The 262,926-nt window shown below is 38.1% G+C and overlaps 1 protein-coding gene, 1 long non-coding RNA gene and 1 other non-coding gene across 6 annotated transcripts; 1 reads left to right on the top strand and 2 right to left on the bottom strand.

Annotated features, from left to right (window-relative positions):
- Positions 1-18,412: 18,412 nt before the first annotated feature.
- Positions 18,413-27,179, top strand: LOC144340899 (uncharacterized). Of its 2 annotated transcripts, XR_013417444.1 has the most exons (3): positions 18,420-18,550; positions 21,333-21,641; positions 26,888-27,179. It is a non-coding gene; the product is annotated as an uncharacterized LOC144340899 (long non-coding RNA). The 2 variants fall into 2 exon arrangements; XR_013417443.1 differs by lacking the exon at positions 21,333-21,641 and having other exon boundaries at positions 18,413-18,550.
- A 75,341-nt stretch (positions 27,180-102,520) lies between these two features.
- On the bottom strand, positions 102,521-259,758 carry TBC1D19 (TBC1 domain family member 19). Of its 3 annotated transcripts, XR_001444697.3 has the most exons (22): positions 259,518-259,758; positions 236,352-236,424; positions 235,137-235,182; positions 229,246-229,321; positions 213,177-213,251; positions 211,623-211,686; positions 210,262-210,308; positions 195,150-195,260; positions 188,442-188,514; positions 182,782-182,820; positions 181,051-181,163; positions 166,869-166,943; positions 161,578-161,640; positions 138,400-138,484; positions 136,281-136,325; positions 121,407-121,439; positions 117,419-117,528; positions 116,663-116,717; positions 115,119-115,210; positions 109,189-109,304; positions 103,817-103,887; positions 102,628-102,835 (listed from the first exon to the last, which is right to left on the bottom strand). XR_001444697.3 is itself a non-coding variant. In NM_001260783.1 (21 exon segments), coding segments are annotated over 21 exon segments (1,581 nt in total). In that variant the 5' UTR covers positions 259,617-259,710; the 3' UTR covers positions 102,521-102,760.
- Positions 153,751-153,830, bottom strand: LOC114678570 (small nucleolar RNA SNORD74). The gene has a single exon (XR_003730005.1). It is a non-coding gene; the product is annotated as a small nucleolar RNA SNORD74 (small nucleolar RNA).
- Positions 259,759-262,926: the final 3,168 nt, after the last annotated feature.

Below are 262,926 nucleotides of genomic sequence, written 5' to 3'. Positions count from 1 at the left end.
ATAGGGTATGTTTGCTCTATACTGCTTAATTTGAGGTGTTACATGAATATTATTGATCACATGATAACTGACAGGTGCTAAAGCAGTAGGAATGTTGACATTTTCCATAAAAAGAGGACTAGAATTGTGATGGAGCTAAAGTAAAGATCATCACAATTGAAAATGGTGAGAAAATGATGGTTATCAAAAAGATGAATAAGTGTTGATGAGGATGTGGAGAAAAGGAAACCCTGGTATACTGTTAGTGGAAATGTAAATTAGGATACCCATTTTGGAAAGTGGTATGGAGGTTTCTAAAAAACTAGGAATAGAATTATCGTATGATCCAGCAACCCCACTTCTGAGTATATATCCAAAGGAATTGAAATCAATATGTCAATGAGATATCTGCACTACCATGTTCATTTCAGCATTATTTACAATAGCCAAGATATGGAAGCAACCCAAATGTCCATCAACAGATGAATGGATAAGGAAAATAGGGTATATACACACAGTGGAATAGTATAGAGCCTTAAAAAAGAAGGAAATTCTTCATTCACTGCAACATAGATGGAACTGGAGGACATTGTGCTAAGTGAAATAAGCCAGGCACAGAACGACAAATACTGTATGACCCCACATGTGTGGAATCTAAAAACAAAGTTCATCTCATAGAAACAGTATAAAGATGATTACCAGAGGCTGGTAAATGGGAATCGGGGGAGGGACTGGGGAAAGGGAAGATGCTGACCAAAAGGTACAAGGTTACTGTTGGACTGGAGGACTATGTTTTAGTGACCTATTGCACTTCACAGTAACCACAGTTAACAATATCTATTTCAAAATTGCTAAAAAGATAGATTTTTAACATTCTCACTACAAAAAAGGTTAAGTCGGTGAGATAATAGATATGTTAGCTCAGTTGAATTGTTCTACAGTGTACATACAGCTCAAAACATTGTACCCCATAAATATACACGATTAATATTTGTCAATTAAAAATTCATTTAAAAAATACAGTGTCTGTGAGTTGTGAGGCAGGAAGCTGCCAGTGGGTTCCCTACAGCACTTTAAGAGATTATCTAAAAAAGAATTACCTACTTTCAATCTTAAAGTATACAAAACACCTACTTTAGAAAAAGATGCAACGCAACAAATATCAGCAAGGAGAAGAAAAGTGGGCCTGTTTAAAAGCTTCAAAGGGCTGCCTACCTCCCTCTGCTTTTGTGGAAAATCCATCCAGGGACTGGAAATTTAAACTCCTTAAGTTTGAATGTATTAAAAAAAAATGGCCATAAGTACAGCCATCTGAAGCCTAAACCCTTCATAAGGTGAAGAACTCCTGTATTTTTGTTCCAGTAAAACCAGGTCCTTATGCTAATACCTAGATAGAGGGTTGTTGTAAAGTAAAAATGATTGTAAAGGTGCCTGGTGCATAGTTAGCTATTATTATTTAAACCCTTAAGGGTATGAAAAACGAGAGTTCATTTTGAGTTGAATTTTGCAAAAAAGGAAAGTAGAAAAAAAGGACACTTGAACAATCTACAAGAGCACATACAACAAAGGTACACACACAGATATCTTTACAGGGCCAATCTTTAGGCACTTTACATGCCTAAAGTGACATTCGAAGGTTCTCCAGAAAACAGACCTGATGCAAAGGCTCATATAACAATTCCTTAGGGAGTAGGATTTCCTTCAACAATTCCTTCAACCCCGGGGAAGCAAAAGTGAGGAGAAGACATGAGCCACGCACAGAAGGAGGCAGAAAAATATCAAGGCGATACACCACTGAGCTGGCTGCTCAGTCTCTCATGATGTCTCCATAGTGGAGACCACTCTGTTTTGGAACAGTGTGAGAAGAAGGGAGAAAAATGGAACTTTTGGCTCCCATCAGTCAAAGGTTTCTGCAGGAGGTGCAAACTCCCCCGCACTTTTCAGTCATGCCACCTGCCGCTCCAGGCAGCTGCCAGAGAAGCCAGATCCCTGAACAGCAGTGGCATTATACATGCATGAGCTGAGCCAGCAAGTGAATGGGTGCCAGGAGCACTCCCCACTGTCCACCTGCAGCCTGCAGTTTCCCAGGAGCGTCTACCACCTCTGTAACAAAAGGGAAGCCCCAGGGGGGAAAAAAAAAAAGGCTGGAGATTCAAGGCATTAACCAGGCATTATTAAAGTTGTGCCCAAAGGCAGCATGAGAGACCTGGAGCAAGGGGACCATCACATCTTGGCCCCTACCACCGAGGCAGCCACAGAGCTCAACAAGCCACACTCCAAGAAAGATTGAAACATCCCTTCTGCAACCTGTAAGGATGCTGTTACGGTGTAAAGTTCCTGGATAGTAATAGTAGCATTCAACATCAAACTATTACCAGGTAAATCCAGGGAGGCACGTAAGCTGGGTTCAACTTTATGATAATGGCAAAGACATAGGAGAACCAAGGCATTGTGAACTAAGAAAAGCCCTTTGTGTTTATACATCAAATATTGAATGCATTTTAGGGTCAGGTGCTATATTAGGTGCTAAGATCAAAAATGAGTAAGATAATTTCTAGTCCAGAATCCAAGGACCTCACAGGCATATAATAGCACCAAAAAGATAGATATTTCTTTTATTTATTTATGCTTTGTTAATTGTTTAAAAGTATCTGTCACCATGAAATGCTGGTTCCACAGTGTCTGGTATATAGTTAAATCATTTTAAGAAAATAGTTTATTTCAAGATATTCTACCTCAAAATTTAATGTCAAGTAAGTTTGTAAATGATCCCATATTTCACATAATATAGTTGCCAGGAACTGGTAAAATCAGGCATTTGTCTTGATGTGTTTACATTTACACAAAGGTGTTTCAGAATGTGTTTTCAATGAGGAAGAATAATAATTAAAAGAGAGTTTGAGGACAAGACTTCTGACATGGAAACGAAGGAAAACAGGAAGTCTGGAAATGTGGAGGTTTCAATTACAGAGGAGCACATTCCCAGAGCGTTATTGTAAATACGAAAGAAGATCAGATTTTAAAAGTTGTTTCTTGGCCAGGCGTGCTGGCGCACGCCTGTAATCCCAGCACTTTGGGAGGCTGAGACAGGTGGATCATGAGGTCAGGAGGTCAAGACTATCCCGGCTAATACAGTGAAACCCCGTCTCTACTAAAAATACAAAAAATTAGCTGGGCGTGGTGGTGGGCACCTGTTGTCCCAGCTACTCGGGAGACTGAGGCAAGAGAATGGTGTGAACCTGGGAGGCAGAGGTTGCAGTGAGCTGAGATCCCGCCACTGCACTCCAGCCTAGGTGATAGAGCGAGACTCCATCTCAAAAAAAAAAAAAAAAAAAAAAAAACCAGTGCGGGGAGTGGAATTCTTGGTAAATTCTGAAGGTAGAATCAACAGGATTGATATTTATTTATTTATTTATTTATTTATTTACTTAAGACAGGGTCTCGCCCCGTCACCGAGGCTGGAGTACAGTGGCACAATCATGGCTCACTGCAGCCTTGACTTCTCGGGCTCAATCGATCCTTCCCATGTTAGCCTCCTGAGTAGCTGAGACCACAGGCTTGTGCCACCACAACCAGCTAATTTTCACATTTTTTTTGTAGAGATAGGAGTCTCGTCATGTTGCCTAGGCTGGTATCCAACTCCTGGGATCAAGTAATCCTCCCGCCTCCATCTCCCAAAGTGCTGGAATTATAGGTGTGAGCCACTGCACCCAGCCTCAGTGGGATTTATAGACCAACTGAATACATTGTGTGAGAGGAGAAAGTCAAGGATAACACTGAAATGTTTACTTTAAGCAACTGGAAGAATGGAGTTGCCATCAACCAAAATGTGGAAGACTGAGAAGAGCAAGTGATGGCAGAAGGACAGCAGAAACTCAGTTTTGCATATGTTCACTTTGAGATACCTAATAGGCATCCAGGTGGAAATGTCAGTGAGTACTTGGACATAGAGGCCAGGAATTCAGAGGAAAAGCCCAAGCTGGAGATTTAGATTTAGGAGTCACCAGCACATAGACAACATTGAAAGCAATTAGATTGTTTACAGTTTCCCCAGACATACCCTTTCTGTCTCATCCTCCATGCACTAATAAAAGAACTTGATAGCTGAGCATGGTGGTGCGCGCCTGTAGTCCCAGCTATCAGGAGGCTGAGGCAGGAGAATCATTTGAACTTGGGAGATGGAGGTTGTGGCAAGCCAAGATCATACCATTGCACTCCAGCCTGGGCAACAGAGTGATACTCTGTCTCAGAAAAAAAAAACAAAAACTTATACTTCTCACAGCAAGGTACACATTTATAGACATCACTACTCATAGAAATACTGTAGTACAAAATAAGCATTTAAATAGCAAATACGGTTTAGTTTAATAGCCGAAAAGTAAGTTTATGAAAGGGAATTCAGTAGCTTGAGTTTACATCTTTTGCACCTGAAGTTTGAGTGTTAAGGAGATCATTTCTTAGTAAAAGAAAACGTATTTGGAACCATTCAACCCTGGGATCAGTCCACTCTCTTTGCTATTAAGAAAGCAATTACATGTCTGCATTAGTTTGCTAGGCTTGTGTATTAGAATTCTCCAGAGACAGAACCAATGGGATGGATGGATAGATGGATGTATAAGAGGGTATTTATTAGGGGAATTGGCTCATGCCATTATGGAGGCTGAGAAATCCCATGACAGGCCCTCCACAATCTGAAGACCCAGGAAAGCTGGTAGCATGGCTCAGTCCACATCTGAAAGCCTCAGAACCAGAGAAGTCAATGGTGTAACTCAATCTGAGGCTGAAGGCCTGTGAACCTGAGGGATTGGGGGGTGCTAGTGCCAGTCCCAGAGTCTAAAGGCTGGGAAACCTGAAGTTGTGGTGTCCAAGGGCAGCAGAAGAAGGGTGTCCCAGCTCTAGAAAAGAAAGAAAGAGAATTTGCCCTTTCCTTCCCTTTTTGTTTCATCCAGGCCCCTAAGTGATTGGATGGTGCCTGCTCACATTGAGGGTGGATCTTTTCCACACAATCCACCAACTCACATACCAGTCTCCTCCGGAACCACCCTCACAGACAAGCCCAGAAATAATTAATGCCTTACCAGCTATCTAGGTGTCCCTTAGTTCAGTCAAGTCAACACCTAAAATTAACCATCACAGGCTGCCATAAAAGTTCCACAGACTGGGCGGCTTAACCAGCAGAAATTTATTGTCTCACAGCTCTGCAGCTACAACTCCAAATCCAGGTGTCAGCAGAATTGGTTCCTTCTGAGGACTGTATGCAAGGGATCTGTACAGGCCTCTCTTCTGGGTTTGTAGATGAACATCTACTCCCTACCTCTCCTCTCATCATCTTCCTGCATGTCTGTCTCTAAATTTCTCCCTTTTCTTTTTCTTTCTTTCTTTCTTTTCTTTTCTTTTTTTTTTTTTTTTTTTTTTTTTTTTTTTTGAGATGGTCTCACTCAAGCTGGAGTGCAGTGGCACAGTCACGGCTCACTGCAGCCTCAACCCCTCTTGGTTCAGGCAATCCTCCCATCTCAGCCTCCAAAGTAATTGGGACTACAGGCATGTGCCATCATGCCTGGCTAATTTTTCTATTTTTTGTGGAGATGAGGTTTCACCATGTTGCCCAGGTTCTTTGGAGCTCCTGAGCTCAAGCGATCCACCTGCCTCAGCCTCCCAAAGTGCTGGGATTACAGGTGTGAGCCACTGCACCGGGCCCCAATTTCCCCATTTTATTAATATAAGGACACCAGCTATACTGAATTAGGACCCACCCTAATGACCTCATTTTAACTTGATTACCTCTGTAAATAAACTATCTCCAAATACAGTCACACTCTGAGGTACAGGGAATTAGGACTTCAACATATGAATTTGGGAGAGGGCATGATACGACCCACAAAATGCCTAAGTAAAGCAATAAACCTAAATCTCAAGACTGCCTTGAGGCTTCAATGAGATACTTACAGTATCTGATCCTGTACCTGGCATATAGCAGCCAATCAAATTGTAGAGTGCCAGAGAATACGGTTTAACCACCAATGGTAATCTACGTACAATCCCCCAAAAAAACTTTCTACTAACGTAAGCTGGCTATAAAAATAATGAAAAGGTTACTTCCTCTTAGAGCCAACCAAATGTTGCAGATGTAAGTATGTCTGGGTGACCCTAAAACTTGAGAAATGGATTTAGGATTTAAAGTTGGCATGATATGGATTTAGTGGTTCACCCAACAGCAAGAGGATCTTCATTTATCTGTGTGGTAATTTGAAATGAAAGCTCTTTCATTTGCAAAGGGCATTAATCTTTCATCATATATGTATCAAGTTACTACTAATGCCAGTCACTTGCTGGGCATCTGAGGTTAAAGAGACAGATCGCCTGCTCACAAGAAATGTTCCATCTAATGATGGAGACAAATTAACAAGTATTTACAGTAAAAACGTGATAATCAGGGTAAAAATAGAATGCTACATAACCACAGTCCAACTGGGGCACTAGGGAAGATTTCTTAGAGGAAAGAGCAGTTGAGATGACTTTGAAGGTCAGGAAGGTATTACCAAATTAAAGGTTAACCAGAGAAAGAGGAAGGAAAGACATCCTAATCAGAAGTAGTATCTGAACCTTTTTAAATATATAAAGTGAAAACTTTCTTACAGAAGAGTAAATATGCAGTCTTTGAAGAACAGCCATATTGTGTTCAACATTTTCATGTAAATAATTGGATAATAGATCTTTCTTGGCATCATGAGGCCCGTGTGTCTGTATGCGTGTGTGTGTGCATGAGGCACGTGTGTCTGTGTGTGTGTGTGTTATTTATTTTGACACGAAGGCTTGCTCTGTCATCCAGACTGGAGTGCAATGGCACAGTCTCAGCTCACTGCAGCCTCAACCTCTTGGGCTCAAGCAATCCTCCCACCTCCTCAGCCTCCCAAGTAGCCAGGACTACAGGCACGCACCATGACAGCCCAGCTAATTTTTGTTTATTTTTTGTAGAGACAGGGTCTCAAACTCCAGGACTCAAGCAATCTACCTACCTCTGCCTCCCAAAGTGCTGGTATTACACGTGTGAGACACCACACCCAGCCACTGTTTGTGTATTTTAATATTGAACCACTTGGAAAGCACCTAGTACACCATATTATCCGAAAGATATAAACCTAAAAGCCTATTTCTATATAATAAGCAATGTGGTTAGACAGATGAAAGAAACCTACATTAATGTGTACCAACAGGAGAAGCAATGGGTGGGACAGGATCTTTGGAAAAGCTAGCTGCTTACTGTTATAAAGTAGAAGAAAGAAATTACATACAGCAAAAGAGCTTCTGAGAATTTGATAAATGGCATTTATTTTTTGGCTGCCAGGGAGCTCAAAGCTAACTTTGCTGTAAAATTTTAATAACCATGTAGAAACTTAAACCTATGTAACAGTTTACTCTTTCCTCTCAGTGTTCATTCCTGTTCTATGAAAATGGTGGTTCTACACATACAAGTGAAGAATAACACAGAAGAGTCTATTGAATTTGGGTTATGTTTAGTTGCACATGTCCTTAGTACATGTGCAGGAGCAAAAGTGCAGTAAGCATTTTAATGTAATACAGAGAGACAGAGATTCGGTGTAAGAAATTGGCCACATGATTTTGGAAGCTAAAAAGTCCCATAATCTGTAGTTGACAAGCCAGAGACCCAGGAGAGCCAGTGGTGTGGCTTAGTCTGAGGGCAGGAGAAAACTGATGTCTCTGCTCAAGCAGTCGTCCAGAGAGGGAGTGAATCTCCTTTTCCTCACCTTTTCATTCTATTCAGGACCCGGACAGATTGGGTGAAGCCCAGCCATATTTGGGAGAGCAGCCTGCTTTACTCAGTCTACCAATTCCAATGCTAATGTTTAACCAAATATCTGGGCACCTTGTGGCCCAGTCATATTAAAATTAACCACCATATCACTCTATCTTAATGACTACCAAACCCATTACTCCAGCTTAGAGCTATCTTGTGAACTCCAGACTCATACTGATAGTTCTACTTGGATAGATAATAAACATCTCAAATTCACATACTCAAAAACCATGCTCCTGATATTTTCCCCAAAACCTACTTCTCCTGATAGTCCCCATCTTAGTCAATGACTGCTCTATCCTTCTTCACATTCACCAAATCCTGTTGATTCTATCAATGAAATAGAAAAATCATCTGATCTTTTCTTACCACCTTACAGCTACCACTCTGGTACAAGAAAACATCAATTCTTCCCTGGGTTGTTGCGATTTTCTCTTAAATGCTTTCCCTGTTTTGTCTGTGCCCTCCAGTGTCTGTTTCTGATGCATCTGAAAAAGGTCATGTTAGTTCTCTCTTTAAAACCTTTAAACAAGTTGGAGTAAAAGCAATAATGATCAACAGGCCCCTGCATGATCTGGCCCCAGTTACCTTTCTGACCTCATTTCCTATTGTTCTCCTTCTCATTCAGTCTGCTGGAGCCATTCAGTCTCATCACCCGTCCTAGAATAAACTAGGCACAACCTTTCCTCAGGGATTTTGCATTTGCTTTTCCTTCTGTCTAGAATGTTCTTTGAACAAATATTCACAACAGTTACTTTCTCATCTTTCTCCTTCAGCTCTTTGCAGAGATGTCCCTTCTCAGTGGCGTCTTGTCTGACAACTCACTTTAAAATTGTAACCCTCACATCCACGCACAGTTGCTTCTTAACTTCCATGCCTGCATTGGCCTCCTCCATAACCCTTATCGCTACCTAAAATATTATAGATTGCTTGTGTTTATAATATTGTCAGTCTCTCCCAGGAGAGTGTGAGTTCCACGAGGTTAGCCATTTTATCCCCTGAGCCTAGAAGAGTGCCTGGTAGCACAGGCATTCGATTACTATTTGGTGGATATTGAACAAATCAATGACTGAACACATAGATTCAAAACCCAAGTAGGAGTTTCTGCCAAAAAAAAAAGGGGGGGGTGTCATTCACATATGGGTGTATGGGTGGAAGCTGGAATTGTGATCAAGTGGCAGGTTACTGAGTGAGAGAGAATGTACAAAGAGAAGATTAGAGGGTTGAAATCCATCTTAGGAGCAGGCAGAGAAAGTTAGAATGAAGGAGCCTGAAAATCAGTAACAAGAGTGTAGAAGGAGAACCAGGAGAGAGTGAGCAACAAGAAGATAGACATACTCTCAATGGGAGTGGTTGGCAGTGTACAGTGTAGCAGAAAGGTTAAGACTAGCACTAAAAAGTATCCATAGATATTGCTTAGTTTTTAAGAAAATAAATAAATGGAGATCATCTTACACCATATATCGAACTCCAGATGGGTAAAATGTTGAATGCAAAAATTTGATAAAGAAATATAATCTTGATGAGAAAGAATTTTCTAAGCTTAAAATAAATTATATAATTTACAAACTGATAAATTTGACTCCATTAAAATGAAAAACATTCTCCATATTGAAAAGAAGCTCAAAATGAAAATGCTAAAATCAAGTGGAAAAATATGTGCAATCCGTTTGACAATGGAAGAATTTTTTATATTTAAAAAAGCTCTTACAATAAGAAAAACCTTAAGATTCTGATGCCTAAAAAGGTAAAAATATAAACAAACATTCCACCAAAGTATAAATATAAGCAGTTGAAAAATGATCTACTTGACTAATTAATGAAGTGCCAATTAAGACAATAAGATTTTTTTCTCCTATTAACAAGGTTAAAAAATATAATTATGGCATATGAACTGAAACAGAAATACCCATATACTATCAGTAAACCTAAATGTGTACAATCCATTTTACACAGTCATTAAAAAATATAAGATATTCGGAATAGCCAAAAGGTAGAAACCACTCAAATGACCATCAACAGTTGAATTGATAAATGAAATGTATAGATTTAGATATATACACGATGGCATATTATTCAGTCTTAAAAAGGAATAAAATTCGGATACATGCTACAACATGTATGAGCCTTGAGAAACATTATGGTAAGTGAAAAAAGCCAAACACAAAAGGATAAATATTATATGATTCCACTTATAGGAGTGATATTGTTTGGCTGTGTCCCCACCCAAATCTCATCTTAAATTGTAGCTCCCATAATTCCCATGTGTTGTGGGAGAGACTTGGTGGGAGATAATTGAATCATGGGGGCAGTTTCCCCCATACTGTTCTCATGGTAGTGAGTAAGTCTCATGAGAGCTGATGGTTTTATAAGGAGAAATCCTTTTCACTTGGTCCTCATTCTTCTCTTGCCTGCCACCATATAAGATGTGCCTTTGCTGCTCCTTCACCTTCTGCCATGATTGTGAGGCTTCCCCAGCCATGTGAGACTGTGAGTCCATTAAACCTCTTTCTCTTTATAAATTACCCAGTCTCAGGTATGTCTTTATTAGCAGCATGAGAAAAGACTAATACAATGAGGTGCCTAGAATAGTCAAATTTCTAGAGAAAGAAAGTAGAATAGTGGTCGCCAAGGTTGGGGGAGGAGGGAATGGAAGTTACTGTTAACAGTTAGAAGTTCGGTTTGGGATGATGAAAAAGTTCTGGAGATGGATAATAGTGATAGTTGCCCAACATTGCAAATGTATCTAAGGCCACTAAATTGTACACTTAAAAATAGTTTAAATTGTCAATATTATATTATTTATTTTATATTTTACCACAATAAGGAAAGTCTTGAAAAAATATAGAAATTTACAATAACCCAGTACTTACACTTTTAGAAATGGCTCTTGTGGAAATAGACCAAAATTTAAGTAAAGATGTTTATCAGAAAGTTATTTATCATTGCAAAACAACTCCCAGAAACAATATAATGGTGAAATAAATGATGGCACATTCCCACTAACCTGGCAGCCCCAGGACACCAGGGACTTGGGCTGTTCTTGCTCTCCATCTCATCTCCACCACCTTCCTGTACTTGACACGTAGAAGATGCTCAGCAAATACTTGTTGATTTCATTAATATGGTGAAATGCTATGTAGGAGAATATTTATACAGGATTTTAATGATAGGAAAATAGTCTGTTATAATAAGTGGAAAAAACAGGATAAGACTTGTATATATAATTTGATTTCAACTATACAAAGCAGAGGTTCTTCGCATGTGAAATAATGAATTCCCTCATTGTTTCAGCCAATCTGAACTGCAGTTTATAACACCTGAAAACATCCCAAGGGATCCTTCCACCCACACAAGAACTTTACTCATAAAGAGTGCTTATGCTTTCTCGTACGTTATTAAAGAGAAAAGCGGAAAATAGAAAAAAATAGTGGTACCATTAATAAAAGTGACTTGACAGCAAAGGAAAAAACAGGAAAATTATTTAAACAAAACACAAAAAAGCAACTGTCTCACCATAAAACACAGCTGGCTGCAGCCATTTAGCATAGGATTGCAGTTTTACAGACTTGAACAACTTCTTCAGCTATTCTTACAGTAATGGATATTTGTAATAATGATCCTGAGTCACTAATAAAAATATCCAGTTTGTACAATATATTTTGTTTGAGAAGATGGAGCATTATATAATACAGTTTAGAAGGATTTTCATTACAATGCTTTAAATATTTCAAAGTTTTGGGACTTATGAAATTAAATTCTTCTGGAAAATTCACTTAGCTAGAACTTCTCATTTTCCCGATAATATTCAAGAGAAATGAAAAGCTATTTTATTTGAGGATCTAAAATTCTTGTATTTATGTTGGAATTTGGGTTTTCCTAAGACCTGGAGTACATAACAGGTCACCTAGGATGGGGCAGAGGGCTGATTTAAAATGCAGTTTTCTCAGCTCGTCCCCTAAAGATTCTAGTTTAGTGGGTCTGGGATGACGTTTAAGTACTAGCACTTCTAACAGACAGTTCAGATGTTTTGGCCTAGACCAGAAATAGTGGAATCAAGATATGAAGACTTGAGGAATTACTAGAGAGTTACCTGCTTTATTTTAAGGTTATACAGTTTGGATGTCCCCTCCAAATCCCACATTGAAATATTTTCTCCAGTGTTGGAGGTGGATGTGGTAGGAGGTGTTTGGATTGCGGGGCTGGGTTCCTCATGAAAGGCTTGGTGCCATCCCCTTGGTGATGTGTGAGTTCACACGAGTTCTGGTTGTTTGAGAGTGTGTAGCCCTTCCACACTCTCTCTTGCTCCCTCTCTTGCCATGTGACAGGCCTGTTCCTGCTTCACCTTGTATCATAAGTAAAAGCTCCCTGAGGCCTCCCCAGAACCTGAGCAGGTGCTGGTGCCATGCTTGTACAACCTGCAGAATCATGATTCAGTGAAACCTCTTTTCTTTGTAAATTACCTGGTCTCAGGTACTCCTTTATAGCAATGCAAATAACTGCTTGACACAAAGGTAATTGAGGATCATATCTGTCTTGACTTTACCAAGATTATATGTTTCTGTTTTTAACAGGAAAGAACTCTTGCTCTGCTGTTAATAAAGTTTAAAATTTAGTTTGGGCTAACAACTTTATCTCAGATTTCATATTTACTGTTGATAAAATTGTGATATAGTATATGCCATTAATGGTCTCCGATGTTAATGCTACATTTTACCAGATGGCTTCACATGGTGCTTCCACACCATCTCTTCTTTCTCTGTTTGAGATGTTGAATCCCAACCTCTGATACCTAGATGAAGGATGGGTTATCTATAAGACACTGGGAAAAGCATTATGTGAATATGGAAGAGTCTTAATCAAATGTGTTACATGACTGAAAACTTTGGGGAGACATGGATTTACTTGGATATGACTTTTATATGTAGGGATCTTAACCAAACAAGCATGAAGCTTTAAAAAGTGTCATGTGACCACTTTGCAAAAAATTTTTCATACAGGAATTATTTTACAACTCATTAATTTCCATTATGTTTTATGTTTCTGGCAGTGGAAGAATTTTTGTTCCTGCTTCTTCTCCTTCCCCTTTTCTTCTCCATGACAAGCCTGTGCTCAGAAATAACCTCTAGTCCCCCAGATATCGCTAGAAACGTATCATGCATGCTGCCTGAAAGACCTGTTCATTCTTAAAACCACCGATCATATATTACCTCCTCCAATAGCCTTTTCCTAATTGCCCAGGAAGACTTAGTTCTTCCTTTTACTGTGAAAGAACAGAGAAAAATGAAAATGTTTCTACAATGTCATTCATTCATTCAACAATTTAGCAACTACTCTGTTACAAAAGAGTGTCTAGATGACATTTCATTAAGAAAACATGGAACTAGGCCAAGCACAGTGGCTTACGTCTATAATCCCAGCATTTGGGGAGGCTGAGGCAGGCAAATCGCTTGAGCCCAGGAGTTCAAGACCAGCCTGGGCAACATGGTGAAACCCTGTCTCCACAAAAACAATAAGAAAGAAGGAGAGAAAGAGAGAAAGAGAGAAAGAGAGAAAGAGAGAAAGAAAGAAAGAAAGAAAGAAAGAAAGAAAGAAAGAAAGAAAGAAAGAAAGAAAGAAAGAGAAAGAGAGAGAGAAAGAAAGAGAGGGAGGTAGGGAGGTAAAGGAAGGAAAGCCAGGTGTGGTGATGCATGCCTATAGTCCCAGCTACCCAGTAGGCAGAGGGAGGGGGCTCACCTGTCCCTGGGAGTTGGAGGCTGCAGTGAGCCATGATCGCACTACTGCACTCCAGCCTGGGTGACAGAGTAAGACCCTGAAAAAAAAATAAAAAGAAAGAAAGGAAAGAAAGGAAGGAAAGAGGAAGGAAGGAAGGAAGAAAAGAAGGAAGGAAGGAAGGAAGGAAGGAAGGAAGGAAGGAAGGAAGGAAAGAAAAGAAAGAAAGAAAGAGAAAGAAAGAGAGAAAGAAAGAAAGAAAGAAAGAGAAAGAAAGAAAGAAAGAAAGAAAGAAAGAAAGAAAGAAAGAAAGAAAGAAAGAAAGAAAGAAAGAAAGAAAGAGAAGGAAGGAAGAAAGGAAGGAAGGAAGGAAGGAAGGAAGGAAGGAAGGAAGGAAGGAAGGAAGGAAGGAAGGAAGGAAGGGAAGGAAGGAAAGAGAGAGAAAGGAAAGAAAGAAAGGAAGAAAGAAAAAGGAAGGAAGGAAGGAAGAAAGAAAGAAAGAAAGAAAGAAAGAAAGAAAGAAAGAAAGAAAGAAAGAAAGAAAGAAAGAAAGAAAACAAAACAAGGAAATGTAAAGGGAGAAGCACACTTGAGGGATGACGTCAGGTGAGAACATGTTGAGCTTGAGTTGCCTGCAAACCCCCCAGATGCAGCAGGTCTGTCGAGAAGATGCAGAATCCAGACTGAGGATGTAGTGGGGAGCCATCAGCAAAAGCAGTCCTGGGCAGAACCACATATACAATTTGTGCGGCCTGATAAAAAATAAAAATGTGGGGGCCCTTGTTCAAAGAGCAGGAAAAAAGTGCCATTAAAATGATTGAAGGTACTAAGGTCCTAAAATATAAAATATTCTCTTTCTTCCAAGATCTCTCTTTCTCTCTCAACATGTCATGGTGGTTTTTTAATTCACTATTTAATATTGATCTAAATGAAGATTTTAAATTACTGGCATGAATTTTACTGTTCATCTTTATCTTGTTCAATGCCAGTTCTAGATGTAAATATTAGAACATTGAGCTCCTGTCAGAATCCCTGACATCACACCATTCGTACTTTATGGCTTGACCCCAGATGGTGCCTCAAGCTGGTCAGAAGAAATGAACACAAGCCAGACTCAGAGAAGCTAAAAGGAGAAAGAAAGGGTTCTCCCAGGCACAGAGTGGCCCAAAGGGTCCAAAAATACATTTAGGATAAGTTCAGACTCTCCCAGATGCTCTGGGTCCTGCCGTGGCACTTGGAAGGTCCATATGCACTTGAGCCTGACAGCTGCCATGTTCCCCCTCTCACCAGCCCGCATGCACCACACCTTAGTGAGGGGCTGGAAAGTCAAGTCAGGCATCTCCACTTTCCATGAGTCAGTTGTCCCAGCCCATAGCAGATGGGCAACCCCAAGGATATTGCAACCTCTGCATGAAGATGTGCTAGGTACTTGGATCACAGGTGGTAAGAGGCTGGCCCCCGCCAAGTCAATTTTTTTTTTTTTTTTTTTTTTTTGAGACAGAGTCTCACTCTTTCACCCAGCCTGGAGTGCAGTGGCACAATCTCAGCTCACTGCAACCTCTACCTCCCAGGTTCAAGCAGTTCTCCTGCTCAGCCTCCCAAGTAGCTGGGACTACAGGCACATGCCACCATGCCTGGCTAATTTTTGTATTTTTAGTAGAGAATTTTGTATTTTTGGTTTCGCCATGTTGGCCAGGGTGGTCTCGAACTCCTGACCTCAGGTGTTCCGCCCACCTCGGCCTCCCAAAGTGCTGGGATTACAGGCGTGAGCCACTGAGCCCGGCCTCATGCACTCAGCTTAGGGTGAGGACAGCCGCTGTTGCCAGGCCTCGACCAGAGATGCAGGTGCAAGGACCCCAACCCTTCTTACACCTGCACTCAGCTTCCTGCCAGGGTGGAGGGTAGCAGTAGTCTTGCGGGGAAGGGTTAGAAGAGGAGGGCGGCAGGACCTGGGTGGGAAGGGTGAAGGAACAAGTGGCCAAGAACTCTTCTCAGGTTGAGAAGTGAGAAGAGGGGGAATGAGAAGGACAGCAATTGAGCTGAAATGCTAAGTCCGTGGCACATGCTTGCTATCCCATCATACTTCACTCACAAAACACAAATTCAGAGATAACGTTGTAAGAATTTCAAGACAGCAGCTGCAGAGCGCTAACCCATGAGCTCTCCACTAACCCATGGAGCTCTTCTGAATGCGCGGCCCAGGACAACTGCACTGACTGCAAGCCCGGGAAGCTAACCCTGGGTCTATGACATTACCCACGAGGAGGAGAAAATAGAAGAGGACTAAGAAGAAACACAGGGAGCCTCAATATGATTGAGGTAGGTGTGGGGGCCAGGTGAACAGCAGAAAAATGAGCAGAAACAAATAGATAGAACCTATAAAGAACCAGGCCCAGAGGCCAAGAGAACCATAGACTCATCTATAGTATAGGCTTCTCCTTGGAGGTCTACGGTGATGTCTACTTTCCCTATAAGCATTAAAAAAAAAAAAAAAAAAAAATGAGCCAATAGTTAGAAATTAGAGGCTGGGCACTGTGGCTCACACCTGTAATCCCAGCACTTTGGGAGGCCAAGGCAGGCAGATTGCCTGAGGTCAGGAGTTTGAGACCACCCTGGCCAACATGGTGAAACCCCGTCTCTACTGAAAATACAAAAATTGGCTGGGCATGATGGTGAGCGCCTGTAATCCTAGCTACTCAGGAGTTTGAGGCAGGAGAACTGGTTGAACCCGGGAGGCGGAGGTTGCAGTGAGCTGAGATGGCAGCACTGCACTCCAGCCTGGGCAACAGAGAAGAGAGAGAGAGAGAGAGAGAGAGAAAGGAGGGAGGGAGGGAGGGAAGGAAGGAAGGAAGAAAGGAAAGAAAGGAAGGAAGGAAGAGAGAGAGAGAGAAAGAAAAAGAAAGAAAGAAAGAAAGAAAGAAAAAGAAAGAAAGAAAGAAAGAAAGAAAGAAAGAAAGAAAGAAAGAAAGAAAGAAAAAGAAAGAAAGGAAGAAAGAAAGAAAGAAAAAGAAAAAGAAAGAAAGAGAAAGAAAGAAAGAAAGAAAGAAAGAAAGAAAGAAAGAAAGAAAGAAAGAAAGAAAGAGAAAGAAAGAGAAACGAGGGAGGGAGGGAGGGAAGGAGAGAGAGAGAGAGAAAGAGAGGAAGAAAGAAAGAGGGGTGGAGAGAGGGAGGGAGGAATTAGAAACATTCTCATAAAAAGCAAGCTTTTCTTTAAAAAATAAAAATCAAAAGATTTATCAATGTGGTGTCCACATTCCTCCATGGCCAAAATCAACCAGAGACAGCAGCACCCGTCTTAGAAGGGACACATGCCCACAGTTTGACAGGCTTCCTGTGACTCACCCTGTGTCTGCATGTGCAGCTATACCGAACCCAGCTTCACCTGTGTAGACTGCAGCCAGCCTGTGGGCATGTGAGTTTGGAGCCTCGGGTCTGCATTGCGTGTGCAATGCCGCAGAAAGTCAACCAGAAGGAGACCTAAAAATAGGTCATTGGATCTGGCAAGGAGGAAAGCATTGGTGATCTTAATGAGAACAATCTGAATGGAGTTTTGGGATGGAAGCCAGATGGCAGTGGGTGGAGAAGTGAATGGGAGGTGACGAAGTTGAGCCAGCAAGGATAGAGACTAATTTTTTCAGCATTTTTTTGACATAAAGGGGGGGTGATGGAAAAGGAGATTGAACCCACCCAGCTATCCCTAAGCCTCCCTCATGCTCCTTCCCACACATCTTCTTTAACTAAATAAAGAAGGAAAGCAACATGAAATGAAGCAACAGCTCTGTTTGAAATTTTACACGTTAGAAATTGATTCAAGACCAGAAGTGGAAATTAACTGGGCTTTTACTGTGCCCTATTATAAGTGTCATACTCAGAGATATCAATCATAAGTATTTCTTACTGCTGGAATTGGTGGTTAGAAAAATAAAGTTAGGCTGCTTGAGACTGATTCATAGGTTTTAATTTTTAAAGCCACTTTAAAATTTTTATCCTATGATGACATCGTTTTTATGGCAAGTTTTAGAAAAAAACCCTTTTTGTTTATATCGTGGAAAGACAGCAGAGTTGCACAGCTTAGGAGCTACTCTGAAAACCCAGGAAACTATTTGACAGCCCTATGCATGTTTCAAAATAGCAGGTAAATTACTTAAATCCTAAGATGTTGTATAGAAATAAGCAACATTCCTCCATTCAATTGTTGAATAAACAAATCTTAAAATAAATGATGACATCTGTTTCCACCTACTGCACCGTTGTCTGGATGTTTCATGGGCTTGTTTGTTCATATAGAATGTAACTCGGAAGGCTGATATTTTATTATGAACATATTTAGGTTGGGATTTAGCAGGCTCTACATTTTATGAAAGGTCTAACTTGGTCAAATATTCTCTATCCCAGAAGTGGAACTTACCAGAATTATCAGTGCATAAGACCTCTTGCTTGGTGCTACTGGAAATGCTCTTTGATTTGTTAAAACAGATTCTGAAAAGTGATTTAGGTCAGGTTTTGGAATCCTTACGAAGTAATCAGATTTTAACTTTGACTTCCACTAGTGTGACAAAGTACAGGAAGGCTGCTCCCTCCCACTGTGGCCTACTGTCACCAACTGTTTAGAATGTGTTCTGCAGACTTCACCGGGGGCTCAGGAGATATGCAGCTTTCAACATATATAGTGTGTTGGTGTGATTTTATGACTTCTAGTGTATGTCAAGTACATAAGACAAGCAATGCTTTTTTTAAAAAAGGGAGAAAATTGTATAATTCTTTTATTCCTGTTTTTCATGAAGTCATATATGTCAGCCAGCCTTTGCTTAATAAACTGCTAGATGTCTTTAAGAAAAAACCTTGAGCTAGTGTTTACAACTTTAAGTACCAACCTTTGACACTAATAAATACTTTCAGCCTCTACAATAAGCTGATATTGGTCACACAGACTGTATCTCTCTGAAGTCCAAACTCGCAAGTCAGTGAGCCAGCTTCATATACATACGTCCAACAACTGGCCCATTCGACACTCAGATGTAGGTAGTGTCGGAAGCTGCGTGGGTGAGTAGGCTGAGGGTATGAGGAGGGAAGGACTTGGTGGCAGACAGAGGAAATAGATGGGAAAGGGGCCAAGAGAATGGGAAAATGAGCCATTCTCATTGCCTTGTTTCTTGTAATTCAACCACTCTCTAACCACAAGAAATATAGATTCTGTCCCCACTTAATCATTGAAACTGATATCTGCAAACCCAGTGGATTTTTATTCAACCTTTATTCTCCTTAACACCTTACAGCACGTGACAGTCATTTTTTAGGGGAAAAAATGTCCAATTTTTTATAAAATCTCCTTCTCTCTGGGTTATGTAGTACCAACTGTCTTGGTCCTCCTGCTATGAATACTTACTGTCCTCCTTCCTAAGCAGCCTTTCTCTTACCTCCAACATGTCATCCTTCCCAGCCTCACCCCCACCCCACATGCAATCTCGTAGGTCTGGCTTCTCTACTCTTGCCCTAGTGATCTCATCTGGTGTCCTGTTTTTGCTTGTCTCCTCCATACAGATGATTACTAAATCATGTTATGTAGCCTCAGCTTCTTTGCCAAGTTATAGATCAATATCAATGAGTAGTGGAAAGAGCTAAGAGATTGGAATTTAAATCAAATGACATCACATATATGAAAACTCCAAGTTCTATACAGATGCCAAATATTATTCTCTGCCTTCCATAGCTTTCAAGCCACTTTCGTTCTTCCTGATACCTTCCTGACATCTCTAGTGGCCTTACCTTCCAGTTAAACGGGGAAAATTGAGGTTCCATCTTTGATTTTCCTCTCTCATTCATCTCATCCAACCAGTGCCTCTAAATACTACATTTTTGCCAGTCTATTGCATCTTTCTTTGTTTTTCCAACTCATCACACTCACCACTAAGCAAAATGGTCTTCTCCATGCCCATCTCCCATTATAGCACTTGACTCAGGCCTCAGTGAATCTCCATTTCTTACCAAAACCGGTACAAACTTTCCCACCCAGTATTGGAACTTCTCCATAATATAGACCTTTTATGCCTCTGTGGCTTATTTACTTGCCACTCTTCTATTCAATCACTATGCCCCAGCCAAATAGGTTGATTTTTACTCTCCACAACCCCTCCAAACATTCCCACTTATAGATAGTTGTTCAGGGCAGTCTCTCCAATGGAATGCTTTTCTGTCTTCTCCCCCTATCCTGTCTTCAAGGCAATATGGGTCTGGGTCCAGGCTAGAAAATAGATCCCCCTCTAGATGTTTCAAAAACAGGGAATTTGATACAGGGAATTGGTTTCCAAGGTGCTGGGAGGTTTGGAAGAGTAAATGGGAGAAACAGAGGGGTTAAAGGAGCAAGAAAAGAAGCCATAGCTAAACTCCCTTGGGCTGAAGTCCCCACATTCACACCTGCTGCTGTGGAGCTTGCCAGTTCTAGATAGACAAAGGGAAATATGGCTGGAACTGCTGAAAAGGCACTGTCTCTGCCTAGGCTGCTGCAATGTGGAATTCTCCTCCTCCCTGCAACCCCTGCTTCTGCTCCAGCAACCTCCAGCAGTCTTCACTCTCAAAACTAGAGCAGGACTCTTCTCTCTGCTGCTGCCTTTGGATTTTCTGCTGGTCCCAGTTGGCAAGGGAGCCTACGAAATGTAGTTTTCAGACACTTGTTCGTACCTCTACAGAGCAGAATATAGAACGGCAGCTGGGGGTGGAGGACAACAGGTGAAAAGCTGGATAAGGGCCCAATACAAACACTACATATTCCCTGAAGTGTTTCTTTATTCCCACCTCCCTCTGCCCCTCCAACACCATCAGCTTCGAAAGACTTCTCTCTCTTCTGAATTTTGTCCATGGGTCTCTTTGAATTCATTTAAAATACATTTGTTGAGGAACCCCTCTGTGCCAGGCACTGTGCTAGAAGCTGAAAATACAACTATGAGTAAGACAGACTTGGCTGCCATTCTTCTAGAACTTCATGGAGTTTAAAGTCTAGCTGAGGAGACATACTGTTAAATAAGCAATTACAGTGTAGCTTGACGAGCATTAAGACAGGGGAAGTCGAAGTGTGAGGACACATAAGAATGAAGGGTCAGGAAGTGCTTCCAGAGGAAGTCAAAGTCTGATACCAAAGAGGCAAGGGCCAGGGAGAAATTCTCTTGATAGAAACAAAATAATGTCCAAAGGCCCAGAAGTGATAGAGAGAGAGAGAGAGAGAGAGAGAGAGAGAGAAAGAGATTGAGAACTTCTCATGCAAGATCCAGAATGCATGTGGTATAGGCAGCATGGGCATTTTGAAGAGGAGAATGGGAAAGAAGAGAATGGGGGGAGATAATGGCTAGGGAAGACAACAGGCATCATAGAACACAAGCCTGGTGAGTCACATTAAAGTTTGAACTTTACCCTAAGGACAATGGGAAGCCATTGAAGGTTTACAGTAGAAATGTGGCACGATCAGATATTCATTTTAGGAAGTTCATGTTGACTTCAGGGCAGAGAATAGGGTGAAGGGAGGCAGGGCAACTATTTAGGAAGCTGTTAGAGAAATCAAGAATAGTGACTGAGAGTAGGTTATGGCATTAGAAAGAGATGGTGGATTCAAGAGGTGTTTAGAAAGGAGACTTGATGTGTGTACCTGGGAAACGGGGAGTCAAGGATGGCTCTCACACTTCTACTTTGCCTTTACTAACTGCATGAACAGAAGTGACACTGCTGAGATGGAGAATGTAGAAGGGTGATGTTTTGGGAGTGTACTCATTTCTTACTGCTGCTGTAACAAATTGTCACAAACTTAGTGACTTAATACAGATTTATTATCTTATAGGTCTGGATGTCAGCTGTCCATGTGGGTCTCCCTGGGCTAAAATCAAGGTGTCGGAATGGCTGCTTCCTTCTGCAGGCTCTAGGGGAGAATCCATTTCCTTGCATTCTCCAGCTTCTACAGGCCACCTGCATTCCTTGGCTCATGTCCCCTTCTTCCATCTTCAAAGCCAGTAGAGTTGCATCTTTTAATCTCTATGACTCTGACACTCCTGCCTCCCTCTTATAAGGACACATGCGATTACATTGGATTCACCCACATAATCCAGGATTATCTTCCCATCAAGATCCTTAACTTATTCACATCTGCCAAGTAAGTCCCTTTTGCCACATAAGACAACATGTTTACAAAATTTCAGGGATTAAGATGTGGACATCTTTGAAGACCATTATTCTGCCTACCACAGGGAGTAAGGGCTCAAATATGAGTTCAGTTCTACACTCATGGTGCTTGGTGAATATGGCACATCCAGGTGGTGATGCTGGGTAGAAAGCATGATAGCTGGGTCTGAACCTTGAGAGTGGGATTTGCTTGACCATCTAAATGTGAGCATCATCAAAGTATAGATGGAATTGAAAACATGGACGTAGATGGGTCTCCCTGGCAAAATATTTAGAGTGAAAAGAAAAGAGGAAAAACCTTGAGAAACATCATCCTTCAATGGATGAGTAGAGAATTCTATGAAGAAGAATGAAAATGAGTAGAAAGGCAGGAAGGACTGGGGGTGAGGAACAGTTTTGGTTTCTCTTCAGGACCCCAGAGTTTCCCATCTCCACTTCTTTGCACATCTTTCCTCAAACCAGACCTTCACTATACTGGTGTGTGCACCACCCCCCATAGCCACCAGCCCAGATTCACGATTGTCTTTTATTCCTAATTTAAAATTCCAGGAGAGAAAAATCTGATGCCCCCAGCTTGAGTGCAGGCATTGATCCAACCCCCAACACTGTCCATGATACATCATGGGCACTCAATATTTGTTAAATGAATGAATATTTGTTGAATTAGTGAAGTCAGAGATTCACCTGTGGTCTAACCAGCTATGACCACAAGGCATCATCATAGAGCACACACATGGCTCTGAGAGACCAACCTGTATTAGTCCATTCTCACATTGCTATAAAGAACTACTGGGTAATTTATAAAGAAAAGAGGTGTAAATGGGTCATGGTTCCACAGGCTGTACAGGAAACATGGCTTGGGAGGCCTCAGGAAACTTACAATCATGGCAGAAGGCAAAGGGGAAGCAGGCATATCCTACACGGCTGGAGCAGGAGGAAGAGAAGGAAGGGGGAGGTCCCACACACTTATAAACAACCAGGTCTCATAAGAACTCACTAACTATCATGAGAACAACAGGGGTAACTCTGCCCCCATGAGCCAATCACTTCCGACCAGGCCTCTCCTGCAACACTGGGGATTACCATTTGACATGAGATTTGGGCAGGGACACAGATCCAAACCATATCACCACCTCTGAGTGGGGAAGATTTCTACATAAAAGTATAGGCTGAGCAGACAGCCCAAAATATAGCCAGAGCTCTAAAGCCTACTTAGTATAATTCCTAGCACAAGGCAGTCATCAGTAAATCTCTGTGAACCCACCTGCTGGCTGGGGCTTTGGTGACTCCCTGGCTGGCCATTAAGAGGCAACGGAATGTTTAGCAACACATTGTGTGGAAGTAACAAACCTGCACAAGTTCCATTATCCATGGCAGTTTCTGTAGCACAAGCTTCCTTTACCAACAGCTCCATCTGCTTTAAGATGCTTTAGAAACATTTCAGCTCTAAGAAGCTCCTCTTTGCTTGAGATTTAAATCTCACCTTTACTGCTACTGACTGAATGATTCCATTTATTTGACATTCTGGAAAAGATAAAACTACAGGGACAGTGGTTGCCAAGGGCTGGGGAGTGGCCAGAGGAGTTGACTACCAAAGACGGCAAGGGAATTTTTTGTGTTGGTAGAAATATGATTTCATGACTCTATGTATTTGTCAAAAGTCATAGAAATGTACACTAAAAAGGGTGATTTTACTGCTCCTGAATTATACCTCAATAAACCTGACCCAGACTCCCAAAAAAGAACCCCTTTCTTCCTGCTGACTTTTGTGTATGCATTGCATCCCTGATTTTTCTTTTGTGCCACCTTCTAACTTGGCACTTGTGAAGTCTGATTCCTCATGTCAATCTAAATGTATCTGTTACCTGGCAATGTAAATTCTTCCTTCGCTTGTCTCTGTGTGTCTGCAACTGCAATTTAACCTCCTTGATGGCAGCCGGCAGAGCTTACTTACATTTTGACTGTTTTCCTTTTGTGGACTTAGCACTCACTAAGTTTGACGTGTTATATTTGTTTTTTGTTTTTTGTTTTATTTTTTATTTTTTTATTTTTTTATTTTTTTGAGACAGGGTCTTGCTCTCTCATCCAGGCTGGAGTGCAGTGGCCCAATCTCGGCTCACTGCAACCTCCACCTCCTGGGCTCAAGCGATTCTCTTGTCTCAGCCTCCCTAGTAGCTGGGATTACAGGCACATGCCACCAAGCCCGGCTAATATTTGTGTTGTTAGTAGAGGTGAGGTTTTGCCATGTTTGCCAGGCTGGTCTCCGGTCACCTGACCTCAAGTGATCTGCCTGCCTTGGCCTCCCAAAGTGATGGGATTATAGGCGAGAGGCTATGTTTTCACCCAGAAGAGTGGTTTTGGTTTTGATGAACTTTTTGGTAGTCTTTCATTCATTTGGTGTCCAGTCCAGCTCCTTCCCCTTTTCCTCTGAAGTCACTTGATGACCTCACTAGATGTTATTGTACACATATGAAATGTTCGAACCGGACAGCATGTAAAACTAAACATTAAAAAGAGGACTGGTGTTTCTCCTCTTTTTTCTTGAAAAGGAAAGGAGCTGTAGACTTCTGGAGCGTTATAATTTCATTTCTCCAGAGTTGGACAAGCCACAGCCTGAAGCCTGGCAGGCCCAACATGCTTGTGTTTGCCATGCCAGAGTCTATGATTCTAAAAGGTATCAGGTTTTCAGAAAAAACAGAATTCTACCTGTGGCGGGTCAGGGAGGGATTTCCCACCCAGAGTGAGGCCTTAGGGCAAAAGGATTGTTTTACCGCAGTCATTTGCCAAAAAATCTGATTTCCTTGAGTTGCATGAAAAGACAAATCATGGTTTAAAGAATACAGTTTTATTTTTGTCTTATCCTCTGGGAAAATTTGGCATGTGGAGTTCTTGATTTTAACTGTTAGGTGTTAAACACACCCACAGCTTGCCCAGCATGTAGAAATATTTGTTGAAATGACTTTCATTTTAACACAACAACCAACAGGGCAACACGATCAGGTATTTTGCTTTTGCAAAGCAGCTTGAATTTGGTACACATCATGAACCTGGCAGATATGGGAGCCTTACTAATTTCAATCAATAGCATCTTTAAACCTTTAAGGAAGGGACTAGCTGCCGGGTGTGGTGGCTCACGCCTGTAATCTCAGCACTTTGGGAGGCCGAGGCAGGCGGATCACGAGGTCAGGAGATCGAGACCATTCTGGCTAACACGGTAAAACCCTGTCTCTACTAAAAACACAAAAAATTAGCTGGGCGTGGTGGCATGCACCTATGCACCTGTAGTCTCAGCTACTTGAGAGGCTGAGGCAGGAGAATCGCTTGAACTCGGGAGGCTGAGGCAGGAGAATCGCTTGAACTCGGGAGGCCGATCTTGCAGTGAGCAGATATCACGCCATGGCACTCCAGCCTGGGTGACAGAGAGAGACTCTGTCAAAAACGAAGAGAAGAGAAGAGAAGACAAGAGAAGAGAAGAGGAAAAAGAAAGAGAAAAAGAAAGAGATTAGCAAACTGCTGCCATAGGTCACATCTGGCCTTCCACCTGTTTTTGAAAATGAGGTTTTACTGAAAGCCCATCACGCTCATCTGTTTCCATGTTGTCTACAGCTGCCATTTTTTTTTTTTTTTACTATAACAGCAGAGTTGTGTAGTTGCCACAGAGATCACCTGTCCTGCAAAGCTTAAAATATTCACTATCTAACTCTTCTGAGAGAATTTCGATGACCCCTGCTCTAAGAGATGGCATTTCCCAGAGTCAGTTTCAGAATCCTGCACCAGGATTCTGCACCAGGCCTCCTTATTTTTGAAGATGAAAATGGAGAGATAGCATCTGCAGTGTGATCATCTTCCTCATAAGTATACAGATTTTATTTTCAATTAAAATACAAAAAAATAAGATTATGGAGGTTTTATTCCCTGGAGAAAACCTTAGGCAAAGTTTCCCGTTGGCCCTCTTTGTGATATATGAAACTTGTGTCTGTGTGTGTGTCCACATGCAACCTAAATAATGAATCGTGTAAAACAATTTATTGGAAAAAGCAATTACTCTTAAGCTTTTGGTGAGTTATAGACCCTTTTGGGTACCTGCAAAGATAGAAATATCCTCTCCTCGGGGCTAAAAATGGGCATATACACTTCACTCAAACTGTGTGTATAGTTTTAAGAGCTCGCAGAGGTCTGAGGCTAGCGTGCTCAGTCCAGGCAAATTACTACTTTACTGAAGGATGAGTCTCTACAGGCAGAACTCCAGGCACTAAGCAGTTTGACAGGAGGTGTTAGGCACTAAGCAGTTTAACAGGAGGTGTTAGGACAGTTCCAGCATTCATACAATCACATCTCAATCACTTTATTTTATAAAACCGGAAGCCTTAAAGAGTTTTCAGACCGAAGATGCCAGTTTGGGCCCTGGTTCTTTGTAATCTTAGGCACAAACCAAAGCTTTGAGAGCCTCTGAATTGTAGAAGCTTCAATCTGGTGGTTAGGAGATACCCAGTAACGGAAGATAAGTGCAGAGGTCAGAAGAAAAAAAATCCCAGAAATATGCAAACACTGTATAACTCTGAGAGTTCTGTGAGCACCCCCACAGGTGCTCCTAAAACCTGTTGCTATGTTGAGTCCTGGCAGCTTGTTGTGATACATGTGGACAAACAGCATGGCTCACCCGCTAGCAGTGGGGGTTTGTATTCCCGGAATGACTTTAGTAAGCAACGTAAACTGATATAGGTGACCCCCCACATCTAATTACAAGGACTTGATTCCTTTCAGTTCTGTCTCCCCACTAGTAGTGTGCAATGACAGTGGTTTTGCAGGAATATCTAGTCTGCAGAGGTGGGATGTCACCTACACTTAAAGGAACTAAAGCAATATAATGATTAACCAGCTGAGTTAAAGGAGCTGGGAACCGTCCAGTGGAGTCCCCCACAGTGCCCAAGAGTCCTGGTCATTCAAGGGTGTTTGTTATTTGCATAGATGCATTACTTATTCAAAGGCAAAAAGGGGGGAATTTGCAAGTGCCAGTCAAGTTGAGTAAACAGTTAGGTAATCTTCCTCCAAATTCAAATATGAGGTTGAGTACGGCTCTGGTAGGCTCAACTTCTTTCACTTTTATGGGACATGGTCACTGTGGGTCAGCAAACCATAACCCTACAGGAATGGCCAAATCACTAAGGTCCTAATCCCTCAAATCCAGCTCCTGATGGCTCCTGTACTCTTTTATAGGCGTGAAAGGGGTGCGGAAGCCATTGCCATTGCTTGAAGATAAGATGCCACCCATCCGGAGAGCCCTGTCATACCAGAGCATACTGGGCTGTCACCTGTATCAGTTTACGTTGCTTACTAAAGTCATTCCGGGAATGCAAACCCCACTGCTAGACGGTCAGCCATGCTCTCTGTCCACGTGTATCACAAAAAGCTGCCAGGACTCAACATAGCAACAGGTTTTAGTCCTGATGAGGTGAAAAACGAACAAACAGACAAATCTTACCTGCCTCTAATAAACTTTTACTTTGAAGACGCGGTGATTCAGATTCATTGCTTAGCCTAGATGCTTTCTCAGCTCAGTTACAATAGTTTCTGTAGGTATGTGATCAGTTTATCCCTTTTTCTGTGTGAGAGAGGGGAAAAATGGGAAAATTCCACATCTTCATGCAGCAGCTTCCTTTCCTCCCTAACACTGACCCAAGACTGAAGATGAGTTAGAGGAAAAGGTCCTGAACTAGGAGTTAAAGAAATGGGTGTTGATTTGAGCTTAGCCAGTTGCTAAGTGGCCTTGGGCAAATCATTCTAGCCCTTTGGGGATATTTCTTCAGCTATAGAGGGCTTACGATGAGATGATTTTTAAATTCCCTTCTAAATCTGAAATGTGTTTTTGTGATTGCTTTGGAATACCTTGGGACATTCAAAGAAACTTTGACTCCCACAGCAAGGACAGAGACTCAGGAGGGACATGGTCTGTGTACTATTTAAACAACTGAACGGCGATAAGGTTTTTCCCATTAAGGCATTTGGTGGAGGCAAGCAGTTTATAATAAACTTCCCATGAGCTCATTTAAAGCTCCATTTGAAAGCAAACATATTTTTCAAAGTGAGCTCCTTCTAATTACTTGTTATTTGAGCTTCATGTTTCCTTCCAATCTTGAGTTCTGGGCATCTGTGGATGCCCAAGGAAAGTCCATAGCTCTTAAGAAAGATAATTGGTTTGATAAAAGCTGTAAATACAGTGACTAAGGGGTATAAACTAAATGGATTTGTCCTAATCTCCCTTCCTGAATTCTTTCCATTCTCCTGCATCACAGCCTCCACCATATAAAACAGTCCAGTAAAAACTAACGTGTACTCAGTGCCTACCAATGACCAGGCTCTAGCGTAAGGGCTAACATTAAATACAGTACTTACAATATTTCAGGCACTGTGCCAAGTCCTTCATATTTTTTAATTTATCAGTGTTTCCTTACAGTCTTAGAAGGTAGGTACTTTTATTAGCCCTATTTACCAATGAAGAAACTGAAGCACAGAGTGGTCAAGTAATTTGTTCAAGGTCACACAGCTAATAAGTGGCAAAAGCAGGATTTGAAGATGGGTGTGCTCCCGAGTCCACACTCTCAACCACTTTACTGTACTGCACTACAGTTGGACGTGCATAGATTTGGGGAGGAGTGTCTTATAACAGAAGTTTTTAAAATGTCATTTCATCAAGTATTTTACCATTCAAGCACAAGCTAGTCCAAAGATGATTTGGAAATGACAAAATGGTCTCCTTTTGACAACCTTTCAACACGAAACTACCAGCTCCAAGATTCTATGAAACAGCCAAAGTCGTCTCAGTACTTTCTTTTCGTCTCTGCTCTAGTAACGGAGTTCTTGCAAAGCTACCAGAAGAGCCTCCTTTAGGCCAAGCTAGAGTTCACAGGTCATGTTGCCTCCTTCCAAGGCAGTTGGAGCTGGAGCCTAAGAAGGTGAAATTCATGTTCTTCATTGACATACTTTAAGTCTACCTAAGGGTGGTGATCAGAATGGGCATCCTTTGTGTTCAAACACACAGCCCGTTGGTCCTCTGCCAAGCCCATTTAATAGAAGGGGAAATCAAGGCTTAGAGCACTTCATAAGCCTCCTGAGGACTACATGCCTAAGGAAAGCCAGAGCCAGGGCCAGAGCTGGGGAGTTCTGACTAGCAGTTCTGTCTACTGCTAGACAGTTTCCTTCCACCCTTTAACCCCATAGCTGTTAAAGCATCTGCCAAACGAGATCTTAGAGGAACCATTTCAAAGCTATTTTAAGTATCTGCAGGTACGGATTTTTCAGGTGGCCTTCATTAATCTCAAAGCCTAATGAAATAGCTGGGCACAGTGGCACACATGCCTGTAGTCACACCTACCCAGGAAGCTGAGGCAGGAGGATCGCTTGAGCCCAGGAGTTCAAGGCTGCAGTGTGCATTATTGCACCTTTAAATAACCACTGCATTCCAGACTGGGCGTCATCGCGAGACCCCATCATGAAAAAAAAAAAAAAAAAAAGCTCTAATAACTTGGTTCCATCCTCAAAAACATTTGCTTGAAGTTAGGGCTGAGTAGGTGAGTGCCAGCCTGATTTTGTTTTGTTTTATTTTGAGACAGTCTTGCTCTCTCACCCAGGCTGGAGTGCAGTAGCGCAATCTTGGCTCACTGCAACCTCTGCCTCCGGGATTCAAGCAATTCTCGTGCCTCAGCCTCCTGTGTAGTTGGAACTACAGGCGTCTGCCACCATGCCTGACTAATTTTTGTATTTTAGTAGAGACGAGGTTTCACCATGTTGACCAGGCTGGTCTTGAACTCCTGGCCTCAAGTGATCCGCCTCCCTCAGCCTCCCAAAATGCTTGGATTGCACGCGTGAGTCACTGTGCCTGTCCATGCCTGATGATTTTGACCTAAAGGATAGATTTGGTGATGAAAAAGAGAGATTCCTGAAATACTAATACCGTTAAAGATGGCTGTTGTAGTTAAGTGAAGATGAAAATAAAGTGTTTCCCATCTTTATAAGCATTTGCCGCTTACTGTGATTGAATTTGTGTTAAGGAGCCAGGACAGGCTATGGAAGGTCAGCCTACATCAGTTCACCAGAAGTATCATGGGAAGGCCAAGCTATCATGGTTAAAAGTTAATCATTAGTTTCCTTTCTCCATGATACGATTCAATAAGCACATTAACAGTTTATAAAAGAGGTAGTGAAACCTCCTGAGGAAAAAAAAATTATGTAATCAGTTTAGGAGCGAGACTTGCCTCGCCTCCCATCTCAGTGGGGGGTTGAACTGCACAGTGGGGAGGTTCTTTCCGGTTTCATAACAGTTATTATTTCTGGAAGGGTTTATCTTTTATTGCTAATAGCACTTCACTTTCCTCCATGCTCTGAATGTACGTCATCACCCACACCCGGAACCATTATAAACATCCACCCGCCGCCGGAGCACTAACCCTCATGAAGTTAAAACAGTAGTCTTTCCTGCTCGCCAACAGCTATAGACCTTGAAATGCCATTAGGCCAAACTTTATTGGACTCTATTTATTGTTAGAATTGTGGATTATTGATCTAAACTCAAACTAAGTAAATGCATGCGGACATCAACTATAACAATGATTTTCAAAGAGAGAATTTTGAAAGGTATATTGGAGAGAGATGAGAAGCATTTTATGTTTGTAACAGCTCTAATATCTTAATAAGAATGATACCATTTTTTAGAGTTTAAAACATAGTAATAATGCCACTTATTTTTCCCCCATCTAAATAATGTTCACCTACTATGAGCAGACAGTAAGGGCACGAATATAAATCAACTTTAAAGTGTTTGAAATATCCTCCCATTCGTGATTATTGCTATCACTGAATATGTATCCAGCAGCTGGGCAGGAATTCCCTGATACTAGAGTTAAATGATGGGCAGGCAGAATGTGAAGTCCTCTGTGCAGTGGGAATTAAATTGTTCTTTTATTACAGAAATATGATCTTCAAATTTTTTTTTGCCACTTTTTATTTTTTGAGACAAGGTCTCTTTCCGTCACCCAGGCTGGAGTGCAATGGCAGGATCTCAGCTCACTGCAACCTCTGCCTCTTGGGTTCAAGCAATTCTCCTGTCTCAGCCTCCCATGTAGCTGGCATTACAGGTGTGTGCCACCACGCCTGGCTAATTTTTGTATTTTTAGTAGAGATGGGGTTTCGCCATGTTGCCCAAGCTGGTCTCAAACTCCTGACCTCAAATGATTCACCCGCCTCAGCTTCCCAAAGTGCTGAGATTATAGGCGGGAGCCACTGTGCTTGGCTTGATTTTTTTAAAATGTGAATATTCTGTCTTCTACATCCTCCCAGAGGTAATGTAAATGGGCTTGAGTCTCATTTCCACACATTGACAAGGAGACTTTAACTAACTTGTTTAACCCTTCTGAGGCTTCATTTGAATAGTTTCTTCATTAATAAAATGGACATAATGCTTAGCTTTTTTTCTTTTTTTTTTTTTTTTTTTTGTTGTTGTTGTTTTTTGGATGGAGTCTCACTCTGTCGCCCAGGCTGGAGTGCAGTGGTGAGATCTTGGCTCACTGCAACCTCCTCCTCCCGGGTTCAAGCAATTCTCTGCCTCAGCCTCTCTAGTAGCTGGGATTGCAGGCACCCACCACCACACCTGGCTAATTTTTTGTATTTTTAGTAGAGATGGAGTTTCACCATCTTGGCCAGGCTGGTCTTGAACTCCTGACCTCGTGATCCATCTGCCTCAGTCTCCCAAAGTGCTGGGATTACAGGCCACTGTGCCCAGCCGGCTTTAGCTATTTTTATATGCCATTACTAATAGTTAATGTTTATTGGAGGCTTAACTTGGACCAGGCCCTGTTTCAATGGCCTTACTCATCCTACTGATATTATAACAATGCTATAAAGGAGGTACTATTAACCCCGTTTTACAGTTGAGAAAAATGAGGCACTGAGATTTTTAAGTAATTTTTCTGATGTCACACAACTAAGTGGTAGGGCTAGGAGCTAAACCCAAAAGTCTGGCTCCAAACCCCTTTTACTTAACTAGTATAACCACACAATAGCGCCTCTTAGGTCATGCTACTTAACTAACTTGTGGCAGGTCACTGATAAAGAAAATTGGCAGCAAATCTTCAAAACAGTGAACAATGAGTGTTTCCAACCAAAATGCATTCACCGTGGCCTGGATTTTTTTTCTTAATGTCAAAAAGTTAAAGAAAATGTCATTGAAAAAATAAAAATTACTGACTAATGAGGCATGCCCTTATATACCTAGTTACTCCTGAAAGCAGAGTTTAAAAATCCTGAATCAGCCAGGCGCAGTGGCTCATGCCTGCAATCCCAGCACTTTGGGAGGCCGAGGCGGGCGGATCATGAGGTCAAGAGATCGAGACCAGCCTGGCCAACATGGTGAAACCCCGTCTCTACTAAAAATACAAAAATTAGCCGGGCGTGGTGGTGTGCATCTGTGGTCCCAGCTACTTGGGAGACTGAGGCAGGAGAATTGCTTGAACCAGGGAGGCGGAGGTTGCAGTGAGCTGAGATCGTGCCACTGTACTCTAGCCTGGTGACAGAGTGAGATTCTGTCTAAAAAAAAAAAAATCCTAAATCATTGCATATGAAGAGGCAAATCAAGAAAATATCAATACAGGTAGCCAACAAACATAAAAATAAAACATTCCTCTCATAATTGAGGTGACAGGAATATCCAGTGTGTGTGGAAGAGCTGCCTTGGTATAAATTTAAATAACCTTCTGCAGAGCAGTTTGGCAATGTATATCCTTAAACAGGCATGCCCTATACCCAGCAATTCTACTTCTAGAAGTTTATTCTATACAAAGGAATGCATAAACATGTTTACTTAAATGTTATATGTAATAAAAAATTGGAAAAAGTTTAATGAAGAACTTACTATGCATATGGCCATGTGAATTTATTCTAAGGAATGTCCAGAAATACATGCAAAGATTTCTCGACACAGATGTTCATAATATTAAGAAGTAAATAATAGCAAAAAAAAAAAAAAGAAAGAAAGAAAAGAAAATGAATCCACTGTTAAAAAGAAGGAATTAATTAACTAAATTGTAGTGCACTAATAAAATGTGGAAACTATGTTGTAGAAGTTCATAAATATGTATAAGAAAAAGACCCAGAGGACATACGCTCAGAAGTTGGTGGTCATAATTTCAGAGTTGTAGGACTAAAAGTGACTTTTGCTTTTTTGTTTTGTTTTGTTTTCTGGATTTTCTGCATTGAGCGTTCATTAGTTTTATACTAGTGGAAAATAAGAATATTATGGTAGAAAGAAATACTTATATTACTGTGAAAAGATACTTCATATCTGCGTTAATCAACATTTGAAACTGCAAATGACAGAAAATCCAGCTGCAGTTGTCTTTATAGGAAAGAAGTTACTGCTTCACGTGATTCAGGCACGGCTGGATCCAGGCCTCATGCACTGTTGCTAGAACTTGGTCCTTCTCTTATCATCTGTTTGTCTTCTCTATTGCTGCATGTTCAGGAATGCTCTCCCCATGTGGTGGCAAACATGTCCACGAAGATGTTTAAATCCTCCCTCAGCAAATCCAGACAATTGCCTTTTCAGTAAGAGTTAAAATAAATTCCTGGATCTTATTTATACTGGCCATCTTGGGATCATGCACCCATCCCTGATCCAATCAAATAGCCCTGTGAATGGAATGCCCTATTGGTTATGCCTGGGCCACGTGGCCACTACTGGAGCCAGCGGTCAGGTGGTCAGCCTGTGTGGCTCGCTAAGAGTCAGTGGGGTGCTGTATAAAGAAGGAAGAGGGGAGGAATCCTGCGGAGGTAAAAACCATAACAAATAAACAAAAATACACTGACCACAAGTTTTCAGTTTCTTTAGATGCTGCCTAAGGTCTGGCTAGAAAGAGTGTTAGCAACCTTGAATCACTTAGGACTCTTGTGGTTGCAAGTGACAGAAAACCTGGAACAAGCTTAAGCAGCAAAGATAATTTATTGGCTCACACAGCTGAGAAGTCCAGAGATAAGGCTGGCTTCTAGTGGGTCAAAGCCATCCAGGATATGGCTCTTATCATCTCTCCAGTGGTGACAGACCCATCTCCAGATTCCGCACAAAGGCCCCTGCAACTCTGGCTCTCTCCCCACGGTAGCAAATTGCTCTAGCAATTCTATATCCCGCATCTTCACACCACTCTAGGTGTGGTCAGGGGACAGAGAATCTCTTCTGTGTATCTTCCACACAAGCCCTGTTATTGTCACCTCTCTCGTTAACCCAAATTATATCACAAACCCATCCCTGGCCAATCAATGTGGCCTGAGGAATAGGTGCATTGATGGGCTTGAGATATATTTTGGCTACATCCCCACCCAAATCTCATCTTGAATGCCCACGTGTTGTGGGAGGTAATTGAATCATGGGGGCAGGTCTTTCCCGCTGTTCTTGCAATAATGAATAAGTTTCACGAGATCTGATGATTTTAAAAATAGGAGTTTCCCTGCACAAGCTCTCTCTGTTTGCCTGCCACCATCCATGTAAGATACGACTTGCTCCTCCTTGCCTTCTGCCGTGATTGTGAGGCCTCCCCAGCCATGTGGAACTGTAAGTCCATTAAACCTCTTTCTTTTGTAAATTGCCCAGTCTCGGGTATGTCTTTATTAGCAGTGTGAAAACAGACTAATACAGCTTGAGTCAATTATAGTCTATTCCTGGGCATCGTCAGTCTGGTCTGGACCACTGTTGAGAGTGGAAGGGTAGAGTTATCCCAAGGAAAATCAAGGTGGGGGAAGGGTGGGACCGGACCCCTGCTGGAGAGGTAACCAGCAAATGTCTATCGTGTTTCTACAAGAGTCTGACATGTTTTAAACTCTGTCTAGTCATTCATTTTAGAATGGGAAACATTTATTCAAACTATTTCCTGCTTGTGGCTTAGTGCATCCCTGCTGTTGCAGATTGACTATAGCTAATGTACTTGCCTAAATGAAGAAGTATACATTTATTACAGGTCTTCAACCATATCTCAATGTCAACCATTTAAACGAGCCTGCTGTTATCAAGATGGGTCGAACCAATCATAGCATTACGTAAAGGGCCCTACACAGCCCACCAGCAGCCTTCTTTTCTCTTGCGCTGTAATAACCCAAAAACAGGACTTTTCAAAAATATATATATTTCCATGGAACCTTATTTAGGGAAACATATGGGGCTTGGAAATGTCAGCACACTGGGAAGAAAGCAGGAAGTAAAAAGAGTTTTGTGCTCCTGTCTCTGTTATTAATGAAGTGGGTTCAAAGTCGTGTTGGGTTAGCAAGAAAAACAAACAAAATGATTCAGGCCTGCTCTGGGTGACATCTGTCCACTAGGACAGTCACTCGCATTTGGCTTGGAAAACTTTTCAGTAGATGGCACAGGCCAGGAAGCAGATATTTTCTTTTCATCTCCAGAAGGAAGTTTGCACGAATCCCTTCAGAGCCGGGCTCTTGTGTGATAAATACATGTGTCTCTGCCAGAGAGAGTAACAAGAAAAACCCCGCGACTGACAACTTAAGACAGGGGTAAAAAATCACGATGGCTAATGCCATCACAAATGAGGGGCAGCTTTCAAGCTCGCGTGATTAGAAACGCTGTGCACAGGCAACAGCAGGGCTTGGCAGACGATGTGACTAAGTGGTCTGTTTGCCCATGTGGGGACTGCTGCAGAACAATTCCCCATCTTGTCTTAGATGAGTCAATGGAATTCTGCTAAAGTGTCATAAAATGTCAAGGAAAACATCTCTGCCACCAGGGCTCAGGAGGGCACGCAGGCGGAAGTAGGAGGGCACACAGGCGGAAGTAGGAGGGCACGCAGGCGGAAGTAGGAGGGCACGCAGGCGGAAGTAGGAGGGCACGCAGGCGGAAGTAGAGAGACAAGGGCCGTGGAGAAAAGTGGTCCGCCTGGCCACCAGAGGTCTGCCACACATAAAGAACAGGCACCTGCCGGCCTATGTGTGATGAGCAGACGGGGACAGGGACTTCAGCATGACCACGGTGAGCCCCACCATGGCTTCTGACTCCCTGGCGCAGTTACAGGACAGCCCCGCCATTGAACCACTGGGCAAGGACCTGCATTCGCAGGCAAATGCAGGGAGACTTTCTCTCTCCAGTCTCTCGTTCCTGCAGGACTACTTTATCTGCCGAATTTTCCAGGTCCAAGATCTAGGTCCTGTGAGATTTCAAGAGCCCAGAAACGTGGCTAAATCCCAAAGGAAAATAATTACTGCCTGTAAAACACACAAGGAGTATTACAAAACCAGTGAAAATAAATACCTGTTTAAATGAATGCCCACAAAGCACAGAATTACCCCCATGTCATCAACTGTTGAATTGATTATTTAGAAAAATTTCATTACATTTGAAAACAATATTAAGGGTAGATTTTGTTTTACTTCAAGTGTGCATGATGACTGCAGAGAATCAGAGCCAATTGAACATTCCATGAGTTGTTCCTTGCCAAACGATTTCAAAAACAAAACGATGATACTCCTTTGAAAAAATCTCAGCCAAAATTCTGTTTCATGGGGAAGGTAGGAGCATTTAAATATCTTTGCTAAGATGTGGGGTGAGATCTTCAAAAGAAAGTGTGGCAAGGACACAAGAAGCTTTCATACAGTCTGGAACTGCTAATTGCTCTTCACGTCCATGCTTGATTGCAAAAGTCCTTTCTTCCAGGCACCATATTGGGACCCAAGCATCCTTACACTAAATGCAGTGCAGGGGCCAGAGGGACATAGAAAGCTGAGTCGAGTGAATACCATTCATTTGGTAGCCAGTCAACAGATATTTATGCGCCCACTGTGTTCCAGGTGATGTTCTGGGCACTGAGAAGATGGCTGTGAAAACAAATCCCTGTACTGATGGAGCTTACAGTTTAATGGGGGTAACGATGATTACCAAATGAGTTAAACATTTAACATATTTTATGGAGCAGGTGCTATGGTGAGAAGTAAACAGAGAGAGGGAAATTAGTACCACCATTTTGGAAAGCAGTATGGAGGTTCCTCAAAAAACTACATATAGAATTACCATATAATTCAGCAATCCGACTTCTATGTGTATGTCCAATAGAATTGAAATTGGTATGTCAAAGAGATATCTGCACTACCACATTCATTTCATCATGATTCACAACAGCCTAACTGCCCATCGATGGATAAATAGATTTTTAAAATGTGGTATTTATGTAGAATGGAATACTATACAGCCTTTAAAAAGAAGGAAACTCTGCCATTCACAACGACATGATGGAACTGGAGGACGTTATGCTAGGTGAAATAAGTCAGGCACAGAAAGACAAATACTGTGTGACCTCAACTTACATGTGGACTCTAAAAAAGTCAATCTCATAAAAATGGAGTAGAAAGATGGTGACCAAAAGCTAGGGCCCAGGTTGGAGGATAGGGCTGGGCAGGTGGAGAAGGGAAGAGATGGGGAAGAGAAGATGTTGATCAAAGAGCTCAAAGTTTCAATTAGATGGGAAGAATAAGTTTTAGTGATCTGTTGCTCTGCATGGTAACCATAGTGAATAACAATGTATTACATATTTCATAATTGCTAAAAGCATAGATTTTTAATGTTCTCATCCTCCATAAAGTAAGTTACTAAGATAATGGATATGTCAATTAGCTTGAATGAATCTTTCTACAATGTACACATAGATCAAAACATCGCATTGTACCCCACAATTATGTGTAATTATTGTCCATTAACAAGCAAAGCAGAGAGAAAAATGTTGAAGTTTGCAATTTTAGAGTAGGAACGGGAAGGCCTCACTGAGAAGGGGTTATTTAAGAAAAGGACTGAAATTGGTGAGTAAGAAAGTCATGCTGATATCTGAGGGATGAGCATTTCAGGTCAAGGAAAGGGAAAGCACAGTGGCTCTGAGTCATGAGATATTTGAGTAGTTTGAGGTATCGCAAGAGGCTAGGGCAGTTGTAGAGGGGTGACTGGGGCTGAGACTAGTATTTGATAAAGTCAGAAAGGTGTCTGAGAGCCAGACTGGGTAGGGCCTCATGAGCCACAGTAAGGAGTCTGGAATTTACTCTGAGTGAGGTGGGAAGCCCTTGGAGGCAGAAGTGTGACATGATCTGATTTCAAGGTTAACAAGATTACTATAGTCACAATGTTGAGCACAGACTGAAGGTGACAAGAGCAGAGGCAGGGAAGCCATAGCTTTTGCCATGATGATGACTGTGGCTATTGCCATCATCTGGGAGAGAGTCAGTGGCAGCTTGGACCAGGGTATATGTGGTGGAGATGATGAGAAATGACAAGATGCTGGATCCGTTTAGACCATCAATTCTTACTTGTGCCCATGTGGATGCGTCCCTCCTCTCTCCACCATTCCCCTCTCTGTTGAGGGGAAACAGGCACAAAACAACCCCAGAGCTGGAGCAGGACTCCAGGAGCCCAGGAGCACTGGCAGATGCCTCGCAGTCATTCCCACCAGGGGACGTCCTACCTTCACCACCTTGATAGCTCACACCCCACTGGTGCCCAAACTTCAGGGGCCACGGCCCTGAGAGAGGAAACAGACACCCCAGGTGAAAGCAAGCTACTCACAAACACAAAAGGGAAAAAGAAAAGGTCAGCTACTCTTTTGTCTTAGGAACCAGTTAGTTGCTGGGGATTTCTTTCTTCTTTGCTTCCAACAGCTGCCCCAGGAAGTCACTACCTGCCTTGGCCTGTTGAGAGTCAGTCTCCCTGGCATCCACTTCTTCGCAGATACCACAACCATTGTTTCCAGAAGCATAGACAGTGTTTGCACAAATAAGCTAAGCCCTGGGCTTTACCTTGCACCTGACATCAGGAAGGATGCACTTTTCCAGAACAGCCTTAGCACCGCTCAGGCTGCCGGGAACACTCCAGGGCAGCGGCAGGCCTGTGCTAACAGGATTGGGATGGGGCAGGTGTTAAAAAGACATTTTAGGGCTAGGAGTGGTGGCTCACGTGTGTAATCCCAGCACTTTGGGAGGTTGAGGTGGGGGGATCACGAGGTCAGGAGATCGATACCATCCTGGCTAACATGGTGAAACCCCGTCTCTACTAAAAATATAAAAAATTAGTCAGGCGTGGTGATGGGCACCTGTAGTCCCAGCTACTCGGGAGGCTGAGGCAGGAGAATGGCGTGAACCCGGGAGGCGGAGCTTGCAGTGAGCAGAGATCATGCCACTGCACTCCAGCCTGGGAGACAGAGCAAGACTCAGTCTCCAAAAAAACAAAAACAAAAACAAAAACAAAAAAAACAAAAAACGACATTTCAGTAGTATAAAAGTGATGCATGCCTGTTCAAAAATATTCCAATTAGATGAATTTTTTTTAAAGTTCAAAATAAAAATCCCCACTCTCTAAGACAAAACCACTGAAAATAACTTGAATTTTGGGCTTCCAGATTCTAGGTGCTTCTGGGTCCCTCCCTATGCTACCTACTTTAGTAGGAGCAGAGCGATGTACTATTAGGCATTTTAACAAGTTCACCAGGTGATTCTTATACACTCTAAAGTTTGAGAGACCTGTCATCTTTGACCTTTCTGTTAACACAAATTGTGTGTGTATGCATATAGTTTCACACGTACACTCTTGTAGAACTTAAACCCATACCCACATGCCTAAAGGGATTCCTACAACACAAACTGAACGCTGCCTGGCTATTGACTCAATGATCTGTCATCGATACCCCCCCCCCGTCAGCTTAGGCAGCAACATCTCATGCTTTTACACAGCTATTTAATATTCCCTGGAAGGGATCAACAAATGTCCTTTAACCCCCACTGATAGGCATTAGCGTTGTTTTCAGTTATTTAGAGCTGGTTTTGGATCCCACCTTTGCCCACTTGGTAACTGCATGCCCTTGGAGGAGCTGTTTAACTTTTTTTATCACTCACTTTTTTCCTGCATCTGTGAAGCGAGGCAGTCTCCCCCAGGTTGTTGTGGGGTTTGAAAGTGTTTAGCTTCAACGCTAGGGAAAGTGGACAACATGGTGCCCGACACAGAATCAATCAGGGATTCAATAACAGTTGAATTTCACTCATTTTCTGACTGGTTTCATACTTTGTTTAGGGTCTAAAATATGGTATTCTAGGCTGGGCACAGTGGCACATGCCTGTAATCCCAGCACTTTGGGAAGCCAAGGTGTTTGGATCCCCTGAGGTCAGGAGTTCGAGACCAGCCTGGCCAACATGGTGAAACCCCGTCTCAACTAAAAATACAAAAATTAGCTGGGCGCAGTGGTGCGTGCCTGTAATCCCAGCCACCTGAAAGACTGAGGCAAGAGAATCACTTGAACCAGGGAGGCAGAGGTTGCAGTGAGCCGAGATCATGCCACTGCACTCCAGCCTGGGCAACAAGAGCAAAAACTCCATTTCAAATATATATACACACACATATATATGTATATATACACACATATATATGTATATATATATGTGTGTATATGTGTGTATATGTGTATATATGTGTGTGTATATATGTGTGTGTGTATACATATGTGTGTGTGTGTGTGTGTATATATATATAGAGAGAGAGAGTATTCTAACACAAGGTCCCAGTTCTCCAGCTGGAATACTGTGGGGGTGTGGTTTGAAGCCCAGGCAGCTGCCATGTGAATAACAGTCCACAACCTAGGGGCTTCGCCTGTTGTAGGGCCGACTCTGGACCACCATGTGTACTGCCACGACGCAAAAAACAAGTTCAAAGCTGCTTTGGAGAACACATCTTCAAACGGTGTTGGAATTTTTTCTTTCAATTTTTATTTTTATTTACTTATTTATGTATTTTGAGACAGGGTCTTGCTCTGTTGTCCAGGCTGGAGTGCAGTGGCACAATCAGTGCTCACCGTAGCCTTGTCCTCCTGGGTTCAAATGATCCTCCGTCCTCAGCCTCCTGAATAGCTGGAACTACAGGCATGAACCACCTTGCCTGGCTAACTTTTTGTATTTTTTGTAGAGATTGGGGTGGGGGTTGCTGGGGAGAAGGGAAGGCCTCACCATGTTGCCCAAGCTGGTCTCGAACTCCTGGGCTCAAGCAATCCGCCTGCCTTGGCCTCCCAAAGTGCTGGGATTATAGACATGAGCCACCACGCGTGGCCTCAATTTATAATTTTGACATAATTTCGGACATATAAAAGATGCAAGAATAGTACAGACTCTTTACTCATATCCCCCAAATGTTAACATTTACCACATTTATTTTGTATCTACACACACAAACGCACATTTTTGTCCTGAACCTTTTCAGTTGTGGCTACAATGAGCAATTCTTCTCAGTTTGTCTGGGACTTTCCTGATTTTAACATTGAAAGTACAGAATCTAGGACCCCAAGACGTTTTGGGCAAACCAAGTCAATTGATCACCGTAGTTGCAGTTATGATGCCCAGGTACCCATAAGTACTTCAGTGTGTGTGTCCTAAAATCAAGGACATAACCACTGTGCAATTATCAAAACCTGGAAATTAACTTTGATACAAAATTATATTCAATCTACAAACCTGCGTTGGTTTGTTTCTACACTGCTGATCAAGACATCCCTGAGACTGGGTAATTTTGAAAGAAAAAGGTTTAATGGACTCACAGTTCCACGTGGCTGGGGAGGCCTCACAATCATGGCAGAAGGCGAAAGGCACGTCTTACGTGGCAGGAGACAAAAGAAGAGAATGAATACTAATCAAAAGGGGTTTCCCCTTATAAAACCATCAGATCTCATGAGACTTATGTATTCAAGACCGTTTTTAAATTTTGCCAATCTTCCCAATCATGTTCTTTACAAAAGCAAAATCCAAGATTACACTTTGTATTTACTTGTCATGTTTCTTTTCCTTTTTTTTTTTTTTTTTTTTTTTTTTTTTTTTGAGACAGTGTCTTGTCTCACTCTGTCCCCCAGGCTGGAGTGCAGTGGCACAATCACGGTTCACTGCAGTCTTGAACTCCTGGGCTCAAGAGATCTTCCCACATCAGCCTCTCTAGTAGCTGAAACTACAGGTGTGTGCCACCATGCCTGGTCTCACTATGTTGCCCAGGCTGGTCTCAAACTCCTGGCCTCAAATGATCCTCAAACCTCAGCCTCTCAAAGTACTGGGATTATAGGCATGAGCCACCACACTCAGCTTTTTTTCCATTCTTTAATCTGGAACAGTTCCTCATTCTTTGTCTTTCATGACATTGACATTTATTAGGTTGGTGCAAAAGTAACTGCGGTTTTTGCCATGAAAATGCCCCTCAACCTGGGTTTGTTTGATGTTTTTTCACGATTGAATCCAGGTTATTTATTTTTGACGGGAATCCCACAGAGGTACCTGGTGTTGGTTTATCACATTATCAGGTATATTAACTTTGATCATTTGATGGAGGGGATTTCTGCCAGGTTTTTCCACTGTTAATTTACTGTTTTCCCCCTTTGGAATTTATATGCATGTTGTGGGGTGATAGTTGGGGATTATGCAAATATCCTGTTTTCCATTAACCTCTCCCACTTGTTTTCTTATCCACTGAAAATGTCTGCCAGAATCAGTTATTTTTACAATGGGTTACCCAATGATTGGACTTCTTTTTTGAAAATATTTCATAGTGGAGAATCTTCGTGGGTTTGTGGAGGAGACAGGCAAATCACAGATAATTGTAGTGTAATGTACCAATTGCTCTATAAAAAAAAAAAACACAGTAAAGCGAGGGATGGCAAGCTACAAGCCCCTCGGTAAAATCTAGCCCAACGTCTGTTTTTATACGTAAAGTTTTGTGGGAACACAGCCATGCCCATCTTCTACTTACCTAGTGTCTGTGACTGCCTTTGCACTACAATGGCAGCTGAGAGGTATAACCAAAGGCACGTGATTCACAAAGCCTTACAGAGCTGCTCCCTGGCCTTAGAAAAAGTTTCCTGACCCTTGATACAAGGCCTGTGGAGAGAACTCGTCTGAATGGAGCTTCAGTTCTGTGGAACTCACACACAGGGAGCATTCATTTGCTCTGTAGGCTCTCGGGGGTATTCCAAGGCAGGAGTGTTCCTGAATTAGAACCTAGTCCTATGTAGGCTTTCGCTTTTAGGTTAATACACACACTACAAAGGTGCCATGCCATCTCCTACTTACAAGAGATTAACTCTGTTTTGTTTAGGTGTAACTATACATTACCAACAGGAAAGGAAATTATACCAAGTCAGAGCGATTAAATACAATTACTACAATTAGCCTAACCAAAATCTTTTCATGTCAAGGCACTGACAAGTCCTGTCAGAATGGCCTCTTTATTTCTAGTGCATATTTTGTACAACAAAATCCTGGAGAGGAAGAGCAATTTGAAACATTCTCAGAGTGTGTAACATGAGCACAGAACCTGTTTTGGCACCAGGTCCGGTAAGGGTTATTGGGGAGGTTAAGAGTATCAGTTATTTACATGTGAAATCATGTTTATTTCCAGAATGTGTCTTGTTCACTAAAGTTCCCAACAGGATTAGGCTCAACTGAATGTGTTGCTCAGAAAGCCGTGTTTTGTGATAGGAAGAGGAAGTTCTGGAAAATCAATTAAGAACTCAGAGTAACTTAATCTTGTTGATTGTTCTCTTCTATGGGGAACACCCATGTAATGCTAGAATGACCAGCTCCAGGAAAGCTCAGCGTTTTGGGCCAAGCTTCTGTGATTAAAGGAAAGGAGAGAGTTAAATATATTTCTAGTGAATTTTGGACACAAAAAGTTGATCTGGATTTTTCTAAAGCCAACGCCACAATTTCTTATTGGCAAATACCATCCACAGAAGATTCCTGTTTGACACAGCGTTGGGACGAGAAGGGGAAGATAATTTTAATGAGTGATATAGTTGGTATTAAAAATTATTGTTTTATGCTCTAGGGAAGAATGTGACTTTATTTACTTGTTTATTTTTGAGACAGGGTCTCACGCTGTCACCCAGGCTGGAGTGCAGTGGTGCAATCATAGCTTACTGCAGCCTCAGCTTCCTGGGTTCAGGTGATCCTCCCACCTCAGCCTCCCACATAGCTGGGACAGCAGGCGCGCACTACCACATCCAAATAACTTTCTGAATTTTTTTGTAGAGACGAGGCTCTTGCCATGTTGCTCAGGCTGGTCTTGAACTCCTGGCCTCAAGTGATCTGCCCACCTCAGGTTCCCAAAGCATTGGGATAATAGACGTGTGCCACCATGCCTGGCTGCATGAAATTCTAAAGCAGATAAAGCTAGGAAAACACTGGACAAAATGCTAAAGATTTGGAAGGACATAAAGATGAAGCCCCAGACGATTCCAGAATGGGCAGAGGATGGAAAAGGAAAAGGAGATTGGTCAGTGTAAGACTAAAGCACTGTGCTTCTGCCCGAGGCACTCACAGAAGGCACATGGAAATTAAGCACAGGCAGCAAATGACAGCTGGAAAGAAGAGAGGACCTTCCTTTTCTAGTCATCTACAGCCACGTCTGGTCTCAGAGCAGGGCACTGGTATACTTACCTTTAAACAAGCAAACACCCTTTTACCCAGAAGAGCTGGGGGACAATCAAAATAACAAATATTCTACTTTCTCAAGAGCTCTCGCATTCCTTGCATTTCTTAAGAGTTCCCGAGACATTTTCACGCTTATCAATTTATTATCCCCGCACACTCTGAAATAGGTATTATTAGCCCCTTTTTACAGATAGGAAAGCAGAAAAGTAAGGTGACTCGCCCAAAGTTAGGCAACCCTCAATTCAAGCCTCTTGATTTAAAATCAGTGCGTTTTACAGGGCACTACAGGGACGGTGGTCTACCAATGTATCTGTTGTTGGACGTGTCGCTGGTTCAAATGGAGAGACTCAAATGGAAGGGCTGCCCACTAGGTGTGGGCTGGGTACAGAGAACAAAGATCAAGCTGCCCAGAGGCCTGTAAGAGTGGGGAGCAGTTACTACCCCTAAGAGCTGATGGTGCTCCCCACTCGCTAAGTGTTGTAGTGTGAAGTCGGGCTGCTTGGCAGGAGCTGGCATGAGGAGGGAGACAGGCAGTGCCAGTGACGGGCACTGAAGTGGGGAGGAAACACCCCAACTTACCGCTCTCCAGCCCTCAGGTCTTCAGCCAGAGCCTCCCACTGGCCATCAGGAAGCCTGCCGGCATGAGGCCATCCGCATGGGCTGCCTCCCTGGGCAATGGAGTAGAATCCAGGAGAGGCGCGGTGAAGGAGCGGGGCTGTAAAAATCCAGGAGAGGCGCGGGGAAGGAGCGGGGCTGTAAAAATCCAGGAGAGGCGCGGGGAAGGAGCGGGGCTGTAAAAATCCAGGAGAGGCGCGGGGAAGGAGATTTGGGCTTTCACAAAACTGGAAAACCCTAAAAAATGCCTAACACAAAAATTCAGTTAAACCTAATGCGTACAGGTTCAGCCCATAGTACCTTAACTGAAGCTCTGTGGGCCAGATGTGTTCTAAGATTCGTAATATTTTGTATTCCAAGAAGAAAACCGTGGATATAAACTATATATTATGTGGCACACCCCAGCGGGGTCTAAGACAGCACTTTATAAAAAACGCAGTCACATTTATTTACTGTGAGATAAATAATAATTATAAATAACTTCTCATTAATTTAGGTCACTGATTGCTATTATGAATTTTGGTGCTAAACTTGCCCCTAAAAATTGGGTATCAGAATTTTTAGGATTTTGGAAGTGTGGAGGACGGATAAGAGATTATTGACTAGTCTTCTATTTTTCAAAAGACATTCAAGGATTTCTTTTTTTTTTTTTTTTTTTAAGACAAGGTCTTTCTCTGTTACCCAGGCTGGAGTGCAGTTTGCCATCTCAGGCCTCTGCAGCGAGTCTCTGCAGTGAGGCTGTTCACTGCAGCCTCTAACTCCCGGACTCAAATGATCCTCCCACCTCAGCCTCCCAAGAAGCTTGAACTACAGACATGAGCCATCACACCTGGCTAACTTTTACAAAGTTTTTCTAGAGATGAGGCCTCAGCATGTTGCCGAGGCTGGTCTCAAACTCCTGCATTCAAGGGATCCTCCCACCTTGGCCTCCCAAAGTGCTGAGACTACAGATGTGAGCCAACACACCTGGCCTGCTATTCTAGGATTTTGTGGCATTTTATTGTCATTATTATGAACGCTGGTTGTCCCTGTATAGTCTTTCTTTTACTATCAAATTTTATATATATATACACACACACACACTCATATATGTATATTTATATATGTATATATGTATTTATATATATATATCCTTTTCTGAATTCCAGAAACATGGGAATTTAACTTAAATAGCTTTAAATATTATTAATTAAAAGAGGACAGCAATTTACTTTGCAAAAGGAGGATTTGTCCTGGAAGTGATTCATAGCAGCATTCCTCTAAATAATAAGCACTCTGGTAGTTACAATGTGGCTTTGTTGACTAAAAGCAGAGTTGCACACTCCTTTTCCTGTGTGGCATTGACTGCTGTGTTAATAAAGGGTGGGTCCCTGAAAGTGAAGAGAACATCTCTGGGGCTCCATCCTTCTGAAGGGTTGGCGCTCTCCGGAATGCCCAGGTGAGCAGCGTGAGGAATCGTTTCTTGGAATTCTGTGGGGACCATTCATGGTAATGGTGTTGGCAGGCATTCCTGGTCTCCAAAGCTCTGAAAACTGCAGTTCTCAGAACGACTTAACAGGAAGCCTCACCCACTAACAGAGGAAGCTGAGGAAGGAAGGAAAGATGGCAGGGCTGGGGGAGGGTCCGCCTATTGAACAATGAGCAAAGTAATGTGCCTTGGGACCAAGTCTAGGTGGCCAGAGGAAGCACCCCCAGTCACATCTTCCTCACTGCCTTCTAAGGCTCTGCGAGGTCCCTGTGTTCCTGCTGGCCCAGATCATTCCTCATTTCCCAGGTTGACTCAGAAATGTCCTTCCTCGGGACATTTATGCTCAGGGCTCTGAAACGTTCGAAGCATTTGAACCAGAGCAACTCCATCTTGAATAGGAGCTGGGTAAAATAAGGCTGAGACCTACTGGGCTGCATTCCCAGATGGTTAAGGCATTCTCAGACACAGGATGAGTTAGGAGGTTGGCACAAGATACAGGTGAAAAAGACCTTGCTAATAACACAGGTTATGGTAAAGAAGCCGGCCAAAACCCACCAAAACCAAGATGGCGACGAGAGTGACCTCTGGTCATGCTCACTGCTACACTCCCACCAGCGCATGGCAGTTTACAAATGCCATGGCCACATCAGGGAGTTACCTCATGTGGTCTAAAAATGGGAGACATGAATAATCCACTCCTTGTTTAGCATATCATCAAGAAATAACCACAAACATGGGCAACCAACAGCCCTCGGGGCTGCTCTGCCTATGGAGTAGCCATTCTTTATTCCTTCACTTTCTTACTAAACTTCCTTTCACTTTAAGAATTCATCTTGAATGCTTTCTTGCACGAGATCCAAGAACCCTCTGTAGGGGTCTGGATCGGGACCCATTTCTGGTAACACTGTCTCTAGACTACTCTTCTCCCTGCTCCCCATCACCTCCAATTCCACTGCTCACTTATATCGTCCTTAATGACCTTCAAAGTCAATGCTCACTTCTTTCATGAGGGAGTAATTGCTGCCTTCTCTCCACTCTGACACCCACAAAGGTGGATTAGACTTTCCTCTTGATATTCATCATATCCCACCTTGTATTAGGAGAGTTGTCCTATTCCTGTCCAAAATTAAATTAAAAGTTTTGTTCATTTACTTTTTAAAAAGTTTTATAATAAATAGATTTTTTTTCACTTTAAGTTCTGGGATACACGTGCAGAATGTGCAGGTTTGTTACATAGGTATATACATGTTCCACGGTGGTTTGCTGCATCTATCAACCCATCATCTAGGTTTTAAGCCCCACATGCATTAGGTATTTCTCCTAATGCTATCCCTCCCCTAGCCCCCCATCCCCAAACAGGCCCCCGTGTGTGATGTCCCCATCTCTGTGTCCCAGTGTTCTCATTGTTCAGCTCCTACTTATAAGTGAGAACATGCAGTGTTTGGTTTTCTGTCCCTGTGTTAGTTTGTAGAGAATGATGACTTCCAGCTTCATCCATGTCCCTGCAAAGACATGAACTCATTCTTTTTTATGGCTGCCTAGTATTCCATGGTGTATATGTGCCACCTTTTCTTTATCCAGTCTATTGTTGATGGTCATTTGGATTGGTTCCAAGTCGTTGCTATTGTAAATAGTGCTGCAATAGACATACATGTGCATGTATCTTTATAGTAGAATGATTTATAATCCTTTGGGTATATACCTAGTAACGGGATTGCTGGGTCAAATGGTATTTCTTGGTCTAGATCTTTGAGGGATCGCCACACTGTCTTCCACAGTGGTGGAACTAATTTATACTACTCACTTCCTTAAAAATAATTAATTCATCAAGAATTTAGCTAAAAACCTACCCCGTGTATTATGGTGCTAGGCTTGGGATTTGAAGATAGAGTTCCTGCATTCTGGAACTTACTGTCTAATGGGAGAAAATAGACAGCATCAGAACAGAATGGCTTGATAGCACAGAAGAGGGACATGCGACCCAGCCTTGGTGTGTGCTCATAGAGGGTGGTCAGGGAAGTCTGAATCTTCAAGGACAGGGGGGGAGGTGGGCTAATGAATGGTGGGAAAAGGATGCTCCTGGCATGGAGAACAGCATGGCATGGGGCAAGCAGCTGGAGGATTGGAATGTGTCCTAAGAACTGCAGTGAACTGAGTGTGGCTGCTATATGAAGGTCAAGCAAGAGTGTGGCGAAGATAGGACCAGAGTAGGGTCAAGCTGGACGGGGAGCAGAGGCCTGATCATAAAGGATCTTGCAAACCTTGCTAAAGAATGAGACAGTTTAGTCCATGGTGCCTTGAACATGACCTGGATAGATGAGGCACTCAGTTACATCACAGGTCAAGATACAATTACCTGGTATCTGAGGTTGAGTTCCCCCAGAAGCAGATTCTGAGACAAAGATTCAAGTGCAAGTAGGTTCATTGGGAGATGATCCTAAGAGCTATTGGGGGAGTGAGGGGAAACGGGTCAGGGAAAGGAAGGCAGCTGAAACAGTGTGCATTGATCAGTAGGTTGCTGCTGTGAGCACCTCGGCTCAGATTGCTGGAAAACTGTGAGACATGCTTCAGAGACATCCCGCTCAAGAGTGGAGGAGCCATTGTTTGGGGGCTGCTCTCAGGGGCATTTATTCCCCATCACTGTGGCTTGCCCTGTGTGAGGGCAAGAAGGAGCCGCCAGCTGGAGAAAACCCACAGGCAGAGAGCCCTGGGTGTCTGAAGAAGCCCAGGCCCCTGGCCATGTACAAGAACAGTGAGTGATAGGGTGCGGTGGGGCTCAGCGTCTGCCCCATCAGGTTATTCAGATGGAATAATGTGGAAAAACAAGGAGGGTTTGCTCCTTGGCTCTTGCTGTGAGAGTCAGGGCTGGAAAGAGGTGGCATGCTCAAGGGGGGAACGGAAGAGAGTTTGATGAAGGGACAATTCACAGAGGTGTGGGCGGGGGAAGTACCAGAAGCTAGTTCTTCTAGGCCCCAAGAGGAGGGAACCCGGCCTTCTCATCGCTCAGGTGGGATAACTCTGAGGCTGGCTCCCCACCGTTGCCCAGCAGTCTCAGCTGAGCTGCTCAGCCATACACCTGCTCATCAGCGCACCCTGTATTGGCCACATTTGCTCCTTCCTTTTCCTGATCCACTTCCCTACTACCCTAAGTAGTCCTTCTTGGCATCCCCTCGCAATGAACCTATTTGGTGGAATAGGGTGAGAGCCGGAGTTGAGGGAAAGAGGTTGCCCGACAGGAGTGTGGTCTTAGGTAGAAAACTGCAGCCCTGCCACATTACAGCTTGTTGGCAGGAACCGAAGGCAGAAACAGTGTCCGCTCTCTTGTCCAGTCCCTCAGCCAGAGGAACTGAAAAACAGAGGCCAAGGAAGCCTAGCAACAGGGTCTGTCCCGAGAGAAGCGTCTGTCCTGAGAGAGCTCAGCTGGAGGAGAAGACACAGCACGCCCTTCTCACAGCAGTGTAGCTTTTCACCTACCCTCTTCAGACCGGCTTCTACACCGCCAGGAAACTCACCACTTCATGGCAAAGCACAACTTTACCCAACAATGCCTTTTATTTGTGAGCACCTTACCGTTTACAATCACTTTTCACTGACCCTGTACTCCTTTTGCCACAAAATAACTGATCCGCTGGGCAGAGCAGGTGCTAATATCCATCCTCTGTTGAGCCAAGAGTTCAAATCTTATCTTTGGATTCAGAGTCCAGCGTTCTCTTTGTTATATCATGTCTTCCCAAGAAACAGGAAGTCAATGCTGCTCGGCAATGACCACATTATTCATCTTTACTATGACATCTTTGAAATAGCTTAGTTGATACTTGGAGTCAGTTACCAAAGCCATAATTTCTAGAGGTCCCTCTTAGATACAAATTTCTTTTTATTTCTTTTTCTTTTCTTTGAGATGGAGTCTTGCTCTGTTGCCAGGCTGGAGTGCAGTGGCACAATCTTGGCTCACTGCAACCTCTGCCTCCCCGGTTCAAGCTATTCCCCTGCCTCAGCCTCCCGAGTAGCTGGGACTACAGGCGCCCACCACCATGCCCAGCTAATTTTTTTTTGTATTTTAGTAGAGACGGGGTTTCACCATGTTAGCCAGGATGGTCTCAATCTCCTGACCTTGTGATCCACCCACCTTGGCCTCCCAAAGTGCTGGGATTATAGGCATGAGCCACTGCGCCCGGCCAGCTTCAAATTTCTTAATATAATCATGATCTGATTTAATGTGTTCATCTTAGAGGTGACCTAAAGTGGGAATATCTTAGCTCCATAACTGTGCAGTTCCATGTAAAATCTACTTACGCAGAGGGAGACTCACAGAACTAAAATCATTAGATGCCTACTATGTGCCAGGGAACTTGTGTACGTCATCACTTTGCAGATGGATAGTATCATCTGACTCCACATTCCATATTCCTCTGCTTCAATAAAGGTTGCTAATGGATTATGGCTAAGAAAATCCATGCTTGTTATTTTTAGAAACACAACAAACAAGCATAATGCACTCAGAGGAATCATTTTTTGGGTCATCAATGACGGCATGATGATGTCTCTTGCAAAAATGTGCCCTTCAGTTTTGCAGTCAGCAGTGGCTGGGAGCCGGGGCTCTGGAGCCAGACTGCCTGGCATCAGCCTCTGGTTTGTGACTTATCACTTTTTCACTGAGTAACCTCGCTTCATTCAATCTCCCGTGCCTCAGTTTCCCTGCCACCAAATTAGAGCTAATAATACTCCTTACTCGTAATAGTCATTACCCTTGTAATAAACATTGAATGAAGTTAATGGTGCCTCACATAGCATAGGCACCTCAGTAAGATCAATGGTAATGATGTTTATGTCGGCATTGTCCTATCAACCTGATACGTTCTGTAAATAAGTATGTTTTCAACCCCTGGCCTGGCCTAGAGAGTGTAGGGGGTGACCTTAAAAGGCCAAGAATCCAGGGCCTAGAGAGAGATTGACAGGGGCTGGGGGCTTTCGTGCCTGGGCGAACTGATAATGCCACATGCGGATGGGAGAGATGAACTCACCAAGCAAGCGGCACGCTGAGGGGTGGGCGGTTCTTGTCGGAAACATATTTTGGTCTGTGGTTTCTCTGAGCCATTTTTGTCTTTGCCAAATGAGCCCCTTGGGAAAACGAAGCAGCTCCATCTATATAAATAGCCACCATTTGGGAGAGGAAGTGAGAGGTTTCCCTAGAGAGGGCGGGAAAGGGTTGTGGGGCTCAGTGTCAGGCCCAGCACCTGGCCCATGGGAGACACTCAGAACTATCCAACCAGTGGATGGGTTTCAACGGCTTTGTTGTAAAAGGCCTTCTTCCCTCCTTGGACAGAGGACATTGTCTTGTTGCGGGTGGTGGCGATGGAAGCTCAGGTTCTGTTGGGCTTCACCTTGGCTGAATCAGGGCAGATACTGGTCTCCTCACCTCTAAGTTGAGGATGGGAGACTCTGGATCCCCGCTGCATCGCCTGAGAGAATGCAGGTTGCCAACACCCCTAACACACTCCGTAGTGATGCTACAGGGGAAAGCACAGGGAGAGCTCTTGCCTTTTCATGGGAGTCAGAGAGTGCGGTCGGAAGGGGGGTCTTTGATATATTCACTCACTCACTCACTCTCTCACCAGTAATTGAGTGTTATACTAGTTTCCCACGACTACGGTAACAACTGGGTGGCTTAAACCTTCAGACATTTATTCCCTCACGGTTTTGCATTGGCAGGACCAGCCTCCCTCTGAGGCTCTGGAGAACGGCCCTTCCTTGCCTCTTTCTAGCTTCTGGCATTTACCAGCCATCTTTGGCATTCCTCAGCTTGCAGCTACTCACTTCGTTCTTGCCTCTGCCGTCACGAGTTTCTTCCCTCTGCGTCTCAGTCTCTGCATCTCCACATGACTTCCTGCAAGGACACCAGTCATTGGTTCTAAGGCCTGCTCTAATGGAGTATTACCTCTCTTCAATTGCTTCTGCAAAGAGTCTATTTCCAAATAAGGTCACATTCTACGGTTCTGTGCGGACATGAATTTGTCAGGGGGCTGGTGGGAGCACACTGTTCAACCCAGTACAGGTGACTGCTTCACGCCGGGCACCCTGCTAGCTGGCCTGGATATGAAGATGAGTAAGACCCCACAATCTGACAGTCTACCGAGGAGACGGACACATAGTGAGTCACTTTAATTCCGTGAGATTAGCATGAGCTAATATCTTGCATTTGTTGAGCTTTTACGAAGTGCCTGGCACTATTCAGTGTACATTTAAACTCACAATCCTCATAGCAACCCTAGAGGTATGTACTACCATGATCCCCATTTTACAGATGAGGAGGCTGAGTTCCAGGGAGGATAAGTACCTGCCACACGTCACAGGCTTGGTCTCCCTTCCTGTGGAAGTCAGGGCAAGCTCTTCTGAGGAAGTGGCATTGGAGTAGAGACTTGGATCAGGAGAAAGCAGCAACTATAGGAATGCTGGAGGACGGATAGGGTAGGCAAGTGTTGCAGACAGCGGCAAAAGCCATGACAAACTTGGCAGGCTTGAGTCAGGCTCAAGCTTAGCAGTCATAGGGAGGTGAAGGAGGCATCTGTGGCTGGAGCCAGTGCCAGGCAGCGGAGTGGGGTGACGTTGGAGAAGCAGAGCCTCTGAGGCCATGGTGAGGAATCTGGGTCTGATACTTTTTCTTTCCTTTTTTTTTTTTAGACCAAGTCTCACTTTGTCATCCAGGCTGGAGGGCAGTGGTGCAATCTTGGCTCACTGCAACCTCCACCTCCCGGGTTCAACCGATTTTCCTGCACGCCACTACTCCTGGCTAATTTAATTTTTGTATTTTTAGTAGAGAAAGGGTTTCACCATGTTAGCCAGGCTGGTCTTGAACTCCTGGCTTCAAGTGATCCACCCACCTCAGCCTCCCAAAGTGCTTGGATTACAGGTGTGAGCCACTGTGCCCGGCCTGATTTGTTCTGGCTGGGAATGGAGAATGGACAACCGTGGGTAAGGGTGGAGGTGGGGAGGCCAGATGGGGTCTGGGTCATCCCTAGCAGGACTTGCTGATGGATGTGAAGGGTGAAAGGGAACGAGAAAGCACTCACCTTAGGCCTGAGTGACTGGGGGATGAGGATAACCGGAGGAAGATGGGAACGATGGAGTGGGGCAGGAGGCGTGGCCTGAGGAAGGACTAAGTCAAGGACTAACTCTGTTAGGCACCCAGTCAGTGGTCCTTGAAGCCTCGGGACTGAATCTGTATGAGGATGCTCCGGCTGAGAATCCTGCTGGTACCCACGGCAGGGGCTGGGGTTCCCAAAACTGGCTGCCCAGTAGAAACCCCTGAAGAGGACATTCAAAATACAGATTCCGGGGCCTCATCCCAGACGGAAACTTAATATAGGAGAGTCCAGGAATCCGTAGTTTCAACAGGCCGAGAATGATGTAGTAATAGCTTACTTTTACTAAGCACTTCCCTTTTGGATTTTTTAAGCTCATAAGAATTCTGCGAGCTAGATCCATGTCTCCACCCATGTTACAGCTGAACACACGAAGGCTCAGGGCAGCTGGGTAATTTGCTCAAACTCGCATAGCAAGTTCCAGCATCTGTGGGAAGAGGAGCTGGGCCACGTGATCTCAAACCCTAAGCGGATTCCAGGCATCTCCTGAATCTTCAGGCTGCTTCATTTCCACCCGGAGATTTCTTTATTGCCCGGGGCTGACTTCAGAAAAGCCATGCTCCGCTTGCTCTTCAGTCTGGGCTCCAGTATCTCAGCTGTCTGCCGATCTCCTCTTTGAGTAAATATTTAAATAGAATTTAAATTTTCCCTCTTCAACCTTTTTAAATAAAAATAAATCTTGCCTTCTGGACTGTGTCTGCCGCTTCCCGTTTATTGGAGAGCTCCATTCATCGCACACAGCGCTCAAATCACTGACACCTGCGGCCTACAGCAAGCAGATCGAGCGAGTCCTGGCAAACCCGGGCCGCCGACTCCGCAGCTACTCCCGCCCGCCGGGTCTGCGCTGTGCAGTCCTGGGCTGCGCCGGGTGGGGTCTGGGCCTGCGGCGTGAGGGCCCCTTTCGCTTCCTGGCTCTTTGACCCTTTCATTTAGCCGAGGTCCTACTGGCTCCTTCCAGGTGAAAGGCTAGCGAGGGGCCACGGTCACCATCAGCTGGAAGCTTTTAAATAACACAGTCAGGGCCAGGCACGTGTGGCTCACGCCTGTAATCCCACCACTTTGGGAGGCCGAAGCGGGGTGGATCACCTGAGGTCAGGAGTTCAAGACCAACCTGGCCAACATGGTGGAACCCCGTCTCTACTAAAAACACAAAAATTAGCCGGATGTGGTGGTGGGAGCCTGTAATCCCAGCTACTCGGGAGGCTGAGGCAGGAAAATCACTAGAACCTGGGAGGCAGAGGTTGCGGTGAGCCAAGATCACAGCATTGCATTCCAGCCTGGGGGACACAGCGAGACTCCGTCTCAAATAAATAAATAAATAAATAAAAATTTAAAAAACAGACTCAGCTGCTTGTTTTTTGTTTTGGCTTTGGTTTTTTTCTTTATTTTTAAGGAGTTAGGTCCCTGGATCCTTGAGAGACAAATTCTCTGAGTGAGGAGGGGAGACTGCTGAGTTTACCTGCCTATTGAATCCCATTTCGTTTCCAGAAAATTCCACGTTTCCTACCTCCATGCCCCCTCCCCCGTCCCCTTCCCTTTGCTTATAATTTAGCTGCAGTTTACCAAGACATACCAGTAGTAAAGATTCTTGTTCAGAACACCCTGCAAAATCAAAAATGTAAAAGAGACATTTCCCTCTCCTTTCCCCAGTCGTCCTCTCCCCTCCTTGTTCTGCCAGAAACCCCACCAGCTTGCCAGGAGCCACCCAGGAACAGATTTCCTCTCTAATCTGTTGCATCTGTTCACCCACTCCTACTCCCTGTTAATCCCTCCAAATGCACCGTTTGCCACAAATGGGCATGAGACAACTGGCAGCGCGACCTCGGGGCTGATTCCTGTGGCTCCAGCCACTCTCATTTGTTCTGTTTCTCTCTGAAATGCAGGGAGGCAGCCACCTCCGTTCTGCTCAGAGAAGGGACACTTGAGAACTCTAATCACAGGCCCAGTTCCAGTCTGTGAAGCCAAGCGTTTGTCATTTATATGTTTGTGCTCATTGATTTTACGCTGATGATTTAGTTATATTTATCTGGGAATGGTTCCGATTCAAGCCATGGGAAAGTCAGGAGACTTGGGTGGTATTTATGGTTCAGTAATTGCCTTGTTGTGGGGCTCTGGCTCGGGAAATAATCCTCTCGGAGCCTGCATTTCTCTATTTTGAAAACAGGGAGAAATCTTCCATGCAACAGCTATTTGTCAGGTGCACTGAAATCTCTTCATAAAAGTATTAGTTTATTTTGTTTTCTTCCTTTTCCCTTTCAGTTATTCTGTAGTACCCCCAGTGCATCCTTGGCACCTAGGAAATCTGTATAGAGAAGTGAGTTCTACACCGTTAGGGATGGCATGCGTTCCCCTCAAATTCATATGTTGAAGCCCTAACCTCCAATGTGATGGTATGAAGAGGTGGGGCCTTTAGGAGAAAGTGAAATCATGAGGCTAGAGCCTTCATAAATGGGATTAGTGTCCTTATCAGAGGAACTGACACTAGAGCTTCCTGCCTCCACCGTGTGAGGATACAGTGATCTGGTAGCTACATGCAAGCCAGGAAGAGAGGCCTCACCAGAAACAAATCTGCTGGCACCTTGATCTTGGACTTGCAGCCTTTAGAACTGTGGGAAATAAGTATCTGTTATCTAAGCCACCCAGTCTATGGTATTTTGTTATAGCGGTTTGAGCTAATACATTATCATTCTAATATTTTTTCTCCATGTTAATATATAAAGTGTATGCCATTATTTTATATTTTCTTTTTCTGTATCTTGTTTTATTCCTCTAGCACCTAATGGAATCACTTTTGTTTTTGTTTGTTTGTTTGTTTTTGACACAGGGTCTTGCTCTGTTGCCCAGGCTGGAGTGCAGTGGTGCGATCTTGGCTCACTGCCACCTCTGCCTCCCAGGTTCAAGCGACTCTTGTACCTCAGCCTCCCAAGAAGCTAGGATTACAGGCACCTGCCACCACGACCAGCTAATTTTTTTTTTTTTTTTTTGTATTTTTAGTAGAGATGGGTTTCACCATGTTGCCCAGGCTGGTCTCAAACTCCTGACCTCAAGTTATCTGCCCACCTCAGCCTCCCAAAGTGCTGGGATTACAAGTGTCGGTCACCGTGCTGGGTCATGGAAACCACTCTTAATTCACCTGCTTCGGGTTCAATTTATACTTTTAAATGGCCACATATAACTCTGGTGCAGTTCTATTATAATTTCTTCAGCTATTCCCATGTAGACGATACTCACTCTGTTTCCTGGTTTTTTGTTTTTGTTTTTGTTTTGCCTCTGTTTACAAGGTAGTATACTTCTAAGTTTTTTGGTTTTGAAGCTTTTATTCCTATGGGATGGATTTTTAGGAGTGTGACTTAAGATGTATGTATTTTAATCATAACAAATGTGGCCAGATTTCTTTCCAAAAAGACTGCATTAATACAGTCTTTCCAATACAGTATAATAATACTGTATTTTCAATCACAAATGTACTAAAGTCCCCACATTCTCTTTAGCAGTAAAGATTATCAGTCCCTCTCATTTTTTCACCTGATCAGAGTAAATTCTTGTCTCGTTGTAACTTTACTTGGTAGCTCCCTGATTGCACATGAATTTGAACCTCTTTTCACATATGCATTGGTCACATGGATTTTTTGGTGAATTGCGATTCATATCCTTGATTCAGTTTTCTGTCGTGGTATTTATCCCTGTCTTGTTTGTTTTGTAAGAGTTCTCTGCATATTATAGCTATTCACCCTCTGTCTGATCTCTGAGTTGACAGTCTTCCCCTGCTCCCCAAGCTAGTGTTTACCTATTGACTTAGCGTCTTAGTCCGGTTCCTATAACAAAAGATTTTAGAGCCAGTAATTTATAAACAACAGGAATTTATCGCTCACTATTCTGGAAGTGCAAAACTAAGATGCCAGCAGTTTTGGTGTTTGGTGAGGGCCTATTCCTCACAGATGACACCTTCTGTGTCCTCACATGGCAGAAGTGATGAACACGCTCCCTCAAGCCTCTTTGATAAAGGCACTAATCCTATTCATGAGGGCAGAGCTCTCATCACCTGATCACCTCCCAAAGCCCTCACCTCTTAATACTATCACCTTGAGGATTAGGTTTCGACATATGAATTTTGGGGGGGACACTTACATTCAGATCATAGGACTTAGCCTCTGGTATCTTTTCCAAACAAAAGTTTTTCATATTTATCTGGTCAAATATGTGTATCTGTCCTTTTATAGCTTCTGAGTTTCCAATCTTAATTAAAAAGCTCTCACCCACCTTAGTTTTTTGTTTGTTTGTTTTTTCCTCTTTGAGACAGGGTCTTGCTTCATCACCCAGGCTGGAGTACAGTGGCTTGATCACTGCAACCCCAACCTCCCAGGCTCAAATGATCCTCCCACCTCAGCCTCTTCAGTAGCTGGGACTATAGGCACCCACTACCACACCCAGGTAATTTTATTTTTTTGTAGAGATGGGGTATCTCTTTATGTTCTCCAGGCTGGAAAGGTCCATTTTAACTTTCTTCTGACTGGATAATCATTCTAGCATCTTTACTTAATACCTAATTCCTCCTCGTGGGATTAACAATATCATTTTTCCTCTTTATTTTTATTTCATTTTAGATTCAGGGGTTACATGTGCATGTCTGTTAGCTGGCATATTGCATACTAGTGGGAATTGGGCTTCTAGTGTATCCCTTACCTAAATAGCGAACATTTTACCAGATAAGTTTTATTTCAACCCTCATCCCCCCTTCTACCCTCCCCCATTTTTGAACCCCAGTGTCTATTATTTCCATCTTTGTGTTTATGTGAATCCATTGTTTAGCTCCTACTTACAAGTGAAAATGTGCAGTATTTGGTTTTCTTTTTCTGAGTTAGTTCACTTAGGATAATGGCCGTTAGCTCCATCCATGTTGCTGCAAAAGACATGATTTCATTTTTTATGGCTATCTAGTATTCCATGGTATATATTTCTTTATCCAGTCAACTGTTGATGAACACTTAGGTTGGTTCCATGACTTTGCTACTGTGAATAGTGCTGCAATGAACATATGAATGCAGGTGACTTTTTTATAATGTGGTTTCCTTTCCTTAGTCTCACTACTAGTGAGACGGCTGGGTCGAACCGCTAGTTCTGTTTTTAGTTCTTTGAGAAATCTCCATACCATTTTTCATAGGGATCGAACTAATTTACATTCCCATCATCAGTGTATAAGCATTCCCTTGTCTTCACATCCATACCAACATCTATTGCTTTTGACTTTTTAGTAATAGCCATTCTGACTGGTGTAAGATGATATCTTATTGTGGTCTTAATTTGCATTTCTCTGATAATTAGTGATGAGCATTTTTTCATGTGTTTGTTGACTGCTTGTATTTCTTCTTTTGAGAAATGTCTGCTCCTGTAGACATGGCTAGGATTGCCATTTTTAATGGGGTTGTTTGTTTTTCTCTTGTTGAGTTGTTTGAGTTCCTTGTAGATTCTGGATATTAGTCCTTTGTCAGAGGCATAATTTGCAATTACTTTTCCCAGTCTGTAGGTTGTCTATTTATCTGTTGATTATTTATTTTGTTATGCAAGAGCATTTTAGTTCAATTAAGTCCCATTCGACTATTTTTATTTTTGTCGCATTTGCTTTTAAGGTCTTCAGCATAAATTCTTTGCCTAGGCCAATGTCCAGAAGAGTTTTCCCTAAGTTTTCTTCTAGGATTTTTATAGTTTCAGGTCTTATGCTTAAGTCTTTAATATACCTTGAGTTAATTTTTATATATGGTGAGAGATAGGGATCCAGGTTCATTCTTCTGCATATGGCTAGCTAGTTTTCCCAGCACCACTCATTGACTAAGGTGTCCTTTCTCTGTTGTTTATTTTTGTTGACTTTGTTAGGGGTCAGTTACATGTAGATATGTGGCTTTATTTCTGGGTTCTGTATTCTATTTCAGTAACCTATGTGTCTAATTTTGTAGCAGCACCATGCTGTTTTAGTTACTATAGTTTGGTAGCATAATTTGAAGTCAGGCAATGTGATGCCTCCAAATTTGTTCTTTTTGCTTAGGATTACTTTGGCTATTTGGGCTCTTTTTTGGTTCCCTATGAACTTTAGGATTGCTTTCTTCTAATTCTGTCAAAAATGATGTTGGTAATTTAATAGGGATTGCACTGAATCTGTAGATTGCCTTGGCAGTATAGTCATTTTAATGATATAAATTCTTCCAATCCATGAGCATGGGATGTTTTTCCACTTGTTTATATCATCAACAATTTTTTTCATCAGTGTTTTGTAGTTGTCCTTGTAGAGATCTTTCACTTCTTTAGTTAAATGTATTCCTATTTTATTCTTTTGTGGCCATTGTGGGGATTGAGTTCTTGATTTGGTTCTCAACTTGGATATTATTGATATATAGAAATGCTACTGATTTCCATATGTTGATTTTTTAACCTGAAACATTACTGAAGTTGTTTATCAAGTCTAGGAGTCTTTCGAAGGAGCCTTTAGGGTTTTCTAGGTATAGAATCATGTCATCAGTGAACACAGATAATTTCACTTGCTCTTTTCCAATTTGGATGCCCTTTATTTCTTTCTCTTGCCTGATTGCTCTATGACTTCCAAAAATAATTTTTAAGAAATAACTTTTTTGAGGTATAATTTATATACCATAAAATTTAACTTTTGTTAAGTGATTTTAGTTAGAAGTTGATAGTTTCACAACCATCATTGCAATTCAATTTTAGAACATTTCTATCACTCCTAAAAGTTTACCTATTTACCTTCCAGTCTAGGTAATCTCAGATATGCTTTCTGTGTCTGTAAATTTGCCTTTTTCAGACATGAAAAATCATTTTTGTCCTATTTGAAACATAAATATGTCATTAGATCTGTTCAGGATTCTCTATTTTCTTTTTAAATGTTTACTTTTATTTTCATTATATTTGAGGCAGTCTTGCTCTGTTGCCCAGGCTGGAGTACAGTGGTGTAGTCATCATTCACTGCAGCCTTGGTCTCCTAAGGCTCAGGCGATTCTCCTGCCTCAGCCTCCCAAAGTGCTGAGATTACAGGCATGATTTTTTCCCATTGAGTCTTTTGTCTGTCCTTCAACTTAATAGAAATATGAGCAAAGAACATGAAGAGTTTTGGGGAAAAAAATACATTATTCTTAAAAGATACCCTCACTCCTGAGAAGTACAGATGAAAACTATGCTAAGATATAATTTTTCACCTCTTACATCAGCAGTAATCCAAAAGTTTAGTGACGCACTGTGTTGATGAGTTTTGGGTGAACACATTCTTCCTCATTGCTGGTAAGAGCATAAGCCCTGGGCAATTTGGCCAAATTTCAAATGCATATTCCCAGCAGTTCTACTTTTGGAAGCTTATTCTACAGATATATTTTCATTAAGAAAAAAAAGTACATAGTTTGGAACATTGCTTTTTGCAACAAAATATTAGAAACCATGTCCTAGGGGACTAGTCAAATTATGGTATATTCATGTGATGGAGACATGAGGCTGCTATATAATAAAGGACAAGAAAGCTTTTTTTGTACTACAAATACCTTAGAGACATATTAAGCAGAAGCAAGATTCAATGTGTACAGTGTTACCCTTTGTGTAAAAAACAATGGAAAAAAAGATTTTTGTACTCATCTGCTTGTTTAGCAAAGAAATTCTGGAGGGATACATATGGTGGTGGGTAAGATGGAACTGGGCAGATGTGGGACAAAGACAGAAGAAAAATGTTCACTGTATGTTTCTGTAACTTAACTTTAATTTTATATTAAAAATTTACCTATTCTCTCTTAGCTATCCTAGACATTTACTTTTCCACATAACTTTCAAGACAATTTTATTCAGTTCTCACCTTCCCAACACTATTGGCATTCCAATAGTAATCACATTAAACTTATATCTGAATTTTGAGAGGATCAAGTTTTAAATGACAGTCATCCCTCATACCCAGGACTTCCTTAGGTATTCAGACTTTTCTAGAGAAGAGCCATCATGGTGGAGGAGAATAAACAGCACCAATCATCCTGTAATCATTGATTCCATTCATTCAAACATTTTTCGAGCACTTGCTATGAGCCAGGGGATACAATGGTGAACAAAACAGGCAAAAAGGTCTCTCACAGAGCTTACGTTAGAGTGAAGGCAGACAGACAGTAAGTGAATAAATAAGGTAAATCATGGTGCATTAAATGGTGATCAATATAAGGAAAAAATGAATCAGGGAATTGTAAAAGTAGCTGCCACAAGTTGGGGCAGGGGGTTTCCATTTTAAATAAGGTGATCAGGAAAGAGTTCCCTGGAAAGTGATATTTAAGCCAAGAGAAGGTGAGGGAGCAGGGCCTGTGTAGAGCCGGGAGGAACATTCCAGGAAGAGGAAAACTGGGCAAGGGCAAGCCTGCATGTGTGAGGGCAGCAGGAAGTCCAGTGTGGCTGAGCTGGAACGAGCCAGGAGAGTCCAGGTTAAGTGAGGCCTTGAGGACCAGCATATGGAGTTTGGCTTTTTCCTGAGGTGGAAGCTGCTGGAAGTTTCCGAACAGAGGCATGGCATGATCTGACTTACGGACTGAAAGGATCACTCTAGCTGGTAGCTGGAGAACAGCTGAAAGTGGCAAAGGCAGAAGCCAGGAGACGGGTTGGGAGCCAAACACAGTAATCTTGACAAGAGATGGTGGATGATGGCAACTTGGGCCAGGGATGCACCAGGGAAAATGCTGGATATATTTGGAATGTAAAGCCAAGACAATTTTCTGACTGATCGGCTGATTTTTCATTTTTGCAGCTATATTTAATTAATTTAGTTGGTTTTTTTCTTTTACTACTGAATTACAGAACTTCAAAACAATTTTCTATGGCCTAGAATTATTTAAGTAGCATTTTAACTATCTGTTTGTAAAAGTTAAAACTCAACTATGACACCATCTGTTACTACTGTCTGTTTCAATGTTAGTTTTAAAGTCACCTTTTCCATATTCTCTATGGTAATTAATTTTTTTTAAAAAAAATTCCCAGTTCTTTTCTGATTAATTTTGATATTTGGTATATTGTTTAAAAGATCATACTTTTTTGTTTTCACTTTGTATCAATTTATGACTTTTAATTTCTTCTGTAACATGGTTGTACCTCCTTTTTTATTTTTAAACTTACATGTTTTTACCCTCTTTTACCCTTGATGAAGTTCATTTAATCTATTTATCTTTTGGAATAGTTTATTTTCATTTATTCTTTCATTATTTTTATTGGTTTATATTTCAGTAATGTTAGATTTTGTCTTATTAATTTCACCTTCTAATTTCTCCTGGCTTATTTTCTTACTTTTAAAAAATTTAATTTCAAGTTTGAAAGAATTAACGAAATAAACCTGAAAATATAAATAACAGCAATTCTTGGCTAAAATAAGAATTTTTTTCCTTAAAAGTAAATTGGGATTAGTAGGAGAGAACAGACATCAATATTTCTTTTTGCTCCTATAATATGCATCTTCCTTGTTTTTGGCAACCAAACATCAGTTTCCCTTTGAGAACATGTTCTCCTTCATCCTCAGTCTATGTGATCCCACCTCCAAGCTCAAAGTACAGGCCTGTGACTCAGTACTAGCTAATCAGGGTTCTATATCTGTCTGGGTTCAGCCAATGGACACATGACCCAAGACGGACCAATCAAATCTCTTCCCAGTGTTTGCTAGAACTATTGGAAAGATGGTGCCTCTGTTCTTCTGAGGTTTCAAGTACTAAGAAGTAAGTTGGTCCGGAACAGTCAGAGGCTGTCTTTGTTGCCATTAGAACCAGTCTGAGAATGAAGTCTGAGAATAAAGTCAACATAGAACAGGGAGAGAAAGAGAAAGAGATGGATTCTTTCTTTTTTTTTCTTTTTTGAGACGAAGTCTCACTCTGTCTCCCAGGCTGGAGTGCCGTGGTGCGATCTCTGTTCACTGCAACCTCCGCCTCCCGGTTTCGAGCGATTCTCCTGCCTCAGCCTCCTGAGTAGCTGGGATTATGGGCACTCATCACCATGCCCGGCTAATTTTTGTACTTTTAGTAGAGACGGAGTTTCCATGTTGGCCAGGCTGGTCTCGAACTCCTGACATTGAGTGGTCTGCCCACCTTAGCCTCCCAAAGTGCTGGGATTACAGGCGTGAGCCACCACACCTGGCCAGAGATGGATTCTTAACGACATCAATTGTACCATTGGTTGTCATGTCTGGAGCTGATTTGATCCCTTTGAACTTTCTAGTTATGTGGGCAAATAAACTCCCATTTTTGTTTAGTGAGTTTGAATTTGGCTTCTGTCACACACCATAGGATGAATTTTGACTGACACAGTCCACCTGGTTCCACTTTCCATGAGAAGCGGGTCTCCTGTCAGAGACGGACTAGTCACCCCAGACATTTCAGGTTGCACCTCTCTGGCTTTCCCAGCTGCATCCCTCACTGTTCCTGACTTCCTCCTTCTTGGAAGTGCCCATCCCTTGGTCTGTTCAGCACTGCAACTTCCATATTACTTGCTTCTCCAAGTCTTCTGTCTTTTAGATGTTGGTATTTCTTTAAGAATATCGGGGGTTGGGGGGGTGTGGGGGGAAGTAACTTTTAATTAAAAGCTGGATGCAGTTTGAACTTTTGACTTGGGAGAAAGGCAGAATTGCTTAATTTTTTGGTTACAGAACCACCTCCTTAATAGGCCATTTTCCTGGAAGAACAGGAAGGCTGCAAAGAGCCCAGCCTGGCCAGGGTAGAGGAAGGAGGACAGGAAGGAGCTGTGTTTAGCAGCAGAGGCCTGGAAGGCCTGGTTGGAACCCAGCTTCTCAGATTACTGTATGCATAGCCTTTGCAGTATTGCGGGGAAATAGGACAAATAGAATATGTTTCTTCTGGGGGATCCATTTTACTCAAGGACTTGGAGAGAATAGAGTACTTATAAATTAAAACACATATTCTTCAGAATAAAAGGAAAAATTCACGTGAATCTTTAAGACTTCGAAGAACTTGTATGCGTATGCAGGTTGCTTCAGCCAATGCATCCTAGATGTTCTGGTGATATACAATTAAGATATAATTTTCCCACCTTAAGGAAGGCCTTTTCCTGACCCCGTATTTGCCTCCAGCTGGGCCTGTTTCATCAGATTCCTTTACAGCAAAACTCACTCAAAAAGTGGTGTCTAAATTTGCCATCGTCATTTCTTCTCATCCTATTCTTTCTGGAACGCACCTGATCAGTCTTTTGCTCTGATTTCACTCCTGTTAAGTCCCTAGTAGTTTCCACGTTGCCAAATCCAGGGCTCAGTTATGTGCCCTCAGCCCACTGGACAGCAGCAGAAACTGACAGAATGTATAAATCTCTTCTGGAATACTCTCTTCATTGGCTTCCAGGACCCTACATTCCGCTAGGTCTTGTCTCACAGTGGTCACCCCTTTTCAGCCTCCTTTGCTGGTTCTTCTGAATTCCCAGATCACTTAGCATGAGGGTCCTCTTTGATGGCTGCTCTGTCCACACCCACATGCTCTGATCTGTGATCTCAGCCAGTCTCGCAGCTTTAAATATCATCTATATGCTGACAACTTCCAAATTGATAGCCCCAGCCTGGACCTTTCCCCTGATCCAACTACATACCTGACATCCTCACTTGGATGCCTAATATGCATCTCAGACTTAATACACTCAGAAAGGAAACTCATCTTCCCTCAGTAAAACTGCTCCTGTCCCAGTTCATTAAATGGCAGCTCTATCTTATCTACTGTTAGACTTCAAGCCATGAGTCATTATTGATTCTTCTTTTACTCTTATACCCTACAATCAGTCAGCAAATTGTCTTGGCTTTATGTTCCAAATATATCCAGAATTTTCCCCGGTGCCACCCTGGCCCAAGTTGCCGTCATCCATCATCTCTTGCCAAGATTACTGTGTTGGGCTCCCAACTGGTCTCCTGGCTTCTGCCTTTGCCACTTCAGGCTGTTGCCCAGCTACCAGGCAGAGTGATCCTTTCAATCCATAAATCAGATCATGCCATGCCTCTGCTCGGAACCCTGTAGTGGCTTCTACCGCGGGGAAAAGCCAGCTGGTCCTCAAGGCCTCACTGACCTGGACTCTCCTTGCTCGTTCACAGGTCAGCTCTGCGAGGGGCCTTTTTGCCTGTTTTGTTCACCATTGTATCCCCTGGCTCCTAGCAGGTGCCCGAAAAATGTTTGAATGAATGGAATCAATGATTACAGGATGAATGGTGCCGTTTATTCTCCTCCACCATGGTGGCTCCTCTCTAGAAAAGTCTGAGATTCTCTGTGGGAGGCAGCCAAGGGCCATGCAGGGTTTGAAGCAGGGAAGAGATTGGTGACAAACAGTTTTAGAGCAGTTGTTCTGGGGAGAGTGTGGAGAATGGATTTGGGAGTGCACAGAGAGGATGGAGAGAAAACTAGGGGCAGGTTGTCCAGTAGGAGGAGGTCACTGTAGTTGTCAAGAAAAGAGCTAAAGATGACCTTGGAGTTTAAGGGACAGAAAGCACTGCCAGAGAGGTACTGACATCTGGAACAGGCTCTACCCCACAGGCAGACTCAGTTATCATAAATAAATGTCAGTTTCACCTTATCATTTCCCATATAAGCAAATGATTTTAATAATTATTTGAATAGAAAAGTAAAAATATTTTTGCATAAAACCCCATTTGGCTGAAAAAAAAGGTTTAAATTGTCTGTCTCATTCAGACTGTATCTCTTCGAGGAAACTGAGAGTTTTTTGCTTTTCTTCAAGAAACATAGGAAAGTACTAATAAATGGCTCAACATATTTTTCTGTAATGCCATCTCTTGCCTCCAAAATGCCAACTTTACAGCTGTACAGTAAAATTTAATATTATCTTGGTGATAATCTAAGAAACAAAACTCTGTGGCCAACTGCCTTTGCAACCCTGAAACAAAATTCTGTCTCTCTTTCTGTCTCTCAATATCTATCTATTTATGCATCCATCCATCCATCATGGTAATATCAATCACTGTTATAGCTCATCAGGTATGTTCCAGACACTGTTCTAGTTCCAGTCACATATGTGACTTCATTTAATTCTTATAACAACCTATGAGGCAGGTTAACTGCTGTAAAAAACTCACCCTAACTTCTCAGTATCTGAACACAATAAAATTTATTTTTACTCAAGTGACTGTTCAGTGGAGATGTTTGGATGGCAGCCTTTCACATGGTGATTGAGAGGCCAAGGCTCCTCTTATCTGATGGCAGCATCATCCCCCAGGGCCTCAGAGTCCTCTGAAGTAACCTCAGCCAGCAGATGGGATAAGAGAGAGTATGGAGGATCGCCCAGAACGTTTTGTTTATTATAAATTTAGAAGGTACAGGTGCAGTTTTGTTACATGGATATACTGCCTAGTGGAGCCATCACCTGAGTAGTTTACATTGTACTCATTAAGTCATTTCTCATCCCTCACCCTCCTTCCACCCTCTCACCCTTCCAAGTCTCCAATGTCTACTATTTCACGCTGTATGTCTGTGTGTACACATTATTTAGCTCCCTCTTATACCTGAGACCATGTAACATTTGAATTTTTGATTCTGGGTTATTTCACTTAAGATAATGGCCTCTAATTCCACCCATGTTTCTGCAAAAGACATGGTTTCATTATTTTTTATGGCTGCATAGTATTCCATTGTATGTATACTCCACGTTTTCTTTGTCCAATCATCCATTGACGATGAACACTTTGATTCATGACTTTGCTATGGTGCATAGTTCCGTGATAAACAAATCTTTTTGGTATAATGATTTATTTTGCCTTGGGTAGACACCCAGTAGTGAGATTACCGGATCAAATGGTAGATCTATTTTTCATTCCTTGAGACGTCCCCATACTGTTTTTCATAGAGGTTATATTAATTTACATTCTCATTAATAGTGTTTAAGCATTTCCATTTCTCTGCATCCTCACCAACATTTGTTCTATTTGACTTTTTAATAATAGCCATTCTGACTGGTGTAAGATGATATCTCACTGTAATTTTCATTTGCATTTCTCTGATGATTAGTGATGTTGAACATTTTCAAATGGTTCTTGGCTATTTGTTTGTTTTCTTTTGAAAAGTGTCTGTTCATGTCCTTTGCCTGACCCAGAAAATTTTTATGGGCCAGGTCTGGAAGTGACACATCATCCCCTCCCTACATTCTATTGGTTAGAGAATTTAATCGCACAGCAAGTCTAACTGCAAGGGAGGCTGGGCTAGAAAGAGCAGTCTGGCTGCGTGGCCAGGAATTGGTTTTAATTGGCGCTTATCAATCTCTGCCAAAGGCCAAGTACTCAATTCTACTTTACACATGGGAACACCAAGGTATAGCAGTTTAAGAAACTTGCTCAAAGTTAAATTAGCAATAAACGATGGAGCCAAGATTCAAACCCAAGCTATTAGTCTTCAAACTACAGGTTCCTTACATTACAACTACGTTGAAGATACACCAAGGTCAATTTGAGGTGACAACTACTCATCCACATAAATGAAAAAAGGAAAAAAAAGGCAACAATGACTTCCAGCCCCCTCAGGGTGCTCCCGTTTACTTGCTTACTCTCAATCTGCTGTTTCCCCTGAAATGTGCAGCCAAGAAGGCCAGTAGCTCAGCGACTCCCACCCTAAGTGCTTGAGAATTTGAGAGGCAGCTTCAGGGATCCTCCAACTGCAAATACTTGTCTCTAGAGCATGTTGTCCTCTTAACAGGAAGCCAACTTGATAGGTAGGTAGAGTCATGGGGTGGGGGTAGGCTAATTGGAAGGAGGGAAGGGGCTGGTGGCACAAAGGTTTTCAAAGTGGTCCTTCTTGACACATTTAATTTCTGTCTCGGGGGCTATGTTCAGAATGTCACAGCAGATCGCTTATTGTAGGTTCTCTCATGGGGCCAGGGCAGCTGAAAGGGCCCTGATGACTTTGCTTCCTCTCTCTTCTCTCTTACCCACTGGTGGTATGGCTTTGAACAAATCACTGAATCATGCTCTTTGGGCAAAATGAGGAGTTTAGATGTCAAAACATAGAGAGGATCTTAGAACCAAGAGTATCTGATTAAAACTATAGGTCCTCTTTGCACAAAATGCACATACCCACCTAATTTTACAGTTTACAAACCTCCTGATGGGTATCCAGGAAGCTCCCATTAAGAAGAGGTGGATTCTAGGCACTTTTCAGCTCTAATGCTCTTGCTTTCCAAAAGCAATACAGAATCGCTCCCCTTGACTCTGCTGCCTCCTATGGAAGGAAACCTTCCAGGCACCCTCTTGGTTCCTGTGTCAGCCTCCCTCTGTGGTTTGCTTGGCGATAAAGCACAGCCCCTCCCCGGAACCCAGGGCACTTGGGATCCCATAGTCACCTGGAACCGTGCCCTAAAAATCAGCTGGCAGCTGGCCTTCTGTGCAGAGGCTTGTGAAAGGGTGAGTCACAGCAGATCGCTCTTCTGATTCACAGGTAGCATTTATTTGACAAAGGAGGTTTAAGGGGCCTTGCTTTCCTTTGTACCATCTAATCTTTAAAAATCACTTGCTCCTTAACTGTCAGCCGAGAGTTTCTGTAGGCAGCAGTCTTTCAGCTGCTCCCTGGGGAGGGAGAAGAGCGCTGGCTGCCAGAGTCCTGCAGCTGTCCTGGGCACAGGAAGGCCACAGCTACTTGTAAAAGGTAAGGGGAACTATAAATACTGTAAGAAACCAGGAGCTTCCAAGTTCAAAGGAAGTCCGGATGTTGTCAAGGTCAGGCTCAGAGGAAAGGGGGTCCAGAGGGAACTTTCCTACTTCCTTCTGAACCTTCAGTAACCTCCACGAATCTCCAGGGAAAAGCCAAATCTCATGACTTGACATGAAAAGCATGTCAAGTCCTCTAAACTCAGGCTTCAATCTGCCTTTCCAGCCCCAAAAACTTGTTAGCTCTGGGAGCCCCCTCAGTGACACCAGATGCAACTCTAGCTTTTCCAGGCACACTCTCTCACAGTGCTGCCCTTTCGTCAGAGACTGCCCTTTTCCTCTTTTCCATCCGTCTCAATCCAGTCCTTCCTTCAGGCCTGGCTCTAATCCCATGTCCACCTGGAAACTTTTCTAGACCATTACTCATATTAATAAACCTAGTTTCGGACAGGCGCCGTGGCTCACGCCTGTAATCCCAGCATTTTGGGAGGCTGAGGTAGGTGGATTGCCTGAGCTCAGGAGTTTGAGAACACCCTGGGCAACATGGTGAAACTCCATCTCTATTAAAATACAAAAAATTAGCCATGTGTGGAGGCAAGTGCCTGTAATCCCAGCAACTCGGGAGGCTGAGGCATGAGAATCGCTTGAGCCCGGTATGTGGGGGTTGCAGTAAGCCAAGATTGTACCAGTGCACACCAGCTTGGCTTACAGAGTGAGATTCCATCTCAATAACAACAAAACAAAAAACAAAACCAAACAAAAACAAACTACTTCCTCTTTATTGTGTGTCTGCCATATACCAGGTGCTTCACAAGCCTTATCACATTCAATTTTCTCAACAAGCTTGCAAGGCAAGTATTATCATTCCTATTTTATAAGTGAGGCGATTGTGTTTGAAAGGGTTAATTAAATCTCCTGAGGTCATGTAGTTAGTAAATGGCAGAACAGCAACTCTTATCTAATTGACTTCAAAGATACTGTGTAATGCTGCTGCACTCATGCACCCACCCACCCATTCATCATCCGGCCATTCAGCCCCATCTGCCTGCCATCCTTCCATCCATCCATCCATCCATCCATCCATCCATCCATCCATCCATCCATCCATTCACCCACCCACTCACCCACCCACCTATCCATCCACCTGTTCACCCTACCATCCTTTCAACTGGCCATCTACCCATTTACTTGCCCGTCCCCAGAAGTCTACATGCAGCAAGACAGCCCTCTCCCTCCTTCAAAATCCTGTGGCACTCAGTGTTTGCAGCACCACCCCCCAATGTTGGCCCAGTGAAATACCTCTCCTTTTCTAGTTTAGGCACTTTTTTTTTTTTTTTTGAGATGGAGTCTTGCTCTGTCACCCAGGCTGGAGTGCAATGGCGTGATCTTGGCTCACTGCAACCTCCACCTCCTGGGTTTATGCCATTCTCCTGCCTCAAGCTCCCAAGTAGCTGGGACTATAGGTGCCCATCACCACGCCCAGCTAATTTTTTTGTATTTTTAGTAGAGACGGGATTTCACCGTGTTGGCCAGGACGGTCTTGATCTGACCTGGCGATCGGCCCGCCTCAGCCTTCCAAAGTGCTAGGATTACAGGCGTGAGCCATCGCGCCCGGCTAACAGACTGGAAGCTCTAAGAACTGGGATCTGGTGTCCCTCACAAAGCCTAGCCCAGCCCTTTGGCGACATTGACTGCTCAGTGACAACTGGCTAATGACTGAGCACTCACCCTGCTTTCATTTGCAGCCACCTCCCAGGAGCAAGAGGCAAGGTGGCTGGGCTTAAACGAGGCCATTCAAGAAATGTCAGCAGATGAAGGGTCTTTTGCCAAGGTCCTGAGCCAGTGTCTCCTGGAACCCAAAGAAACCCTAATTTCAAACTCTTTCAAAATCTTTTGACAGGGACATACTGCTGTCAAGAAAATCCTGTAATGAGCGTGGAGCTTTAGCCTTGAGATTGTAATCACAGGAAATGTAGTGTTCAGTGTCCTAAGAAACCATTATTCTTTTTCTTTCCATTCTGCCTGCCTACCCCTGTGTATTACAATGGAAACCTCTGGTGGGTGGAATACAAATCCAAAATACTCTTCAATAGCAGCCAAGGTGGTATTTGTAAAAAGTTCCTAAAGACCCCTGTGCTATGTGGCACAAAGAAGAGGAATGATAAAAGCAGCAGTTGTCTGAAACCGAATCTGTTCCTATTCACACATATGAACAGACAAGCCGTTGTATTTACAGGCATCTCTACAAACACACACACACACACACAGTGTACATCTGTGTGTGCATGCATTGCTGTGGTCCCCACCCACACACTTGCCCGTCCAGATTGAGTTCTCCTTTTTCTAGTCCTGCTCACACTTTGTGCATTATTTTTGCCACACTGTACGATCTTTTGTTTACCTGAATACTTCCTCCACTAGACCAAGAACTTCTTGAGAGGAATAACTATGTCATCATCGTCATCATTGTCATTGTAGTAACAGTTAACATGTGTCACAGCTAACTATCGACATGGTTATCTTTTCTTTGTACATTGTTAGACTTCATCCTGCCAAAACAATGCTATACTCTTACAGTTTTTGGGTGCCATTTTGTTCTTTGAAGTCCTTTGCATATTTCAGCAAGGTCTATCTTAGTTTTATTTAATTTTCTTAAAGTTTTATTTAAAAAAGAAAAGCAACTATTTGGGAGGAATGTTAGGCTCTCCCTATTTTTTCCTTTTATTGAATTTGTCATCCTAGAGACACTTTTGAATTGGATTGTAAAAACTACCAATGCCATGTCAAAATAATAGCTAGAGTGGGTAGGGAGATAAAAAGACCTAGATTTGAAATGGCTTCTAACATTTCAAAAGGCTATGTGATTTTGGGCCAGTCCCCGCACCACTCCAAGCCTCAGTTTTAACACATGTGAAGTGGTTTCTTTTGGTGGGTGGTGGGAGAACTAGGGAGGACCTAGGCCCAATGTCTAGCATGGTATGTGGCACCAAGTGGGTGTTTAATAAATTGTGGTTATTGTTACTATTATTTTCATGGTCAACACTCACCCTTTGATACTGGAGAGTAATATAAGCTAGGATTTAGTATGAATGTACGTCATGGCAGTTTTTGATTATCTGAAAATTATTAGCCAGTGCTCCCTATGGCAGAGAACTACTTCTCTTCTCATAAATTCAGAAAGTGCTTAGTATTAGAACATGAACCTGCTCTCCAAGAGATATAAGGATACTCAAACATGTTGTCACTGGAGGCCTGAGGAGCTTTGTAGGCGGAGGAAAGCAGTAGACAGTCTTGGAAATGTCTCTTTGGTATGTCAACAGTGAGAAGAAACTGTGAGAAGATTTGGGAATGTTCATAACAAAGGTTTCTGATGGGCAGTTGGGTGGATTGCCCAGTGTTTCACCAGCCCAGCATACACTGGTAGCCTGAAGAAGCAAGGTGATGATGAGGCTAGCCATAGCCTAAGATCTGAGGCTGGGCTCCAGGGCTCCTGCCAAGTGCCTTGGGCAGTCACAAGATGGCTATGGGCCTGAGAGATAAGAGGCTGACACAATAATTTTTAATCTCTTACTGCCTTCTCAATACTGGACTTATGGAACAAAGAGATGGTAGTAAAGACCCAGTCTCCAAGATTCTTTACTAGGAGACCCACTTGGAAGAAGCCCAGGGGAATCTCCTGGGATTCTAGGTAACCCTTGCTCCAATGCTGTCAGTCACCATAGCCTTTGTCTCAGCCTGCACAGTTTCTCTACCCCTACCTTAGTGTGAACAAGTTCATTCAGGTGGTTTTGTATGCCTGGGAAGGATGAAGAAGTTTTTATTGAGGGTGAAAAACTGGAGAGGCAATTTGAAGCCAAAGGCATTGCGTGGCCAAAAATCTCAACAAGATTAGCACACAGGCTCCCAGGAGGATGGAGGATAAATTCAACTCTGACCTGGTTCCCTGGTGACCAAGAAAGAAACTTGAAGGGAGAGTTCTGGAGATGGCAACCACCAGAGGCACCTCTGGTCCATTCCCAATGTTTTGAATTTAGAGAACATACTTGGGTGCTGCTCATACTTTCCCTAAGATGCATGGTGGCCTAAGATGCATGGTTGCCAGGCATTGTAGGGGAAGTATGAGCAGCACATGTTTCTCCAAATTCAAAACCATGAAGAGTATTTCTTCTCAGTTGATTAATCCCCACCCCCATCTTCCTGTCTTATATCTCCCCCATCTAGCTATTATTTTGATACTGTATTGCCAATCTTTACACTTCAGTTCAAAAAGTATGCCCCTTTTATTTCTCAGAGATGACAAGTTCTTTTGCATAATAGTGGAAAAATAGGATTGGCTAATATTTCTACCAAATAGCTTTTTTTTTTTTTTTTTAATAAATGTGCTTTTTATCTTGGAATAAGACATTCCAAATTGTTCTGATTATTCTGTTCAAAATGTTTGAATGTTCGAAACGTTTTTCAGGAGACCTTCAATCTGAAACCAAACATTTTCCCTCATTCGTTTCAATAGGTGTTTCTCTAACATATGGCAAGCCATTGTCACTGATGAGCGTTTAGAATTAATCCCTCCTCATGCCTTTAATTAAATCTTCAAGTTGGAAACTATGAGATACTTTATTCAAAATACCCAAAGAAAAAATGAGCAGGCTTCATTTCTTGTTGTAACAATGCCAGTTTTCCATAATCTGACCTTCACGTGACACCAGTGGACCAGAACCTTTCTTCAAAGCAGTGTATGTATTTTTATAGCCTAGATGCTCAAGATGACGACAGAGGATTATCTTCGGTCATTAAAGATGTTGGAACATTCTTTATTACAGATGGAAAAAATAGCCCCGCGGTTAGTTATGATCTATGCTTGAAGCTGATTTGAGTTGTCTTTTGTTGTCACAAGGTGTGGACTCCAGCTGTGGATTGTACAGGATTAGTACCTACGTTCTTCAGGAACAATATTTAAAAGCAGATTAGATACGTGACTCACACATTCGGCAGTCGTATTTTGCAGTAAATTGAGAGTCATGTTTGATCATAAAAAATTCAAATACACTTACAAAGAGAAAACGATCTGTATTCTCTTTCATGAGCAAGCTGTTTTTTTTTTGTTGTTGTTTTTCCAAGGGAAATTTTTGGATACATTGCTTTTGGGATATATAGTATGCTATATTTTCTTATTCCACACTCTTTTGTCTGTTTTATTAAAAAAAAGTCAATGTAGTTTTTAATCCATACATCCTTTTCTTCTAGAATATGAATAAATAAATGGTTACAAGAAACACTGGCATAGCCACAAGATGCCAATGTCAAAAGCAATCTAGTTTGACAGTAAAGCTTTTGGTTTAAGCTTTGTCTCTTAAGCACAGAATGTACAATGCTAAATTTAAGACAAAGATGCAAAACTACATGTAATTAAGAGTCTAATTCCAGCTTTGACGTGACGTTTGGCTGCTGACAACTTTCAAGCCCTGCGACTGTCCTTTCCTTTTGTTTCCACATCTGGACAAGCTGATAAGAAAACCCCAGTGCACCAGTGAGAAGTTCAAACCATGCAATGTCCAGTCTGTGTGCAGGAGCCCTCCACTCAGTCCCACACTTTAACTGCAATAAAAACCCCAAGCTAGGCCGGGCACGGTGGCTCACGCCTGTAATCCCAGCACTTTGGGAGGCCAAGGCAGAAGGATCACGAGGTCAGGAGATCGAGACCTTCCTGGCTAACACAGTGAAACCCCGTCTCTACTAAAAATACAAAAAAAAAAAATTAGCCAGGTGTGGTGGCGGGCACCTGTAGTCCCAGCTACTTGGGAGGCTGAGGCAGGAGAATGGCGTGAACCTGGGAGGTGGAGCTTGCAGTGAGCCAAGATGGTGCCACCGCACTCCAGCCTGGGAGACAGAGCGAGACTCCGTCTCAAAAACAAAACAAAACAAAACAAAACACCAAGCTAGTCTCCTTTCCCTGCTTTCTTAAGCCATTTATGGACTTCCTTAGGATCCTACTCTGCTCTTTCTAGAAAGCCTCATTATGTAAGAAACCTTTCCATACCCTCTTGTTATGTATGTGTGGCATCATCAGTTTTGACATCTGAACCAAATTTTGGGTTGAGGGGAGTCCATCCTGCCTCTGCAGGGTGATAAAACAGTAGAGTGTGATTTCATTAAAACATCTTAAATATATATACATATCAATCATTACACATGTGAGCAGGAAAAACAGCCACAAAGAAATACACTAAAATATTCAGTGATTATCTGGGCAGTAGGATATGGGTGCTTGCTTTCCTCTTCATGTTTCTCTGTATTTTCTAAAATTTCTGCTATAGAGGTACATTTTTTTATAAGCAGAAAGCCATGTAACATGGAAGTGACTAAAAAATGTTCTGCCTTAAGAAAAAAGAATTAAAATGCTCAACTCATTTTTATTAGTTTTTAAACACTTGCGTAATCCTGAATTACAAATACAAAAAAAAAGTCAACCTTACATGATCTATTCTTCCTCTCTCTTATAAAGAAAATGAAGGAAACCTAAGGAGAAGCTAAGTTTCACTTTTTAGTAAAGTTGTAATCTAATCTTTGAAACTATTTGGATGTAAGTCAGCATGGGAAAACATACTTCTGCTAAAAATACCATTATCCTCAGGACTTAAAGGCTGAACCAAACTCATTTAAACCTAGAACCACTTAAAATGTTAATTAAAAAGGTATTAACGTCAGCATCCTGCATGTGGCCATTCCCTGTCTTGCAGATTTTTACCCTAGGAACACTAGGTCCTATTCTGTAAATTTCCTTTTAGATAGATCAGGGTGGCGAAAAGACAGAAACTATGTGGGCCAGACACACATGACCTCCCAGTAGAAGAGGTTTTATTTCCCCCATCTTAGAGGTGAGAGAACTGACATCCAAGGTGACATCACTAGGAAGCTGCAGAGAACCAGGCAAGCTGACTTGAAAGCCTCACTTTGTTACCCAGCCCCGCTTACCTCTAGAGAACCCCAATTCAACCTGATTTAAAGGGGCTCCACAAATAATGATTGGATAAGAGCAATGGTCCTCAAACTTGGACTTGCACCAGAATCACCTAGACAGCTGGTGAAACACAGAATTCTGTATTCCAGAATTCTGTAATCTCTGTAATGAACCAGAGATTCTGATTCATTAGGTCTGGGATGGTGTCTGACAATTATCTCTAACATTTCCCAGGTGATGCTGATGCTGCTTCCCAGGGACCACACTGAAAACCAGTGAGTGACAGCAAGAACCTCTGGGCTTTCCAAGGCAGGCAGTTCAAGACCCGGATCCTAGAGGCCCGAAGTATTTATCTAATTTATTTGATGCTTAAGGCTGCCGGACGGCCTGTGTAGTCGCTGAGCCTTCCCGTCTCAGACAGCACATCTTCACACATCAGAACTTCCCTCCAAAGGTGCTAGGCTTACTCCATTGTCCTCTATTGGCTAGTTAGCTACCCCTTTGGTGAAGTTCTACCAGGTCAATGACTCACTTGAGGGCCAGGAAATATCTTCTCTCGTTTCAGCCCTCAAAAGCCTACATAGAAATAGTACTCTCAAGGGAGGTGTTATAAGGCTGGGGAAAGTGAAGAGAGGAACTTAAGTCTACTCAGACCAGTCGCAGGAGACCAGAGGCCTGTCCCAAGGGGTACTGCAGTGTGGGTACTTGGCTACTTGCTAGCTGGGACACTGGTCTTGGGCAGTTTGTTGAGCCACCTTATCTGGGAAATGAAGCTTTTCCTTGGCTGTCCTTTGGGAAACAATGAGGATTAATTATCGTCTGATGCTGTTAGTATGGAGGAGAAACCTGCTCAGTCTCTGAGCCACATTGCCTCTTTCAGTTCCCAGAGTAGCTTTCCCTAAATGGTTGGAAACTGTAAGGAAATTAAAGAGAGTTTCAAGAAACTGGGTGAAAAATGTTATTCCAGAGGGTAAAAAGGTTATGTTCTGACGACCAGTTTTAGTTGGCATGTGGTAAGATGCCTTCTTAAGTAGTGCTTAGGAAAATGTCATTGAATAAGCCCCAAATAAATGTGGGATGATCCCAATTTAGAAACTGAGAATTTAAGAATCTTCTACTTGGCTGCGTTCGTGTTGAATATCTTAAGGTCTCAGTTTTTCCCTTCCCTTTCTGTTCTTTCCTGTCAAACCTAGAGAAAGTGAGTAAGTTTGCTCTTCTGCAGAGCTTAACTTTTGGCCCAGTGGAATTCTGGGTAAGTGTTCCGCCATCTCAGAAATGGCCAGCTAAGGCTGCTGGGGATTCCTTAGCCCTGGCACGTCCAGAGGGAAGCCCTTACCTAGCTACACCAGCAAGATTTCCCACTCGGCCACAGGCCAGGGGATGAGTCAAAACTCTGGGCTGCAGCCAAACCCAGCGTGGACCTGCCACCACACTCAGCAAGTCCCACACAACCTGCTGACGACAGTTGCTTAGGTCTTGCCAAGGGAACAATATGTAAATTCTAAGCTGGAGTGAGAGTAGTGCATGTCTGCATGTTCAGTCCTGCCAAGCTATCAGACCACATCTTGCATGTCATGAATGGATCTGTGACGAAAAACAAATCAAGTTCCATCATGCCATATCTCTTAGGGACCCATCCCCAGGGCCCTTCTTATTCCACTGGATCTTAAGATCCTCTGTATTATGGCCTGAGATTTTGCAGTTTTGACTTAGTCCAAAACCCAAGTAAGCACCTAGCAGACCAAGCAAGTGCCCCAGGTGGTGCTGGGAAGCCTGGAAACAGGAACCCGGGGAAAAGAAAGTGAAGGACTCGGGGAAAGAAAGGTAGACAGATGGTGAAGGCACAGGCAATGAGAAAAAAGTGTGTGTTTGCAAGAAGTCTTGCCTTGGGGCTGCAAGCAGCAACCTGATCCCAACTGTCTGGCACGCCTAGGTGGGTATGCCCAGCACCAGGTGTGAAGTAACCTGGAGAGCCTTGTAAGAGCCTGCAGCATCTCCACCCCTTCTCCCAGAGTTCCTTTTTTGCTCTCAGGTGCAGTTAGAAGGCCAGGACTGTGCCTTAGAGCTTTCCTTGATTAGATGCTATTTGTATTTATTGATATTGTTGAAGGAGGCTCCTGGTAGTTTCATTTTACTCCAGAAACTCTTAGGAGCAGCAGAAACTACCATTTGAGAACGTGTTAGAAATGCCGAATCTCAGGTCCCACACTAGATCTACTGAATCAGCATGTGAAGATGAGAAGCTCCCAGTATTCTTGGGAACATGAAGGACTAACCGTACTGTTTTAAGACCTAGCTCCCAAACATGGCTATACTTTGGATCACTTGGGGAGTTTTAACATATGCTAGGCTCCACCCCCAGACATTCTGATTTGATTTAATTGATAGGGGTTGTGGCTTGGGTATCAGGACTTAAAAATGATTCCAAGGGATATCAGTATGCCATAAAGTTTGAGAATTATAGCCTAAAATACCTTTAGATTTTTCTTGAGACCAGTGTTTCTTAAATGGTGATGGGGATTGAAATAACCTGGAGATCTTATAAAAATTCACAATCTCATTCAGTAGGACTGGAGCAACTGAGATTCTTCAGTTCTAATGGGGTTTCTGATAATGCCAATGATGCTGGTCCAAGGGCTAGATTTTGAGAAGCAAGACTGTAAGGCATATGAGAGTGACCATCTGAAGGAAAGGCAGTGAAATAAACTCAGGAAAAAAGGAGCCAGGCGGCAGGGTAATATGGAAAAAAGACCTCAAGATTCATGGTTGAGTAGACCTCGGTTCTGGTTCTTCCCCTACCACCTGTGGAATCTTGAACAAATTACATAATCTTTCCTTTCCTTTTTCCTTCCTTCTTCCCTTCCCCCTCCCCTCCCCGTCTCTTTCCTTTCCTTCCTCTCTCTCCCTCCACACCCCCCATCTCTCCCTCCGCTCCCCTTCCCTTCTTTTTCTCTTACAGGGCCCTGCTCTGTTGCCCAGGTTGAGGCGCAACTGCCTCTTCAGCCTCATGGGTTCAAGCAATCCCCCAACCTCAGCCTCTTCAGTAGCTTGGACCACAGGCACGTACGACCATGACCTGTTAATTTCTTGTAGAGACAGAGTCTCATTGTTTCCAAGGCTAGTCTTGAACTCCTGGGCTCCAGCGATCCTCACACCCCGGCCTTTCAAAGTGCTGAGATTACAGGCATGAGCTATCATGTCCAGACAAAAAAAAAATCTATCTGATTATCAGTGTCCTCAATTTAAAAATGGGGGTAAGAGGCCAAGAGCAGTGGTTCAGACCCGTAATCCCAGCACTTTGGCAGGCCGAGGCTGGTGGATCACTTGAGGCCAGGAGTTAGAGACCAGCCTGGCTAACATTGCAAAACCCTGTCTCTATTAAAAAGTACAAAAATTAGCCAGTTGTGGTGGTACACGCCTGTAATCCCAGCAATCCCAGCTACTTCAGAGGCTGAGGCACAAGAATCACCTGAACCCAGGAGGCAGAGGTTACAGTGAGCCAAGATCGTGCCACTGCACTCCAGCCTGAGAGGCAGAGAGAGGCTCTGTCTAAACAAACAAACAAAACCAAAACCAACCAACCAACCTAACAAACAAACAGGCCCAGTGCGGTGGCTCACGCCTGTAATCCCAGCACTTTGGAAGGCCAAGATGGCCAGATCACCTCAGGTCAGGAGTTCGAGACCAGCTTGACCAATATGACCAGCTAGACCAGCCTCTACTAAAAATACAAAAATTAGTTGGGCATGGTGGTGGGCGCCTGTAATCCCAGCTACTCAGGAAGCTGAGACAGGAAAATCGCCTGAACCCAGGAGGCAGAGGTTGCAGTGAACCAAAATTTCACCATTGCACTCCAGCCTGGACAACAAGAGCAAAACTCCGTCCAAAAAAAAAAAAAGAGAGAGAGAGAGAGATGCCTAATAGAACTATGTAAAGATATAAAGTGGCCTTTCCCAGCATTTCCTGTAGAATAACACCAAAACAAGTAAATAAAATAAATTCTACAACTATAGTTCTACAAACTATAATTCAATAAAACGTTCTTGAAATAAACAAATTTGAAATTACATGTTGAAAGTGTACACAATGAACCTCAAAATATGAACACAAAACAACAAACAGAAAGATACATTTTAGTTATTACTTGGCTTGAAGGAAAGGAAAAAAAATCCTTAGAAAATCTAGGCAAAAACACCAAGTGATTTATACGGGAAAGAAAATTAGATGACCATCTAATCTTAAGCCAGAGAAAAACAGAATAACATATTTAAGATACACAAAGAAAGAAAATGTGAGCCAAGGATTTTACATGTAACTAAACTTACTTTCAAGAAAGAGTACATGCAAGCTGTTATCGACATATAAACTTAAGAGATTATTTTCTCCCTTAAGCCCTTCTTGAGGTATCTAAATAGAAAACAAGCTTCAGACAACCAAAATGACTGGGATGACATTGATGTAAGTAATGATGGTGGGTATTCAATATAATTACTTGTAGAAGTAAGACTAAGGGGTTAAACGGACTAGGATACAGTCTGCTCTGGCTATATGCTCTGACAATGTAGACATAGTGCAAAACTGGGAAGAACATATGATAGAGACATTTACAAACTCTTCTGTTGGGGTGAGTTTTGTTATCTTAAGACTATTATATGTGAATTGTTGGGTAAAGCAAATGAATGATTATAGATATTTTACCCCATCACCTCTTGTATTCTTGAAAACTATGATTATCAGTATGCAGAAAAAATTATATATATATATATGAAAGCTTAAGTAAAAATATAAAGTCTGTATTTGAATTTGAAATTGCCTCTGAGCACCTGAAAAGGCCTAATAACAATGACCAACCTACTAGCAATGATTAGCCCTAAGAATCAGATTGTGGCCTTAAAATATTGTTTACTACTAAAAGATACCATGACTTATTCGAGAATTGACTAATTTCAGGTTTTGGGTAGAAAGCGTAAAAGATAATCTTGGAACATCTTGTTATACCAGATGGCAAGTAAGCTTTCAATGACGACTAGAGTCATGACAAAAAAAACTTTACTCCTTGAAGTGGCTGTCACTGACTAAAGATGGGGAAGCTTGAACCTCAATAAGGATAAAAACTGCACTGGAATGAAACCCATAACATATCATGTTTAACTGCATAAGTTCACAATGATATTTAAAAAAAAAAAACTGACCACTTTTGAAGAAGAATAAGAAACCAACTCATTGTCTTGAAAACTGACAATAAAGGGAAAGCCCTTTATTTGTCAGGATTAAGCAAATCCTGGCTTTCCTGTATGTACTCGTCTTAGTCCATGTTGTTCTGCTATAACAGGATACCTGAGACTGGGTAATTTATAAAGAACAGAAATGTATAGTTCTGGAGGCTGGGAAATTCAATATCAAGGTGCTGGCATTTGGAGAGGACCTTTTTGCTATGTCATCTGATGGTGGAAGGGCAAAGAGTACTCACCCCAAAAGCCCTTTTAGTAAGGCAATAAACCCATACATGAAGCTGGAGCCCTCATAGCGTAATCATCTCTTAAAGTCCCCACCTCTCATACCATTATATTGACAATTATATTTCTTTCTTTTGAGACAGAGTCTTGCTCTGTTGCCCAGGCTGCAGTGTGGTAACACAATCACAGCCCACTGCAGTCTCCACTTCCTGCACTCAAGTGATCTTCCCACCTTAGCCTCCTGAGTAGCAAGGACCATAGGCGTGTGACACTATGTCTAGTTAATTTTTAAAAGTGTTTTGTAGAGACAGGGTCTCACTATGTTGCCCAGGGTGGTCTCAAACTCCTGGGCTCAAGTGTATCTCCTGCCTTAGCCTCCCAAAGTGCTGGGATTACAGGTGTAAGCCACTGCACCTGGCCTGGCAATTAAATTTCAACATGAGTTTTGGAGGGTACAAGCATTCAAATCATAGCAGTACTGTCCTAAATTATTAAAATGCAATTGACCAGTTCACAATACTAACATACTAAAAGAGAAAACTTATATGGTTATCTCAATGGATACAGAAAAGTCATTTTTACAAAATTCAACCTTAGTTCCTAAAAAACAAAAAACAAAAAACAAACAAAAAAAACTCTCAGCAAACTTGGAATAGAAAGGAAATTCCTTAACCTTACAAAAGATTGAAGCCTGCTGCTCATATGTAACGGAGAAAGAATAAGTGCTTTCCTTCTTAGATTAAGAACTTGTGAGGGATGTCACTCTTACAGTGCCTACTCAATGTTTTCTTGGAACTTTTAGCAATGCAAAAAGATAAGAACAAAACAAAAGGCATTGATATTGGAAAGGAAGCAGTAAAATTGCCTTTATCGACAGACAATATTACCGTTTATGTAGAAAATGTTAGATAATCTACAAAAAAAAAACTACTAGAACTAATAAGTAAGTTTATCAAGGTTTCTGGTTATAAGATCAATATACTAAAATCAATTGTATTTCTATAGAACAATCCAAAATTGAAATTAAACAACAGCACTTATAATAGCATCAAAAATATGAAACCCAGGGAAAATTCTGACAAGGGATGTTCAAGACCAGTACATTGACAACAAATGCAGAGATATACCATGACAACATTGCTAAGTGAAATGGAAAAAGACCTAAATAGAGAGACATACCATGTTCATGGATTGGAAGAGTCAGTATTGTTAAACTGTTTAGACTTTCTTGTGGAGATTGACAAACTGCTTCTATAATCACATGTCAAAAGCTGAGCTAAGAGAGTGCTGATCAGCCAGGAATCAGAATGGCTGATTAAGGCAAAAAAACTAAAATGAAAGTAAGAGTCAAGCCTTTAGTCACTTGCTGTACTATGATAGTATAAGCAGTATGCCACCTCCCTTTCATTTATTTTCCCTGAAAAACAGCTCTGGTTGAGGATCAGGTGGATCAGTGCAGTTGTGGGGAATGGTCTCAATGCCAAAGGAGCCCTGCCCTACAAAAGGCTCCTGATGTATTATGGACCTGGGGACCAGGAGGTGAGAGAAGGGAAGGGGTAGGAGAAAAAAAATACCAAGTATTGGGTTAGTGTGGAGAAAAGCATCAAGTGTCCCCTCCTCTTCCTACCTAGATAAGGAGATCTTAGCAGAGGCACCTGAGGAAGGCCTCTGCAGAAAACCTCTGCAGAAGGCTTCTAATAAAGAAGCCTCCAGGCAACATGCTACCCAACTTCAAACTATACTACAAGACTACAGTAACCAAAACTGCATAGTACTGGTACAAGAACAGACACATAGAACAATGGAACAGAATAGAGAACTCAGAAATAAGGCCACACACCTACAAACCATCTTATGTTTGACAAACCTGACAAAAACGAGGAATGGGGAAAAGATTCCCTATTTAATAAATGGTGCTGGGAAAACTGGCTAGCCATATGCAGAAAACTGAAACTGGACTCCTTCCTTACACCTTATATAAAAATTAACTCAAGATGGATTAAAGACCTAAATGTAAAACCCAAAACTATAAAAACCCTAGAAGAAAATCTAGGCAATACCATTCAGGAAATAGGTATGGGCAAAGATTTCATGACAAAAATGTCAAAAGCAATTACAACAAAAGCAAAAATTGACAAATAGGATCTAATTAAACAAAGACCTTCTGCACAGCAAAATAAACTATTATTAGAGTGAACAGACATCCTACAGATTGGGAGAAAATTTTTGCAATCTATCCATCTGACAAAGGTCTAATATCCAGAATCTATAAGAAACACAAACAAATTTACAAGAAAACAAACAAACACACCCATTTAAAAAGTGGGCAAAGGACATAAACAGATACTCCTCAGAAGAAGACATACATGTGGCAAACAAACATCAAATAAAGCTCAACATCACTGATCATTAGAGAAATGCTAATCAAAACCACAATGAGATACCATCTCATGCTAGTCAGAATGGTGACTATTAAAACATCAAAAGTAACTGATGCTGGTGAGGTTGTGGAGAAATAGGAATGCTTTTACACTGTTGATGGCAGTGTAAATTAGCTCATCCATTGTAGAAGACAGTGTGGTGATTCCTCAAAGACCCAGAGACAGAGATACCATTTGACCTAGCAATACCATTACTGGGTATATACACAAAGGATATTATCTTTCTATAATAAAGATACATTCATGCATATGTTCATTGCAGCACTATTTACAATAGCAAAGACGTGGAATGAAACTAAATGTCCATTAATGATAGACTGGATAAAGAAAGAGTGGCACATATATGCCATGGAATACTATGCAGCCATAAAAAGGAATGAGATCATGTCCTTTGAAGGGACATGAATGGAGTTGGAAGCCATTATTCTTAGCAAACTAATGAAGGAAAAAAAAAACCAAACACCGCAGGTTCTAATAAGTGGGAACTGAACAGTGAAAACACATGGACACATAGCAGGGAGCAACACACACTGGGGTCTGTCGCGGGTCGGGGAGGAGGGAGGGAGAGCATCAGGAAGAACAGCTAATGAACGCTGGGCTTAAAACCTAGGTGATGGGATGATCTGTGCAACAAACCACCATGGCAGACACTTAACTATGTAACAAACATCACATCCTGCACATGTATCCCTGAACTTAAAATAAAAGTTGAAGGAAAAAAAAAGATGACTCCCCTGTAAGAAAAAATAAAGAGGACTCCAAATGGAGGTACTTAGGTGAGGAATGCAGACATGTGTAAGAGCATGGTCAGCCAGATGGGCCTGAGTCTGTGACTGCAAGTCCCTTCAGGGACTGCAATGCTCTGGCTGTGCACCAAGTCTGATGTGGGGGTAGTCAGCTTCCTCCTTTGAGACCTACAAGGTAAAGCCTTTGTAATTGCCTATAGTAGGACCTGAAAAATCACATGTAGACTTTGGCCAGGAGCCAGACTCCTTAATAAAGGGATGCAGAGAATCCACAATAGCCAAAACTACTCAAAAAAAAAAAAAAAAAAAAAAAAAGAAAGTTGGAGGGCTAAAACTACCTTATGTCAAATTCACAGGCATGAAGTTGTCCATAGTATTTCCTGCAGTTTATTATCTCTCTCATTTCTGATATTGGTAATATTTCTCTTTTCTCTTTTTTCCCCTGATCAGTCTGGATAGAGGTTTACTAATTATACTGACTGCATTGAAGAACCGAATTTTTGTTTTAATGACAAAAATTTTGTTTTTGTTTCTATTTCATTGACTTCTGCTCTGATCTTTATTATTTCCTTTATTCTACTTACTTTTGGGTTTAATTTTCTCACTTTTTTCTAGTTTGAAAAATGTGATAAGAACACTTAACATGAGACATACCCTTTGAACAAAATTTTAAGTGTATGATACAGTATTTTTGACTATAGCACAATGTTGCGCAGCAGATCTCTTGAACTTATTTATCTTGCATAACTGAAACTTTATACTATTGAAAAACAACTCTTCATTTCACCCTCCCCCATCCCTGGCAACCACCACTCTGCTTCTGAATTTGACTATTTTAGATACCTTATATAAGTGGAATCATGCAGTATTTGTCTTTCTGTGACTGGCTTATTTCACATAGTGTAATGTCATCAAGGTTTACTCATGTCACAGATGGCAGGATTTTCTTCCTTTTTAAGGCTGAATAATATTCCACTGTATGTATATACTACCTTTCTTTATCTATTCATCCATTTAAGTTGTTTCCATATCTTGGCTATTAGGAATCATGTTTCAGTGAATATGAATGTTCCAATCTCCTTGAGATCCTGATTTCAGTTCTTTTGGATAAATATCCGTAAGTGAGATTGCTGGATCATATGATAGTTCTATTTTAACTTTTTGAGGAACCTCCATACTGTTTTCCAAACAGCTGCACCATTTTACATTCCTACGAACAGTGTACAAGGGTTCCGGTTTCTCCACATCATTGCCAACACTAATCTTTTTTTTTTTTTGATAATAGACACCTTGACAAGTAGAAGGAGACATCTCATTGTGGTTTTAATTTGCATTTCCCTGATGATTAGTGATGCTGAGTGTCTTTTCATATGTCTGTTGACCATTTATATGTCTTCTAGTTTTTAATAGAAACCAAGATCATTGATGTGAGATCTTTCCCCTTTTCTCTAATAATATAGGTATTTATAGTAGAAATTTCCTAGTAAATACTGCTTTGACCGAATTTCAAAAATTTTGATGTTTTATTTCCATTTTCATTCAGTTCAAAATACTTTCGAGCTTCTCTTTTGATTTATTCCTTGACCTATGGGTTATTTAGCAATCTGTTAGTATTCTCAATAGTTCAAAATTTTTCCAGATATCTTTGTTATCAATTTCTAATATTACTCATTGTAATCAGAGCACACAGTTTATATGGCTTGAATCATTGTAAAATTGTTGAGACCTGTTGTGTGGCCCCAAATATGTTCTATACTCATAGAAGTTCTGTCTGCGCTTGAGATTAATGTATATTTTGCTGTTGTTGGGTGGGGTGTTCTATAAATGTAGTTAGATTTAGTTGGTTAATAATGTTGTTCTTCTGTATCTAAGATTAGTCAGATTTTAACACCCCTTTATCAATTATTGGTGGAATAGGTAGAACAATCTAGAAGAAATAAGAACTACAGATTTTTCTATTTACTCATTCCACCAATAATTGATAAAGGGTTGTTGAAATCTGACTAATTGTAGATGTGTCTCTTTTTCCTTGCACTTCTATCAGTTTTGCTCCATATATTTAGAAACTCTTATGTGCATAAATGTTTAGGACTATGCCTTCTTGATGAATTCACCTTTAACATGATAATGCTTGCTGCTTTGAAATCTCTCTGGCTTACTTTTGCTTAGTGGTAGCATGATCTTCTCTCACCCTTTTACTTTTAACCTCATTGTGCCTTTATATTAAAATGGGTTTCTTGAAGGGAGATTATAGTTAGGTCTCATCTTTTTTAATCCAATCTGACAATCTCTGCCTTTTAATTGAAATTTTTGTATTTAGGTTTTTTATTTAATGTGATTATTGATATGGTTGAGTTTCAATCTACCATGGTGGTTTTTTTTCTATTTTCTCCGTCTATTTTTTGTTTCCTTTTTATTCTTTTTACACCATCTTTTGAAAACATGTTTTTGATTCCATTTTATCTCCTTTAGTAGTTGTAACTCTTTGTTGTTTTATTTTAGTGGTTATTTGAAGATTTAAAAAATATACATCTTTAACTTATCACAGTCTACCTTCAAGTGGTATACCATGCATATATAGAATAAGAACCTTATGTCCAGACTTGGTGTCCCATGCCTGTAATCCCAGCACTTCTGGAGGCTGAGGAGGCTGGATTGCTTGAGCTCAGAAGTTCAAGACCAGCCTGGGCAACATGGTGAAACACTGTCTCTACAAAAAATTACAAAAATTAGCCAGGTGTGGTGGCGGGCACCTGTAGTCCCAGCTACTCCTTGGGAGGCTCAGGTGGGAGGATTGCTTGAGTTCAGGAGGTTGAAGCTGCAGTGAGCTGAGATCACACCACTGCACTCCAGGCTGGGTGCAAGAGAAAGACCCTGTCTCAAAAAAAAAAAAGAACCTTAAACTATATATTTACATTTGTAATCCTACTTGCTGTTGTGCTATTGTCATACATTTTACTTGTACTTCTACATAAATCTCATGATTTATTATTCTTGCTTTACAATGTTTATTTTTTAAATAGATTTAAATAATAAGAAAAAAGCCTTTCTATTTACCCGCATGGTTATTATTTCTAGTGCTCTTCATTCTTTTATGTAAATACAAATTTCCTTTTAGAGCTATTTTTCTTTTGCTTGAAGGGCCTTGTTTACCATTTCTTTTGAGGCATGTCTGCTGGCAAAGATTTCTTTCAGCTGTTGTAGGTGTGAAAATCTTTATTTCATATTCATTTTTGAAAGATGTTTTCACTGGATAAAGAATTCTAGATTGACAACATTTTTCTTCCAGTGCTTTAAAGACACTGGTCTACTATCTTCTAGCTTGTAATATGTTGTCATCCTTAACCTTGTTCCTCTCTACGGGACAGGACTTCTTGGGCTGCTTTTAAGATTTTCTCTTCATAACTAGTTTTAGCCAAATTTATTATCATGTATCTTCTTGTAACTTTCTTCATGTTTCTTCTGCTTGGGGCTTGTTGATCTTCTTGGACATGAGGGTTTTAATTTTCATCAAATTTAGAACATTTTTGCCATTACTTTTTGAGATCTCCTCCTCTGTTTTCTTTGGAGATTTCAATTACAAGTATATTATGGTTGCTTGAAGGCAACATACAGCTAATTGACTATCTTTTTATTATTTTATTTTTAGTTTTTAACTCTCTGTGTTTCATTTTGGATAGTTTATATTGCAGTATTTCACGATTCACTAATCTTTTCTTCCAAAATGTCTAATTGGCTGTTAAAATAAGCAGTTCCTTTTCATCTTGGACACTATTTTTTAAATCTAGAAGCTTTTTAATATCTTCCATGTCTCTACTTAACAAGGCCAATTTTTCCTCTGTCTTTAACAAATAGGACAATGTTATAAAAAGTAATGTTCTTGTTTATACATTTTATCATCTGTGTCATTTACAGTCCCTTTTGATTTATTAATTTTGTTCCCATCATGAGTCTAATTTTCCTACTTCTTTGCATGTCTGGTAATTTTTTATCAAACGCCAAGTATTATACATTTTACTTTGTTTGAGTGCTGGATATATTTGTATTCTTATAGCCTTGAGCTGTGCTGGGATGGGGTTAAGTTACTTGGCAGTCATTTAATCCTCCTGAGCCTTGCTTTTAAGCTTTGCTAGGTAGGAACAGAAGAGCATCTAGTTTAGAATTAATATTCCTTCCTGAGGCAAAACCTTTTTGAGTATTCTACCCATGAATGCTGGTAGGAACAGCCACTCTTCCTGGCCTGTGTGAGCTCAAGAGATTACTCCCCCTAATCCTTCTGAGTAATTCTCTTTCAGCCTTGGATAGGTTCCTCATGTGCATGTTCTGAGGAAAGCTCCCAGTGAAAAGTTGAGGGGATCTTTTGCAGATGCTTAGAGTTCCCTCTCTGTGCATCTCTCTCCTCTCTGGCACTCTGTCTTGTGAACTCTTGTCTTGGCCTCCTGGAACTCCCAATCCCATTTCTTCAACTCAGCAAGAAAACCAGGTTCCTCCTGGGTTCCTCCTTTTTATGTTGCATCATGGAAACTTTCCACAGGCAGCAAGTAGGGAAACTGTAAGGGTCACTGTCCTTAGTGCTTGATGTCCCATATCTTGAGAACTATTATTTTGTATAGTCTATATTTTGAGTTGTTTCAGATGAAGGGTAAATGGGTAAATTTGATTCTGGTTACTCCATTGTTTTAATCGGTGCAGGCTGCTATAGCAAAATTTAGCAGCAGGGTGGCTTAAACTACAGAAATTTATTTTTCATAGTCTGGAGGCTGGGAAGTCCAAGATAAATGTGCCAGCGAGGAAAACTTTATTCTGAGATCTCTAGTCTTGCCTTATAGTGTTGCCATCTTGTTGTGTGCTCACATGACTTCTTTGTGTGTGAGAAGAGTGAGAGGGGAGACAGCTATGTTCCATCATGGTGGCTCTAACTTGATGACTTGATTACCTCTCAAAGGCCCTGTTTTCTATACCATCACACTGGAGGTTAGGGCTTCAACATATGACTTTTGGGAGTGGGGCACAAACACTCAGTCCATCTCGGACAGAAATCTATTCAAATGGTGTTTTGAGGAAGAAGACTATCTCTGTAAGATATTAATAGTTTGTGTATATGCAGTGTTGAGAAACTGTGGGATAAATAGAGTTATTCAGGTTGTTTATTGCAGGAATTCTCAGAGTCTATAATGGACTAATATGCAGTATAAATCTCCATGAGGAAAATACAGCATAAGACATTTCATTTATTTATTTTTTATTAATCAGTTGACTGAGATAGAGTCTCACTCTGTCACCCAGGCTGCAGTGCAGTGGCATGACCATGGCTCATTACAGCCTTGTACTCCTGGGCTCAAGCAACCCCCCTGCCTCAACCTCTCAAAGTGTTAGGATTACAGACATGAGCCCCCATGCCTGGCCTCCCAGATTTATTGTTCATGAAACCCTAAAAATGGCAGAGCACTTTTGATGGGTCTTATTGTTCTGAGCTTGCTATTTTATGCATTACTACATACCTATTAATTGTATGTCCCTTGATGATAACAATGGATTCCTTCTTCTTAGTAAAGTGCTTAGATTAAGTATTCTACATGCATTATCTCATTTAATCTTTAGAGTAACCAGCCCTATTGGTACTGATTTACATTTTATAGATGAAGAGATCAAGGCTTAAAGGTTAAGTAATATTACCAAGGTCACACAGCTAGTAAATAGTGGAGCTGGGATTCAAGTCCATGCCTGGTAGAATCTAAACAAAAAATATGGGTATATTGTGAAAATATTAGTTTGCAACAGTAGTGACTATTCCTTCTGTCTCCAGGCCAGGTGTTACTAATATGCATAGTTCTCTACAAAGCATGGGTGTAGAAACTCTCCCCTTCCCTTTCAACTACCTCCCTCACATGGCGTAGGTGTCTGGTGGTTGCCTAGGAGTGGAGAAAGACCTGAGAATCTGGGAGGTGTTCTCACACAGTGGTTGCATATTTACATTGGTAAGAGAAGTCTGGAAGGTCAAGCAAGGTGTTGTTCCTATTCTCTGGCTGAGGCCACTGACCTTGTCTTAGGGCTGAAACACTGCGTTGGCCTTCTGTTGAGGAGAGTGTAGGTCCTGTTCCTCATACAGTGCTCCATTACAACATTTCTGTATTTGGCCACCAGCCTGGCATTATTCAGACCTCTGACAGAGTTGGGAAGCACTCTCAGGGTGAAGTTCTATTTGTCATCCTCAGACTCAAATCTTTCTTTCCAGACATGTATTCAGTTCTTCTCATTTTCTTTAGGCTCTCATGCATGAAATACTCATTCATCTACTTTTCTCCTACACTAGGGGAGGAGGTCCATCAACATAAAAAATAATATGCCTCTCTCTCTGTATCTGTGTCTTTCACATACACTCTTCCCACCTCCCCCCCATGGGTCAGTCCATCACCCAAGTCTTGGCAGAGTATCATGCGTGTGTTATGGGTGCAAATTAAGTTGTATATAGAAAATAATTTGTTGCTTTATATTTCAAGAAAACTTTGGAGTGATTCCACTTACAAAGGAGGAATTATTTTGTCTGAAGATAATCCCTCCCCATGCCAGGAGTAAGTAGAAACAACAAACAGGCAGAAGTCAGAAGGGAAGAGAGGAGAACCAAATTCACAAGATGAGAAAAAATAGGTGAGTCACCAAACTAGTGTAGTGATAGAGCAGAGACTACCACACTCCTGCTGTCTAAGAAGCAACTGACTTTGATTAGACCATGTCAGGCTTCCTGAGGCAGTAGGTGCCCCTCCCCAGAGACAAATGATCTAGACCACAGCAGTAGAGTTTATTGCTCAGTCACCCCTGAGGAGATGGTTCATCTACACATCCCCGTTTATTCCACTCCTTATCAGAACTTACTCTCCAGGCATCAGTTACCTAAAAATTTTCTTCCCTTAATCTGACCTAATTTGCTCCCCACCTCCCTCATCCCCAAATTCCCCTTCTTAATAAACCATTCCCCCCTACCTCTTTGGAATTCCTAACCCCCAATATGAGTTCAATAAAATCCTGGGGTTTTCCGTATCTTTTCTGGAGATCTATTCCCAGTCTCAACTAAAAGCAGGCTATATCTTGGGGACGTGGTTTCTCTGAAGCCCTTTCAAACTTTTTTTCTCTCCTCCCCCAAAGTGCTTCAGCACCAACCTTACTCCTCAATGCTAATTTTAGAGTGTTATTCCTCCTTCCTTCTTGCAAACCCCTTCTGCTCCTTTGAGGCTCACGCCATCTGGTTCTACTACTCTTCCCCCTCCATGCTGCTGTCACCTACTAGTAGTCTCTGGGTCTTTCCTCCTCATTCTCAGGGAAGTGAGCTCGCAACTCAGTTTTCTTCTTTATCCCTACCCTACTCCTGTTGTCCTCTGTGGCTTCAGCATGTATGCTAATGATTCATCTAACACCATTTTTTACTACCTCATATTGTCAATGATATTTTCTTCTGCCCTATTTCAGCTATCCATATGCCTTACATTTTTGCATCAATAAAAATGGCACCATCTCCAACATTTCAAATGCAAATATCACATTCTGACTACCCATATGAACCTTCCAGGTTATGTGCCTTCAAAATTACCCTTCTCTCAGAAGTGCTTTTATTTTTTTTGTTGTAACCTTTAATCCATCCACCCCTCTTTATCCATACCTATCACCAACCCCTCCTTACCTTTTATTTCTCTTCTTTTCTAGTTTATATTCCATGACCCATCATTATAGGTTCTTCCTTGCAAACCTCAACTTCTTTGTTCTGTTGAATGAGATTTGGAGTCCAATAAACAGCACTCTTCTTCTTGCCTGAGTTCAGCAGTACTTGAGAGAGAAAATTAAAATCTAGGCTGGTGAAAGCAGATGAAGGTGATATATCATCTTTCTTACTGCTAAAGTTAATCCCAAGGAATGTGACTTAGTTTTACAGCAAGGACTTTTAAAAACTGAGTTAGTCACGGGCTCCTTGGCTTTTAAAAACTGAGTTAGACACAGACTCCTGAACGCTACAGCCATCTTCTCCCCCACCCCCAATTCCGTACCATGGGATCTAGACTCTGTAAAGCTCAGGGAATACAGGAGCAGTGCAGAACAGTTCACTGTGGGCAGCTGGATTCCGTGAAAAAGATAAGAGAAGGAGGTTGGCTTTAAATGCCCACTGTCATATCCCAACCTCATCAATAATATAATTCATCCTTCTCCAGGGGAGGAGGGAGTGAGGGCCAGCTATCAGCCAAAATATTACATTGATAAATATCTTAAAATACTTCTTAAACTTATTCAAAAAATAAATACATTTCATTTAAAATTAGGTGAGCTGTAACACTTTTATATTTGATTGCAAGTTCTAGTCAGCAAATAAGAAATGACAGACAACAGGCATACATATTTGAAAGAAGCAAAATTGCCTATTTATAGATAACATACTGTACATCACCTAGGGACGCTGCAACAAAGGATAGTAGGAGTAGTAAGTTCAGCAAAGTCTTAGGACACAAGGTCAATTACACCAGCGAGCTCCTTCCACACAGAAGAAAACATTAGGACTTGGTGATATACTTCCCCGAACACCCCTCTTCCTCCATCACACTTGCCCAACTTTCTGTGGTCTTTTCCCTGCAGCACCAGAGCAGTAGAAGTTAGTATTCAAGATACTTTTATGTATTTTATCTTACTTGTGTAGACCCAGAAAATCTGAGACAGATCTCAGTTAATTTAGAAAGTTTATTTTGTCAAGGTTGAGGATGCGTGCCCTTGACACAGCCTCAGGAAGTCCTGAGGACATGTGCCCAAGGTTGTTGGGATGCAGCTTGGTTTTATACATTTTAGGGAGGCATGCTTCATCAATCAAGTACATTTAAGAAAGACATTGGGCCGGGCGTGGTGGCTCACACCTGTAATCCCAGCACTTTGGGAGGCCCAGGCAGGCAGATCACGAGGTCAGGAGATCGAGAACATCCTGGCTAACATGGTGAAACCCTGTCTCTATTAAAAATACAAAAAATGGCCGAGACGGGCGGATCACAAGGTCAGGAGATCGAGACCATCCTGGCTAACACGGTGAAACCCCGTCTCTACTAAAAAATACAAAAACCTAGCCGGGCGAGGTGGCGGGCGTCTGTAGTCCCAGCTACTCGGGAGGCTGAGGCAGGAGAATGGCGTGAACCCGGGAGGCGGAGCTTGCAGTGAGCTGAGATCCGGTCACTGCACTCCAGCCTGGGCGACAGAGCGAGACTCTGTCTCAACAACAACAACAAAAACATACAAAAAATGTAGCCGGGTGTGGTGGCGGGGGCGCACCGGTTGTCCCAGCTACTTGGGAGGCCGAGGCATGAGAATGGTGGGAACCCTGGAGGCAGAGCTTGCAGTGAGCCGAGATTGCACCACTGCACTCCAGCCTAGGTGGCAGAGCGAGACTCTGTCTCAAAATAAAAAAAAGAAAGAAAGACAATTGTTTGGTCCAGAAAGGCAGGACAACTCAGGCGGGAAGGTTTCAAGGCTATAGGTAAATTTAAACATTTCCTGGTTGACAATTGGTTGAGTTTGTCTAAAAACCTGGGATCAATAGAAAGGAATGTTTGGAGACCAAAGTTTTGTCATGCAGATAAAGCTTTTAGCTAGTGGGCTTCAGGGAGAACAGGCTGTAAAATGTTTCTCATCAAAAGTCTGTGTTGATTTTAATGCTGGAGAGGTATAGTGAGGCATGTCTGACCCCCACTTCCCTTTATGGCCTGAACCAGTCTTTCATGTTAAATTTTAAGAGCCCTGGCTGAAGAGGAAGTCCATTTAGATGGTTGGGAGGTCTTAGAATTTTATTTTTTGCTTACATTCGAAATTACCACACAAGAGAAATTAGACAGGTAGAATCACCTATTTTATAAAAAGGGTTATTAAAACAATGTGAACTTATTATTTTCATATGTTACGGTTAATACAGTAAACTTCATTTAGCTGAGAGGAGATGGATTGTCTCTTATTGCTGTCACAAACTATGACCCACATAGGAGCTTAAAACAATACAACATTATTATCTTACAGTTCTGGAGGTCAAAAGTCCTACAATCAAGGTGTCAGTAGGGATACATTCCTTCTGGAGGGTCACATGGAGACTCCATTTCCTTCCAGCTTCTAGAGGCTGCCTGTATTTCTTGGCTCATGGACTCTCCCTCCATTTTTAAAGCCAGCTGTGTGACACCTTCAAATCCCTCCGTGACTCATACCCTTCTGTTTCTCTGTTTCACTTTCAATTGTAAGAACACTTGTCATTACATTGGGCCCGCCTGATAATCCAGGATAATCTCCCCATCTCAAAATTGTTAATAACATCAACAAGTCCCTTTTGCTGGTAAGGAAACATATACAGCGTTTTCAGGAATTAGAACTGAATATCTTTGAGGAATCATTATTTTTCCTATCACAGGAAGGATGGCACCATTACTTTAAGAAAGAAGTGCTAAGATTCTATTGTCATAGGGGGTACTGTCTCTTACCACATTTGATACTGAAAAAGCAATCACATGAATACCTGTATACATTGAAGGCCCAGCACAGTACCTTGCTCTGAGTAAGTATTCAATGTTTGTTGACTAAGTATATGTACACCATATATCTAAGAAAAAAAGTTTTAAGGATAAAGAATAGTTGAATAAGTAATTAAAAACCATTTTCTAATTAATATGACAAAGGCATTGATAATACCTGAAGCCAACTGTTTAAGTTAAAAGGATAATTTTAAGAAGCCATGTGAATGATCAGCAACATAAAACTTAACCTATCTTCTCTGTATTTCAATATTGCTCCCCACTTCCTTCTGAATCCGTCTCACTTTCCCCTACTGTTTTATTTATTTATTTATTTATTTTGAGACAGAGTTTCACTCTGTCCCTCAGGTCGAAGTGTGGTGGCACAACCTCAGCTCACTGTAACCTTCATCTCCCAGGTTCAAGTGATTCTCCTGCCTCAGCCTCCCGAGTAGCTGGGATTACAGGCATGTGCCACCATACCCAGCTAATTTTTTTTTTTTTTTTTTTTTTGTATTTTTAGTAGAGACGGGGTTTCACCATGTTGGCCAGACTGGTCTCGAGCTCCTGATCTCAAGTGATCTGCCCACCTTGGCCTCCCAAAGTGCTGAGATTACAGGCGTGAGCCACCGTGCCCATCCTCCCCCATTGTTTTATACCTAAATTGGCCAAACTATTGTTTATAAATATTGAAAAATATTTGTTACACTTATTCAAGAAATAAGTACATTTCCTTTAAAATTAGGTGAGCTGCAACACTTCTGTATTCAATTGCAAGTTCTAGTCAGTGAATAAGGAAAGAAAAAGAGTATACGTATTTGAAAGAAACAAACCAAATTTTATTTATTTATGGATGACATACTGTATATATGGAAAATTCCAGGGAGGCTACAAAAAAGGATAGTAGAAGTAGTAAGCTTAGCAAGGTCTCAGGATGCAAGGTCAATATAAAATATCAATTGCATTTACATCTTAATAACAAAAGATTGGAAATTAAAATAAAAATACCATTATTTAAATACAATAGCATCAAAAATGTGAAAGAAGTAGGGATAATTTTAACAAAATATGTGAAAGAATTGTACACTGAAAACTACAAAAGATTACTTTTGTAGTAAAAAAAAGATTACTACTTTTGTAGTAATCTTTTGTAAAATTAAAGCAGATCTAAATAAATAGAGAGATACACCATGTTTATGGATTGGAGGACTCAGCATTGTTAAAGATATCAATTATTTCCAGACTGATCTATTAAGCCAATGCTATCTGAATAAAAATCAAAGCAGACTTTTTACTTCTTTTGGTGCAGATTAAAAAGTTCTTTAGAAATACGAAGAAGCTAGAATGGCCAAATAATTTTAACATACGTGAATAAAGTTAGAAGACTTACACTACCTGATTTCAAGATTTACTATAAAACTACAAAAATCAAGAGAGTGCAATATTGAAATTAAGTTAGACAAAAATTCATGAACAGAATAGAGGGTCCAGAAACCAGCCCATATACATAATCAGTTAATTTTATACAAAGGTAGTGATGTAAAAGGGAAAAGACAGTCTCTTCACAAATGGCTTATATTCATGTGCAAAAGCAAAACCTCAACCCTTAACTTGCACCATAGACAAAAATTAACTTGGAAAAAAAGGGATCATAAACCTAAATGTATGAGTTAATCTTTAAAGTTTCTAGAAAAAAACATAGGGAAAACAAATCTTTGTGACTTTGACTTAAGCAAAGATTTCTTGGAGAGAAAGCAAAAAATATAAACCATAAAAGAAAAAAACAGATAAATTGAACCTCAACAAAATTAAAACTTTTTCTCTTTAAAAGACAGTTAAGAATATTAACTATCTCATAGTTAAGAAAATTAACTCTCCTATAGGCTGGGAGAAAATTTTGCAAATCATATGCTGCATCCAGAATAAGGACTCCTTACAACTTTGTTTTGAGACAAGGTCTCACTCTGACATCCAGGCTGGAATGCAGTGGCAGGATCACAGCTCACTGCAGCCTTAACTTCTAGCCTCAAACTATCCTTCCACTTCAGCATCCCACCCCCACCCCCAGTAGCTGAAATTACAGGTGTGCGCCACCATGACTGGTTAATTTTTTTGTATTTTTTTTGTAGGGACGTGGTTTTATCATGTTGCCCAAGCTGGTCTTGAACTCCTGGGCTCAAGCCATCTGCCTGCCTTGGCCTTCCAAAGTGCTGGGATTATAGGTGTAAGCCACCACACCCAGCCTATAACTTAATAAGATCATTGATTTAAAATGGATAAAAGATTTGAACAGATACTTTACAAAAGAATATGTATAAATGGCAAATAAGTATGAAAATATGCTCAATATCATTAGGAAAATACAAATTAAAACCACTTATTAGAATGACTAATATGACAACACCAAGTGTTGGTAGTAAGGATTGGGAAATACGAACTCATATACTGTTGGTGGCAATGTAAAACAGTAGAACCACTTCAGAAGAGTGTGGAGGCCTCCTTCTAAGTTAAACACGTGCTTACACATAACCCAGAAATCCTACTCCTAAGGTATTTACCCCAGAAATATTAAGATATATGTCCACACGAAGGCTTGTGCACAAATGTTTATAGTAGCTGTATCCATAATACACCCAAACTGAAAACACCATGAATGTACATTAACAATGGTAAATAAACAAATTGTGAAATACTCATACAATGAAATCCTAGGCAGTAATAAAAAGGAATGAACTACTGATCACATAATATGGATGAATCTCAAAACATGCTGAGCAAAAGAAGCCAGACACAAAAAAGTACATATGGATGATTCCATTTACATGAAACTCTCGAAAAGATGAATCTAATCTTTACGGACAGAAGCAGATGAGTGGTTGGAGTGTGTATGGGGTGTGTACTCATCCACTCCAAGTGGATGAGTGTGTATGGGGGATTGGATGGGGAGGGGCACAAAAGGAACTATTTTGGGTGATGGAAATGTTCTATACCTTGATGTGGTGGTGGTGACATGGGTATATACATTTGTTAAGCCTTATAGAACTGTACACTTAGAATGCATTTTATTTTACATAAAATATACATATAATTTTATTGTACATTAAATTATACCTTAATAAAGTTAACTTAAATGAAAAAAAAAGAGTGACAGAACCATTTCATTTTTCCCTCTGAAAATATTCTTTCCTTTTGGACTTCCAAAGGCAACTCCACAAGTCAACTTGGTGGGTAAAATAGCTGTGTGACACTGGATAGGCAAATTCCTTTATCAGTAAAATTAGTGAATTAGAATAGATGACTTCATTTGTTCATTCAATAAACATTTACTAAAGCCTATTATGGGGCAAACACAATGCTAGATTCTAGAGATATATGGCTGAAAAAGAATCCAATTTTGTCCTCAAGGAGTCACAGTACAGTGGGAGTGAGGACAAGCTAACTTGATTATAATACATCTCATGTATATGTAGGGGTTGAGGATTCATAAGAGAAGCAGTCTTCCCTGATGATGTAACACCTGAGATGCGTTTTGATGTACAAGTAAGAGTTAGGTAAAGAGGGAAGAGAAGGCATTCTAAGCAGAGGAAGCCATAAGGGCAAAGGGCCAAAGGCAAAATATGTACCTTGTATTAGGTACTTCGAGTAGTTCAGTAGGTCTGAAATATACAATTTATCCTTGTAAGGTCATGGTTGTGTCTTGATTAGAGGAAGTTAAAATATATACTACTCTAGTTTGAGCAGTGTGTAGACAGGAGTTCTATACCAAATAATGATACCCCTATTATTGTGCATCACCTAAAAGGAAAATAACTGCCATCAATTACGATCCTTTTTGTTGCAAAGAAAATCCTTTGGGTCTTGTAAAAAAAACAGTTCAGAGGTAGACTGGTGCAGCACGATCTGGGGATCAACAAGGCCAAATGTGCAGCTTTTCCTTCTCTCCATTCCTAGACTGCAGCAGCTACACACCCTACATTCTTTCTTTTTCATATCTAGCTTCCCTGAAAGATTAAACCAAAGCTTCCTAATTAAGTTTCACTAACTCCCATTGGTCTCAGATTTTGCATTGGTCCTGAAGCAATCCCCTTGGCCAGAGGAACAATACATGGTGACTACTTGGCTAGGACCCAGAGGTCCTGGGGATGCAAGTCAGCCTCACCTGATGCACATGGGGAAGGGGTAGATCGCTAAAGAAAAATCAGAGCATTTGTGGAAGAAGGAAGACTAGATACAAAGGAGAAATTATGTTTTATAGAAAACAGATCCCAACAATTTCTGAGTAGGTCAAGGGATACAGACATATATGGACAAATTTCTGCTTGCATCTTCCACATTTAGGACAGACAAGTCAATGAAAACTGCCTTCAGAATAAAGTAACAAAATCAGAACAAATATCCAAAAAGCTATCAGTTAATGCTATAAGCATCACATGAGTGGATGAACAGTTTTATGAGAACAAGGAGAAGGGCATAATTAATTTAATTTACAGGTTCCATGGTATCTTCACAACAGAGAAAAATTTTTGAGGGAGGCCTTGAGAAATGGAGAAGATTTTGGCAGAAACAAAATGAAGAGCCATATCTGGTTGAGAATCAGCATGGAACCCAGTGAGGCTGAAGTACAGGATAATGGGTCACTGTGGGAACATAAGAATGAAAAGGCCAAGCGATGAAAACTTTTTCCTATTATGCTACAGAGCCTAGCCTTTATCCTTTAGGCAATGAGAAGTTGTTGAGTTTTTGAAGCATAGAAGTGGCACAATCAAATCTGCATTCAGAGAACTATAGGACTAGACTAGACTAGACACTTCTTAATGCAAGAAGGAAGGAGATAAATCTGCGGGGAGAGATAAAGCTAAATTCTGAAATAGAAGGCTGAGACAACTCAAGCTTAATGGTCTGTATTTTCCCTGCAAAATAGGAGGAGAGAGCACATACTGAGTGTGGGGTGTTGCGAAGTTAAGACAAGCTGGAAATTTCAATTAGCCAGAACACTGCATTACCAAAGCATTCTCAACAAAACCATTATTCAATAAACTCTTCCATACTATAAAGTCATAACGTATCACATTAGCGGGTGAACTGACATCCTGAAGAACCGCCTATTAGGCTACACCAATGCCAGTGTATCACTATTCACTCCAATCTTTGTAATCACTGGCAGAAGAGTTGTGAAGGGGGTGTCAGGGGTTGGGAGGAGATGGCACAGGAGGATGCAAGAGAAAGGAAGTCAAATGAGGGAGCCTAAGGAGGCGTGGTTAAAGATGGAGTGGACAGGTCTGGCGTGGTCACTCACACCTGTAATCCCAGCACTTTGGGAGGCTGAGGCGGGTGGATCACTTGAGGTCAGGAGTTCGAGACCTGGCTGGCTGACATGGTGAAAACCCGTCTCTACTAAAAATACAAAAAATTAGCCAGGTGTTATGGCGCATGCCTGTAGTCCCAGCTACTTGTGAGGCTGAGGCAGGAGAGTCACTTGAACCCAGGAGGTGGAGGTTTCAGTGAGCCGAGATCATATCACTGCACTCCAGCCTGGGTGACAGAGCCAGACTGCGTCAAAAAAAAAAAAAAAAAAAAAAAGTGTGGGTAAGGCAGCCCGATGACCCTCAGTGCAGTGTTTTAACAAGCAGCCAAGAGCAGTGCTTGGCAGAGAGGGGTCTGGGGAAGCAGCAAAGTGGGTGGTTGTCAACCAAGTCTGGCTTTGGGATTCAGATTTAGAGCTACTGCCTAGAGCCACCTGTTTCAAATGAAAGGATCTGCTATGGCATGGTCCATTCATTTTTACAGACAGAGTCTTAAATTATCAGGTTAAATGATAGAAATGCTAATGAAATTGTGCAGTCTTCATCTATCATCTTCTACTACTTGTCCTTAAAACGTCATATACAAACTAAGTACCAACAATATCCTTCATTTGCTTGGTGCTTTGCAGTTTTAAAAATTACTTTCAAATATAGTATTTTCTTATTTGGTCCTACAGGTCCTTACCTAACTGTAAGGTAAATGGAGCAGATACAATAATTTCCTACCATTTGTTACCAGTCCCTCAACCCCAATTACAGGTAAGAGAGCTTAAATTATCTAGGAATTTACAGGAGGACCAAAATTCCCCCATCTGAGGACCAGAATTCTCCAGTCTAGTGTACTAGACTATTACATTGCCTCTTTTAAAAAAGCTAATGCATATTCTCCTAAAGAAAAAAGTCAAAGATGGGCATATCTGTATGCACGTGAACCAGATCATTTAAAACTCACTCTCTTCCTAATATTTAGCCATTTTCTGAGTAGATAATAGTCATGGGTGTGTGCTTTTCCTGTCAATTAATGTACATTCAGAAACAAAGAATGGCAAAGCATAGGATTATAACTGCATCACCTTCAAAAGCAATAAAATGGGGTTTATTAAGAATCAATCATGGAATAAATTGTTATTCAGCTCTTAGGAAATCAACAAGCATTTTTCCTAATATATACTGCCAAAAGAAAAGATTCATAAAATACATTTGGGTAAAAATAAAATTCTAGGCAATCAATAAGAGTATCAATCTACTGATTTAGTTTTAGTGAAGTGATCAGCATCTTAAATTTGACACTAAAATCAAAGGACAATAGCTTTCGGACTTTTTCGCCCACATACTTTTTCCTCCATATTACAGAAATGGTAGGTCTTTAGGAAGTAATACAAAATAAGACCCTTCACGTATAATAAAGCCCAAAATAAGGCTGATGCCTTGCATAATGTCTGCAGTTTAGAATGAATGCCTGCTACCTACTTTTAATCTCTCTCAGGGGCTCTGCCCCAGAAGTATACCTTGTGAAACCAAGCTTCAGCAAAAGTGAATGTGGTTTTGACTCCTCATTCTCTTGGGTGTCTTCCTTGCATAGTTACAAAGTAACAGAAGCTGGCAACAGGCCTTGGCAATGTCAAGTCTTCTAAGCAAGAGAAGGAAGGTTGAGAAGTGAAAAGGGATCAACTATAATTTTCTGACTTTCAGAGAGTCAAGCATAAAATATTGCTAGACGGAGACAACTGTATTCGACCTTCCCCAGTAGAGATGTTTAAAGAGAGAAATAAAATGGAGAGAAATGTAGAAAATCCCTGGGGTGTAAAAAGTTGCTTAAAACATCATTTAAGCAACTTTTGAATTCCTATTTAAAAACATTATCTTTTTCAAGTGTTCTCACACCCTACTCCACCCCTGGCTCTGAGTGAAGAGCAATTTATGAGACAAAACAATACATTATCTAGAGATAAATTTATAAACTGACATAAAAGAATTATCCAAGAAGCTACATTACCTCTTGAAGTTTATTACAGTATCTTTAGTTCTTATTGCATATATTATTACATGCCATTTACAAGTCAGGATTATATATATATTATAATATTATATATATAATGCTCAATTTAGCAGAAGTTGTGTTTATTGCTTCTCTCTTGAAAATCAGCAGCATGCGATGCAATATTTGGTGCAGAGTTATTGTTTCAAAAAGTGAGAAACTACTTAGGTTTAACTGAAGAGGGAACATGATCTTTATTGGCTTATATGCAAAGTTTCATTTTGGTTTTATGCAGAGTTTGCATAGTTCATGATTTGTTTCTAATGAAAAACTAGATGTGTTGTCAGTGACTGTGAAGAAGATCAGGTGACAGTAGCAAACAGAAAAATTTGAAGAAGAGGCATTACTTTTAAAGTAGAAAGGTCAGCAAGAACTGCCTGAAACAAAAAATAAAAAGAATTATTAATAGCAAAGCGAAGTCTATGAGATAAGGTAAACATAATTACTATGTAATTTTGACACTAAGCTCTTCTTTGGATTTGTCCTAAATCTTAGTACTAAAGCTACAACTTTCCTTCTCTTTTCAGAATATCTTAATGGTAGTACATGTGCAAAATGCTGAAACGTGCCGCAGAAAATAACCTGGATGTTAGCCTCAGTCTTCTTCAAATATACAAGGTAGCAAGAGTTTATAACAGGTTTAACATTTCAACTTGCTTCTATAAATAAGCGCACATTATGATTCCTAGTCCTGTTATTCTAGTGTAAGGACTGACTGACTGCAGGAAGTCATTTTGAGATGGAACTAATGTTTATTCAGTTGCAAGATGCATAAACATCCTCTTCCCTTTAAACAAAAATGCAGGCAGCTATTTTAAGGGAAAATTTATATTTCTGTGAAAGATAACAAATAGAATAATACAGTAAGCACTATTTAATTGAACCATGTTTCAGGTATAAATTATATCACTGAAAAGAAATCAGCTTTAAATAATTAACTCACAATTTTAAATAACCAAAAAAGCCCATGTATCTTCACTATATCACCCAAATACATGCTCTTTAACTCTCTCAAGTAGTTTTCCTTCTGTGAAAATAATGCATCGACATGAACAATAAAAAAATGCAAGATAAACCCCAATTGTTTCTACTAAAATTACCAGGTATCTGGTTTCCCATATGGTTATAATGGTTTCCTATAATAATCTTGTTTATTACTCCTTCATAAGAAGATTTTTCTCAAGTAATTAAAGAAATTTGAATCCTTAAGTATTATTAGCTCATAACTTAACAGGTTTTACCCGAGTTAAAAAATCTGGCTGCAAGTAATGCGTGTCCTATGCATCAGACACTAAAATGACAGCCTGGCAATCCCTCAGAAACTATTTCCATCCCATCTGAGTGAAACTTATCCTTACTTCAGCTGCAGCCAGTGATGTCACCTCCATCAGGTTCACTGCTCGGAAAGCAAACACGGCAGCTGCCAGCACTGGAAAAGAATGCACACTATTTCAACTGTTCGCCTACTCATCAGCCCGGCACGGTTACTGCTATGCTATGCCCAAAACCCACTGCATGGAAATTCAGAACTAGTGCTTTACACAACCGACCACATCCCCGCATTCTGAGTTAAGGTCTTATGATGAACAGAAATTGTCTGCTCTAGAGAACAGTGACTGATGGCCAGACAAACTGAACACCACAGTTTTGAGAAAAAGAAAAATTCAGTGTTCTTTAAAAAGGCCATTTTAAAAGTTATTTCCTTCAAATCTACAACTTAAACCGTTTTAAAATGGCATGAAGATCTAATGAGTTTTTTTTTTTTTTTTTTTTTTTAATAGAGATAAGGTCTTACTATGTTGCCTAGGCTGGTCTTGAATTCCTGGGCTCAAGTGATCATCCTGCCTCACCCTCCCAAAGTGCTGGGATTACAGGGGTGAGCCACTATGCCTGGCCTAATGACTGTCTTATGGATTAAGGTTTATTTTGGTGCAGGTATTTCTTCCTAATGTAGTAGAGAGGCTTCTGAAACGCTATATGGAGGCTGAATTTTTAAATAGATTATGTTTCATATGTACCAAGGAGGTGTCCTGATAGAAATGTGGCTTTAAAGCCTTTTCTTAAAAAATATTTTTATAATTTTTCGTTAAATTTTTATACACAACACTGAATTTCTTAAGAGTTTCACAAATGGATATATCTGTATGGAGGGCTGCTATGGGATTGATACTGACATTTAATTTAATGTTGGCTACAGGAAAAAAGAAGTGAAACTTCAAAAAAATCCAAACATTACAAGACAACTTAAAGATCAATAATATACATTAAGTAGAAAACAACACTGGAGGCCAGGCATGGTGGTGCACACCTGTAGTACCAGCTAACTGGGAAGCTGAGGCAGGAGAAGTGTCTTGAGCTCAGGAGTTTGACGGCCTGGGCAACATGGCAAAAACCTGTCTCTTAAAAAAAAATTAAAAATAACATTTGGATTATTGTTTCCATTAAACATATGCACATGGAAAAAGAGCAACGCTAACATGCAAAACTTATATAACCTACCATAAAACTCCATGTGAGGGAGTGAGTCATAAACAATAGAAGGACCCATTTAAAAGGCAAGTGACCCTGACAAGGAGATGGTACTGCTTGGAGTTAACTCTTGACTTACCTCCTTTTCTCTCCATCACCAGTAATGGTAGTGGATTCTCTACCCAACAAGTCATTGAAGTTTAGGAAATTAATGGTAAGAAATATTCAAAATACTGGGCACAGTGACTCATGCCTGCAATCCCAGTGCTTTGGGAGGCTGAGACAGGAGGATTGTGTGAGCCTAGGAGTTGAAGACCAGACTGGAAAACAAAGCAAGACCCTGGTCTCTACAAAAAATTTAAAAAATAAGCCAGGCATGGTGGTGCATGCCTGTAGTCCCAGCTACTTGGGAGACTGAGGCAGAGGAATGCTTGACCCAGGAGTTCTAGGCTGTAGTGAGCTATGCTTGTGCCACTGCGCTCTAGCCTGGGTAACAGAGTGAGACCTTGTCTCGAAAAAACAAAAAACAGAAAACAAAAAAAATGAAAAAGAAATATTCAAAATTATTTGGAAGACTGGTTCCTAGGTATAGCGCATACCTAATGCAAACACATATATTTTTTAAAATACATTTTTACAAAGAGAATAAGTAATTCTCATACCAATTCTGTGAGTTAAATACTATTAATAGCCCATTTTACTAATATAGAGAGTGAGGCATAGTGAGTGCGGTGACACATAGAAAATAGTAAAGCCAATACTCAACCTTGGCTCTGGAGTTGTGCATCTAACCACTATGTGAAGACACTATTGAGGCTGAAAGTAAGCAGCAACCACTCATCTCTGACATGATAATCTGTGTGCTTTCCTAAGAATCATTGGCTCTGCTGTCTATCAGAATGACTTTCCAGAGATGGCATGAAGGATGCTGCTACAGTGGTCGTGGTCATTGTGCCTGAGGAACAGAAGTCAGCAGCAAGGCCTCTTAATTTCCCCAGATAAAGGCCAAGTGCAACCAGTGACTGGGAAGCACAGGCACTTTTCTAAGGGACAAGAGATTTTGGACAGTCGGGCAAAAAAGCATTAGAACTCCTCAGAGAGAAAAATTCTGGAGAAAAAGATGGGAATGGTAAAATTTTAAAAAGTCAAGTCAGCTGCAGTTAGTGAATATGTAACAGGAGATACAAGAGATCTGCAACAAAGGATTTACTCCTTAACTGAAATGGAGAAAACATGAATACTTTAAAGTCACTGAGTTTCATGTTTACAAGAATATCAAAGAAAACTATTTCTGTAGACCAGCAATTTTTTTACAGCTTCCTAATATCTGGAATAATATTTTGTATAGTGCAGGCATTTTAGCCGTTAAAGAATATGATTACTACTTCCTTTTTTGTATATAATTGAACATAGTTGCTGAAAGCTTGACAGGCTGGCCAAATTTTCTGCTCCAGCAGGAAAGAGTTTTACATAGTGGAAAACTGTTTCTCCAAAAGTAGATAAGAAGGGGAAAAAGAGCAGTTCACTAATTGACCTCAGCATCCAAAATGCTTATGTGCTCATAACCTTTATTTATCTTGGTGTCACATCACAGAAGTTCCTTTCCATCTGCTTCATGTTTGGTTTGCCCAGCCCTTCCACAGGACAGGCTTGTTTGCCAAGGGAGGAAAGGTCTACACTTTGGGATATTTTCAACTGAAATTATGCTTCATATGAAATATAGAGGCTCTAGTATTTTCTTTTGGTCTTATTACTTTAATTCTAAGCAATTCTATCAAGAACATTAAGATAACTTTGCTTTAAACTGTTCTTCAAAAGGCTCTAATTAATTCACAATTAAAGCCAGTGACATTTATGAAGACATTTCTCAAGACTGCATAGTAACCCACTTGATCAGAAAAACGTGGTTCCAAAATACTCATACCAAAGGTATATGAAATAATCAAAACTAATTTGTATACATTTACATGAAATTATTTACCCTGTGGTTCTTTATCTGAATTCCATGGTAGGGGAGCTTCCTTCAGCCTAGTTCCATTTCTAGATGTTCCAGAATTCTTCCCTGTAGATTTTTTTAAAGCACTCAGGGAAAATGGGTGGAAGCAATAATGCAGACTACATTTCTACCTATTCTTCAGTAACCTTTTCATTAATTGTTGAGCTCACAGAAGAGTACCTGGCTTAGAGCAAATACAGTATTCAACATACATTTATTTCTCCGTTCCTTCAGTTTGCTAAGGGGTGATAAGGCACAGAATGAGAGAATTTAAATAGAAAGAGGGCTTGAAGGTTTTCTAATTCAACGTTTCTTTCAAGGTATGAAACCTCTTGACCCTTCACATCACAGTTAAAGAACCCATTCTACTTTTTGAAAGTCCTAATTATTAAAAAGTATTTTCTTATACTGAGCCCTCCTTTTAAACATGCTTTAATGTCTCTTTAAAATGATACTGAGTGCTATACACAGTACTCTTCAAATTTTCTGGTACGCTCAGAGGACAGACATTTGGTTAAAAGTCTACAATTCTCTCACTTGAGAAATGACAGGAGAAAACAAGGCTACTTAGCTTGGAAAATAGAAGACTTTGGGGACAGGCAAAAATGTGAGAGTGGAGAGAACGTGATAATTACCTTGGTATAACAGGAGTACATTTTAACGAGCCATATTATCCAGAAATGAAATGGGCCACCAGGTAAGGCAGGGATTGCCCAATACTGAAGTGTCCCAACAGAGGATAAGAACAGCTTGTAAACAATGTTTAGAAAAAGTTATACTCAACAATCTTGAGGATTCCTTCTCTTGCTAGATTATATATGCTACTGCCATTCAGCCAAAAGAAATGAGGGCAGACCATTATTTCCTAACTCATATTTGTATAGGTTTTTTTAAAAATTGAGAGAGAAGAAAACTAGAAGTTGCTAAAAATATTAATCAGTGATATCTCTCATTATACCAGGGTAACTATCACCCAGGGACATATGCTACCCAGTATCTGTAACTATAGACTTCTCAGCATTCAAGAATATGTGAAGGCTGGGCGTGGAGGCTCACACCTGTAATCCCAGGACTCTGGGAGGCCAAGGCGGGTGGATCACTTGAGGTCAGGAGTTTCAGACCAACCTGGTCAACATGGTAAAACCCCATCTCTACTAAAAATACAAAAATTACCTGAGTGTGGTGGCAGGCACCTGTAATCTCAGCTATTCAGGAGGTTGAGGAGGGAGACTCACTTTAACCCAGAAATAGAGGTTGCAGTGAGCCAACATTATGCCACTGTACCCCAGCTTGGGCGACAGAGTGAGAGTGTCTCAAAAAAAACCAACCAAACAAACAAAAAAAACCCGAATATGTTAATATGGTACCTAGAGAATCTTCCTATCATATTCTTCTTCAACTAAGCTTTATTTCCACAGCAGCCCAGAGAGGTGATTTTATAATGCTATCAATTTAAGGTATGGAAACATTCTGCCAACTTTTCTGATTCCTATCTATTGTGAAAACATTGTAATTATTATTTGAATATTCTGATAATCTCAATAATAAAATAATTGAGTCTATTGTGTACAAGGGAAGCAAAATAATAGAATTAATTAGAAATATATGCCCTCTTTGTAATCATATAATTGCCTTGGGCATACATCTGTTGTAAGAACTGCTTAATTATTAAATAAAAGATAAATTTGTGACTTCCTGAAAAAAAGATGAAATAGTTTTTGGCCTGAGAGAATAAAAGGGGAAACTCAGCCACCAGGGAGGAAGTCAGAGACTGTTAGCAAAAAGGAAAAGGTTTTAACTTCTTTTATAAACAGACACAGAAGAGCTGAGGTTTCAGCCATGCAGGGAGGCTTAGCCTCAGTTTGGATCTTAGGTGTTGAGATGGGGCAAAGAACAGACTACTAAGGTAGCAGGGGAGTCCAGAGGAGAAGGGAAGTATATATACACTCTGCTGCACAGGCCTCATAGGTGCTGGGCGATAGTGAGACCTAGCTGGACTAAAAGGGGAGACAGAAAGGGAAGGGAAAATGAACTTTCCTGGGAGCTAGGAAGAAAGACTAGAAGTAGGCTGGTATTGTGCAGTTACATAAAAATATCAAGACTGCAGTTTTTGTTGGTACTTATCTTCAAAGCCAGATATATCTATTAATTGTTCATGCATTAGAAATGACAAATAAATTCCAGTTACAGGTGGTGAATGTTAGGAAGAAAAGGGACCTTATTATAGAAACAGCACGTGTTTTACAAACAAGCATTTACTCTTACCAGCAAGAATTTCCAGAGAGTTGTATCCTAGGATTCTATCCCATAAAAGCAAGAGCTGATCTGTAGCTAAGTATCCAGAGAAAGCTCGAACCATCCACTTAAATGATATACGAAGTCTATAAGCAAGGAAAAATAAAAATTAATTTACCACTGAAATTTTCTTATGAAAATGCAATATCAGAAGAACCCAACCAATTCTATTGTTAAGGTAACTCTTTCAAGAGTCTTAGAAATAACCTGGGCATTTAAAACTTAAGTACTTTCTTGAAAGCTGCAAAAGTGCAGTGATGAGAAACCATAAATCCTCAAATTAGTGGTCTCAAAGTATTAAGAGGAAGAATTACACATGCTGGGTCCTCCTTTATTCTAGAGGTCAGCCTTTATAAAACCCACTTCTACATTCTGTTTTTTAGAGTGTATACTACTTAGCTATCAATGAGCTGACCTTCTGATAGTCTTAATTCCAGGCAATCCAAAATAATTTGAATTTTTATTCAAAATACTTGAAAGATTGTTCAATGCCTTCATATTTTCTCAATTTAATAAATTATTTTCTACATTTCAGTCAAATGGCTATATAGGATGAATAAAATAAAATAACAAGTATAAGGACAAAAATAGTTTTAAAGCTATGAGACATTAGAAACAGATTTCTGATTTCAAACTCTTCATTTTAGTTAGGAGGTTATAGAACTCTGAAAGATCAGCCAGAAAATTCAATTAAATTCTATTTCACTAAAAAAATTCAAGATGTATGAGATCTCACTACTTACAAGTAGGTCATGTTACAATAACAATTTATCTCTGAAATCAGGAAATGAACTCTTTGGCCCTGGTGCCTTAAGAGATCAACTAGTTCCTCACATTTCTGTATTATCTATTAGCATCTAATATCATTTGACTGTCCCTGACAGGTGCTAGCCAAACTGCTTGCTGGAATTATCATATTATGTCAATAAACATCTGTGCTATTCTCTTAAAAGACAGAAAAGGACCCAGAGGTTGCCTTGGTTGGTGTCACTGTATTAATTATCTTAAGACTGAAAAAGATCCTCAAGTTTCAGAAATTCCTCAATACTGTCTAACTATTGTTCTAATATAACAAAGTGCATGTAGGCACTAGTATTGACTAATTAAGCTTTTTGGGTGGTCTTAGAATATCTCTTTATATATACAAAAGAAACTTTGGGCCACTGGAATTTTAATAACTTACAAAATACATTTGAATTTAAAGTCAAAATTATTAACTTCAGCTAGCTTCATTTTACTCAAATTCTCATAGTGTCATATTTGAGGAATAGTGCCACGCATCCCCACCCACCAATATAGAAATAACATAGCATAGCTTTTTAGAAATAAAGTTTATTGTGCTATAATTTATGTATAGTCGTCCCCCCATGGTTTCACTTTCTGTGGTTTCAGTTATCCATAGCCAACTGTGGTCACCAACAGTCCAAAAATATTAAATGAAAAATTCCAAAGATAATCCATAAATTTTAAATTGTGTGCTGTTCTGAGTAGCCTGGTGAAAGCTCACACAGTCCCACTCCAGACATGAATCATCACTTTGTCCAGTGTATCCATGCTGCACATGCTACCCACACGTTAGTCACTTAGAAGCTGCATTGGTTATCAGGTTGACTGTCGTGGTATCACAGCACCTGTGTTCAAGTAACCCTTATTATTATTTTTTTTTACTTAATAATGGCCCCAAAGAGTAAGAGTAGTGATGCTTGCATATTGTTATAATTGTTCTATTTTATTATTAGTTATTGTAAATCTCTTGCTGTGCCTAATTATAAACTGAACTTTATCATAGTTATGTATATATAGGGAAAAACATCATGGTGTATATATAGGGCTCAGTACTATCCACAGTTTCAGGCATCCACTGGGGGTCTTGAAATGTATCTCCCACAGATAAGGGGAAACTACAGTATAGTAGAAATTACCCTTATTAGTGTACAGTTCAATATGTTTTGTATGAAGAAGAACCAGATGAAAATTGTAGAACTGAAAAACCACACAAAAACATCTCACTAGATGGGATCTAATAGTAAAACGAAAATGATGGAGGAAAGAGACAGAGAATTTGACTATAGATCAGTAGAAAATGTTCAATCTACACCATACAGAAAAAGAATTAAGAAAAAGTGAAGTGCTGTGTGTGGTGATGGCTGTAATCCCAGTGCTTTGGGAGACTGAGGCAGGAGGAATACTTAAAGCCAGGAGTTTGAGACCAGCCTGAGCAACAAAGCAAGAACCTGTCTCTATGGAAAAAAAAAAAAATAGACCTGCAAGGACTTGTGAGAAAATAATAAACTTAATTTTTCTTCATCTTCTTTTTTTCTTTTATATCAAAAGTTTCAACATTTGTGTCACTGGAATCCCAGAAGAAAAGAAGAATGAGTATGGTGCACAAAAAAATATTTAAAGGAATAATGGGTCAAAACTTCCAAATTTGTCAAAAGACATAAACTTATAAATTCAAGCTTAGCAAACTCCCAAAAGGATAAATCCAAAGAAATCTATGCCTAGATATAGAATAATCAAAGTGGTGACAACTGAAAACAAAAATCTTGATAGTAGCCAGAGAAAAATAAGGATTGATATCATTTCTTCCTGAAGTGCTTGGTAGATTTTGCCAGTGAAGCCATCTAGGCCTGAAATTTATTTGAAGGTAGAATGTGATTAATTAAAGAAGTATATTGGCTAGGTGCAGTGGCTCACACCTATAATCCCAGCACTTTGGGAGGCCAAGGCAGGCAGATTGCCTGAGGTCAGGAGTCCAAGACCAGTCTGGCCAACATGGTGAAACCCCATCTCTACTAGAAATACAAAAAAGAAATTAGCCACGCATGGTGGCATGCACCTATAATCCCAGCTACTTGGGAGGCTGAGGCAGGGGAATTGCTTGAACCAGGGAGGTGAGATTGCAGTGAGCCGAGATCGCGTCACTGCACTCCAGCCTGGGCGACAGAGCAAGACTCCATCTCAAGAAGAAAAAAAAAAAAAAAAGAAGAAGTATATTGTAAACCTCATGGCATCCATCAAAAACATACTTTAAAAAGTATAAAAATCTAATAGTGGAGATAAAATGGAATAAAAAAATGTTCAATTCAAAAGTAGGTAGAGAATGAGAAAAAAGGAATAAAGAGAACATGGAACAACTAAAAAAATTTAGAAAGATAGTTGATTTCAATTCAATAATATCAATTATATTAAATATAAATGGTATAAACATACCAATTAAGAAACAGACTGCCACATAGGAAGACCCAACTATACTTTCAACAAGAAACCCACTTAAAAAAAGATATTGATAATATGTTAAGTAAAAGAACAGAAAAGAATGTATCATGCAATTATAATTTTAAAAAAGCTGGAATGGTTATATTAATATCAGACATAGTAGATTTATTACTAGGAATAAAACAGGACATTATATAAAAATAAAGTGATCAATTCTCCTAAAAACAAAGCATCAAAATACATGAAGAAAAAAACAAATACAGCACTAAAGGAAGACAGAGACAAAATCCACAATTATAATTAGAGCCTTTCACATTCCTCTTTCAATAATCAATAGAAAAAGTAGACAGAAAATTAGTAAGTTTATACAAGGTTTGAACATCATTATTAACAAACTTGATTTCCTTGACATTTATATGACATTCTGCCCAATACTTGCAGAATACAAAGTTTTTTCAGGTGCACATGGACCAAGACAGATCATGTTCTGGATCCAAAAACAAACTTCAACACATTTAAAACAACTGAAATCATATGAAGCATGTTGTCTAACTGCAACAGAATTAAAACAGAAATAAACGAAGAAAGATATCTTTCCAAATATTTAGAAATTAAACAACATACTTTTACATAACCCATATTCAAAGAGGAAACCACAGGAGAAATTATAAAACATTTCTAATTATATAAAAATGAAAATATAACATATCAAAATTTGTTGGGTGGAGTTAAAGAGGTAATTTGAGGGAAATCTGTAACATTAATGCTTATATTAGAAAAAAAAGAAAGGTCCCCAAATCAATGATCTAACTTCCACCTTAAACAAGCAGAAAGACAAGAGCAAAATAAATCTAATGCAAGCAAAAAGAAGAAAATAATAAATATGAGTAGAAATAAATCGAAGCAGAAAAACAACAGAGAAAAAGAATCAATGGAACAAAAAACTGATTCTTTCAAAGACGAATAAAATTGATAAACCTGTAGCCAGAATAATCAAGAAAAAATGGGAGATTACAATTACTAATATCAGGAATGACAAAAATGATGTCACTACTAACCCTAGAAATATTAAAAAGGCTAAGCATAGAGAATAGTATGAATAACTTTGTTTATAAATATGATAACCTAGTAAAAGACATAAACTACTGAAGCTTATTCAAAAAGAAATAGATAACCCAAGTAGTCCTGTATCTATTAAAGAAATCAAATTCAAAGTTAAAAAGCTTCCAAAAGCTTCAGTTTTTAAAAAAATGATTTCTACCTTGACAATTAGAATTTTTACAATTTTCCTACATAGGAATTTTAATGTTTATCATGTCATTGAAATAAATTTATTTCTTTTAATATGTAAAGTATATAAATAGGCTAGAAAAAATATCATTTTAGTTTCTAGTAATGAACTAAATGTCTTCATCCTAGTAAAGAAAACCCTACTTATACTCCAATGTTCATTTCACAATAGCATAAAGAAGTCAATTTACTACAAGTTTAAGAATGAAAGTCTTATGCTCATATAAAATGCTTCTGAATCATGAATAGAATTTTATTTTTTAATGGCTACAAAGGAAAGGGTATCCGCTCAGTATTATCAATGGATGATATGAGGTATTATTTTATAAAGGCCATCTCTAAGATGGCTGAAATTCAATGGTACTTTATAAAAACGAGATTATATACCTATCTATCTCTATCTCCATCTTGATTGCTATCTCCATCTTTATAATCATTCAATCTTTAAACAACTCTGCAAGGTACTAATTCTCTTGATTTTTAAGATAAATAAACTGAATTATCTTAACATAAAGAAATTGAGGCTTTGATAAATTAAAAAACTTCACCAGGATTACAAAGCTTAACAGAAATGGAATTTGAATCTGGATTAAATTTCCACCCACTCAGCTATCTATTTGCTATGGATTCAAGAGTGGAGAAGACAAATACTATACTATTCTATTTCCCACTAACTTCTTTTGTGGCCTCAAGGAGTTAATACTTTTTTCAAATATACCCTCTTTAATAGGAGAAAATAGCTGCACAGATAAGACAGGAAGAAAACATTGATAAATCATTTGGAAATTTCTCTTGCTTTAGACACTGTTATTTTAAAAGAGAGAGAGAGAAAACCAATAATCTTGAAGTCCAGAGATACTATACATATTCACTTATAACTCATACTGTGACCAATGAACAAAATTCAAATTTTAGGAAGGAGAAATCACAGTGTACAACCATTAATAGGTACCTGATTTGCTTTCCTTTAACAAAAGACAGCCAACTTGAACTTCTATAGTTTTCTTAGGTAATTCTCTGATAACTGTGGCCTATACTGACTTAAGTTTGGTATGATCACATTTTTCAGGTATTATTTGTTTCCACAAATGTTTGCTTCAGTTTTGGCTGACACCTTTCATTACGAATAGAAATTGGTTTATTTTGGTGACTCTTGTACCAGACACAAAAATCCTAGTAAAGAAGACTTTGTTAGGATTTTGGTAATTCTTTCAAGAATTTTTGGCACAATGTCATTACAATTTACTACTTGATAATTATAGTTTTATTAGGAAAATTGTTAGCTTAATTTCTCTGAAAAATTACATCTTTGCAAGTGCTCTACAATGAAGAAAAAAGAGCTTTCTGTGAAACTATCTATTCTTCAATTAGGAGAGAAAAGTACTCACGGTTGAGCCCCAATTTCTCGTAGATGATAAAAGAGTTGGGGAAGGTAAGTTTGAAGAAGAGTTTCAAACAGCAGACAGAGTGACACAATACCCTGGATATAATAATGAATCATAAGAGAAATAGATATTTTAATATTTAAAAATTAACTATGCCAACAAATTATTCAAATGGAAAATGAGAAAGGCTATGAACATAAATATTCTTTATACTGTTTAAGAGTCAAAAACAGGAAATGTATTAATGGCTCTCTAACATTGTGTTTAAACATAAACTTTATTTCTCTTTATTTATACTCACACATACAGATATGCTAAGGAGCCTCCCTTTTCACACAATATGCTCCCCACATAAACCAGTATGTAATATGTGGAGAGTCCAAGGAAAACATCACCTTACAGAAAACTTGCCACTTTGCAAGCCACGTATTATTACTTAACCTCAGCAAAATTAGTTTTTATCTGAATGCATTCCAGTTTCCAGTTATTTCCCTAGTGCTATATAGCCACCTTCATTCTCCCTCCATATGTCCCTTCCCCTCCAGCCTCACTCACTAGGGAAAACATCGCCTGCTTTTCTCACTCTTTCTTTGAAATCTACCCCCAGGAAAAGACTAGCAGCTAGCTGCTTGAAATTTGCATCAGGAAATTATTGAACAAGAATGTTTGATTACTTAGTATACACATATTTTTTTAAAACTAAAATCTATTGTTTTTAAAAGGGCATTTTTTGTGAAGTACAAAACTTAATCAATTTAAGCAGATGGTTTTTCAAGTACATTTATTATTTGACAACTCTGAATAAAGTCTTTCTTGCAGCTTAGCATTCCTCAGAGTTGATCTTTGTAAGGAATTTTTAATCCTCTTTTTGCATTTCTAAAGAAAAAAAGACTGTCATGGTTCCAAATAATTCAGTCTGGCTGCAAGCCAAAAAAGGAGGTGACTGCCTGTAAGTTTTCACTCCACTGAATCACAAAAAAAAAGGACAGGGGCAGGACTGACTCAATCAATTCACTGAAAAAGGATACCCAGGGCCACCAGCACAGAGATAAAGAAGAAATACCCAGAGTTGCCCAGTGCCAGGCTTCAGTGCTCTGCACAGGGAGAACACCATGGGTATGTACTATGCAGCCAGTTTTTTTAAACTCTGAAGCATAAAATGGCATAGAATATGAGAGTAAAAATACGATACTTAGAATGAGTATTAGAAAAGAATTACTGATCTTAATTATTGGTCATATTTCTAATTATTCCAGATTAAATATTAAGGTAAGATAAGAACAAAATCAAGTTCTCTTAGAGATAAGAAACCCAAGATAACTGGTGTTGCTTCATTTGTTTATCTGTGACATCCTGGAATTCTGTGATTTGCCAACTTTCACTAGCAATGTATGAGAGCAAAACTGGAGATGGAGGAAGGTGAAATAGGAATACATAACCTTACAATGGGAGGATAAAGAACAGCTATTTAATTTAATAGCAATAATACAGTTGCCTCTTTGGGGAAATTTAGTAGCCCTGACATATATTCCAATTGAATGTTTCACCTGGAGTAGCAGTCATGTTACCCACAGCAGGTCCAAAGGGGGAAAAAAAGCATAACTGAAATAAAATAAATACTGCTCTTAGTCAGGTTTATGGGAAAGGAAAAAAAAAGATATGATAAAGGAACAGCCAAAATAAAACAGATTAAAATGTTCAACTCCTATATATATGCTTTTCCTTGATTCTTATGGTTGTAGGCCAAAGGATTATTTTATTGAATACAAAGAAAATATGTACTTTTATAACTGATAATTAGCCAAATATGAAATTGGCAAACAAGTGACAATTCAACGTTTGATTTTCATTAACAAAGAAGAATGATGATAATAATTATAACAACAACAGCCATTTATTTACAGAACACCTGCTGGGAGCCAAGCACTAACTACACTGAGTGCTTTGTAGACTTTTCTACAGCACTAGAGATAATATATTATTTATTTCATCTCGTAGATAAGAGATCAGAAAAGAAGGTAGGCATCTTTGTTAAGAATAATAATACAGACATTCTAATTCTTGTAATATGTAAAAAAAAAATCATTTAAATGTAGTTGACAAGAGACTTTTTCCATTTAAATTATTACCAAAATAGTTAAATATCAATTTCATCTTGTCATTTTTGCAATAAAAACACATTGGTTGACATCACAAATTAAAATGTGTTGCATTAGAATCTGAGTAGAAGACTTTTTCTTAACAGAAAGAAAGAACAGATTACAGTCCAACCTAACTTGATCCAGTTTTTCTTATGAACTTACAGAAGGATGAGAAGAGATGGAATGAAGTCTGAAGAAAAAACGCACATACATCTCACGGAATATCTGATACAATTTGGAAGGTTCATGGTATAGAAAACAAAGTGGTGCAACTGAAAGAAAAAAATAATTTATAATACTGCAGAACTACTAAAATTTTAAGATAAATTTATAAAATATGACATTATAAATCACTATTTTATAGTAATCATATACACTCATAGACAAGTTTAAAATCATACTACTTTTTTTCATTTTGAGAGGGAAATATATGCACATGTAAAGTTCAAACAGCCATTAAATATTATAAAGAAAGGAGTATATTACAAACTATTATAATCCCAATTTAACAGATGGCTAAGAATGACATTATGGAATTATACAGAAATATGAAAAATTCCACATAACTTATAAAAACTACATAAATCAAATCTCTCCTTTTTTAAATTGAAGTAATAAGAAAGTAACAACCAGGCAGCTTATGTTCACTTTCTCTCACAAAGGATTCAGGCCACATTTCAAAATTTTTAATTTTGGAAGTCAGGTAAGTAAAATAGATGATTTATGACTTTTAGAATCATGGTCTTCAATTAATTCAATTTGAAAATAAAGATTTTTGAGTAATAGCTGTACACTACTGGTCTTTATCGCTACATCCCCATATATATTCATCAACTGAAAACAATCTGTAGGCAGAAAGGATTTATTTCTCTAATGAATGTTGAATTGATTGCCCCCAGTCTGTAGCAATTAAGCACAGCTGGGTCAACACAACCAGACATCCCACAGCTGAATGTCAGAAAGTCCTAATCTTCGACTGGAGACCTACCTGAGCATGTGATTATTCTACACTGACAAAGGTGGTCATGCTTTCCATCTTTTCAAGCCTCAAGTATTTTAGGCAGCATAGAAACAAATTTATAATGCGGATAGGTACAACTGCATTACTTAAATATTAATTTTAATAAAAAATGCCTTACAGGGTAATTTCAAACAATATGTATTGGACAAGTAAGAATTTCTGGGGCTCTGTAACCTGTTGGTAATGCTCTGAGGGCAGTAAGCACTAAGTAAGCAAGGAAATCAGTGGGCCAGTTGAGCTCTCTTCTTTTTGACAAAGTAAAAGGAAAAATAGTAAAATATTTTAAATTCTTTCAAACACAAAAGTTCAATTTTCTGGGATAAAGGGCAATGCACAGTATTACTGATAAATAAGTCATTAAAAATTAGCATTGCAAGTGAGAATTTTTATTTTTTCTGAAGGCAAATGAGAAATCACTTTTGGTGGTAAATATCTAAATTCATATAAAAATAAATACTTGTATATATATAGAAAAATGTATATACAATATATATTATATATAAAAATTTTAAAAAGACAGGTATGTCTATTTCAAGACAAATTTTAAAACTTATTTTATTATTAAATAAATTGCTACTTATAAAAATAGCCCAAATTAGGATATTTCATGTATTTACAAATAGTAACTCATGCTCTCATTGCAATAACAACCTAAGAAACAACAGTGTGGTACAAATATATATGCTATTATTATAAATCTAAGATGAAGGTTTGGAACTTCTTTATTTTAAAAAAATGATGCAAATTTTTTCCTCCAATTTTTAAATATTGATATGTGAAAACCTATAACCTGAATCTGAAGATGTTATGGATTCAGTAATTATTAATAAAAATTTCCAGTGAAGAAATGAAAAGAGAATCTTAAAATAAGCACTTTTATATGAATATACACAATATAAAAGAAATTTACAATTAGTTTTTATTCAAGATGCCACAGTTGTTTATGTTGAATTCCTTTATATAGCTATGAAATGGAAAAGCTTTAGTCCATTATAGATTATATGTAAAAAAGATTCTACATGACTTAATTTTTAATTTTAAACATCCTTCCCTATTTGGTTCTTCCATAAAAATAAATTTAGCTAATTATCTTTTAAACCAATTAAAGACTATACTGTAGGAATTTATGACACCATAATATACTATACACCTACAATAAAACTTCATTAATCTGCATAAATAGAAGAGCAGAAGGTATTTAAAATTACAGAAGAATTCTGAGTAAATTTTTAAATAAATTACTATCTTTTTGGTTTCCTTTTTAATGACAGCCTATCACTAAAGATCTGTATCAATGTTTAAAAGAGGTAAGTATTATAATTTTAAAGAAATATAGTAACTAAAACTGAAATGGCAAAGTACTAACTAGAGTTCCTTAGGGATGATTTGTGATTATTTTTGTATACTGGTTCTAAATAAGTGGTTGCTGGTAAAGTTTTTGTGGATGCTGAAAATAGTTTTCTAAAATAGTATAAATAAATTCTATATCAAACATTTTGCATCATTGTCAGCAAATGCTTTCCCCTTGGGTGTATAAACTGTAGCCTATTTAAATGATCATAAATGTGAATAGGCAGAGGCTGAGTCAATGATATATTTTAAACACCAGAAGATCTTTCTAAAAGATTTAAACTTTCATGACATCAAGTATCCTCCAAATCATTCAAGTACAACTTCCAAAAATGATTTACTTGAAAAATTTTTGTAGTTGGAACTACTAAAGTAGAAAGATAAAAAGGTGAACATTTTTATTATTAGATGTAAAAGTTTATATTATTAATCTTTTTTGGTTTTCTATTTTAAATTCCTCACATTTATAAGAGAAATATGCTGTGAGGTCACTATAACATTACGTATTATGTTATGAAATTGTGGTTGCCCAAGAGAATAAAGCTGAGTACCCTATAATTCAAGCCTGTCACTAACACCAAGTACAGCATAAAGTCCCTAGGTACTTTGACTCTTTTTCATTGAATGATAGTGTTATGTCATTCACCATGACCATCTGATGTTGAACACTGATGTTTACAAAGAAAAATGTTTACTGAAGATTCTTGGTACAAAGGCGAAACATTAATGTATTTCTGTTCATTCTAAAGGTAGGGGTAGAAATAAAGGGGACAACAATCTTTAATAAGTTTATATGTAACACTTAAAAACTTAAAAATTAAGTGGCATTAAGGTGTAGAGAGTTCTTGCTTTTGCTAATCTTCATAAGCTTCTTGCATTCCTCATTTAATGACACATGAGGCCTTGGAGGCACTCAGAGCTCTCAAGCCTGAACATGCATCTCCCACATGCACCTCAGGTAACTGAATGCTCTGATGTAATTGTTGCTGTGCATATCAGTAGCCTGGAGAAATCATGAGCTCAAACTCAGTGTTGTCCCTTCCTTAGCATTCTTTCTGACCTATTATTTTTAAAAAACTCTTAAGAGAATTACTTTAGGAATTTAAGCAATCTGATTTTACACCTACTAGAGCTAAATTTTTTTTTTTTTTTTTTTTTGAGACGGAGTCTCACGCTGTTGCCCAGGCTGGAGTGCAGTGGCGCGATCTCGGCTCACTGCAAACTAGAGCTAAATATTAATGTGTATCTCTAGTTTCCATTGGACTAAAAAATGGTAAACCACAGGACCATTTTCACAGTATACTCTAATTCTAATCTGTCAAGCAATCACCACCTAACCAATTACGGTGACCTCTTATTTTTAACATTTTTAAATTGGACATATAAAAATACTAAACTCAACATTTTATTTTATTTTTTAGATAGGGTCTCGCTATGTTGACCAGGCTGGTCTTGAACTCCTGGCCTCAAGTGATCCTCTCATCTAGGCCTCCCAAAATGCTGGGATTACAAGCATGAGCCAACACACCTGGCCTACTAAACTCAACATTTTAAAATGTTCATAATAACTTGTGGGTGATTTCCTTAACGTGTAATAAAAACAGTAATTTTTAAAAATTAAGCCCCTATGGGAAACCAGCATGTATTTCACTTTATTCTTTCCTTTATAGTCTTATTATAGTAAAATAATTATATCTGTCAGTCATTATTTTTTAAATTGACAGATAACACTGTATGTTTTTATGGTGTACATTATGATGTTTTTAAAGCCCAACTTACCATACATTGAAAATCCATGAAAAGGGATAACACCTAAAAAAAAAAAAAGGATTTCTTTTTCAATAAGTAGTAGGCCTACTGATTATTAGGTAAGCTTTAAAGGATTAAAACTGAAACTATAAAGGTTTTCTATTTTTTGCTTCAACTTTGTCCATAAATGTCAGAAAGACTTAGTGATAGTAAACAATAAAAAAAATTTTTGATACCTTCGGAAAAGTAAACTAGAGGCTTTAAAACATATATCCAGTTAATATTCTATTGATAATATTGAGAAATCAAAACTGAATATATATGTGTATATATATGTGTATATGTATGTGTGTATATATACACATACGCATACGTACACATACATATACATACACAGACATATACATATACACACACACAAAACAACAGGGCAAAAACATAACAAGACAGATCACAGAATTAAGTTTAAGAACTAATTATAATGGTCTCAGAAAGTCAATAGATTATGTCCCTCCTGAAACAACTTCACTGTGTATATTAGAATCAAATATGCTAAAAGATAAGTGAGCTTTTCAAGGCACTTCTTGAAAACATTTGCTTTACAGAAAACACTATGGGTGTTAAGTAAACTAACTGAAAATTAATCATGGGATATGGCTTTAGAAGAAATATTGGCAGAAATATGATACAAATTCAGTATAATCTTTGGCAATAATTATACAGAAGTAAAGTACACATCCTTTTCAAAAAATACTCGAAGCCTAACTTGGTGTGCTAAACATCTTCTCACATTCCAAGTAAAAAATTTGAATTTGTACAGCTTAGTTCAAAACAGAAGTTTTGTAATATATACCACCATATAGCTAACACTACTAAATCAGGTTGCAAACACAGCACAGAAGAAAGCTGCTAAGTTACATTTTTGAAAAATAATATAGAAATGCTTTATTCATCTGACATGTTCATAGGCAAAAATTTTGTGCTGGCAGGGGCTTTAGAGGTCATACAGAGTGAGTTATAATAAATGATAGTTCAGTCGCAGTTTAAAACATGTCCAGCAATAGCCGAAGCATTAATTACCAATGCAACTCATTACAATTTTGAATGGGTTTAATTTGGAAGGAGCTATTTTCTCAGAGTGAGCCAAAATCTGGCTCCCTGAAATTTCTACTTATTATTCTTAGTTCTGACCACAAAGGTCACACGGAAGAAATCTAATTTATCTTCTATGTGAAAACGTTCAGAAATATTTGAAGACACTACTCTGTCTCCTGCCCCATCACCATCACAATTTCTTGCTCCAAGACTTTATGAGTTTCTTTAATTTTTCCTTAGATAAGGTGGTCTTGAACAGCTTCCCTATTTTATTTTCTTCTGAACAAGTTACAGTTCAGTGCAATCCTTAAAATGAGGTGACTAAAATCTCTAATCATTTTTCCTCCCTATACACCCAACAGCTAAGACAGTGTACTTGGACAGTTGTTCCTGGACCTCAGTAAAGGGTTATAATTTTATCTCTATTACATTTCTTCTTTGGTGAACCACTCCAGTTAGAGATAATAATCCTGAATTCTTATTCGGTTATCTAATGCATTCTCTAGTTTTCTTGATTCTACAAAACTGAAAAATTTGATAAGTATACATGTCCTCATCAAAAGCAATATAAAAATGCTGAACATGACAGTGTGAAGACTAGAACTATCAGTAGAAACTCCTTTCATATTGGTATCAATGCATTATCAGCACCCTATTGCGATAAGGGCATGGACTGGATGTCAGACAGACTCAGTTGTGTTCATCTGGTTCTGTCACTTAAGAGTGTTTGTGTGTGTGTGTATGTGTGTGTGTGTATGTGTGTGTGTGTCTTTGCGTAAGTCTCTTAACTTCTCTAAGCTTTAGTTTCCTCATCTGTAAATCAGAGATAACACTAGAACTCACGTAATATGATTAAATGAGATAACAGTTGTAGCTTAGCCATTAATAAATAGCTTAGGGCCTACACTATTTATTTAAATCGCTTAGGCTATTATTTATTAATAAACAAATGTTAATTGTTGATGTTATCATTTACAAGTTAGTTCATACTTCTTTGTTGTTTCTAGAAGCAATTTTATCAAAAATAGTATGAGAAGCACCAAATTATTCTGAACTGGTACGCCAGGCCAACCATGTGCAGAATTTTGTGCAGCACTGCTTTAAGCTCACAAGTTAAAATTCTCAGGATCGACATTTTCTCTAGTCTTCTAGCACACAGATTCATGTTCTCCAACTTCTGCTGAATCTTATGTTGTGTATCAGTTTTCTTATTCCTCTCTATATGATTAGCCATCCCATTCTTTCAAAATTTCCTCCCTTTTCAAGTGTTTAACACTTAATTGTAGACTTCACTTTCTCCTCACTAGGAGGCTGACGCCACTGACATGGACTCCTTCCCTTGTCTATTCTTCATATTTCATCTGTTTTCTCACAGTCCAGAGGAGGATGTATACATTTTCTTTTTCACCCAACATCTTCATCTGTGCTCTAAATCTTGTTTCCTTGACTTTCACAGTGACTGGCAAGCAGCGGTCAGGTTTGCAGCTTGTTTATGTGTGGCCTGTCAGCTAAGAATGGCTTTTACATATTTTAAAGGATTATTTCAAAAACAACAAAGAATAATATGGGATACGGACTGCTTGTGGCCAGCAAAACGTGACATATTTACCATCTGAGTGGTTAAAGGAAAAGTCTGCCAAACCCTGCTTTGGACTCCTGCCCCATCAACCGTCCCTTCCTCCTTGCTGCACGTGCATCATTCCACACGCATGTGCTGTGTCCCTGCGATGTGCCAGACACTGTTCTAAGAACTGTAGCTGCCATTTTATCAGGGTCAAAACAACCATAATAAAAATAAGTGAATATATGTCAGATAGTAATAAGTGCTATGAAGAAAAATAATGGAGAGAAGGAGGACAAGGCCAGGCTAGGGTGGAGGAGGACTTACTGATAAAAGAGGCCTGAAGCTGTGGAGGTGAGAATCACCTGATAAGGGTGACCTGGAAGCCGTAGCTTCATGTGATGATTGTCATAAACAGGGTTACCTTTACTGAGGACAGCTGGTCTTCAGCTGGATAGTGGTGGGATCTGCTCTTTACTCCTCTAACGAAGCAGAGTAGAGGCAAGGGGTGGGTGTATCTTATCAAAGTAATCATATCCTTAGTCTTTCCTATTTCACTGCATCCTTTCAGCCAGGGATGTTACAAATATTCTTATACATAATAATAAGAAGAAATAAGAAAGAAGAAGAAAAAATAGGAAGGAAGGAAGAAGGAAGAAGTAGTAGTCAATTTTTTTCCCAGATCCTACTTTCCCATCAAACAAATCTCTAATCTCATTTTCTTGAAGCCAGGCTTAATTTTTTTTAAAACTATCTATATTCACCTCCTCTACTTCCTTATTATGTATCTTCAAATGCTTGCGAATGGTTTCCCATCCCTACGGATGTAACTTCTGATTGCTAAATCCAGGGGTTTCCCTTCTTTGTATGTTGTACTTAATGGCCTCACACTCAAACTTGGGTCTACCATCGCATTGATGACACTAAGCAGATCAGGCTTCTTGTTCCACAGAAACTTTTGCTGCTCAGTTTTTTGTGTTTGTTTTGTTTCTGGCAGTCCTCTCTTCTGTGCACTCCTTCGATATAGCTCCAAGACTCTGTATACTTGTTTTCTCTCTCGCTTTACCAGTATTCTCATTATCAACCCATAATACTGACTTTAAAAGCCCAGTATCCTCAGGCTCCTTCTGGTCTCTATTTTTGTAAATGACTCACCAACTCCCTAGTCATTCAGGGAAGAAACTTTTGAGTCATTTTTGCTCTCTTGTTCTCCCTTAGCCCTTATACCTACATGTGATTATGTATCTCTCCTGTCCCTTTTGGATAACCACCACGTAACTCTTCAGTCTTCATTCCTCCTCTGTACCCCACAAGCACTGCTCTAATCCCTCCAAATTGATCGCCACCCCTTCAGCCTCTGGGTGCAGGACAAGGGCTACAGGCAATGTTCTCCTCTACCTCTGGCCCTGTCCCTGCCCTGCTCCTTCACAACTTTAAACAACAATCTTCCTAGAAAGATCTCCCTGATAGCCTTGATCCCTCCCTCCCAAGCAATTCATTAATCAATCCTCATGTTTCAGTTGGTTTGCCCTCATTGATTGAGGTACTACTCCGTCTCACTGTGCAATTCTGACTCCAGCACTTTCTACCTGTGTACGCTTAGGTATGTTACTTAACCTGCTTCCTCATCCATAACTGCTTTTAGACTAAGGCACAGTAGCTTGAGCTGAAGGCTCTGTGACCCCCCTCCGGCTGTACCCCTTACCCAGAGCCCATGTTTCTTCCAGACTACATCCCAGGTACCCAAGACTCTGAAATTCTGAGCCCAAAGGCTCCTAAGACAACTTCCAGGGCCTGCATGTTCTCTTTGGTGGGGTAGAGAAGAGAAGAGAAGGTATACACCTCCTGATAAATGTGTATACCTCGGGACAGAGAGGTGGCCAAAGGCTGGCTATTTGTGGAAGCTGTGAACAGAGGTTGGACCTACAGGCTTCTGTCCATGAAGCCTGTCCAAGGTATGAAGTGGAGCCACAGATGAGAAGTGGGTGGGGATACCACAGGCTAGGGATGGATGAAGAGTCAGAAAATTCTGAATTCAAACCTCGCCTTCCAGATTGTTATCAAAGTATATGTATCAAGGAAAGAAAATAGAGTAGTCTTTATCAGTTTATGAGTCTAATTTATAACTTTTAAATATTTTGACTTATGGTAGGTGGTCCTCTATTTGTACTCCTGCTCTCGGCCCAGCAAAGGTTGGAGAGAAACTTGCCTTCATTAATCAAGTGGGAACAATACCAATGAGGTGGTGAGGATTAAATATTATTATATATGCAATATGATTAGCACAATGTTTGATACAAAATCAGTACTTAACTGTATTCCTTCCCCTATCTTACTGTCATTTAATCATTTTTTATTTTTTCTCTCCCAGTAGAATAAATCCTTTGAGCATAGGAACTGTTTTTTATTCATGTATCTCTGTATCCAGAGACCAAGCACAGTGCCCAGAATATAACAGGTACTCAATAAAGGCTTGCAGAATGAATATATGCATCTGTAGGGAGTCTACCACTATTATTTTCTAACCTTTTATTTCCTTCCCTACTGCCATGATCAGAATTCTGTCCCTAATAAGCTCTTACCTATGGTTCTGTAAGAGCCTCCTAATTGGTATCCTTTCCTCCAAACTCTCAGGTCTCTAACCAATTTTTGAAATTAGAGAGCTCAACTTATCTTTCAAAAATATTAATAAGACCATGAAAAAGATCTTTACATCCATTGAGGATTTACCACTATTTATCCATCTACCGAATATTTGCTGAGCTCCTACTCACCTAATTAACAAATACTTAAAAACCTACTCTGAAGCCTCTGGAGATATTAAAATAAATATGACATTGTCCCTGTATTTATAGAGCTCACACTCTAGCCTTGTAATATAGGCTAAGTGTATACACAGTAAAATTCAAGACCTTTGATCTGGCCTTAAACATTCATGATTATGTCCTGCAACCTGAGCTACATCTGCCTCCCCTTGGCATACTCTCCTAACTCCATACACTCTGTGGTACAGGCACACCAGATTATTTATCATCACCAGTATCATCACAGTTTGATAGCTCTGAACTTGATAATTCTTTATCCTAATTCTTTATCCTACTTAGCCATCAAAACCTTATTAAGGTCAGCTATAACCTCAGACAAACATTTCCTGATCTCTTAATCATAATTAAATGCTCATTCTTCTGCATTCTCATGGCACTTTGTTCATATTTCCAACACTATGATTTCACTGTGTTTTGTGTTATAATTAGCTGTTTAACAGATTGTTCCTGAGGATAGGAAATACATTTTATTCATCTGTGTATACAACTCATGGTGCCACATACATAGTTGATGATATACATCTTTGCAGAATGAAGAGATGAGTAAATCATAGATACAGAAGCAGCAAGAGAAGTATTGGTCTCTAGTTAGGAGATCAAAGTTCAATTGTGGGCTTAACACAATTCCTAAGGGTAATGTGAGGAACGTCATCAAACCTCCTGAGCTTCAGTAACCTGCCTGACACACAAAGGGACTATGATTGCCTCTGATGTATCATCTAACTCTAAAATTAGATGTTAACAATTAAGTCTAGAGGAAATGCGGAAAAATTTGTGAGACTTGAAGAAACAGTACCTATCAAGATTTTCTAATAGTAAGACTCTTTAACAACCTAAAGGCCCTTTGCATTCTAGCAACTAAAACAATTAAAAACCAGATTAGAAGGTCAATATTCCCAATGACACTATAGCCACCAGCTTCAGTTTCAGGGAACATCTAGAAGGAGAGCTCAAAAAACATCTCTTCTTCAAGTCTTTCTCTATATTCTTTGGTTGAGTCTCTTTTTCTTCCACCAATCTTTTTTTACCTTCCTTCTGCCTCTGCTGTTTCATGTTATTTCCTTTACTAATTATAAACTTTTAACAAATAATTACAAAGTTTATCTGTCTTTTCTAACTTTTCTACAATAAACATGTTGACACGTGAAAGAAAAACTCAGAGAGAAAAATAAGTTAATAAATAGAACGCATATTTTGATGCCTTATAAAAGTGTAAGTACATATTATATCTTTCTAAATACTAAATCTCAAAGCAGATTGCTATTATATAAAAACCTGACAGTCTTACTTAAAAAACACTTTTGCCTTCCTCTTCTAAGCCACTGCACTGCAGAAACATTTCAACAAGTGGCTAAGGTAGTCAGAAATGAAGACATTATTATTATCATTATTTTCGTCTTATAAAAATATTTGTTAAGGATCTGCTAAGTGTAAGAATACCCTAGTTAGGACGAGGCACTTTTAATAAGGAAGCTTACAATAAATTAATTAGTGAACTACGAAGCAGCAAAAAGGGATGCAAGTATTAAGATGAGTCATGTTTAACCACTTTTACTACATTTCCCCCAGGTTCTGAAATCTATAGCTTCTCTTTAAGTAGCTAGGCTACAAGCTATTTGAAGAAATAACTATATTTCATATTGTGTATTATCTTCAGCATCCAGCACAGTGTGTTCCGCAGATGAGATGCTCAGTAAATGTTGTTAATCATGGAAATTTGAGCATTTATAAATATAATCAAGTTTTACAAATAAAATACTAAAATATAAAATTTATAAATAAGTAATTAAGATATAGGATAGAGGGCTCTTGATAACTCAATGTTGAAAGAATAAACGACCAATGAAGTTATACAGACATGAATTTGAATCCTGTGTGACTCTGGACAAGTTACAAACCCTTGCTGAAACCATATTTTCATTTCTGAAAATGGAGATAAACAAGATCAACTTCATTGGGTTGCACTACAAAGCACAACAGAGTTAATTTATTTAAAGTGTGCCAGTGTTTAGTCCACAGCAGATGCTCAATAACCCATAGCTATTTTATGTTCCCAGAAGGGAAAGTTCCACATTTACATATCAGCTTAAACCTAAGAAAATCTTTTTTTTGCCAGTATCAGATAAAGGTACACTTCAGCTAATCCAAGATTAGCCTGGGCTTAAGGCTCCAAAAAAAGGCTACACATTCTGCTTTGTTGAAGGACGAGTCAGATTCTGACAAACAAAATCCGGAGGCATAAGAGGCAGTGAAGAATCCATTAACACTGTAGGGTGCATACCACCTAGAACATTTCTTTGATCTTAGGGGTTGTCATGTTCTTGGCTAGTTTTTCAAAATCCTTCCCTTTGCCTCTCATCACTTCAGCCTTTCAAGGGTCAAGTTTCATTCACCTGGCTACCACCCAAGAGCATGTTTCCAACAGGCGTCAGGATGCTTGGGGCACATCTCATATTTGGCCTCAGAGTTCTACAAGTCTGCTATGAGTAATTATTTTCAGATTCTAGCCTTTCCTTATGCATCTGAAGAAAGTCTAAAATATTAACTGCCTATTCCATTCAATGTGAATAACTTTATAAAGTGATGATTTATGGGCCTTTGACAAAGTTCAGAATGGCAAACATTGTCAACTAAAATAAATCTTGAACTAGATGAGATATAAATAGTAAATATGACTCAGAAAATACCCCCCAAATATTAACATGCTTTGCACTTACTAAATATTTTCTCTTCATTTCCTCATTGTCTCTATTAATACTTAGCATTTATTGTTGTATCATAACTTGCCCATCTGATTCACTTCAACTTCACCCCAGTTGAAAGCATATTATTACTTAGTACAGTTTATTTAATTCATTTGTTGAAGTAACCGTTTCCTCTGTTTATTCTCATTCCACATGTAGCCTACAGGTCAGTAAGAATAGAGATTGGGACAATAATTAAATTGTTTTCTAGTTATTTCCATTATCTTTCTGAATTAGAATGTCACATTATGGTTTTGTTACTTTATTTCAGTAGTTAAAATTTCACAAAACATCAGAACATAACCGTATTTAAATATCAATCTGAAAATCTTATTTTAAAATTTTAATGAGGTTTTCATTGAAGTCTAAAGTTATACCTCAAATGAATTTTAGAGTATGAGATATTTTAAATTTATTTAATTAATATGGTTGACAAACTACACTATTAATCTGACACTTGCAAGAAGATTTAAAATGATGTACTTTGATTATTTTTCTTCTAAGAGCCTTATCTAATCTTTGTTGTAAGGGGCTGTCCAGTGTACCATAGGATATTTATCAGCATCCCTCTCCCCTGGCTGACAACCAAAAATGTCTTCAGACATTGCCAAATGTTTCCTGGTGTGTGTGTGTGTGTGTGTGTGTGTGTGTGTGTGTGTGTGTGTGTTGGAAGAATTGCCCCTGGTTGAGAATTACTGCTCTAGAGTCCTGAAACTCCCCTACCCAATATTCACTGACAACTGTTTTCTTCTGTCATGTGGGAAACAAATGGTATTAACAAATTTATGATGGTTGTTTATCATTTGTAACTAAGTCAGTCAGATATATGTGTATTTTTCCTACAAGTCTGGTTTCCTTGCTTCTATTCTTATTCCTCTGTATTCTGTGTTCATTCTCTTATTCATTCCCTCACTTAATCAATAGTGTTTCCTGAGCACAGACTTTATGCCATGCATGATTCTAGGTGCTAGATATGTTGGTCACCAAAACTATTAAGGTCCTTTTTCTCTTGGAGCTTACATTCTAGTGACACTTTTATCCTACACAGTAGACAGGATGATCATTTAGAAGTATTAATCAGGGTTGGGCATGGTGGTTCGCACTTATAATCCCAGAAATTTAGGAGGCTGAGGTGGGCAGGTTGTTTGAGCCCAGGTGTTCAAGACCAGCCCGGCAACATGGTAAAATCCTGTCTATACGAAAAATACAAAAAAAATCAGTCAAGCATGGTGGTGTGTGCCTGAAGTTCCAGCTACTTGGGAGGCTGCGGTGGGAGGATCACTTAAGCCCAGGAGGTCGAGGCTGCAATAGTTCATGATCGGGCCACTGCATTCCAGCCTGGGCGACAGAGCAAGACTTTGTCTTGGGGGGAGAAAAAAAAAAAAAAGGAAAAAGAAAAAGCATTAATCAGGAATTGGAGGAGAGATGTCACTGAGAAGAGTGGAGTAGGGAACTCCCAATCTCCCCATTCCTCCATTAAAGCAATGGTTAAGCTGGCAGGAACTGTTAGAATCAAACTCTGGAATTTAATAAAAACTTACAACAACCAGGGGAATGTTTAGTGAAGAAAGAATTTTAGTAAGAGAGCATATGGCATTTTAATTTGCCCACCTATCATACCCTACTCCCCAACTTGGTAGCAGCCATGAAGACCATGGCTCACATTCCTGATGCAGCTTGCTGGTACCAGGGGGATCCTGTAACAAAAAATTGTGGTTGTGTATTTTGACCTATATAGTAGCTACCTGAGGGACTGGCTCAGGAGATTGCCTTCATTTTATTTGCCTCATCCTTGAGCTTTTTCAGGACTGACATGGCCTGCCAAGAGGCATTTGTCAAAAGCATTTAAAGGAAAATATATACTAGCTGCAGCCACCTATGGGAAGGAATAAAAGATGGGAGTGGTGGTATACATATTGAAAAGCCTGGGAAGAAAGAGGCTGGGGAAGGAGCTACTTGGGGCATGCAGGCTTTGAAAAGCATCTGTGTATACAGGGGAATCTAAAAAATACCCGAGAAGATCTTAGGCTCCATCTCTGACTACCTTTTAGGCTCTGTGCAAGCAGGAAGTGAAGGCTAAGGTAGAGTTGTAAATGGCCTGGCTAAGCCTTGAAGGAGAGCCCCAATACCCAGCCAATCTGCAAAGACTGAGAGAGTGTTTTTTATTTTTGGTTCTAGATATTTAAGAAAATATCTGTGAAATCACTGGCTGACTGTTACTCTAGTAAAATAAAGACTTCAGTGAGCATACAAGATGAAAAATACCTTTATAAAAATATCTGTATAAAATATATTTATAAAAATCTTTATAAAAATAACTTAGAAAAGTCACTAAACAAACACCTAGAACCCACAACAAGCAACAACAATGAATTCTTGGGGAGGGGGACAGAGAGACTCCCATTTCTAGTGATACCACAGCATTATATTCAAAATATTCCATTTTCAACAATAAAAAAAATTACTAGGCATGTGAAAAATAAAAAAGTATAACCCATTCATAGGAAAAAATTAATTAAAAACTCCCTGAGGAAGCCCAGACATTGGACTTACCAGACAAGACTTCAAATCAACTATCTCGCTAACTGACCTAGCTCCATCTACCTCTTCTACCTCACCTTGTATCAGTCAATGCTTTGCTCACTATTGCCAGTCACACTGGCCATCTTGGTGAGCTTCAGACCATCAAGCTTATTCCTGCCTTCAGATATGCTGTGTACTCTCTTCTGGAACATTCTCCCATTTTGTTGCATAGTTCACTCCATACAGTCTGTCTCTGTTCATATTCCACCTCCTCAGAGGCACCTTTCCTGACTACTTAATCTAAAATGGCTATGCTCATCCCAACTTCCTACAATTTTTGCTCCCTTTCATTGTTAAGTTCATCACTCTTTGAAATTACTTTCATTCATTCATCCTTTGTTGACTGATTTATGACGGATTGATTTTATTTTCCCCTTACTAGAAGGTAAGCTCCTTGGCAGCACGTGCTTTATTTGTATCATTTACTGTGGATCACCCTCCTATAACAGTGAGCTAGGCTAAATAAATGCTTATCAAATGAACAAAGATGATTTATATGTGTTGAATAATAATAAAAAATATAAAAAGCTTATAAAATTCTTCTGAGAAGTCTCCCTCAGTTCAGAAATTTTGCTCACTAGCTGTTCGGTGAATCTACTAGAGGAAATCTGTCCATTGGTGATGCTTCAAATGAAGTGAGAGAACAAAATGTCTGATGCCACCATGGCCTGTCATTTCCTTCAGGGAAGGTAATCATAGGCATGTTGGGGGTAGTGGTGAGAAAACCTCTGCCTCCCTGTAAGCACTGGCTTGGTCAGGGAATGAGTGTGTGTCAGTTAGCTGCAGGCTAACCTCTATGTGTGGTCCCCTGAGACCAAGAAAGCCAGAATAGTTTTGGTGGTAGCAGTGACAGAGGTGTCAAGATTTCGAAGTAGTACTATCTTTGGCAGAGGTTCAAAACAGGGTGGGTAATATAAAAATGCTGCTACATATTGCCTTGAGCTTAAAATAAAAGCGGGGACAGTAGATTGACTGGTCTTTGTCTCTTCTTGTTCTGTAACTTCAGAATCATTGCCCAGAGAAAAGAGTTCTGCTTGATTCTGGCAAGTTCTAAAACAACCTGAGAGGAGAAATTATTCTGTAGAACTAAATTTATGAACAGCTGTGGGCTTATCTCATTAAGGATTAAACAGTTTTCATTTTGGATGAAAATCTTTCTAGAACCTATTATATACATCCTCTACCTTTTCATTACATTAACTACTTTCCTTTCTTCCCAAATTCACTATAATGAGCTCAGCAACATCTTCCCAGGCAGTAGGGCATCCTGATAAGCATGTTGCTTCTGAAGCCAGACAGCTTGGATTCAAAGCTTGGCTTTGTCACTCACCTGTTGGGCAGGTTAACACTCTATGCCTCAGTTTCTTTATCTGTAAATAGGGATAATATTAGTACCTTCCTCATAGGTTCTTGTAAGGACTAAATGAATTAATACATGTCATATACTTAACACATTGCCTGGGATATCGTACTGCTTGGAAAATGTTTGCTGCTGCTGCTGCTATAACTATACTGTTACAATTATTACTACAGCAAGTTTTCTTTTGGTGTCTTGAGCTCGTTATAAAGATGATAAATTATAATATGCTGCAACCTAGTGATAACTTCTTAAAGGGCACAGCATTATTGGCTTTTACATAAAATGGCCCCAGACTGATTTGCTAGAGTGGTCTAATACGCTGTTTTACAGCTCTTGTATTTTCCTTTGTGAAGTCCCCTTTTCACTTCTCACTGTTGTTGCTAATTTTTCATATCTATATCAGCCTTTTCCATGCTTCCATTTTTGCAGGAGGCATAAAAAAGAGTTAACCAATTTGTTAGACATGTGTGTTAAGTAAAAGCTAATATATTCTAAACTAAGTTGAAAAAATTCTTCTATGGATGGAGAGAAGAACTTGAGTCCATGGACAACTCTTTTGACTATTCAGAGGTATTTTATTTGTTATTGTTTCTTGCTTCTTAGATAAATATAAAAAGTTACTATAAAAGTAAGTTTCTGGGATAATAGATGTAACAATGGTAATACATAAAGTTAAAATTAACAAACCTCTAATTGAGTTCAAATAAATACTCATTACAGTCCTATTACATGCTAAATACAACAAAAATGAATGATATGGTTCTGAACTATAAGAAGCTTGCAATTAAGAAGAGGAGATAAAGTATAAACAAACAATATCAAGATAACATAGCTAGAGATACTAAAGATTTTAGACTAGGTATTACAGGAGTCTAGAGGAAGGGCCCTTAGCCTAACCTGGGGATTTTAGGGAAAGCTTCCTGAAAGAGGATCATGCCTAAACTGAGCTTGATGACAGCCAGGTGAAGAAAGGTTAGATGGGCTATTCTAAGCATGGAAACATGAGAAGTGATGAGACAGGAAGCAGCATAGTGCTTTCGTGAGAGTATGTAGCTGTGGGTATAAATAATAGAGTTTGATATTGCTGTGATTAAAAAATGAGATGGGAAATGGTGGGAAATGAAGCTAGGAGGTAGATTATAGGGAACAGATTCAAGAGGTCCTCATATGCCATGCTGAGAAGCTTGAATATTACTTGTTAAGAGATGAGAAGCCATTAAGAACACTTGGAAAAAAATGGCAGTTTGCAGATTTTCACTTTAGATGTATAACTCAGTGAGCAGTGTAAAAGACAGCAAAACTAGAAAAGACTGTGGGAAGAGGGACCAGTTACGTGGTTGTTGCAATTAACAAGCTAGAGATAGTAAGAACTGAAAGGAGACAAGGCAGCAAGGATGCTGTGGAAGAGAGGGTCCCAGATGTATTTGGAAGATAAAATTGGAAGGTCCTGGCGACTTATTAGATGAGTTGGGGACAAGGCAGAGAGAAATCTAGGATGGCCTCGAGTTACTAGGAAGATGATAATTTAACTGAGGGAGAAATAGGTGGGTTTTTGTTTTTTGTTTTTTAATTTAGTTTCTTTTTTTTCTTTTGGGGGGTGGGCATAGGAGGATAAAATAGTGAGTTCAGGCTGGGACATATTAAGCCTGAGGTAATTATGGGAGAAGTACGAACTGGAGATATTTTAGAGTAATTAACAATAGATAGAATCATGAAAGCAAATGGCAGCCCCTAGATAAAAGTAAGAAAAGAGAAGAGCAGCAGAACAACAGTGAGATATCAAAAGAGGGACAGAGGTAGATGGCCCATGAAAGAAACTGAGACTCCATATTGAGAGACACAGGGAGAGAACAGCGCCATGAAAGCTAAAGCCACATATGAGTTTTAGATATAGTGGTCAGTAAAGTTAAACACACTCATAACAGCTACATTTTCTGAGCACTCACTACATGTCAGGCACTTTGTGGTTTTATATACCATATCTCATTTAATGTATTATCCACATGGTACAGATGATGAACCTGAAGTTCAGAGAAGTCATGTAACTTACCTGAGGTCATAGGGTAAACTGGCAGAACTGGGATCTGAAACCAGGTCTGCTGGATTACAAAACCCATGTTCTTAACTCTGCTGGAGTAAAATAACTTCTTGAAGATGCAACTTAGTATTATCATAAGGACTGCTATATATTGCTTTTCCAAGAAGCATATCTTAAAACCTGTCTAGTAATCTCAAAATAACATTTAATGTCTAATGAGGTCATTATGTATCTGATCACTTTATAACATCAAAATAGGTGATTTCAGTGATACCTTTTAATAATCTTTTTATTTCATAAATACTACACTGGTCAAATTATGAGAACAATAAGGTGCAATACAAGACAATCCACTCAATTGAGTAAAGCCCAGCTCCAATAAACCCAAAAGGAAGGTCCTCATTGGACTAGCTAGTGTTCTTCACAGGAAAACGAAGTGCCTTGGACTTAGATCTAAGCATCCTCAGCTCTCTCACAGGTTTACTGTTAGTCCCAGGGAGAGTCAGAGAGAGTATGCATAATTTAGCACAAACCTACCATAAATGTGGACGATTTCATTAAATTATACATTCTACGGAAGGTTTATTTTAGATAATAAATGATTATCCATTAAAGAGAGAATAAGAAAGTCACATTTCGATTATAAAAGTTGTAATTTTTTCACTTCCCACTAGAGGAAGCAATAGCATTACTCTTACCATTTGGTGGGTAAAAGACAGCATATTCTTCCAGTCCTAGTTTTCCTATAAGAGAAAACCATAGAGGATTTCAATATGATTAAGTAAATAAATCTTTAAAAATCAACTTATTTTGTGAATGTACTAACAATGGAATTTTAAAAACTACTATAAACTGATATGTCATTTCATGATATGGAATTTAGTTAAAAATTTACCAGCCAATCTTTTGGTATTAGCAAACTTTTTCATAAATTAAAGTAATACGAACCTAAGTGCAACAGAAGCGACACAAAACAACCATAAGAACAAACACTTTCAAGTTCCTTAGGCACTTAAGAAGAGAAATATCTATTTATTATGCATAAAATTTTTTGCTAATTATAAATAAGTCTAATCTATTCATTAAAGCAAGTCTTAAGCTTTGCAATACTGTGTTTACATCTTTATGGAATGTGCTGAAAGTTAAAAATTAAATGACCAGCTGTATGGTGGTCATATTTTCTGAATACCAGAACAGTTAACATGATTTCAGAATGGGGCTGAATATTTGAAATCAGAATTGTCCCAGAAAAGTAAAGTATATTCACAATAATCAAATATTTAACAGAGTTTTAAAAAGTATCTTTCCTTCAAAACTCTGAAAAGTTCTCAGTTTTTTCCATCTTCCACTGAATATCTTTAAATAGCTTTTACCTTGACAGTTTTTCTAACACTTTTGAGTTTATTGAAAAGTTACTTGTATTTTTGTACTGGGCTAAGAGTAATATTTTTAGTGAAAAAAAAAGTTCTTTTTATTTTTGTTAGGGGTGGTGACAGAGATGAAATGAAGAATAAGAAATGTAAGCAGTTCAGGTTAGGGTGGAGACAAAAAGGACTGATCTTGTGAGCAAGAAGAGAACGGAATAATGAATAGGTAGGTAGGTAGGTAGGTAGGTAGGTAGGTAGGTAGGTAGGTAGATAAAACTGATTACTGGACTAGGTGCTGAGAGGCAAACCCTCAACCATGTGGTTTGTAGTCCAGACTAAACCATGAAACATTAGGGTATATTTGCTAACTTTTCTAGCATAGACTTTAAGTGTTTAGAAGTTCAAAGGATGATGGGTTGGTGGACATGGTGAGGTACAGGCTAGTTCTTCAAGGAAATATGATTTTTAAGATTGGAGAGTGGGAAGCCTTCCATATGCAGGAACTATAGGGAGGCTAGAATGAATATGGGGTATTGTGGAATAATCAGGGAAGCAAAGTTAGTTAGGTTAAGACAGTATCAAGTGGTAAAAGGCCTTAAAATCCTGGCTGAGTTTAGAGGTGAGCTCAGTAGATAATTAAGTTTACAATCGGTTTTTCAGCAGATGACTTAAAGAAACAAATAAAAGGTTTCCATAAATTGAATTTAGAAGCAATGGACCTCAGAAAACCTTAAGTTAGGGGTAGCCCAAATCCAGCACAAGGTTATGTGGCCTCTCCTAGGGTAGGAGGTGGAACAATCAGGCAGATAGTTCAGACATAAGAGATACAGGAGAAACAGTTTCTTTTTTCGTGGAAATGGCAGAATGACCATATACAATGAAGTCTGAGCTTTCAGCGTTAGGTGTTCACTATTTAATAAAAAGGAAAAGTTGGGAAGGGCATTCAGCTGAAGTTATTTATATCTTCAGATGACGGCAGGATATTGATATTTTATAAGCAGCTGGTGATAAAGAGGAGAAAAATAACTAAACTAGAAATTGGAGAGCTAAAAGCATATAAATTATATCAAAGTTTTAAGTGTGGTGGAGCATTTTGAGAGAAAAAATACAGATTTTTTAAAAAGTAGAAAAAGCAAATCTGTGTTATAAACTCATAGAAAGAAAAAGAAAAGTCAACAGATAAGACATAAAAACAACAATAAATGGTAGAGTACACAGGGAAGACAGAGAAAGTAAGTTGAAATGCTGCTTCTGGGAACCACTTTCCCATGATTTGTGATAAATTACTTGGGCACTGATTTGAGGTATGAAAGGATGATTACGGTCATCTGAGAGAAATCTTAAGTAACTTATAGTAAAATAATTTGGCAACACCACTATCTCCAAACAAAAATATTCTTGGCATGATTATGTAAGTCTCAATACTTCCTTAAAATTATTAAAAATTTACCTCTTATGTATGATTTTGGTGGCGAGGCACTGTTGTATGCAAAGTGACTCAACACAGATGTATCCCGGGAAAAACAAAGTAATACCTGAATATAACATTGGAAAAAAAAAAAGCAATTAAGCACTATTATAAAACTAGGTAATTCATTATTTCCTATTCAGGAGGCATCCTTCAAGTTCAAGTACCATGCCTTGCAGTGGGAAGAATGCCCTTTATCGGTATACCTTTGGTAAGCATTACAGTGGGATGCCAAGTTCTTCCAAAGAGTTCTCACCATTTGCTACCTCAACTTTGAAGAACAGAAAATGCAAACTGCTAACTAACAGTTGATTATTCTCTTGTGTTTTCTATCTGGACAAGAGAAACACCTGGGAGAAATTTAACAGATGAAAAATGTATGGAGAAGACCCTGAATAACTATTGTGACATAGAGCAATTTGGGAAGTGCAGGAAATGAACTTGACTCTTGCTGGGATGCATCAGGCAGTTAGGCATGTCAGGGTGGGAGGGAAGCCAACTCGTGGTACTTAGAAAGGATAGCAGCAGCAGTAGAACAAGTGGTTGCCTAATAAAGGGTAGAAGCTAAATAGGGTAGAGTATGTCAACCCTACGTGGAGATGAAAATAGGCACAGTAGAAAGTCAGGAACCAGGATGTCCATTAGGAGGTACTAGATTGAGGACACCAGCCTGGAATTTGGGAGCAGGGGTCTAAGACCCAGTAAGGCCATTAGTGACAGGAAATCTGAGTCCTGGTATTAGAATATCTGGGATTCTAAAAATATTACCAAGATAAGAATTCAAGATGACTGAAAAGGCAGAACAGGGGCACAGAGTCAGGGCTGAACTAGCAGCAAGAGTGAAGGCAGAGGAAAAATCCTTGTGTCCAAGACACAAGAAAGGGGATACAGCTTTGGAAAAAAGGATAGGTAATGGAGATTGGGCATCAGTCAGGTTTAATGGTGGAATGCATATCAACCACTGCCACTGCATTGTTTTCATTATATTTTAAATGACTACATAAGTGATACATATTAATGATAAATTTAGAAATATAGAGTATTGGCTGGGCGCGGTAGCTCACGCCTATGACCCCAGCACTTCGGGAGGCCAAGGCAGGAGGATCACTTGAGCCCAGGAATTCAAGACCAGCCTGATCAACATGGTGAAACCTCATCTCTATTTAAAAAAAAAAATTAAATTAATTTTAAAAATAAAGAAATATAGATGATCAACAAAAGGGGAAACAGCCATAATCCCATCAGTCTTAATAATTTGAGGTATATCCTTTCAGACTGTTTTTTAACATACTCATACATATAATTTTTTCAAACCAAACAGGATTATACATAGTTTCCTTTCACTATTGTAAGATAAATATTTCCTACACATTTTTATGTTGTAGAATATTCCACTGTATGAAAGAACAATAATTTATTTAACCTGTATTGTTGTTGAACATTTAATTATTTCCACTTTTCCCCAACGACAAACAACACTAGAGTGAATTTACTTATGGCTAAATATGTACACCTTTAGTTATTTTAATTCCAAAAACTGGACCACCTTTCTGGTCAATTGCTTTGGGCATTTTTAATTGAACCATGCCTCTCCCACATTTTCTTTATCTACTTCTGCCTGACTCCTGGGGGCTGTAAGATTTACCTACACATATGCAACCTGCCATGACTTTTACTTACTTTTATCCCCCCTGTTCCATTCTGGATGACTTCCTCAGATTATTTTTTAGTCAGTTCACTAATTCTCTTCTTCTGCCCCTATTATGCACCAGGTACTGTTCCTTGTGTTTGGAATATATAAAAGGAAACAAACAAAACACCTCTTTTATGGAGTTTAATTATGATGGAGCAAAATGTGTGTGATAAATAGCAAATATGATAGATAATTATATTATATAGTATATTAGGTAGCAAGTGCTATGGAAACAAGATAAAGGGGAACACAGAAAGAGTGGCTGACACTTTAAAGAGGCTGTTCAGGGGAGGTTTCCTTGAGAAGGTGATACCTAATCAAATATTGAAAGGAGTTGAGAAACTTAGCATGTGGATATATGTGCAAGAGCATTCCAGGAGACTTGTTAGGAGACTATTGACAGTAGCTTTCACTAAGATGGCAGCAGTGTGTGGCAGATGTATGACACACCACCCAGAGAGCCTCCTCTAGGAATGAAGGACTGACTTATAGCAGCTGGTAGTGCTGTAGCAAATAACCCTCAGCAGCCAGCTCTTTTCATGGACTACCTCTGCTGAAGAGAGCTATTTTGCTCAAATATCAAGGTCACGCCCGTTTCCTGAAATGGCCTACATCTGATGAAGAGGATGCAAGGGAAAAAAGTCTGAAATTCTTGTCCCCAGCTCAGGATGGGTCTGACAGTTTATCCCATCTTTAGAACTCTCTGCAGCATTGGCTGAGGGTTTCATTTAAACTGTATTGCAGCTAGACTTGTCCTTATGCTCAATCTTGCTTCATTCACTGGACTTTTACATGTGTTGATTCCAAGAGCACTCCCTAATAAACCTTCGGCCTGCTGGTCTCCATCTAAATTGGCTTCCCTGGGAACCCATCTTACAACACAGTGAAAGTGGGAAAAAGTGGTCAGATTCTAAATACATTGTGAAGGCAGGGCTAACAGGAGTTACTGATAGATTGAGATGATATTTTGCAGAAAGACAGGAGTCAAGGAGAGTAACATGTGGAAGTTGAAAGTAGAAGGATGTTTGATCTCAGCAAGTGGAATGCCTTTAACAGGGAAAGTGGCAGGCAGAACAGTTTGGGGAGCGAGATCATGGGTTCATTTTTCAACACGCTAAGTTTGAGATGTCTGCAAGACACCTAAATGGAAAAATTGAAGAGGTAACTGGAGATATTTGTATGGAGTATAGAAGAAAAGTTTAAACTGAAGATACAAATTTGAGAGTTATCAACATATAGATGGTACTGAAAGCCACAAAATAGGTGAGCTTGGTGAAATCATCAAGTAAGTGAGTGTAACTAGAGAAAAGGAGACCAAGAACTGAGACCTGAGGCATTCTAGGATATTGGAGAAAAGAGAAGGAACCAGCCTAGACAACGGAGTAGTGAGTAACCATCAAAAGTGGATTTACCATGATGCTCTGTGAGTGCTGCAAGTTGCTGGGAGACACAGAGTGTCCTAGGCAAGGAAAGTAAGTCAGTGTGTAATCAGAAAGCATTTCTATGTATGTGTCTAGTAAACTGCTTAATAAGATCTCAGAAGAAAAAGACCTGAATCTCTATAGTTCTAATAATTTGTTACAAATTTTTCCTCATTCAAAACAAAAATACATGTTCTTATCTGGTTTTGTATTTATAATATGATACTCTCTGTCTTAAAGAAGGCCCTCCAAATTGTATAAGCTTTAGGTCTGCAAAATGCTGAATTTGCCACTGGTGACTAGAAAAATAAGAGGAAAACTAAAAAGAATGTGGTGTCTTGAAACCCAAGTGAAGAAACAGCACAAATGAATCATATGCTGTTGAGAGATTAGTTAAAAGGAGGGTGGATAATTGGTCATTGGATTTAGTTCTTGATGACCTTGACAAGAGTAGTTTCAGCTCAAGTGGTAGGAGCACCATACACAATGTTTGGTACCTGCTTTTTTAAACAAACTTAATGCATTAAAGAGATCTTTTCGTATCAGTATATACAGAGCTGCCTCATTTTTTTTTCTTTTTTTGTTTTTTTGGTAGAGACAGGGTCTATTTATGTTGCCCAGGCTGGTCTTGAACTCTTGGGCTCAAGTAATCCTCCTGCCTCAGTCTTCCAAAGTGCTGGGATTACAGGCGTGAGCCACTGAGTTTGACCCACTGCATTCATTTTTAAGGGCTGTATCATGTTTCACTGAATATGTATTCCATGATTTATTTAATGGGTTACTCCCCAATATATGAACATTCATTTTCAACTTTATGCTGTTTCTGACAATACCAAAACAATTAGCCTTTTACTGCATCATTTTACACATATGAGTGTCTCTGTAGAACAAATACACAGGAATAGAATTGCCCAGTCACAGAGTATACGCATTGAAAAATGTGATGGCTATTTGGCTGTATATTTATATCCCTTGTTTTCTTTTTCCAGCATTTCCATATGTTTACAGTCTAAAAGGGGGCTGTGTAAGTTCAATCCCTTATGTTGCCTAACTCTATTTTCTATTACATAGTCTAAATGATTATTACTCATATTTAAAAGAATAAGGGATTTTAATATTTTATTTGGTAAAGAGGCAGTTAACTGAATCATCTTATTAGTTCTACTGGCTTTCAGTCCAATCCCTTGAATTTTTAAATATCTATAGTTAACAATAATGTTGTGTTCTTTCTGTTATTTATTACTTTATTTTTCTTATTCTATTGTTGAGAAATTCCAAAACGATATGTTCTTTCCTTCCTTTAGTGGGAACATCTCTAGTATTTCACTAATGAGTAACATTAACTTACATTAATATCACCAATGTTGGTTTCAGATAAACACTATTATGTCAAGAAAACATATTAATACTTGATTTCTAGTGTATAAAAAGTTAGTATAAAAATGAATATTAAGTTGCAGAACAAATAGTGCTAAACTGTACCCTTAGAAATGGTTAAGTCATCAATTTTATGTTGTGATTTGTTTTACTACAATTAAATTTTTTTTAATTGATATTATCAAATACGGTCACATAAATTTTTGGCATCTATTAAGATAAACATGAATTTTATTTTTTGACCTATTAATATAATAAATATTTTCCAATCATTAAGAAAAACCATTGGGCTCTAAAAATTCTAAATTTATAAATATTAATCTCTTCTCCTGCCAAACTTTCACATACCACTGTGGTAGGTAGCATAATGGCCCCCAAAGATGTACGCATCCTAATCCCTGAAATTTGTGTGCTACCAGTTTGGATATGGTTTGTCCCTGTGAAAACTCCTGTTAAAATTTGATTTCCAATGTGGTAGTGCTGGGAGATGGGCCTAGTGGGAGGTGTCTGGGTCATGTGGGCAGATCCTTTATGAATAGCTTCAAGTATCTCTGTGGGACAGGACTAGTTGCCGTGAAAGCAGGTTGCTCCTTCTCATGTTTGCTCTCTTTGTATATACCTGCTTACCCTTCCATTTTGTGCCATGAGTACAAGCAGCATAAGACTTTCACTAGATAGGCTGTCCAATCTTAGACTTTCCAGCCACCAGAATCATGAGCCAAATAAGCCTCTTTTCTTTGTAAATTACCTAGTCTCAGGTATTCTGGTACAGTCACACAAAATGTGACTTATGTGACAAATGGGATTATGCAGATGTGATTAAATAGAAGATCTTTAAATGGGGAGATTATTTAGGATTGTCTGGTTGGGCCCAATGTAACCAAGGATTCTCATACATGAAAGAGAGAAGCAGCAAGGTCAAAGTCAGAAAGAGATGTGATGATGCTCTCTGCTGGCCTTGAAGACAGAGGAAGGGGCCACAAGTCAAGGAATACAGGTGCACTCTAGGTTCTAGAAAGGGCACGAAAAACCCAGATTCTCCTCTGGAGCATCCACAAGCAACAGAGCCCTGCCAATGCCTTGATTCAAGCCCAGTGAAACCCATTTCTAATTCAACTAAATTTATGGCAGCAATAATAAACTAATAGAACCAATCAACAAATACTACAATAAACATATATAATTAGGGTAAAATAATACAACAAGAAAATATACTTACAAACAACTTTCTACTATTGCCTAGAGGAAAAACAATTCCTAAGGAAACATTTGTATTAACTTTCCCTTAGTTTAGCAGACTCGTAGAAGCACAGTAATTTTAGAAGAAGCTCTATGATTAAATATATCTCCCTAGAGTCCCTGCTGCCCTAGAGAAGACAAGATATCTGAGACTGTTCTAAAGAAAATATTGGCAACTGTAAGGTGATAATGCCAGAAGTGGTATGTTAGACAGTACGTACTGGTGTGCAACCCTGGGATACAAGCAAAGAGCTGTCAACTCTTATTCTAATCTGAGTTGCTTTAACTTCTGAGATTCTAATTTTTGTATCTGTATGGAAATGACCGTTCAGTTATAAATCTGCTAGAAAATGGTATGATTATATGAAGATGACAATTTCAATCAAATTAACTACAAAATCTAACCTGGATTAATTACTAATTAAGTAAAAATTAAAACTTTATGAGGATGAAGCTACACGATAGTAATTTACTTCATTTAGAAGAGTTATAAGAAACTGAATGTGTAAGTCTGAACTATGCTAATATGGCAAAGTTATACCTAAAATGTCTACAGATAGCCACAAAAGATTTACTTTGTCCTAAAGCTTTGTTTTATTTCTGGAAAATGTATTTATGGTAAATGTTTCTGAGAAATAAATTATTTTTATAATAAAAAGCACATAAGAAATGACATATGAATTGGACAATCACTTTAATGTAAAACTATTATACAACTTTTTCATTTGTGATGCTCTTACATTTTTATCCAATCAAATTTAGAAATTTTCAAATGATAGATTTTCAAGAATCACTTTTTAAAACACTGCCCTGATACAAATTTTCAAAAAATAAAGGGCAATGTGGCTTACTAGCTTTGAAAATGGACACCCCTGGCTTGGAGTCCTGATAGCTGGATGGGCTTGGGATCTAAGCCTCTGCTTCTTCATCTGTAAAAGGGGAATAAAACTACCTCCCAGGGTTGTTGTAAGAATCATCTATAAAGTGGATTCCGGGAAGATGGTGCAGTAGGAAGCACCAAGAATCTGTCTCCCCACCTAGACAAAAATTGCACTGGCAGCAACTGTCTGATGTAATTATTTTAGAACTCTGGAGTCTACTGAAGTCTTGCAACTTTTAGGATAAAGCTTGGATGGTAAATTGCAGTTAATTTTGATCAATGTCAGCTTCTAGCATAGCCACATATATGCATCCCCCACCCCAATCCCCTTGACAGGCAGGAATGCATGAGTCCCAGGAGCAGCTTACAAGCAGCTTGAAGGACCCAGAAAGGGAGAAAAGCACGCCATCCTCCAAATATTTGGTATCTGTACTCTGATTGCTTCTTCTGAACAGAGAGGTGTAAACAAAGAAGTGAGGGTGAAGACCAAAAGAAGGAAACACTGTTTTTGAACCTCCCTTGATTGTTGCAAGCCCCTTCCCCTCTGGTTGAAGTAATTTTCAGAAGATTTAAAGGAACAATGCTCTCCCTCCTCTTTATTTTCTCTTTTATTCCCTTTGGGAGCCAGATGTTAAAGACTAGGTTATTCAAAAACAACTGTGTATATGGGGGAAATCAGAAAGTGACCACATATGCTCAAGGAAAAGTGAAGGCTAAGGAAAGACCCAAGATGATGTTAGATTTATACCTCAGGCTGATCCTGGGCAGAAGGAAAACAAACAATATTCAAAAAAACTAAAACTAAAACAATAAAAACAACAACAAAAACCCAGGGAAGAAAAAGAATCTGATTTCCAGATATTCCACATTATTAGATTTATATGTCCCATTTTTAACAACAACAACAAAATCACAAATAATACAAAGAACTTGAAACGTACGGCCCATTTAAAGGGCCAAAAAAAAAAAAAAAATTGACAACTGTCCTTGAAAAAGACCTGATAGCAGATCTACTATAGAAAGACTTTAAAACAACTGTCCATAGATTCTCAAAAAACTAAATAAATGTGGAGAAAATAAAGAAAAAATATATCAGCAAAATGGAAACATCAATAAAGAAATAGCAAATCAAAAAAGAAACCAAAAGGACATTATGGAGCTGGAAGGTATAATAGTAAAATAAAAACTCAGTAGAGGGATTCAAAGACAGATTTGAGCAGGTAGAAGAAAGAATCAGCAAACTTGAAGACAGGGAAATGAAAATAATTGAGTCTGTGAAATAGAAAGAAAAAAAAATTTGAAGTTAACAGAGCCATAGGAACTTATGGGACACCACCAAGCCAACCGATATGCATGGTAGGAGTCTCAGAAAGATAAGAGAAATTGAGGAAGGGGTAGAGAGAATATTTGAACAAATAATGGCTGAAAATTTCCCAAATTTGATGAAAGACATGAATATAAACATCCAAGAAGCGACACATTATAATCAAACTGTTGAAAGTCAAAGGCAAAGAGAGAACTTTGAAAGCTGCAAGAGAGTAGTAACTCATTAAATATAAGGGATCCTCTATACAATTATTAAAAGATTTCTCATCAGAAACTTAAGGACCACACACAATGGGCTGACATATTCAGTGTGGTAAAAGAAAAACGCCATTAATCAAGAATCCCATATCCAGCAAACTGTCCTTCAAAAGTGAGAGAGATATTCAGACTCTCTCACATAAATGAAAGCTAAGACCTGACCTTCAAGAAATGTTCACAGGAGTCCTGCAGAGTAAAATGAAAGGATACAAGAAGTAACTAGAATCTGAGTGAATAAATAAAGATCTTTAAAAAAAAAAACACATGGGCAATTATAAAGATAATACTATTGTAACAAAAGTTTTTAACTCCACTTTTTGTTTTCTGTATGATTTAAGAAACTCATACATTTGAAAAGTCACTGTTTAAAAATCAGTATTATTGTAACTTTGGATTGCAACTCCACATTTTGTTTTCTACATAATTTAATAAATCAGTGCATTTAAAAGAATTGCTGATTTCAGGGTTTGTGTATGCACTGTACACAGATGTAACATTGTGATGTCATCAACCGAAAGGTGCGAGGATAGAGCTGTAAATTAATACAAAATTTGTATGTTATTGAATTTAAATTGGTACTAATTTAAACTAGAGTGTTATAATTTTAGGTTGTTAAATATAATCTCCATGGGAACCACAAAGAAAATAGCTATGGAGTATACACAAAACAGAAGAGAAAATGAGAAAGAAATGTAAACATTTCACTACACACACACACACACACACACACCCCCAACTAAACCCAAAAGAAGACAGTAATACAGAAAATGAGAGGCATAAAAGCTATAAGACATATAGAAAACAAATAGAAAAATGAGAGAAATATCTCATCAGTAATTACTTTAAATGTAAATGTATTAAATTCTCCAATCAAAAGACAGGTTGGCAGAATAAATTAAAAATATAAAAACTACACGTGATCTGTAAGAGATTCATTTTAGATCTAAAGACATAAATATATTAAAAATTAAAGGATGGAAAAAGATACTCCATGCAAATAGTAACCAAAAGAGAGCAAGGTGACTATACTTATACCACACAAAATAGACTTTAAATAAAAAAGGTTATTGGGAGACAAAAAGTCATTATATATTAATAAAAGTTTCAATACAGCAAGAAGATATAACAGCTATAAATATTTATGTACCTATAACAGACTTGAAAACGTATGAAGCAAAAACTGACAAAAAATGAAGGGAGATATAGACAATTCTAGAATAACAGTGGACTTCAATACCCTATTCTCAATGATGGATAGAACCACTAGACAGGAAATAAGGAAACAAAGGATTTACATGATAAAGCAACTAGATCTAACAATATACTAAACACTTTACCCAAGAACTACGGCATACACATTCTACGTAAATGCACATGGGACATTTTCCAGATAGATAGATCATATATTAGGTCACAAATTAAGTTTGAATAGATTTTTTTAAAATAGAGATGATGCAAAGTAGCTTCTCTGACCACAGAGATAGAGGTAGAAATCAGTAACAGAAGGAAAACTGGAAAATTCACAAATTTACGGAAACTAAACAACACAGTCTTAAACAGCCAATGGATTAAAGAAGAAATTATAAGAGAAATTAGAAATACTTAGAGACAAATGACAAAACCATGACATATCAAAACTTACGGGACTCAGTGAGAGTGATGTTAAGTGGAAAATTTATAGCTACAGAGGCTTAGATTAAAAAACAAGAAAGGTTTCAAATCAACAGCTAACTTTGCAACTTCAGGAACAGGAAAAGTGGGCAAACTAGGCTGCAAGCTACCAGAAGAAAGAAAATAAATAATAAAAAGTAGAGCAGAGATAAATGAAATTAGAGAATAGGAAAACAATAGAGATAATAACTGAAACCAAAAGTTGGCTTTTCAAAAAGATCAACAAAATTAAAAAACCTTGAGCTAGATGGACTAAGAAAAGAGAATACTCAAATTATTACAATAAGAAATGAAACTGCGAACATTACTACTGACTCTACAGAAATAAAAAGGATTATAAGAGTACAATGACCAATTGTACACCAACAAATTGTATAACCTAGATAAAATGAACATATTTCTAGAAACACAAAATCAGCCAAGACAAAATCACAAAAAAAAAAATAGAAAATCTGAACAGACCTGTAAGTAGTAAAAATATTAATCAATAATCAAAACTCTGACAAAGAAAAGCCTTGGTCCTGATGGCTTCACTCGTGAATGCTACCAAACATTTAAAGAAGAACTAACACCAGTGTTTCTCAAACTTTTCAAAAAATTGAGCTGGGCATGGTGATGTACAACTATAGTCCCAGCTACTCAGAGAGTTGAGGCAGGAGAATTGCTTGAGGCCAGGAGTCCAAGGGTACAGTGCACACACTACAATCAAGCCTGTGAATAGTCACTGCACTCCAGCCTGGGCAACATAGGGAGATCCTGTCTTTCAAACAAACAAAACAAAACAAAACAAAACAAAAACTCTCCCACACAATTAAAAAGTAGAAAACACTTATTGATTCATTCTATGAGGCCAGCATTACCTTGATACCAAAACCAAAGACACTACAAGAAAATAAAACCACAGACCAATATCCCTTAGAAAAGTCAATGGGAAAATAATTGACAAAATACTAGCAAACCAAATTCAGCAGAGTATTAAGAGAATTATACACAATGACTTAGTGTGATTTATTCTTGGAATGGTTCAACATATAACAATGGATCACTGTAATACACTATACTAACAGAATGAAGTGAAAAAAGTCACATGATCATCTCAATTGATGTAAAAAAAAAAAGCATTTGACAAAATTCTAAACCCCTTCATGATAAAAATATTCAACATACCTCAATATAATAAAAGCTGTATATGAAAATGCTACAGTGAACATCATACTCCATGGTGGATGACTGAAAGCTTTTCATCTAAAATCAGAAACAAGGTAAGGATGCCTGCTTTTGCTACTTTTATCCAACATACCGGAAATTCTAGCCAAAGTAATTAGGCAAGAAAAAAATAAAAGAAATCCAAGTTATAAAGGAAGAAGTACAATTATCTTTGTTCACAGGTGATATGATCCTATATGTAGAAAATCCTAAAACTCCCACAAAAGACTGCTGGAACTAATAAATAAATTCCATAAAGTAGCAAGGTACAAAGTTAACACAAAAAAATCAGTTGCATTTCTATACACTAACAATGAACAATCTAAAAATTTCACATACAATAACATTAAAAAGAATAAACTACTAGGCCGGGCACAGTGGCTTACACCTGTAATCCTAGCACTTTGGGAGGCTGAGGTGGGCGGATCACGAGGTCAGGAGATCAAGACCATCCTGGCTAACACAGCAAAACCCCATCTCTACTAAAAGTACAAAAAATTAGCTGGGCATGGTGGCAGGTGCCTGTAGTTCCAGCTACTCGGAAGGCTGAGGCAGGAGAATGGCATGAACCCTGGAGACAGAGCATGCACTGAGCTGAGATCGTGCCACTGCACTCCAGCCTGGGCAACAGAGCAAGACTCCATCTCAAAAAAAAAAAAAAAGAATAAACTACTTAGGAATTAAATTCACCATGGAGGACTTGTATAATAAAAACTATAAAACAATGCTGAAAGAAACTAAGAAAGACATAAATGAAAAGGTATTTCATCTTCATGAATTGGAAGACTTAATACTGTTAAGGCAATACTACCTAAAGTGATCTACAAGCTCAATGCAATCCCTATCAAAATCCCAGTGATATATTTTGCAAAAATAGAAAAACCCATCCTGAAATGTAGATGAAATCTCAAGAAACCCCAAATAGCCAAAACAATCTTGAAAAAAGAAGAACATATCTGAAAGATTCCTACTTCTTCCAGATTTAAAAACTTACTAGAAAGTTTTAATAATCAAAACAGTGTGCTACTGGCATAAAGACAGATGTACAGACAAACAAAATAGAACAGAACTAGAAATAAAACCTTGAATATATGGTCAAATGATTTACAACAAGGGTTTGTGCTAGTCCTTTCTCCCACTACCATTGAATGGGAGAAAGTGCAGTCTTCCAACAAATGCTAGGAAAACTGGATATCTATATGCAAAAGAATGAAGTTGGACCTTTATCTAACACCATATCCAAAAATTAAGTCAAAATGGATTAAAGACCTAAATGCAAGTTCTAAAACTATAAAACTCATAGAAGAAAACATAGTGCAAAATCTTCACAACATTGGATTTGGTGATCTCTTGGATATGATACCAAAGGCACAGGTGATAACAACAAAAATAGGCAAACTAGACTTCATGAAAATTTTAAAATTTTGTGCATCAAAAGACACTATCAATAGAGTAAAAAGTCAACTCACAAATGGGAGAAAATATTTACAAATCAAATTTTCAATAAGAAATTAATAACCAGAATATTTACAGATCTCTTAAGACTCAACAATAACAACAACAAAAAACAAGTTGATCCAAAAATGGGCAAAGGACTTGAATAGACATTTTTTTCCTGAGTAGACATAAAATGGCTAATGAGCACAAGAAAAGATGCTCAATATCATTAATCATTAGGGAAATGCAAATGAAAACTATAATAAGATAACATAATTTCATACCCATCAGGATGGCTACTATCAAAAAAAGAGAAAGTAACATGTTGGCGATGATGTGGAGTAACTAGAACCTTTGTACACTATTGCTGGAATATAAAATGGTATAGTCACTATGGAAAACAGTATGGTAGTTCCTCAAAAAGTTGAAATAAAATTCATTTCTTATAATATTTCTATTCTGAAGCCATCACTGAGTTCTGTACCACTCCCAGAATTTATTTTCCCTTTATCTATATTTGCATAGAATTTATATATATTTCTATTGGTGGATTTATCAAATTATAACTATGAATTTGTCTTTCTCTTCATTTTTCACTAAGTTGTGAGCTTAATAAATATCTTCTTTTGCTAGCACTTAACACAGTGCCTATATCAGAACATACACTAAATAATCTAACTAGATACATGAACAAAGAATATCTGATGCATCTGGACCTTTTAAATTCCATTCAATAGCGTTAAAATATCTATAACTATGTCACACTTCAGTATCTCAGGACTACTACTCAGTATATGCCAGATAAACCAAGCACATGATGGAAGATTTGTCATATAACAGAAAGAGTAAATCTTCATGTCTTCCCTTTTACTACATATGAATTCCTTCCTATGAATATTTTATATACTTTGGACAATATGTTAACTCACGTAGTTGGTGAAAATTCCATTCAGTATTGGAGTCTGAAAATGGTATTGTCAAACTACTCACTTTACTTCCATTACATAAGAATTGTCTTCTGTTTGAATACATTTTGAAACTCTGACATAATTTAAAACTTACAACACTTAAAAGTGGGTACTTTAAGAATTTCATGCAAAATAAAAACTAACTTAACACTGGAATACTAAAGGCTTATTACTAAAAACATTATTTCTATAATATTCAGCATTGTTGCCAATAAAATTTAGGTAACAGGCCGGGTGCAGTGGCTCATGCCTGTAATCCCAGCACTTTGAGAAGCCGAGACGGGCAGATTACGAGGTCAGGAGATCGAGACCATCCTGGCTAACACTGTGAAACACTGTCTCTACTAAAAATACAAAAAATTAGCTGGGCGCAGTGGTGGGCGCCTGTAGTCCCAGCTACACTGGAGGCTGAGGCAGGAGAATGGCGTGAACTTGGGGGGCAGAGCTTGCAGTGAGTGGAGATCGCGCCACTGCACTCCAGCCTGGGCACAGAGCGAGACTCCGTCTCAAAAAAAAAAAAAAAAATTTTAGGTAACATTAACATGAGGTACTTGGGAACAAGTGCCTGCATATTCTTGTAACATAGGCCCAGATTTTCTTTAAAGAAGGATTATTGGATATTTTCTCATCTGTATGTAAACACAGCAACGCCACATGACATCTAATTTTGCAGTGTAGTCACAAAATCCAATAAATGGGCTATGACCAAGAACATGGCCAGGAACACTAAATTTGCTATACACTGGCGATTTTCCTATACAGCAAGAGTTGCTAGGCAGCTTTGCTAAAGGAATGCCTGTAATTAATGATAAGAACAGGCTTTCTTCTGTCTTATTACACACATACACATACACACACACATAATTTTTTTCTGAGAGGAAAAAACAGAACTCAATTTCTGAAAACAGAATATTTACAATGCATAAAATTACATACGTTTTTAGGAGTTAAAATATATTTCTAATAATTCAAACTAATTGTAAAATGAAAAACTAAAAAGCATCACCATGAAAGTGTTTTCTTAGTAATTATCCATATAAGGAAAATTTATTTTTACATAATTCCCAAAGAGAGATGCTTAGATGTTGTAATCATCCATCTATTTATGTCATGGGGATAGAGATCCATATTAAAGCTTATTTAGACAGAAGAATGGATAAAGAAAATGTAGTACATACAATACAATGGAATATTATTCAGTCAATATAAAGAAGAAAATGAGTTACATGAGGCAACGTGATCCTGGAGAACATTATATTAAATGAAATAAGGCAGTCACAGAAGAACAAATACTACATGATTCTACTATATGAGGTATCTAAAACAGTCAAACATATAGCAGCAATTAAATGGTGACTGCTGGGCCTAGGGGGCAGGGGGAATATGGAGCTGCTATTCAATCAGTATAATGTTTCTGCCATGGGAGATGACTGAATTCTAAAGATCTGCTGTACAGCACTGTGCCTATAGTTAATAATACTATACTGTACACTTAAAAAGGTATTAAGAGGATAGACCTTGTGATAAGTGTTCTTACTACAGCATTTAACAGAGGCTTATTTAATGATTTCCAAAGTACTAAAAGCAGGAGAAGTCATGAGACCTATGACTGAAAAAAATTATGTAAAATCTAAAAAAATACAATTTGGACTAAAATATTAATAGAAATGGAAAATAAAGGTTAAAGCATACTCTTATAGCACTTACTGTTTGTGATACTGATTTAGCACCTAATGCTTTACATAAACACTTTAAAACAATTTCAGAATATTTTGTATGTTCATGTCCCGCCCCCTTAACTAGAATGTAAGCCCATCAAAGGTGATATCATCTATACATAGTATAAGGATCAATATTTTTTTTCTATCAGAGTCACTGGCATTCATCAACACTCTCAGATGTCCCCACCAACACAGGTTTCATCAGAGGTGGATCAATAAATATTTACTGATGCTCATTCTGCTTTTTCTCAAAATATGCATCCACTTATTAGTTCAGTTACTTACAAGTTTTCTTAGAAGTTTTCTCACATATAAGTCACTTACATGTGGAAAAGATAAAAATGAATGCTCCCTTAAGGGTTAGTTCTGGCATTATTTGGAGAACTTGTTACTGCTCTCATTGAAAACAGATACCCTCACTGATTCTGTTTACCAAATGAGGCAGATTTGTTACCTGTCAAGCCCCTTTTTACCACCACCAAAGAGGCTTTGTAGTTGTAACTTAAAAATGGCAATCCTCTTATCTCTGGTGACCAAATGGTACAAACTTGTCAAATGTACACTCTCTCTACCCACACACTGAAGTAGAATAGTCACAGATTACTATGAGTCATGCCATTATTGGTCTTTGGCTGATGTTATAATTTATGTGTTCATATGTTTGGTGTCACAACAGTTTCATGTTCTGGATCAAAATGGCATAAGAAGGACCAAAAGCTTTTAGCGAGTTGGTCAACTTTTTGTCAAGTGGTAGATATTTAGTTTATGTGGTTTTGTTTGTTTTATATCTTTGTGTGACATTAACTAATCTGTTTATGAGTCAGTTCATAAAAAAGGATTCATTACAACTATACTAAAATCTAAGGAAATCTAGAGCCCCATAAAATGACAGTAAAATATCCATTATCCTATAAATTACTAATATTAAGCTTTTAGATAAAAGAAGAAAGCTTCCTTCTCAATAATGAAAAAGATAACCCCATCAATGAAAACAAGTACATGAGGTTAAGGAATATTTTTACTCAGTATCTGTAGTACACTAGGCATTGGAATTAACAATAAGGACCAAAACAATTAAGAATTTACCTGGGAGAGACAATTATAAAATAATCAAATAAACTATGATAAGTACTATAAACAAAAAGTATGGAAAGTACTACATGGCACTTTAAAAGCACATATTAGATAGCCATGGCTTTGTGTGTGTTTGTGCAGGTGAGTGAGGGGTTAGTCAGGGAAGGTGTATCTGAGTAAATGATTATTTCTTTAAGCATGGTTTCCTTTGGGTCTCTGAATATATTTATAATGACTGCTTTGAAGTTTTTGTCTGTTAAGTCCAAAATTGAGAAATGAAGTAAAAATAGGAGTTTACTAGATGAAGACGGGAGGATAACAGTCTTGCTTATAAAAGGAACTGCAGGTCTCATGGCCCTGAGGCAGAAAGGAGTATAGTGAACTTAAGAAGTTAAAGATCAGGATGGTTGGAATACAGAATGCCAGAGTGTCAGGCAGAGAAGTGAACAATTCATCTGGAGAAATGGGCCAGGTAATGCAGGGTCATGTAGACTCTTGTGAAAAATTTGGGTCTTTTGGTTTTAATCAAACAAGTGACATGAATTGATTGGTGTTTTTAAAAGACCACTCTGACTTTACTGTAGAACATGGATTAAAGGTGGGGTGGCCAGCATTCAGCAAGAGAGATAAATACGAAGGTCAATTTAGTTTTTAGTAATAGTAAAGAAATGTAATAAAACACCCACAGATTAAAGACAATAAAGCTATTCTTTCTTTAGGACAAAACCAATAGAATTTTCCTGCATAACAAATTATAAAACTTTTGACAGATAACATTCCAGTAACTAATAACTCTTGAGATAAAAGAATTTTAAAATCCACATTTAAAAAGAATAAACAATCTGTAATCAATACTTTTGTGGAAAAATTTAATCATTTCTTTTATGGCAAATCACATAAACTTTTTTTGTACCTCTGAGATCTGCATAAAGACAGTTTAGTCTAAACTCTCAGCTGAATGATAAGAATATGAAGGCCCATGGAGGTCTGGTGAACTGCCTAAGGCCGCAAACATATTTGAGGACAGAACTACTGAAACATGAGCTAAATAAAAGAAAAAAATATTTATTTCAGCACTTTTGAGATTCTTTCATCACCTTTGGCTTTTGACAGTTTGACTATGATATGTCTGGGTATGGATATCTGTGGTTATCCTACTTTGAGTTTGTTGAGTTTCTTAGATGTGTAGATTAATGTTTTTCATCAAATTTGAGACATTTTCAGCCATTCTTTCTTCAAATACATCTGCTCCTTTCTCTCTCTCCTCTCCTTCTGATACTCCTGTTATAAATTTGTTCGTGAGCATGTTGTCCTAAACTTCTCTGAGGCTCTGTTTGTTATTTTCTTTGTTCTTTGAATGACATAATTTCTCTTGATGTCTTCCAAGTTCACTGATTCTTCCCTGCTTTTTCAAATATACTTTTGAGTCCTTCCAATAAAATTTTCATTTCAATTATTGTACTTTTCAACTCCAGAATTTCGGTTTGGTACTTTAAAAATGTAATTTCTATCTCTTTAAAACCTTCTGTATTAGAGGAGACATTGTCATCACACCTTACTTTACCTTTTCTTTTTTTTTTTTCTTTTTTTAGACCGGGTCTCACCTGTCATCTAGGCTGGAGTGTAGTGGCATAATCACAGCTCACTGCAGCCTTGACCTCCTGGGCAAAAGTGATCCTCGCATCTCAGCCTCCTGAGTAGCAGGGACAACAGGCACATGCCACTACACCCAGCTAACTTTTTTCTATTTTATAGAGACAAGGTTTTGCCATGTTGCCTAGGCTGGTCCCAAACTCCTGGGCTCAAGCGACTGTCCTGCCTCAGCTTCCCAAAATGCTATGATTACAGGTGTGAGCCACTGCATCTGGCCTTACTTTACTTCTTTAAGCATAGCTTCCTTTAGTTCTTTGAATATATTTATAATGGCTGCTTTGAAGTTTTGGTTGGTTAAGTACAACATCTAGGCCATCTTACCACCAGCTGGAGCTCATGATTGCTATTTGCTTATTTGTTTAGTGACTTGGTCGAAATATTTCATTTAAGTCTGTTTCTCCCAAAGTATGAAGCTTCTGATGTACCTCAGAGTATGCAGCCTTGAGCATACATACAATCATCCTTCAGTGACACTGGCTTTAGCAGCGTTCTTCTCTTTTTTTTTTTTGAGACAGTCTTGCTCTGTCACCCCGGCTAAAGTGCAGTGGTGCAATCTTGGCTCACCGCAACCTCTACCTCCTGGGTTCAAGCGATTCTCCTGCCTCAGCCTCCTGAATATCTGGGACTACAGGCACGCACCACCAAGCCCAGCCAACTTAGCAGGGCTCTTGGTCTCTTCCCCTGATCTCTGTGTTAAGCTTTCTGTCTTTCTCGATATCATAGCCAGATATTAGTTTCCTCTAATTGCCAGCTGATTATTCTACTGTTTTCAACAATGTCCTCATGCATAAATTGTACCACAGTCTGATTCAATTAAACGTAGGGTCCTTCATGAGGTCATTTTTGAGGCCAGTCTTTGAGGTTTGTCCTATCCCATCAGGACTCCTCCTAGCTATCTCTGTCTCTGGCTTTCTCTGGTAAACCAGCTGCTACGCTTTTAGCTTGTTACTCTTAATTCTTAAGTGTTTACCATTAAAATCTTAATTGTTCAGAGCCCCACTACGTTGGAACTTTCCCGTACTCCATATAAAGTTAGTTCTTTGAGGAGAGCTTCAGAGTTACTGTTGCTAAGGCTGTCTCCCATTCTGGCCAAAATCTCTGAGTCATTGCCCTGGAGCCAGGTTGGGGATAGTGGCCTACTTCTCTTGGAGTGACACTTCTGCTTTGTGAGAAAACACTGGTGAGGGTGGTAGCCTCTGGTCTTCCCAGCTTGTCTTTCTGATGTGGAACCTCTCTCCCCTCTATAAACAAAATGAGGTGAAAGCAGTTGAGGCCGTAGTATTTTTGGCCTGCTGAGTGGAGTCAGAGCTTTTGGACCAGATCTCTGCCCTATGGGAAGGAATCTGACAACTTCTTGATGGTACTCTCTAGAATTTAGCATCTGCAACATGGAGCTGAGGGAGATAAGAAATACTGGCCATCTGCCCCTCCTATGGAGATACTTAGCCCTTGACTAGAAGCTGGAGGGAAACGGAGCCCCATCTTCCTGGCCACACATGACTGAACTGAAGCTTCTGTTACGCTAATCTGGGGGTGAGGGGAGGCAAAAAGCAGCTCATGACTCAAGGGCCACAAATTATTTTTACCGAGATTTAGTAGCTTTTCTCAAATAAATGTTTTCTTGTTTGCTGACTTTTCATGTAACCTTAGGATAATTACCAGAGACTTTAAATACTTTAAAAAAAATAGTTTTCACTAGTTACGGTTTCCTGCTGAGGATGGTTCTGTGGAGTTTCTCTCAGACCACCATTTAGGAACTGATAATTCCCACTCTGTATTTCTGAAGTACAGAGGTTACTGGCAAACTAGTATTATTGTATAAGTGAATAATTAATTTTATTTATATAGGCATACCTTGGAGATATTGCAGGTTCAGTTCCAGACCACCACAATAAAGTGAGTATCGTAATAAAGCAAATCACGCAAATGTTCTGGTTTCTCAGCATGTATAAAAGCTATGTTTACACTACACTATAGTCTACTAAGTACAACAGCATATGCCCAAAAATATACATGCCATAATTTAAAAATAATGTATTGCTGAAAAAAGTGCTAATGACCATCTGAATCTTCAGCAGGCTGTAACCTTGCTGTTGGTAGAGGGTCTTGCCTCAATGTGTATGGCTGCTGACTGATCCAGGGTGGTGGCTGCTGAACATTGGGGCAGCTGTGGCAGTTTCTTAAAATAAGACAACAATAAAGTTTGTTGAATTGATAGGCTCTTCCTTTCGCAAAATATTTCTCTGTTTGTTGGCACTTTACCCACAGTAGAACTTTCACAATTGGAGTCAATTCTCTTGAACCCTGCTGTTGTTTTACTAAGTAATAATGTAAACACTTTGTTGTCATTTCAACAATGTGTCCAGTAGCTTCACCAAGAGTAGAGTCTATCTCAAGAAATTACTTTATTTGTTTATCCTCAAGAGGCAACTCTTCATTCATTTAAGTTTTATGATGAGATTGAAGCAAATTCAGTCACATATTGAGGCTCTACTTCTAATTCCAAATATCTTGCTTTTTCCACCACAGTGACCATTACTTCCTCCACTGAAGTCTTGAACCCCTCAAGGTTATCCATTAAGGTTACAACCAACTTCTTCCAAACTCCTTTTCATGTTGATATTTTGACCTCCTCTCATGAATCCCAAATGTTCTTAATGGCATTTAGATTGGTGAATCCTTTCCAGAAGCTTTCAATTTACTTTTTCCAGATCCATCAGAGGAATCACTATCTATGACACTATATAGCCTCACAAAATGTATTTCTTAAATAAGACTTGAAAGTCAAAATGACTCCCTTACCCATGGGCTGCAGAATGGATGTCGTGTTAGCAGGCGTGAAACCAACATTTATCTCCTTGTACATCTGGATCGGAGCTTTTGGGTGACTATGTGCATTGTCAATGGGCAGTCATATTTTGAAAGGAATTTTTTTTTCTGAATAGTAGGCTTCAACAATATGTTTACAATATTAGGTAGACCATGCTGTTAACAGATGTGCTGTCATCTAGGCTTTCTTGTTCCATTTATAGAGCACAGGCAGAGTAGATTAAGCATATTTCTTAAGGGCCCAAGGATTTTTGAAATGGTAAACAAGCACTGGCTTCAACCTAAAGGTACCAGCTGCATTAGCCCCTAACAACTTAGTCAGCATATCCTTTGAAGCTTTGAAGTCAAACACCGACTTCTCCTCTCTAGCTATGAAAGTTCTAGACGGCATTTTCTTCCAATGGAAAGCTGTTTCACCTACACTGAAAAATCTGTTGTTTAGTGCAGCCACCTTTATCAATGATCTTTGCTAGACAGGGATAATTTGCTGTAGCTGCTACATCAATACTTGCTGCTTCACCTTGCACTTTTTAAATTATGGAGATGGCATTTTTCCTTAAATCACATAAACCAACCTTTGCTAGCTTTCAATTATTCTTCTCCAGCTTCCTCTCCTCTCTCAGCCTTGATAAAGTTGAAGAGAGTTAGGGCCTTGCTCTGGATTTGGCTTTGGTTTAGGGGGATGTCATGACTAGTTTGATCTTCTATTCAGACTACTAAAATTTTCTCCATATCAGCAACAAGGCTGTTTTCCTTTCTTACCACTCACGTGTTCACGAGAGTAACACTTTTAATTTCCTTCAAAAACTTTTCCTTTGCATTTACAACTTGGCTGTTCGGTGCAAGAGGCCTAGCTTTTGGCTTATCTTGGCTTTGGGCATGCCGTCCTCACTAAGCATAATCATCTCTCACTTTTGATTTAAAGTCAGAGACATGTAACTTCCTTTTACTTCAACATTTCAAGGCCACCGTAGGGTTATTCTTGGCCTAATTTCAATATTGTTGTGTCTCAGGGTCTAGAAAGGCTTGAGGAAAGGGAGATAAATGGGTAATGGCCAGTTGGTAGAACAATCAGAACACATACATTTATCAATTAAGTTTGCCATCTTAAGTGTAGTTTGTGGCATTCCAAAACAATTACAGTAGTAACATCAAAGATCACTAATCACAGATTACTAAATCAGATATAATAATAAAGTTTGAAATATTGTAAAGAATTACCAAAATGTGACACAGAAATATGAAAAAAGCTCATGCTGTTGAAAAAAATGGTGCTGATAGACTTGCTCAATACAGGGCTGCCACAAACCTTCAATTTGTAAAAATAATAATATCTGTGAAACACAATAAAGCACAATAAAGTGAGATATACCTGTATATTCAAAAATTTACTGAGTACTAAGAATTAGATACAGGGCTACATATTAGCTACCCAAACAAACTTTTAGAAGAAGATTTTTGTATTCTCTAACTTTTAATTAATAACTAACTTTATATTAAAATGGAATTGTAAGTCTACTATTTAAAAAAAAATTTTAATTATGCATTTGAAATCACAGGAATCTCTTAAAATTGTTTCTGGGGTTATTTAAAATTTTAAGTTTATAAATAAATCTTATAAAGTCTTTATACTTTAGCTCTTGGAACATATGATAAATCTTCTTGACAGATGCTTATTTAACTTTATCTTCTCTCTTAAACATATATACACCACAACACCATTATCAAACGAAAACCTGCTCATACAAACAGCGGTGACCAACTTACATTTAATCGAGCAGAAATTGCTGTGTAGAATATATGTATTTCCTCTATGACATTTGTATTGACATTCATTCAAAATCAAATTATTAATATGTATGTATAATCTTTTAAAAAAGAACATCATATAGGCAATTCTATATAAATTACATTTCTATTTATGATAAATGATTTTATCCTAGTAGATGTGAAAAAGTAAGAATCCAAGCATCCACAATATTAGCAAATGAAATGATCAAAGGATAATCATGACACTCTAAATTTATTTTGAAACATTATTTATTCAATATCTTTAATTTTAAAAATATAATGCAAAATGCTTTCTCCAAACATCTTGGAATGGCTTAAATATGAATTTGACATCTGATTTAAGCATCTGTGCCAATAACAAAAATAGAAAACTTACCTGCCAATACCTCCTTGTTGTACCACATATGACAAAAAGAAACAATTGGGAACTGTTATTCTCCTATCTAATTTCACAGTAAAAACAAAAGGTAATCTTATCCCAAACTTAGAACATTTCATCTGACAAGCATGCCATGGATTACAAAAGGATTTAGTCAACAACAGAGATATCTCCTAAAGTATCATGATTTAGAGAAACTAAAACAAGAACACTATATATTTTAATTTTTAAACTTACCTGATATAAATAATCTTCAAATACAAAATAATAATCATCATTGCTTGCTGTCAACTTCACATCCTATAATTAAAAGTAGACAGTACTGAAAAGAACCCAAATGGATCTGTCTGTAGTAGTAAGGCATACAATCAGTATTTAGAAGCATTACCACAATAAATTTATTATTTTATTGTGATTAGATTAGATTTTACCATTGCTATATTTACTGAACTAATATATGTGACACATTATTTCACCTCGAATTCCTCATTTAAGGTCCCATTAGTAATTCTTTAATATTTATTTCAATTTTATCTCCTTTTAATCTAATATTTAGATGGCTTAAAGCTAGAAAAGAAAAGTGGATGCAAGCATAACATCCAGAAGCAATCATAACAATCTGGCCCCAAATTACTGTTCCAATATCACTGTTGAAGTCCACATTCTTGCCATTCCCACAAAAGACCAAATATCTTCCATGCCTTTGTGATTATTCACTTGCAAGTCACCACTTGTTAGTGAGAGAGCAGGAACATTGATTTTCTGCATTATGAGTTTAAGGGCCAGTTCATTGACTTCCCCTGGATAGCATATTAGTTTCCTTCTTTAAATATATTCCTATTCTCACTTTCTGATTTGAGTCTACCTTAATGATTTCTATGAGTCTCCCTATGAGACTTTAGTCACTTTGAGCTCAAATGTCTTAAATGTTTTTTGTATATGTAGTACCACCACAGTGCTTAGCACCTAAATACCCAATACATGTTTGATGAGTAAAAATAAAAATGATAAAATTATTAATAGAAATTAATTATATTTTCCTGTAATATAATTCATCAGTATATAGGTACCCCTCTCCAATAACAAGCAAACAAATGAACAAAAGTCTAGAAAAACAAACTAAAACATTCCCCCAGGATTGTTTCTGAGTATTATGTCCAGAGTTGGAACTTGCTGCTTGTGTGCTTTGGTGTAAAGAACATGAAATTCCAACAGATTTAACCAAGATTTGAAATCAGTTCCACTACTTTTAGCTGTATAACTTTGGTCAGTAACTCTGAGCCTAATCTCCATATATGTAAATAAGGACACCACTGCCTACTTCAGAAAGGATAGGTGAATGCCTAGCACAGTATCAGATAAAGAGTAGATATCCAGAAAGCTTTTTTAAAAAAATTCACCAAAAGTCCTTTTACTTATAATAGTGTTCATCTATTTATAAGTAAATATACATCTCAAACCTTACATGTATCCAAAAACTCCAGTTGTAAACTACACCATGCTTTTAGACCCAATATATAATCAATTCAACAAGTACTGATTGGCTGGGATGAAGGATACGAAAATCAAAACTTCAACAAACAAACAAAAAAGAAGACAAACAAAAAAATGTTTATCATCAAGAAGCCTACAATCTCACTGGCGAGATAGTAAAAACATGGGAAAATCACAAAGAAATGTTACAAAAATCCATGGTCAAATAGTTCAAACGGTCTACAAAATTCAACTAGGCTGTTGAGCCAAGTAGTAATCAGGGGAGGATGGAGTCATAGATGACTCTGGGGGTAGCGAATGTGTGCTAAGTCTGAAAAAACCATAATTACACAGATTAAGGAGAAAGAAATGGTCCAGCTTTCTGTGTCAGAAGACAACCTAGACAAAAGTAGAGATCATGCATTCTCAGCAGGGGGATACTATTGCCTTTGGGGGCATGAAAACTGGTTCTTGGAGGTCAACAAATTTTACATATTACAATGATACGTGGCAGACCAGAGCTCACCCCTACCCACCCAAATCTTATTTTTTGTTATTTACTTTTTCTTATTAGAGATAAGTTAATTAATCTTTCTCTCCAGGAGCGTGATAATGAAGAAAGGTTGAAAAACACTAGTATAAATTATCAGATTATAGTAAATGGTTGAAAACTATAGAATACATGGATATAAGGCAAGTTTGTTAAAAAAAAAAAAAAAAAAAAAAAGAACCATTTAATAAATTAGCCTAGGGAGGGTTCGATGATGTTCCATACTCACAACATCATTGGCTCAGAACATCTATGACTTTCTATCCTCCCCTGATTGCTACTTTGCTCAACAGCCTGGTTGAATTTTGTAGACCGTTTGAGCTATTTGATCACGGATTTTGTAACATTGCCTTGTTCCATTCATTCCTTTAACCTTTAAAAGAATTCCATCTTGTTTTCAGTTAAATTTAAAATGGCTCAAGCCTGTAATCCCAGCACTTTGGGGGGCCGAGACGGGTGGATCACGAGGTCAGGAGATCGAGACCATCCTGGCTAACACGGTGAAACCCCCTCCCTACTAAAAAATACAAAAAACTAGCCGGGCGAGGTGGTGGGCGCCTGTAGTCCCAGCTACTTGGGAGGCTGAGGCAGGAGAACGGCGTGAACCCGGGAGGCGGAGCTTGCAGTGAGCTGAGATCCGGCCACTGCACTCCAGCCTGGGCGACAGAGCGAGACTCTGTCTCAAAAAAATAAAATTAAATAAAATTAATTAAATAAATAAATAAATAAATAAATAAAATAAGTCTTTGCTATAGGGAACTGTAATGAAACAGAATTTTTTTTTTAAGTGATCATTCCCTCAACGGCTGACTTTAATAATGTTTGGAGTGATCGGCAGAGCCCAACTAAGTCAAAAAGAACCAGAGACAGATATCTTCCTAGAAACATTCATGATGTGCAAAGGACAGACGCCATCAACAGTTTTATTCAATTCCTCAGGCACAAATTACTTCCTTCTTGGAACAGATTTTCCTTACTGACTCAAACTGAAATTCATTTTGGAGACAAAGAGAACTCTCATCCTAGCACTCTTACTTTTTTGAACTTTTTCACATGTGAGTTTCCTTTCATTTGACTAGAAAAGAGGCTAATGGTCTTACAGCCCAAAAGATCTCTTACATTTTTGATAAAATAATCCACTGAGCATAATAATTTGACCTCAAAGTTAATAATAGTACCTGTGATCCAAATCTAGTGAAAAACCTCTGTGAGATTCAAGACTTTCCGTCAAAGGACTGTATTCTCTAAACTCTCATTTCCACTTACTGTAGAGCTCAGTGGTTAAGAATACAGATCTGAAGTCAGACTGGCTAGGTCTAAATCTTGGCTTCACTACTTCATATGTTAATTTAAACAAATTTCTTTCTTTATCTCAATTTCCTCATTTGTAAAATAACAAAATAACTACTTTCTACTTTGTTACAACACACGTGTCACTATTTTGCTGGCTGCTGGTAAGGAAATGATGTTAGTATAACATGGAAATTGTATTGGTTCAGATGCAATTTTTATTAAGCAAGAGGAGTTGGAGCAGAGGGAGGAGAATTATAACCATCAGCAGGAAAAAAAATGTCTTTAGCTCAGCTGCTGCTGCACAGGCATGAGACTTTACAGTTGCATTTTAAGAACATTAAAAAACGGACATTGGCACTGGGGCTCCCTCTCCAGAGAGGCACACTCCCAGCCCACAACATTTCTCCCCTGCTATTCTCTTGTGCTCACCTTAACAGTAGCTCCAGTGGCCCAGAGCACCACTTGCATTTGCATTATTTTAGCACTTCTGTATTATTATTTTTACACATTTTTAATAGCTCCTACCAGACGAGCCTGCCTGAGCTGTCTGATTCTTCTCCCAGGCTACCAATGATTGCTTTTGTTAGTACTATGATTACAAAGTTGCAAAAATTGTGAGTGGATCTACCCCAACCCTGTTTTGCCCATAAGCTCTGTTATTTTTATTATTTATTTATTTTTTTTTTGAGACGGAGTCTCACTCTGTCGCCCAGGCTGGAGTGCAGTGGCCGGATCTCAGCTCACTGCAAGCTCCGCCTCCCGGGTTCACGCCATTCTCCTGCCTCAGCCTCCCGAGTAGCTGGGACTACAGGCGCCCACCACCTCGCCCGGCTAGTTTTTTGTATTTTTTAGTAGAGACGGGGTTTCACCGTGTTAGCCAGGATGGTCTCGATCTCCTGACCTCGTGATCCGCCCGTCTCGGCCTCCCAAAGTGCTGGGATTACAGGCTTGAGCCACCGCGCCCGGCCTAGCTCTGTTATTTTTAATGCGTAGTTTTACAGAATGCAAGTTTTTTTCCCTAGAAAAACAACGCATTTATAATTCACAGCCTAAATGTTGGTATCTGCTACTCTTAGGTATTTGTAGGCATTAAATAGTAATCTATGTAAAGGGTTTGGAATACTATATGGCACAATAAGCAGTCATTTGTTAGTAATAGTTATTATTACCCCTGGCCATGTTCTACTCAGACAAATTTTCAGGTCCTCAATATGTAATCTTCTTTTCCCCATTTCCGAGACCTGTAATTACATGCCTTTCTCCCTTATATTTCAAATCTAAATTTAAAATCTAAGACTTTTAAGTTGCCTAATATTAATTCAAAATTATTCATATCCTATATTACACATAAAGTATTAGCTACACCAGACCAATCTGGTTCAACTTTTATGTAACACAGTTATGAGCTGTTTTTTAGTTGCCATGGACCCCCAGGTTGAAGGTCATGTAACCTGAGCATGCCCAGATTAACCAAGCATGCAACCACAGGTGGAACCTATGTGATAGGACTAAGGAGTGGGGTCTGAATTAAGAAGTGGACACCACACGGCAGTATCCAGGATTCAATCAGATCAAGCCCTGGCATCACCCCATGGCAGGATCCAATCTGATCAAACCTTTCTAGCTACAAAAACCCAGTGATTTGGTGCTTGGCTTTCTATTGTGTACTGGAAAACGGACCCTGTTTGGCTCAGTGATGAAAGCATTAACTCAGCTTTCAACTTGATTATCAGATGCTTGGAGGCAAAATCTCAATGTATCTCTACCTTAAAACTTGAGATATACTTAGCCATATGTCTAGAAACTAAAAGAAATTAAAAATTAAAAAGGACTTCAATATAAAGAGAATACACAAGTAGGCCCTAAAGAATCATAAGATAAAAATATTATAATCCGGTTTTGCTTTTCAGTTGCCTTTTTACTTGGTTTGTGTAGAAAGCCTGAATTTAGAGATATAAGAAATGCTTATTATCTTCATCAAAAAGTAGGACTAAAAAAGAATCATGAAGACAGCTTCAAAGGGAAAGAAGATAACATAAAATGGAAACTGCAAATTTTGAACACCAACTTTATATGTATACATGTAATCACTTAAAATTATTTTTCAAGGTTAATATATATCATTATACATAGTACAGACTCTGCATACTGAAGAATCTCAATTTTTAATGATATTAATGAAAAGGAAAAAACTAAGTTGACTTTTACTTACTTTATAGATTAGACTGTCCACCAAAAGGTCATGTTGTATCACATTGGTCTTAAGCTGCTCATAATACAAGACATCCTAAATTTAAAAGTAAAACAAAAAAATTAAAGGTCAATCACATTTATAAAGTCAGCCTCAAATTCAAATAATAATCAATAGCATTCCAAACACTAAGAAGGGCAGGAACTCAGTTTTATTCACTATTATAACCCTCATGCCTAACAGTAGATGTTCAATGAATATACTTACTCCTATCACTTAGGATGACGTCTGGCACCTAGTGAGCATTCAGTCAATATTTGCTAAGTTAACTATAAATTAGCTTTAATAGCAAATACAGCATTTATTGAGTATTTATAGGCACCAGGCACTATTTTACCCACTTTACAAGAGTTAACTCATTTAATCCCAAACCAACAAAATGAATTAGGTCAGTGATTATTATTCCCATTTATGCTTGAGAAACTGAAGCCAAGAGAGAAAAGTAACTTGCTATCCAAGACCATAAAGCTAGTAAGATTTAACCTCAGGAAACCTGGCCCCACAACCTATACAAAAAACTCAGAAGGATTACTTTATACTGCCTTTCTAATACCTAAATTATTACAAAATAAAAAGTTTAAGCATAACAAAGCACTCCTGGTAGTAAAAGCAATCATATAGCATATAAAGTAAGTCAGCTTTTAATAGTAGAATATGGTCCCATATGCTTGAGCTCAGGAGTTTGAAGTTACAGTGAGTTATGATTGAGCCACTGCTCTCCAGCCTGGGAGACAGAATGAGCCCCAATCTCTTAAATAAATAAATAAATACAAAAATATGGCCCCATAATATTATAAAATCTTATTAACTGCACAATTATGAGATTAGGCTAATGTTTAATGTAATAGAGAATAAGAAGTGGAAGAGAGGGAAAATGGAAAGTGGAGAGAATAAGGGAGGAAAGAAAGTGGGAGGAGGGACTAGAGACAGTAATCAAGTTAAGCATCAGGTTCATAGTTGGTCGGGGCATTAAGGATGAAGGTAGGGATCAACTGGGTAACAGTTATGCTAACGAGAGATGGAAGTATTATCTCGTTGCTTTAGCTGACCCACATATTCCTCCAAATCCCTCCTTTCACCTCTCAGGCACGTTAGCCCTAGCCTCCTCTCAAACCCAAAAGCAAAATTTAGCACACGCGGATCTGTATGACTCCTGACCTCACAGAAGGGTTGTGGGATAGGGTCGTCTGGGATAAGGAGGAATATTTACTGCATGTAGCTGCCTTGCCAGGATAAAATCTTGACTTTATGTTTCCTGAAATATGATTTCTACATCGCAAAAGATGTTTAATACATAGTTCTTTGGCTTGAGTCAAAGTGCTCTTTGCCTAACGATGATCTGGGCCTTTACTGGCTATTTTTAGTCATTTAAATTTTAATTAAAAAGCCTTAATTGGTTATCATTGATGTTTTCATTTTTTAACTAAAGCAAAATTATTTTACTATTTTATTTATCTTCCATTGTATCTACTGAATCCATCTCTCTGGCTAGAATGCAGGCTCCTTAATGGTGGAAACAGCACCTAATTCAAATATCAATTCCTGCCAGTTGGCATAAGTAAAGTAATGCAAAAGCTACGTTTAGGGGTTTGCTCCTTTTTAAAAATAAGTTTAAAATTACAAACTAATATATGACCATTAAAATAAGTGAAACAATCTAAAGTAAAACAAAGAAAAAGTTAAGCATCTTTTTTCCTTCCATTCAACTGTCCCCAAATAACTAATATTATTTGTATTTGGTATTGTATTTGTGGTGTTATTTGTAATTTGTATTCTTCCATGCTTATACCTATCTCCATGCTTATATGACTATGTAATCATAGTTGGGCCTTTGTGTTGTCGTTTTTCAATATGAAATGGAATCATACCATACTCATTATTCAGCTTCCCTAACCTAATGCTATATCATGGTTTTCCTTCTTGTTAAACAATACACATTTAACTCATTCTTTTTAATAGTTACATATATTTTAATATTTTTAAAGCTATGGTATAGATTTGACACAATTTGTTTAATCATATCCCTGAATAGATTTGACACAATTTGTTTAATCATACAACCTGAACAGATGGATACTCAGGTTGTTTGTCCCTACAAATAATGTAATAAATATCCTTAGGCACTATGCTTTTATATCTACAGAATAAATTGGCAAAGGCAGGATTATAGGCTGAAGGCTATATGTATCTTTCTTTCTTTTTTTTTTTTTTTTTTTTTTGAGACGGAGTCTCGCTCTGTCGCCCAGGCTGGAGTGCAGTGGCACGATCTCAGCTCACTGCAAGCTCCGCCTCCCAGGTTCACGCCATTCTCCTGCCTCAGGAGCAGCTGGGACTACAGGCGCCTGACACCACGTCTGGCTAATTTTTTGTATTTTTAGTAGAGACGGGGTTTCACCGTGTTAGCCAGGATGGTCTCCATCTCCTGACCTCGTGATCTGCCCGCCTCGGCCTCCCAAAGTGCTGGGATTACAGGCATGAGCCAACGTGCCTGGCCAAGGCTGTTATGTATCTTAAACTGGGCTACAAATTGCCTGACTAATCGCAGAAAAAAAAATCAATTCGAATTCCCACCAGCAACATGAGAGCACATTTTATCTATGTACTCACCTCTTTTAAACATTTTCATGCTTGAGAAACATTTCGATGTATTTATTTGCACTTTCCTAACTCATAATACAGTTGAAGAACCTTTCATATATTTATTGGCCATTTGAATTTCCATTTCAATGATTTGTCATTCATAACATATACCTATTTTTCTATTAGATTATCTTTCTCTTAATAATTTGTTAGATTTGTTGTTTATAAGGAAGATTAACTGTCATTTGTAATGCAAAAATGTGTTACTTGATTTTGGTTTATGGTATAGATTGACAATTTATTTTTCTGTTTAATTTTTGTGGGTATATAGTAGATATATATACTTATGAGTTACATGAGATATTTTGATATAGGAATGCAGTGTGTAATCATCACATCAGGGTAAATGCCTCAAGCATTTATCTTTTGTGTTACAAACAATCCAATTATAGTATTTTAGTTATTTTTAAAAGTATAATTATTTTTATTATAGTCACTCTGTTGTGCTAGCAATTACTAGGTCTTATTCACTTGTTCTATTTTTTGTAACCATTAACCTTCCCCACTTCCCCTGCACCTGCACTACCCTTACCAGCCTCTGGTAACCACCCTTTTATCCTCTATCTCCATGAGTTCAATTGTTTTACTTTTTAGCTCCCATGAGTAAGTGAGATCCTGCAAAGTTTGTCTTTCTATGACTGGCTTATTTTACTTAACATAATGACCTCCAGTTCCATCCATGTTGCAAGTGACAGGATCTCACTATTTTTCATGGCTGAAGAGTATTCTGTTGTATATTTGTACTACATTTTCTTTATGCATTCCTCTAATGATAAAAATCTGGGTTACTTCCAAATATTGGCTATTGTGAATAGTGCTGCAATAAACATGAGAGTGCAGATATCGCTTCGATATACTTATTTCCTTTCTTTTGGGGATATATGTAGGAGTGCGATTGCTGGATAATATGGTAGCTCTATTTTTAGTATTTTGAAGAACCTCCAAATTTTTCTCCACAGTGGTTCTGCTAACTTACATTCCCACCAACAGTGAAGGAGGGTTCCCGTTTCTCCACTTCCTTGCCAACATACATTGACCATTTTTAAAAAGTACTCTAGGGCTTTGGGTTTTCCTACTAGATTTGGGCAAGGCTGCCCCACCACATGTTTATACAAATATTTTCCTAATTTTATTTCTAAAATTGTCAATTAAATTTTTTTTATTATTTATAATCCACCTGGAATTTATTCTTGTACCTAGTTATCAAAAGGTCTGTTTTCTTTCAGAAGGATGGTCAATTATCAGCATCATTTATTAAATAAACCATGCATTTGCAATTGAAATAAAATGCTAGACCTGGATCTATCTATGGACTCACCATTCATTATTTTTCATAATTTATCGGACTATTCTTAAACATTTAATCTCCATGAGAACTTTATGATAATTTCATCCAGTTAAAAATAAAATTAATACTCTAATAAATTTGTTTTGGAAAAACTGACAAATTTTATAATATTAAGACTTTCCTGTTTTTATGAATGACATTAAGGCTCTCCACCCAAGAATGATGCAGAGCTCAGCTGTGTGACCCTAGGTAAATTAACAAGCTTTTCTGAGCCTCAGTAAAATGATGAAAATAACAGCAACTTTTCTGTAGGTTGATGTGAAAAATAAATGAATTAATACATGTAATATGCTCTGAATAGTATCTGGCACAGGGTAAGTGCTATGTAAGAGTTAAATATTATTGCTCTTTATAGAGTATTATAATTTTCCTCCTATGGATCCTGTCCTGCTAAATTTATCTTACAGATATTTTAATGTTTCTACTATTGAAAATGAGGTATTTTTCCACTATTATATTTCTAATTCATTATTGATAATAGAGAAAAGGCTTGATTTTGTATATCTATTTCATATCCCTCTGTTTGTAATTTTTAAAAAATCTGTTGGTATACAGTCATGATCATCTGCAAAGAAGATGGCTGTATCTCTACTTTCCCCAAACATAAACCAACTCATTTCCACATCTTCAGCTAGGACCTCAAAATCTATGACAAATAATACTGGTGAATAATCACTGCCTTACTCCCAATTCTAATGAAAAGAGCTTTGACGTTTCTGTTTAAATTTATTATTGGTTTGGGGAAATAGTTGTATTATTTTTCAGTAATTCATTTAAAGATTTGATTACAAATGGCTGCTAAGTTTTATTAATGTCATTTGACAACTATGACATAATTATAACTACTTAAAATATATTGGCTTTCCCCAATATAACCCTTTTAATGTCTATTAAAATATAAAGTAAAATTTAAAAACTTATTGATATTTGCATCTAACAAAGATACTATATACATAAGAAATAATTATGTTTTATACTTTTCCTTGTTCTCTTGAATAACATATCATATAGCTTAGCAATATTAAACCTTTAGTGTGTGTGTATATATATATATTTTTATTATTATAGTTTAAGTTCTGGAGTACATATGCAAAACATGCAGTATTGTTACATAGGTATACACGTGCCATGGTGTTTGCTGCACCCATCAACCCATCACCTACATTAGGTATTTCTCCTAACGTTATCCCTCCTCTAATCCCCTACCCTCTGACAGGCCCCGGTGTGTGATGTTCCCCTCCCTGTGTCCATGTGTCTTCATTGTTCGACTCCCACTTATAAGTGAGAACATGCAGTGTTTGCTTTCCTGTTCTTGTGATAGTTTACTAAGAAGGATGGTTTCCAGCTTCATCCACATCCCTGTACAGGACATTAACTCAACTTTTAGTATATTTTATTGAAAATTTTATTGGATGTTTAATATTTCCGGCTAGAAGATAGATGTATAGCAGTAATCCAGATAGACAAGTAACCTAACCTCAGAGATCTTTAGACTAAATCAAGACCTTTGTTATCTAGTGACTTAGGCATAAGCTTGGACAGAGTTCTTAAGAGTTCAGCTGTTCTTTATCAACCACTGAGCAGTATATTTTATTGACACATGGACAAAATCATATACCTCATGATCCCTTTATTTTTTCAAAACAAAATTTTTATGTGGATTTCAAATTGTGAGTTTTCTCCCAAATGGATGCAAATAGTAAACTGAATTAAGTAAAACACATTATTTTCCCACCCAATTAATTATAGTGCTTAAAGATCTAAAAGCATCTAAACTAGTTATAGGGCTGGTTGCTGCCTGAATAGCAGGAGAGTATGCAGTTAATAATTTGTACTCATACAAGGATCCCCAGTCACCAATTTGAATAACTAAAGATGGTTTCCTAAAAGATTAGACACAATCTAAATGCTATGAATAAATTCATAACTATGACTTTAAACAGATAACAGTGCTTAGACAAAAATCTATTCTAAATTCTAGAGGTAAAAAAACATACCGGAGAATCTGTGACCTAAAAGAGACTTTGGAAATATCTAGTTTCTTTTCTGAATTTTCACATTTAAAAAATGAGATCTGGCCAAGTTAACTGTCATAGCTGGTGACTGAAATAGTTTCCATAATCCTCAGTCTATGCTATTGGTTTCAATAGTTTTTAGTATAATTTATCCATGTAACATGAGAGAAAAACATTGGTAGGAAAGTCAGAATTACACCATATGCTTACAATCAATGAGACAAATTTTTATGTTAATATTTTAATTTATCTGATAAAATATATAAGGATCTATAAAATTTAATGATTACCAATATAAACAGAATATTTTAAAAGACTATTTAGTATAAGCTCTGGTAATGTATATATATGTAAGAGTAATACAACATCATTATAAAAAGCAATCTTTGAAAAACAAAGTAGCCCAATTTTTAGCATCAGAGAATATTTTAATTTCAGTTACTTTTTTGGTATTTTACACAGATTTACACCGTCTTAACTTAAGAAAAACAAATAAACTCTTGGGAAATGAAAAAACCCAAAGAATTCCTAACAGTTTATAGCTAATTTTAAGATGAGTAGACAAAAGGCAGAGAAGGCATTTCAGGGAGAGAACAACACGGTGCAAAGACAATTCAACGTGTCTTGTAGAAAATATTGAGGTATAGATTATGCCTTTTCTTTTAGACATATGATATATTTTTCTTTTAGACATATGATATATTTTTGAATCTGAAATATATGAAACATATAATGGAGTTCTCTAGCCAGGGTTCCCAATCCCCAGCATGGTACCAGTCTAGTCCGTGGCCTTATAGGAACTGGGCCAGATGGTGAGCGGTGGGCCAGGAAGCATTGCTGCCTGTCAGATCAGCAGTAGCATTAGATTCTCATAGGAGTGTAAACCCTATTGTGAACTGCACATGAGAGGGATGTAGGTTGTGTGGTCTTTATAAGAATCTAACTAATGCCTGATTTGAGGTGGAACAGTTTCATTACGAAACCATTCCCACCCACACCCCCATCCATGGAAAAAAATGTCTTTCGTGAAACTGGTCCCTGGTCCCAAAAAGGCTGAAGACTGCTACTCTAGGCAACTAGAAATGAAAAATTTTAGGCTTAAACAAAAGCTTGGATTGAAAAGAGAGTTGAAGCCATTAGGGAATAGGTGATTTGTGATGAGGCAGTTCAGGGAAAATGTATAGAATAAGATCAAAATGGAATTCTGAGAAATACATGCACTTAAAGTCCAGCAGAGAAATCCAAATGGAGACTAAACAAAGAAAAGAGAACGAAGAGCTAAGAAAACAGGGTGAACTAAAGTAAAGACCAAGAATATTTCAAGGATCAAGTAGGCACTGATATCAATACTGTAGGTATAAGAACTAAAATATGTCCACTATTCCTTGGTGACTTTAATTAGGGTAGTTGTAGTCATATAGTGGGGGTGGGTGTATGTCAGACTACAATTGACTGAGTAATTAATGAGATCAAGTGATTAACTCAGCATTACTTAACTCATATTAATACAATCAAGTAATTAATGAAATTAAGTCTAGCACAGAATTTTGTTTCACAGGTGTAGCTGTGAAAGGAAGGAAAGGGAGAGGGAGATGGCTAGGAAAGGCATGAGGTTTAAGATTTACTTTTATTCCTAAGATAGAAAAGACTTGAGAATGTATAATGCTATGGGAAGGAGTGAGTAGAAAGGAAGGAAAAGGCAGAACAAAAGATTTGTTTTAAAGTAGATGGAACATGTACAAACATAGGGAAAAGAGGAAGTATGTTAAGGTGTTTCAAATACAGGATTTTAAAAAGTCTTTAACCAGAAGAGCTGTGATATCAGATGTATTAGTCCATTATTACGCTGCTATGAAGAAATACCTGAGACTGGGTAATTTATAAAGGAAAGAGGTTTAATTGATTCACAGTTCCACATGGCTGTGGAAGCCTCAGAAAACTTACAATGATGGTAGAAGGCACCTCTTCACAGGGAAACAGGGGAGAGAATGAGTGCCCAGCAAAGGGGGAAGCCCCTTATAAAACCATCAGATCTCATGAGAACTAACTCACTATCATAAGAACAAAATGGAGGAAACCACACCCATGATTCAATTATGTCCACCTGGTCCCATCCATGACATGTAGGGATTATGGGAACCATAATTCAAGATGAGATTTGGATGGGGACATGGCCAACCGATATCATTCTACCCTGGCCCCTCCCAAATCTCATGTCCTCACAATTCAAAACACAGTCACGCCCTTCCAACAGTCCTCCAAAGTCTCAACTCATTCTGGCATTAACTATGCCAATGCAAGAGGTAGGCTCCCATGGCCTTGGCCAGCTCTGCCCCTGTAGCTTTACAGAGTACAGCCCTGCTCAGGGCTGTTTTCACAGGCTGGCATTGAGTGTCTGCAGCTTTTTCAGGCACACAGTGCAAGCTTCTGGGGTTTGGAGGATGGTGACTCTCTTCTCACAGCTCCAGTGGGGACTCTGTATGGGGGCTCCAATCAACATTTCCCTTCTGTACTGCCCTAGCAGAGGTTCTCCATGAGGGCTCTACCCCTGCAGCAGACTTTTGCCTGGATATCCATCACATATTCTTTGAAATCTAGGTGGAGGTTCCCAAACCTCAATTCTTGACTTCTGTGTACATGGAAGCTGCCAAGTCTTGGAGCTTGCACCCTCTGAAGCAATGGCCTGACCTGTACCATGGTCCCTTTTAGTCACGGCTGAAGCTGAAGCATGGGACACAGGGTACCATGTCCTGAGGCTGCACAGAGCAGGGGGACCCTGGGCCTGGCTCAGGAAACCATTTTTCCCTCCTAAGCCTCCAAGCCTGTGATGGGAGGGGCTGTTGTGAAGGTCTCTGACATGCTCTGGAGGCATTTTCCCCATTGTCTTGGCAATTAGCATTTGGCTCCTCATTACATATGCAAATTTCTGCAGCCAGCTTGAATTTCTACCCAGAAAATGGGTTTTTCTTTTCTACCACATTGTCAGGCTACAAATTTTCCAAACTTTCATGCTCTGTCACCTCTTCAATGCTTTGCTGCTTAGAAATTTCTTCCACCAGATACTTACCCTAAATCATCTCTCTCAAGTGCAAAGTGTGAAAGGAAAATAAATCTTGGGGTCCCCAAATCACTAAGCTAAAGGGCAAAGTCAAGGTGGGAATTGGGTCATGCAAAACTGCCTCCCCTTTTGTTTCTTTAAAAAGATGATTATAAGATGAAAAGCTACACACCTCCCCCATATTTTACTCACAAGGAAATTCCTAGTGAGCTCGAAGATCTTTACCTTAAGGTGTTTCTGTTAAAATTTCACTATGGCAATGTAAATTGATAGCTTATTTTCACAGGTGCAGTCACCTCCCTGCCCACCAGACAAATGCATATCTGATTGCTTCCCTGCCCCATTTTTTTCTAGGTTACCTTATGGAAAAATGCAGATTCCCCACATTTTTCCTCGCTGCATTTGTCTGTGTCATCTTAGGTTAAAAAAAAAATGCAGATTCACTGAGCCAGGCAAAGGCATGAATAACTATTTTTCCCGCCCACCTCTTACATGAAAATTGTGTACTTCTCAATATCTCACTCTTTCCCCTTTAAATTTGGAGCCCTCAAAATCATCTTTGGAGAAGGCATAGACCTGTTTCCAGGATGCACATCCTTAACTTTGGCAAACAAACCTCCTAATTGTGACTTGTCATTTTTCTCAATTGACAAAAGTTACACAGATCTCTAGGGCAGAGACAAAATGCTGCCAGTCTCTTTGCTAAAGCATAACAAGAGTCCCCTTTATTCCAGTTCCCAAAAAGTTTCTCATCTCCATCTGAGGCCATCTCAGCCTGGACTTCATTGTCCATATCACTATCAACATTTTGGTCAATGCCATTCAACAAGTCTCTAGGAAGTTCCAAACTTTCCCACATTTTCCTGTCTTCTTCTGAGCCCTCCAAACTATTCCCACTTCTGCCTATTAACCAGATCCAAAGTCACTTCCACATTTTCAGATATCTATAGCAGCACCCTACTCTCTGCAGTACCAATTTACTATATGAGTCCATTCTCATGCTGTTATGAAGAAATACCCAAGACTGGATAATTTATAAAGGAAAGAGGTTTAATTGACTCACAGTTCCACATGGCTGAGGAGGCCTCAGGAAATTTACAATCATGGCAGAAAGTACCTCTTTACAGGGCAGCAGGGGAGAGAACGAGTACCCAGTGAAGGGGGAAACACCTTACAAAACCAAACCATCAGATCTCATGAGAACTCACTCACTATCATGAGAACAGGATGGGAGAAATTGCTCCCATGACTTAATTATCTCCACCTAGTCCCTCCCATGACATGTGGGAATTATGAGAAGTACAATTCAAGGTAAGATTTGGGTGGGGACACAGCCAAACCATATCACTAGATTTCAGTTTTTAAAAGAGTAGGGTATTGGGGGGCTGAGGCAGGTGGATCACGAGGTCAGGAGATCGAGACCATCCTGGCTAACACAGTGAAACCCCGTCTCTCCTGAAAAATACAAAAAAAATTAGCTGGGCATGGTGGTGGGCGCCTGTAGTCCCAGCTACTGGGGAGGCTAAGGCAGGAGAATGGCGTGAACCCAGGAGGCGGAGGTTTCAGTGAGCCGAGATCACGCCATTGCACTCCAGCCTGGATGACAGAGTGAGACTCCATCTCAAAATAAATAAATTAATTAATAATAATAATAATAATAATAATAAGGATTTCATAGGGAACAAGGCTGAAGTCAGAAAGATAAGGTAGAAAGTTTTTTTTTTTTTAATTCAGGCAAGAAATGATGGTATTTTGAAATGAGAGTGGTAGTGAAACATGTTTAGGAGTTAAATCAAGAAGGAATTATTGAGTAATATAATTGAGTAATATGATATTCAGGAGTTAGGGATGACACCAGGTTTCTGGCTATGGTTCCTTGACGGACAATGGTACTGAAAAAGGAATTTAGGAAGAGTGTTGACATCTTGAATTGGAGGTGCTTGTGAGATACACAAGTGCTTAGGTGCACTAAGCAGCTGCATTTGAGGTTTAGAAAAGAGAAATCTGAGAAGAAAGTATATAGATTTGAGGTAATTGGTAACTGAGGTTTTGGGAGTTTGTAGTATTTGCTAAGGAATGTATGAAGAAGAGAATGACCCTCAAGAATCCTAACTGATAAGACAAAGAAGACCCTCCACCAATGAAGAATGCCAGAAAGAGCACTGTGTCACAAAAGCAAAGGAATATTTCAATAAAGGAGTAGTCAATGAGGTTAAATACTGACAACAGGTATAAGAGGTGGACATTTCTTTTCTTTTCTTTTGTTTTTTTGGAGACAGAGTCTTGCTCTGTTGCCCAGGCTGGAGTGCAGTGGCATGATCTCACTGCAACCTCCACCTCCTGGGTTCATGTGATTCTCGTGCCTCAGCCTCCCAAGTAGTTGGGATTACAGGCATGCACTACCATGCCTGGCTAATTTTTTGTATTTTTAGTAGAGTCAGGGTTTCTCCACGTTGGCCAGGCTGGTCTCGAACTCACAAAATCACGTGATCCACCTGCCTCGGCCTTCCAAAATGCTGGGATTACAGGCCTGAGTCACTGTGCCCAGTTTGACATTTCTTCCATTTAAATAAAAGTAGATGAGGAAAGGACCAGGTGCTGATGCAATTAAGTTTACAAGTTTGGCAGGAAGAATTTGAACGAATTTCTAACGATGACTTCTGTTTTCTCTAAGTATCAGGAGGTGACGTATTTTGCTAAGACTGAAGAGAAGGGATTGAAGAGAGTAGAGGTCAGAAACAGGCACTGTGAAGACTAAGTGAGTTGACCACAAAAATCCAGGCAGGTCAGGCATCATTATGGGCCAAGGCAAGGTTGTAAGAATCTTCCTAAGAAATCACTAAAGAAAATCTTATTTGTTAATATTAGTCTTGGCTATTTTATCAGTAAGCAAGTACCTAGAGCAAAAGTAGAGGAACATTTTCTGTCTTTAATTAGCAAACTGAAATTTAAAAATTTTTAAAATATGAACAATGTTTATTAAATATGGATATTTTGACACATACCTAGAAATGTGTAGAAAAGGAAATATACGAAAGAAATCTTTTTAAACCTAACACAGATTTTCTTAAAAAAATGAAAGTTAATATTCTATTCAAACTATGAAAAGAATTTACTAGGAACCACAAGTATTATATTCAAAGTCTTTGTATTGAAATAGATTTTAAAGAATAGCTTTATGTTTGTGAAATGTAAAATCTTCCACTTATGTCTAACTCCTCAACTATGACTACAATTATATGTGCAGCTTATTTTATGTGACTGAAAAGCGATTCAACAAAAAATTTCAATAAGGTATTCTTAATAAGAAGTAGTATTCTTTTTCCTTCTCTCTTTCTGTCTCTCTAATGCACCACCTACAACAATTATTTTGGAACTACTATAGTTCACTGGGGTCACACTTTTATAGCTGAAATTAACTGTAAGTGATAAAAGATGCTTTAATCAAAACCTCAGGGTTGCTTTTCTGAAAATATTAATTTCTATTTACAGATATTGAATAGACTTGTCACTTTGCAATTAGAAAATTCAGATGGCTATTAGCTCCAAAATTCAAGGGTAAAAATTTTTTTTTCTTTTTACAAGAAAACATCTATAAGTAGTAAAAACGACCTTTGAACACTGTAAAAAATAATGATTACCGGGGATTATTATTTTATTATTATGTGGGGTTATTAGGATGATACTTCTGGAAATATTCTAAATTTGTTTTAGAAATGGCAGTGATTCCTCTGCAAAGAGACAGAATTTGTTAATCCAATTTCTATACAGTTAAGTTGGCAGCGCATCTACAAAGTTAGATCAGGACAAGAGTTGTATCTTCTACAAGAATTGATACACTCAAAAAAATGCCCAATATATACTCAAATCTATTTTATACCCTATTTTCTCTAAAGTGTCACTATAAAAGGCTAGCAATATTATTTATCTAAAACTGCTCTGAAATAAATTACAAGCTTTATTGTTACAAAAAGGAGGCAAGTGATTTTTGACAGAGCTGTTCAGAAGGAGATTTAAAACACAGTATACACACATGCACGTATACATAGTTTGCAAGGGTTAGAGGTGTAGTTTTTATAATAGTATTAATAACATTTGATTTTCTTTAAAAACATCATTATTAATTATAATTAACTTATAACATAATTATATGTAATATGTAACTCTTATGATTACTTTTATTAATAGTGACCATTTATGTTCCAGGCACTATGTTAAAAGTACAGGTATATTATTTCATTTAATTCTGACAATAATTATGTGATATAAATATTATTACCTATATTTAAGTGTGGGCTAACTGAGATTTGAAGAAATATAAGAACTTGCTCAATGATATATTTCTAGTAAGCTGGGGGAGCTAGAAGTTGAAACCAGGTCTGTATGATTCCAAGACCCATGTTTTTAAACACCAGGCTAGAAAACTATTAGTGTGCTATTCATTAAAATCTTTTAAATGGATAACTTCTATGATTAATAGGCTTAAGCAAAAAATAAACAAAAAGTCCCCACTAAGAATATTTCAAGAATCAATGTCTTATATAATTTTGTTTTATTTAATCTATTACCCATCTATTGGTGATCTCTTTTCATATTCATATTTCCTAAAATAAAATGTTCTTACATATAAAAAAAAACATTCCCACTTAATCTGTCAATTTCTAGAACCATAAAAATAGTGCATATTTCAAAGGTAACTATAGGGACAAAGAATTCATTTACTTAACCTGAGTTGCCTTTCTTTATTTCTCTGTAGTCTAACATCCTTATTCTACCACACATCTTCACGGATCTAAATTGTCAGCCTCCACTTCTCAAAATTTTACTTACTGTTTTGTTGTATATGTAAGATCACACCATTTCATTAATTATTAATAACAAAAACGTGTATATTAAGCAGACAATGATTAAATTATATGTTAAATCTTATTTTAGAACCTAAAACTATAGTGATTTTGAAAATTTCAAAAGGGGGTTAATAATAGATTAAGAAACAAAAGTTTTTTCCTATTTTGAATAACTGGTCTTTGAAAAATAAATACCCCAAAGCTAAAATCTGACCCACCCTTTTTTTCTTCTTACCTCAGGTTGGCTGGAAATATTCAAAATGAGAGCCCACAATTCAGCTCTCAGTGCCGTGGGACTTCCTTGTCTGATGTACTGTTGAGCAGCAGCACTATCTTGTTCTGCTAGAACTATCAAAAGTATATGAAAATCTCCTTAGAAAACTCAGAATGTAAGAAATATCACTGAAATCTTCAATTATAAATCTTTTGGGAAGCTGACATTCAGTCTTTCTATCTAACATAATTACACCATATCTTTACCTTTTAAAACTTATTCTCTGGATTTCAATACAGCCCTATTTGCAGCCCCCATCCCCCCACCTTTGCCCCAGTTGCAAGCTTTAAGCTCTTTCATCTCCTACCCAGTCTGGATAAGGAGGGACTTAATAAGGACTTTGAGATCACTTTGATTTAACTATAGCTCCATGGATCTGAAACTTGTGTGTGTGTGTGTGTGTGTGTCTGTCTGTCTGTCTGTCTGCATGTATATACATATAGGAAATAATTTTTAGATTCCATTATCAGGTACATTCATAGCTACAGAAACCCCAAATTTCTTATGTATATTCTACTACCTCATGAATGTTCTAATATTTGGAAATAGTATGGTACATGAAGTTTCAGGCTAAGAATTACAGTATATAAGAATGTTAGCTATCTATTCTATTAAATGACTTCTTAGTTATTTGCGAAAATCAACAGAAAACAGTAATTTTAAAAGATGTAGAAACAAAGATCTCATAACCATGTAAGAAGGATCAAATTACTCTTAAGCAGCCAAGTTCACACAATCAATACGTTATTTTTTGCTTTCATTTTAATTTTTATTTTCTTTAATAAAAATGTCAGCTATTCAGTCTGGAAATAAAGGTCCAAAAAAACAAAATGAAGCAAAACCAAAAAAAGACATACCAAAGCAACTGCTAATGTTTAACCAGTATTGTTTCCTTATATTTTCTTCTTAAAAGGATATGGAAAAAATAATCTTATATTAAATGAAAATGACATGACATGAGCAGAAGAAACAAAGGAATCATGAAATAAAAAAGAGATGAAACATATTCTTTAATTTGCAATTGCTCTTAATAAAAGTGTCAAATCATACAAATAAATTCTAAATAAATACGATTTTTAAAAATTGAACTAGGGATTTGGTACATGACAATATAGTTGCCATAGAAGGTTCATTCTGACACAAAGACCAATCTGTACTTCATATTTCAAAGACAAAAAAGGATTTATAAAAACAAGGAAAAGAATCTTCTAAAGACAGGGAAAAATTATTCCCCAGAATACTAACAGCCACTTTGGTTATTAAGCCACACCACTGTGAATGGTCACTGGGAACCATTACAGTTATATTTTCTCCTAATGCGGGAGCATATTCCCATTAACTCTAATGAGAGGTGTGTGGGTGCATCAAAGACAGAACCTGCCTCTTTGATTTTAAAATGAAATTCTACTGCCGAATGGATTAAGCTAACATCCCTGAGGAATATGTGTCTGCATTTCCTTTTTAGTGAACCAGCTGTGTACTTCTTTCTCTGATATTTATTGATAAAGCCAAAATGATGCATTTTCCCTACTTACAAAGATTTTCATTATATAGTCTACATGGTTAACTATTACCCCCTTTAGGTTTTTTGCTTTTCAGAGATTAAATTTCCTTGGAGGTTATTTGAGGCAGACATTTACCTGGGACTGTCTCACTTTTCATAAATAATAACTTTTATAATTAAAAGCTTACCTTTTTGCCCAATACGTACATGCTCATTTTCAAAAAGTTCTAAAAATGTTAAAAGAAAATAAAATTATTAGACACGAGTATGATCAACCACATTTGGAACAACATTAGATATATTTTTCTGGTATTGATACGTTTCATGATTTTTAAAGCCAGATGGCTATATAGAAAACTACAAGAATATCTTATATGTAAAAATGTTTTTTCTAAATTGTTTAAAGCGAAAGAATTTTTTGTTTAAAATTAAAACAGACTTATGAGCATTTAATCAAACAAAAAACTGATGAATGAATTTTCCCTTCGTTAAAACATCTCCTCATAATACAAAAATGTTCCTAATCATTCATCTTTTAGTTTTTTCTAAAAGAAAAACAAAACTTATTGACAGCTTCATTTACAAAATCCTACTTCCACTCCAATCTACCATTGGCTATCTAATAAAAGTATATCTAATAAAAGCCTTACTACTATATAGCAAAAATCTCACTCTACAAATATCATTTCAAAAGATTCTATGATGAGATTTTTTTAAGTACCAATCATAATGGAAAAAGATTCATGAACTGACTATATTACATTAAAAAAAAAAAAAAACTTCTGTTCATCAAAAAACACTGTTAAGAGAGAGAAAAATGTAAGTAACAAAGTGGAAGAATATATTTGCTGTACATATATCTGGCAAAAGACTCCTATTCAGAATATATAAAGAACTCCTGGTAGACAAAGACAGATGACTCTCAGACACAAACAGACAAAAGACTTAAATAGAGGCTCTTCACAAAAGAAGTGACCTGAAGGACCAATAAACACATGAAAAGTTGCTCAACCACATTGGTCTTCAGGGAAATGCAATTAAAACCACTATGAAACACACAACCGCAACAATAGCTAAAATGAAAAACACTGACAATTCTAAATGTAAAAGATGTGGAGCAAATGAATTTCTCATACAAAGCTAGTAGGAGTAGAACTTGGCACAAACACTGTGGAAAACTGTCCAGCAATATCTACTAACACTAAACAGATGTGCATATCCCACGATAATTAGCAATCCACTCTCAGTTATAAACCCAAATGCATACATATGTGCACCAAGAGATGTGTATAAGAATATTCACAGCACCACCATTGATAATAACTGAAAATGTAAACAACTCAAATTACCATCAGCAGTATACTAGACAGTGGCATATTCATACAATAGGTTATAATACAGCAATGAGAATGAATGATTTATAATTCTCTACAACACCTTGAATATTATAAGGAAAAGCAAAAGAAGCCAAACATACAAGAGTATATGTGATTTCATTTCTATAAAGTACAAAAATAAGCAAAACTAATCTGTGATGCCAGAAGGCAGAATAGTTTTTACCCATGAGCGTGACAGAATCTGGACATGTGCCTAAGGGGGCTTCTGAGGTGCCGGTAATATTCTGTTTCTTGGTCTAGCTGGAGGTTACGCAAGTGTAACCTCCTTTTTACTTTGTAAAAATTCACTGATCTGTATAGATGTGATTTGTGTGCTATCCAGTATGTATGTTGTACTTCTATAGAAGTTATTTAAAAATTAGCAGTCATTTTTCTATTACCTGCAGTACTTGAAAACTCTAGTTTTGAAATATAAAATTGCAACACTAAGGAAAAATCAGAAGAATTCTCTTAATCAAAGAAAGATTAATGTAAGTAATCTTTTACATTTTCAGTATTACATAATTTTTTAGTTTTAAAAAATAATGCATTAAGCTGTTTTTTCACTAGAGTATTTGAGCCAGAATGCCTTATTCTTTTAGTTTATTGTAGTCCTAGTACTTCTGAAGTAATTAGGAAGTAATTAGTTGAACAGATTATACAATGACTAAGGAAAGTGTCTGGGATCCCTAACATAATCATATATATATGTATATAGTAACATATGTATATATGTATATAGTAACAATACAGTTTCATTTTAATCAGCTATGATTTCTGAGACTTAGTGGCCAAAGAAGACAATGCTTCAGTGAACACTGTAATAGCATGAAACGGCAGATGTAATACTGCAGCATACTATAGTGGGGCTTAGCTCAGTAAACTTTCAGAAAATAACAAACAGTGTATTACAGGCACTGGAGATAGTTTTCACAGAGAACCCCATAACTGGTTCTTCTCAGTTATCTTGATAAGCACATCACAAAACTGGCCCATAACAGCTCGATTTTTTTCATCCTCCTTGACTAAGGATTAAGTTAAATTTTCTCTTAAGATTCAAATTATAATCCTTTATGTTCATTTCAATCAATGTAGTTTATACAGTTCAAGATTTTCTTCTCATAATGTGCCAAGAAATGTTTTATATTCGTAATTTTCACTGAATGAATAAAGAACAGTTGAATAATCAAGTAAAAATAAGTTGCCAGCCAATTCTCATTTTCTAACAAAAGCAGATGATATTACTAGATGGTAACAGCGCTTTATTACCCAAAGTAGTATGAAATAACAATAATCAGACTTCTTAAAAAATTTAACTATTCAATTATGTGAAATACAATAATTCTGTTTTTTAAATGCTATTTTCTGTCCTAAGAATAAGAAGCCTAAAAAATCAGAACCAGAATCTCCAACTTATACTCTAATTCTGTGTTTTTCAGAGTGCCCTGAGGACCATTATGTTAACAGATGCATCTATATTAATAGATCTTGCTCAGGAAAAATACTTCTGTTAAAATGATCTTGGAAGATGCTAACCTAAAATAGTTAAGACTTCTCATAGTCTTTAAGATAGTAACATACACTGTACATCTTAAGAAGGTATACTATTCAGCCCTTCTCAAACCTTATTTGACAACAAGATTCTCTTTTTCACAGGGCATCTTATGAGTGCTCCTTAGTATAACGCTTCAGGAAATACTGCACTGAGTATGGTTTTTTCTTTTAGAAAGAAAATGTCTATTTAGTAGAACCCTCGTCTAATTAAGATTCATTATTACATACACTCAGACAATAATATCAGACATAGGACCTCCTTTATCATAAAGGCTTATGAAAGAATGCTGATCTTGCTCACTCTGTTAATATCAGTCTTACAAATGGTTTCCATAGTAAATGTGTGTGTGTATTTACAATAAATGCAAAGCGTGTTCATGAGTTTATAGAAATGATGGCTATGACTGTTTTTTTTTATTATTGTTAAATAAGGATTCTATAGTATAATTGTAAGGATTTTTTCTCCTGACTTATATATAAAAGCTCGTAAGTAAGAAATGCATTTCAAAGATAATAATTGAATAACAGTAATGATAAAACAGAGGTAACAGAGGTTTTAAAGATGTGTAAGAACACAATTCCCTTAAGCCACACTTAAACTTAATTCTGAATATAAAAAACTTGCCTCTAGCCAAACACAAGTATAGCAACATTTTCCAACATTAGCATTACATTTCCAACTTAAAGCGAAAGACACAGACTAAAATATGAAATAAGAGGTCGTCAGCCTCCTTCAAGCAGGCTTAGATGTTCTATGCTCCAGTCGCCCTTTAAAGGTAATAACAGCAAATACCACACTGTATCTTATCTGTCACTTACCACTATTTTTTCCCCTAAAAGCAGAGATTATGTCTTATGTCTATGTATTCTACATAAAACTCTGTATTTACCAACCCCTGGCCCTCAGCAGGGTCTCAAACACAATTGTTATATTATGAATGAATCAAAGAAGGAAAATCTGCACTGTAAGTTTAAAAATACAGTATGTTAAGTCTTCTAAAGCATAGATACTATGAGATTTAGAATAATTTTAAATACCTCTTAAAGATATTTCAAAAGTAAAAAATAAAAATATAATTCAAGGCTGTGTTACTACTTCCTTTCCTTTTCTTATATGACTATCATTTGCCATGAATAAAAGTATAAGGTATTTTATTTTATAAGATATTTTACATCTTCTTATAAAATAAGAAAAGGCTGTCAAAGGTGGCAGGAGGGAGGCAGTACAGTGTAGCAGACTTTGGAGACAGACTACTTAGTTTTGAATCCTGGCTCTACTACTTACTAGTTTTGTGACCTGGAGCAAGTTACTTAACATCTCCACATCTTCAACTTTAAAATGAAGATAATAATCCTACATCACATTATATAAGAAAATTAAAACCATATTGCAATACCACTATACACTGCCAGACTAACTAAGACAAAGATGAAATACACCAAGCATCAGTGAGGACATACAGCAAAACTACGACTCTCATACATTGTTGGTGGAAGTGTAAACTGGTACTAACACTTTTGAAAACTCATTGGCAGTTATTTACTAAAAATGAACATATACAAATATGAATATGCATGAATGAATGAATGAATATTTCTAGGACCAAATACACTCCCAGGTATATACTCCAGAGCAGAATATAGATACATTCACCAAAAAACACATACTAGAATGATAATAGTAGCCTTATTTGTACTATCCCCAACTTGAAACTTCCCAAATATTTACCAACCGTAGAATAGATAAATAAATGTGTGGTATATGCATCCAGTGGAACACTGGGAAGCAAATGATCTATAAACACATGTAACAATATGGCCAAATGTCACAAATATAATTTGAACAAAAGAAGTCAAACATCACAGAGACACACTGTATGCTTTTATTCATATGAAGTTCAAGAATTTGAAAAACTAATCTGTGCTGCCAGAAATCAGAATAGTAGTTATCTTTGTAATGGGGATTAAAGATTGAAAGAGGGTAGAGGAGGGCTTCTGTTTAGTGTTCTGGGTATTTTAATAGGTGTATTCAATTTGTAAAAATTCATTAAGCTGTCCTCTTATTATATATGTATTCCTCTATGTGCATTATACATTAATAAAGTATCTAAAATGAAAATAGATACCTTATAGAGTTGCTGAGAGGTTAAAATGAGACAATATAGATGCAACATATAGTATGCACTCAATGGTTATTTCTGATTATATAGAATAATAATAGTAATAATTATGTAATATTGCTAGTATAATAGTAGCAAGAGCCAACTTATTTTATAGAGGAAGAAACAAGTCCAAAGATGTATAGTGACTTGTGCATGTTATACAGTTAGCCAGTGGCAGAGGAAAGACCAGAATAGTCTCCTAATCCCTATCTAGTATTATTTCCACTACAATACAGGGCTCCCATACTTTAAGTAAATTTTTACTTCGTTTTTATTATAGCTAAATACCAATGTAGTATTTAGTAAAACGTACACTGAATTTATGCACAAAAAGGGAAAAGTTAGGAAAACTGCTTGGATTATTAAGGTTTAAAAGACACTATTTTTAAAGCCTATGTTGACTCAAGGTAGACGTCAGTGTTCACTTAACTTGGTGATACAAAAGTAAAAACAGATACTGTTGGCCAGGAAAGGATGTTGCCAGTAAAGATTCTGACAACAAAAATAACTTATATATGTCTAATGACTTTTCAAAATCATTTTAAAGATCAAATAAAAAGACAAAATCTGGTTGAACTCTAATACTTACAACATACCGGATTCTATTCAATATATAACAGTAGCCAAGGAGAGGCAAAAGCACGCTTAGTTTTCAGATATAAAAATAAAAACTGCTAAATTAACTTGGAAATCGCAATATAAACCTTAGGCTCACTCTCATTTATCATTAATTGAATTAATTGGAAAAATACCAACCAGGAGGCACTTGTGTAGAATCATCTATACCCAGTTGTCCTATATTTAAGCCAAGTTCCACAAAGCATTCTTTCTGAAAAATAACATATGTAGAATTGACATAGATCTCAGACTTTACTGCACATTGTTAAAAGATCACCTTTGCCTAAACATTAGCTTAAATAAAAATCACAATGTGAAATGAGGCTTTGCTTTATTCAAATACCTAAAAAAGAAAAGGACATATTAAACATCTAAATAATAATGCATTAGTCCAAAATTAAGGAACAGAATAACCAGTGATTACTACATAATGTTTATTATTTTCATATGAAATAATGAATAGAAAAGAATAGAAAAGATATAAGCATTTAGGAATTATAAATATACAATGGGAAAGACACAAACATGTAATATTTATCCAAATGAAGAGCCATTAGCAACATTTTTCTTTCTCCTAATTTTTCCTACCTAATAAAAGTTTTACTTCTTGCCTTTTGACCAACGAGTGCTGCCATTGTTTAAAATAACTGTTTTTCAAAAATAGTTCTTGATTTTGCCTTTTTAGGTAACAGACTACTCAGTAAGATAAGGAATGATAATTATCCTTTCAGTAAAAAACTAACTTTAAACCTTTCCTGAAACACACACACACATATACAAACACTCGATATGCGTATCACTTACCAATTTTATCTTCTAAAATCATTGTCTAAAATTACCACTATGATCCTGTATTTGTGCTTTCTGTGGTACTGTACCTCACTCAGATCTTAATCAACTAAACACTGCAAATATCCAAAACAACTTAAATTAATTTTTAAGTACAATTGGACCATCAAGTGCTCTGCTAAAATAAGGATAAATCAGATTTATTCTCCAGACTTCCTCTACTTATCTAGTAATGTCTAGGGAAAATAATAATGTTTGTCTGGTAGTTTTTAAATATATAAAAACCTCACATTATTCACATTTTTATGCTCTAAGTAATTAAATATTTCTATTAATATTTGCCTCAGTATTTTGTTACTATTCTAATTGCTAAACCCATACTTCCTTGCCCTTTAAAAAATGGAATTAGTTTTAATCCTTACTAATTATCTATTATTACTTAAGTTAGTGATTTATTAATGTCCTTTACAAGATAGTTATTCAGCCTAACATATACATATACACATTTCATTTTTGTATAGATTTTAAATAACTACTACTATATTTCAATTTTTAAACTATCTACACTTTAAAAAGTACTGCATCTTGTCCATGACTAAGATCTACCATGGACCCCAGGACCGGCCTGCTAGCCCATGCTCTGATGTTAATGACATCGAAGGCACCCCTCCCGAGGAAATCTCAACTGCATGACCCCACTATGCCCCAATTCAGCAGGAAGCAGTTAGAGCAATCATCGGCCAACCTCCCCAGTAGCACTCGGGTTTTCCTGTTGAGAGGCGGGACTGAGAGACAAGACTAGCTGGATTTCCTAGGCCAACTAAGAATTCCTAAGCCCCGCTGAGAAGGTGACCTCACCCACCTTTAAACACGGGGCTTGTAACTCAGCTCACACCCGACCAATCAGGTAGTAAAGAGGGCTCACTAAAATACAACTTAGGCTAAAAGCAGGAGGTAAAGTATTGTCAAGTCATATATCGCATGAGAGCACAGGGGGAGGAGGGAAAATGATCGGGATATAAACCCAGGCATTCGAGCTGGGAGTGGGCAACCCCTTTTGGGTCCCCTCCCATTGTATGAGAGCTCTGTTTTCACTCTATTAAATCTTGCAACTGCAAAAAAAAAAAAAAAAAAGGACTGCATCTTATGTTACCAATTTTTAATGACTGAAGAGGTAAATTTGTTATTCTTCCATTTTCAACCATTGTTTTCTATTTATTTTAAGGTACTCTTCTGTAATTGAAATCCTTTGTATTTCTTTTTTTCAATAACCTTAATCTTCATACTACAAAAGGGACTTATACCCAATAAATGCTTTAATATTAGGTTCTGTAATTAAAATGGAGAGTTTTACTTAGGCTAGGACATGTTAAAAAGCATAAATAGAACTCTGAACATCCATTTCCTACTTCATTGCCCTGGACTATTTTTAACTCAGTGTCAACAGACATGGACCCTAATCTCAGATTTCCTTCAAAACTCACCCCAGGTATCTCATCTTCAGAGAAGCCTCCCTTGATATTCCAGGCTGATATAAGCAACTTTCTATGCATATATATTAACCTTTATCAACCAAGCACATAACCACATTATATTAAAATTGTATTTTTACTGCCCACCTCTCCACTAGCCTGCAGCTCTTGGAAGACAAGCACTGTCTCTTACACACATTTGCACTCTGCTTCACTACCTGGCACAGGGCCTGACATAGCGAAGGGGTTCGATAAATACTGAACCACACTACTTAGCTTTAGTCCTAACCAGCTGCCTCCACATAACCAAATTAGTAAATAGGAATTTGTCACAACTACACTTTAGAGGTAATAAATCTCAGTTATAAGGAATTTCTGTTTAATATGTATGTGTCTACATAACATTGTAATTAGGTTTAAGGGCTGTCCATTATAGGATCACAGGACTCACTGAGCCTCACCAAGTTCAATACTTGTACAGGCAGACTAGGGTCACAGATAAACCATGCATCCTGGAGTCAGAATCATTATATTGCCAGGTTACATGATATAGGCAAGGCAGGGACAACTATCCATAATGACTGAGGAATAAAAGGACTAACTACACTCTTAATCATATAGCCACAATTTCTTGAAAATTAGCCACAAGCTTTTGGTTCTCCAATAGCTAAGAATGCATTCGCATCAGTTTAGGGTCTCTTCAGACAGACAGAATACATAGTAGTCTCATTCACACATAAGCTGAAACTTTGTCTAAATTATCCTTTCCCTGCTTTTTTACCTAGCAAACTCCTTCAAGTTGGCTGGCTTCAGAGGGTCATCACCTAATCTTCATGTGAAACTGCCTCTACATGTGGCAGTTTCAGATATCATCTATTGATTTTATATGGAAAATGAGGATTTTAGCTCATGCACATTCTATTTCCACCCTTCAGTCATCATTAATTCTTAATTAAATCCATATTGAGAGTTTTGCATTATTGTGACTATGTAAATATTTCACTGGTGAGGCATGTTGTACTTATCAATGTTTTCATTCTTATACTTTTTTCCACACTGTTCATAATTAAACTGATTTTTCACTTATACAATTTTCTCTAATCATTTACCTCTTTTTCCTAAACCCATAACAACTCTGAAAAGACCCTCCTTGATATAATTTCGCATGTAGTCAAGCCTGTGAGATCATCTGCACTTTTGGTGTTTTTCTTGCAAGCATCCCTCCTGGAACCTTCCAACCTCCTGCTCCAATCTAGGGTTGTTGTGTTTCAGTCCAGTTGTACAGCCTTTGTCCTGGAACTTCTCTTCACTATCATTTCTGGAAATTCTCCTTCTCTTTGGTTGGGATCCTGTTTTCTGGGTCCCATATTTTGCTTCTTGTTTATGACCTTGTTTGAAGTACTTCTACCAAGAGCTCCCTAAATAAGAGTAAATATTTTAGATCAGTACATCAGAAAATGTTTACTCCATCTTAACATTTGATTGACTGTTGGTTACATATGGAATTCCAGGCTTGAAATCACTCAGGTTTTTAAAGACATTACTTCAAAGTCTTCTGGCTTCCAGTGTTGTTGCTGAGAGTAAGATGCCACTCTGATTCCTGACACTGTATATACTCTGCTTTTCTTTTATAAAAAATTTTCAGTTTTCTCGTTTTCAAGTGCCTTGGTGTGGATCTTCTTTCATTCATGCCATTGGGTACTTGGTAAGCCTTTTCAGTGGAGATCCACATCTTTCTTAAATTCTTATAAACTTAATTATGTTCCCTCCGTTTCCCTTTTCTGGAACTCCTTTTGGTCAGATGTTAATCTTTGTAGATTGAACTTGTAATTTAAGAAATCTTTTCACTCCTATTTTTCATTTCTTTGGTTTTTTGCTTCATCTTCTGACAAAGATTTCCTCAGCTTTGTTTTCAACTCATCTATCGATATGTATTTTTTGGCATACTATATTCTTAAGCCAAAAACCTCCTTTTCATTCTCAAGTGTTTTCTTGCATTAATGAAATTCTGTTCTTGTTTCAAGTAATATTTTATCTTACTGAGAACATTAATGGTTTCATTAAAGTCTCCTTTTGGGAATAAATGGTTAACATGTCCATTTGAAGATGACATTGTGTTTACCTTCTCCCATCACTGTTGCCCTGAAAATGTACTGAATCACACACACACAAAAAAATTCTAAGAGAAACGCCCCCACTATGTTGCTAAGCAATGTTATTTACTGAAAACATATGATCCTTGACTGGTAAACGACATCTGAAACGGAAAACTGTGAGTAGAGTACAAAAACTGACTGGAAAACACAGGCCTTAGCCACCTGTGTGGTGTCTCTTGGGAGGACTTAGAAGCTATGCTTATGTGCATTACAAGAAATGATTCCTATGGTGTATGAGACTTCCCTATGTTGTGCCTATGTGACTTGTCATTTCCAGTTGCATACCTTCCTTGTGAGGGTTGGGAAGTAGCATTTGGATGGCTGTAAGGACTCTCCGTGATGATGAACCTGCTAATGGCATGCTAGTATACTGTCATGCTGTTTTCTGTCCTGTTTCACTCACAAATTTAAGTGAACCTGGTACCAGGTTATCATCTATTGTATCCTGTGAGTATGAATGTAAATCAGAACCTGAAATGCCTACTAGTAGTCATTCCCTAATTTGGCTATTTGGGTTTTGTTATTGTTGTTGCTGTTTGGTTTTGCTTTAGTTTGGTCCTGTCTTTCATACTGGAAGAATTCAAAAGTCTGGGGTTTCTAGGTTGGTCATTCCTATTTAGAAACGAGGTAATAAAAAACTGATTGGAAGCTCTGTCGGCAAGGGTCAGGCACAGAATGCAGTAGGCTTCATTGTGAGGCAATTTAATATCTAGCCAACCTCTTTTTTGTAAGGGTTCTCTGAATCCCTGTTAGTCTTTTCTCTGGCATTCTAGAGTTGGTTGAGGGTAAGGAAAAAGAAGGTGGAGGGTGAGGAAGGTAGGGTAGTGGTGGTAAGAATGAGAGTATTAGTCTCACCATTCAGCAGACTTGCACTTAATCGCTGTTTTCAATAGCTCATTCCTGTCCTGCTCTATGTCTGAGGTCTCCGAGTGCACAGTCTTTCTGCATCTGGATCTCTAGTGAATACACCTCTGGTCTTCTGTGGGGGAGGAGGAGTTATCTGAGTATGCATGGTGATGGAAATCTGGGGGACTAACTTCTCCTGATCCAGACTTTCACACAATCTCCATTTTCAGCCCTATGGCTCACCATGGTTTTCTGTGACATGTGGTACCTCCAATTCTCGAACATTTCTAAGGTTCTATGGAGAAAATCATCTTGCTTCTTGCATCAGTCAGTGTCTAGTCAGGAAATAGGTCATACCAGAAATGTGAACAGGGAAAAACAGAAGCAGCAAATGCAGAAAGCAACTATGACTTCTAGGTTAAAGGAAAGTAAACAAAAAAGAAACTAAGAACTTAGAAAAGGGTCTCCTGGTGCTGAAGGCTGAGATTCATACCTCTGTAGAGAGGCAGTGGAGCTGCCACACAAAGGGAGACGAGGGGTGGTGGAAAAACTTGTCAAGGGGCAGGTTAGAGCTGGACTATTGAGGACTACTGAGGTGAGTGTTATTGAGCCTCCTGCATCCCAATCTGCTGACTCCTACACACAGGAGCTAGAAATGGAAGCCCCTTCCTCCTTCTATGGCCTTGCAGTGTCCCTCTAGAACCTTCTATTGACAAAGCCTAACATCAGGCCTGCTGGTAAAGGGGAAATGTTTATAGGGTCCAGCTCCAGCATGATAAAGCAGAGCAAAAAGGAGAATTTAGAGCTGAAAGATAATAAACTGATGATTGGCAAAAAATATAATGCCATAAATATACTTTAATCTCATTCATACTTTCTATCTTCTAGGGATATTTAGGTTTGATATTCTTCTCCCCTGTTTAAGTCATTTATCATCAGCGCTCTATCTTAATACATTAATGCCCAGAGTTATAAGTGGCTTCCTAGTTTCACCAAAGACAGTATTTATATTTCTATGCTCCTTATTGTTTTAGGGTGACTTTGAAAGAAGAAGTGATAATTTCTTAATTCCACCATCAGGAAATCTCCCTACTTTTCATTTTAAAATGAGCTTCCTCACAAGAATATTATGGTCTCCAGAGCAAAGCCACTCTCTAATTAATTCTTATGTTCTCCATCTCCCTAAGTGCCTCATCTTGTTACAAGCTCCACAAAAGTTTGTGAAATTAAATAAAGTGTACTTTCTTAAAAATAATTTTATAAAACTCACAATTTATCTCAATTAGTTTTATAACCATCCACCAGGCAACTGAATCCCAACAAGCTGTCTCATAAATCTATGCTGCTTATTAAAATACAAAATAAGCAAAAGCATTTATAGGTCAATGCAAACTCATTTTTAGTCCTATTAGCAAAGCAGCTTGCTCTCTCTATATACATATTTGTAATAAAAGAATAAATGTCACTTTATTAATTTGTTTAATGAGTAGATTACCCTATTGCTTTACATACATGCTGTATAAAAACATTTTTCTAATTATCTTCTAAATGATGTTAATTTATTTTTAAGTTTCTATACTTACCAATTCAGGGATGTCTTTTACTTTCAGAGGAACTTGAATTAAACCCAAATGAGTCCTGAAACTATGAGAATCACCGTTTTCATAATTTGGGTTGCGAAGATTAATTAATACCTTTAAAAACAAATCCAACAAAATTGGTTAGTTTCTTTACAGGATGTTTACACTTATAAAATTAGCAGGGATATTCTTTGTGCATCACCACAAAATTAATTACTATTTGGGTGATACACATACTTTAATTACATTCCAAAATAGTATAAAAGTATATTGAAATGTTAAAATATAATGCCATAAATATACTTTAATTAGGATAGTTTTAATATTCCAATAAATGATCTACAATACAAAAATCTACGAAGTTAAGAATTTAGTTAAAAATAAAAACTTTTTGGTGGTTAGAAAAAATAAAAATTGGTTGATTATAACACTTTACCAGAGAAGGTGATAAGAAAGAAATCTTGCTTGATTGTAATATTTATCAGGAAAAATTTTAGAACCAATTCTAACACATTTAAAAAAAGATATTGACAATATTTGTAGAAAGATGATGAAGTAAGATTGCAGGGCATCTCTCTCACCACTCCTATTCAACATAATATTGGAAGTTCTGGCTAGGGCAATCAGGCAAGAGAAAGAAATGAAGGGTATTCAAATAGGAAGAGTGGAAGTCAAATTGTCTGTTTGCAGATGACATGATTGTATATTTAGAAAACCCCACTGTCTCAGCCCAAAATCTCCTTAAGCTGATAAGCAACTTCAGCAAAGTCTCAGGATACAAAATCAATGTGCAAAAATCACAAGCATTCCTTACACCAGTAACAGACAGAGAGCCAAATCATTGAACTCCCATTCACAATTGCTACTAAGAGAATAAAATACCTAAGAATCCAACTTACTAGGGATGTGCAGGACCTCTTTAAGGAGAACTACAAACCACTGCTCAAGGAAATAAGAGAGGACACAACAAATGGAAAAACATTCATGCTCATGGATAGAAAGAATCAATATCATGAAAACGGCCATACTGCCCAAAGTAATTTATAGATTCAATGCTATCCCCAAAGCTACCACTGACTTTCTTCATGGAATCGGAAAAAAACTACTTTAAACTTCATATGGAACCAAAAAAGAGCCCGCATACTCAAGACAATTCTAAGGAAAAAGAACAAAGCTGGAGGCATCATGCTTCCTAACTTCAAACTATACTACAAGGCTACAGTAACCAAAACAGCATGGTACTGGTACCAAAACAGATATACAGACCAATGGAAAAGAACAGAGGCCACAGAAAAAACACCACATATCTACAACCATCTGATCTTTGACAAACTTGATACAAACAAGCAATGGGGAAAAGATTCCCTATTTAATAAATGGTGCTGGGAAAACTGGCTAGCCATATGCACAAAACTTAAACCGGACCTCTTCCTTACACCTTATACAAAAATAAACTCAAGATGGATTAAAGACTTAAATGTTAGACCTAAAACTGTAAGAATCCTAGAAGAAAACCTGGGCAATACCATTCAGGACATAGGCATGGGCAAAGACTTCATGCCTAAAACACCAAAAGCAAAAAACACAATGGCAAAAAAAGCCAAAATTGACACATGGGACCTAATTAAACTAAAGAGCTTTTGTAAGCAAAAGAAACTATCGTCAGAGTGAACAGACAACCTACAGAATGGGAGAAAAATTTTGCAATCTATGCATCTGACAACGGGCTAATATCCAGAATCTACAAAGAACTTAAACATGTTTACAAGAAAAAAACAAATAACCCCATCAAAAAGTGGGCAAAGGATATGAACAGACACTTCTCAAAAGAAGACATTTACGCAGCCAACAAACATATGAAAAAATGCTCATGATCACTGGTCATTAGAGAAATACAAATCAAAACCACAATGAGATACCATCTCATAGCAGTTAGAATGGTGATCATTAAAAAGTCAGGAAACAACAGACGCTGGAGAGGATGTGGAGAAACAGAACACTTTTACACTGTTGGTGGGAGTGTAAACTAGTTCAACCACTGTGGAAGACATTGTGGTGATTCCTCAAGGATCTAGAACTAGAAATACCCTTTGACCCACCCATTCCATTACTGGGTATATATCCAAAGCATTATAAATCATTCTACTATAAAGACACATGCACATGTATGTTTACTGAGGCACTATTCACAATAGCAAAGACTTGGAACCAACCCAAATGTTCATCAATGATAGACTGGATGAAGAAAACGTGGCACACATACGCCATGGAATACTACATAGCCACAAAAAAGGATGAGTTCACATCCTTTGCAGGGACATGGATGAAGCTGGAAACTGTTATTCTCAGCAAACTATCACAAGAACAGAAAACCAAATACTGCACGTTCTCACTCATAAGTGAGAGTTGAACAATGAGAACACATGGACACAGGGAGGAAAACATCACACACCAGGGCCTGTCAGGGGGTCAGAGGCAAGGGGAGGGAGAGCATTACGACAAATACCTAATGCAGGTGACGGGTTGATGAGTGCAGCAAACCACCATGGCACATGTATACCTATGTAACAAAACTGCACATTCTACACATGTACTCCAGAACTTAAAGTAAAATAAAAATAAATAAATAATAATAGTAACAAAGATTGCAGGGCATCTCCTCTAAACCAAACTCACAAGGAAAAAAAATTGAAAAGCAGAGCTTAAAAAAAGGTCATTTATAGAATTTCCCAAAATAAGTGGCCGGGCGCAGTGGCTCATGCCTGTAATCCCAGCACTGTGGGAGGCCAAGGCAGGCAGATTGCCTGAGCTCAAGAGTTCGCAACCAGCCTGGGCAACAATGGTGAGACCCCATCTCTACTAAAATACAAAAAATTAGCTGGGCGTGGCAGTGTGCACCTGTAGTCCCAGCTACTCGGGAGGCTGAGGCAGCAGAATTGCTTGAACCCGGGAGGGGAAGGTTGCAGTAAGCCAAGATAGTGCCACTGCACTCCAGCCTGGATGACAGAGCAAGACTCCATCTCAAAAAAAAAAAAAAAAAAGCAGATAAAAGCCAACTTAGATACTGGCATACCATTTAAAGTAGGAATCTTACTTCTATAAGTATAAATATAGAATATGATTCTAAGGAAAATAAATATGTTTGCTAGGATCGTACAGAAATAATGTTAGTGAAGTACTGCTTACATTGGAAAAATATGAAACAAACAACCTATCAGAAGGAATTATTTAAATAAAGTATATTTAATTCATACAATAAAATACAGTATAATATGCCTCAATTAATATGGGTAATGACATGAAAAATGTTCACAATATTATTTTAAAAGTATAGTAGTTATTGTTATGCAATAACATTGTATGTTATTTTATTTCAAATTTTATTCTTATGTATAGTTACATATGCTTTCTTATTTTTCTAACAACATGCATTTTTCAAGAAACAATCATAATAATTTTAAAAAATGTTTTTAAGTAAAACTCTTGAGAGAGAAAAAAACCATTAAGAATCTAGTGGAGGAGATTATGATGACAGAAACGTTATCATCTTTGAGGAAGACATTAATGAACTGACAGCTAACAGCTGATAAAATATATGCTATAATACCAAAAAAGTTTCCTAAAATTGCAAACACTGTATTGAAACTAAAAATATCAGTAGTATTTGTTTTAAAAAATAAAAAAAGTAACAAAGAATCTACAATTTTAGCCTAATTACCTAACAGCACAATTTTAGCCTAATTACATAAATAAGGAATCATACTACAAGGGAAACTGACAAACATAAAAGACAGAAAAAGGAGAAGATACTGTAAATACATGAATAACAGAAAAATAAAAATATTAGACATGTAGAAACTGTAATTAAGGAAATAATTACTTAAAATATTTGTGAATTTCAAAAAGATCTCAGCATGAGTAATAAAAGGATCAATTAAGGAACTGTCCTCAAAGAAACAGAATGTTATGAGCTATTAAGGAGAAAATATAGTTAAGAATAACCATATAAAAATTACATAAAGTTTCAGCTTTTAAGTGCTAGAAAAGGGAAGAGTTTGGGAGAAACTTTTAGTAGGCTAAGAGAAATACAGCCATCATCATAAAGGCAATTTTTTACTAAACTGTCTAACATTAAAAGTAAACTGTTTACAATTCCAAAAGTTCTAAAATAATTTCTAACCAAGTTTTACTTTAGCAGATGTAAACAGATAAAAATAAATAGCAAACATAAAGAGATAAAATGCGAAACATTCATTCATTGATTCATTTATTCATTCATTCAGTAAATATTTATTGAACAGATTGTGTTAAGCACTGTTCTACTTGGGGACAGTGCAGTCAAGGACAGGATTAACTTACAGCTGACTTGTGGTAGTGTTAATGCTACTCTCCAGGAATACCTGGAAGTCTGGTAGTGACCCTTGGCCAAGATGCAGTGACATGTACTAACTAGTCAGTTGTAATATGCTATTTAATGACCAAAACTAACCTAGAGGCATTCCACATGTGTTTATTTACATGGTTTACTGAAAATGTAGATTGGCAAATTGCATCTGATATAACCAGTTGCAACAACCCCTCAAGAAAATTCCGTCTTGGCTCTCTAGACCAAGGTATCTCACATGTATCCTGATGGTTTATAAATGAAAATCTAAACACATCCTGTGTAACTGAGAAAGGGCCCTGAGAGCTCAGTTGGAAGTGTGGATCTCTTTGTGTTTGCAGGTTCATTTTTTCTCTTGCTGAAAGAAAGCCACATGTGGGTGTACCCTGAGAAGCCTTGTGAGTGTTGTCAATTATTTGACCCTGTGTGACTGTTGAAGCAGGGAACAAAGCAGAATGAAAAGATCTTGCCCCTGTGGAGCTTCCTTTGTAATCGAAAAAGGCAAGCAATAAGCAAAATAAATCAATAGTATGTTATACACATCATGATAGATGCTGTGGAGAAAAAGCTGGAAAGGGTATCAGGAGTTCAAGCAGAAGAGCTAGTGAAACCTCTAATGAGAAGGTGATATTTAAGCAAAGACATGAGTAGTAAGGGAGCATGCAGGTAGACATTTAGGGAAAAATCTTTGCCAGCAGATAAAACAAAGAGCAAAGACACTCAGCTGGGAGGAAGCCAGGGGTAAGCAAGGAGGCTAAAGTAGCTGGAGTAAGACCAATCGGGACAGTAACTGGAGATGAACTCAGACAGGTAATGGGATATCAAATCAAAAGGGGTATCTTAGGTCACTGTCATGACTTTGGCTTTTATTTAATAAGCAGAATGAGATGGGAAGCCACTGGATAGCAGAAGAGTGGCTTATTCTGAATTGCATTTAAAGGCCTTCCTCCAGAAGCTGTGCTAAGAAAAGATTGTAGGTGGGCAAAGGTAGAAGTAGGAAGACCAGTTGGGAAGCTTGGATGTAGCAGTGGTGGTGACAAAAACTGGATGTATTCTACATATATTTCAACAGTAAACCTAATAGGATTACGTGTAAAGTCCAAGAGAAAGAGTGAAATCAAACATGTGTGAATTAAAATAATGAGTTCCAAGCATCTACTGAAGGGTTCCACTTGAATATTTGATATGCCTCTGAAACTTAACTAAGCTTATCACGTTCACTAACAGCCCTGTTCCACCTCCTGTATCCTCTATCTCACCTCAAGTAACTTCTAGCCAATTACACAACCTAGATACTTGAAGGTGATCATTATCTTTTCTTTTTCTCATAGACCCCATATCTGATCAGCTCCCAAATCATCCTTAAAATTTCCCTCAAATCTGTCAAATTCTTTCCATTTCCAGTGTTGTTCTCTTAATTCAGACACTCATGATATCTTCTGGACTACTAGAACAGGGAAGGGAATAAAAAAGAAAAAGATTTCCTGAGTATGTATATGTGCCAGGCAGCAGGCTATGTGATGTACAGTCACTACTTTTTTTTTCATTATTTTACTTTTATTGTTTTTTTTTTTTAATTATACTTTAAGTTCTAGGGTACATGTGCACAACGTGCAGGTTTGTTACATATGTATACATGTGCTGTGTTGGTTTGCTGCACCCATTAACGTGTCATTTACATTAGGTATTTTCCCTAATGCTATGCCTCCCCTGTCCCCCCACCCCATGACAGGCCCCAGTGTGTGATGATCCACACCCTGTGTCCAAGTGTTCTCATTGTTCAGTTCCCACCTATGAGTGAGAACATGGCAGTGTTTGGTTTTCTGTTCTTGTGATAGTTTGCTCAGAATGATGGTTTCCAGCTTCATCCACGTCCCTGCAAAGGACAAGATCTCATCCTTTTCTATGGCTGCATAGTATTCCATGGTGTATATGTGCCACATTTTCTTAATCCAGTCTATCATTGATGGACATTTGGGTTGGTTCCAAGTCTTTGCTATTGTGAATAGTGCCACAATAAACATATGTGTGCATGTGTCTTTATAGTGGCATGATTTACAATCCTTTGGGTATATACCCAGTAATGGGATCACTGGGGCAAACTGTATTTCTAGTTCTAGATCCTTGAGGAATCGCCACACTGTCTTCCACAATGGTTTAGTTTATACTCCCACCAACAGTGTAAAAGTGTTCCTATTTCTCCACATCCTCTCCAGCACCTGTTGTTTCCTGACTTTTTAATGATAGCCACTCTAACTCGTGTGAGATGGTATCTCATTGTGGTTTTGATCTGCATTTCTCTGATGGCGAGTGACAATGAGCATTTTTTCATGTGTCTGTTGGCTGTATAAATGTTTTCTTTTGAGAAGTGTCTGTTCATATCCTTTGCCTACTTTTTGATGGGGTTGTTTTTTTCTTGTAAATGTCTTTAAGTTCTTTGTAGATTCTGGATATTAGCCCTTTGTCACATGGGTAGATTGCAAAAATTTTCTCCCATTCTGTAGGTTGCCTGTTCACTCTGATGGTAGTTTCTTTTGCTGTGCAGAAGCTCTTTAGTTTAATTAGATCCCATTTGTCTATTTTGGCTTTTTTTTGCCATTGCTTTTGGTGTTTTAGACATGAAGTCCTTGCCCATACCTATGTCCTGAATGGTATTACCCAGGTTTTCTTCTACGGTTTTTATGGTTTTAGGTCTAACATTTAGATCTAATCCATCTTGAATTAATTTTTGTAGAAGATGTAAGGAAGGGATCCAGTTTCAGCTCTCTACATATGGCCTTTCTACATATGGCCAGTTTTCCCAGCACCATTTATTAAATAGGGAATCCTTTCCCCATTTCTTGTTTTTGTCAGGCTTGTCAAAGATCAGATGATTGTAGATGTGTGGTGTTATTTCTGAGGCCTCTGTTCTGTTCCATTGGTCTATATCTCTGTTTTGGTACCAATACCATGCTGTTTTGGTTACTGCAGTCTTGTAGTATAGTTTGAAGTTAGGAAGCGTGACGCCTCCAGCTTTGTTCTTTTCCTTAGGATTGTCTTGGCAATGTGGGCTTTTTTAGTTCCATATGAACTTTAAAGTCGTTTTTTCCAATTCTGTGAAGAAAGTCATTAGTAGCTTGATGGGGATGGCACTGAATCTATAAATTATCTTGGAGAGTATGGCGATTTTCACGATATTGATTCTTCCTATCCATGAGTATGGAATGTTCTTCCATTTGTTTGTGTCCTCTTTTATTTCATTGAGCAGTGGTTTGTAGTTCTCCTTGAAGAGGTCCTTCACATCCCTAGTAAGTTGGATTCCTAGGTATTTTTTTCTCTTTGTAGTAATTGTAAATGGGAGTTCACTCACAATTTCGCTGTCTGTCTGTTATTGGTGTATAGGAATGCTTGTGATTTTTGCACATTGATTTTGTATCCTGAGATTTTGCTGAAGTTGCTTATCAGCTTAAGGAGATTTTGGGCTGAGACAATGGGGTTTTCTAAATATACAATCAGGTCATCTGCAAACAGGGACAGTTTGACTTCCTCTTTTCCTACTTGAATATCCTTTATTTCTTTCTCTTGCCCGATTGCCCAGGCCAGAACTTCCAACACTATGTTGAATAGGAGCGATAAGAGAGGGCACCCCTCTCTTGTGCCAGTTTTCAAATGGAGTGTTTCCAGTTTTTGCCCATTCAGTATGATACTGACTGTGGGTTTGTCATAAATAGCTCTTATTATTTTGAGATATCTTCCATCAATACCTAGTTTACTGAGAGTTTTTAGCATGAAGGGCTGTTGAATTTTGTTGAAGGCCTTTTCTGCATCTATTGAGATAATCATGTGGTTTTTGTCTTTGGTTCTGTTTATGCGATGGATTACGTGTATTGATTTGCATATGTTGAACCAGTCTTGCATCCCAGGGATGAAACCAACTTGATCTTGGTGGATAAACTTTTTGATGTGCTGCTGGATTTGCTTTGCCAGTATTATTGAGGATTTTCACAACAATGTTCATCAGGGATATTGGTCTAAAATTATCTTTTTTTTGTTGTGTCTCTGCCAGGTTTTGGTATCAGGATGATGCTGGCCTCATATAATGCGTTAGGGAGGATTCCTTCTTTTTCTATTGACTGGAATAGTTTCAGAAGGAATGGTACCAGCTCCTCTTTGTACCTCTGGTAGAATTTCCTGTGAATCCATCTGGTCCTGGACTTTTTATTGGTTGGTAGGCTATTAATTATTGCCTCAATTTCAAAGCCTCTTATTGGTCTATTCAGCGATTCAACTTCTTCCTAGTTTAGTCTTGAGAGGGTGTATGTGTCCAGGAATTAATCCATTTCTTCTAGATTTTCTAGTTTGTGTAGAGGTGTTTACAGTATTCTCTGATGGTAGTTTGTATTTCTGTGGGAACGGTGGTGATATCCCCTTTATCTTTTTTTATTGCGTCTATTTGATTCTTCTCTCTTTTCTTCTTTATTAGTCTTGCTAGTGGTCTATCAATTTTGTTGATCTTTTCGAAAAATCAGCTCCTAGATTCACTGATTTTTGAAGTGGTTTTGTGTCTCTATCTCCTTCAGTTCTGCTCTGATCTTAGTTATTTCTTGCCTTCTGCTAGCTTTTGAATTTGTTTGCTCTTGCTTCTGTAGTTCTTTTAATTGTGATGTTAGGATGTCGATTTTAGATCTTTCCTGCTTTCTCTTGTGGGCATTTAGTGCTATAAATTTCCCTCTACACACTGCTTCAAATGTGTCCCAGAGATTCTGGTAAATTGTGTCTTTGTTCTTATTGGTTTCAAAGAACATCTTTATTTCTGCCTTCATGTTGTTATTTACCCAGTAGTCATTCAGAAGCAAGTTGTTCAGTTTCCATGTAGTTGTGTGGTTTTGAGTGAGTTTCTTTTTTTTTTTTTTAATTTATTTTTTTATTATTATTATACTTTAAGTTCTAGGGTACATGTGCATAACGTGCAGGTTTGTTACATATGTATACTTGTGCCATGGTGCTGTGCTGCACCCATCAACTCATCAGCACCCATCAACTCGTCATTTACATCACGTATAACTCCCAATGCAATCCCTCCCCTCTACCCCCTCCCCATGATAGGCCCCGGTGTGTGATGTTCCCCTTCCCGAGTCCAAGTGATCTCATTGTTCAGTTCCCACCTATGAGTGAGAACATGCGGTGTTTGGTTTTCTGTTCTTGTGATAGTTTGCTAAGAATGATGGTTTCCAGCTGCATCCATGTCCCTACAAAGGACACAAACTCATCCTTTTTTATGGCTGCATAGTATTCCATGGTGTATATGTGCCACATTTTCTTAATCCAGTCTGTCACTGATGGACATTTGGGCTGATTCCAAGTCTTTGCTATTGTGAATAGTGCCGCAATAAACATACGTGTGCATGTGTCTTTATAGCAGCATGACTTATAATCCTTTGGGTATATACCCAGTAATGGGATGGCTCGGTCATATGGTACATCTAGTTCTAGATCCTTGAGGAATCACCATACTGTTTTCCATAATGGTTGAACTAGTTTACAATCCCACCAACAGTGTAAAAGTGTTCCTATTTCTCCACATCCTCTCCAGCACCTGTTGTTTCCTGACTTTTTAATGATTGCCATTCTAACTGGTGTGAGATGGTATCTCAGTGTGGTTTTGATTTGCATTTCTCTGATGGCCAGTGATGATGAGCATTTTTTCATGTGTCTGTTGGCTGTATGAATGTCTTCTTTTGAGAAATGTCTGTTCATATCCTTTGCCCACTTTTTGATGGGGTTGTTTGTTTTTTTCTTGTAAATTTGTTTGAGTTCTTTGTACGTTCTGGATATTAGCCCTTTGTCGGATGAGTAGATAGCAAAAATTTTCTCCCATTCTGTAGGTTGCCTGTTCACTCTGATGGTAGTTTCTTTTGCTGTGCAGAAGCTCTTTAGTTTAATGAGATCCCATTTGTCAATTTTGACTTTTGCTGCCGTTGCTTTTGGTGTTTTAGACATGAAGTCTTTGCCCATGCCTATGTCCTGAATGGTACTACCTAGGTTTTCCTCTAGAGTTTTTATGGTATTAGGTCTAACATTTAAGTCTCTAATCCATCTTGAATTAATTTTCGTATAAGGAGTAAGGAAAGGATCCAGTTTCAGCTTTCTACTTATGGCTAGCCAATTTTCCCAGCACCATTTATTAAATAGGGAATCCTTTCCCCATTTCTTGTTTTTGTCAGGTTTGTCAAAGATCAGATGGCTGTAAATGTGTGGTATTATTTCTGAGGGCTCTGTTCTGTTCCACTGGTCTATATCTCTGTTTTGGTACCAATACCATGCTGTTTTGGTTACTGTAGCCTTGTAGTATAGTTTGAAGTCAGGTAGCGTGATGCCTCCAGCTTTGTTCTTTTGACTTAGGATTGTCTTGGAGATGCGGGCTCTTTTTTGGTTCCATATGAACTTTAAAGCAGTTTTTTCCAATTCTGTGAAGAAACTCGTTGGTAGCTTGATGGGGATGGCATTGAATCTATAAATTACCTTGGGCAGTATGGCCATTTTCACGATATTGATTCTTCCTATCCATGAGCATGGTATGTTCTTCCATTTGTTTGTGTCCTCTTTTATTTCACTGAGCAGTGGTTTGTAGTTCTCCTTGAAGAGGTCCTTTACATTCCTTGTAAGTTGGATTCCTAGGTATTTTATTCTCTTTGAAGCAATTGTGAATGGAAGATGGAAGTTCATTCATGATTTGGCTCTCTGTTTGTCTGTTACTGGTGTATAAGAATGCTTGTGATTTTTGCACATTAATTTTGTATCCTGAGACTTTGCTGAAGTTGCTTATCAGCTTAAGGAGATTTTGGGCTGAGACAATGGGATTTTCTAAATATATAATCATGTCATCTGCAAAGAGGGACAATTTGACTTCTTCTTTTCCTAACTGAATACCCTTGATTTCTTTATCTTGCCTGATTGCCCTAGCCAGAACTTCCAACACTATGTTGAATAGGAGTGGTGAGAGAGGGCATCCCTGTCTTGTGCCAGTTTTCAAAGGGAATTTTTCCAGTTTTTGCCCATTCAGTATGATATTGGCTGTGGGTTTGTCATAAATAGCTCTTATTATTTTGAGGTACGTTCCATCAATACCGAATTTATTGAGCAGGCTCTGAAATTGAGGCAATAATTAATAGCCTATCAACCAAAAAAAGTCCAGGACCAGATGGATTCACAGCTGAATTCTACCAGAGGTACAACGAGGAGCTGGTACCATTCCTTCTGAAACTATTCCAATCAATAGAAAAAGAGGGAATCCTCCCTAACTCATTTTATGAGGCCAACATCATCCTGATACCAAAGCCTGGCAGAGACACAACAAAAAAAGAGAATTTTAGTCCAATATCCCTGATGAACATTGATGCAAAAATCCTCAATAAAATACTGGCAAACTGGATTCAGCAGCACATCAAAAAGCTTATCCACCATGATCAAGTGGGCTTCATCCCTGGGATGCAAGGCTGGTTCAACATTCGCAAATCAATAAACATAATCCAGCATATAAACAGAACCAAAGACAAGAATCACATGATTATCTCAATAGATGCAGAAAAGGCTTTTGACAAAATTCAACAGCCCTTCATGTTGAGTGAGTTTCTTAATCCTGAGTTCTAATTTAATTGCACTGTGGTCTAAGAGACAGTTTGTTGTGATTCCTGTTCTTTTACATTTGCTGAGGAGTGCTTTACTCCAACTATGTGGTCAATTTTGAAATAAGTGCCATGTGGTGCTGAGAAGAACGTATTCTGTTGATTTGGGGTGGAGGGTTCTGTAGATGTCTATTAGGTCTGCTTGGTGCAGAGCTGAGTTCAAGTCCTGGATATCCTTGTTAACCTTCTGTCTCGTTGATCTGTCTAATATTGACAGTGGGGTGGTAAAGTCTCCCATTATTATTGTGTGGGAGTCTAAGTCTCTTTTTAGGTCTCTCAGGACTTGCTTTTTGAATCTGGGTGCTCCTTTATTGGGTGCATATATATTTAGGATACTTAGCTCTTCTTGTTGAATTAAACCCTTTACCATTATGTAATAGCATTGTCTCATTTGATCTTTGTTTGTTTAAAGTCTGTTTTATCAGAGACTAGGATTGCAACCCCTGCTTTTTTTTTTTTTTTTTTTTTTTTTTTTTTTTTTTTTTTTTTTTTGCTTTTCATTTGCTTGGTAGATCTTCCTCCATTCCTTTATTTTGAGCCTATGTGCATCTCTGCACATGAGATGGGTCTCCTGAATTACAACACATTGATGGGTCTTGACTCTTTATCTAATTTGCCAGTCCGTGTCTTTTAATTGGTGCATTTAGCCCATTTACATTTAAAGTTAATATTGTTATGTGTGAATTTGATCCTGTCATTATGATGTTAGCTGGTTATTTTGCCTGTTGATGCAGTCTCTTCCTAGCATCAATGGTCTTTACAATTTGGCATGTTTTTGCAGTGGCTGGTACCGGTTGTTCCTTTCCATATTTAGTGCTTCCTTCAGGAGCTCTTATAAGGCAGGCCTGGTGGTGACAAAATCTCTCAGCATTTGCTTTTCTGTAAAGGATTTTATTTCTCCTTCACTTATGAAGCTTAGTTTGGCTGGACATGAAATTCTGGGTGAAAATTCTTTTCATTAAGAATGTTGAATATTGGTCCCCACTCTCTTCTGGCTTGTAGGGTTTCTGCTGAGAGATCCACTGTTAGTCTAATGGGTTTCCCTTTGTGGGTAACCTGACCTTTCTCTCTGGCTGCCTTTAGCAATTTTTCTTTCATTTCAACCTTTGTTAATCGACAATTACATGTCTTGGGGTTGCTCCTCTCGAGGAGTATCTTTGTCGTGTTCTCTGTATTTCCTGAATTTGAATGTTGGCCTGCCTTGCTAGTGTGGTAAGTTCTCCTGGATAATGTCCTGAAGAGTATTTTCCAGCTTGGTTCCATTCTCCCTGTCACTTTCAGGTACACCAATCAAATGTAGATTTGGTCTTTTCACGTAGTCCCATATTACTTGGAGGCTTTGCTCATTTCTTTTTACTCTTTTTTCTCTAAACTTCTCGCTTCATTTCATTCATTTGATCTTCAATCACTGATACCCTTTCTTCCACTTGACCAGATAGGCTACTGAAGCTTGTGCATGCATCACGTAGTTCTCATGCCATGGTTTTCAGCTCCATCAGGTCATTTAAGGTCTTCTCTACACTGTTCATTCTAGTTAGCCATTTGTCTAATCTTTTTTCAAGGTTTTAAGCTTGCTTGTGATGGGTTCGGACATCCTCCTTTAGCTCAGAGAAGTTTGTTATTATCGACTTTCTGAAGCCTACTTCTGTCAACTTGTCAAAGTCATTCTCCATCCTGCTTTGTTCCATTGCTGGCAAGGAGCTGTGATCCTTTGGAGGAGAAGGGGCACTCTGGTTTTTAGAATTTTCAGCTTTTCTGCTCTGGTTTCTCCCCATGTTTGTGGTTTTATCTACCTTTGGTCTCTGATGATGGTGACCTACAGATGGGGTTTTGGTGTGGATGTCCTTTTTGTTGATGTTGATGCTATTCTTTTCTGTTTGTTCATTTTCCTTCTAATAGTCAGGTCCCTCAGCTGCAGGTTTGTTGGAGTTTGCTGGAGGTCCACTCCAGACCCTGTTTGCCTGGGTTTCACCAGCAGAGGCTGTAGAACAGCAAATATTGCAGAACAGCAAATATTGCTGCCTGATCCTTCCCCTGGAAGCTTTGTCCCAGAGGGGTACCAGGCTGTATGAGGTGTCAGTCAGCCCCTACTGGGAGGTGTCTTCAAGTTAGGCTACACAGGGGTCAGGGACCCACTTGAGGAGGCAGTCTGTCTGTTCTCAGAGCTCAAACACTGTGCTGGGAGAATCACTGCTCTCTTCAGAGCTGTCACACAGGGACGTTTAAGTCTGCAGAAGTTTCTGCTGCCTTTCATTCAGCTATGTCCTGCCCCGACAGGTGGAGTCTACAGAGGCAGGCAGTCCTCATTGAGCTGTGGTGGGCTCCACCCCATTCACGCCACCTGCCACTTTGTTTACCTACTCAAGCCTCAGCAATGGCAGATGCCCCTCCCCTAGCCAGGCTTGCCACTTCATAGTTCGATCTCAGACTAGTAGTGAGCAAGGGTCCATGGGCGTGGGACCTGCTGAGCCAAGCACAGGATATGATCTCCTGGTGTGCCGTTTGCTAAGACTGTTGGAAAAGCACAGTGTTTAGTTGGCAGTATCCCAATTTTCCCGGTACAGTCTGTCATGGCTCAGAAAAGGAAATCCTTTTTTCCCTTGGCTCAGAAAAGGAAATCCCCAAACTCCTTGTGCTTCCCAGGTGAGGCGATGCCCCCCCAGCTTTGGCTCACCCTCCATGGGCTGCACCCACTTGCCAACCAGTCCCAGTGAGATGAACCAGGTACCTCAGTTGGAAATGCAGAAATCACCCATCTTCTGTGTTGATCACGCTGGGAGCTGCAGACTGGAGCTGTTCATATTCAGTCATCTTGGAACCCACTTCCTATAGTCACTATTTTTTAATCAAAATTATCCTAACTGATTTACCCCATGCTAATCTTTCCATATTCCAATATATTTTCTAACAGTAATTTTCAAACACAGATCTGATCATGTCATTTCACTGTTTCAATGACTCTGGGGCTTTTTACATCCTAATCCCTCTGCCTTGATATATTTTTACATCATTATTTATTCACATTATTCGTTCATTAATATATGTGTATTTATCCAATAGAACCTACCTCAAGAAAATCCTTAGGTGCATAAACAGGTCTGAAAAGGCTTAAATCTAGAATAAGATAGATTATAAATAAAATTTCAGCTAATAATATATGAAGTCTTATTAAATAAATGTAATCATTCTTTCATATGTTATCATACAGATAGATTAATTCAAACATTTCTTGAGAATCAATTATTTGTCATACATGCATTAAGTACAGAGAACACTAAAATGAAAAGACAATTTCTGCCCTTCCCATCCTAGATGACATATTCTGGAACAAATTAAGAGCATCCTATTCACAGATCGTAATTATTTATAACTGAATTGGCCAAACAAGGTCAATGTAACATAAAGGTTCTATATGAGAATTTTCAATGTACTTAAAATACAAACAATGCATTCTTAGTGAATTCCTCTAGTTGTATTAAACTATTCCCCCTTTTGAACTCAAATAACTATACATAATAACTCTATTATGGTATTTATCTCTTACCTAGTCCCCTACATGTATTTTAGCAGTGGTAAAGGAGGGGGAGGAGGGGTTATGTACATGTCTGTCTATACAATTACAGGCATCTATCATAGTAAATGAAGTATAGTTGTTATTCATTTTACATTTACAAAATTGACTACATTTTAAATATTAAAATGAACAAAAATAAATTCTTTAAAACATTTTAAAGTCTTCAAATGTATTTTTCACTATCCTATTTTTAACAACCCAATATAATTAAGCTTGCACAATATTTACTTTAATTAAAAGACAAGAATCTCAAAAATCCACTGGATAATTTATTATTTTATAAAAATGTTTTTAAATGCTGCTTTAAAAAAGGATAAATAAATAAGGCCAGGCACAGTAGCTCACACCTGTAATCCCAGCACTTTGGGAGGCTCTGGTGGGAGGATCGGAGGATTACTTGAAGCCAGGAGTTCAACAGAGAGAGCCAGGGCAACATAGCAAAACCCCATCTCTACAAAAAAATAAAAAAATTAGCCAGGCATGGTGGTGCGTGCCTGTCGTCTTTGCTACTCAGGAGGCTGAGATGAAAGGACCCTCTGAGCCCAGGAGTTTCAGGTTAAAGGGAGCTGTGATCAGGCTACTGCACTCCAGCACAGGTAACAGAGCAAGACCCTGTCTCTAAAAACACAAACAAACAAGCAAAAAGCTGCTCCTGATGTCTGTATTTATTAGCTGCATGTGGTGTCTGGGAGTTTAAGTAGGCCAGTCTAACTCTGGTTTTCCAGAAGACAGAAAATTAATGAGAAGGAAAATTAACATCTTCACAAAAGAATCGTTAATTATGTTATTTTGCATCCACGGTTAAGAAGGCAATCTTTTTCCACTACTACATTCAGAAAAAATTGTTCACATACCTGGTTCATCAGTTCCCATTTCATTCCATTTATTAAGAAGTTCTTTCTGTTCTCCAACTGGCCTCTGGAAAAGGTAATTTAAAACTGGTTTCATTTCATTTTTTGAAGTCTAGCAATACAACTAAAAATAAGAATCAATAACTTATTTAAAAGCTTACATAAACTACAATAACAGGATAAATAATTTCATTTAAACATGTTGAATTTGGGGTGTAACTGCATTTAAATTATTATTTAACTATTGTGTTATATCTAGTCTCAATGGCCTAGTTAGAACATGGTGCTAATGAGTCCAATAAAAGAAGGTAAGTGATCTGTACTGGCCAGTACATTTCACAAAGAAAAACTGCTCCTCAGCCACATACTACATCTCTTACCCCCATCCAGCAGACTCAGAAAAGCATCGTAAGGGGGACTGGCCAAGAGAGTGTGACTAAGAGTTAGTAGCATCATCTTCCTATATGAAAGGCAGTATATTATACAATACTACATATTTAGACAGTTTTTAATATAAATGTATCCTTTTTAAATACCATCCTTCTGGTGCCTTCAGCAATTTTTCCTTGGATATTATTCAAAGTATACCCACTACATCCTGTCCAACAACAGGGAATAAATAGCAGGTAGGGAGAATGAAGTAAAGGGAAACTGACTCTCTCCTACTTGTGAGCAGCTACAAAGAATACAAAACATCCCTCAAGTGTTTTTTCTTTTCTTTCTCATCTTTTCTCCTCATTGCTCAGAGTAACGTAAGTGTTGAATATTAGATCTAAATAGAATTCCAGTTCTACAGAGAGAAGACCAATTATCCTTTTTGTTTCCTATGTTAATACCGAAAGATGGTACCGTATTGCCTGTTACAAGATCACAGTATGCCTGAACTCTATCTATGATTCAAGAAATATGGCTATTGTGCTAATTAGCCAAAAAGTAAGGAGACTAAAGGTAATTAAAATATTTAAAGCATATTGCTAATCTTTACAGCCAAATCCTAACTCATCTATACTACAGATTCATATTTCTATTTATTTGCAAAGACACAGGTTTGTTACAATAATTATTATAGCACACGAAATAGAAATCTATATAGAATGTACCCACATAATTGGCCTTTTACAGATTTTTGTTTCAAACCAAGTTGATATACTAGTAAAAATAAATAAATAGGCCAGGCGCAGTGGCTCACATTTGTAATCCCAGCACTTTGGGAGGCCAAGGTGGGCAGATCATGAGGTCAGGAGATCGAGACCCTCCTGACTAACATGGTGAAACCCCGTCTCTACCAAAAATACAAAAAAATTAGCCAGGTGTGGTGGCACGTGCCTGTAGTCCTAGTTACTTGGGAGGCTGAGGCAGGAGAATTGCTTGAACCCAGGAGGCAGAGGTTGCAGTGAGCCGAGATCGCGCCACTGCACTCCAGCCTGGGTGATAGAGTAAGACTCTGTCTCTAAATAAATAAATAAATAAATGTGCCTAACAGTTATATAACTTCATGATACTTTCTAGTATTTGATTCACAATGAAATACTTAAACAGAAAAATGTTTAAAAGTACCTTTCGTGCCAGTGGGATACTCAGTTCAGTGCACATACTATTTAAACTCTTCAAAATTCTTTTTTCCCAACTTCCCTGAAATACAAAAAACAATCAATTATCTTTTCCAGTAACAATACTAAAACTAATAAAAAATATTAAAGATATTATGAATTACATAGAAATGGTAAGGTTGGTTGAGATTGGTTATCCCTATTTATTAGTTCACTCAACAAATACTAACTATTGCCTACTATATTCCAGATGCTATCCTTTGTGCTATGAACTAAGCAGTGAATAACAGAAAGCCTCAGTCCTCAAATAACTGACATTTTAGTTGAGGATGGGAATAAGCATAGATTTTTTTAAAATGTCAACAAGTCATATGGTAATAAACGTTATATAGAAAACATTTATGAAATGCTTAAATTTAACTTATCTTTTTATCTGATATTTTCTATCTAACATTTTTCTATCAGATAAAAAGATAAGTTAAATTTAAGCATCTCATAAATGTTTAATACTTAGGAATCCCATTAATGACCTAGTAAAAGGTAAAAATGTACAGAATTTTTTTTATTACATTGTAATTTTCCCCAAAATGAAATTTCACCCCTAAATACTTCAGCATGCACATTCTTAGAATAAGGACCTTTTCCAACATATCTATTTCCAACATACCTTTTAGGTATCAGCTTAAATATCCCTTCTTCCATTAAGACTTCTCACCTGGTACCCAACCAAGATAGCATTAGGTGACTTTGCTTATGGGCTCTCATAGCACCCTGTCCTTCACCTATCATAGTACAAATCACACTGTGTCTAGCACATAACAGATGCTCAATAATTAAACAGATTTCTACTCTAAGTAATGTTGTAAGTATTTAAAAAAATTTTAATGTAATGGCCCAAGCAGTGAATGAACAGAAAAAAATCATCTGAAGGATAAATATCGAGCTTTGTGAAATGTATAAAGTTCAGTTTACTATATTTATAGAAACAGATTTTCAAGAATAAGAGCATACTCAATACATTACATGAAATAGCCCCCCAATTAACTCTATTTATTGGCCTATTTTAATTCTCTCCTTAACTATAAATAATTCTCTTAGATCCAAAACTTATTTGGTACCTCTTATTTGGGTACATTGTTAATGAGTAAACATTTGTTATAATGATACAACCTACCTTCCACATTCAATATCTTTACACCCACCTTATTCAGATAAATCTCATTCACCTTTCTGATGTCAGATTAAGTATCATTTCCTCTAACGAGCCTTCTGTTACCTGCTGCCTCCCACCCCCAATGGTGGAGGAAACAGGTAAGAAAAAGCTTATTAAAAAATACTTCTAATTAAATGATCGCAATAAAATAAAATTTGTATACATATTAAAAATCCAATTCCTGGATTTTTATTTATCCTATCATAAAGAACCAAACTGCTAGCTATTAAATTATCGCTACAAATGTTCTCATTTTCAATCACTCATGCAAACAGCTCTAGAATTGATAAAAAGGCATTAACTCTCAGACATAAAAACAAAACTAAAGATATTAAATACAATAGAAATCGATGTGTAGCTCATAATATACAGAGTTGACCCTTGAACAACACAGGCTTGAACTGTGTGGGTTTACTTATATTTACATTTTTTCCAATATGAGCAACAATTTCAAAAAACCTCACAGACAAACCACATAGCCTAGACATACTGAAAATTTTAAGAAAAAGTTGAGTTTGTTCTGAATGCATAAAATATATGTAGATACTACTAGTCTATTTTATCATTACCTACCATAAAGTATACACAAAACTATTATAAAAAATTAAGATTTATTAAAAACATATATATACTTTCAGATTATACATGGTACCATTTGAAGTTGAGAGAAATATAAACAAACATAAAGATGCAGTATTAAATCACAACTGCATAAAATTAACTGTAGGACATACTATATTACTGTAACAATTTTGTAGCTACCTCCTCTTGCTATTGCAGTGAATTCAAGTGCTGTGAGTATCTGCTTGAAACCCTGGGTGATGCTAATCATCTCCATGTGAGCAGTTCCACAGGCCTGTAAATTGTGTACTGCAGTAAAAAGTGATCTCTCGCTGTCTCACTTTATATTGTCCCTGAATAATAGCATGGGACCCATACAAAAAGCCACTAGTGATGCTAGAAATGCTCCCAAGAAGAAAAGTCATGGCATTGCAAGAAAATGTTGAATTGCTTGATATGTATGGAAGATTGAAGTCTGCAGCTGCAGTTGCCCATCACTTCAAGAGAAATGAATCCAGCATAAGGACCATTGTAAAAAAAGAAAAGGAAACTCATGAAGTCATTGCTGTAGCTACACCACCAGTGGTGAAAACTTCGCTTTTTTTTTTTGCAAAATACTCTTTCATCTACTATTGAAAATACAACTTTTATGTGGGTGCAGGGTTACTAAAAGGCATACCTATAGACTCCAAATATGATTTGAGAAAAAGTGAAGTCATTATATGACAATATAAAGCAAAGAAAGGTAAAGGATCTAAAGCCGGAGTATTTAATCCCAACCAAGGATGGTTTGATAATTTTCAAAATCAGTTTGGCTTAAAATTATCAAGATAACAAGAGAAGCAGCTTCTGCTGACCAAGAGGCAGAAGATGAGTTCCCAGATGCCATTAAAATCATTGAGGAAAAAGAATATCTGGCTGAACAGGTTTTTAATGCAGAAGAGAGTGCCTTATTCTGGGGGGGGGGGGAAATGCCACATAGGACTTTTATTAGTAAGTAAGAGAAGCAAGTACCAGGATTTAAGGCAAGAAGAAATAGGCTAATTCTACCATTTTGTGTAAATGCAATTAAGTTTAGGACCAGGACTGCCCTTATCTGTAAAGCTGCTAACCCCTGAGCCTTAAAGGGAAAAGATAAACACCAATTGCCAGGCTTTTGGTTTTACAACAAGAAAGCCTGGACAACAAGAACACTTTTTTTGGATTGGTTCAATTTATGCTTTGTCCCTGATGTCAGGAAGTACCTTATCAGTAAAGGACTGTTTTTAAAGCTCTTTTGATATTGGACAATGCCCTCCACCTCACAGAACACCATGAGTTCAACACAGAAGATATCAAATTGGTCTACTTACCCTCAAACACAATGTCTCTAATTCAGCCTCTAGGCCTGAGTCATAGGGACCTTTAAGGCTCATTATATACAGCACCCTATGGAAAAGATTTGCCAATGCTATGGAAGAAAAACCCAATACAGAGATCATCATGACAGTCTGGAAGACACATACCATTGAAGACGCCATTGTTGTTATGGAAAAAGCTGTGAAAGCCATCAACCCCAAAGCAGTAAATTCCTGCTGGAGAAAACTGTTTCCAGATGTTGTAAAGACTTCACAGGATTTACAAGAGAGTCAATCAAGGAAATAAGAGATTGTAGATATGACCAAAAAAGGTTAGGAGTGAAGGGTTGCAAGATACGGATTTTAGAGAAATTCAACAGCTAATAGACACCACACTAGAGGAATTAATTAAAAACAACTTGATGGAGATGAGTGCTTCCAGACCACTGTCAGAAAATGAGGAAGAACACATAGAAGCAGTGCCAAAAAGCAAATTGACATCAGATAATCTGGCAGAAGAGTTCTGATTATTCAAGACTGCTTTTGACTTCAGTGTCCATATCATAGAAAGGTCCATTTTGCAACACGGACCCTTAAAACTAAAGCAAACCAGTGAAAGAGGACTGGAACCATATAGAAATATTTTTAGAAAAATGAAAAAGTAAAAATGTCAAATGGGAGTTCCAATGTATTTCTGTAACATTACACCACGTGTGCCTGCCCCTCCTGTATCCCTTCCACCTCCTCTACCTCTTTTGCCTCTGCCAGGCAAGACAGCAAGACCAGCCCTTCCTCTTCCTCCTCCTCCTCAGCCTACTCAGCATGAAGATGATTTATGATAATTTATGATGAAGATATTTATGATGATCCACTCCCACTTAATAAATAATTTTTCTTACTTATGATTTTCTTCATAACATTTTCCTTTCTCTGGCATTCTTTATTGTAAGAATATAATATATAATATATATAACATATAAAATATGTGTTAATCCACTTAATATTATCAGTGAGGTTTCTGGTCAACAGTAGGCTATTAGTAATTAAGTTTTGGGGGAGTCAAAACTTATATGTGAATTTTTGACTGCATGAAGGGTCAGCACCCCTAAACGCCACATTGTTTAAGGGTCAGCTATTCTATACAAATTTTCAAGACTGCAATACACAATTTTAAAACAGCATAAAACTCACTAAAAATTCAAACATGAAGACCATTCAAAACAGAAAGATAACTTTTGGAATGACACCTAGACAAGATGTTGAATATTTGTTAACTTATCCTTTAAATAATTATTTTGGCAAAAACAGCTCATTCAGGTATTTTCTGTAAAGCGATGAATCAGTTGTCCAAATAGATATCCCTTTGTGCCAAGAATTTCAATTTACCAACTCTAAATTTAACATTAGATGTAACATATAGAGAAAGAAGTCAAGAGAAACAGTTACACAGAAAACAAATTAGACATTATAAGAAAGTATTCTGAATGGAAAGAATTGATGAAACACAACTATGTGATTTACATGTGTTTACATATGTTATTTTACTTGATGAAACACAACTATGTGATTTACATGTGTCTACACGTTATTTTACTAACCTATAAGATGTGTATCATTACTATCATTTTACAAATGAGGAAACTTAAAAAATAACACATAAAAGCATAATGAGAAAGACTATTAAGAATGTAAGAAGTGCTGATTAAAACTTATTTGATTACCATTTTTTTCTGAGCTATACAATTAAAGCAGAAACCTAGAGATGACCCGGAACAGAGAAATACTACGACTAAGCATTGAGGAAAGAAAAAAAACAGTATATCCAATTCAGAAAAGTGGGGATTTTTTATAACTAGAACAGGGGGAAATGGGGTATATTATCTGAGTTTTTAAATGACGAAAATACATTGATTTAGCAAATATTTATTAGCCACCTATTAAATACATGCCACTAAAAAGGAATAAAACAGCATTCCTGTCACTAAGAAACACATCACTTTTGTAGTGGAAGTCAGGAGGATAAGAGAGATATACAAATAATATGGGACAGAGATAGTTTGTAAAAAGTTCATACAATCTCTATCAGTCAATATGTCATAAACTACAGAAAAAACATGAAAGAATGAACAAAGAAACAGGAAAGCTAGATATGGCTAAACTTGAACATTGTCAATTGAACATATACTACTTCCTTGAAAATCCTACAAATAATGAAAGAAAAGTGACCCCAGTTGTTGGCCACGTCTATCCTCTGTCCCATATCTGTAACACTATGTCAAGGTGGAGAGGTCTTTTCCAAGGTATATCTTGCAAGAACTTCAGTCAGATGGTCAGTGAAGTCATTTCCATTGAAATCTTGGATGGTCAAAGCAATCAGTTCCATAGTTATCAGAAACAGAAACAGAATTTCCTGACAATGAGGGGAAATCCAAGATGAAGAAGCAAGCGGCTGCTTTCAAGCTTGGCCATCCTTTAGGTTCCCTCAAGAACTCTAATCTTAATTAAGTGGTATCCATTCATTCCCTTGTTCACTCGCTGACTCACTGACTAATATATTAATATACTGAATGCTGTCTATGTGCCAAGCACAAAATGAGGACCAGTGAGTAAATGTAGTAAGGAGCAGACGACTATGTAATATGAAAAAGATACTTTGCAACAATTAGAAATATTGACCTCAAATATAACTTAACTCAGTGAAATTATGAGCTCCTTTTTTCCAGAAGTCCTGGAGCAAAAGGAAGTGAGAAGTGAACATTTGCCAGAGTTTGGACTGGATAAACTTGAGGTCCACTCTAGCTCCAGTTTTATAGACAACAATTTTTCTCAGGTCCTATTCGTGGAGGTGGATAATTAGTCCCTAAGTCTTAGAAGAAATGCCAAAAAAAAAAAAAAATCATGATTATGCCTGTGCTATTATTTAAATAATTTCAATGTACATTTAGCACCCCAAAATAAATAAATAGATGGTTTCCACCCAAAAGACTTACAAAATAAATTCAAAGCGTTCATGTTATCCAAAAGGAAAGTGAATGGTTTTTTACATTTAAAATGTTCAGAGAGGAAGATATTTACCTTTTATACAAACCTGTATCCTCTCTAAATGAAATTATTGTTGCCTTCAAGTAAATTTCCCTAATAACTGGAATCTATGGTATTGACTCAAAGGATTTCAAGAATTTCATAAATAAAGCAATTTCTAAGTATGAGAAGCAAAAAATTTATAAAAGACTCACAATTATACTATTTTTTAAAATTAGTATAGCATTACTACTTTTTAATAACAATAAAGGTAAATAAAATGTCTTTTAAACCATATATTAAACAAATAGCATGTAAAAAAACTTATGAAATTATAAAATCAGAAAACTATTTTCTTCACCCTGACAAAAAATAAAACTAAAATAACTATAACCCAGATATCTAATAGAAAAACATTTTAGTAATTCTTCTCTGATTATAAAAATAATATATCAAACAAAACAACCAATATTAATATTTTGTCTTTCATTTTTCTATGCATATATATGTGTGTAATTGAGACATATAAACACATACATTTTGGATTAAAGTGAAATTATATTGTTTTATATTTTGCATTCTCCATATAAGATTATAATGTATGCCTTTTTGTATTCATTACAATTCTTCAAAAATGACATTTTTGATGCCTATATAGCATTGTTTCTTTTGGAAACAGCATGTCATATTTAAGCAAGCACTATTGTTATCCATTTTGATTCTTTTAAATTTTTTACTATTATTATGAACATAAGTTTCTGTGTTTCTGATTCTTTCCTTTATACAAGGTTCTAGAAGTGGAATTACTAGGTCAAAGGGTCTGAATATTTTCTAGGAATATTCTCTATTTTTTCTTTATGCTATTCATTCATAATTTTTAAAAAATATCTATTATCTACCATGGACTGGGGACTGTGCCAGATGTTAGAGATACAGTGGTGAAAAGAGAGACTCAGGTCCTACTTCACAGAGACTAAAGAATATAAGTGATGATACAAACAACCCAAGTGTTATAGTAGAGAAGTATAGGGGGCCTGCCGTGTGGAGGATGGACAAGACAGGAAAAGTACCTGAGTATCTGAGATCTGGGAGTCAGAGAGCCTTCCTAAACAATCTATCATCTCACTTGATAACATAAGTGATGTGCAGAAGCTAGCAAGAAATATATGGGATGAGAGGAGGCAGTTTCAAGTATACCCAGAAACATATGGGATGAGAGGAGACAGTTTCAACTATAGCCAGAAATACATGGGATGAGAGGAGGCAGTTTCAAGTAGACACAGTGGCATAAGCAAAAGTTCTCCTATTGCAACAAGTGGAGGAGGTCAAGTATGATTAGAGAAAGAGAAAGTATGTGCATGGCAGGCTGGGGAAGAACGGTACGAGAAGGCAAGAGATGAGACTGGAACTAAAGAAGTCAAGATCATTTCTACCTTTGTTAAGCCATAATAAAGAATTTGAGCTCTATCCTCAAGGTATTGGAAATTTTAGGAAATGGAGTGACAGTATAGAAGGCAAAAAGACCATTAGAAAGGGGATGAGAACTGAAGTAATGCAAAATTAACAAAATTATCATATTTGCCAAGGTTACTGGATTGACAGAGAACAGAATAAATTCAACCACATAGCACATCTTGAGTTTGCCTAAGCATTTCTGAACTAGATAGACTGAATATCAGGTAATGTGAATTCTGGAGCCAGGGTGTCCAGTTTCAAATCTCAGCTCTACCACTTTCTCATTTTGTAAAGTGAGACCTAAGAACACATTAGTAACTCACCTCATAGGGTTATCGTGAATATTATTAAAAGAGTGAGTACATGTACAGCACTAGAATGGTACCTAGGATATAATTAGAGATCTATATGCTTATTAGTATTGTTTCACAAGAAAACTCATGCACTTATATTTATCACACTGTATATCTTCAAATACGGCTTTCACTGAAGGGTGTAGCAAAGTAGTTCCCAAGGTATTTTACATGGAAATAGGGTTTCATGATCACGTAAGCTTGAACAACACTGGATTAAATAAAATTAAACAGGTTTCTTTCCTGCAGAACTTCTCCAAACCTTTAACATGCCAAAATAAATTGTGAGAAACAAAATTAGAAAATATTAAAACTCAAAGTAGAAAATGAATATCCATGAGTCCATACTGATATAAATAAATAACTGAATACATAAATAAATGGGGAAGAAGAGAAAACTCTTTCATGCAGAAGAATTCCAAATAATTTAGGTAGATACCCCTCCTTAAGGAAATGGAACATAATTCTCCACTCCTTAAGTATGGGCGATATGTAGCGACTTACTTCCAAAGAGTACAGTACAGAAAGAGGGAAAAAGAGTAACATTACAGTGAAGAAGGCTCACAAATACTACCTCAGTCAACATCAACAGCGATAAATCATGCTAATAGTATGTACCCTGATATGATGTGATAAATGTAAATGGCATTTTACATCTGTGATCTTCCTCCAAAAAACCCACAATCCCAGTCTAATTATGAGACAACATCAGATAAATTCCAAGAGAGGGATATTCTACAAAATACCTGAACAGTACTTCTCAAAACTGCCAAAGTCATCAAAAACAAGGAAAGTCTGAGAAACTGTCATAGCCAAGAAGAGCCTAAGGAGACATGACAACCAAATGTAATGTGGTGTCCTGGATGGGATCCTGAGTCAGAACAAGGACATTAGGTTGCAACTAAGGAAGTCTAAATAAAATACGGACTTTAGTTCATAATAATGTATCGACCAATATGGCTCATTAATTATAACAAATGTACCATACTAATGTTAAGATGTTAACAATAAGGGAAACTGGGTATGAGATCTATGAGAACTCTCTGTGCTAACTTCTCAAAACTCTTCTAAAACATAAAGTCTAGTAAAAATAGTAAAACAAATTGTGATTCATCAAGAGGAAAGCAGTGTTCCTCAATTTGCAGACTTACTTGCCCAAGGAACCCTTTTTTGTGGAGCATATCTCAAGGTTAGTATTTAGCAGAAAACATTCTTGGAAATGCTGATGCAGAATAAGAAGCTTCATAACCTCATGAGCCCAGAAAATTAAGTACTAGAGTAGCTTGCCAGAAACTGCAGGAAGCTGATTTATAACCCAACTCTGAAGACACGATCAAGAGCTAAGTGAAGTTAAAGTAATTCATAAAACTTTAATCGAAAAAAAAATGAACTGAATTTTTCCAGGGTACAATTCAAAATATTTTCTGCCCATGTTTTACTGAATACAAAGTGAAAAGAAACACTAACTGGATTTTTAAAGCTTCATTTTTGTTAAAAGGGGCAAAGAAGAACCTGGTAAGAAACCACTTGTATATTACTCCTTCCCAGAGCGCGGACGAAACTTCCTAGTTACTTTCCGCTAGTCACACAGCACTTTTTACTTTGTATTACATCTAGTGTCCAAGTCTTATTTCAATTACTAAACCTTGCAATTACCTGAAGGCAGAATCTGTATCTAACTTATTTCTGAATTTCTGCAGCACAGAATCTTCTACTGAGTAGGTATTCAGTAAATATCCTTAAACTATTGTAATAACTGGGAAAAGAGATGGCTAACTCGTTTACTATCAATCCAACATAAAGATACTAAGTTTCTGCTACATAAAGCCCAGTGTACTAGATGCAGCAGTTATGTAAAAATATTTTTAAACTGTTACTTCTTTCAAGAGGCATATAATAAAATGTCAGAAAGATGTATACAGAAATTACTATAACAGGTCTGGCCCAGTGGCTCAGGCCTGTAATCCCAGCACTTTGGGAGGCTGAGGCGGGTGGATCACTTGAGGTCAGGAGTTTGAGACCAGCCTGGCCAACATGATGAGACCCATCTCTACTAAAGATATAAAAATTTTTGCACATTAATTTTGTATCCTGAGACTTTGCTGAAGTTGCTTATCAGTTTAAGGAGATTTTGGGCTAGGATGATGGGGTTTTCTAAATATAAAATCATGTCATCTGCAAACAGGGACAATTTGACTTCTTCTTTTCCTAACTGAATACCCTTGATTTCTTTATCTTGCCTGATTGCCCTAGCCAGAACTTCCAACACTATGTTGAATAGGAGTGGTGAGAGAGGGCATCCCTGTCTTGTGCCAGTTTTCAAAGGGAATGCTTCCAGTTTTTGCCCATTCAGTATGATATTGGCTGTGGATTTGTCATAAATAGCTCTTACTATTTTGAGACACGTTCCATCAATACCGAATTTATTGAGCGTTTTTAGCATGAGGGGCGGTTGAATTTTGTCAAAGGCCTTTTCTGCATCTATTGAGATAATCATGTGGTTTTTGTCTTTGGTTTTGTTTATATGCTGGATTACGTTTATTGATTTGCGTATGTTGAACCAGCGTTGCATCCCAGGGATGAAGCTCACTTGATCATGGTGGATAAGCTTTTAGATGTGATGCTGGATTCAGTTTGCCAGTATTTTATTGAGGATTTTTGCATCGATGTTCATCAGGGATATTGATCTAAAATTCTCTCTTTTTGTCATGTCTCTGCCAGGCTTTGGTATCAGGATGATGTTGGCCTCATAAAATGGGTTAGGGAGGATTCCCTCTTTTTCTATTGATTGGAATAGTTTCAGAAGGAATGGTACCAGCTCCTCCTTGTACCTCTGGTAAAATTCAGCTGTGAATCCATCTGGTCCTGGACTTTTTTTGGTTGGTAGGCTATTAATTATTGCCTCAATTTCAAAGCCTGCTAGCATTCTTATACACCAGTAACAGACAAACAGAGAGCCAAATCATGAATGAACTTCCATTCACAATTGCTTCAAAGAGAATAAAATACCTAGGAATCCAACTTACAAGGGATGTAAAGGACCTCTTCAAGGAGAACTACAAACCACTGCTCAGTGAAATAAAAGAGGACACAAACAAATGGAAGAACATACCATGCTCATGGATAGGAAGAATCAATATCATGAAAGTGGCCATACTGCCCAAGGTAATTTATAGATTCAGTGCCATCCCCATCAAGCTACCAATGAGTTTCTTCACAGAATTGGAAAAAACTGCTTTAAAGTTCATATGGAACCAAAAAAGAGCTCACATTGCCAAGGCAATCCTAAGTCAAAAGAACAAAGCTGGAGGCATCATGCTACCTGACTTCAAACTATACTACAAGGCTACAGTAATCAAAACAGCATGGTACTGGTGCCAAAACAGAGATATAGACCAGTGGAACAGAACAGAGCCCTCAGAAATAATACCACACATCTACAGCCATCTGATCTTTGACAAACCTGACAAAAACAAGAAATGGGGAAAGGATTCCCTATTTAATAAATGGTGCTGGGAAAATTGGCTAGCCAGAAGTAGAAAGCTGAAACTGGATCCTTTCCTTACTCCTTATACGAAAATTAATTCAAGATGGATTAGAGACTTAAATGTTAGACCTAATACCATAAAAACCCTAGAAGAAAACCTAGGAAATACCATTCAGGACATAGGCATGTGCAAGGACTTCATGTCTAAAACACCAAAAGCAACAGCAACAAAAGCCAAAATTGACAAATGGGATCTCATTAAACTAAAGAGCTTCTGCACAGCAAAAGAAACTACCATCAGAGTGAACAGGCAACCTACAGAATGGGAGAAAATTTTTGGAATCTACTCATCTGATAAAGGGCTAATATCCAAAACCTACAAAGAACTCAAATTTACAAGAAAAAAAACAAACAACCCCATCAAAAAGTGGGCAAAGGATATGAACAGACATTTCTCAAAAGAAGACATGCATACAGCCTACAGACACATGAAAAAATGCTCAACATCACCGGCCATCAGAGAAATGCAAATCAAAACCACACTGAGATACCATCTCACACCAGTTAGAATGGCAATCATTAAAAAATCAGGAAACAACAGGTGCTGGAGAGGATGTGGAGAAATAGGAACACTTTTACACTGTTGGTGGGATTGTAAACTAGTTCAACCATTACGGAAAATAGTATGACGATTCCTCAAGGATCTAGAACTAGATGTACCATATGACCCAGCCATCCCATTACTGGGATATACCCAAAGGATTATAAGTCATGCTGCTATAAAGACACATGCATACGTGTTCATTGCAGCACTATTCACAGTAGCAAAGACTTGGAATCAGCCCAAATGTCCATCAGTGACAGACTGGATTAAGAAAATGTGGCACATATACACCATGGAATACTATGTAGCCATTAAAAAGGATGAGTTTGTGTCCTTTGTAGGGACATGGATGCAGCTGGAAACCATCATTCACAGCAAACTATCGCAAGAACAGAAAACCAAACACCGCATGTTCTCACTCATAGGTGGGAACTGAACAATGAGATCACTTGGACTCGGGAAGGGGAACATCACACATCGGGGCCTATTATGGGGAGGGGGGAGGGGGTAGGGATTGCATTGGGAGTTATACGTGATGTAAATGACGAGTTGATGGGTGCTGACGAGTTGATGGGTGCAGCACAGCACCATGGCACAAGTATACATATGTAACAAACCTGCACGTTATGCACATGTACCCTAGAACTTAAAGTATAATAATAAAAATAAAAATAAATAAATTAAGATATAAAAATTAGCTGGGCATGGTGGTGGGCGCCTGTAATCCCAGCTACTCAGGCGGCTGAGGCATGAGAATTGCTTGAACCTGGGAGGCAGAGGTTCCAGTGAGCCGAGATCATACCACTGCACTCCAGCCTGAGCAATAAAGCAAGACTCAGTCTCAAAAAATAAAAAAAAGCAATTACTACAATAAATTGCAATTTGTGCTAAGGGCTATAAAACAACAGGGAGCTATTCAACAGAGTTCAAGAGAGCGATCCCTTTCAACAGGAGTAATCAATAATAACATCAGAGAAGAGATGTCATCTGAGCTGACCCTCACAAAATAGACAGGATTTTCGTAACACAAAACAGGCAGAAAGGGCTTTCCAGGACAGGAAAACAAAATACAAAAAAGTGTTAATGATGCAAGAGGGAAAGGCAAAATGATTCACTTGGACAGGCACATAGGACAGTCATAAGACAGCAGAGACTGACAAAGTAGAAGAGGAAGGCTGGGGACAGATAGTAAAAATTCTTAAATGCTGAGTTCTGGAATAGGAACTTCATTTTTTGAGCAACTGGGAATAATCACTGAAGGTTTGTTAAAAGGCAGTGAGCTATAAGGGTTCGTCTGCTTATAATTAAATTTAATAGTATTGAGAATACGTAAGGAGATTGGGAGAGATCGATTGAAAGTTGGGAGGTATAAAAATAAGATAAGTATGTGAATTAAAGCACAATGTCTAAAATAAAGTAAACAATAAAAGGCAACATTATCAGCATTATCACCATCATCATCATCATTATTGTGACTACTATGGTAACAGCCTTGGTAATGAACAGAAAGAGGAGATTGTAAGACTATGGGAAGAAATAATATTTAGCATTTGATCACTAGTAACAAAAATAGGAAGCTGAGGAAGAGATGGTCATTTTTAAAAGAACATAAACGTTTTAGACATGCTAAGTTTGATCTCACAGAAAAAAAATGTGCAGCAGACAGTTGATCTTAGAGGACTGGAGCAAAAAGAGATGTGGCAACAAAAAAGAAGGAAGCTGTGAAGCTTGAATGAGATAACCTGAATATTCTTTATAAAATATAAGTGAGAAATGCTTAAAATGAGTGAGACAGAGGTTGAATTAGGGGCCACACAAGCATGGAAAAGTTTTAGAACAACCTAAATGGAAGACAGACAATGAATAACAAATATAACCTTAGACAGCAAAAAGAATCCACTGGAAGTTAAATAAATGAATTGAGACTAGATAATGGTTAACACAGAAATTACATGATTTTCTCTTGTAGTGGTCAAAAGTTTGGGAGAAGAGAGAAAGTAAACAGTAAAAGTGGCCTTAGACTAAGGAGTAGAATGGCAGACAGAACAGAAGTCTGATGGGGAAGAGATTATGAAATGCAAGGAAGAACATGATGCAATACATGACATGTGATCCAGACTAGGTAGCTTTCATGGAAAGAAGAGAGAATTGCTCCCCAAAATAGGGGGCTAAACAACTAAATGTCTCAAAAAGAACAAATATAGAAAGACAGGTAGACACTTACTGATAGGGGAGGTAATCAGTATGGCCATAGTTAAAGACAGCAAACCTCATCAAAAGTGTTCTGTGGGCTGGGTACTATGCTAGATGCTGAGGATAAAAAGCACAATCCCTGCTCTTGAAGAATGAATAATTTAGTGCAGGGATTGGCAAACCTTGTATGAAAGGGAAGACAGTAAATATTTTAGGCTTTGCAGTCCATGGGTCTCTGTTGCAACTAAGCAGCAACAACCAATATGCAAATGAATGAACATGACTATTTTCCAATAAAACATATCTTAGGGATTCATATAGTTTTCATGTGTCACAAGATTATCTTTATTTTGATTTTTCAACCACTTAAAAATGTAAAAAGTAAAAATAAAATTCCTTGTTTGCCAGCTCTATAAAAATAGATGGCAGGTTGTATTTGGCCCAGGGGCTGTCGTTTGCAGATCCCTGATGTAAGTGGGAAAGTCCGGAAAGAAAAGAGAGGAGCATCATACATGTACCTATCACTCACATATATTCTTAACAACTAGCAGTAAGCTCTGAGAGTGGACTTATTATTTACCTCTCTCTATCTCTTCTTTTCAGTCATGATTAAAAAAAAAAAATCTTTATGTTTTGTTTCTTACACCTAGTATGTTAAAACTGATACTTTCTCGTTACTGTTTAGAAATTTTCAATTTCACTAAAAAATATTCAGGCCCAATCTTAGTTTTATTTTCTTGAGTTTAAATCTTTATAACAAAAAAACCACACACTTCTTTCACATATGTATGACTTATTATGCTTTATGACAAATTGATGAATAAACATTAACTGATTTCCAGCCGTAAAAGATACCACCTAGAGGCAGAAATATATACTTCCTCAACTATCTCCAAGGTTTTTATTTCTATTGCTTCTTTTCACCATCTAATTTTGATGATTTTTTAAATAAAAATAAATGTTGAACAATAAAAATCTGCCTAATTTCCACTGTTGTAGAATGTGATGACTCTGCAGAAAATTTTCAAGAGCAGAAGAACCATGATGATAACTGTGGAAGTTGAGTGATGGGTTCGTGGGAGTTCTTTAAGGTACCTTTGAAATATTTCATACCAAAAAAGGTTTTAAAAATCCATCTCTGAGGCTATGCTGGAGAATGAAGTTTGACTGACTGTGGTGCTCATTACGTGTCTCAGCAGTGGCAGTCACAGAGTCCTACTCAAACAGCACTGTGAGGAAGGCTTACGGACAGGACTGGGTTGAGGGGAGGTGAGTGAGGCTGTGCTGAGATGAAGGACAGTTAAAAAAGCTAGGGGCATGTGCTAGAACCTCTTGAGTTTCCATTTTAACAACTATTCATAGTTTTTATGCTTAAATTATTTTGTTATTTTATTCCTAGTTTTTTGCCAACCCATTTTGATAGCAGGTTTATCAGAGTTCTATAACAGCATACAATTAATAGATGACAGCCTACTGTGAGAACAAATATATTTTAAATACACTATCAATAACACTGGCTTCAAAGACCTAAATTTTAAGGAAAGAGGGTGTCAGTTCATTCACATTTCACTCCTTTAATATCACAGGCCATGACTGCCACATTACACTTGTATCATATTTTAAACTGCAGGCCAGTATGGTAGATTATTTTTCCCCTTCTACCCCATTTTTTGCAGGGTTGCCATAGTTAAATAGGTATGATCCTTGGTTACTGAAAATAAAATGGAAGAATATACAAATACCATTAACATCAATTTAGTGGTTCTTAGTATTTCATAACTAATAATACATACTTCTGACATCAAGAATGATCTTTGGCTCTGTATTACATAACTTGGCATGAAAAACCAACCTGTGCTTTCCTCATGTATACCAAAGGTTCTTTAAGATGTTCAGGAGGTGCAGCAGGATGACTAGGTAAAGGAAACCTAGGAGCAAAAAGAGGCAGCTAAATATCACACATTACTCTCTTGGTTAGATATTACTTACCTCTGTAGTCCATGTTATAAACTGTTTTCCCAGTAACATTTCATTTTACATTCAAAATGTATTGTTTTTATTAAGAAAATAGGTTGATTTAGTCAACAAATACTTGGGCCGCTCTAGGTACTAAGTATAAGGTGGTGATTGAGATAACATTCTCTGTTCTCATGGACGTAACATTCTCATGAAGAAAGCCAATAATTACAAACACATACAAATAAAATAATATCAGATTGTAACAAGTGCCGTGAGAAAATGAAAGCAGGGTAATAAGATACAATAAATTTGGAGGTCAGTGAAGTCCCCTTAGGGGATTTTATATTTAAACCAAGACGTGAGTGTGAAGGAGCCAACCATGCAAAGATCTGGGGGAAGAATATTCCAAGCAGAGGGATGGCAAGCGCAAGAATTCTGAGGAGGTAATGCATGAAATATTTAAGGATCAGAAAAAGTCAGGATCACTGGAACATAATGACTGAAGTGCAGAGTGGTATGAAATCACAGATAGAAAAGGCAGTAGGAAGACATGATGGTTCAACGTTTATTTGGAGATTCCAATCCATTTCACAACGATATATAACTCCTCTTGAAATTAGTCATCAGACTTGTACCTACAGCAAAACAGTCATGTTCCAATAATCAAGAACCGCAGAGCTGAATTCTCAAGAAATTCCTGGTCCAAAGTGGAACAAAACAAAAGCATGTAAAAGGTTAATAATATTTCAAACCACTTGCATATGTCCTGGAGCCTACATGTAAAAGGCTAAACTGTGCATAGAAACATTGCTGGAATAGGGAAAGGCAATCTATCCCACCTAATCTATAAGGCAGTTTCACAAATTGATTGTTTCTGGCAAATTATTTTTCCAGTAAAATCTACATTTCAGGTACCTTCCCATTCACAAATGAAAAAAAAAGTTAAGTCTCTAGATACCTTGATATTTCTTGTGTTATATGTAAGATAGTTTTAAAACTATCTCACATTGTCCAATACACCATTTGCTTCCACTTTTAATGGTAATTATGTCTAAATTTAATAAAGCTTAGAAATTTAGGATTAAAATTTGAGAGAATTTACTGATGATCTTAATAGTTATTTAAATGATCAAAGACATGTATCCAAAATACAGATAACAAGAGGAGACAACTTGAAAGTCATTCTTATTAAGACCAAAATCAAGTTAGATATTTATTTTTTCAGAAACTTTTAATGACAACCTACTCAATGTAAAAAAGAGACAGAAGTGAACAAAACTGGCTAAAATATCTGCCCTCATGGAGCTTACATTTAGTAATATGCAGAGATAAGGATTGCCAGATAGGAAAAATGCACAGAAACTTATACAGCACACTTCACTCTATTTTTTTCTTGTCCCCCAAGTCTCCCTAAATACTTAAATGTTCTACCCACTGACAGTAAACTATTTTAGGCAACCATTATTCCTCGCCTACATTTATCCAGCAGGTTCCTAAGTGCTTCCAGACTATTTTCAATCTATTCACCAGTTTGCCTGGATGTTGGCCAGAAGTGATGTCTTCCTTATTCACCAGTAATTGTAATTCCAGCATCTAGCATAATGCCTGGTACATAGTAGATAACCAATATATTGCTGAATGGATAAAATGCAAATTTGATCATATTATTACTTTACTTACAATTTTAAATGGCACCCAAATGCTTTTAGGATCCAGTCTACAAAGTCTGAAGAGGCACAATCCTTTTTATAAATCTAGACTCGTCCTTAGCCATGCTCCCTTCACCTGCTACCACCCAACCATACAAACTTTTGAACATTTGCACCACACTCTTTTCCACTTCTAAATCTCTGAGCCTGCTATTCCCTTCTGCCTGAAGTGCTTTTCTTCTCTACTCTTTCCCCTGACAAACTCTAGCTTAGTTTTCTGATCTCAGCATGGATATTGCTTCCTTTGGGAAGCCACCATGGCAACCCCAAATCTAAGTTAAATGCCAGCCTTATGTGTTCCTTGTATTTCCCCAATCATTGCACTTATTTTACTGCACTGTAAATGCCTCTTTAAAGTCTTTATGCCCAACTGAGATGTAAGTTCCGGGAGACAAAGACTGTCCAGCCTGTTTATTATCAATAGCACCTGGCTCTGTGCACAAGAGCAAACATACAGTAGCATTTCAAACTAAGAGGGCAAAGAAGAACTGTATGTTTAGGACGTTTCAGAGGTACCCAGGTCTACTGCTTGAGCACTCTCCCAGTGAAAGCCATGAATGTGTATGAAGACTTATCCAAATTTGTGGTCTAGTGTAAAGTATCCTTTATCTAACATCCTTCCATTTTAGGCCCACTACTGTTTGACACTTGTAACTCTGTAAGGTATGGTAGACTTTTGCATGTATCTACTGTAACAGCAAACTATACGATATGTTTTTATAACATGCACATATAGAATAAGATTTTTAAGGTTTATTTACTTCTTTATGTTCTTTAAGGGAAAAATAATAGGTCATCTGATTTCTTATAAACTGCTCTGTACAAAGTACAATGAAGACTAAAACACAGAAATAAATTGATCTATTTTTCATTTTGCATGTAAAGATTGTCTTAAATATAGTAAGGCTAAGACTAATAATTGCACTGTTTCCTCAATTCAACAAATATTTGTCATGTATTAGCATTAGTAGGTGGCTCAATAACTATTTGCTGACTCAATGTCATTTATTTGATACTGTAGGAAATATGAAAGAAATGTAAGACACAATTTTTGTTCCAGAACATTTTAAATCCAGTTAAGAGATAAGACATAGACCTATGTGAGACGTAGTAAAACGCATGGGCTTTGGAATCATATAGTTGGAGGTTAAGCCCTAGCACTTCCATTTGTTAGCTATATGATGTTCAACAAGTTACTTAAGTGGTCTGCCATGGTTTGAATGTTTGTCCTTTCCAAAACTCATGTTAAAATTTGTGATTGTAACAGTATTCAGAGGTGGGATCTTTCAGAGGTGATTAGGCCATGAGCTTCACCGACATAGGTGGGACTGGTGACATTATAAAAGGGTGAGTTAAACCCCCTCTTGCCCTCTCACCTTCTGCCATGGGATGATGCAGCAAGAAGGCTCTCACCAGATGCCGGCACCTTGATATTGGACTTCCCAGCCTCCAGAACTGTGAGCCAATAAATTTCTATTCATTATAAATTACCCAATCTCAGGTATTCTGTTATAGTATCATGAGACAGACTAAAACATGGTTTAAGCCTCAGTTTTCTCTTCTGCAAAACGGTGATCATAATAAATTTTACTTCATAGGGTTGTAGTGAAGATTATATTGAATAAGCCAATGCATGTAAAGTGTTGGCACAAAATAAGCATTCAATCACTGTGAATTATCATTCATATAATACTAAATAGTTATTAACACAATAACAAATATATAACTGTTTTAAATGAATGGAAAAGATAATTAAAGTATGCAATCTGAAATGGAGAGTGCTAACCTAGACTAGTTGAAAATTTCATGTAAATAACAGAATACAGAAAATTTTCTAGTATATTTGTCAAATAAGAAACTGACTAAAATCTTTGTAATGCTTACTAAAACAAGTAAAATGAAGCGTACTGTTTTCAGGTATAGTCTGTATAGCTCGTGTGTTCTATACCTCTATTAGGCATAAGGATGTGTATTTTTTATCTCCCATTGTTTAATATTACCTAATGAATACTCATACTTTCCTTTTTGCTTTCCTTATTCATCCATCCAATGGTTGCTGCCAATGAAAAATGCAACAGAATACTCTAAGTCTTCTTTATTCTTTTGACTTATGTTATGGGAAATGTTTCTTTCCCACCCCTGATGTGCACTTCCATGTGAAAAGAGTTCCATTACTATAACATTCTTGGACTCTCTCTAAGGCTTAACTCAACACACCACAGAAGAGGTTTATGCCTTATTCAACTTTTAAATTTGAGAAGCATAAACTGAACATACTGCCCCTGATCCAATGCTATTTGACTGGAAGGTTAAATCTATTTAATTCTTGAGATCAGTTGAAAGACTAATTTTGCTCTCATACTAAGCTATGTCCTCCTACCTAGTCTTTATCAGTAATAAAAGTGTAATTTTGATATCCCATCTGCTTTTTTGTTTTATCTTGTTTCTTAATTTGTTCAGAACCCAAGCGAGGAATAAAAATAATATCACTGGACTCCTTAAAAAAATCCCAACGAGTTATTCAGAAAATATATACTTAAAGTTCTATTGTACAAAATGTCAACAATATGATAATGAATAAAACACAGTCCCTTCTATCAAGTAAAAGGGCAGTCTGTCACACAGAACAATTTTCAGTAATACTAGTAATATCACCTCAGATTGAGAATCCAGTGTTTGGAATTACACACAACAAGGCACCTTTAGTACATATTATAAATTTAAAACCTTACTTGTCATGATAAATGTCTATTCCTTTGGTGACTGCCAAAGGTACTGTCACAGTACTACTAAAGGTATGGTCACAGTCAACTTCAATTATTAGATAGCACTTATATCTAACATTATTTAAGACTTCAAATCCAACTGGGAAGATGGATTTGAGCAAAGAAGCAAATACTAATTTTTTTAAAAATTGTATCTAAAGCACATGCGCACAGGCGTTCATCTGAGTCTCTTCATTTTAGAAACAATTCTGGTAAGCTGCATTATGTCATTTCCCAGTTAAATGAACTGGAAAAGTCAAGTTGAAAATGGGAGTGTTAAACACTAGAGAAGGCTACAGACAGAAATACAGTGATAGCAGTAAAGGAAAAAAAAAGCAGACATGGGAACTCTATTAGACTTGGGAACTCTATTAGACTATGAGCTCTATGAGGGCAGAAATTGTGTTTATTGTTCTACACTATATGCTCAGTGCTTAGTATGGTGCTACCACATGGTAGGTATTCAATAAATAACTGACAAGTAACAGAACATTGAAGAAACTACAAAAGCTAACATTCTGGATTTACATTTTAAAATGGCAAACAGTTCTACACACCTTAATAGACCCTGATGTTAAATATAAATAAACAAAAACACAGATGTTCTTAATAATGACACCAATCTTGCCAAAGAACAAAAAAGATAATCATGTTTAGAATGGACAGTTTATAAAGACACAAAAAAAGAACGTCAGTAAGCTTCGGTTATCTGAAATATTAACTTTAGAGAAACATCTTATTCCCTAATTCCACTGGATAAATGAATTGTTAATATAAAATAATGGGTGGGGCCAGACGCAGTATCTCATATCTGTAATCCCAGCACTTTGGGAGGCCAATGCAGGTGGATCACTTGAGGTCAGGAGTTCGAGACTAGACTGGCCAACACGGTGAAACCCCATCTCTACTAAAAATACAAAAACTAGCCAGGTACTGTGGCAGGGGTCTGTAATCCCAGCAACTTGGGAGGCTGAGGCACAAGAATCACTTGAACCCAGGAGGCGGAGGTTGCAGTTAAGCCAAGATCATTGCACTGCACTTCAGCCTGGGTGACACAGTGAGACTCCATCTCAAAAAGAAAGAAAATTAAAAAAATAAAATAGTTGGTGGTTAAAAAAAAAAACGCACCTATTTCTTATTGTTTGTCAGGCAAGATGGTAGTAATTTTTAATTGTATTAACTTACTTGAAATGTTGTATAAATATTAATGATAATAATACAATAAGTATATATAACAATACTGGTTTTATTACTCACAAAGTAAATATAGCTAAACAAAACACTATTGCAAAATAGGTAGGAAAACTCACACACTCAGTTCACTATAAACAGCATTCTGAAGTTTCTTCTCCCAACCTGTTTTTTAAAAAAAGAATAAAATATATGAACATACTAGTTTTTAAATAAACATACATCATAATTAAATTTATCTCAACAAAACTTTGGCATCATATTTATTTGTGAAAGAACTTTGTCAACTGCCAATCCCTATATAAAGTGTTATTAAAGATTATTTCCTATATACTTACTATATCCCTTGGCTAACACTGAGCAGCAAAGTCACCAACATGATATTTTAAAATAATATTATTGCACCATTTTATCAAGTTGGGAGGAACATTTCCTTTTTCACTATCAAAGTGCTCAATGAATGTCAAAATCTTCGGATGTTGTACTACTAAAGCTGTAAGGAATGTGCCAAGGGAACAGCAAAAAACAGCCACCTGATGAAGACAGATGACAAGTATCTAGTTATAATTAACTTGTCAGCAAAGTCCTGGATGACAGAGGCAGATTATTGTGAGTTACCAATAGTCAGACCAGTTAGCTCAGCTTCTAACTATCCGGGACAACCACTTAACATCTCAGTTCCCATATGCAGATGCTGGACTAGGGAACCTCTCTCTCCTCTTGCTCTTTGAAAAGTTAGAATTTTCTTTTTATTTTCTGTGAAAGCATAAAAGGAAAAAAGTCACAACTGAAAAGTAAAATGAAAAATTATTTAACTAAGGAGATACTTAATACCTTAAGGATGTATTTATCCATCAGGATATTACCAGTAAGGCAAACAGTATTTAAAACAAACTAATGCAAAGGAGTCTTTCTGACAGAGTTCTTGAATTTTTGCACCATTTTGTTAAAATGTCTAATAGTTCTAATTCTCCCTAAATAGAAACCTATTTGGCCATAGTTTTCACAATTTTGAATGAGAAACTGGAAGGCTGGGGATAAAATATTATTTATTTTGCCTTGCAAGGGTATCCAAGGCACAGAATACAGTCATGGGTTCTTAGTTTCTGTTTCTGATTGGGCCAGTAAAGCTCTTTCCTCATCCCTCTTCTCTGCTTATCACTAGAGACAGAAACAAAAAACCATGGCTTCAGGCTGTTAAAAGCCTAAAACAAAACAAAACAGAATGACGACAACAAAGTAAGGTGGCTGTACAAGCTTGAGGGCTTAAAGAATTAGGAATAAATAAAACATTTTCTTATTTTGCCTTAAGTTATTAGGAAAAAATTACGAACCTGATATTTTAAAGAATTCCTTAATATCTTCTTTCAGTGATTCAAGTTTAATCTCAGGTCTCTGAAGACTGGCCTAATAATAATAATAATAATAATAAAGAAAGATAAGGAAGGAAAAGACATCCAAAGTAAATCATTTCAGTTGATATTTAGAACAAATGAAATGTTTAAAAAGGAGTGTCCAAAAATGTATACTATTTGAAAAATCCTCTTGAAGATAGAGCTTAGAACTATCTAGAATAGCTTGTAAGAAAGAAGACTTTCTCACTAACTCTTAAAGGATCTGTGATAGTATACTAAAGTCTACTAAAATTATAAAAACTTGGAGATTATGAGTCCTTATCATCTTTATCTAGGGTCTCAAGTTGGAAAAATACTCAGATTTTATAAATTCATTGCCTTGATATTATATTAAATATATATGGCACCTGTACCTAATGACTGAAAAAACAGTTGCATCCATGTAAATGGATCTTTGCATAGTGTCTTCCTCTTTGGATTGCTTTTCAATGTAAATGCATTGTGTATATTTGTAGAAAATACATAAAACTACTAGTTCATAAATGTGTATTATTAGTGTTTTACCTTCAAGTGCATTTTTCCTATTCTACTGGTTTTTCACACTGTAATTTTTACCAAAAAATAAAATTTTTCCTACTTGTAATGGCTTTGATTACTCTCAAAGTGTTGATGTTCCATCACCTAGCTCTGTCAAATTCTAGCAGCATACTTCTTCAGAAGGAATTTCTATTAGAGGATCTCAAATAGAGTATTTCAAACCTAAGAAATCAAAACTTGGTTTTATCCTCCACTCTCTGTCTTGTTCCTTCTCTTACATTTTTCAAATCTGCATCTATAAAATTACCATTTACCAAATCTTCCAAGTTAGAAACTTCAAATTTATTCTCAATTCCACACTAACTCTTCCATGATTCAATGCCTTTCTGGGAGATGGCACTGGTGGCAGTGAGATTTTTTTTAAAAACCTCCTCGATTTCCACATAAAAACAGACCAAGCAACTAGATAGCAAAGCCAAATCCCTTGCAAAATATTCACAACAAAATTAGATGATAAGCTATCCCCCAGAAATACAAGCAGCTGAGGATAAACCAACTGCCATAAGACCTGTAAGGTATCAACATCTGTACAGGAAGAAGCAGAAGAAACAATTGGCTATCTGATGTAGTGAAAACAAAAGAACCCCAAAGTAGTCAACAAACATACACTTGAACACATGATGAGCCAACTTTAGAGCAGAAGTTAAAACAGGGAGGGGTTTTGCCTAATCCAAATATAGCCAGGTGATATCTGAAGAGACTGGAGCAATCTAGTACCTATAAATTCTTAAAACTGACAAATCAAGGCTCCCTTTCCAAAGTCTGGAAATGTTGATAGAGTAATAAAAAAGGAGAATGATAGGGAGCTAACTCATTACCTTAAACAGTGGTAAATAATGAAAAAGGCATTTATGCTGCCTTTCCTATTGGCACTATACCACTGGATATCTACACAGTAAATGAGGGGAAATGACTCTGCAAAAGTATTCTAGCTAATAACTAAAATAGATATGACATAATTAGAATATCACAACTTTGCAATCCCCAAAGAATTACTAATTCTAGGCATTGAGCAAAAATAGCTACTAACATTGCAAAAGAGATAATCAGACATTATGTGGTTTTCAATGAAAGAAGACTCTACTGCTATTGTCAGGCCAAAGGGATAACACCGGAGTATCATGAAGCCTCTGGGTCCACCTGTTAACTTATAAGACGTACAAAGGACAGAGGAACATGTTGAGTTATACCATGAATTTGCAGTAAGAAAAATCTCCAGGCTATGGGAAATTCTAAGGTCAAACAGCCTCGTTCTTCAGCTGATAAACTGTAAGGAAAAACAAAGGAAGGAGAGAAAACCTATAGCTTTAAAAAAAAAAAAAAAAAAGACAAAGACATTTTAAAAATAGGCAGGACTAAACTACAGTGTCTAGAGATATATATTTGATTAATAAAATTATCAAGGAATGCAGAAAATATAAAAAATACTCAATGTCACTAATCACTAAAGAAATGCAAATCAAAACTGCAATGAGATACCATTTCACACCAGTCAGAATGGCTACAATTAAAAAGTCAAAAAATAACATGTCAGGAAGGCTGTAGAGAAAAGGGAAGGTTTACACACTGCTAGTGGGAATGTAAATTAGTTCAGTCATTGTGGAAAGCAGTCTGGAGATTTCTCAAAGAACTTAAAACAGAACTACCATTTGACCCAGCAATCCCAATTACTGGTATATATGCAAAGGAATATAAATCATTCTACTATAAAGACACATGCATGCCTATGTTCATTGCAGCACTATTCAGAATAGCAAAGAAATGGAATCAACCTAAATGCCCATCAACAGTAGATTGGATAAAGAAAATGTGGTACATATACAACATGGAGTACTACACAGCCATAAAAAACAACGAGATCATGTCTAGCAACATGGATGAAGCTGGAGGCCATTATCCTAAGTGAACTAAGAGCAGGGACAGAAAAACAAAACCCACATGTTCCCACTTATACATGGTAACTGAACATTGAGTACACGTGGACACAAAGAGGGAACAATAGACAGCAGGGCCTACTTGAGGGTAGAGGGTGGGAGGAGGATGAGGAATGGAACTACCTACTGGGTATTATACATACTATCTGGGTGATGAAATAATCTGTATACCAAACCCCCATGATAAACAATTAATCTATATAACAAACCTGCACATGTGCCCCTTAAACTAAAAGTTAAGAATAATAAAATATCTAACAGAACAGCTAAAAAAAAAAAGAAATGCAGAAAAGTGATTACCATAAATCTCATGTTATCAGAAATGGAGGGGTTTGTGATTGGGATGGGACAAATGGAGAGGTTTCCAGTGTGGCTGGCAAAGTTTCACTTATAGGGTGGTCATTACAAAGTCCTTCACTCCATAACAACACATTATAGATTTGTATCTATAATATAAATATAAATTTATATACTTATGGGCTAGAAAGGTTCAAAAAAGACAGGATCAAAGGTCCTCCCAATCTATACTTTCTCTCTATTTTAAAGTCCCACATTTAGTCTAAGACAAGTCTTCTTTCTCATTTGAATTACTGCAACAACCTCTAAATTGGGCTTCTTGTCACCTTACTTAAATTGTGACCACTTCCACCTGGCATTCTCAAAACTCCCTTACTCTATTTTTTCTTCTTTCTTAGCATTTGTCACCTTCTATTATACTGCACGATTAATTTATTTTCTATGTTTATTGGTATATCATCTATCTCATTACATTGGAAGTGGTAAGCTCCATTAGGGCAGACATTTCTGCCTTTTTTTACTGTCTGTATCCCAAGTGTTTTCTGTAAACCTAAGTTGTTTTCACATAGTAGGTGCTCAATAAATGTTTGTTGAATGAATGAACCAATTCTCCCTTTCCCAATCTATCTTCCAGCATTTCTTTCTAAAACATAAGTCTCTCCCAGCTGTGGCTCTTCACAGCTTACATAAGAAGTCTACATTTTTTAACATGGCATACTTGGTCCTTCACAATGTAGACCCAACTTATCTCTACAAATTCATCTCCTGCTGTTGCTCCACCAAGTTAACAACAACCTCTTCTCACACCTACTCCCCACACACATCTTAGCCACAGTAAACTATATTACTGATTTCCCAACTCTCAGTCCTTTAAGGGCTGTTCATATTTCCTCAGATGGAAGTGCTCTCTCACTACCTTGGCAAACACCCACTAGCTTCCAAGACATCCTTCAAATATCACCTCCTTTCCTTAGGCCAGGCAGCAAGGATAAAACATTATGTTCCTCTGTTTCAACAATTATCAGATTACAATGTAATTTTCAGCTCACCTATTCATCTTTCTGACTAGACTATAAGTTCGAAGGCAAGGAATGGGTCTTTATTTTTGCATCCCAAGTATCATCCTGGCATTAATTATTGTTTGACAAAATTATATTAACCAAACCACATTCTATTTTTTACCCAATTTCCTCCCCCGCAAAACAAGGAACTTGATAAAAATTATGGTTAAGTGAAGAGACTGTTTTCCAATATGTTACTCCTAGAAAAGACTTTTAAAAGCAGAAAAACCCTGGTAATTATTCAAATGCACTAAATTGAAAGTAAATAAGCTATCTTATACTAGCCTGCACTTGAAAATGATTCGGAGAGAAAACAATTTAAAGAATTTTTTAAAAACTGGTTGTTTTTTCTAAACACTTTCAATATTTTAAGGTTGCTAGACCTCCTAGATATACTTTGCACCCAAACTAATTATAAACATCTTGAAGTATTTGAGGATCAAAAGCAGGACAGTGATAACATGGTAAGGCACAGTGGTTCTCAAACATGATTTAGCAACAGAACCTATTTTGCAAATGAAATTGAAAACCTATTAGGAATCCTATATAAAACACATTGAAAATGATATTACCAAACAATAAGAACAATGAGCCTTTTCTTGTTTGCTAATGTTATGATTAACATTTAAAAGGTACAGCTTTATTCTGATATAGCCTCAATATCCAATTTCTGTATTTTGTTTTGGTGGTTCAGCATAGAGAAAAGTCCCGATCAAAGACATGTTTGCATTTTTAATAGACTTCCTGGTCATCTCAGCACACTCCCAAATTAAACTGATGTAGGAAATTGAAAGAAGCAGAGTTGGAAATTTTTATTTTGAGATAAATCCTAAAATTTACCACAAATACAAAATCAGACAAAGAGCTTCCAATACTGCTAAAATTACACATAATATGGTTTTACTACTACATGATGGGGTATGACAAGCTCACTTGCCTTACATCTCAGAAGTATACCATCACCAGGGGCCTGTGTTGAACAGAAGCACTTGTGCTTTGCCTGGCCAACCAACCCCAAACACAGTATACCCACTGCATTAAGGTTCATCACTTGAACAACATTCCATAAGCACACATGTGCAAGCTCAGATATTTTAAAGGACCGGTGTAGAATTATATCTTTATAATCAAGCATGCATTTGTAAGAAGTGTCCCAAACACATGACAAAAGATAAGAGAAACAGGTTCTATTCTGGGATCATCCAGAAACAAGTTAATCTGGAAACACAGTAGTGGATTATGTGCTAAGCACTTGATATTTAGTGCATCTGAAAGTGTTATTTCTTAGTATAATTTTTAATTAAATATTTTTAAGTGAATATAGCTTTTCAGAATCCTTAGGTATAATAGAACACAGTTTGAAAACCACTTGGGACTAAATGAGAGTAGGATTTGGCATCAAAAGATCTGGAATCACCTCTCAGTGTAATTTACTAGCTTGTTCAAGTCATTTAACCTCTCTGTATGGCTTTTCTTCTTTATTTAATAGGAAAAATAATACCTTAACTAAGTTATTATGAGTCTCAAATAGAAAAATGTTCAGTTATTTTTAGGCTGTAAAGTCCAATATAAATTAAAGTTGCTGTGCTATAAAATATAAGATGTCCCAGATGGCAATGGACTAAATATCTGTAAAACTGTCAGTGAGGTGGGTGAGGGGGGCTGGAAGTAGAGGCTTTTCAAATATCTATGACAAAAGTTAAGTCTTCTTTAAACAGAATGCCTCTCACTCACTTTAAGAGCTAGTGAAGAATATGCTCAAAAATATAATCTAGTGAGAAAGGGTACAGTACATTTGCAGTTATGGTCCTGCATGCATCCTTCATCCATTTAGTTATGCTGATTCTGACATCCTCCACCCTTCTGCACTCCTAGAAACACATGACCAAACCTCTCCCACTCACACACATACACAAATCTAGTTTCTTTCAATTCCTACTAGAATAGTCCTAATCCAAAGTACTGGCCACTAGCAATCTTAAATTTCTAATCTTGGTGAACAAAAAGAACTGGAGAAGCAAAGCAGCTAAAATAGCAGCTAGGCCAAAGAAGCTGCAAAGTAAGCTGAGGCTAACTCTCCATTAAGTACAAATGAAGGCATAGGAAGTTCTACAAAAAGGGTTCCAAGGATCCTTTAATTCCCTCTAAAGAGACCTCATCCTCCCCGCTTTTCACTATGCTATCGTGCTAATCCTGAACTTCATCATTCTGTGCCCCATGGAACTGTAGGGTTAGAAGTGATTACAGAATTCTTCTATGTTGACTAACCATTTAATGCTTGATTATCCGCTCCAAATGATTTTCTGGCTTCAAAACTCTAACTTTAAAACTGTACCTTTCTAACTTAGAAACTGTCTACATCCCTACTTTAGTCAATTCCATCTCTGAACTATTCTACTGGAAAATTCTTACTTACTGATTAATTCTCCTTAAGATTTACCATCACTACCCCCTCCCCTCCACCACTCCACCCTGGGGTCATAGAAATAAGCTTAACGTCTCCTCTGTGAGAGAGCTTCCAATTTGAAGATAGCTACTGTGTCTTCCCTGAAGGCTTCTCCTTTTAAGGCCACAATATATTCCCGGGTTCTTCAAGTTCTCTTCATACAACAGAGCCTTCTTACCACCCTGGCCATTCCTCTCTGAGCAAGGTCCAGTGCAACTTGTTCTCCATTGTGGTAGTTTCTTAACTGGCCTCTCTATTTCACTCACTCCACTAGACCACTGATATTCAAACTTTTCAATCTCAGGACCCTCTTAAAAATTACTGATGAGGAGCCAGTTATAGTGGCATACACCTGTGATCCCAGCTACTGGAGAGGCTGAAGCTAGAGGGTCACTGGAACCCAGCTCTTTGAGACCAACCTGGGCAACATAGTGAGACTGCATCTCAAAAACATTATTGAGAACCCAAGAATGCTTTGTTTATGTGGATGACATCTATTGATATTTGCACTGGAAATTAAAACAAAAACAATTAAAATATTTGTTTATTAGAATGGTAGTTTTTCAAAACATTAAACATAGAGTTCATACGATTCAGTAATTATTCCACTTTTGAGTATATAGCCAAAGAAATGAAAACAGATACTCAAACAGATACTTGTACACCAATGTTCATAGTAGCATCTCTTTTTTTTGTTTGTTTTTTGAGATGGAGTCTCCCTCTGTCACCCAGGCTGGAGTGCAGTGGTGCTGATCTCTGCTCACTGCAAGCTCCGCCTCCAGGGTTCACGCCATTCTCCTGCCTCAGCCTCCCAAGTAGCTGGGACTACAGGCACCCGCCACCACGCCCGGCTAATTTTTTTTTTTTTTTTTTCCCCAGTAGAGACAGGGTTTCACCGTGTTAGCCAGGATGGTCTTGATCTCCCAATCTTGTGATCCGCCCACCTTGGTCTCCCAAAGTGCTGGGATTACAGGCATGAGCCACCACACCAGGCCCATAGTAGCATTATTAACAATAGCCAGAGGTGGAAACAACCCAAATGTCTATAGATGGATAAATGGATAAACAAAAATCATATGTACATATATATTAGTACAATGGAATATTATTCAGCTCTTAAAAAGAAAATTCTGGCCTGGTGTGGTGGCTCACCCCTGTAATCCCAGCACTTTGGGAGGCCAAGGCGGGTGGATCACGAGGTCAAGAGACTGAGACCATCCTGGCTAACACAGTGAAACCCCGTCTCTACTAAAAATACAAAAAATTAGCCCGGCGTGGTGGCGGGCCCCTGTAGTCCCAGTTACTCAGGAGGCTGAGGCAGGAGAATGGTGTGAACCCAGGAGGCGGAGCTGGCAGTGAGCCGTGATGGCGCCACTGCACTCCAGCCTGGGTGACAGAGCAAAACTCCGTCTCAAAAAAAAAGAAAAAAGAAAAAGAAAAGAAAAAGAAAAGTCTGACACATGTTACAACATGGATGAACTTTCATGATATCAAGCTAAGTAAAATAAATCTGCCAAAAAAAAACCAGATACTGTATGATTCCACTTACATAAGGTACCTAGAGTGGTTAAATTCATAGAGATAGACCACAGAATGGTGGTTACTACAGGTTGAAGAGGGGGAGAATGTGGAGTTATTATTTATGGGTACAGAGTTTCAGTTTGGAATGATGAAAAAGTTTTGGAGATGGATGGTGAGGATGGCTGCACAACAAGGTGTATATACTTAATGACAATGAACTGTATACTTAATGATTAAAATGGTCATTTTTATGTTATGTATATCTTACCACAAAAAAAATCTGTTCAATTCATTTTAATATAACTATAATAAACTCATTGTATACTAACTTATTTTTATTTAAAGTAATTGTATTTTCAAAAATAAAACAGTGAGAAAACAGGGTTTTACATTTTTGCAAATCTCTTTTGATGTCTGTCTTAAAAGAAGACAGCTAGATTTTTTATTCTGCCATAGTTTTCAGTCTGTGGTACTGTGTTGTTTTGGTTGTTGTCCATGGAAAAAGGAAGAGTATTTTAATATTCTTTTTCAGATAAATGGGGATATTCTCCTTTGATAGTATACCAAAATTTATAAGCAGTAGTTTCCTAAAGATTAGTTTTGATGTAGAATCTGACCATCAATAAACTTTCCATACTTTATAACATAAAAATACATTGATCAGTCTTGCACTGTGACTTAATTTTTTACATATCATACATAATTTTGTAACATTATACACTGGTCTTTTCAAATATATTGGTTAACTAAGTTATAAAGTGAAAACATATCATTGAATAAAAAGTAATGTTCATTACTATCACCACGAATATGCAACTGGCACATAGGAAATGTTCAATAAATACAATGGAATATTATTCAGCCCTTAAAAGGAAAGAAAATTCCGACACACGCTACAACATGAATGAACTTTGAAGCCATCAAACTAAGTGAAATAAATTTTTTAAAAGACAGATACTGTATGTTTCCATTTGTATGAGGTACCTAGAGTAGTTAAATTCATAAGACAGGCCGTAGAACATGGTTACTACAGGTTGGTGGGAGCGGGGGAGAAGAAGAGTTATTACTTATTACTTATATATGCCTAGAGAGAGAGAGAGAGAGACATACACAATATATATAAAATACATAAACAAAAAGCTAAAACAGAAGTGATATTTTAAAAGGATATAATGTCCTTTCTCACATCAATCCCCAAAATATCCTTATCATGAGCTTAATAGTTTATACTTGTCTAATTTCTCTCAAGAGCCCATCCTACCACAGATGAGAAGCTCAATTAAAATATGTTGAATTACTACGTATCTTTATTTCTTCCTAATACTTTTGGTTCTTTCCAAAACTGTAGACCAGACCTGTTTCTGTAATCCTAGTCATCCCAGTGGACACACATTGTAGCCAGGAAAAAGATCTAGTTTCAAATGGAAAGTTCTGGCTCTGCAAAAGCTGACCATGCCTTATACTCAATCTGCGCTGTATAATTCCAGCCCTGCTCTGGTTTCTCTCACCTGAGGATGGATCCCTCACTGGTTTTCTTTTGCTGACATCTCCAAGCTGACCCCCTTCTCTTCCAGCACTGGCTGTCTTGTCCCCTATTCATCCGTATCTTTATTCTTAGCCTCCTTTCATGGTATACTTTATGCCTGAAAGTCTTCACTTCACATTTAGTAACCAATTTTCTACCTTTCATTTCAACTTGGTCTTACCTAATTCAACCCTACCTGACCTTCTATAAACAACTCAGTTTCCTCTAAAAGCTGAAATAAAACAATGAAGAGATGTACTTAAACAAAGTAAACCCACATTTTAGTATTTCTGTTATCCCTTACATACATATTTTCTATGGAGACAAGAACTTTCTTATTTTATAATCCTGTATACCATTATTTCTTTCTTTACTGTTTTAACTTTTCAGGATTAAAGGACAAACAGCAGCTAAAGTAGATATGGGTAAGTATGACAGCACTCCCTGGTTCACACCAAATGTAATCAGGGTTCTTGACTTATGACAACAACCTATTAGTTGCGTTATTCCTTCTCTCTTCAAAGCCTATTTTCTTTCAAGTTCCTTCCTTTTGCAATTCTATTATTTATAATGACAATGTGAGCAACAAAACATATTAAACACTTAATGGAATGAAAATAACATTTGGGGTATTACACAACATCCATTTTAAATACAAATAATGCATAATAACATGGCTGATCTGGTGCTAATCACTCCATTGTCTAGAAGATGAGTGAGCAAATTCTTTTTATTTATTTATTTATTTTGTTATTTTTGTAGAGACAGTCTTGCTCTGTCGCCCAGGCTGGAGTGCAGTGGCGCAATCTCAGTTCACTGCAACTTCTGCCTTGAACAAATCAAGGGTTCAAGCAATTCTCCTGCCTCAGCCTCCTAAGTAGCTGGGACTACAGACACACACCGCCACACCCAGCTAATTTCTTCTGTACTTTAGTAGAGACATTGTTTCACTGTGTTGCCCAGGCTGGCCTCCAACTCCTGAGCTCAGGCAACCCGCCCACCTCGGCCTCCCAAAGTGCTAGGATTACAGGCATGATCCACCACACCTGGCCAGCAAATTCAATTTTAAGATGCAGGTTGAATTCATAAATTACCTCAGAAAACAAAAATAGCCCTTTTCTAGAGAACACAAAATTCCACACTCTCTTTAACAAATTTCAACATATAAAGGGATACATTAAAATGCAGTCAACGTTTAAAAGAAGAGCTAATGGTGTGGGGTGGGGAAATCTAAAAATCATTTATATTTGGCTTTGAAATATTCTGTGTGATTTTATATTTCCAACTAAGTTGGGCCAACACTGCTCTAGCACTTTCTGGATATACCCAAACAGATAAAACGAAGGCAGTACAGAAGATGCTGGTGGCATGAAAATGTCCTCTTGATTAAATTTTAAAAGGCTTGTAACAAACCACCAGTTGTTTAAAAATATATTATTAAAGCTGATTGTAAAGTTGCCTTTAAAGAGTTATTTCTGTTAAATGTCAGTGCTAATGGATATAAACTAAGGCAAAGTTGGTATCACAGATTCTCTTACAAGTCCAAGATTACGTTATTTTAAAAGATCTATAAATACATTCTTTTAAAGTATGAATCTATAATATTATAGATCTGTCTAATAAATCTACATTGATTTTACAAATAGGCATATACATATAAAATATAGATCTTATTTTATCTTAAGAACCAGCCAAATACCTTTTTGAGTTTCTTGTGTAATCATCTCCTGACTCCTGCTTTATCCTTCTTTCTGTTCTTGCCCAACTTTCTATTTTGTCTATTTTCTAACTTTCTAATTTTCTATTTTTTCTATTTTTTCTTTCTATTCTTTCTATCCTTGCCCAACTTTATATTACTCCAAGGATTAACCTCCTGATGTTATATGTACAGATCCATAATCCTTTTTTGAAATCCTGAAGCCTGAAAAGCTTTGCAAACCAAGTCTTTTCAAAACTGAATTAGAGGCAAAATCTGTCCTGACTTGAACTCACGTGGTACAAAATTGGCAGAAGAATACTTAGGGCTGGGCGCAGTGGCTCACGCTTGTAATCCCAGCACTTCGGGAGGCCGAGGTGGGCGGATCATGAGGTCAGGAGGTCGAGACCATCCTGGCTAACATGGTGAAACCCCGTCTCTACTGAAAATACAAAAAATTAGCCAGGCATGGTGGTGGGTGCCTGTAGTCCCAGCTGCTCGGGGAGGCTGAGGCAGGAGAATGGCATGAACCCGGGAGGTGGAGCTTGCAGTGAGCCGAGATGGCGCCACTGCACTCCTGCCTGGGCAACAAAGCAAGACTCTGTCTCAAAAAAAAAGAAGAATATTTAGTCATTTATCATACATAGTGTAAAAATTCATGCATTTTGCTGCAGAAACGTTAGTGTATACAATTACAAGGTACTGCCAGATCCTGATAGGGATATTAAATAACAAAATATGCATGAATTACCTTTCTATAATTTAAAAAATAATATGAATTCCTTAATATCTGGTCCTTAGACTTTGCACAAGGGAATGTATGGACTGTATATACTTATTTGTAATACTATCATCTCTTCATGAGGGCAAAAAAGATTAAAATATGATTAAGAATGATTAATATCAACTAAATATTAATGCTACAATACAATAAATAGCAATGTCTTATGAAATGTAAAGTATATACAGATTTAAAATGCATGGCAAAATAACACACAAAGAAAGGGGTGAGTACATTGTTCTAAGTTCTAGCATTATATTACAGGAAAATAGTAAAAGTAATAATTTATGTAAAACTATAATCAGGAATAAGTGCTGTAACTCTAGTGTAGATACCTAAAGAAGAGTACAGCAAGTTAATGAAGAGGAAAATGTAATAAAGGATTTGAATAATCCAAAAGAATGCAGAAATGAGAGAAAACAATATGAAGTAGATCAAATAAGAAACAAATATTAATGTGAGTTATAAAACCATATAGATCAGTAAATTCATTAAATGTAAATAGACTAAATAATAAAATTAAAAGACTATTAAAAAAATACAAAGGCCAGGCGCAGTGGCAAACGCCTACAATCCCAGCACTTTGGGAGGCTGAGGCAGGAGGATTACCTGAGGTTAGGAGTTCCAGACTGCCTGGCCAACATGGTGAAACCCCGTCTCTACTAAAAAAAAAAAAAAAAAAAAAAAAAAAAAAAAAAAAGACTCTAGCTGTCAGTCTGGATTTTTAAGAAAACTATATGACGTCTTTACAAGATATACATTAAATACAGTCACAAAGAAGGTGAAAATAAAAGGATAGAAAAAGTCATACCATGCAACTGCTAACCAAAAGAAACCTGATGTAGCCATAGTAACACTATACAAAACAGACTTTAAGGCAAGAGCCTCACCAGAGATAAAGAAAGATACTTCATAACGATTCAGAGGTTAAACCAGCAGGAAAATATCATAAAATCAATCCACATATAACCACTAAAAATAGCCTTAAAATACATAAGCAAAAATCTGAAAGAATTAAAAAGAGAAACAGACTAATACACAATCATAGTGGGAGATTTTAACATATTTATTTTAGTAGCTGATGGAACAAACAAAAAAATTCAATAAGATTATAGAAGAGCTGAACAGCATAATTTCCAACTTGGCCTCAGTGACATATATAGGTAATCTAACCCAACAATGGCAATATAAACATTCTTTATGAGGTCACATGGAACATTCAGCAAAACTGACTATATTCTGGGCTATAAAGCAAGCCTTAGCAAATCAAGCAAATTAGCAAAGCAAGCTTCAGCCTAGAAATCAATAACAAAAATATTTTTTAAGGTATCTCAATTGCTTGGAAATTAAGCAATATACTTCAAAACAGCCCTTGAGTTAAATATTAGAAAAATTTTAGAAGATATTAGAAAACATTTTAAACAAAAGAATAATAAAAATATGACTCATTAGGACTGTGGAATGCCATCAAAGCAGTGCTCAGAAGAAAAATTATAACCTTGCATGCATGTTTTATAAAAGAGGAAAGACTTCATGTATGGCACAAGCTTCCAATTTAAGAAACTAGAAAAAAAACAGCAAATCAATCTCAAAAAAAAAAAACAGGAGGAAATTAATAATAAAGAACTGATCTGAAATTAAGAGAAAATTAGTAAACCCAAAAACTGGTTCATTGATGAGACTAATAAAATTAATAAACCTCTAGCAAAATTGTTCAAACACAGACACACACATACACACACACTAGTTACCATTATCAGAAATGGTAACAGATTTTTTTCAGATATTAAAAAGAAATAGAGGTTTATTATAAACAACTTTAGGCCAATAATTTATACAATTTAAATAAAAACAAATTCCTTGAAAAATGCAACCTATCAGAACAAACAATAGAAACATAGAAAATCCAAATACTTCTGTATCTATCAAAATGAAATCTGTATGAGCCGGGCATGGTGGCTCATGCCTGTAATCCCAGCACTATGGGAGGCCAAGGCAGTGGGTCATATGAGGCCAGGAGTTTGAGGCCAGCCTGGCCAACATGGCAAAAACCCATATCTACTAAAAATACAAAAATTAGCCAGGCGTGGTAGCATGCGCCTGTAATCCCAGCTACTCAGGAGGCTGAGGCAGGAGAATCACTTGAACCCAGGAGAGGGAGATTGCAGTGAACTGAGATCATGCCACTGCACTCCAGCTTGGGCAACAAAGTGAGATTCTCTCTCAAAAAAATTTTGAAAAATTAAAAATAAATAAATCTGTATTAAAAAATCTTGCTAATACAATACTGAAGTACAACAAAGTTGGAGAATTGACACCACCAACTTCAAGACTTACAAAGGTATGCAATCAAGCCAGTGTGGTATTGGTGAAAAAACAGACACACAGATCAATAGAACAGAATAGAGACCTAAAAATAGGTCCACATAAACATCACCAACTCATTTTTGACAAAGGAATAAAGGCAATTCAAGGATGAAAGACAGTCTTTTCAGGACATCCACATGCAAAGGAGAAGGGAGGAAGAGAAAGAGATGGTGGGTGGTGGGAGTGGGGGACAAGAAATGGAATCTAGAAACAGACTTAGACCTTTCACAAAAATTAACTCCAAATGAAGCATAGACCTAAATGTAACACATAGAAATATAAGATGTCTAGAAGATAACATAGGAAAAAATCTAGATGACCTTAGGGTTTAGCTATTAATTTCTAGACACAATACCAAATGCACAATCCATAAAAGAAAACAATTGATCAACTGGACTTTACTAACATTTAAAATTTCTGCTCTTAAAAAGATATTGAAGAAAATAAAAAGACTAGCCACAGATTGGAAGAAAATATTTGCAAACAATTATACCCAAACATACAAAAAATTCTTAAAACTCAATAAGAAAACAACCCAATTAAAAAATGGGCAAAAGATCTGAATAGACACCTAACCAAAGAAGACACACAGACGGCAAATAAACATAAAAGGATACTTAACATCATATGTCATTAGGGAATTGCAAATTAAAATAATAAGATATCACAACAAACATTAAGATGGCTAAAATCCAAAACAGTGATAGCACCAAGTGCTGGGGAGGATGTGGAGCAACCAGCACTCTCATTTCTTGCTGATGGGAATGTAAAATGGCACAGCCTCATTGGAAGACAGGTTGTCAGTTTCTGATGGTTAACCACTCTCTTACCACACAATCTATCAATTTCACTCTTTGGTATTTACCTAACATAGCTGAAAATTTATATCCATACAAAAACCTACATATGAAGGTTTATACCAGGTTTTCTTTGTTGTTGTTGTTCTGTTTTGTTTTGTTTGAGACAGAGTCTCGTTCTTTTGCCAGGCTGGAGTGCAGTTGTAGCAGGATTTTTTAGGGAATCAGAGAGCCCGAGGGGTTGAGGAGGATATTTATTATTTAGGTGCACCAGCCCAGTCGGATTAACATCCAAAGGACTGAGCCCTGAACAAAGAGTTAAGTTACCTTTTAAGCATTTCATGGGGTGGGAGAATATCTGTGCAGGTGGAAGCATATAACAAAAGCAAGAAACAAAGACAGTTATTCAATTAATTGAGACATGCACTACATCGTTTCTTACTTTTCAAGGAAAAACATATTTTACGGCTTGAGTTTATCTGTCTAGTGACCTTGCAGCTGCACAGCTAGAGAAACAGGGTCTTTACAATGCCCAAGAAAGGGAGAGATAAGGCTCACTAGTCACAGAAAAACGGGCAGTTAATTTTTAAAGGACTCCAGCTCTTTGTCTTTCTCGGGTGGAATTGGGTTTTCTTACATATAACTGAGTTTCTGCTTACACATTCTTTAATTTCTTTTAATTCCTGTTCCACAGTGGCGCGATCTCAGCTCACTATAGCAGTTTTATTCATAAGTGCTAAAATTTGTATGCAACCAAGATGTCTATCAATAAGTGAATGCATAAACAAACTGTGGTACATCCATACAATAAAATATTACTAAACAGAAAAAAAAATCAGCTATCAAGCCACAAAAAGACAGAGAGGAACACTAAATGAACATTGCTAAGTGAAAGATGCCAGTAAAATAACTACATACCATAGAATTCCAACTATATGATATTCTTAAAAGCAAAACTATAGAGACAGTAAAAAGTGGTTGCCAGAGTCTCAGGGGGAAGGAAGTAATGACCAGGTAAGCCACAGGGGATTTTTAGAACAGTGAAACTATTCTGTATGATACTGGAATTGTGAATACATAAATACAGGACATCATGTATTTGTCAAAACCCATAGTAACCATGTACAGTGTGAACACCTGGAATTCCAGCTACTTAGGAGACTGAGTCGGAAGGATCCCTTGAGCTCAGGAGCTTGAGACCAGCCAAGTGAGACAAACATAGCAAGACACCATCTCACAAAAAAAAAAAAAAAAAAAAACAGACCTGCAAGACAAAGAGTGAACCGTGAACCTTAATATAAACCATGAACTTTAGTTAATAATAATGTATCAATATTAGTTCAACTGAAACAAATGTATCACACTAATGCAATATTTGTTAATAATAGATGAGAACTGTGCAAAGGAGAGGGATAAATGGAAACTGTACTTTCTGCTCAATTTTTCTGTAAATGTAAAGTCTATTAATTTAAAAATATTCTCAAATAGAAAACTCCAGACATAGGCTTCGTTGAAGAATTCTTCCAAACATTTAAAAAATAACAAATCTCATAACACTCTTATGGCAAGTAGAAATTTTAAAAGGGAGGCAACATTTCCCTACTCATTTTATGAGGCCAGCATAACCTTGACATAAAACTTGACAAAGATGGTTACAAGAAAGGAAAATTACATACCAATCGTTTTCATGACAGTATATCATTCTTTATACACTATTTCTTGGAGTTCTGTTAGCTCCACTGTAGAAAGCTACTACAAAAGAGTGTCACCCCCAGCCTAATAATAAGAAAAACAGTACAATATTCAAAAATCATACATTTTGAACCCATCAGGAAACTGAAGCTATAAGACAACCAAGTGAATTAAATTCCAAGGAGTAACAAGCTCCTTCAAGGACAAATGGGATTCCAAACTACTTCACCTTTGGTAGAGCACAGAAAGAAAAGGAAGCTACTATACAAGAGAGTAAGAAGAAATGAACTAAAATGTTAACTATTATAGACAAGATGTGGGCTAGTGTGTCAGTTTGGAATAACTGGGAACCCAAAATGCAAGGGGAATTCACACATATTTGCATACTCTTTTCCATGGGTCTATGCCAGATGCCCACACAAAAGATTGAGAGCAGAAAGCTACAAAGAGCACTCTTCTGTGGCACAGCTGTGCAAAAAGAGATAGGCTGCCACTGCAGGACAAGCATAAAACTGTGCTACCTTGGCCAAACTCTCCTCTCATCTGAAGCAAAGGACAAAAAACACGGGAGAATGTTCAGAAACCCTCCCATTCTGAAGACAAGGCAGTAATTCATTGCTTTTGGGGGTGGGATAGATACAAAAACCCTCAACCTCATAGGAAAATAAGAAAACTCTTGGGCCTAGGATCCTACAACAATACAAAGCAGAGGTAAACTAGCACTAGGGCAGAGCAGGTATGGGTCTTTCACTCAATACTTACCACAGATACAAGGCAGAACTGGGCTGTCAAAGGGATAAGGGAATGGAGCATGCCAAAGCTGGGAAAGCTCCATACCCAAGGATAAAGCACATGGACTGAGTCAGAAGAACAGATGACTCCTGCACCTGCTGTGAGCCCAGGACTGAATAACAAACAACAGACTTCTGCTGGGGACAAGAGCACAGAGAGAGATCTCCCCCTGAGGAACAGGCAAGGAGAGACTGAAGAAAGTCAAGGGTGTAGTAGAAACAATGAGAAAAACTCTGTAGTACCCTAAGATCTATGCCAAGCACAAAGTAACAGCAGTCTGCTACTGGGTTTTCTTGTTGTTGCTGTTGTTGTTGTTTGTTTTTTTGAGATGGAGTCTCGCTCTGTCCCCTAGGCTGGAGGGCAGTGGAACGATCTCAGCTCACTGCAACCTCCACCTCTCGGGTTCAAGCAATTCTTCTGCCTCAGCTTCCCAAGTAGCTGGGATTACAGGCATGCACCACCACCCCTGGCTAATTTTTGTATTTCTAGTAGAGACAGGGTTTCATCATGTTGGCCAGGTTGGTCTCAAACTCCTGACCTTAAGTGATTTGCCCACCTCAGCCTCCTAACTACCACTAGTTTTAAAGGAATCTGAAGCCTGTGATATAGTGAAGGTAATGACAAGAATAACAAAACCCAAACCCAGCTTGAGCCTTGTCTATATTGACTGAAGCCCCTACACTCAGTAAGGATATAGAATACTGAAACAAAATTGTCTACTAGACCTAATTGAAAATTACGGAACAGAAACAGCAGAATAAGCATGCTTTTCAAGTACATACGAAACAAATAAGGTAAAACATATCCTGGATCCTAAAAGTAAGTAAGTTTAAAAGAGCTAAAATCATACATACTTTATTCTTGACCATAAGAGAATTAAACTAGAAATCAATCAAAGAAAGATACTGGTAAAGAACGCATTTATAAAAAACCCATGGGTTATTAGAACCCATAAAATCACAAGAGAATTTTTTAAAATTTTTAATTGGGTGAAAATGGCAATAAACTATATCCTAATTTATAGACACAAATAAACCAGTACACAGAAAGAAATTTACAGCATTAATTAGAAGAGAATAAAGATCTCAAATCAAAAATCTAAATTTCATCTAAATAGCTTAAAACATGCAAATTAAATCAAAAGCAAGCAGACAAAAATAATAAAGGAAAAAAATCAGAGCAACTGAAAACAGAAAAACCAAGAGCTTCTTCTTTGAAAGTATTAATTGATAAATCTCTAGCCAGATTAATTAGGGAAAAAAGAACACATGGCCAGGCACCCTGTGGCTCACGCCTGTAATCTCAGCACTTTGGGAGGCCGAGGCGGGCAGATCAAGGAGGTCAGGAGATCGAGACCATCCTGGCTAACATGGTGAAACCCCGACTCTATTAAAAATACAAAAAATTAGCTGGGCATGGTGGCAGGTGCCTGTAGTCCCACCTACTCAGGAGGCTCAGGCAGGAGAATGGTGTGAACCCAGGAGGTGGAGCTTGCAGTGAGCCAATCTCACACTACTGCACTCCACCCTGGGCGACAGAGCGAGATTCCATCTCAAAAAAAAAAAAAAAAAGAACACACATTACAATATAAGGAATGAAAGAGGGGTTATCACTACAAATCCTACAGACACTAAAAGGACTATAAGGGGATCACATAGACAATTTTATACCAGTAAATTTGTTAAAATAGATTAAGTGCAGCAACTTCTTGAAACATAAAAACTACAAAAGCTTACAGAAGAAGAAATAGATAACCTGAATGGCCTGCATATATTTTTAATTGAATTTTTTTAATTAAAAATGTGTCCATAAAGAAAACTCTAGGCACCAGTGACTTTGCTGGGAACTCTACCACATATTTAAAGAGAAAATAATATTAATTCTACATAAATTCTTCCAGAAAATAAGGAACACTTCCCAACTCATTTTATAAGATCATCATTACCTGATATCGAAAGCAGACAAGCAGACAAAGTGTTACAAGAAAAAAAAAAAAAAAAAACTACAAAGAAATATCTTTTTTTTTTTTTTTTTTTTTTTTTTGAGACAAGGTCTGGCTCTATCACCCAGGCTGGAGTGCAGTGGTGCAATCTGCTCACTGCAACCTCTGCCACCCAGGTTCAGGCCATCCTCCCAACTCAACCTCTCAAGTAGCTGGGACTACAGGTGTGCATTGCCACACTGGCTAATTTTTGTATTTTTTTTAGAGATAGGGTTTTGCCATGTTGCCCAGGCTGGTCTCAAACTCATGAGCTCAAGCATCTGCCCACCTTGGCCTCCCAAAGTGCTGGGATTACAGGCATGAGCCACCGTGCCCAGCCACAAACCAGTATCTTTCATAAATACAGTTAAAAAATTTCAGCAAAATGTTAGCAAATTGAGTCAAGAAATATATAAAAAGGATAATCCATCATAACCAAGTGGAATTTATCTCAGGAATGCAAAATTGGTGCAACATTCAAAACCAATCAGTATTACTCATCCTATCAACATGAGCAGGAAAAATAATATGGACATATCGACAGATATAAAAAAAGTATTTAACAAAGTTCAACATCCATTCATGATAAAACCCTCAGAAAACTAGGGATAGAATAGAGCTTCCTCAACCTGAAAAATAAAAAGCATCTGCAAAACATTGCACTGGAGGCATTATCCAGTACAATAAGTCAAGAAAAAGAAATAAAAGGCACACAGATTGGAAAGGAAAAAGTAAAACTGTCTTTAGTTCATTATGATACATGTACCTGGAAAATCTTAAGTAATCTAAGAAAACGTACTATAACCAATACATAAGTTTAGCAAGTTCTCAGGATACATAGTAAATAGATCAATATCAATTGCATTTCTGTATGTTAATAATAAACAATTAAAACTTGTCGCCATTTATAATAGCAGCAAAAATCATGAAATACTTAAGGGAAAAATCTTAACAAAGAGTGTACAATATTTCTGTGCTGAAACTACAAAACACTGCCAAGAGAAAATAAAAACAATATTAATAAATGAAAAGACAAACCATGTCCATGGGCCAGGAAATTTAATATTGCTAAAATCTAGATTCTCCCCAAATTGATCTACAGATTCAACATAATCCCAATCCAATTTTCAACAATTTTTGTAGTAATTTGTAAGCAGATTCTAAAATTTATATAGCAAAGCAAAGGACCTAGAATAGCCAAAATAATTTTGGGAAAAAAAGGAACAAATTTGGAGGACTTTGATCTCAAAGCTTACTATAAAGTTACAAAAAGCAAGATAGTGTGGTATTGTATGATGAACAAATAGATCAATGGAACAAAATAGAGAGCCAGAAATTGTGTGTGTGTCTGTGTGTGTGTGTGTGTGTGTGTGTGTGTGTGTAATTGATTTTCGACAAAGGTGCCAAGGAAATTAGCAGACCTGTCCCTTTTGGATAACAACCACGTAACTCTTCAGTCTTCATTCCTCCTCTGTACCCCACAAGCACTGCTCTAATCCCTCCAAATTGATCGCCACCCCTTTAGCCTCTGGGTGCAGGACAAGGGCTACAGGCAATGTTCTCCTCTACCTCCGGTCCTGTTCCTGCCCTGCTCCTTCACAACTTTAAACAATAATCTTCCCAGAAAGATCTCCCTGATAGCCTTGATCCCTCCCTCCCAAGCAATTCATTAATTGGTCCTCTAGTTTCAGTTGATTTGCCCTAATTGATTGAGGTACTACTCCTCACTGTGCAATTCTGACTCCAGCACTTTCTACCTGTGTATGCTTAGGATAGGTTTTTCAACAAATCAGTAATGGAAATACTGGATATCCACATGCAAAAAAAAAAAAAAAAAAAGGCTTACCTTGCACCATATACAATAACTAACTCAAAATGAATCACAGACCTAAATGTAGAAGCTAAAACTATAAAACTTCTAGAACAAACAAACATAGTAGAAACTTTTTTAAGACCTTGAGTTAGGCAAACACTTAGGTAGGGAACAAAAAACACAAATCATAAAACAATTGATAAAAATTTATGTCACCAAAATTAAGCGTTTTTCCCTTTCAAAGACCCAGTTAAGAAAATGAAAAGATAATCCACAGACTGGGCAGGGCGCGGTGGCTCATGTCTGTAATCCCAGCACTTTGGGAGCCAGAGTCAGGCAGATCACTTAAGATCAGGAGTTCGAGACCAGCCTGGCCAATATGGTGAAACCCCGTCTCTACTGAAAATACAAAAAATTAGCTGGGCGTGGTGGTGGATGCCTGTAACCCCAGCTATTCAGGAGGCAGAGGTTGCAGTGAGCCAAGAAATACCACTCCAGCCTGGGTGCAGAGGGAGACTCCATCTCCAAAAAAAGAAAATAATAACGACAGACTGGGAGGAAATATTTGCAAGACGCATATCTAATAAAGACTTACATCATAAAGAAAGAATCCTTACAACTCAACAATAAGAAGACAAACAATATGATTTTTTTTAATGGGAAGAAGATTTGAACAGAGTACCTCACCAAAAAATACATAAGCACATGAGAAAATGCTTAACATAATTAGTCATTAGGGAAATGCAATAAAAGCTACAATAAGATACTATTACACTTCTACTAGAGAAGTATAATTAATTAATAAAAATAAATAAAAGACTGGCAACATCAAGTGCTATCAAGGATGCAAAACAACTGGAACTCTCAGAACTGCTAGTGGGAATGGAAAATGATACAGCCACTTTGGAAAAGTGTGACCGTTTCTCATAGAATTAAACATTACACTTACCATACAACTCAGCAATTCCAACCCTAGGTATTTATCCAAGAAAAAAAGAAACAAATATCCAAGCAAAATCGTATACTAGAATGTATATAGCAGCTTCACTTATAATCTCTAAAAACAGAACGCAGTCCAAATGCCCTTCACACAATAATGGATAAACAAACCATTGTACATTCACTGAAATATTACTCAGCAATAAAAAGGAACAGAACTACTGAAATACCAACAAAATGGATGAATCTCAAAAGCATTGTGTTAAATGCCAGAAAGCAGGCACAAAATGTACAAACTGTATGATTTCATTCATGTGAGTCACAAAAAAGGTAAAGATCTCGATCAATCTGTGCATCCTCAGTGCCTAGCATGTTATAAAATATCCAAAAAAATGCTAGGTGGTGGACGGATAGACGAGGAATCATTGCAGGGAGGGTAAAGTGCAAGAAAGTGATATATTGACCACAAGGCAGAAAGGTACCTGGGGACCCAAGACCCCCCACAGGACGGAAAAAAGTGAGGGAAGGCGTGGTCCAAGCTACCTTCAGTGAGTCCAGCAGCTTAAAAAAAATAGACCCTGTAAATGACTGCAAGAATAGATAAATGAGTTGGTAAACCAAGCGCTTCTCTGGTCTGAAAAAAGGTGTGATGCGCCCCACCCTCCTTTATAAATCTATTAACTATGCCTGGGGCTGAGGCAGCAGAGCTTGCACCAGACAGGGAGGTGGGGGTTTTTTTGTTTGTTTTGTTTTGTTTTTGTTTTTTTTTTTTGTCTGTTTGTTTTTTGAGCACCAGAGCGGAGCTGGAGAGGTCAGAGGCGAGCTCTGGCTTGGGTGAGGAGGGTGAAGAAGAGACACCGCTGCGGCCCCGCCCGTCTCCATCCCTTCCCACTCGGCCTCACTTACCCAGGCCTGCCGTTCCAGCTGAGAGTACAAATTGGAGCCCTTGAGCTTTTGGACTATCTGGGCAATAATGAGAGAGAGGTCCGACTCCTCCTGCAACATTTCCCCTGCCCTAGCCCGCCAAGCCGCGGGGACAGGCCGCCGGCGCGGAGCGAACGGGCTACCGGGTCCCACTCAGGGCCAGTGACACTTCTCCGGGACCTTATTACACTGGGACTCCTCCAGCGGGCGTTACCAGGCAACTGACGAGCCGTGTGTCCGTCCCTCTCTGGTCCCCTCAGCGCCTGAAGGCCCCAGCATCTGCGTTCCGCCTGCGGAAAAAGACCGGGGCGGGGAGGACGCTTTTCACACCATTGTTCCTGCCTTGTCTATTTTGTCTATGTTGAAAGGCAGGAAAGCTCATTCCTTCGGAGCCACAGCGCCTCTGATGCACAAGGGGGACACGGAGAATTGTGCATTTTACTATATAAAGGATCATTTTCTTCCACCTCTCAATTTCTGCACAAACAGGACTGTGGCACGCAATGATACTGCGAATTACAACCAAGAATTGTTAGGCTCTGACACGAGCTGCGTGAACGTGTTACAGTTTCCGCCTCTGTAAAATAACACCCAGTTTGCAGGATGTTGTGATTTGCTGAGGTAAAAATCCTGAAGGTGCCTAGCACTGTACATAGCACTCCATTTTACTTCATTTTCTCTCGTTTCTATTCTCTAGAGTCTTACACCAGGAATAAGTAGACAATCTAGTCTCATCTAACAGCTACAAATTAACCAACAGGCATTCTTGGTAGGTTTTCTGCAAAGCATTAGGAATTCAAGGATGAATAAGACATTGTCTCAGTCTTACCATCTAGATTCATCCTCTTCCATATATTCATTTATTCAAGCATTTTTCATAATTCATTCAGCTTTCAACTTATAGAACGTTTACATAAAAGGGACTGTGTGGGCACAAAGGTTTAATAAAATATGGTTCTTGCCTTCAAGGAAATGCACAAAAGATTTTTAGCAGAACTAAAAGTAACTGATTTAAATTATTGAATGACATCCCCAAAGGCCAACTGCACCTCCCCTCCCCCCAAAAAAGCCCTAGTGAATAATACACACATTAGAATAACCTCACAAAAATAATCAAAATTAAGTTCAAATGTGTATATGCATATTGTAAGCAAAGCAAAAGTAGGATTTTAAGAAAACAGACTGAGATTGCTGCAAAAGCTACTCTAGACTAACTAGAAACAAAAGAGATCTCGTTCAATCAAATGCAGGTTCTAATTCAATAGGTCTCTGGTGAGAACCGGTAAACTGCATTTCTGACAAGTCCCATCAGATTGTGATACCGATGGTCCAAAGACTGCATTCTGAATAGCAAAGGACTAAAGCAGGAAATAATACGAATTAAAAGCGACTGGACCCGAGCCTCTATGCGCAACACTCTGACATTTATAACACCACCATCCAGAATACTGGGATGATAAGTACAAATTCTAAATAACTCGCTTGGTAAAGTTGGTTTATCAAACCAAGTTTAGAAAATGGCAGGCAGGAAAGAAACAAAGCACTTAAAGGCAATTAATAACAGACTCTCTAAAATGCAGTTTCTCTATAAAGCATTCTCTCACAACTCAGAATTTCTCAAAGCTGCAGATAAGTAGATATTGTCAACTCTTTATAGTCCTTCCGTCTCAACACTCCACCCATCCATGAATTCCCACCGCAAATCTCACTTTGAACAGAGAGAGAGAGAGACAGAGAGAGGAGAGAGAGCGCTACCATAACAGTTCCTTTGAGATTGAAAGAAGTGGAGTGATTAGTTGCCAAAGAGATAAAGATGCTTCAACTGAAAAGATTAGTAGAGCATTGAAGGGAAAGATGAAGCTGAAGAGCAGAAGAAAAGGCATAAATAGTGCCTAGAGTCATAAAACATTCTGGCTTCCTTCCTAGTATGTACCCTGGGATTGCATGAGTCTCTTTCCCTGTCAGAGTTTCATTGTCTTCTCTGTATCAAGAGTATAAAATACCCAACTAAGGAGATAGTATGAGGAACAAATGTTACAAGTATTAGACTCTTAATATATATTAATAAATTAAATATTGAAACAGTGATAATTAAATAAAACTAATGCCCAGTACTATTGACAAGGGAATGGAAAGTAATTAAATAAACATAGCAACATATGTGAAAGTGCCTAGAACAATTCCTTGCACAGATGGAGACTTAAATAATTTTGTTAAAGAAAAGAACAATTACAAGCGTAAAACAACAATTACAAAGTTTGGATTTTATTTTGAAAGCATGTCCAAGCAAAAAAAAAAAAACCCTTAATCCTAATATTTTTAAATTGTTTTTTACATATAGAAGCAGATGTGTCAGAGTATAATTTAATTACAGAATGCCCTCTGTTCTCTATTTCCAATTCGATTTAGCAAAACTTTTCAGAACACCTGCTCTAGGCAAGAAATGGCAAGGAATACAAAGATGATTAAGAAATGGTTCTTTCTCGCAAGGAATTTCAGTCCCAAAGGAATGATGTGACTGCTATACAGAGTTATAGTGGTAGATAGACTACTTCAATCTCCTGCCTGTGTGTCTGGAAATTTTATTACTTTAAAGTCATTGTCTCACAAGAAACTGAAGGTACAGATTACCATCTCCATCCCACAAGGCAGAACTTGGCCTTGAAAATCTGGTGGCACATATACACCGTGAAATACTATGCAGCCATAAAAAAGAATGAGTTCATGGCCTTTGCAGGGACATGGATGAAGCTGGAAACTATCATATCATTCTCAGCAAACTAACACAGGAACAGAAAACCAAACACCGCATGTTCTCACTCATAAGTGGGAGTCGAACCATGAGAACACATGGACACAGGGAAGGGAATATCACACACCAGGGCCTGTTGGGGGTGCGGGGGCAAGGGGAGGGAGAGGATTAGGACAAATACCTAATGCATGCAGGGCTTAAAACCTAGATGACAGGTTGATGGGTGCAGCAAACCACCATGGTACATGTATACCTATGTAACAAACCTACCATGTTCTGCACATGTATCCCAGAGCTTGAAGTATAATAAATAAATTTTTTAAAAAAGAGAATCCATCCTGGCTAACACGGTGAAACCCCGTCTCTACTAAAAAATACAAAAAAACTAGCCGGGCGAGGTGGCGGGCGCCTGTAGTCCCAGCTACTCGGGAGGCTGAGGCAGGAGAATGGCGTCAACCCGGGAGGCGGAGCTTGCAGTGAGCTGAGATCTGGCCACTGCACTCCAGCCTGGGTGACAGAGCGAGACTCCGTCTCAAAAAGAAAAAAATAAAACTAAAAAAAAGTTAAAAAAAATAATAATAAATAAAATCCTTACTGTACCCAAGGTGGGCAGAGAATGGGAAAACCCTCTATTTTTGA

This window comes from Macaca mulatta, chromosome 5, assembly GCF_049350105.2.
Source record: "Macaca mulatta isolate MMU2019108-1 chromosome 5, T2T-MMU8v2.0, whole genome shotgun sequence".
In the NCBI taxonomy this organism is placed as follows: domain Eukaryota; kingdom Metazoa; phylum Chordata; class Mammalia; order Primates; family Cercopithecidae; genus Macaca; species Macaca mulatta.
The sequence above is the reverse complement of the archived record's forward strand: the minus strand, read 5'-3'. Positions and strand labels throughout refer to the sequence as shown.

Excerpts from the sequence above, each read along its gene's own strand:
- TBC1D19 (XM_028847965.2), bottom strand. Across the intron at positions 136,326-138,399 it reads ACCAAAATCATACATAAGAG|GAAAACTAGGACTGGAAGAA; the intron begins GTAAATTTTTAA and ends TTTCTCTTATAG. Across the intron at positions 117,529-121,406 it reads TCATGGATTTTCAATGTATG|TTGCACCACTTTGTTTTCTA; the intron begins GTAAGTTGGGCT and ends TTTTTCTTTCAG.